We start from the raw sequence: 288358 nt of genomic DNA on the forward strand, positions 1-288358 counted from the left end.
AAAATCAATTTGGAGTAACACAATGAATTTATGGATTATCAAAAATAATGACTATTCTCCTGTCAAACTGAGATGGATAAATTGAAATTAATTTGATATATGGGACCTTATAAAATTGAATTTTAATAAATTAGTTTTTATAAGGAGCAGCAGGGTATCAAACACAGGAGTTACAATCATTATAAAATCACCTTAGTCCTTCAACAGTTAGGTTTATTTCCTGCTTTGGAAAAATTAAGTTTGTTTTAAATACTTACTAAAGCTGGTAAATTATGAGATAGAACACACATTTCCGCCAGAGTTCTAGAGCTGGTGAACCGTGGGGGCGATAGACAATCAATACATAAGGAAAGATCAAGGTCCATCGCATTTGGCTGCTTAGTTTCTAGTGCTTGCGTAACTGAGTTGGTGACTATATATGGTAATCAGTCTCTTACGAGGGTTTTACTAGCTTAAGAAGGAAAACTAGCCAGGCTGAAAGCTGTGGGTACTTGTGTTCAAAGTTACGTGTTCCTTCCAAGGATGTTCCACCTACCTTCTATCATGTTCCAATTTATTTGTGTATTATAGACCAACTAATCTACCTAATTAGCGCGGAACAGGTTGCATTTTCAGTTTTTCACTGTTCCCACAGAGAACCTGAACCTACAGAAGATCCAGAACCTTCCAGAAATCAGGCAAAGACATGTAGTATTATCTAAGAGTAAGTTCAAATATTTTATCCCCATAGTGTGAAACGTTTGCCGTTTGTGATGTGTCTATGTGCTCACACATTCCTTATTTTGCACCAAACATTGCAGATAATATAGCAACATCAACCAACCAGTGCTGCCAGAACTTTGGCCATGGGATTTTTTTTCAAACTTTGATGTTTTTCCTCTATGCACATGCACTCAATGGTCACTTTATTAAATATACCTTAAAAAAGTGACCACGTGATTTTGGTCACCTACCTACAGGGAAGATGTAAATAAAATTGAAAGAGCACAAAGCCAATTTACAAGGATGTTCCTGGCACTGGAGGACCTGATTTATAACGAAGGATTGAATAGGTCTGGAATTGACTCCTTGGAATGTAGAAGACTGAGGGGTGCTTTGATAGTGGTATACAAAATTATGAGGGGATAATGCAAGCAGGATTTTTCCACTGAGTTTGGGCGGGACCACAACCAGAGGTCATGGGTTAAGGGTGAAAGGTGAAACACTTAAGGGGAACATGAAGGGAGACTTCACTCAGAGGGTTGTGAGAGTGTGGAACGAGCTGCCAGCACAAGTGGTGCATGTCAATGTTTAAGAGGTTTGAACAGGTACATAAATGGTGGGGTTATGAAGGGTTATCTTCCCAGTGCAGGCCAAAGGGAGTAGGCAGTTTAAATAGTTCATCATGTAGATGGGCTGAAGAACCTGTTTCTGTGCTGTACTTTTATGTGACTCTATGACCTTAACACCTGATTGTTAATGCAAATATCTAATCAGCCAATCATGTTGCAGCAACTCAAAGCATAAAAAGTATGCAGACGTGGTCAAGAGATTCAGTTGTTTTTCAGGCTAAACATCAGAATGGGGGAGAAATGTGATCTAAGTGACTTTGACTGTGGAATGATTGTTGGTGCGAGACGGGGTGGTTTGAGTATCTCAGAAACTGCTGATCTCCTGGGATTTTCATGCACAGCAGTCTCCAGAGTTTACAGAGAATGATCTGAAAAATGAGAAGTGCCCAGTGAGTGGTGGTTCTGTAGGTGAAAATGCACCTTGTTAATAAGAGAGGTCAGAAGAGAATGGCCGTACTGGTTCAAGCTGGCAAGAACGTGACAGTAACTCAGGTAACTACACATGATGACAGTGGTGTGAGAAGAACATCTCTGAATGCACATATCAAACCTTGAAGTGGGCTACAGCAGCCAAAGACCACAGCTGGTTCTACTCTAATCAAGTGACCACTGGGTGTACAGCCCACGTTGCTTTCTCCTTTTTGAAAAGAACAACTGATTCATACCTATGTAGTATTTTACAGATTTAATCAATTCACAGGTTTTCTTTGATCTCAAAGGAATGTGTGTTAAGTGGATTGTATCCATTTTTTATCTTGATGATGTCAGTAGAGTGTTGTGTCATTTTTTTTCAGTTTCCAATGGATCAACTTCTGGAATGCACTCAATCACAAAATTCTGTCATATTCTCTTGAATGTTCTTTGTAAGAATTAAGTAATTTGTGTGTGTGCTTTGACTTTATTTCCCATGTACAAGGAGTTTCTATACTTCATATTCTACATATCACAAAATACCTCCTTTCTGAATGTTAGATTTCCTAAATCATGATAATATGCAATCTATCATATTGTTTAAACTGTTTCTCTCCATAGCTTGAGCCATAATTTCATCATTATTATGTGTTGTGTCACATTGCGTGGGTGATCATGGTCTTCCATCTGTCTTTAATCTGTCTCTATCCATGACTAAGATTGTTCTTGGCAAATTTTCTACAGAAGTGTGTTCTTCTGGGCAGTGCCTTTGCAAGACGGGTAACCCAGCCATTATCAATAGTCTACAGACGTTGTCCACCTGGTGACAGTGGTCACGTAACCAGGACTTGTAATATGCACCACCTGCTCCACTGGTTTCACACGACCTTGATCAAGAGGCTAAGCACTTTGTCCAAGGGTGACCTGCAGGCTAGCAGAGGGAAGGAATGCCTTACACCTCCTTTGGTAGAGATGCATCTCCACTTTGCCAACCCGAGCCATAATTTAGTTTCCTTTTTAATGGCCTCTTCTGCATTCTGTCTTCAAAATTTACTGAATTGAAGCTCAGTCATGTTGAGACTTTTACACATCAGTAACTCAGCAGGAATATAAACTGGACTGTTCGGTAGTTTACTAAAATGTGAACTAATCAATTGCTTATTATTAAACAAGCTCCCCATCACACTTTTACTGGTAATTCATACTAAAACCACAGTTGCGTCATTTGAAGTGGGATAATATTTTGAAATAACATTATAAATATATATTACAGAAAGAAGGCAGGAGAATGGGGTTGATAGGGATAATAAATCAGCCATGATGGAATGGCAGAGCTGACTTGCTGGTCCAAATGGCCTAATGTTGCTCCTACAGTATATATTGTGGTCTTATGGAAATACAAGCCTATGATCATTGTTTTATAAAGTCCTCAACTGTTATCTCAAATAAGTCATTCCACTAAGCTGTAACATAGGAAATGGAGCTCAATTCTTTGACACCAGTCTTTTGTGGTGGAGCAACCAACACTTATGACCCTGATCCATTTCAAGAAAGTGTGTCCATTAAGAAATTATCAGTTTCCCTCCTCACAACAATTGATATGTTTACTTACGAAAAGACCCGTTGGCCATTACCGGGTTTGTAAAGATGTCAATGCTGCTTAGTATTCTAATTGATTAATGATTTAAAATCTTTGCCCAATTGCAGGCAATAAAACTTCTGACTGAATTTTAGTGAAACATTTCAAAACATAGTCATCTTAATGTATCTATTGAGATGTTATGCAATCTGTGTCCCAACTTAACACAACCTTGTTCTTCAATACTTCTATGGATACCGTACTACATTCTACAACTTTGTCTGGACTACTGTCCATACTTTTAAAACTTCCCTACATACTCTTTTGGGAATAATATCTTTGTGCCTACCTGGCTTTCTCATGATGCTGTAAACAGAAAGTCCATCCTCTGCTTCTTTCAACATGAAGATTTACTGTACCTCCTGCGACTGAATTCTCACTTAATGCCTCTTACAACACACTTGAACCTACATTTTGCTGTAGACTTGATTGTGCACCATACTGAGCTAAAAAAAGAGTACACCTTTGTATTGTTAATGCAATCATTATTGGCTGACTTTGCACTAAAGATTGTTAACAAAATAATTATGGTTTGTGACTTAAGACTACAAGGCATAGGAGCAGAATTAGGCCATTTGGCCCATCGAGTCTGCTCCACCATTCAATCATGGCTGATCCTTTTCTTCCCTTCTCAGTCCAAAGCAGATACGTTGATTTTTTTTTAACTTCAAAGACCTGATGCCTCTTTCTCACTTTGAGCATTTCTTACACATTTTGTGAATGCGTTTGATTTTTTTTTCATGGCAGTCATGCAAATTATTTAGAACATCTCAATAATACAGAACTAGTTTCAGTATGCTTGTTATATTGTACTAAGTTACCAGATTCATTTCCTATTTTTCTATTGTACATGTCAAGATGACTTTTTTGTTCTTTGCCCCAGTTCTTTTTGTTGTCTTTAGTAACTCATAGTGGCATCACTACAGATGGAAGATGCAGCAACAGTCTGGATAGCACCATAAAATGATCTAAGTTCTTGTTTCCTCTCTTTGCAATTGCTTCTGCTTTTTCTTTAACTGGTTGCAATACCTTTGCAATTTTAAATTCAAGGCTAACCACATTCTATATGAAGCTACATGTTTTAGAATTTTACATAGTGTTTCTCTTGCCATTAGAAAACTTTGAACTTTTGAAGATTTTCCTTGGTGCATATGGCTATTAGTGTATCATCTTGATTATATAGATAGCATTCTATATCTTGTAGTACCTTCTCTTTTTTGATTGAAAATATCTCTGATAATTTCATATCATAAAGTAGTTTTATATTAGTGTACATTCTCTGAAATTTATTAATAGCCACATATTTTTCAATCTTTTTAAAAAATCTATATTCAGCTGAGCAGAAAGTAGCTACATTGGGAAGTTCTAGTCTGGTGAAAACTTGGGCTCATGCCAGCACTGTACGCAAGTCCTACAAAGCAGGCAATAGATGGTGCTCATCGTCAACTTCTTGGTCCAGTGTCAAACAGGAATGTCCACGTTTGGCATTGCCACAGTTGGTGTTGCCCAGTCACCTAACTCTTCTTTCTTTGGACCTTCAAGGCTTACACTAAGACCTAAGATTTACATTAGGTCGGCCTTGGGTCATATGGATGGAGTGTAAGGTTTGTGAGCTCTCCTGCAGACTTTTCTAACTGCAAGTGTAAGTGTCATTTTATAGCACACATGCTGGCTGTATACATTTTCCTAGTCTAGCTTTACCTTTCTGAGCCAATCTTCGGCCTTTGATGATGATAGATTAGTATAATTAGCTGTGACCATTGTGATGGAAGTAATGTTTCGCCTGAATACATTTTTGAGTTCCATAGACTTCAGTGGTATGAACGTGATGTCAGCTCAATTCTCTATTGTTCACTGGCTTCATCTACTTGCTCTCCATAACTTCTTCTTAGGAAAATTCACACTGCAGGAGTTGTTTTGGTTAACTACTCACTGCTGAGGATAAGTGCCCTTTATTCTGGAATAGAACATTGTGTTGTTTTAATCTGATTTAAATGGATACTATTACTGAAAGAAGAGTAGTTCACAGCAGTTTTGCTTACTTATTTCCGATTCCGCTTTGGAACTCTAGCCCTCCCTGCTATTCCATTCCTATAAATATTTGTCATTTTTGTAGCTTGCACAATATGAAGTTCTTTAATATTTCTCTCAACCATTTCCTTAGGTATCATAATTTCATATCAAGATCCAAAATCTTTGGAGAATCAGAAAATATTGATAAAATGTCAAAACCATGTTGAGACACGTTTTTCAACACAAACATATACTCACTCAGAGCCTCAACAAACATCTAATTCCTAGTTCTCTATTGGTGTATCTCTAAAATTTCAGAGGTTTTAGCTATTAAAATTATCTTGTGAATTTTGCTCTACTTTCCCAAGCTGGTTATTATTCACTTACCATCAAATATTTGCTAATGGAATGGACAAATCAGAATCTATTTAGATAGAATAGATTTTTAACAATCCTGTAGATGGTTTTATTGTGCAGGCATATAATCGCTTTCACTATATTATTTGCTGAAAGAAAAATACATTTCTGTGCTTTCTGGTTGAAAGATTCACCCACCTGTCCATGTACAAATTAAGACCACATGCATTTTTAAGTGTGAGCTGCTATTTTGTCCTGTTCATGCTGTTATGCTCTTAACTTCTCCTGTGTTTTTATCTGATTATCATTTTTTTCACGATATAGTGTTTGCTATTAACTGAATTAATCATTGCATTAATTTAAGTTAGAAAAAGTGGTTGGAGACATCTAGAATAGAGTGAGCTCCCTAGCCAAACAGCACTTCGTAAATGCTACACACCCAGCAATGACTGAGTTGGGCATGGAAGCAATTTCACAACCACCTGGGCCCATAATGGCCACGGTCAGGTTGGGCTCCCAGTTTATTACCAGAAAAGACATCGCAACCAGACTCATTTCATAAACTATTTACCCATGCACAACAACAGACTCAAAGAGTTACATTCTCTTTGTTGGTCTCCTATCCTTTTTGCAGATTTGTAATGTGCTTGTGTTCCTCCTTCTAAAGTGGCCAAAGCGAGAGAAGATTCAGAGAGCTGCTAAAATGTTTCTTTTTCCAACATATGTCATAATTAGTATATGTCATAACATATATTACATTAATTTCAAAACCTTAAGTCTAAAAATCTATTTTGGATACAGTGATAGGTTTTGTATTCGAATATCTCATAACATCACCTCTGAATATCTTTTTAGAGGAAATCCATATATCTTGCCAACATTATAAAACAGCATAAGTTTAGATTGCATTTCAACGAGCAGACGGAGTTTACTTGTCCAGCGTTCTCCCCTTTCTTGTTTTTTTTACGACTATTGAATTTAGGCTTCTGCTTCCTTCTGCTGAAGGCAAAATAGAGAACTTGAAATTTAAAAAAAACAGAATGCAAGAAACACTCTGGTGAGGCAACATCTGTGGAAAGAGAAAGAGAATTAATTTTTCATGTCAGAACACAGGTGGGAACTTATTTCTGGAAGATGTTACCTCTTTAGCTTCATCATGAGTAAACAATCCAGAGCACGTAGATCTGGAAACTAAAACTTTTTAACAATACGATGGGACAATTGCTGTGCTCTGGACAAACAGCACCCCCTTGAACTTTTTGTTCCTGCAGAAGCCTGCTCCCAGCAGCTATTACATTACCTTTGGTTAAGAACTACCGACTAGGGTAGTGCTAAGAAGAAGAATTCTAATGGAAGTGGCGTGAGAATTCACAGAAACCCAAAGCTTTTGGATGGCTTCCTCTTGCGTTTTTGTGATAGTAGAAAGCTGCTAAGAGGCATTTGGATAGGTAAATGGCAGTGGGGGGGAGGGGCGTGCTTGATGAGTTACAGGCCAAATGTGGGCAATGGGACGAGCAGGGAAGATGATGTTACTGGCTTGTCCTGTTTCCATACGGTATTACTCTGACCCATTGTCCCTTGGGAATGACAAGACAAGTATCCGAATCAGAATCAGGTTTACATTTCCAGCTCTGCAGAGATTCCTGTGAGAGCTTGGAGAAGCATGCTCCCATGCTTCTTGACCACCCTGGGATTTTCTCAGCCAGGCACCCATATCACTGTTTCCATCTGTAGTCTCCATCGGAGTCCATGAGAGCAGTATGTAGGTGTGATTCCTTCCTCTATGGAGATCACACACTAGCTTTCAAATGTTTTTGTCTAATTGCAGCCTCTCTGCCTCTTCTATAGTCCAACTTGTTTTGGCCTGGCAATGCCGGTATTAAAGCTGGGACTTTAATGCGATTTGCAATGGCACAGTAGCTTCATATTTCTGCACTTTCAGAGTTCCAGCCCAACTGGTTCTGAGTCCTGAACAATGTAGGCAAAAAAGACAAACATTTTCTTTCCAAGTAGTTGTTGGAATAGCTTGTGCGATAAGGGTAAATGGTAACATTTCAGTGGAGAATTTCAAACCTAAATGATATATTTCTCATAGGGTTGAAGATTGCAGCCAGTTGTGCTTAGGGACTGTGCAAGCAGATACATTTTCTAGCCCTGAACACTCATCTTGACGTTTCTGGTCCAGTCAGGGAATTCTGCCTGCCATTGCTCCCAGTTGTCCTATGTTTACTTGCAGGAGGATAGCACAGAAGACTTCCTGCCATCTTCTCTCACATCAGTTCTGACTGACAGGCTGTCTCTTCCTCTCCAGCTAAGAGAGGATTCCTCCTGCAATCCACACATCCATAAAGTTTATCTTAAAAATGGATCTCTGCTCCCTCCCTCCTTCAAAATGCCTTTCAACCAGTGCCCTGACTTAAGATTTGGAGCCTTGATATCAGCTGTGGCAGGAATGAGCCTGCAGTTGTTTTTAATCCAAGCAAAAAATGTTCAGGCCCAAACATGTTGCCATTTAAGGTAACATTCCAAACACAACAGGCACATCGGGCATATTGAACACTGCTTCTAATGTATACCTGCATGAACAGGCACAGATCTCGTGCTCCTATTTATGAGTGCCCAGTTTCTCAGTAGAAAAGCTTAATGTTCCTTTTACTGTGAGGGAAACTGTAATTATGATCATTTAAAATGTAGGAATGAAGAGGTGGTACTTTTTCCTGGATGCTATAAAAGAACACTTTATAGCATATTTATACAAGATCAAAATCAAAGTTGGATTATATTTCTTGTTGCAGTGTATTTTTAAACATGATGTATGGAGCAAGCCCATTTTCAAAAGCAATGAAGGGGGTAGGGAGAATATTTCCTACAAACCTAATTAGGTTGCTACAGATTTATTGATTCCACATTTTGTTAAATCTAGTTATCGTCATAAAATCATTTCACATTGTGCTTGAATGTTAAAAAAGCTTGATATGAACAACTGTGTTGTTGTCAATGCACCAGTCTTTTGTTTATGATATAATTGTGAAAATATTCAATATTATGTGTGCTAATGCAAACGTTTCATCTAAATTTTGCACTTATTCTGGATGATAGGATAGTCTGATCAGCATTTAGTTTGCGGCCCTTTTGTAATGTCATCCCAAGTCAGTCAGTATGAGAGAAGGAGGCCTTGGTATTAAGTGCCTTTCAGGGGTCCACTCTTCGCTAGGCCTGGTAGCGAATCCTAACAAATTGCAGCCAAAACAAAACATATTAAACGCAACCCCTCACCTGGATCCACCTATGACCCACCCACCAGCTCTTGCTCCACCGCTTTCCCACTTCTTTAATTACAGGCTATTCCGTCTGTTTCTTTCCAGTCCTGATGATACAGCTTGTCTTAAACAACTGTCCATTTCTCTCTGTAGATGATGGCTGACCCTTCGTGATCCTCCAGCTTCTTGTGTGTTGCTCCAGATTTCCAGCATCTGCAGTCTCTTGTGTCCATACTAAGCTCATTGTTATTGTTTCAGCATTAGCTTTCCAAACATCCTACCCATGTTGTATTTGAACCCTGCCCTCTTTCATACCTAGGTTTTGGCTACTTTTTCATTCCTTTACAGAAGAATTCAACTAAGATTGGGAATTCTCCAGCATAAGAGATTATTTTGTAACCTATAGTCACAATTTATTCTGTCTTCGTACATCAGCTTTATTTCCACTGACTGAGAGTTAGAAGGAGATGAAAACAAAAAAAGGTTATGAAAACAAAAGTGCACTAGAAATTAATATTGTTCTTGTGTTTTGCAGATTTCATCCAAAAATTGATTCTGAAATTAAATCTCAATCTACTGGAAATATATTCAATTTTTAAGAACTATCTGGTAAATTAAGTTGTTTCTATAGATTTAATATGTAGGTTTGATGATCACAGAATTGAACTAAAGATATAAATTTGTAGGAAAAGACCTAAAGGCATCACTGGGGTTTGGAACAATTCTATCTACCTCTCAGAGTTTTGTAGGTCAAACTCTGACTACTGAACCTGCTTATTCTGATTGTTCAATCTTAATGTACACCAACCATACTTTGAACCATACGAATCTGGCAAGAGGGATTGTGAAGAACTTTAACATTGATGAGCACGTGTTTGAGGTGGGTAAGAGGTTAAATGAACTGAAAACCATTAGGACATACAGAATCTACCCCAATTGCTTGCATTAATATGAGCAACTTCAGCTGTGTGCATGCAACACCCTCTAGAGAGTTGGGTTATCAATTGGAATATTTAAAGCAATGTATTACAATTATATTTAGCTTGCATTTAAATTGAATGCCAGTGGCTTGGTTTTCCCCAAACTTTCCGATGGTTGTCTTTGAAAGTAAGATGGGAATGGAAAACCAGTGCATGGTCTTCAGTAAAGGACAGATCCATAGCAGCAATTAATATTAAGTGCTCACAATCATTTTCTTAGTTACCTCTGGGAAAGAGTTTGTGGAAAATACTTGTGGTGCAAGTATGATTTGAGTTCTGAGTTCCAACACTCAACATTAGGATGGACAATTCCATGACTACTTGTACCCCTGATTGACTTGCACTGGGGCAGGGTGGCATAGACAACATAAGTAACATCCTGCGCTCCCTCGCATAAACCAGGAGAATTCATAAACAGTAAGTTGTTCAATGGCCACGCTATTCAGCAGATATGCATCCACTCAAAAATTATCATGAGCAATTCTTTTGCACCTGCAAAGCTTTATTCTTCCTTTTAGTCTCCTGTAGTTCAACAGATTAAAGCAGGCTTCTTGGGTCTCTGCTCATGATGCTCCCAGCCTCCCACTGGGTGGAGCAACTTGTGGATGCATCATTGCAGACTCCTCCACCAGAGGGGTTTCAGCCTGCACAGATGGTGGAACTGAGATGAAGGGTTGAGAAGTAGGAGTACTTTGAATGGAATTTCCAAACCCCTGACTACTAATATGCATATGAAGGCTCTGGAGGGAAGACGAGGAGATGTCAAATAATTAAAGCATTCCAAATTCATGGTGAAAAATCAAGTCAACATGACAATGCAGTGTAGCCTGGATCACGGGGACACTCCAATCTCTCCAACTCTGTTGGCCAAGGGCCACAAATCTCCAGCTCCCTCTTTTATGCTACTCTCCACAGATGAAGATTTCTTCACCTCTCTCCTGCTTTGCCCGTTGCTCCTGTGAGAAATAACAGGTTTTTGGAGAGTGTAAGAGTACACATTCTAATGAGTGCTGTACAATTGGTCAGGCAGAACACCAACAAAATGCATCAAACTGTATGAGGATCAGAGCAAGTGCTGGGAGCAAATTCATGAATAGAAATTCGAGGAAGGTCAAACAAAGAGATATAAGAAAAGTTTCTAAGGGCCCTTGTGGTTGTGTTTGCAAGATAAGCTGGTTTGAGGAAGTTGTTGATGGAATGGAATTGACAAAGCAGTGTTGTAGAAAGGTGAGGTTGGACGACAGGATACAGACACCAGTCGCTGTATTCATCTTTCTGAGTCAGCCAGGTCATTACAATTCCAAGATTGTGGCACATGTTTCGATAGAGGAAGCTTCATGGCTACTCAGCCACATTGTATTTGGTACAACAGCAAGCAATATATAATGTATGGAACAGCAATCATAATGTATGGAAGTTCCTCACTGTATTAAGCAATACATCTTTGAAACTGAGGAGAGCCTTGTCCACCTTATATCCAGAAAGAATCTTATTTCTCTCAATTTCTGCAAATTCCAACTTTGGACTGTTTCTTTAAATATTCCAATTGATATTGTGACATACAGGTCCACACCAATCCTGGAATTAATATTCAATATTTTACAGGTATAACATTGAAAACTTATCTAAGTTTCCTAATTGATATTTTATCTCTCCCCTGCTCCAAACCTGAGTTAATAACAACCCAAATTTTTCAGATAGCTTATTTCTATTTGTATTTCTGTTTAAAAACGTTGTGTTTGATGAATCACATAATGTTTAAAATTAATTTTGTGTGTGAATCTTTGTTCAGATCATTTCTTTTTATACTGTAGAACAGTGCTAAATTTGATAGCTGATGTATTTTTCTATTATTAGTATTTAATTTTATTTTTATACACACTTTTACAATCAAATGTGGAAGACATTTAGTTTTTTAAGAAAATTCTGAAATTTGGATTTATTGTTCTGTTCTGGGTATTACTAATTAAAATGAATTTATTAAGTCAAAGCTTGTCTGCATCATTTCAATTCATCCACACACCATAATAATGGTCTGGATAATAATAATAATAATAATAAGAAGAAGAAGAAGAAAAAGAAGTACTTTATTGATCCTGAGTGGGATATTATTTTGTTACAGCAGTAACATGTAAAAAAACACAGAAATAATAATAAATATTATGATAATATTAACTAATAATAAAGTATAGATTACTAATATACACAATAATGGCTGAATCCAACAATACCGATAATTTTCTGTCACTGAAGTTGAAATACAAAATTCATTAATCAATGGGGTTCAAGATTTCTATGTTATAACAATGAAATTAACGAATGACCTACATTTTATGACAAAAATGAGCTGACAACAATTTTAACACTTCTGCAGCTATGAATCAGCAATTCAAAGCAAATGCACAGGGTGTGTTCTGACATTCAAATCAGTGTGATTTGACTGAGGGAACATGGACTTCTGCTAATTACTGAATACTTATAAAGTTGACAAGCACAAAACTTTGGTACAAAGCCATCCGCACCAAGTACGAGGAGGAACAAAGAGTCCTCTCTCACAGAGAGCAGTTTATAAACAGTATGCTACTTCAGAAAGATTTCTACCTTTCTGGTTGCTAAAATCTAAAAAAAAGTCTCTTTCCAGTCATTTGTTAACTTAGTCTTTGACAGTTTTATGAAAAAGTTTGAGTGCTTCATACTCCTAGTAGTTCAAGTCGTATCTGATACTGCCAGCGCCTACTGTCAGACTTTTTTCCCCGATCTTGTGCACAAGGTTAGACTTGACCACCTCACATGTTGCCACTTTGGTGGCTGCATGAAATAGTGATGTGAATGGACATGATTGGGAATTGCTGGCTGATAAAGTATTTAGAATATTTCAGACGTTCAGAAACATTTAAAGTGTGGAAAATTATTTAAAAGCACTTAACATTTGAAAAACTCAGAAACAAAATATCAGAAATAATAATACTTACCCAAATTATGACTGTCTGTCTTTAGTTGTTGAGCTGAGTTTCCAAAATATAAAGATAGGGAGTTGCAGGAACATTGTGCTTGAATGCTAAACTGCCAATGTCTAAGCAAGGTAAAATTGGGAAATCACCTGTGTGTGCAGAAATCTCCGATTTGCTGACTTTTGTACAGTCCTGCAGTAACATGGAGAACTAAACTTTGCCTTGAAATATCTGATACAAACACAAGAGATTCTGCAGATGATCTGACCCAGTACAGATTACAGGTGGTGAGGATAATTAAAAATCTACTCTCATGTCACAAAGATCTGGCCAAAAGTAATGTAATTTGAGCAGTTGCACTACAATGCTGGTCCATCTCCCGACAGGTTTGGCTACCAAACAAACAGGAAGTCAGACTGCTCATTGCTATGCACACAGCAGGATCAACTCACTTGCCTGGGCATGAGATACCTTCCTAGCAAAAGAACCAAGCATCCTTTCTGATTTCTCTGGACAGTAAGTTGAAAGTCACAAGTCGATATCATCTTGTTAATTCCAGAACTGGCAAATTGCTTTGGGATGTTTAACTCCCTGCCTCCTGATGTTTGAAGGAGTGTTAAAATCACCCCCTAAATTATTCTTGCAATGTTATTTTTGTCCAGAGCAACGCAGACAGGACCTTTCTCTAATATAAATGCAGATGTCATGGCAGTGCAGAAAGACGGGATTCTGTATGTTTTGTAGAACTTACGATGACTCAAGAGGACCCATTTGTGCATCTGCTTCAGTTAGCTTGAGTTTCCTAATTGGGTTAATATAATGCTAACTGGAAATCTATCTAACAGATGGTGTCCTATCTGTCAAGGGATGCAGTGCATTGGTATCTGTGCATCAGCTGATATAGTTCAGCTGTAGAACACTTAAAAGGGATTGACGGCTCATCTAACAAAACATTTCTGCTTATAGTAAAAAAATGTCCTTTGATCACAAACTGAGGTTTAAATATTCAGGAATGGAATCTGTAGCAGATTATCTCAAATGAAGGACTTAAGAACAATTAACATAAGTTTTGATATTACAGACATTTACATTAAAAATTATAAAACAATGTTAATTTTGTAGACTTCAGCGAAATATAGTAAAATGTTGATGATTCTCTACAATTTATAAAAGAAAGTGTTACTTCTTACAGTGCTAATGAAAACTAATAATTTATCCACATTCAGTTAAAATATTTTGCAAATAAGATTAATTGGCATGAATGCATTTTATTTTAAATAAACATAGAAATCTCTTGCTAGGAAATGGTGGCTAGTACAGCTGAACCGTGAATAGCCATTGAACTACACAGGGGATCCTCAGGTTACATGGAGGAGGGATTGGAAAATGTTCCTAGAAAATGGGTCCTAACATGATTTTTCATAACATGAAGCAATGTCGCTGAGCATGTTTCAAGAAATGTGAGTTGAAAACGAAAAACATTTTGTGATGATTTATTTACTTTTCCCTCTCTCCATATAAAACCTGAGAGGGCACACAAAGGGTTAAAAACTGAGGGTTAAAAATTGGCTGCTCCCCTTGTCATAGGGAGTTCCCATGGATTTCAGCCAAAGGTGTGGCAATTCCTTAATACTTTAGATGAGAATCCCACTGTCATTCGTGAAGATTAAAGTCTGCTTTCAAATTCAGTCTGTCAAGAGATTTAGAAAACTTGTGATTAAAAATACAATTGAAAAATATCAAACTCATTATGCCTTTAATTGACTTTTGATTAGTAAAAGAAAGCCAATAACTTTCAAATGAAAAGAATACATTGTCTCCAATGTTCTAAGCTCCTATAGAAAATGCTAAGCCTTAATAATTTCCAATGGCATAATTTTTTAAAAATTCATGTTCAAATGTGCCTACAACCTTTGGGTTTATTCCTATCCCTGTAGCACTTTAAATGTGAATTTAGATCCTCTTGTTCCTCCAATTCTGGCTGACTGTGTCAATTTTCTTCACCCTTTCATTATCAACTGTGTGGTTCTTTGTCAGAGTGCTTGGTTACACCCATGGCTAAACTTACATTATAAACTTCTTCGGGTGTAGCTTTCTGCGGCGATGCTTTGCCCTTGCAAACAATGCATTCTAATGTTAATTAAAGGATTTTCTGCAATAGTCTGTCCTGAAGACAACATAATTAGGATAATAACAGGCAAGTTTTGAACATTAAAATTAATTTTATAAAACATTAAAATTGATCATGACCTTTTACAGATCTGCAGTTGAGAGAATCCTAACATAGGGCATCACTGTGTGTATGGAAACTGCACTGAGATCGATAGAAAGGCTCTACAATGGATAGTTAAAACTGTCAAACACACTAGCACCAAATTACTCACCATCAAGGATGTATTATACAGAAAGGTGCCATAAAAATGTCAGCAAAATCATGAAGGATTCCACTCATCCTGCTTATGGACTGTTTGTCCCTCTCATCAGGAAAAAGGCTAGGTAGCGTCCACGACAGGACCACTAGAGTCAAAGATAGTTACTTCCCCAAGCTGTCAGGCTGATCAACACCTCTGCCCATTACCCCACCCCACCACCACTGCATCCACATCAGCCAATCATCACCATTCAAACCTCCTCCCCCATTATGCACTGCCACTTTAAGCTTACGCTCCACACTGCACACCTACACTGACACAATCACTATTCTACTGAGTTTTCATATGTCCTGCTGTTACCCACCTGCCAGGAATCACTTTACCCTTTACTGTCAGACTCACATTATGTACAGACACTCCTGCACCCGGCATCACTTTATGTACTTACAATCAGTCCATGTATTGAAGCTAATCTTATGTATATAAGACCACACTCAACAGTTTGTGTGTTAAAGAATTACTTTTATATTTTATTTATTGTGTTTTATGCTTATTTTGCTTTTGTGTGCTGTGTCGGATCCAGAGCAACAATCATTTTGTTCTTTACACTCGAATACCGAAGAGCGACAATAAATAGTGTTGAATCGTGAAGATAGTTTGGAGTTAAGTTGAAGAGCCAAAGTCTCATCTGTCCCCTTGCCCCGACGCCCATTTTCATCTTAACATCTAAAAAATGCACACATCTACACCATAACATTGAAGATGTTTGCAAGTGCCTTGCCCAAGCAGTGTATGTTTAAATTCATTACCTGTGTTCGAGTAGTTAGGTAGTCAGCCAACCTTGTCATATGCACAAGTAAATGTATGCTCAGGTGCAATTAGAAGCTTACTTGCAACAGAATCACAAATATATACTGTGGGGGTCACATGAGCTGCGTTCAGAAGAAAAAAAACAAATGAAACATAAATCATACACAATTTTTACAAGAAAGAATACAATTAGAACAAAATTAGATGTCCATTTTAATGAAAGTTGTCAAAGTGATCACAAAGTTGCTCCCCTGTAGTGACAACACACACAAAATGCTGGTGGAACACAGCAGGCCAGGCAGCATCTATAGGGAGAAGCACTGTCGACGTTTCGGGCCGAGACCCTTCGTCAGGACTAACTGAAAGGAAAGATAGCAAGAGATTTGAAAGTAGTGGGGGGAGGGGGAAATGCGAAATGATAGGAGAAGACTGGAGGGGGTGGGATGAAGCTAAGAGCTGGAAAGGTGATTGGCGAAAGTGATACTGAGCTGGAGAAGGGAAAGGATCATGGGATAGGAGGCCTTGGGAGAAAGAAAGGTGGGGGGAAGCACCAGAGGGAGATGGAGAACAGGCAAACAACTAAATATGTCAGGGATTGGGTAAGAAGGGGAGGAGGGGCATTAACAGAAGTTAGAGAAGTCAATGTTCATGCCATCAGGTTGGAGGCTACCCAGCTGGTATATAAGGTGTTGTTCCTCCAACCTGAGTTTGGATTCATCTTGACAGTAGAGGAGGCAATGGATAGACGTATCAGAATGGGAATGGGACGTGGAATTAAAATGTGTGGCCACTGGGAGATCCTACTTTCTCTGGCGGACCGAGCATAGGTGTTCGGCGGAACGGTCTCCCAGTCTGCGTTGGGTCTCACCAATATATAAAAGGCCACACCGGGAGCACCGGACGCAGTATACCACACCAGCCGACTCACAGGTGAAGTCCCCTGTAGTAATTAAGGTCTTGGAGGGAAGTAGCTGTCCTTGAATCTGGTGCAGTGAGTCTTCAAGCTTCTGTACCTCCTGTCAAATAGTAGCTGTGTAAAGATGTAAAGATATAATAGCCCAGAGGGTGGGGATCTTTGATAATGAATCAGTACCTTCATGAGTCAGTATCTTCTGTAGATACTATCAATGCACTGAAAGGTAAATTACAACGACAAGCAGAAACATGTAAAAGTCAAGTACAATATCAAGTTTGACATCGAATATAAAATTGTGTAGCACACCAACAAATTTTCAAAATAAACATCCTACATATACAAACATGAGAAGATCTGCAGATGCTGGAAATCCAAAATGCTGAAGGAACTCAGTAGGCCAGGCAGCATCTATGGAAAAGAGTAAACAATCGATGTCTCGGGCCGAGACCCTTCACTAGGACTGGAAAAAAGATGAGAAGACAGAGTAAGAAGGTGGGGAAGGAAGGGGAGAAAGAAGTACAAGGTGGTGGGCGGTAGGTGATAGGTGAAACTGGGAGAGGGAGGGGGAAGAAGTAAAGAGTTGGGAAGTGAAAAAGATAGAGCTGGAGAAGGGTGAATCTGATGGGAGAGGGTAGAACACAATGGAAGAAAAGTAAGGAGGAGGAGTACCAGAGGGAGTACCAGAGCCCATCACCTTCCTCTGGTAAGGAGATAAGATGAAAGGGGGAAACAGGAATCAGTCCATGCCCTCCTCCGCTGTTGCGATGAGGCCACACTCAGGTTGGAGAAGCAACAGCTTATACTCCATCTGGGTAGCCTCCAACTTGATGGCATGAACATTGATTTGTCAAACGTCTGGTATTTGGCCTTCACCATTCCCCATTTCGGTTCGCCTCTCAGAAATCTGAAGCTGGTGGGGGTAGAAGCTGTTTCTAAAATGTTGAGTGTGTGTTTTCGGGCTCCTGTATCTCTTCCTTGATGGTAGGAATGAGAAAAGCCATGTCCTTGGTGATGGAGGTCCTCAATGATGAATGCTGCCTTTTTGAGGCATCATTTTTGAAGATGGGGAGGCTAGTGCTCATGAGTTTGCAACTTTCTGCAGGTTTTCCCAATCCTGTGCGGCAGCTCCTCCATACCAGACTGTGATGTAACCCATTGGAATGCTCTCCATGGTACATCTGCAGAAATTTGTGAGAGTTTTTGGTGACATACCAAAGTCTTCTCAAAATCCTAATGAAATACTGTTGCTGTCATTTCTTTTTTGTAATTGAATCAGTATGTTGGGCCCAGGATAGATCTTTGGAGATGTTGACACCCTGGAACTTGAAAGTACTCACCTTTTCCTCTGCTGATGATAACCGGTATGTGTTCCCTCAATGTCCCCTTCCTGAAGTCCATAATCACTTCGGCCATAACTTGCCTCTGAAAGCACTTCACCACAGGTGTGAGTGCAACGGGGCTAGTCTTCTTGGACACTGATGTGGTTGTCTTCCTTTAGAAGTAGCTAGGAACCTCTGACTACAGCAGTGAGAGTTTTAATGCTCTGTCAGGTGCACCATCTGGGCTGGTTCACCTTCTGACGTCGGCCTCCAAGGCAGAGATTACAGGGTCTCCAGATGCTGTGGCGATTCTTAGAAATGTAGCTTTACTTTCTCCTTTTAAAAGCATGCATAACAGGTGGTTAGCTCATTTGGGAGTGAAGCATCACAGCCTTTCGCGATGTTAAGATTCAGCTTGTAGGAAGTAATGGCATGCTAAAACCTTGTCAAACCTGATTTGTATCTAACTTCAATTGGAATTGTTTATTTTTCATGAGAGCGTTAATTGGACTAACAAAGTATATTTGTTAAACATTTTCTTTGAGAAATGTGTTAAAAACAAGGTGTTTACCACTAATGTGTAATGATCATAAAATATCCACAGTGGTCTAATCAGTACAGCTAGTTAAAAGAAAAAATGCAAAATGGATTATTGCAGTTTTCTTATGCAGTTTAAGTCTTTGGTCAGTTAGACTCATGGGGAAAGTGCTATTACAGCTGACATAAGCATTAAAAATAATTTCATGTGTCAGCAATTTAATTAGTGAAGATAGATTAAGGAAATTAGGCTTACCCAATTTGGAAGGGAGACTTTGAAGTGACCTAACTGAAGTTTCCAGTTACAAAAGAATCTGACAAATTAGTTCAGCTAAATTGCTTATAATGATGAATCATTCAAAGAACCAAGCACTCCAATTAGAAGGTTAGAAGTGGAATACAGGAGGATCCTCTTAAAGATCCGATTGTTACAAAATCAGTTGCCCAGGAAAGTCAATTGAAGTAGACAATTTCGGGATAATTACATGTTTCTCAAAAGAAAAAGTTCAAAAGTTCAGAGAAATTTATTATCAAAGTACATATATGTCACCATGTACAACCCTGAGATTTTTTACCAGGCTTAAAACAAATAATCACATATACATCAAATTGTTCCCACTTCCAAATGCACCAAATGGCAGAAAGGTGAAATGCACGTGTTTATTTTTCTAAGGCATAATTTCAGGAATTACGTTTCCTCAAGTGCCACGCATTAAACTGTTCTTCACAAACCATCAGTCTTTTGAAGGCATTCAGAACTCAGGAATCTTTCCACTCACAGGTCAGAGCAGGATCTGTAAAATGTCCCGAAGTGGAAAGTGCCATGAGCAATTGCACCACATCACTCAGGACTTGTTTGTTTTAATATTGTATTACCCAGATGCATTCTTCCTCGTGCTGGGAGGATTTTGAATGGTAATTATATTAATTAAACAAACTACCATGTTGTGGGATTCAGTCATCAATTATACTTCAGACATTTTTAAAAAGCGTCTTATGGTGTTTTAATTAGATGGATTATACATTTACATGTTTATCCTCACTGAACGTTAAAATTTATACTAAATTGAATGAAGTCATAGGCAGGAAGTGAAGCCATTTGAAAAGTAATGCCAAGGACACCGAATTCTTGATTGAGGTCCAGAATTTCTCACACTATACTATATTGAGAGGTACTAAAGATACAGAGTCAGGATACAGGTTTGTTTTTAAAACAATGTTTTTAGGAGTTACATAAAATGCTCCTTTTAAAATCTGCTTAGTAACATACTATACCTAGGATAAAATTTTCTTAAAAGATTTAAATCAATAATGTTGAAACTTCTGATAAGATTTGTGATAAGGAACTTAGGAAATGGCAGGAATGAACAAGGCTGTGAATGATATTTTATGGCAAATTCTCGGAGATGATTGTTAAAGAAAATACAGGTCGACCTTCACTAATCCGACTACCTGTAACCCGGTTCCTTTGATAATCTGGCACTGAGTTCAAATTTTCCGCGCAACTGTAATTTCAAATTTCCCAGGCCACCGTACCACTCTGCTGCGCATTGTCTTGGCCGCGCTAGATCTGTTCACGTGTTGACGCGCTCTTGTAAGCACAGACAGGTGATTCCTGCTTGTTTTCCTGCATTTATTAATATCATTTTCGTGAGGCACAGCCACCCAGCACACACCCATCTCACCCACCAGCGGCGGGGGTTCAGTCCGCCTCCTCACACGCCTGCTGGCATTTGCGCACCACCCTCTGGCGTTGCCCATCTGGCGTTCCGTTCTCTTCTGCCCACGACCTTAGATCAGATGTGGTGACCGGTTGAATTTAAGCATATTACTAAGCGGAAGAAATGAAACTAACGAGGATTTCCTCTGTAACTGCAAGTGAAGAGGGAAGATCTAGTGCCAAATCCCCGGCCGCCTGGCGGTCGCGTGAAATGTGGCGTATAGAAGGCCTCCTTTCTCCGACTTCTGCTTCTGCTCACCCGGATGTGCTGCCACCAACATCAACAGTTTTTGAAGAAACCGTTGTGCCAGTTTCAGCACCAGTTCCTGATGCTTCACTCATTCTTCAAGACGAAGATGTTGATGATTCTGACAACACCACACTTGCAGACATGTAACTTTGCCTGAAGGTATATTAAACATCTCACTTTAGAAGCGGAACTGTTCTGTATAAGTTAAGTCCTGTACATTTACCTGTACCCTTTATTTTATCTGCGCCTATACAGTATATTACTTTATTAAAATTTCACTTGCTACTCATTTAATATTTCTGTTTCATTATTATCTAACGTACTTATTTACATGATATTTTAAAGGTATGATGAGGCAGTTAGCTATTGCTTAATGTGATCCTTCTGTAATTCGGCACTTTCACTAATCTGGCACTCTTTAGGTCCCAGTAGGGCCAGATTATAGAAGGTCAACCTGTATTTGATGACCAAGTTTGCTGCAGCTATAGGATTATATTTATTTGTTCACATTTAAAAGAAAACATCACTTTACAACATTGACTTAAAATTTTGTACAAGCATGACCAATTTGTTAAAATTTCCTCACAGATGTTAAAACTTGGAAGCAATTAAACATCATTGTTTAATTTTTAATTAAATCTATTTTCACTTTCTTCAAATTCTTTAGTAAGGAACATGATACCTTAATGAACTTTTAAAAAAAGACTCAGATGAAATAACCTCAGCGTTGTTCGCTTCTACAATTGCATATTGGCCAGTTGCTATGGGAACAATGGCTCAAGGCCAACACTGGGATCTTCTCATCTCCGTATTAAAACAAAATGGGTTTTGTCCCTTACTTGGCTCCAAATGTACTTCTAGCCTGCTAAACTGGTTTGTGTTACATCAACCATATGCAAGCAAACAGGATAGCAAAAGAAAGCAGAAATTAGTTTGTTTCAAGTTTAAAGGGACATTAGTTTACTGCGACAATAGAGTAGAAGATGGCAAGACTGACAGAATTATCATCTTCGCCATCAGTGACTTTTCATCAAGTGATACAACAATGGATTTCAGCATGTATGTTATGATGTACTTGTCAGAAAACCAGGTAAAGTTTTCCAAATCATAGATTTCTGAGAACTCTGAAATTAAAATTAGATTTCACTACTTCAAGGAAATCTAATCTTATATTTTCACTGATACTTCTTTATAAAAGCATTCACGTCAGTGAACTCTATGCCTTAAAATCCCCTGCAGGAGAAGTTAGTGCCAACTTAGTGAAAGTACACAACAGTATGCTCATCAATTTAATTATTTAATAGTTTTTCATCTAATTTCTTGTCTTATTACGACCATACAATTGTCCAGCAATGACTAACATTGCACAGTTTTACAAATGCTAATGGCTCGATGGGGCTTCTGTCAACTGAATATTACCTCACATGTGAGATTTGTTTTGCGGCACCAGTACATTGCAAAGACTTCAATTTAGTATAAATTTCAAAATAAATGGTACACAAAAAAGAATAATGACATAGCATTCAGGACCATTTAAGAATCTGATAGTGGAGGAGAAGAAGCTGCTTTTGTTTCATTGAGTGTGGGTAATAATGAAAAGCAGGGATGTTCTGAAGGGAAAGGATCCTTAGCGATGAATCCCACTTTCTTGAGGTGTCACCTCTGCAAGATATTCTTGATGGAGGAAGTGTGGTTCAAAGATTACTTTGAAATCGCCACCCCGACCTATGACCCAAGGACAGAGGCAGCAATCACTTGGGAATACCACCCCATGAAAGTTCCCTTCCAAACATTACATCCATTTGATTTGGAAATAAATTATCGTTCTTTTTTTGGATTGGTCCTAAGTCCTGCAGCTCACTAACCTATAGCAGTGTGGGAGTATCTTAACAAAGAGTTTGCAGTTTCTTAGTAAGTGGTTTCACAACAGACTTCACAGGAGCAATTAGCAATGAGAATAGGTGTTTGCCTTGCCTACATCCTCTAAAATGAATGTAATATCTGCCACCTTTTAGTATTTTGTTTTGATGCATCATGTTTATATAATTCCAAAGTAAAATGTCTATTGATATATCACACATGCTTAGTTACCTGAGAACTCACTAAACAATAATGATCCATTGGGTTAATCTTTAATCACAGGTAAGCTCCTGTATTGTATAGTCTGTGACCAAACACAAGGAGAATTTGTTGCCAGGGATTAGTACATACATGCAAATAAGGAACTGTGCACTTAATTTCACAAGAGCTTTGCATTGTGTTTGATTACCTCTTTCACTTCAAAGTTCAAAGCAGATTTATTATCAAAATACATATATGTCTCCATATACAACCCTGAGATTCATTTTCTTGTGGGCATACTCAATAAATCTATAGAATAAAAAGCATAACAGAGTCACTGAAAGAACGCCCAACCAGAGTGCCGAAGTCTGTGGAAATACAAAAAGAAATAAATAATCAAGATGTATGGAGAACATGAGATGAATAGTCATTGAAAGTGAGACCATTGTTTGTGGGGACACTTCAATAATGGGACCAGTGAAGTTATCCCCTTTGATTCAAGAGCCTGATGGTTGAGGAGTAATAACTGTTCCTGAATCTAGTGGTGTGCAATGAGGCTCTTGAACCTTCTTTTGATGGCAGCAGAAAGCAGAGAGCTTCTACTGTATGGAGGGGTCCCTCACGATAGATGCTGTGACAATATTTCGTGTAGATGTGCTCAGTGTTTGGGAGGGCTTTACCCGTGACGGACAGGGCCATATCCACTACTTTTTGTAGGGTCTTCCATTCAAAGGCTTTGATGTTTCCATATCAAGCAGTGATGCAGCCAGTCAATATACCGTACTCTCCCCTACATGTCTATAGCAGTTTATCAAAGTTTTAGATGTCATGTGGAATCTTCTCAAACTCCTAAAGAAGTAGAGGCACTGCCATGCTTTCTTTGTAAGATCTTTGGAAGTCTTGTGTTAAGGTCAGATCAATGGCTCCCAAATAACTTACTTAATGAGACACTAGAGTATTTAATAAATTTGAAATAACAGTGGCTTGTTACAAGTTAAAATAGTTTAACTAAAATATAACATTGAAGTGCAATTGTGTTGCGACGAGGTACTGGAATCTGATATTATCCAAAGGATCAATGAACAAAAAAATGGTAACTCTAAACAAACGGAAAGCCCTGGTTTAATTTTCATTGATAATCTTTCAGTTAGCCCTGGCGTGAAAAGGTTCCTTTCAGAAGCTAACTAGAATTTCAACACAGGTTGCTAGACCAAACCTGTTCCAGCACAACATACCGTTTTAAATTAGGTTGTGCTTAAAATCCATATTCAAGTTGCTTGTTTGGAAAAAGAAACATCACAATTATTTCTAGCTTTGCAGATTTAGAGGTCTGAATGGAAGTGAAAACCAGGTTATGAAAATCAGTCTAGTATTCTAGCAAAAACTAAATTCCTGGAGGAACTTGGTCATGCAGCAACCGAGAAAGCAAGTGGATGGTTAACCCCACACCAGGACTGAGTGTCAGACAATATCTGGAAACGAGGAGGAAGGGTAAGGCAGAGGCTGGTAGCCAATAGGAGGAACCAGGTGAGGGACAGGAGTGAAGCTGCAGGTAGATAGAGCCAGCTGTAGCATGAAGGGTGGGGGAGTGTTGAGGCAAAGGCAATGTCACGTAAAGAATTAGAAATGAAAAACTACAAGCCCGGGATAGAGACCATTGATGATCTCACATCTCCAGCATTTCCTAAGTGGAGATGTGAGAGTCAGTGAAGGTGGTGGTGCTGCTGAAAAATTGTTGCCAAGGAAGTGGGCATAAAGGTGAAGGTTCTGGTCATATTGTGCCCAGAACTCACCGAAACCTAGGAACGTGGGCATAAAGGTGAAGGTTCTGGTCATTTGTCCAAGATATCCTGAAGTGGGAGGGTGAGGAGCCAGAGGTCGTGGTACATGTAGGTGCCAATGACATAGGTAGGAAAGGGGAAGAGGTCCTGAAATGAGAGTATAGGGAGTTAGGAAGGCAGTTAAGAAGAAGGACCGCAAAGGTAGTAATCTCGGGATTACTGCCTGTGCCACGTGACAGTGAGAGTAGAAATGGAATTAGGTGGAGGATGAATGCGTGGCTGTGGGATTGGAGCAGGGGGCAGGGATTCAAGTTTCTGGATCATTGGGACCTCTTCTGGGGCAGGCGTGACCTGTTCAAGAAGGACGGGTTACACTTGAATCTTGGGGGGACCAATATCCTAGCGGGGAGGTTTGCTAGGGCTACAGGGCAGACTTTAAACTAGTAAGATGGGGGTGTGGGAATCAATTTGAGGAAACTATGGGAGAGGAGGTTAGTTCACCAGTAGAGCAAGTAAAGAGACAATGTGTGAGGGAGGAAAGGCAGGTGATGGAGAAGGGATGCGCTCAGCCCGAAAATGTAGGGGAGAAGAAAGAAAAGGATAATAAATTTGAATGCATTGTTAGGGATGAAAAGAGAGGAGGAGGTGGAGAGTATCTTAAATGTATCTATTTTAATGCTAGGAGCATTGTAAGAAAGGTGGATGAGCTTAAAGCGTGGATTGATACCTGGAATTATGATGTTGTAGCTATTACTGAAACATGGTTGCAGGAAGGGTGTGATTGGCAACTAAATATTCCTGGATTTAGTTGCTTCAGGTGTGATAGAGTAGGAGGGGCCAGAGGAGGAGGTGTTGCATTGCTTGTCCGAGAAAATCTTATGGCGGTGCTTTGGAAGTTTAGATTAGAGAGCTCCTCTAGGGAGGCTATTTGGGTGGAATTGAGGAATGGGGAAAGGTGTAGTAACACTGATAGGAGTGTATTATAGGCCACCTAATGGGGAGCATGAGTTGGAAGAGCAAATGTGTAAGGAGATAGCAGATATTTGTAGTAAACACAAGGTGGTGATTGTGGGAGATTTTAGTTTTCCACACGTAGACTGGGAAGCTCATTCTGTAAAAGGGCTGGATGGTTTAGAGTTTGTGAAATGTGTGCAGGATAGTTTTTTGCAACAATACATAGAAGTACCGACTAGAGATGGGGCAGTGTTGGATCTCCTGTTAGGGAATGCGATAGGTCAGCTGACAGATGTATGTGTTGGGGAGCACTTCGGGTCCAGTGATCACAATAGCATTAGCTTCAAAATAATTATGGAGAAGGACAGGACTGGACCTAGAGTTGAGATTTTTGATTGGAGGAAGGCTAACTTTGAGGAGATACGAAGGGATTTAGAGAGAGTGGATTGGGTCAAGTTGTTTTATGGGAAGGATGTAATAGAGAAATGGAGGTCATTTAAGGGTGAAATTATGAGGGTACAGAATCTTTTTGTTCCTGTTAGGTTGAAAGGAAAGGTTAAAGGTTTGAAAGCACCATGGTTTTCAAGGGCTATTAGAAATTTGGTTCGGAAAATGAGGGATGTCTACAATAGATATAGGCAGCATGGAGTAAAGGAATTGCTCGAAGAATATAAAGAATGTAAAAGGAATCTTAAGAAAGAGATTAGGAAAGCTAAAAGAAGATACGAGGTTGGTTTGGCAAATAAGGTGAAAGTAAATCCGAAAGGTTTCTACAGTTATATTAAAAGCAAGAGGATAGTGAGGGATAAAATTGGCCCCTTAGAGAATCAGAGTGGTCAGCCATGTGTGGAGCCGAGGGAGATGGGAGAGATTTTGAACGGTTTCTTCTCTTCGGTATTCACTAAGGAGAAGGATATTGAATTGTGTAAGGTGTGGGAAACAAGTAAGGAAGTTATGGAACCTATGACAATTAAAGAGGTGGAAGTATTGGTGCTTTTAAGAAATTTAAAAGTGGATAAATCTCCGGATCCTGACAGGATATTCCCCAGGACATTGAGGGAAGTTTGTGTAGAAATAGCAGGAGCTCTGACGGAGATCTTTAAGATGTCATTAGAAACGGGGATTGTGCCGGAGGATTGGCGTATTGCTCATGTGGTTCCATTGTTTAAAAAGGGTTCTAGAAGGAAGCCTAGCAATTATAGACCTGTCAGTTTGACATCAGCGGTGGGTAAATTAATGGAAAGTATTCTTAGAGATAGTATTAATAATTATCTGGATAGACAGGATCTGATTAGGAGTAGCCAGCATGGATTTGTGCGTGGAAGGTCATGTTTGACAAACCTTATTGAATTTTTTGAAGAAGTTACGAAGAATGTTGATGAAGGTAAGGCAGTGGATGGACTTCAGCAAAGCCTTTGACAAAGTTCCACATGGAAGGTTAGTTAAGAAGGTTCAGTCATTAGGTATTAATGCTGGAGTAATAAAATGGATTCAACAGTGGATAGATGGGAGATGCCAGAGAGTAGTGGTGGATAATTGTTTATTGGGATGGAGGCCAGTGACTAGCGGGGTGCCTCAGGGATCTGTTTTGGGCCCAATGTTGTTTGTAATACACATAATTGATCTGGATGATGGGGTGGTAAATTGGATTAGTAAGTATGCCGATGATACTAAGGTAGGAGGTGTTGTGGATAATGAGGTGGGTTTTCAAAGCTTGCAGGGAGATTTATGCCGGTTAGAAGAATGGGCTGAACGTTGGCAGATGGAGTTTAATGCTCAGAAGTGTGAGGTTCTACATTTTGGCAGGAATAATTCAAATAGAACATACAGGGTAAATGGTAGGGCATTGACGAATGCAGAGGAACAGAGAGATCTAGGAATAACAGTGCATAGTTCCCTGAAGGTGGAGTCTCATGTAGATGGGGTGGTGAAGAAGGTTTTTGGAACGCTGGCCTTTATAAATCAAAGCATTGAGTACAGAAGTTGGGATGTAATGTTAAAATTGTACAAGGCATTGGTAAGGCCAAATTTGGAATATTGTCTACTGTTCTGGTCACCGAATTATAGGAAAGATATCAATAAATTAGAGAGAGTGCAGAGACGATTTACTAGGATGTTACCTGGGTTTCAGCACTTAAGTTACAGAGAAAGGTTGAACAAGTTAGGTCTCTATTCATTGGAGCGTAGAAGGTTGAGGGGGGATTTGATCGAGGTATTTAAAATTTTGAGAGGGATAGATAGAGTTGACGTGAATAGGCTGTTTCCATTGAGAGTAGGGGAGATTCAAACTAGAGGACATGATTTGAGAGTTAGGGGGCAGAAGTTTAAGGGAAACACGAGGGGGTATTTCTTTACTCAGAGAGTGATAGCTGTGTGGAATGAGCTTCCTGTAGAAGTCGTAGAGGCCAGTTCAGTTGTGTCATTGGATAGGTATATGGACAGGAAAGGAGTGGAGGGTTATGGGCTGAGTGCGGGTCAGTGGGACTAGGTGAGAATAAGAGTTTGGCACGGACTAGGAGGGCCGAGATGGCCTTTTTCCGTGCTGTGATTGTTATATGGTTATATATATTGTGCTCAGAACTCACTGAAACCTAGGAACGTGGGCATAAAAGTTATTCTGAGGATTGACTGCTGCACTTGCACCTGGTTTACATTATCAAAAGATCACAATGATCTCCCCTTTGAATTAAAGGCAATATCCAAAAAAGTTCACAAATCCATACATAATTGAAATTTATTTATGTATTGACACTTAGTGCAGAATAGGCCCATTGAGCCACTCTGCCCCAGTAATCCTCTGATTTAATCCGAGCCTAATCACAGAACAATTTACAATGACCAATTAACCTATCAACTGGTATGTCTTTGGACTGTGGGCGGAAACCAGAGCACCCAGAGGAAACCCATGTGGTCATGGGGAGAACGTACAAACTTCTCACAGGCAGTGGCGGGAAATACACAGACAGAAGAAAATTGAAGTTGTCAGTTCATTGCAGTGTCTTTGTTTGTTCCAACAATGATTTATAGAAATCTTCATACACATGGTGTAAAATCTCCCCATTGTGACTTTGACACAAAAAGCCCTGAGGAAAGCAGTGGACATTAAGTAGGAATAGTGAGTGCAAAGTTGTCAGGTTGGCTGAAAACATGTAGAAGTGTCAAGATGGTGCCAGTGACCAAAGGTGAGGCTGTGCAGACAGCTCACAAGAGTGCCAGTACGACTAGGGCAACTATCGCTGGGGTGGACACTGCAACAAGACGTGATAGCGGAAGACAAACCCTCAGTCAGTTTCATTGCTCCATGCTGATTAACGCGTCGCGCAAGATTAAAATCATCAAGAAAACAAACAGGTGCTCAGTGCCATCTGTCTGTGTTTGATCAGTCTCCCTCTTTTCTCACTACTACTATTGGGCAGGTCCCAAACTACCAGGTTCAGGAGTAGTCATCATTCTGCAGCTATCGGGCTCCTGGATGTGCTTCACTTGCCTGGGTGCTGAATGTACTCTGCAGCTGTGAGCTCACTTTTGGGGACACTGCAGTTCTTATTCCATGTGCTTTCCTTTATTTTTCTTAAACTATTTGTGTGATTTAATCAAGGCATCAAGGCCAAGGGCTCACTACTCTGTGAGGTTTACTCACCTCCGCACTGAACTGACTGCAGCTGTGGCCTGTTACCATGGCCACTCGCCTCAGTGCTGAACTGACTCTGCAGCTGTAGCCTGTTACCATGGCCACTCGCCTCAGTGCTGAACTGACTCTGCAGCTGTGGCCTGTTACCATGGCCACTCATCTCAGTGCTGAACTGACTACAGCTGTGGCCTGTTACCATGGCCACTCGCCTCAGTGCTGAACTGACTCTGCAGCTGTGGCCTGTTACCATGGCCACTCGCCTCAGTGCTGAACTGACTCTGCAGCTGTGGCCTGTTACCATGGCCACTCATCTCAGTGCTGAACTGTCTACAGCTGTGGCCTGTTACCATGGCCACTCGCCTCAGTGCTGAACTGACTCTGCAGCTGTGGCCTGTTACCATGGCCACTCATCTCAGTGCTGAACTGTCTACAGCTGTGGCCTGTTACCATGGCCACTCGCCTCAGTGCTGAACTGACTCTGCAGCTGTGGCCTGTTACCATGGCCACTCGCCTCAGTGCTGAACTGTCTACAGCTGTGGCCTGTTACCATGGCCACTCGCCTCAGTGCTGAACTGTCTACAGCTGTGGCCTGTTACCATGGCCACTCGTCTCAGTGCTGAACTGACTGCAGCTGTGGCCTGTTACCATGGCCACTCGCCTCAGTGCTGAACTGACTCTGCAGCTGTGGCCTGTTACCATGGCCACTCGCCTCAGTGCTGAACTGTCTACAGCTGTGGCCTGTTACCATGGCCACTCGCCTCAGTGCTGAACTGTCTACAGCTGTGGCCTGTTACCATGGCCACTCGCCTCAGTGCTGAACTGTCTACAGCTGTGGCCTGTTACCATGGCCACTCGCCTCAGTGCTGAACTGTCTACAGCTGTGGCCTGTTACCATGGCCACTCGTCTCAGTGCTGAACTGTCTACAGCTGTGGCCTGTTACCATGGCCACTCGCCTCAGTGCTGAACTGACTCTGCAGCTGTGGCCTGTTACCATGGCCACTCATCTCAGTGCTGAACTGTCTACAGCTGTGGCCTGTTACCATGGCCACTCGCCTCAGTGCTGAACTGACTCTGCAGCTGTGGCCTGTTACCATGGCCACTCGCCTCAGTGCTGAACTGACTCTGCAGCTGTGGCCTGTTACCATGGCCACTCATCTCAGTGCTGAACTGTCTACAGCTGTGGCCTGATACCATGGCCACTCGTCTCAGTGCTGAACTGACTCTGCAGCTGTGGCCTGTTACCATGGCCACTCATCTCAGTGCTGAACTGACTACAGCTGTGGCCTGTTACCATGGCCACTCGTCTCAGTGCTGAACTGACTACAGCTGTGGCCTGTTACCATGGCCACTCGCCTCAGTGCTGAACTGACTACAGCTGTGGCCTGTTACCATGGCCACTCGCCTCAGTGCTGAACTGACTACAGCTGTGGCCTGTTACCATGGCCACTCGTCTCAGTGCTGAACTGACTACAGCTGTGGCCTGTTACCATGGCCACTCATCTCAGTGCTGAACTGACTACAGCTGTGGCCTGTTACCATGGCCACTCGTCTCAGTGCTGAACTGACTCTGCAGCTGTGGCCTGTTACCATGGCCACTCGTCTCAGTGCTGAACTGACTACAGCTGTGGCCTGTTACCATGGCCACTCGTCTCAGTGCTGAACTGACTACAGCTGTGGCCTGTTACCATGGCCACTCGTCTCAGTGCTGAACTGACTACAGCTGTGGCCTGTTACCATGGCCACTCGTCTCAGTGCTGAACTGACTCTGCAGCTGTGGCCTGTTACCATGGCCACTCGTCTCAGTGCTGAACTGACTACAGCTGTGGCCTGTTACCATGGCCACTCGTCTCAGTGCTGAACTGACTACAGCTGTGGCCTGTTACCATGGCCACTCGTCTCAGTGCTGAACTGACTACAGCTGTGGCCTGTTACCATGGCCACTCGCCTCTTTTTCTCCACACATTCAGTGTTTGACAGTCTTTGCCTTGGAGGTTTTTTTAATGGGTCCTATTGTGTGTTTGTTTTGTGGCTGCTTCGGAGAAGACAAACCTCAAAGTTGTATACAGTAGACATACTTTGATAATAAATAATAACTGAGTAATGTTTGAGGAAGTTATGGGAGCTAAGCTCCCAAAACTCTCTCCTATTATTTGCTCTGGTTGAATGTGTGAGATAAATTGAACCTGTAATTAATCATGAAGTTCCTGGGAATTCCGTTGAGCAAAGAGTGCGGATGGCTACCTATACAGGACACAGTGAACTATTGCAGAGCAGACAGGTGAAGCGAGGGTAACATGATATTAGCAACACAAGTGAACTGCCTAGTGAAGAAGAGCACCCTTCATAAATTCCAGCTGCTGTCGTTTATGATAAGCCATGAACCAACACCATAACATCATTTAACTGCATATATGACAATTTGAAGTTTGTTTTCTTTTACCCCCTACTGATTGTTTATTTCAACTGGATTCAAAACCTGACCCATCCTACAGGGAGTGGGGAAATTAATGTAAATGGGTAATTGATGGGTCAGCACAGACATTGTGGAACAAATGGCCTGTTTATGTTTCACAATCCCCTCTGACCTCTCTAGTTAAGGTTGTCAGGGAGACAGTGAGGAAAAATAAAGTTTAAAGCAGTAAAGTTATTCCCTATTTAGAATTCTTAAAAGATCAGTAAGATCTGCAGTTTGTGGCACCCCCTTGTGGGGAACAGTATTATTACAGCACAAGGTCAAAAGTTTGAGAGTGAAACAACGCAGCCCTAAATTTAGTTGATGTTTATGAAAATTTGTGCCTCAAAATGAGTGTTTGGATATTTTTAGATATGTATTCTGGAATTGAAATGTTCCATCACGTAATTGTATATTACTATTTAAGGACATCACTGATGTTACAGTACTATAGGTTATAATGGGAGAAGGTATTTTGTGACCTCCCGAACTTCAAATTTCTGTCATGGATAACATAGAATAAAATGAAAGAGTACTAACTGTCAGTCAATCTGAAGAAACAAAAACAGGAGAGTTACAACACAAAAGGACTTCGAGTCCAATTCATCTTTACAAAATGAAATGTTATAATTAAATTGTTATTAATCACTTTTTTCTTTCTCCTTTACCACTGCTTCATACAGATGTAATGCAGAGGGTTAGGGTAGTGAGGATTATCAGATGCCTTTGTAGCAAAATGCGTATAAAAGTTTGAAAAGGATACGATGAAAGAGTCAGTACTAGAGCTTGTTTTGGCTTTTCTGTGCCACAATAAAGCTTTAGAATAATGAAAATTTCCCATAGCCAATGCAAGCTGTTTCACTGGGATCTGTATATTTCATTGTCAGTGGGCGGCGATCAGATCCTGAAAACCCTGCAAAAGCAGCCTGCATCCACAACACTCAGCAATTTAAAGTAAAACACACTTCCTAAACCAGTCTCTGTTGTCAACTTGGTCTCTGTCAGTATTTTATTTAAACAGGTGGCATGTGGGTGGGAGTTTATCACAGATTCCAATAAAGGTTTCATTAATGCCTGCCAGACACAGGAAGCACTTCTAGGATGTTGCTGCATATGATGCTGTCAATTTGAGATCCACACCTGTCAGCTGTCACGAATCTTTAGAGGCAATCCTCAGAGACTGCATCTGCTGTTCCCATTGTTTTCTGGTACATCTCCAGGAACTGTGTGTCCCAGGACTCCAAAGCTAAAGGCAGGCAGTTCTTCAGTCTCTTCAGGCACATAAAATCATAAAAATGGCTATTTATCCAAATTGTCCATATTAATGTTTAACCAAATATGATTAATAATTATAATCAATTTGCCCACTCTATTCGCAGATATTTTTACTTCCTTTTCATTGAAGAGCTTAGCTTGTTCTCAAATGCTGACATCATCTCCATTTCAGCCAATAACTCTGTACAAAAGTAAGATTCTTATCTACAGTACTTTTCCACTTACATTGCATTTAACCTTTACCTGCTATCACCTTGTTTAAGATCCCACAATCATGATGAATCGTTTGCCTCAATGCATTTTGTTTTATTGCTTAATAACGGCTCAAATTACCTGGTGTCTACAGAAAGCATCCCCACTTTTCAAACTAAATCTGAAAATATTGAGGATCCTTAGCAGGTCAAGTGGCCATCCAGTCTTACAGCTTGGAAACAGACTCTTTTGGTCAGCACAGACTCAGTGAGCTTTGAACCACCGATTTACATAAAACTCATTTTATTTGCTCCATATTCCTGTTTGCACCTTCCAAACCTACTAACTTGTTTTTGGGATGTGGTAGAAAATTGAACTCCTTGGGGAAATCCCATGCCGTCACACAGAGTGGGCAAAGTTCACGCTGAGGCTCAGGACTGAACCTGCATTGGTGAAGTTGTGAGTAGCAGCTCTACTAGCCGCACCACATCACTGTACACTGCTGTGCTACAGTATCTGTGGAGACAGAAATAATGTTAGAGTTAACATTTCAGGAACTGACCTTCAAGGCCAGATTTTCTCCCTTCACAGATGCTGAGCCACTATTGGGTATCCCTATAACTCATGTCTTTGTTTCAAGTTTCCAGCAATTGCCACTTTTGCTTTTCAGTCCTAGTTTTTCAAATCCTTAGTTTGCAATTGCATTTTCTCAAAACAGATAGCATGCTCATGTGAATTGGATTGCAATCTCTCAATCTCTTCAACATCTTACAATATGAAGTGTTGAATGCTGAGCTGTAATCAATAAACAGCAGGCATTGCTATGGTCCAGGTGATCCAAGGCCAAGGAGAGAGCCAGTGAGATTGCATCCGCTATAGACGGATCATGGTTATGGGCAAATTGCAACAGGTCCAGGTCCTCGCTTAGGCAGGAGATGATTCTAGCCATGACCCACCTCTCAGAGCACTTCTTCACAGTAGATATGTGTGCCACCGAGTGATAGTCATCTTCTTTAGCACCGTGAGATCCTCCAAATGCAGCAGCGAGATATTGAAGATGTCCTTGAGCACCCCTCCAACTGGTTGGCACAGGTTTTCAGAGTCGTACCAGGTATGCCATTAGGGCCTGATGTCTTGTGAGCGTTCACCTTCTTGAAAGATTTTCTTATGTCAGCTTCCAAGACAGAGATCACAGGGGTCACCAGGTGCTGCAGGGATTCACACAGGTGTAGCTTATTCTCCCTTTCAAGGCGTGATATGGCAGATAAGATCAAGGATGGTGAATCACAGAGTAGCCTCATATTTCTATGCAGTCTTGTCATCACCAATAATAAAGTCAGTGGACCCAGAACACAGGCAAACTGATGACTGAATCACATTTCATTTTACTTGTGCACAATGAGAACAATGTGAACACACTTGTTCTGAAGCCAGGACAGAAAACTGCCATTTCTATACAGAGTTGGCTTATCTGTTATGATATTGGCCAATTGGTAAACTATGTATGAGTTCCTTTACTCGCAAGATCAATCTCATTCACAATTGAAGGTCAATAGAGACTACAAGCAGACAACCGAATATACTTTGAAGCTGGTAAAGCAATTGTCACTTAGTTGTTATGTGTGCTTCACATTCTTCCATTATTCCCACCTCTTCTCTCTTCAGTATCCCCTCCCATCTAAAGGGAAGCTACATCTTCAAGGACCTTTCTAGAAAAGTTCTCACTTCAGAGGCCTCATTCATCTGGTTGAATAAGTAGGCAGTCACCCTCGCCTATCTCGTCTGTAGTAAGCTATGGTGGCTCCAGTGGTCTCACTTCAAGTCTTGCTTATCTGATTGATACACACCGCGTGGTCACCCTCGCCTGGACAGTGCTTTTAACCCTTGCCTTACCACAACTCCCAGTTTAACCCACATTATTATAGTCCATCAGAAAGATCATTCTGCCTCCCTATTCCCCCTTGTCATTACTGCCTTCCTCTTCTCCATTTTTAAATCCACCAAGTATAATGAATCTGCAAGGAAGGAAGTTTAAGGTAACGACTTGCATACAAATGCCTCATTTAGTATTAAGAAAACTGAGAGGTAGGAGCTATTCTCAATCTAATGCCTCATATGATTCCATGGACAACTTAATCTGTCATCCGGAGTTGACATTTAATGAATCATAATGAGTATTCCATACTCATAACCATGCACATTCGCACAGGTCAATTAGATTAAAAGCCTGAAGATATATCATAAGCTACAATGGGGCATCTAAACTACTCCAAGAGATTACATCAACCTTGATTCATATTATGTGTTAGTGTCCCTTGTATGAAATTACTTCCAGCCCTGCCAGAAACCTTTTCAACCTCTTTCTTGAAGGGGTTTTCCATCTTTCAATTAAACCATTGCTGACTTTAACTCCATTACCCTGCCTTGTCCAAATCCTTTTATTTATCCAAGAGTTACATTGGTCTTGTTCATACTGTAAATGGCCTAGCATTCACAGCCCTTTAACAGAAATGTCCCATTTTCTACTCTCCTTTGCATGAAAAAACACTTACGTCACTGATCTGATGCTAATTTTAAAAGAAGGTCCCATTTTAGATACCTCACGTGAGCAAGAAGTTACAAATCCTGCTATCACAAAGTAAAATTGATACCATTGTGCTAACTAGTGGAAGAATCTAGGTCTTGAAGATGGATACAAGAACACGTTGATAGCCTAAAAGAACCTTTCTATTTTTAAACAACTCCACTAGATCTAAGTAGGTCAGGCACCACCTCTGAAGGCAGAGCAACTCTTTTCTTGCAGTTTGTTGTTTTTTTTTGCTTTGTACTCCAGCATCTGAAGTCTTTTCTGTCTCAACTAGATTAACACAAAGGTTTAAGTTCAAGGAAATATAAGTTTGTGCAACCTTTGCCTTGGCATTCAGAAAATATTCTGATTTGACTTCACATTTCCCTACAACAGTCATGTAACAGCTTGCTTCTATACTTAATTTAGCTCTGCAACTTCCTGCTGCCATATTACATAAGATGCCTTCTGATATAGTGCCATTAATATTGACTTTCTTTTGGCAAGCTCATAATTCGTTTGAAGATTGAATCCAATACTTTCTTCACAATTTGTATCAAACTACCATTTCTGTAATTTCATGGTTATCATTTTCTTAGTGAATAATAATATTTGCAATTTTATAATTCAAATGCAAGGCTTGGAATCCTTAGGAAAAGATGACAAAGCAGAGTTCTTGTTTTCCAAGGATCTGTTTTGTAATTCACACTGGATTATGGAACCGTTCCTTTTACTAAGTCATTAAAAACTAATTAATTGCTATACACAGTCTAGGGATTCCATTAACATGACAGAGTTTTAGGAGAAATTGTTTTAATATTTTAATGCAGTACAACTGTGGGAGCTCATAATTAATATTCCATTTAAGTGTTGTAATTGGAGAATTCATTCAGCTAGAGATTAATTTCAAAATAAAATAATTTGAAGGAAGTACTTTTAACTGTATTTCTTTTCCAAATGTTAATAGTGAGGAGGCAACAAAGTCACTGCCCAGGAGTGTCACCTAACCAAAAAATTGACTCCAACTGTCTTAAGGGTAACAATAAGATAAACCAAAGGATTGGACAAATGAGGATTTTGAATTAATATAGACAAAAAATGAGATAAAAGAGTGCTGAGATTTAAGAAATAGAATTGCAAGGCCTAGGGCATGAAAAGCTCAAGGAACAGGTACCAACAATAGAGCAATTAAAAAAATAATTCTGCTTCTTGAATATACAGTCGCAAGAAAGAGTTTGTGAACCCTTTGCAATTACCTGGTTTTCTGCATTACTTATAAAATGTGGTCTGACCTTCATCTAAGTCACAGTAATAGACAAACATATAATCTGCCTATACTAATAACACAAACAATTGTACTTCTGGTCAACACATAAGTACACTATTTAAACAATCACAGTCTAGGTTCAATGAAGTATGTGAACCTCTAGGGAAATGCCTTCTACAAAAGCTATTTGGAGTCAGGTGTTCCAATCAAGGAGATGAGATTGAAGGTGTGGGTTGTGGAGGTGTCCTGCCCTATAAAAAAGACACACAAAGTCAGGTTACTGGCAGAGCCTACTCTTCTTAAGAAAGAACTGTTTATGTGCACCATGCCTTGATCAAAACAACTTTTAGAGGACCTTGGAAGAAGTAGTTTAGAGATACATGAAGCTGGGAAAGGCTCCAGAAACATTTCTAAAGACCTGAGTGTCCACAGTAAGAGAAATTGGCTACAAATAGAGGAAACTCAGTACCGTTGTGACTGTCCCTAGGAGCGGGTGTCTTGCAAAGATCACACCAAGAATGCAACAGGCAATGCTGAAGGAGGTGAAAAGAACCCGAGTAATGGCAAAAGACCTGCAGAAATATCTAGAACTTACTGTCTGTTCATGTGTCTACCATAAGGAAAATACTGAATAAGAATGGTGATCATGGAAGGACACCACAGAGGAAACCACTACTCTCCAAAAACAAAACACTGCTGCACGTCTTAAGTTTGCAAAAGACCACCTGGATGTTCCACAACGCTTCTGGGACAATGTTCTGTGAACAAATGAGGCAAAAGTTGAACTTTTTGATAGAAATACACATTGTTAAATTTGGAGGGAAAAGGGCACTGCACACCAACACGAAAACCGCATCCCAACTGTAAAGCATGGTGGAAGGAGCATCACGGTTTTGGGCTGCTTTGCTGCCTCAGGGTCTGGACAACTTGCAAATTCTGAGGGAACAATGAATTCAAAATTGTATCAAGACATTTTACAGAATGTCAGGGTAGCAATCCATCATCTGAAGCTTAATAGAAATTGGATGATGCAACAAGACATTGATCAGAAACATAAAGAGTAAATCAGCAACAGAATGGTTTAAAAAGAAGAAAATTTGTGCTTTCAAATAGCCAAGTCAGAGTTCAGACCTTAAACAAATTGAGATGCTGTGGCATGACCTGAAGTGGGCAGTTCATGCATGGTATCCCAGAAATATTGATGAACTGAAACAGTTCTGTTTGGAGGAATGATTTAAAATTCCTTCATGCCATTATGCAAGTCTGATCAGCAGCTACAGGAAACATTTGATGGAGGTTATTGCTGATAAAAGAGCTTCTACCACTTACAAGGGCTCACAAACCTTTTTCCAGCCTGGACTGTGAACAATTGAATGATATATTCAAAAAAAGACATGAGAAGTACAATTATTTGTGTTATTAGTTTAAGCAGTTGTTAGTTGTTTGTCCATTATTCTGACTTAGATGAAGATCAGACCACATTTTATGAGCAATTAATGCAGAAAACCAGTAACTGCAAATGGTTCACTTCTTTTTTCTTTTGTTCTTCCACACTCCCCTGTGCCCTATCATTCACTATGTAAGATCTACCTTGGTTGGTTCCATCAAAGTGTAAAACCTCGCACCTGACTGCATTAATTTCCATTTGGCATTTTTCAGCCCATTTCTCCAGCTGATGCAATTCCCTCTGCACAATATGATAGCCTTCCTCATTGTCCATCACACCCCCAGTCGTGGTGTCGTTTGCAAATTTGTGGATCCAGTTGACCACATTATCATCTGGATCTTTGATATAGATGACAAAGAACAAATAACCCAGCACAATCCCTGTGGCACTCCACTAGTCACAGGTCTCCAGTCAGAGGGGCAAACATCTATTACGACTCTGGTTTTTCCCACCAAGCCAATATCCAATTTACTACCTCATCTTGAATACCGAGCGACTGAATCATTTTGACCAGTCTCCCATGTGGGACCTTGTCAAAGTGCAAATCGACAATGTCCACTGCCATGTCTTCATCAACTTTCCTGGTAACTTACATAAAAATCTCTATAAGATTGGTTGAACATGACCTACTATGCATGAAGCTGCTCTGGCTATCCTTAATCAGTCTGTGTCTATCCAAATACTATTATATCCGATCCCTTAGAATACCTTCCAATAACTTTCCCACAACTGATGTCAGACTTACCGGCCTATAATTTCCTGGTTTTTGTTTAGAGACTTTTTAGAACAGCAGATCAACATTGGCTATCTTACAGTCCTCTGGTACCTCTCCTGTCGCTAAGGATGATTTAAGTATCTCTACTAGGGCCCCGGCAATTTCTGCACTTGTCACCTGTAGGGTCTGAGAGAAAACCTTCTAAGGCTGTGGGGATTTATCCACCCTGATTTGCCTTAGGATAGTAAACACTTGCTTCTCTCTAACCTGTACAGGGTCCATGAAGTTGATACTGATTTGCCTCACTTCTACAGATTCTATGTCCATCTCCTGAGTAAATACAGATGCAAAAAAAAAAATTAGATCTCCCCCATCTGTTTTGGCTCCACCCTTGGTTTAGCTCCATGGTAAAGTTCCATTCTGGTCTTCCAGAGGACCAATTTTATCCCTTGGAATCCTTTTGCTGTTAATATATCTGTAGAATCCCTTAGGAGTTTTCTTCACCTTGTTTAGTAAAGCAACTACATACCTTCTTTATTCTCTCACATTTCTTATACTCCATAAGCACCTCATTTGTTCCTACCTGCCTATGTCTGCTCTGCACCTCCTTTTTTTCCTTAACAAGGGCCTCAATATCTCTCAAAAACAAGGTTCCCTACACTTGTTAACTTTACCTTTTGCTCTGACAAACACGTAACAATTTTGTACTCTTAAAATTTCTCTTTTGAAGGCCTTCCACTTCGCCAGAAAACAGCCTGTCAGATCATACACATGCCAGATCATTTCTGATAACATCAAAATTGGTCTTACTCCAATTTAGAATTTCAAACCACAGACCAGACCTGCCTTTTTGTTTCTTTACTTATGGCCACTCGATGCAAAGTGTTCCCCTGCAGAAACTTTTGTCACCTGCCCTGTCTCATTCCCGAATAGCAGAAGCGGTATCGCATGGTCTCTCATCTGGACTTCTACATACTGATGAAGAAAATTTTCCTGAACACATATGACAAACTCTATCCTTTTACAGTATGGGATTCCCAATCACTATGTGGAATGCTAAAATCACCTACTATAACCACCTCCTGTTTTTTGCAACAGTCCATGATCTAAATTCTTCTCAGGCTTCCAGCCGGGTACAAGTATCAATTATCAGGTTACAATCAATATTTGTACCCGGTTGGAAGCCCAAGAAGAGTTTGTCATATACACCGGTAAAGTACTAGATCCTTAGCCTGTGATCTCTACAAATTTGTTCCTCAAAATCCTGAGGACTGTTGGGTGGTCTCTGGAAAATAACTCCATTAACATGGCCATACCATACCTTCTCAGTTCCACCCATAACACCTCACTAGACAAGTTCTCCAGTTTGTTCTGATGGAGCACTGCCATGGGATTTTGTCTTGACTAGTAAGCCACCCCTCCTTCTTTAATCCCTCCTGCTTTGTCACATCTAAAATGATGGAACCCCATAACACTGAGCTGCCAGTCCCACCCCATCTGCAACCAAGCCTCAGGAATGGCTACAATACCATAATTCGAGGTGTTGATCTACGCCTTGAGCTCATCCGCCTTTTCTACCATACTTCTTGCATTGAAATATACAGCTGAGGACACAAGTCGCACCAAGCTCAGCCTTTAGATTCCTAACTTTACCTGAGGTCTTACCAACATGTGCCTCCACAACTTCTCCGCTAAATGTTCTGGCACTCTGGTTCCCATCCCCCAGCAACTCAAGTTTACTTTAATATAATTTTTTTTTAAATTTCCAGACATCTTGGACCATATCTTTTAAAAATGACAATAAAAATTCTAAGTAACAAAACAAATGAGTTACTTGCAGAAATGACTCAGTAAAACAGAATTCATGGGTTTAAGAAAACCTTAGGTGCAATGCCACGTGTAAAAGGGGATGTGCAGGAAAATTGAACCAACACGGAAATAGCAGACCAAGTAACCTCCTGATGTGCTATACTAGTCTGAAATTCTGTTCTTTGGCTTGTCATAAGTAGATGGAGCATGATAATCCGACACTCTCCAACTGGTTGACAGTTTATTCTTTTAAATAGCTATAACAACCAAACTTTTTCCTGAACTTCTACTCTACAATTGACCCAAATATTGTCTCCGTCCATGAACTGATTTAAAACACTGTGTTTGCATGATGTAAAGCATTTTACAAAAGAAAAAGGTCTTCTATTTCTCTTGCCTGTATATTTGTATTTTAACCCAAAATGGCTCAGTGTAATTAACCCTTTCCTTTGAAAAGTAATCTATGGGAGAAATTAAATCTGAGATTGCACACTGAGGAATTTACTGTTCTCAAGACCCAAAGCAAGATTACATAAATTGATCAATATTGAAAATCTGAATAAAGAGAACACACAATTAAACCAATAACAACACAATGAAGTAGCAGCAAGAATAAGTCAACTGGCCACCCAAGCTTGGTTCTCCAGTCAAGCTTCATTTTAAATACTCTAATGAACTAGCCTTGGCATCTCTAGAGAAGAACACTCTAGGGATTCAATACCTTGTGCAAGAAGAATTGTTCACAAATCTCAGTTTAAATGACTGGTTCCTTAGTGTGAAATTATACATTAGGCATCATCTGTGGATGGAAGTGAACTGTTGACGCTTTTGTTTGAGACCCTTCATCTGGGCAGTCCAGACAGAAAATGTTGACTGTCCACTTCCCTTCACTAAGGCTGCCTGACCTGTTATGTTTCTCCAGCATTTTATTTTCTGTTTCAGATTCCAGTATCTGCAGTCTTATGTCTCCTTGAAATTACATCTCCTGGTTTGAAATCCTCGCACTAGTCAAAACATCTCAACATCGATCCCACTGGGCCCTCTTGCATTTTTCAGTAAGATCACCCTTTTTCTCTCAAACTGTAAAAATTACACTCTAACCTGTTTAGCCCCTTTGGTAGGGGGATCTCCTACCCCAAGAATAGCCTGCTGAATCATTTTTGGATTGCCTCCAACGTTACTGTGTCCTCTCTTAGGCAAGGGGATAGAAACTATGTACAATATTCCATGTATAGCCTCATCAGGTGCTGGTAAATTGTAGAATTCCCCTACTCCGAAACTCCAATGCTTTTGTAACAGATGTCAATGCACCATCTGCCCTCTTAATGATTTGCTACAATTGTCTAATCTTTTTGTGATTGGTGAAGAGAACATTGGCTATTACAGAAATGCAAGGATTGTTAATTTGTTTAATTCAAAATAAAACCTAAATACTAGAGATGTTCAGCTGGCCAGATAGCAACTGTGATGAAACAGTTATTATTTTCAATTTGTAATTTATTTATTGTGATACAGGCTTCAAGCTGCACCGCCCAGCAACACCAAAGAGCTGATTGTGGACTTCAGGAAGGGTAAGACAAATGAACACATACCAGTCCTCATAGGGGGATCAGAATTGGAGAAAGTGAGCAGTTTCAAGTTCCTGGGTGACAAGATTTCTGAGCATCTAACCTGGTCCCAACATATCGATGTAGTTATAAAGAAGCCAAGACAACAGCTATACTTTATTAGGAGTTTGAAGAGATCTGGTATGTCAACAAATACACTCAAAAACTTCTATAGTTGTACCACAGAGTGTGTTCTGACAGGCTGCATCATTGTCTAGTATTGGGGGGTGGGGGGGGGGGGTGGTCTACTGCACAGGACAGAAAGAAGCTGCAGAAGGTTGTAAATCTAGTCAGCTCCATCTTAGGTACTAGCCTACAAAGTACCCAGGACATCTTCAGGGAGCGATGTCTCAGAAAGGCAGCATCCATTATTAAGGACCCCCAGCACCCAGGGCATGCCCCTTTTCACTGTTACCATCAGGTAGGAGGTACAGAAGCTTGAAGGCACACATTCAGCTACTCAGGAACAACTTTTTCCTCTCTGCAATCCGATTCCTAAATGGACATTGAATCCTTGGACACTACTTCACTTCTTAAAAATATACAGTATTAGTTTTTTGCATGTTTTTAAAATCTATTCAATATATGCATACTGTAATTGATTTACTTGTTTATTAATTATTATTATTATTTTAATTTTTTTTCTCTGCTAGATTATGTATTGCATTGAACTGCTGCTGCTAAGTTAACAAATTTCACGCCACATTCCGGTGATAATAACCCTGATTCTGATTCTGAACCCTAGCCTAATCAAGGGACAGTTTATAATGACCAATTAATCTACCAACTGGAATGTCTTTGAACAGTGGGAGAAAACTAGAGCACTTGGAGGAAACTCACATGGTCACAATGAAGACATACAAACTCCTTACAGGTGACCTCTTGCTTTGTTTCACCTCAATTTGTCTGGCTTGGATATTTCCTGCAATTTTATAAAAAAAAATATTTTGGAGTATGTAACTGACTGAATTTTACTTTCAAATGTTTTTTTGCTTGTCACTCACTTGCTGGAAGTTGCCTACAGCATTTTCCTGAATTCATCAGAGATTTCTAAATGTGGTGTCTTTTCAGAATGATGCCCTCTGCAGGAGAAAACAAACAGCAGCAGGACTCATCAACCAATCAGATTGAAGAATCTATTCAAGAGTCCAATTGAGAAAATGCAAAAACATCAAATAAGTTACATTCAAATGACAGAAAAGATGGAGAATCTTTTAAAAACATCAAAATTCTACATCATTAATATTTTTCTTAAAGCATGATTACATGGAAGATAATCACAAGGCCAGAGAAATTTCTCAAAGGCAATTATCACATATGAGCAGCCATAATGTTTTCAGCTATCTTTAAAGCAAAACCAAAAGTTCACTATCCAAGTTCACACCATCACAGTGGAGATCGTTGGAGATGATTGTTTACAATACACCAAGTGGAGGAATAAGGCCTTCTTTGACAGGAATTTCTGAAAACTGTGTTAAATGGTGCATAGGAAGATATCTGAATGTACTATTAGATTTTCTTGGTAATAACAGGGACCGTCTGTATTATAACAAAATCTAGGTCAAAGCTGTGAGTATAGATTATTTTAAACAAACATAAGAAACAGTAGTGGATGCTTCAATAAGATCTCCTCTCACCCTTCTAACTATAGAGTGTAAGTCACATACTCAACAACTCCTCAACCCCCACAATTCAGGAATCAAGCTAATAAACATTGTGAATTACCTCCCTCCTTAAATACGGAAAACAAAGCTGTTGACAGCACTCCAAAGCCCAATCCTGTTGTAGGAAGACTTCACTACTTCTGTGCTCCATCCTTCATGCAATAAAGGCCAACATTCAAATTGTCTTCATAATTAGTTGCAGTATCTGAATGCTAACATTGTACCGTGCACAAAGACATCTGGATCTCTCTCTACAGCTGTATTCTACAGTCTCTCACCATTTAAAAATTATACATTTCTTCTCATCCTACCAGTGAATAACTTGAGACTTGACATTACACAACAGCTGTCTCATCTTTCGTTGACTCATTTAAGCTATTTCCATCTCCTTACAGAATGTACCTTCAGCATGACTTTGTCATCTACAATAGGGTGGCAACTGTAGCATAGTACGGATGACCCGGGGTCAATCCCCCCCACCATTTGTAAGGAGTTTGGAAGTTCTCTCTGTGACCGACTGCGTTTCTTCCGGATGCCCTGGTTTCCTCCCACAGTCCAAAGATAAATCAGTTGTTAGGTTAATTGGTCATTGTAAATTGTCCTGTGATTAGGCTAGGGTTAAATCAGGAGATTCCTGGGCAGTGTGGCTTGAAAGGCTGCAATGGCCTATTCCATACTGTATCCCAATAAATAATCATCCTTCTATAGCAGCAAATTTAGTAAGAGTCATTTATCTCCCTTATCTGTTACTAAAATAGATTGTAACTATGAGGTTGCAACACCGATCTGTGATACCCATCTCAAACAGCTTGCCAATGTTATCCATTGACCCTGACTCAGATTTTTCTGCTAATTTTTATCCAAGTTATTTTTCCTAACACCATGAGTTCTTATATGAAAGAGCCCACAGTTGAAACATGAACTTCTGTTCCACAACCAGAACAACAAAACAGAATTGAAGTTTAAAAGGTACCAATATTAAACAAAAAAAAACTGGATGATAACTCAAAGGTTCAAATGGAAAGAGGTTTTCAGTAAGGGAAAAGAACAATTTATTTTTTAATTCACTGTTTTCCACCAATAGTAAAACCTGTATTCTGTATTCAGAACTAACGAAGATAAAGAAAATGGGCACACGCATTGTCTCCTTCAAGCTGCATATCTCCAATTTCCAGTTAATTTTAATTATTTACAATGGAGCCCATCAAATATTTCTCCTTAGGTATTAAAAAGAAATTTAAATCAGGCACACAAAAGGCTAGTTACATCCATCACTGGAAACTCATCCAGGTTTCAAAAAAAAAATTGGGAGTGCATAGATGTAACTTGCTATTGAGAATTTTAGTTGTATGTTTAACCAAAGGATCCATACCACAAAACAAGCCGGAAAGTATGTTTTAAAAGCTATTACTAACTTTATCACACTTTTTGTGTTGTTACTTAAGATACTCTTCAGAATTATGTACTTTTATGAAATGGGGCAAATGTTTTGGAAATAGTAAAATAAGACTTATGACATTGTTTTGCCAAAGAACATTGGGGCTAGCTAAGGGTTACCTATCAAGTTAGGTTAGATATATTAGTAACAGAAGAGTACAACTAATATACAGTTGCAAGAAGTTGTTTGTAAACCCTTTGCAATTACCTGGTTTTCTACATTTAATTTCTCATAAAATGTGGTCTGATTTTCATCTGTCACAATAATAGACACACACAATCTGCCTAAACTAGTAACACACAATTACACTTCTCATGTCTTTATTGAACACGTTGTTTAACGTTCACAGTCCAGGCTGGAAAAGGTTTGTAAACCCTTGTATTGAATAACTAGTAGAAAGTCTTTCAGCAGCAAAAACCTCCAACAAATGTTTCTGGTAGCTGCTGATCAGACTTGCATAATGGCAGGGAGGAATTTTAGACCATTCCTCCATATAAAACTGTTCAAGTTCATCAATATTTCTGGGATACCTTGCATAAACAGCCTGTTTCGGGCTATACCACAGCATCTCAATTGGGTTAAAGTCTGGACTCTGACTTGACCATTTGAAAACATGCATTTTCCTCTTTTTAAACTATTCTGTAATTGATTTAATCTTGTATTTCAGATCATTGTTGTGTTGCACTATTCAACTTCTATAAGCTTCAGGTGACAGAGCACTCCACTGATATTCTCCTGTAAAATGTCTTGATACAATTTTGAATTCATTGTTCCCTCAACGATTGCAAGCTGACCAGGCCCTGAGGCCGCAAAGCAGCCTAAACCATGACACTCCTTCCGCTATGCTTCAGTTGGGATGAGGTTTTGGTGTTGGTTTGCTTTTTTCCCTCCAAATATAGCGGTGTGCAATTCTGCCAAAAAGTTCAACTTTTGTCTCATCTGTCAACAGAATGTTGTCCCAGAAGCATTGTGGGACATCCAGGTAGTCTTTTGCAAACTTGAGACTTGGAGCAAGTTTGTTTTTGGACAGTAGTGGTTTCCTCCAAGATGTCCTTCCACAAACACCTTTCTTGTTCAGTATTTTCCTTATAATGGACACATGAACAGAGAATTTAGCAAGTTAGAGACTTGTGGATGTCTTTTGATGTTACCCTTGGATTCTTTATCTCCTCCTTCAGCATTCATTGATTGGAACTACTGACTTCAAAGAACTTTTGCAGAAGGCATTAGCCCAGAAGTTCACTTACTTTTTTTGAACCTAGACTATGATTGTTTAAATTGTATACTCAGAATTGATGAGAAAAAGTACAACTGTTTGTGTGTGATTAGTTTAGGCAGATTGTCTTTGTCTATTATTGAAGATCAGACATTTTATGAGCAATGAATACAGAAAACCATGTATTGCAAATGATTCACAAACTTCTTCATGCAATTGTAGGTCTCTCTATTGTTTATTCCTTTTTCATGAATCTTGACTTCCCCTCTACCAGTGAACAGATCTGCAGATGACCAGCCTTAACATTAAGCTATCCATCTATGGTATTGTGCAAAAAAACTTAGATATATACCTAGGGCGTCTAAAACTTTTGCACAGCACTGTATTTGTCAATGTGGGGCAGAGGGCAAGTTTATAAACCTGGTGGGAACAAAAAGTGCTGTGAATGGCGAGAGTGGAGCAGCGTGGAACAAATGGCAGAGGAGTATCGGGGTGGGAGGAGGCATAGATGCAGACACACCCAGCCCTGAGACACTGGGTAAGGTCATTTGATCCCAAACAATTGGTTTATTGATTATAGAAAGTCCTTCTGGTGTTTTCCACTCCCTCGCCTCTCCCAACTATGAATCCCGTCTCCTTACCCCCTTCTCACTCTCAATCCATAATTGAGAACCATATCAGAATCAGGTTTACTATCATTCACATACATCATGAAATATATTTTTTGTGACCAGCAGTATAGTGCAATACATAAAATTACTACAGTACTGTGCAAAAGTCTGACTATATATTTGTGCCTAAGCTTTTTCTTTCCGTATCAGAACTGCCCAGTCATCCATCTGTGAATTTTGACTCACTTTTCTCATAGCCTGGCAGTGCAGGTATGTCCCACATCCCAACCATTAGCAACATTTACAGACAGGAGTATAATTTGTTTCTAACTGCCAAATTAACCAACTAAGACTCTGCTTTTCAGAGATATTCCCCTTGTTCTATTCACCTCTCTCCTATCATCTCTATCACCGAAAATCATATTTTTCTTTTACCACTTTGACAAAGGCACCTGGACCCAAAACATTAACTTGATTTCCTGCTTCATAGATGCTGCCTGAACTAGAGTGTTTCCAACATTTGCTGCTTTCAAAAGTTAAATAATAAACTCTGTTAAATTGTAGACTTGAAAAGTCGGGATTAAGATATTATTTCCTAGAGGAACCCTTCCTTAGATATCAGTTGTTATACAGTAGATATCAGTGGTTATATAGCGGATATCAGATGTAGACACATTGATAAGCCCATCTTCTAATTTCAATGTCTATTTGCCTACCTAGACAAATGTAATAGAATTTTAATTAGATTTATTTTGGTTATTATTTGCTTCAGTCTCATTTGCCAAGGAAAATGAAGAATTTGATTACAAATTAGCACCTTAAGTGAAGATGATGGAGATGTGGATATGGCTTTTGGTAATCAAGTAAACTCATCGGTCTTTTAATGCTCATTTCAGCTGGCTGCACTTTTTATTGCAACTAAAAATAAAATCAGGAGTATTTATCCAAATTATCATAACCATCACATGCAATGATTTTAGTTGAGAGTAGTTGAGAGGCTAAAAGTGGCCAAATTCCTTTCTACAGAAAGTAAAAATCATAACAGATATATGGCACACCCAGAGAAATGGGGTCACATTACTAAAATATGGTGAAAAGTACTGTGTACTTCCTGCTGTCGGCTGTCTAGAAAAGTATACAAAGATTTCCAAAATGAGTGAAAACATTTGCAAAAAGATTGGAACATCCATTTCACCAACTTGCATTTATGTCTCTTCCTATTGAGCTTTCTTGGTAGTACAGTAGTCAGCAACTCACTTTTATAAGTGAGAACTACTTCAGTAAAATAAAAACTAAATAGACACACCTAATTCACTGACAAAACAATTACAAAGTTCAATACATACATTTTCAGTTATTAATTCATGTGACATTGCAGAAATACATTTTAATTTTGTTCCTTTAATGAAGAAATCAGTGAATCTTAAATGCTGACAACTTACATTGATTTCATAACTCCTGGCTCATTACAGAACATTAAAAAAATGGAAAACGAAATATGATGCTGTCCGCAAAACTAAGTTACATTATTTACATTCCAAAGACAGTGCTGACAGCTGAAAAGGAAAACAAAATGCATACTTAAGTGAATATTGTCCCATAGTGCCCAGCTTTTAAATTACAAACTCAAACATTTTTACTGAGCTAGTATTTGTGGAGGACTGATCATCTTCAATATTAACAATAATTACAGCTAAATATAGAATGGCAGAACAAAACTGTTTCCAATCTAAACTTTGTTGAAAATAAACCAAAATAATAACCAAATAATCGATGCCCTAATTGATCATGGAACCAGTCTCAGATGGTGATATTTTCTACAGTAGAGAAACCCTAAGTGTGATTTAGCATCTGTGATCTACAGTACTTAAGTCATTTCCAAATCACAGCACTCCTGGTTTAACACAGGTAATTAATATCATTAATAGGTCTAAATACAACCAGCAATTTTTTCCATTTGCAGAACTTGCTCATTTTGTAATATATTGCTTTATGAAAATACTAGGTACACCTCAACTCTCTGAAGGTCATTAAACACAGCTGATGAAAAATGAGCTTTTTTTCCTTATAGTTCATTATCATTGAAAAGCTAAGCACCTGAATCAGTACCAGTGGGGGAAGGCATGCAGGATTGAAAACACATGAGTATCTCCATGTCCCACATTCAATTGTATTTCAGCTGGATTTTCTCCCCTCCATCTTTTTTCAAATACAGGAATCATATCAGTTTGTTTTCACGGGTTACATCTTTAATAACAAACAAACATTTTAAGTAACCGAGATGAAGGGGCAAACTGTTCAGATAGGACACATTATGCTGTAGTGCACTTCTTAAAACAAAAACTTATTTACTCCCCCGCCCCCAATCCCACCCATGAGAATTTCCACTGTCTTATAATACCATGATCTGAAGTTACAGAGTTATTGCGCAAGCATTATCCTATACATTTTCTTCAGTAAATTTCCACCAGTGTTCAGAAAAAAAACACTCATGAAATGTTATTTAAGAAATTATAGCTTAACCGTATTTTACAGCCTTAATTCATTGGCAATTTTGGAAGCAATGTTTTTGAAAGCTATGGATGTTCCTGATATTCGCTTGAATCGAACTCCGTTAAGTGACAGTCTCGGCAGCTTGCAAACCTCCATCTCCCACTGGACAAGATTTTCTGCATGTCCATCGCCATGAACACAGAAGAGTAAGAAACGTTCACGCTGTTCATAATCACAATTATTTGCATCAAGAACCTTTCTGATCTCCCTCATCATGTCACTGGGATCCATGGAACTGGTCGTTTTCATACTCCAGGTAAATCTAAGTGAACGAGGTTTTGCTTCTTTGATTTCATCTTTTTGATCCCCAGATACATTGCGACTGCAGAAAACAAAAAAAAAATGAGACATCATTAGAATACAAATCTATATTGTGTTGCACCCGATTTTTCCTTTCATTTTTATAAGTAATCTAAATTTGTCAAAAATGGAAATCTGGAGTTGGTTATGCAGCCCTTTCTCATTTCTAAAACTGAAAATGTTACAGGAATTAATTTAATAGTATGTTATCTTAATTTATAAAGTTATTTTTGAGCTGCTACATTTGTAATTCAATGCTAATAGAGCAGTATATCTGGAATCAGTGACCCAATTCACAAGCAGAAAAAAAAGTTGCTCAAGTCACTCCTAGCTGGGAGCTTCACATTACTTGTACAACTTTATACATTGCCAAGTGAATCTCCAGCCTCTCTCAACAGGAAGCTGAAACATATGTCAGATTCTGCTAGATCATTGGACACATTTTAAATTTAATATGGTTTGTTTTGTTTGAAGGAACATGAGCATTACTGCATCTCATCTCACTAAAATTGAGTTATCCAAGAAATTGAACTCTATGGAATCATAAAAGCACAGGGTTCCCTTAAGACAGAACATATTATAGTGCATATCAAATTGCAACTGCAAACAAATGCACGAATCTTGCAAATGTACAGCAAAATTCAAAATCTTACATTTGTACACATAATAAATAACACGGAGCTTTACATTACAATATTCAAACTGATATATTTATGATTTAGAAAGATTTTTAAAAATGTCTCAACATATATAGAGAAAACATTAAGGTAAACAGGTGTTAAACTGAGGCTCAGTTGTTTATTCTTTTCCGTCCATAAGATGGAGCTATGGAGTCAATACTTAGTAACCAATCATAAATGCACTTCCATGCTTCCACAAGTAGGTTAAGTTTAATTAAAACTTTGTATTAATGCGTCTCAAACACCACAGAAACTAGGATTATTAAAAAAAAATAAAATCACAATTTGATTTTAAAAAATAACATTTCATTAGGCATCTGCAATACAGAGAAACCCACTAGCACATTCTTCAACCCTGAAGTTGTTTATCTGGGTTCAAACACAAGATACAGGAACAGGCTCCCTGGGGATGTTCTATCATTCAACAAGGTCATGGCCAAACTTCCACCTCAAAATTATTTCCCTGCCCTACCCCCTTTTGAGGCAGTGATATCTAGTTGTGTATTCCTCAAAGGGAAATATCCTCTTCATATTTACCCAGTGCACAGTCAATGCAGGGAAAGAATTGATCACCACAGACCAAAGAACCCATCTGGAGGGCAGTGTTGATCATGTATGCAGAGTTAATAAATTTGAACTGTAGGTAGTATTTACAGAATGTGGATGTAAACGCATTTCAGTTTGCTGAATTAAATGAGACAATTTCAAAGACTTTCAAACGTGTGGTATATTTCTTTAGTTGAACCAGGCCTGCTGGTTTTTTTTGGTTGGCAGTGATATGGAGCAAATAACATCTGTTTAGCTGCTAGTATGTCTGCTATACAAAATTAGCAAATCTCTAGACTTCCAGTGCCAAGATTCTGCTTATATTTCTCAGATGTAAATCTCAGACGGCAACAAGGATCTGTACATGGGTGAAACAGTTTGGCTGGTTGAGTGGCGTTGCAATAACAATGTTACACTCAGCGTTATAGCAAGGCAAAGGATTGACTGCGGACTTCAGGAGAGGGAAGTTGGAGAAGCACACACACACTAGTCCTCATTGTTGGATCAATGAAAGGGTGAGCAGCTTCAAGTTCCTGGGTATCATAATTTCAGTGGCTTGATCCTCTGCCACTGGTTAATGTAACCATGAAGAAGGTATGCCAGTGGCTGTACTTCATCAGGCATTTGAGGAGATTTGCAAACACTCTTGCAAATTTCTATAACAGTGTTCTGGTGAGCATCATAGCCTGGTATGGAGGCTCCAAAGTGCAGGAGGTTGCAGATTCAGCCAGCTCCATCACGAGCACAACTCTGGCCACCATCAAGGACATCTTCCACAGGCAATGCTTCAAAAAGGTGGTATATATACATCACCGATGCATTACCGTGTGTGTGCACCATCATCCTGTATTGTTATGACATACTAGCCTGAAATAATTTACAGGTCTGCTCTAAACTGGAGGAGAGATAATTTTCTAGTGGGAAGGTTTGCTAATGCTGTACAGTGGGGGGGAGGGGGGGGTTAAACTAACATTACAGAGGGGATGGGAAGCAGAATGCCAGAACAGATAGTAGAGTGGTTGTGTAGACAGGTGTTGATAAGACCTCAGAAAAAGTTAGGAAGCAAAAAGCTGAAGGTTGAGTATAGTGGGACTAAAGTTCTAAGCTGCATATAGTTCAATACAAGAAGTATTGTAGGAAAGGCAGATAGGCTCAGGGCATGGATCAACACATGAAAATATGATATTGTGACCATTAGTGATACTTGGTTGCAGGAGGGGCAGGACTGGCAGCTCAGTGTTCTGTGGTTCCATTGTTTTAGACATGATAGAGAGGGAGGGATTAAAAAGGGAGGGTGGCATTACTAGTCAGGGAAAACATCACAGCAATGCTCGGTCAGGACAGATTGGAGTACTTGTCTCGCGAAGCTTAATGGGTGGAACTGAGGAATAAAAAAGATATGACCACGTTAATGGGGTGAAACTATAGATCACCCAAAAGTTCACGGGATTTAGAGGAACAAATTTGTAGAGATTGCAGACTGTTGCAGAAAACATGATGCGGTTGTGATAGTAGATAATTTTAATTTTCCACATACTGCAAAAGAACTCGATGGGATAAGAGTTTGTCAAATGCATTCAGGAAAGTTTCCTTAATCAGTACATAGAAGTCCCAATGACAGAGTATGCAATACTAGAGCTCCTAGCACAGAATAAGACAGGGCAGGCGACAGAAGTTTGTCTAGAAGAACACTTTCTATCTAGTGATCATAATGCCATTAGTTTCAAGGTAATCATGGAAAAGTATAGGTTTGGTCCTCAGGTTGAGATTTTAAACTGGAGAAAGGCCAATTTTGATGGTATCAGAAAGGATCTGGCAAGTGTGGACTGGGACAGGCTGTTTTCTTGTAAGGGTATACTTGCTAAGTAGGAGGCCTTCAAAAGGGAAATTTTGAGAGTATGAAAATGTGCCAGTCAAAATTAAAAGGCAAGGATAACAGGTTTCGGAACCATGGTTTGAGAGATATTGAGACCCTGGTACGAAAAAAAATAGGAGGTGTATAGCAGATAGGAATAAATGAGGTATTTGAGGAGTATTAGAAATGCAAGAGAGTACCTAAGAAAGAAATCAGGAGGGCTAAAAGAAGGCATGAGGTTGCTCTAGCAGACAGTGTGAATGAGAATCCCAAGGGCTTCTACTGATATGATAATTGCAAGGGACAAAACTGGTCCTCTGGAAAATCAAAGTGGTTATCTACGTGTGGAGCCAAAAGAGATGGGGAAGATCTAAAGTGGATTTTTTGCATCTGTATTTACTCGGGAGACAGACACAAAGTCTAAAGAAGTTGAAGCAGCAGCAAGGTCATGGACACTATACAGATTACAGAGGAAGAGGTGTTTGCTGTCTTGAGGCAAACCAAGGTGAATAGATTTAAGGCCTGACAAGGTGCTCCCTCAGACCCTGTGGAAGGTAAAAATAGAAATTGTAGGGACCCTAGCAAAGTAATTTACATCATCCTTAGCGACAGGTGAAGTACTGGAGGATGGATATTATACTGTTTAAGAAAGGCTCCAAGAATAAACCAGACAATTATAGGCTGGTGAGCCTGACATCAGTAGTGGGAGAGTTATTGGAAGATATTCTAAGAGACCAGACTTATGAGTATTTGATTAGACAGGGAATGGTAAGGGATAGTCAGCATGGCAGGTCCTGTCTAACCAATCCTGTAGCATTTTTGAGGATGGTATCAAGAAAGTTGATGAAAGATTGTCTAACATGGACTTTAGCCAGGCATTTGACAAGGTCCTGCATTATAGGTCAGTCAAGAGGTACTTGGCATTCAAGATGAGGTAGTAAATTGGATTAGACATTGGCTTTGCAGGAGAAGCCAAAGAGTAGTGGTAGATGGTTGCCTCATTGACTGAAGGCCTGTGAGTAGTGGAGTGCTGCAGGGATCAATGCTGGTTTTGTTGTTGTTTGTCATCCACATCAACCACTTGGACAATATGATTAATTAGATCAGCAACTTTGTGGATGACTCCAAGATTGGGGGTGTAGAAGATAGTGAGAAAGACTATCCCAGCTTGCAGTAGGACCTGCATTAGCTGGAAAATGGGCTGAAAAATGGCAAGTGGAATTTAATGCAGACAAGCACAAGGTGTTGCACTTCAGTAGGACTAGCTAGGGTAGGTCTTACACAGTGAATGGTAGGGCACAAAGTAGAACAAAGGGATCTAGAAATACAGGTCCATAATTTGTTGAAGGTGGTGCCACAGGTAGATAGGGTCATAAAGAAAACTTTTGGCACACTCCTTTATGAAGATAAAGGAGATAGAATGTTGTGATGAAGTTGTACAAGACATCGGTGAGGCCTAATTTGGAGTATTGTGTGCAGTTTTGGTCACCTACCTACAAGAAAGATGTAAATAAGGTTGAAAGAGTGCTCAGAAAATTTTCAAGGATGTTGCCAGGTTTGGTGGACCTGAGTTAGAAGGAAAGATTAAATAGGTTAGGAATTTATTCCTTATAAGGTAGAAGACTGAGGGGAGATTTGATAGAAGTATCCAGCATTATGAAGAACATAGATAGGGTAGATACAGTGCTCACTGAGGTTGGGTGAGGTCATTAAGGGTGAAAGGTGAAATGTTTAAGGGGAACATGATGGGAAACTTCTTCACTCAGAGGGTGGTGAGAGTGTGCAACTAGCTGCCAGTGCAAGTGGTGGAAACAATTTTGATTTCAATGTTTCAAAGAATTTGGATATGTACAAATATGAGAGGGGTATGGAGGGCTACGGTTCACATGCAGGTCAACAGGACTAAGCAGATTAATGGTTTGGCAAGAACTGGATGGGCCTGTTTCTGTGCTGTAGTTTCTATGGCTCTAACTGCTTGCTTTACATCTATGCCATCTTACCACTACTTCTAGAGCCACAACTACAATAAGAATACAACCATTTTAACAACTGCATATTTCTTTTTATGGATTGATTTGTCCAATGGGTCTTTCTGCTCAGAAATTACTACAATGTAGGATCCTCCAAACAACTGGATAGAAACAATTTTTATTCAATTGAATTTCCTTATTTAATTAGATTTAGTTAATACATTGGATTTCAGTGCCTTTTAGAATTTTGAAGTCAAAGCCTTGTTTTTAATTCATATTTCAACTTTCCATGCTTTACAAATCAATCAACATTTCAACAATTTGGTAAGCGATATCAATAATTTTTAAAAGGATCATCAATGAATTGAGGCACATGCATTTTGAATGGCAACTTTTTGTTGCACTGTGATAAATTTGCTAGATATATATAGTCTTCTCACCTTGAGCCCTCAAATCTCCCGTTTCTCTCAGGTTCAGTTGGGACCCTCAATGAGAGCAATCCGAAAGCACGAGTAAAAGAAGAAGAAAATTCTTAAAACTGTGTAACTTAGTCTATTGCACACAAAGACTACATCAAAGCAGCTCATATGGAATGCAGACAGAAAAATGTGCAATTTCATATGACTAAGATAAATCTACTTAATCACATTTGAATATGAAACTTTTCAAAACTGTTTTAGCAGCATAACTGTTTATAGTTTCTGACAGATGTAGAAAAAACCAATTAAGTGCTTATTACAAACATTTTTATGATATCCCACAACTAGAAAGAAAATGAAAATCAAAAAAATATAGTTGCTGGAAATTTGAAATAAAAGCAGAAAATGCTGGAAACCCTCAGCAGGTCTGACTGTATCAGGTAAAATAGAAACAAAGAGCCAAAGAGACTGCAGATGCTGAGAAATGGAGCAAAACAAAAGCAACCTGGTGGAGGAACTCAAATTCCAGCCTCGTCTATGTTCTGTATTCTACCTTGCAATTGGCTCCATCTGCCCTTCATCTCTCCATTAATGGTTACTATTAACAGTTGCTCTTGTGGCCTTTTATCCCAGACAACCGAATAGTCCCTAATATATTCAGATGGACTCTTGACCTCACTATCTTTATCTAATCAAGGCCTTGCTCCTTATTGTCTGCTTGCATTGTGTTTTCCCTGTAACTGTTGCACCTTCTTCTGCGTTGTTTTTTTACTTTGTACTTTCTCAGTGTACTTAAATGCAAAACAAAAGGTTTTCATGGTATATTGATACATGTGAGAATAATAAATTAATTTACCTTGGAGTTCCCGTCATCATCTTCTCCTTCCCCCACCTGTCTCCGCCCTCCTCCCTCCCCAATCCCATTTGCTCCCACCCGTCAACCAGCTGCTTACCTCCCAACTCCATTCTCCTCTCCCCACCTGGCTCCCTCTGCCTGCACCCCTCTCAGTACCCTTATCACCTACTTTCCTGTCTCATACCTCCTCTATTCTTCATACCATTTACCTTCCCTCTCCGTTCTCAGTCCTGAAAGGAATGAGCCTAAAGCTGGTGGAAAAGGAAGCTGTGAGATGACCAGAGAGGCTGTAAAGGTATACTAAAAAAGAGATCGCTAGAAAAATATGGGTCATACACAGCATCTGTGAAGAAAGAAAGATTTAACACTGGACTATCGATCAAAAGGGAATTTCTGTGACAGGCTGGAGATCAAAGGAAAATGGATGACTTACTCTGGTGCTGATTGAGAGAGAGAGAATGGGCAAGTTTTGTTAAATACAACCAATTTTTCTGGAGAAATTGTAAATAGAAGAGGAAAAAGAAAACCACAATAGAGCTGAAAGATATAGAAAACAGTAGTTGCTGTTAACTTTGAATAAAGGCAAATGCTAGGAAATAATAATGTGGCTTCATCACCCTCTATTAAGTATCCATTGTTTCCTTAAGTCTCCACTCCATCATGTATATTGTTCTTTCCATCCTTCCATTTTCTCTGCAACTTATTCCATTCCTGCTTATTCAACTTTCCCCAATTTCCAATAATCATCAATCTGAAACATAACTTCTGCTTCTCTTGCCACAGCTACTGCTTAACTTACAGGGAACTTCTAGTACCATCTGATCTAGCATCTTCCTTTTAGAATTAAAACATTTTTGGTCTTGGCAATCTCTTTAGTCAGCTTATGAATTAGTAATATTTGACAAAGAAAGTATTATGTAAAGAAAATTTAATTTATGTAGTTTATTGGTATAACAGAAAAGATTATTTAAAAAAGTGAGAAACTACAAAATATTGATTCACAAAAGAGGTAGGACGACTTTGTGTGAATCAATAGAATGTTAATGTGCAGGTACAGGTTGTAAATTTATGGTAGACCAGGTTCATATTCTTCCTAGTAGATTGAAACATGTAAACTTTTAAAGGCAGAGATTGGTGGATTTTGAGTACATAGAAAATCAGGGATTGAGGTTTAGTGCTAAAAAGGTGGAGTTGATTTGTATGATCATCCAAATAATATTTGATTTAAAATGTCAAATTGAATTTTTCTGCATTCTTGCTGCTGGACTTCATGAAATTTTGTCAATGGTTTGAGAGAAGAGTGTAAGGAAAAATGCATGTTCCCAGAGTTCAAGACTAGACAGTTCTGGGATTGGGCAGATGGTAGGTGGAGGCAAGCAATAAACAGACACTCAACAGTTAATTACTTTAAAGGAAACACCACAAAATTGGAAAGCAACATGTCAGCAAAAATGTGTGATGACTTACTGTGAAATATGACACCGACAGCAGGATTTTAAATGCTCAGTTTTGTTGGAGGCTGGGAGGTCAGCTAGAGCAGCATTAGAATACAGGTCTGGTAGAGTCAAGGAAATTAATGACAGTTTCAGGATCTGATGGACTGACAATAGTACTAGGAAAAATGCGCATTATGGAAAAGAAGTTGTTTTGTGTGGGCCCAATCAAAGCTGGTGATGATGCAAAATTTGGCTGAGTGGTGCCACAATAACAACCTCACATTCAATGTCAGCAAGACCAACGAATTGATTATAGACTTCAGGAGAGAGAAACCAGAGTTGATTCTCATTGCAGGATCAGAAGTGGAGAGAGTTAGCAATTTGAAATACCTGAGTGTTACTATTCAGAGGATCTGTCCTGGAACCAAGTGCAATTTCAACAAAAAGCACAACAACTCCTCTACCTCCTCAGGAGTCTGTGGAGATCTGGCAAGACATTCACAGCTTTGACAAACTTCTATGGATGTGTAACGGAAAATGCATTGATTGGCTGCATCACGGCCTGGTACGGAAATACCGATGCCTTTGAGCAGAAAATTGTATAAAAGGTAGTGGATTCATCCTCCCAAACATTGAGCACATCTACAATGCCTATAAAAATTACACCCCCCTCCCGAAAGTTTTCATATTTTATTGTTTTACAACATTGAATTACAATGGATTTAATTTGGGTTTTTTTGGACACTGATCAACAGAAAGTCTCTTTCATGTCAAAGTGAAAACTGATCTCTACAAAGTGATCTAAATTAATTAGAAATAAAAACAATAATTAATTGCATAAGTATTCGCCCCCCCCCCCCCTTTAATGTGACACCAATCATCACTGGTGCAGCTAACTGGTTTTAGAAGTCACATAATTAGTTAAATGGAGATCACCTGCGTGCAGTCAAGGTGTCTCAATTGATTGTAGTAAATACACCTGTATCTGGAAGGTCGATCTGATTGCTGGTGAGTCAGTATCCTGGCAAAAGCTACACTATGAAGACAAAAGACCACTCCAAACAACTCTGTAGAAAGGTTATTGAAAGCACAAGCAACACACACAAAATGCTGGTGGAACGCAACAGGCCAGGCAGCATCTATACGCCGAAGCAGTGTCGATGTTTCACGCCGAGACCCTTGCGTCAGGACTAACTGAAAGTAGAGATAGTAAGAGATTTGAAAGTAGGAGGGGGAGGGGGAAATCCGAAATGATAGGAGAAGACTGGAGGGGGTGGGGTGAAGCTAAGAGCTGGAAAGGTGATTGGCAAAAGGGATACAGAGCTGGAGAAGGGAAAGGATCATGAGATGGGAGGCGTAGGGAGAAAGAAAGGGAGAGGGGAGCACCAGAGGGAGATGGAGAACAGGCAGAGTGATGGGCAGAGAGAAAAAAGACAAGGGGGGGGAATAAATCAATCAGGGATGGGGTAAGAAGGGAAGGAGGGGCATTAACAGAAGTTAGAGAAATCAATGTTCATGCCATCAGGTTGGAGGCTACCCAGACGGAATTTAAGGTGTTGTTCCTCCAATCTGAGTTTGGCTTCATCTTGACAGTAGAGGAGGCCATGGATAGACATATCAGAATGGGAATGGGACATGGAATTAAAATGTGTGGCAACTGGGAGATCCTGCTTTCTCTGGCAGACAGAGCATAGGTGTTCAGCAAAACAGTCTCCCAGTCTGCGCCAGGTCTCACCAATATATAAAAGGTCACTCCGGGAGCACCGGACGCAGTGTACCACACCAGCCGACTCACAGGTGAAGTGTCGCCTCACCTGGAAGGACTGTCTGGGGCCCTGAATGGTGGTGAGGGAGGAAGTGTAAGGGCAGGTGTAGCACTTGTTCCACTTACAAGGATAAGTGCCAGGAGGGAGATTGGTGGGAAGGGATGGGGGGGGGGGGGGGAGACGAATGGACAAGGGAGGCGCATAGGGAGCGATCCCTGCGGAAAGCAGAGGGGGGGGGGAGGAAAAGGTGTGCTTGGTAGTGGGATCCCATTGGAGGTGGCGGAAGTTACTGAGAATTATATGTTGGACCCGGAGGCTGGTGGGGTGGTAGGTGAGGACAAGGGGAACCCTATCCCAAGTGGGGTGGCGGGCAGATGTGGTGAGGGCAGATGTGCACGAAATGGGAGAGATGCATTTGAGAGCAGAGTTGATGGTGGAGGAAGGGAAGCCCCTTTGTTTTAAAAAAGACATCTCCTTCTTCCTGGAATGAAAAGCCTCATCCTGAGAGCAAATGCAGCGGAGATGGAGGAATTGCAAAAAGGGGATGGCATTTTTGCAAGAGACAGCGTGGGAAGAGGAATAGTCCAGGTAGCTCTGAGATAGTAGATATCAGTAGATAAGCTGTCCCCAGAGATGGAGACAGAAAGATCAAGAAAGGGGAAGGAGGTGTCAGAAATGGATCAGGTAAATCTGAGAGGAGGGTGAAAGTTGGAGGTAAAGTTAATGAAGTCAACGAGCTCAGCATGTGTGCAGGAGGCAGCACCAATGCATATACCGTCAGGGTAGCCTCCAACCTGATGGCAAGAACATTGATTTCTCTAACTTGTTAATGCCCCTCCTCCCCTTCTTACCCCATCCCTGATTTATTTATTCCCCCCCTTTTTTTCTCTCTCTGCCCACCACTGTTTGCCTGTTCTCCATCTCCCTCTGGTGCTCCCCTCCCCCTTTCTTTCTCCCTAGGCCTCCCATCCCATGATCCTTTCCCTTCTCCAGCTCTGTATCCCTTTTGCCAATCACCTTTCCAGCTCTTAGCTTCACCTCACCCCCTCCTGTCTTCTTCTATCATTTCGGATTTCCCCCTCCCCTTCCTACTTTCAAATTTCTTACTATCTTTTCTTTCAGTTAGTCCTGACGAAGGAGCTCAGCCCGAAACGTCGACAGTGCTTCTTCCAACAGATGCTGCCTGGCCTGCTGCATTCCACCAGCAATTTGTGTATGTTGCTTGAATTTCCAGCATCTGCAGATTTCCTCATGTTTGCGTATTGAAGGTACAAGTCAGGGGATGGATACAAGAAAATATCCAAGTCACTGAATATCCCTTGGAGTACAGTTAAGTCAATTATCAAGAAATGGAAAGAATACGGCACAGCTATAAATCTGCCTAGAGCAGAGCATCCTCAAAAACTGAGTGACAGTGCAAGAGGAGGACTAGAGAGGGAGGCCCCAAGAGACCCATGACAACTCTGGAGGAGTTACAAGCTTTAGTGGCTGAGATGGGAGCGACTGCACATACAACAACTGTTGGATGGGTACTTCACCAGTCGCAGCTTTATGGGAGAGAGGCAAAGAGAAAGCCACTGTTGAAAAAAGTCACATGAAATCCGGGCTAGAGTTTGTCAAAAGGCATGTGGGAGACTCTGAAGTTAGCTGCAAGAAGGTTCTATGGTCTAATAAAATCAAAATTGAGCTTTTTGGCCATCAAACCAAACACTGCACATCATCAAAAACACATACCCCTACTGTGAAGCATGGTGGTGGCTGCATCATGCTGTGGGGATGCTTCACTGCGGCAGGCCCTATAGGCTTGGGAATGTAGAGGGTAAAATGAATGCAGCAAAATACAAGGATTTGTTTTCCAGCAAGACAATGACCCCAAGCATAAAGCCAAAACAACATGGTAATGGCTTAAAAACAACAAAGTTAATGTCCTGGAGTGGCCCCAGACCTCAATCCAATTGAGAATTTGTGGCTGCACTTGAAAAGGGCTGTTCACTCACAATCCCCATGCAATCTGAAAGAGCTTGTGCAGTTTTGTAAAGAATGAGGAAAGATTGCAGTAGTCCGATATGCAAAGCTGATAGAAACCTATCCACACAGACTCAAGGCTGTAATTGCTGCCAAAGGTGCATCTACTAAATACTGACTTGAAGGGGGTGAATACTTATGCAATCAATTATTTTGTGTTTTATATTTATAAATAATTTAGATCACATTGTAGAGATCAGTTTTCACTTTTACATGAGAGTCTTCTTCTGTTGATTAACATCAAAGAGGCCAAGTTAAGCCCACTGTGATTCAGTGTTGTAAAACAGTAAAGCATGAAAACTTTCAAGGGGGTGAATACCTTTTATAGGCATTGTACATGAAATGCTGTCACAGGAAAGCTGCATCCATCATCAGGGATGCCCACCACCCAGGACACGCTCTCTTCTTGCTGCTGCCATCAGGTCATGCACCACCAGGTTCAAGAACAGTCTCAACCGTCAGACTCTTGAATAAAAAGAGATACCTACACTCACTTGCTCCATCACATAACCAATTATTTCACTTTAAGGACTGTTTAACTCATTATACAGTATGTCCTCATTATTTATTGCGATCTATTGATATCTGCAGTTGTCTTCTGCACTCTAGTTGATCTTTCATTGATTCTGTTATGATTACTATTCTATATTTTTGCTGAGCGTGCCCACAGGAATAGATTTCAGGGTTGTATATGGTGACATATATGTACCTTGATAATAAATTTCGAACTGTGTAATGAAGGGGACAATGAGAAGAGACTCTGAACAGGACTGAAGATGACAAAGGTTGTAACATCTTTAGATCAACATAAATGTTACTTCTTACATGTACTTAAGTAGATAAAGAATTCTTTAATTTAAATCAACTGAAGTAATCAAAAGTTTAAACATTTCAGGTCAGCTGATGAAAAGTTAAAATCATTGACTTGAATTGTTAACTACTTTCCTCTGTGCAGGTGCTGTTATATTAAAATATAGTATTTCCAGCATTTTGTTTTATTTGGCATTTCCAGCATTCTCAGGACTTTATTTTAACAGAATAATGGTCTAATAGGGAAGTAGAAATCTATCTTATTGCACAATTCATAACAGAGGCATTATAAATATTATAACATTTCTAGTCTCTGAAACATAAGCAGCAGTACAAAAAAAGTAAACGATCTAAGATAACTAATTTGCTCAAGGTAAGCAGGAATGAAATGCTGGAGAAGATCAATCTGAAACACAGAAAATCTAGCTGGATTATTAATTAAAGTTCAAAAATGAACAATTTAATATACATTAGGTTGTGAATTGTTTTTCTAGAATTTCAAGATACAGCATTTAACAAAATATTTTATATTTTCTGCTTTCTTTCTGGTTGTATCTCCATCATCTCCTCCAAGTACAACATATGAGCACAGATGCAAACAGATCACAACATGCTCGCACCAAATTCAACTGTTAAATTATTTTGGTGTTTGGATTTCAGTGGTTACAGATTCTAAACCAAAAAACTAAGCAATATTTTTAATGAATCCAATATTATTTTTTATAAGTTCTCAGCATAAAACATATGTTAGAAACTTCAAATCGTACAAGATCTCTTGGGATAGTTTTAAATTTCCAACTGAAGCATCCTTAAACCTGATTTGCCATAACAATGAAAAAGGTTAATGCAAGCTTGATGTTCCAATATTGAAGTTATTGATTTATTAGACTAGAGATAGAGCCTAACAACATTATAATCTAAGCAAACCCCTATCTTTGTAAAATTTGTTCAAATTTAATTAGACACCTACATTATATAATATTTACAGGCATCTATGCTAGATTAAAGAGTATTTTGTTATCTTCCCTGGAATTTGTCTAATAATAAAGACCTTGGATAGGATGACATTCTTAACTTTTGTTCTCTGAAATTAACAATGCATAACAAAACTGCACAGTTCAAAGTCTGTTTCACAAGAATTCTATGTGTTTACAGAATGAAAGAGAAACTGTCTTTTTCTGAAAAGAGAAATTACTGCTGCTCCAATCATAAACAAGAAATCTGCAGATGCTGGAACTCTAAGCAACCCACACAAAATGGTGGAGGAACTCAACAGGCCAGGCAGCATCAATGGAAAAGAGTACAGTCAATGTTTTGGGCCAGGACCCTTCATCAGCCCTGCTGAGCTCCTCCAGCATTTTTACCATCTGTAAAGTAAAACCCTTCCTATAGATGCAAAGATGGAGCACAAATGCAAGTCTTTATAGAAATGAAATTTACAATTGGCCAGGTATGAAATGAAGCAAATGTGCACAATGGATTTGAACAATGACACAAAATTTATGAGTTGAAACTAGGTTCTCAATTTTTACCCAAATTTTAAAAATGTGAATTTGTACTTCATCCTTAAGCGATAATTTGTGTAACCAGTAATTACAAGTAATCTTCAGTTACAAGTTCAGCTAAAAATGTTATTTCCTTTAGTCAAACCATCGTTAGCATTTTCCAAAAAAAAAGCACATGAAGCATTTGATAAAAATCTGTCAACTGCAATAAATTTCACTTCATAAATGTGATGTGTAATTTAACATTTCAATCTAGCTGCCAAAACAACTTGAGGCAAAACACATCTAAATTTATCAATTTCAGTATGTTGTCTATATTTACTAATTCTAAAATAATTCCTAAATTGCCTTAAATGGAAGAAAGGAAATCTGAAAAGTAAAGCTAAAAAATTGACATAAATGAAGGTCTTACATTCAAGTTCACAACAACTAATTGTCTTACAAACAACACTGCAGGTTTCGTTATGTTGACGAACTCAGCTAATTGATTTTCTACACCATACTGAAGCAAGCACATCAACTTTGCAATGCATTGCAAGGAAAACAAAAGGAGACACTGCACCTACTATGTGCACATTACACGCATTATTCTGCCACAGAAAAGTATTCATATCAATAAACTGGTATGGATGTCCCTAAAATAACATTTAAAATTCATTGCTTCCTGAAATATATCCTTAATAATCAATGAAATCTTATGCAAGAAAATTTCTCAATGGTATTGAAATTATATTTCAGTGTGTTCTCTTGTGCATCCTGCCTTTTTGATCAGCTTTCATAATCAATCAAATAATCTTAAAGTAAAATGGGGTAAATAAACATATTGAAAGTAAGAGTGACTAACTGCAGAGATCCCATGTTTTGCAATATTTAACAATCATACGAACAAGTAAGGATACTATTTCCCTTAAATTGTGTTTTAGATGGGGTATTTCTTAATTCTGAAATATCAGAACCTTATATTTACTTTTTAATTACCATTCAAAATAATGATTCAGGTTGAAATGTATTCATTCAATTGACTGTGGGAAAAGTATTTCTGAACTCAGATCTGGCAGAGAAGAAAAATTCTACACATTAATACAGGATTTGCATGTGTTTAGGAAAATTTGTTCAGAAATGAATGCTAAGCGGAGAAAAGATTTAGAGACTGAAGACTTACTAACAGTCTTTGATCTTTGTGAAGTATTTGCGGGCACTGATTTGTTCAGAGTCTGCTGTTTTGATGGGTCAGTAGTGACCCTGAGAAGAGGAAAAATGTTGTGAGAAATTAAACCGTACATGTAGATTAATCAGTTTGACAGAATCAGCACACCATATGCGCTGATGATCCAATTTCTTCATCTATAACTGAAGCAATTTAAAAGTAAATAGGAATAACTATTAATCTAACTTCAACAGACCAAAGAGGGCCTATGATCTCATTCTTGCAGACCCCAGTCGGTTCAAATTGGTAAAAGCATCTCCTCCACAACCTCCATCAGCACAGGGGTGCGTGCTTAGATCCCTGATCTATTTGCTTTACACCTTTGACTGTGTGGCCAAGTACAGCTCCAACACCATATTCAAGTTTGCTGATGACACCACTTTTGTTGGCCTTATCAAAGGTGGTGATGAATCACCATAGAGGAAGGAGACTGAAAATTGTAGCTGAGTGGTGTCAGAACAACAGCCTTTCACTCAATGTCTGGAGGAGCAAGGAGCTAATTGTAGACTTCAAGAAAGGGAAACCAGAAGTCGTAAGCCAGTCCTCATCAGAAGATTGAAGGTGAAGACAGGCAGTAACATTAAATTCCTCAGTCAACCTGTCCTGCACCCATCAGTTACATGTAATTGCAAAGAAAGAATGACAGCAGCTCTACTTCCTTAGAAGGCTGCAGAGATTCAGCATGAGATCAAAAACTTGACACACTTCTGTAGGTATGTAGTAGAAAGTATATTAACTGGCTGCATATTGGCCTGGTATGGGAACACCTATGCCTTTGAACAGAAAATCCTACATAAGGTAATGGATTCAGCCCATTACATAGCGGGTAAAGCCTTCCCTACCCCCGAGAACAACTACATGAAATGTTACTGTAGGAAAGCAGCATCCATCAAAGATCATGCTAACCCAGGCCATGCTCTTTTCTCATTGTTGCCATCAGGCAGAAGATACAAATGCCTCAAGACTCGCACCGCCAGGTTCAAAAACATTTATTACCCCTCAACCATCAGGGTCTTGAACAGAAGAGGATAATTACACTCATCTATTGAGGTGTTCCCACAAACAATGATCTCACTTGATCTTGTTATCTCATGCTCTTGTTATTTATTGCTATTTATTTATAGTTATATTTCAACAGTTCATTGTCTTCTACGCTCTTGATTTTTCATTGATCCTGTTTACAATTATTATTCTATAGACTTGCTGAGTATGCCTACAGGAAAAAGAATCTCAGGGTATGTAGTGACATGCATGTACTCTGATAATAAATTTTACTTTGAACTTTAAAGTGTAATGTTTCTTCAGTAGTCTTCAAGTGGCCATGATAAACTTATATCTGATCAGAATGAAACTTAGGAAATTCGGTAATGGCAATGAAAAAATATTTATTTTCCCAGTACCTATCAATTATCAATGAAAATGCAGCCTCTATTTATGAATTAAGTAAAAATCTCAGAAGTTTGCTCATCCTGGCTACCTTCAAGTCTTATCATTACTTTCCTATTGTCTTTCATTCAGAACTCAAACCAAATCATTATTATTACGCTAATTCAAAACAGGAGGAAATTAGTACTACTAAAATCATTAATTATTCCTTCCTTGGTGTGTTAATTTGTTCACATTTGCTTCAGAAATTATTTTCTAACAATGACCATATAAAAAAGACTGAAGTATTATCTTGAAATTTAATGTATTTGATTAAATTTTTGAAAAAACCTCATTGACTATATGTATCATTTACAAGGTCTTTAAAGAGAGTGAACCCTCGCAAGGCAGAAGGTCCCGATGGAGTATCTGGTAAGGCTCTGAAAACTTGTGCCAACCAACTAGCTGGAGTATTCAAGGACATTTTCAACCTCTCACTGCTATGGGCAGAAGTTCCCACTTGCTTCAAAAAGGCAACAATTATACCAGTGCCAAAGAAGAATAATGTGGGCTGCCTTAACGATTCTCACCCAGTAGCACTCACATCAACAGTGATGAATTGGGGTGAGGTTGGTTATGATTAGACTGAACTCCTGCCTCAGCAAGAACCTGAATCCACTGCAATTTGCTTATCGTCACAATAGGTCAACAGCAGATGCAATCTCCGTGGCTGTTCACGTGGCTTTAGACCACCTGAACAACACAAACACCTACGTCAGGATGCTGTTCATTGACTATTGCTCAGCATTTAATACCATCATTCCCACAATTCTGATTGAGAAGTTTCAGAACTTGGGCCTCTGTACCTCTCTCTGTAATTGGATCCTCAATTTCCTAACCAGAAGACCACAGTCTGTGTGGATTGGTGATAGCATATCCTTTTTGCTGACGATCAACACTGGTGTACCTCAGGGGTGTGTGCTTAGCTCACTGCTCTACTCTCTGTATACACATGACTGTATGACTAGGCACACCTGAAATGCCATCTACAAATTTGCAGATGATACAACCATTGTTGGTAGAATCTCAGGTGCTGACTAGAGGGCGTACAGGAGTGAGACATGCCAACTAGCGGAATGGTGCCACAGCAACAACCTCGCACTCAACGTCAGTAAGACGAAAAAGTTGATAGTGGGCTTCAGGAAGGGTAAGATGAAGGAACACATACCAATCCTCAGAGGGATCAGAAGTGGAGAGAGTGAACAGCTTCAAGTTCTTGTGTGTGTAAGATCTCTGAGGATCTTACCTGGTCCTGACACATTGAGGTAGTCATAAAGTAGGCAAGACAGCTGCTATACTTTATTAGGAATTTGAAGTGATTTGGCATGTCAACAAATACACTCAAAAACTTCTATAGTTGTTCCATGGAGAGCATTCTGACAGGCTGCATCGCTGTCTGGTATGGAGGGACTACTGCACAGGACAGAAAGAAGCTGCAGAAGGTTGTAAATCTAGTCAGCTCCATCTTGGGCACTAGCCTACAAAGTACACAGGACATCTTTAGGGAGCAGTGTCTCAGAAAGGCTGTGTCCATTATTAAAAACCTCCAGCACCCAGGGCATGCACTTTTCTCACTGTTACCATCAGGTAGGAGGTACAGAAGCCTGAAGGCACACACTCAATGATTCAGGAAGAGCTTCTTCCCCTCTGCCACCCGATTCCTAAATAGACTTTGAAGCTTTGGACACTACCTCACTTTTTTAAAAAATATATACTACTTCCATTTTTGCACATTTTAAAATAATCTATTCAATATTAATAATTGATTTACTTGTTTATTTATTGTGTTTTATTTTATTTATTATTATTTTTTTCTCTCTCTGCTAGATTATGTATTGCATCAAACTGCTGCTGCTAAGTTAACAAATCCCACGTCACGTGCTGGTGATAATGAACCTGATTCTGAGGTCTGCCTTTGTTGTCCATCTTTTGCTACTCTGACAAGAAAATGGTTAGCATTCTCAAGTGTTTCATATAAGTCACTTGCTATACCTCTGAAGGCAATACTGAAGTCAGGATTGTTTTAAACACAAAAGAGGACAAATGGAGTCTATCTTAAAATAATATTAAATAAGTTAGTCTTTGAAAACTGGCAAGTTACACTGATACTAAAATTATATTAAAGCACTGAATTAAAGGATGCAGTGGTGAAAAGGTGGTTTAATCCAGAGGACTGGATAAACAAAAAAAAATCTAATGATTGCAAATGATGACCTCAAAATTGCTGAATTGTTGCAACAAGCTATACGTGGTCTACAAATATCCTTCAGGGGAATAGATCAGCCATTTTTACCAAGTTCACTTTATTAGTGACTACACAGCCACCAATATGTTTGACCCTTAAATGCCTTCTGAAGTGGCTTTGCTAGCCACTCAACTTCAGCGTAAATATTGAAATAGTGAAATAATAAAATCTGATAGATCATATGGCAATGAACTTAGACAAGATGGTTCCAGAATACCACATTGTACAGCACAGACACAGAACCTTCATCACACCATGTTTATGCTACCCATCTTGTCTATCCATACTAATCCCACTTTCTTATAATAAATCAATCCCTTTTGCTCAAATACCCACACTGATGCCTCTTAAATGTTGTTTACTGGTCCTGATTCCATCTCCTCTGGTAGCTCATTCCAGATGTGAACTACTGAGTGAAATGTACCCTTCAAATTCCCTTAAAATTCCTCCCTCTCATCCTACACCATTGCCTTCTCATTGTTGACACTATTACTATGGGCAACAGTCTCTAGCTATTTATTTCATCTATGCCTCTCATAATTTTATTTATCTCTACAATGTCACTTCTTGGCAGGAAAGAAAGACCTGGACTATCTAATATTGCCAGTCAAGCTCCTCTAATTCAGGCAAATTCCTTATAAATCTTTTCTGTGCCCTCTCTAACTTAATCACATCTTTTCCAGAGTGTAGCACCCAGAACTGCACATGATCCAGGTGCAGCCTAACCAACAGTTTGTAAACTATAACATGGCATTTAACTCTTGAACTTAGTGCCTTATCTACCTGTAATTCTCTAAATCCTGTTGTAATCTAAGGCAACCTTCTCCACTGTCAGCGACACAACCAATGTTGGCATCGTTGATAATTTTACTATCATGCCACCTACTTTTGTATCCAATTGTAACTAGTTCATCTTGCAAAGACCTCAAGTGTTAGGGCATTGGTATATAAACATACTAGTCAAGTAACAGCCAGACACAGTTTATCCTTACAAACGAAATGCTGGACACATTCTTCATAATGCCTGGGTGCCCCCCCCCCCACCTTACTGACAGGATAGATTCGCCAGGGGTGGTTGCATAATGGCACTTGGGTGGAAGACGACAGACCTGTAAGCCCTCAGTATCAACTTCATACCCTATTAAATCTAATGATATCAGGTGAAGCATAGCCAAGGATATCACCCATCACCTACATTCCTTCTTTAGCTTATGAATCAAGTGTGCCACCACATCAAAGTACTAACAAACTAGCAAAGGCACAAAATATGCAACTGGGTAGTGTTTTCGATATCCAAAGTGGATACCACCAACATGGAGCTCACCATGTCCTGAAGGCCTTAGCCACTAGGTTGTAACCATAATAGTCGGTGATTGAATCAAATTGTGGAATGTGAACAATCATTTCTCTTTGGTGGATCCAATCTGTATTTGATAGTATTAGTAAAATTAATCACCGCATAGCACTCGTGGAGACAAAGCCTCTACTTCACAGCAAGGACACCATTATGTTGCATGCTACTACAATTAAGAGATCTTAATTCAGGGAATGTACAAGGCATTAAAGACCTTCAGCAACATCAAAATACACAGCCATAATCTGCAACCTCGTCGTCCAGCATAGCCCTTACTATTATTTCTATCAAGTCTGGGGATCAAGACTGCAGAAGGGTATGCAGAAGTTACATCAGCTGAATGTATCAAGTGTCAACTTGGATGCAACACAAGCAATAACCAGATCTAAGGTATCTTGCAACAAAAAGATCAGACCAAAAGTTCTGTCGCCCCAGTAGATACATTGTGAATAATGTTACATACATTTATGGCTATCAGGAAGAAATGCAAAGAATACTCAATCATGAAGTGGCAGAAAGCACTGGATACAGCAGAGCATAGGCTAGAAAACAGACACAGCAGAGCATGAGCCACTCCCCCCCCCCCACTCCCAGGGACATCAGAATCAGATTTAATATCACCAGCATATGTTGTGAAATTTGCTGTCTTTGCAGCAGCAGTACAATGTGATACAGAACAGAGGGGGAAAAACCCTTAAATAAATATTATATAGTTGGCCCTCCTTATCCGCGAGGGATTGGTTCCAGGACCCCTCGCAGATACCAAAAAACGCAGATGCTCGTCCATTATTCAACCTGTCTCAATATAGTGGACATTAGGACCTGGCGGAACCCCAGACCTTATTTAACCTGTCTCAGTGAGGTGGACATTAGGACCCGGCAGCCGAGCTCTGAATCCGCAGTGCTTCTGTTCACGAAAATAATCATGATCACGACTGAAAATAAAGTGGAAATAATAAAGCGATCGGAAAGAGGTGAAATGCCATCGGTCATCGGAAAAGCGTTAGGCTACAGTTGGTCAACAATCCAAACAATTTTAAAAGATAAAGTGAGAAAGACCCTGCCCCGATGAAAGCTACAATTATTACTAAGCAACACAGTGGTTTAATTATTGGGTTTTGGGTCTTTGATCCTCCACATCAACCAGGCACAGAAGGAGAGCGTGCTCGGAAGTGATCTGTCACTGGATCGAACTCGGGAACTTCCCAAGCCTGGTGCTGAAACATACATTCTTAAGTGTTTTATATGCATAGAAAGGTAAAATATATACTATATACTAAGACAAACGTTTGACTAACTGACGCTAAATAATACCAGATGTACCTGTTCCGACTTACATAGTAAGAGACCTTCCGATTTTTTTCCGATCCCGATCCACGGTAGCCTATGCACATCTTCCCGTATACTTTAAATCATCTCTAGATTACTTATAATACCTAATACAAAGTAAACGCTATGTAAGCTAGTTGTTATACTGCATTGTTTAGGGAATAATGACAAGAAAAAAAGTCCGTACATGCTCGAACAACAAGTGCTGGAAGAGCACTTCCGGGTTTTCTCGATTCGCGAATACTGAACTCGCAGATAAGTAGGGCCGACTGTATAAAGTTACAGTAAATAAGTACTGCAAAAATAGAAATAAAAAAGTAGTGAGGTAAGTAGTGATGTAGTGAGCCATAGATGCTGTCTGGCCTGCTGAGTTCTGCCAGCATTTTGTGTTTTTATTTATTTCCAGCATCTGCAGATTCACTCGTGTTGCCTAGTGAGGTAATATTCATGGGTTCAACGTCCATTCAGAAATCAGATGACAGAGAAGAAACTCTTCCTTAATCATTCAGGCTTCTGTACCTTCTTCTTGAAGGTAACAATGAGAGCAAGGCATGACCTGGGTGATGGGGGTCCTTAATAATGGACACCACTCCTTGAAGATATCCTGGTTACAATGGAGGACAGCACCCATAATGGAGCTGACTACGTTTACAACTATCTGCAGCTTATTTCAATCCTATGCAGTAGCCACATGCCCCCCATGCCAGATGGTGATGCAACCATTTAGAATGCTCTCTATGGTACATCTGTAAAAATTTGCAAGTGTCTTTGGTGACAGACCAAAACTCCACAAACTCCAAAATATAGCCGCTGTCATGCCTTCTTTGTAGCTGGATCAATATGTTGGATCCAGGTTAGAGCCTCTGAGATATTGAAACCCAGGAACTAGAAATTCCTCATTCTTTCCACTTCTGATTGGCCTATGAGGACTGGTGTGTGTTCCCTTGTCTTAACCCTTTCTGAAGTCCACAATCAGTTCTGATGTTGAGTGCACAGATGTTGCGACACCACTCAACTAGCTGATGTATCTTGAGCCTGTACACTTTTGTCACCATCTGAAATTGTGATGACAGTAGTTGTAGTATCAGCAAATTTATAGATGCTATTTGAGCTCTGCCTAGCTGCACAGTCATGGGTGTAAAGACAGTAGAGCAGTGGGCTAAGTACACATCCTGGTGAGTTTCACTGAAGAAGACCCAGGACTTGAAGAAAGAGTTTAAAAGAATTGGGTCTCAAGACTTACTGCTAAGTTTCACCGAACAGGAACCCAAAAGAGGCAATTTGCAAATTGTTAGATAATAGTTGATGGGAGTTTTGTATGACCAACCTCAGGCTCGCTGATGACACTGATGGGCTGGCAGGAAGTGAGGATGAATTGGCCTGCCTTGTGAACCGTCCAGACAATACATCTACCAGATATGCCATGGAGATTAGCACACAGAAAACCCAACTGATAAGAAATAGTGAGGAGCTAATCATGACAAAAATCCCAGTCAGTGGACAAGAACTAGAGACTGTCAAACAGTTCAAGTATCTCGGCTCCATCATCAGCTAGGAAGGATCAGAGCCTGAAGTCCTTCCAAGGTCAACTCAAACAATAGCAATGCTGACTAAACTAAAACCAATCTGGTGATACAATAACATCACTCTCGGATCCAAGTTGAAACTGCTGTATGCACTTGCGCTCTCCGTCTTGTTGTATATATGTGAATCATGGACTTTGACAGCAGAACTGCAAAAGAAGATCCAGGCAGTAGAAATGAGATGCTTCAGAAGGCTCCTCGGTATCTCCCATACAGATCATATCTCAAACGATGAAGTACAAAGAACCATCCCCCAGCACGTGAGACAATATAAAGATCCACTGTCCACAGTAAAGAAAAGGAAACTGAGATGGCATGGCCACATAACAAGATCAAGTGGACCCTCAAAGACCACTCTTCAGGGAAAAATGAAAAGGGGCAGACAGAGGAAGAAAGGGGCAAACAACATATCAGAGAGAACCAGAGAGAGCTTTGCCACAACTCAGGCTCTTGTCCGCAACCATGAGAGATGGAGGAAACTGGTGCAGCGTTCATCCGTACCCCTACAACTCAGGTGGGTGTTGGATCCGTTACTGTGAGCTGATGCGATAACTAGCTTGACAGCATCCAATAAAGAGTAGTTAAGAATAAAGCTGAGCAGCCAGTATGAGAGTGGGAAGCTATAGCTTTAGTATGAAGAGGCAGAGTAAGTGCCCCAGGTGTTGGGAGTGACAGCATTCTTTGAAAAGTCTTCAGAGAGAAGGAACAAGAAAGATTTTAATTTGTTGTTGATCCTTAGTCCTTGATTCAGTGGTAGTTAGGGCAGTAGAATGCTCTTCTTGCAAGATGTAGGAAGCCAGGGAACCTCACAGTCTCCTTGATGACTACATCTGTAGGAAGTGCACCCAGCTGCAACTCAACAGACCAGGTCAAGAAACTGGAGGTGCAGTTGGATGGTCAAATGAGGGTTTCAACAATGAGTTTTAGTGAAGTGGTCACACTCAAACTACAGGCTTCAGATAGATGGATGACTGCCAGAAGGGCATAAGGTAGTCAGTTCAGGGCTCTACTGTGTCACTTCCCTCACAAACAGGTATACCTCTTTGGATACTGTTGAAGGGTATATTCTTCACATTCTTCAGGCACTAGTAGTGAGGTCTCTGGCACTGTGACTCCCACTGAGACTCAGAAGGAAAGGGTACAGTCAGATAGTGTGATAATGATAGGAGACTCGATAGTAAAGGGGGACAGATAGGAGATTCTGTGGCCACAGAAGAGATATTAGGAAGGTGTGTTGTCTGACAAACAGCCAGACATCGTTGTACACATTGATACACATTACATGGGCAAAATGAGGAATAAGTTCTTGAAGAATGAGTATAGGAAGTTAGGTAAGAAATTAAAATTCAGGACCTTGTGGGTACTGATTTCCAAAATGGTGCCACCTGCTAGTGAGTCCAGGAATAGAAAGATAAATTGCAGGTGCAAAGGGGCCTGAGAGTCCTAGTGCCAGGATTCCCTAATGATCAACTTGCAAGTTGAGTCGGTAGTAAGGAAGACAAAAGCAATATTAGCATTCATTTCTAGAGGTCTAGAATATAAAAGGATGTAATACCGAGGCACTGATCAGACCACATTTGATGTATTGTGAGCTGTTTTGGGCCCCATATCTAAGAAAGGATGTTCTGGCATGGGAGAGTGGATACAGCCCAGTCCATCACTGGCAAAATCCTCTCCATCAATGAGCACATTTGCAAGGAATGCTGCCACAGGAAAACAGCATCCATCATTGAGGACCCCTGCCATCCAGATCCTACCCTCTTCTTGCTGGAAGGTACAGGATCCTCAGATACTACACCACCAGATTCAGGAACAGTTATTACTCTACAACCATCAGGCTCCTGAACCACCGTGTATAACTTTAATCACCACAACACTAAACTGACTCCACAACCTATAGACTCACTTTCAGGGACTCTGCAACTCATGTTCTCTTTATTACTTATTCACATTTTATTTATTATTTGCATACTTGCATTCAATTGTACTTACTTTTCCGTAACTGCCTGTAAGAAAATGAATCTCAAAATAGTATATAACATATACATACTTTGATCATACATTCACTTTGAACTTTGAGGGTCCAGAGGAGGTTTATGAGAAAGATCCAGAAATGAAAGGTTTAATGCAGGAGCAGCGTTTGAAGGGTCTGGGCCTGTACTCCTTGGAGTTTAGAAAAATGGGGGTGGTGTGGGGTAGGGAGAAAGGATCTTATAAAAGAAAAATCTCAAATCTCATGGTAGTTTTGAACTAGTTATGTGGATTATGCATTTTCAAAAAAAAAGCATCTATTTTGCATAGTAGGGGAATTGAGGATTATGGGGAAAAGGTAAGTAGGTGGAGGTGAGTCCACAGCTAGATCAGCCATGATCTTACTGAATGGCAGAGCAGTCTCGATGGGCCAGATGGTCTACTTCTCCTCCTATTTCTTATGTATCCCCGTAAAGGAGTATTATTACTACTCATCCTCCCTCTTTTTAAAAAAACTACACATATTATATATAAATTAATTTATATATGATGCAATTTTATATACTTACTATATACTTAATTAGAAGTTCTCAACTTCAGACTCCTTCAGCGCAAAATAATCTGCAAATTGGTTTGTTACTTTATAAGTACAGGTTGTCATCCAAATCAGAAGCCAATGGGTAATTCTAACCCATTAAAGTCGATAGAAATATTTTAGCCATATTTCATGAATATTAAAAACTGCAGCTATACTTCTGGATTATATGATTTTTCAATACTTCATCATTAGTCTCCAGTACTTTCTTTGGTCAGTGATAATGAAATAGTTTGCAGTAATTAACTAGTTTACAAATGCAGGTTTCCCCTACTATCTGAAGATGGAGCATTCCTATGAAACAGTTCGTAAGCCAGAATGGCATAAAGCGAAGAAGCAATTACCATTAATTTATACGGAAAAATTTGTGAGTGTTCCCAGAACCAAAAAAAACCTACCAAATCATGCCAAATAACTCATAAAACCTACACAGCCTATATAAAGTAGAAATGCTTTTCTGCAATCATTGCAGCACTGTCAAGCATAGCGAAAATCTCATGCAAGCACTCTGGGCAGAAACGCTCTCTCCAGTAACCTTTAAGCTATGAAGCTGTCGTCACCTCAAAACCAATCAAACCAACCATGATTAACTTTAACTTCCATTTTTGCAACACTTTCATAGATGCTCACAGACATGTGTTTAAGCTGTGGCAGCTAGAATGTAGTTCCGGGGGAGGAGCTTGGCTGCTCAGGGTGTGCGCTGCCTTTTCTCGTAAAAGCAAAAATACTGTTCAGCTAACGAAAACAGATAACTAATGTAGGTCTTTTGTAAAAGTCAGTTGTCATAAAGCGAACGTTTGGAAAATGGGGGCTGCCTGTATCAACAAACCCTAGAGCAAAAGGTCAATATGCACATTCTGAGAAGTATCGCTGGCAGGTCTGTAAATTCCTTTCCTAATCTGAATAACTTAAAGTATTTATACTGATTACACAGGGGAAAGAAGCGTTGAAAAAGAGAAATTCAAGGAAGTTTTATGAGCATATAACTCAACAACAGAAAGGACAAGGCTCATAACAATTGTCTAACCATAATAAACTGTCAGAATTCTAACTTGTTTTAAAAATTCAAATGTCCTAAATGCTCACATGGCAACTGAAGGCAAGATATAAATAGTGATTTTTATTTAACTGTCAAATGAAAGTCACTGAACTGCCATGTTAGTAATTGAGGACAGTTGCTATATTGAGAATAAAGTACAAATGCATTTTAAAATATGCACGACAATTATTTCTTTAAACTTGTTGGCCGAAATGTGGCTGAGCAATAATGTGAAGACAAAACAGGTAACAACACTGAGAGTTCAGTGATAGTATGATACTGCAGCCGGGAACTTGGGCTGGTTACTCAACACTTGGGATAATGAACTTGTTAAAATATCTTGCATCAGGACACTTATGATGTGAAGGATATTCTTCCATTAATTTCAATGGAATGCTTTTGTTCTGAATAAATTGAAAGTTGATATCCTAAGGTTTAAAATTTAAAACTACTTTAAGAAACTTTCAAGGATCTTTAAACAAATATCCAATGATATGCTGGCATAGTTTTAAGTTTTTGGAAATGTTTGAAAATGCTTGACCTTTGTTTCAAATTTTCTACAGTTTTCAACATTTTTAACAGTTTTCAGTCCTTGACAGTTCTGGGAAAATCTTAATTAACTGTCAAATTTTCTTCTTGATTAGACAGCAAGCTAGATTTGCCAAAGCAACACCAGTGAATCCACACAGTGTTTTCCACAAAATCCCAGTGGGAAGATCTGTAAAGTCACACTGATTTATATGGAAGTCAGCAGTGTGCACTTATTTCTGGGACATCCCATCTTTACTCCAGGATTGAGTAAATTAAGGTAATTGTTCAATAGTGTACAAGAGAATGTTACAATAATCTATATATAATCTTTCTGATGAGATTAAACTGAAGACAACGATATTTAATGAAGAACAAGATGCTAATTGCCCAAGATGGTTATTCCTCAAACACCGACAGGAAATTATTCTAATTGGCTACTTGTATTTCTGGTGGTATTACTTTTCTGTCAGTGCTTCTGTGTTTTCCTGCAAGTGGCCATGCTTTAAAATTAACAGTGAATTATTTCTGTGTGTAGACCAGATGTCCAGATGAAGAGTCTTGACCTGAACATCAACTGTCCAGTTGTCTCCACAGTTCAAAGTAACTTTATTATCAAAGTACATAAATGTCACCATATACAAAGCTGAGATTAGTTTTCTTGTGGGCATGTTTGGCAAATCCAAGAAACGCAATAGAATCAATGAAAGGCTGCACCCAACAGGACGGATAAACAACCATCGTGCAAAAAAACCAACAAATTGCACAAAAACAGCAGAAAAAAAAAACAATGCTTTCTTCGTAATTGCACTTATATGCTGGGCCCAGGACAGATCTTCTGAAATAATAAAACTGTGAATTTTAAAGTTGCTGACACATCCACCTCTGATCCCCTGATGAGGACTGGTTCATGGATCTCTGATTTCCTCCTCCTCAATAATCAGCTCCTGGGTCTTGCTGACATGGACTGAGAGGTGGTTGTTGTGGCACCATTCAGCCAGATTTTCAATCTCCCTCCTATATGCTCATTTGTCATCTTTGATTTGGCCAATGACAGTGGTGTTGTCAGCAAACTTAAATATAGCATTGGAGCTATGCTTAGCCACATAGTCATAAGTTAAGCAGGGGGCTAAGCACACAGCCTCCTGGTGCACCTGTCCTGATGGAAATGTTGCCAATCAAAACCGACTGGGGTCTGCAAGCGAGAAAATTGGGGCTCCAATTGTACAATTTGGCATTGAGACCAAGGTCTTGAAGCTTACTGATTAATTTTGAAGAAATGATAGTACTGAATGTTCATCTGTAGTCAATAAAAAGCATCATGATGTATGCATCTTTGCTGTCCAGATGTTCCAGGGTTGAATGAAATGGCATCTGTTATGACAGTAGTCAAATTGGAGCAGATCACTTCTTGGGCAGAAGTTGATATATTACATCACCAACCTCTCAAAGCAATTCATCACGGTGGCTGTAAGTGATACTGGATGATGGTCAGTGTGTCAGGTTACTGCATTCTTCTTAGGCATCAATATAATTGAAGCCAGCGTGAAGGAGGTGGGTACCTCAGACTGCTTAAGCGAGAGGTTAGAGATATCAGTGAACACTCCAGCCAGACGATCAGCACAGGTCTTTAATACTTAGCCAGGTACCCCAACAGGGTAGGATGCTTTCTGTGGGCTCTCCCTCTTGAAGGATGCTCTCACGTCAGCCTCAGAGACTGAAATCACAGGGTCAATGGGGGCTATGGGAGTTTGTGAAGGTTCCTCTATGTTTTGGCAATCAAAGTGAGCATAGATTGGGCCATAGATGCTGCCTGACCTGCTAAGTTCCTCAAGCACTTCATTATTTCTGAATATTCTTAGTACACAGAACACATTATGCTCTTGCGTTCTTTCCTTAATACCGTAATCTCCTAGAGTGAGATGGAAAGTATTATAAAAATGTCAGAAGGAAAATTACTTTGCTGTTTCAATGTCAAAAAGTACATTAAATGTTTACATTGTGTGCTGGATGCTGTCATTTGTTCAACATTTGGCAACAACAACACAAGCTATGTCAATAGCTGAGTGCCGAGAGATTATCAAAAGAAATAAACCAGATAATTGATAAATATTAAAAGTATTTGAAGGAATACATAAATCACCCAGAATGAGAAAGGAATCTGATGCAAGTTTTAATCATAGTCTCTCTTCAATCCATATTATCTCCCAACAAGGCGCTTTACATCATTTCCTTCCTGTCCTCACATCTTACAATAATTAACCCACAAACCAGTTACTCAGGCCCCATTAAGTTAATATTTAATCATTAAATGTATTTCTTTCTATGGTGTATAATCATCATTTAATCTCATTTTGCCACCATTATTTGAAAAAGTGATGCAGTGATGATGCCATTATTCCCAGCCTTAGACAATGGACAATCTTAATGCCTGGTGGAAGTGATAGAAATTGATTTTATCTATAAAATGTACATGGATCTTCTCTATTCACTACATCTTTTGGTGGGAAAATTTATCTTGTTTTTACTGGAAGTTGTTGTAGTATCTCACCCCAAATTCCATTTCCTTTAGTCTTTAAATATACCTTTCTCTAAGAAATTCCGTTCTGTTGAGATATAATAAAATGCCTGCTATGAGCTCAGGTGTATGCTCCCTCATTGGCTAGCACAGTCTGATCAATAGATAGTGTTTCAGAAAAGATATTATTTAAGGAAATATTTTGAATTCCTGTCTCAATTCCATATACATCAATGCCGATCTGTAGTTGATAAAAAAAGCATGATGTATGCATCCTTGACATCCAGATGTTCCAGGGTTGTCCACCTGTAAAGCTTTCTTCTTTTGACTATCTCTGCAGAATTCCTGTATCTTGACACTTACTGCTCTACAGTAATGCACCCTTTTTCATGGTAGGTGACCTATTTATGCAAAGGCCAGAACAACTGATACTCAATTAGTTAAATGTGCTGAAGATGAACACTGATTTAATTTACCAATGTGACAATACCTTGTAAATGGTCAGTAAATCTAACACAACCCCAACTCCATTTTGTTTCATTTACCATTTTGTCAATGGCACTCTGAATAGGTTTCCTTGTGTTTTGCCCACAATGTGTGATAAATATCTCATAATAAACTTCACTCTTTAGCTTGCTTGAGCAGGTGCCATCTTTTTCAATATCATTTATAAATACTATGATTCAGTAGACTTGGAAAAGAACGCAGCGTTTTTTAAAAAATATCCAGGATTCATTTCCTGATGCCTTCACCACTCCACAACACTATGAATCTATTATTAATCCAGTTTACAAAGTAGCCAATTTACTAACCAAATTAACCTATCACTCTTTTTAAAAAATCATTTAATACCATCAAATGATTTTTGAAATATCAACAGTTTTATAAGAATTGATATTACCTTTTATATCAGCTCATTTAAAATCTAAAGATTCCAGTAATTTCACAGCAGAATATGCGGCGCAATTCAGCTATCAGGCAACATATGCATATAATCTTTCGGTACAACATAATTACAGATTTAATTAATGTTGCAGCGTCTCTAACTCTCTTTATCTCTTGCTAAGCCTGCCATCACGGTGATCTTTCTCCTAATGAATGAATCCAGTAAATAAATCACACAATAAAAACAATCATAACCTAGGAAAGTCGGCAAAACTCAGGCCGGTATCTGGGTAACAGGATATTATTTTCTTAACCATTATAAATAACATACTACATCTCTAGATAAAAATACTATAATTCCTAAGCTACTGTGGCAATTGTAAAGTTTCCTACAGTGAAACTTGTGTGTTATCAATGCGTGATATCCATATGGGGCTGGGGCAGTGAAAATTGTTATTATGGAAGGGAAAAGTTCTTTTGTTAGCTATATTATTCACGGATTCACTCTTCACGGATGCTTAAATCCAAAAATAAAACAGCAAATGTGGGAAATACTATGCAGACAGGCAGCATTCTGGAGAAGGAAATAAAGCAATTCAGATCTAAAAAACACTAGAAATCAAACATGTGCTAAGTTGAAAAGATGGAGAAAGAGGCAGAGGGAACAAAAGGAATACCTGTGATATCATGCTGATCAAGAGAGATCCTCTTGCCTTACCATCATTACTTTACCTTCGTTGTTCTCATTCATCTTCTAGTTATATATTTTCCAGACAGATCAACTATAACTGACATGCCTTTACCACCTTCTCTTCGCCAGCGCTTCTTTCTCTTGCTGATTATGCTATCATAGGTGTTTTCTTTGTTTGCTATACCGATCTACAACTTAAAATGTTTTTCTCACCTTTTCTAGTCATCAAGTAAGATCTCTAGAGCTCCATGGATGCTGAATGACCTGCTGAATCTTTCTAGCATTTCTGTCTTAACACAAAACTTTTCCATGAGGTATGGCAAATCATCTGCTCTAAAATGCGTAAATGGAACTGAAAATCATGCCATTTACCACGGAAATCCATTTCCTCCTGCATCACTTGAATTCTATATCAAACATTTTGCAGCAGACTTTGGTACTGCAATCACAGAATCTGCTTCCTCAGCCCACAATATTTAACATAATTTATTTCAGAAGATTTTGGATTGACAGTGCTCATAATTCAATTATTCATACTCATGCTTGGTACATTAGTAGAAAAGCAATATGAACCCAGATATGTAATTAATTATGAATCTAACACAATAGCAGGTAACAAGCATGCTCAGCTACAGATATTTTTAAGAGCTTTTTAAGGTTAATCTGCTCCCCATCACTAATTGTCTAAAAGTATACAATCTCCTAAGTAAGCTAGTAGTATTTTCTCATGTTAGCAGCAAGTCATTGAGTTATCAAGGCTGTGAAATCAGGTTTCTGCTAAAATTGCAGATCAAGCCATTACATTATAAATCCTACCTTTTGGAAAACCTGAAAGACATGTTTCTAAATAAAAAAGTGAGAAGCAAAAATGTAAATAAAATCCAAATGTATGTAATATGAAAAATTGCATGTTTTATGCCTAAATCAAACAATAGTAATGAGAAAGATGCCATGATAGGATTCGGTGTAAAGCTACAGATGCAATTTAGATTCTAGCCATGTAGAAAATTATGATTGCCCAACAGTCCAGCCAGGAATAGCTCAATATTGTTAGCTAAAATGAATTTCCCCTTTATTGCTTACATTAATAACTTAGATCAAGTTTGTGGCACATTCTGACTGGACAATTATGCTAGGTAGAAAATCTAGTTGAAGAGAAATTTAGTTATGGTAGACTCTGCTAAACACTCAATATAATGGTGACATACATCATACACCAATTGAGAAATACACTGTTGAGTTCAATAGGACCAAATTTCAATAATATAAGCCTACATACAACTACTACTATAGTATGTTCTGTGCTAATGACCAAAGTAAGATCTGTTCATGTTTCTTAATTTTAAAAACGTTCAGTTTATAGTTACTCATTTCAATTTTAGCTTTGGTGGAGTAGACTTATCATCATTACTTATGATTTCCTCATGAGAAAGTTCTACAAAATTCACATGAATCCATCAAATTCCTTTTTTCATTTACATATTTATAACCTTGATGGCAAATAATGAACAAGCTACTACATTTAAGTCAGGGAAAAAAAAATTCCAGCTAATTCCAGTACACCTTGAATTTTCCACAAAACTGTTTTGTTTTCTCTATCCATTGTCACATCTATAGAGAAAACAAAATCTATTTTGGAATTATGCTTTATTTGGTTTGTTAAGAATGTTTCAATGAGATTCATGAAGAATCTATTTCCAAATATTTGTTGTTTCACAGTTTCTTAGTAAGATGGCCATACTATAATGTAGTGAACAATGAAAATGTAAAATAGAGAACTGCAATATTTTAAGAACCAAAAAACTGAAATCTGTAGATACTCAATTTCAATTTGCACCTCTACAAATCTAAATAGCACTGTAAACTAAAACACTTGTACACTTTAAATATAAGCATATTTTATTGAAGATGCTATAATATTTAATGTTTAAAACTGTTAATACAACTATATCAATTTCATATCAATATCAAATTGTTAAAGCAAAGAAAAAAGTCATCACAAAAATATCTACATTATTGGACAACTGGCATAATACCACTTTAGTCCAGTGGTATTAATCCAACATCTGAATCCGAAGTTTGTTAACTAGTCAGGAATCTTATTTGCTTTCGTTTTAGCCAGATCTCTTAAATTCCTCATGAGGAACTAAAGAACCCATTGTATTAATTAAAAATCAAGACAGTTCTTCTAGAATTTATTCTCCTGTCATTCATGGGACTTAGCTGTGTGAATTCACTCATGTTTTCACCTACATATAGTACCTATGCTTGAAACCCAATCCATTGATGCACTGGGAGGTCCACAATACACTGAAAAACTTTATGATGCAGCAAATTATTGAATGCTAGCAAACTGGTCAGGGGTCATATGTCTACTACTGCCTCTATTCAGGACCTCCAAGGTAGTAATCTCTGAATTACTCCCAGTACCATGTGCTAGGCAGGGCAGGAATAGAATGACAGCACAGATGAATGAGTAGCTGAGGAAGTGGTGCAGGGGGTAGGATTTCAGATTTCTGGATCATTGGAATCTTTTCTAGGGAAGGTATAACTGGTACAATAAGGATAAGTTACACCTGAACTCGAGGGGGACCAATATCCTTGTAAGGCAGGTTTGTTGAGCTGTTGGGGAGTGCTTAAACTAATTTACCAGAGCATAAGGGCTGAGGATGGGGTTGGTGGTGTACCAGTAGATGCATTCTGTAGTAAGACTGAAGAAGGGCAAGTAGAGTTGCGGCTGAAAGAAGATCAAAGTTGGCAGCTTAAAAGGTATACATTGTATTGGCAGAGGGGGTGTGGGTGGCTCTGTTGGTAAAACAAAAATGACATCAAATTTTTGGAAAGAGAAGACATTGGATTGGAAGACGTAGGATTCTTGTGGGTACAATTAAGAAACTGCAATGGTAAAAAGACTCGGATGGGAGTTATATACAGGTCTCCAAGCAGTAACCAAGATGTGGGGTATAGATTCAACAGGAGACAGAAAAAAAAAATGCAAAAGAGCTATGTTATGACAGTCATGGGGGATTTCAACGTGCAATTGGATTGGGAAAACCAGGTTAAGTAGAGGGAATTTATAGAATGCCTATGAGATGGCTTTTTAGAACAGCTTGTGTTTTGAGTCCATTAGGGCAAAGGCACTTCTGGGCTGGGTGTTGTGCAATGAACTGGATTTAATTAGGGTACTTAATGTAAAGGAACCCTTAGTAAGCAGTGATCATAATATGATAGAATTCAACCTGCAGTTTGAGAGGAAGATGCTAGGGTCAGATGTATCAGTATTACAGTGGAGTAAAGGGTATTACAAAGGCATGAGAGAGGAGCTGGCCAAAGTTGATTGGAAGGGGACAGGAGTAGGGATGATGTTAGAACAGTATTGGCCAGAGTTTCTGGAGGGAATTCAGAAGGTGCAGAATGATGAAGTATTCATCTAAAGCAGAGGTTCTCAAACAAGAGGACATGAGTTATGAATTGAGAGTTAAGGGGCAAAAGTTTAAGGGTAACAAGAGGGGGAATTTCTTTACTCAGAGAGTGGTAGCTCTGTGGAACAAGCTTCCAGTAGAAGTGGTAGAGGCAGGTTCAGTATTGTCATTTAAAGTAAAATTGGATAGGTATATGGACAGGAAAGGAATGGAGGGTTATGGGCTGAGTGCAGGTCAGTGGGACTAGGTGAGAGTAAGCGTTCGGCACGGACTAGAAGGGCTGAGATGGTTTGTTTCTGTGCTGTAATTGTTATATGGTTATATGGATGTAACGCTGAGGCTTTATAAGGCACTGGTCACCCCAGAGTATTGTGAACAGTTTTGGGCCCCTTATCTAACAAAAGATGTGCTGGCATTGGAGAGGATCCAGATGAGATTTACAAGTATGATTCCAGGAATGAACGGGTTAACATATGAGGAGCAAATGATGGCTCTGGGCCTGTACTTGCTGGAGTTTAGATGAATGGGGGGAGGGATATCTAATTAAAACCCATCAAATATTAAAAGACCTAAGATAGAGTGGAGAGTTGCCTATAGTGGGGAGTCTGGGACTAGAGGGCATAGTCTTAGAATAGAGGGACTTCCATTTGGAAGAGATGAGGGATTTCTTTAGCCAAAGGGTAGTGAATCTGTGGAATTCATTGCCACAGATGGCTGTGGAGGCCAAGTCATAGAGAATATTTATAGCAGAGATTTATAGGTTCTTGAATAGTCAAAACATCAAAGGCTATGGGGAGGAGGCAGGTGAACGGAGTTGAAAGGGATAATAAATTAACCATTATGGAATGTTGCAGTAGACTCGATGAGCTGAATGGCTCATTCTGCTCCTCTGTATATGGTCTTTTTTTGGTTAAGATTATACAATAAAAATGCAATAGTGGCAGTTTCCAAAAAAAAACACAGAACATAAAATTTTAGGCAATGCTTTTTTAAAAACTGCAATGATATTTATAAGTACTAAAATTTAGCAACACACTCAAGTTTGTTAAAGTTCAATGTAAATTTATGAAGATTAAATAATTAAACATTGGAGTGAATTTATGTGATAGATGGTTAAAAAAAAATCTATATACTCAGTATTTCCTACCTTCTTGTGAGTTTTGAGGTCAATTTACTAAAGAGGTTTGTAGAGCCTCTACTCCGTGTCTGCGACAAAGGAGTGGCATCATGAGACAGTGTAGGAGATGCAGGTGGTCCATTGTAGGTTGCATTTCGTCGCTCTCTGAGCTGACCACCATGGAAAGTGCTACGACTTGCAGTTCCTCTAGGGAAACGGATTCTGTCAGGAGTGGTTGCACTGCTGATACTGTGAGTGGAAGTCACAGGAGTTCTTTGCCCTGGAGCAGTACTATAAGAAAACATTTCAAAAAAGCAACAAAATCATTCCAGAACTACTGCATACTAATGAACTGGTGATTACAAATTAGACGTAATAGTATTAATAATCTATTATTTCTTAAAATAACTTTTAGAGTTAAAACCAGCTATAAGTAAATAAAACACCAAAATAAGGACATTAAGTGTTTAAATTTTTACAAAATAGAGCTGTGACAAAAACTATTAAAAGCCACACAACAAATAGGAAAGCCAACCTGCGATTATGTATCCTTGCACAATTCTCGCATACAAGATTAGATAAATATTAAACACTTCTCTATATAATGAAAACAAGGTAGCACTAATTGACAAAACTTATTCATTGGCAATTTAATCTGCATTCAAATTCCTTTTGAGATAGCTAGAATTATATTTGAAATGAAGCTAGAGAAAAATACTGATCATTGTACGTGACCTAAACACAACTGAAGATAAACAGCTGTTCCCTCAGTCTAAGGACTAGGAACACCACTATGCTTCTTCAATGCTATGCATAAGGCATTTACAACTACTAACAAAATAAATAATAAGAACTTTGTTAATTTATCTTGCTCTTGGATGTAATGCTAAAAGATCATATATTCAACATAGAACAACTATATGCCAACTGCAAGATTGCAATCAAAAGACTTTTACAGATTCTTTAGAACAGTAGCACCAGTACTAGGCTGAAGCTAAATCTATGCATTCATTTACAATATTCCAAAATTAGAAAATTAAACAAAATTAGAATAAGGTAAAAAAAAACGTCAGCAAGTAAACTTAATGAATTAGCCTCCTTTGCTTACTTAGGGTTGAAGTTATCAGCTTCATTGTCTATTGCAGGCATCATCTTGGTAGCATACCCTGAGCCTGATATGGACATTGACTTCTGATGCCGTAATCGAGTAGTAGTGGAAGATGTAGCAGAAGCGGATGTAGATGCAGGAGCAGATACATACGCAGACGCAGAACTAGTCGCACAAGCAGACATTTCTGTCAGGCTGTGATGAAGTGTGGTTGAGATAAGAGGCAGAAGCAGACAGAAGTACAACATGGAGCACAATGCTGAACAAGTGCAAATTAAAAGAAAGCAAACACCATGCTGTTTAAAGAAGTTAGCTGAGATTTTACTATTTCAAATATATGTGAGGGCAGAAGTAGAAAAGTAATTTTAAAACTGCAAAGTAGTAGAAAAGAAAAACAGTAGTCTATCTTTTAGCATCAAAAGCTATTTAAGCATACAGAAACATATACTGCAAGTATACAGAGCAATAACTGATATACTGTATGGCATGTACAATATTTTATCTTCCATCATCCTAATAGAATCCTTTGGAATATTAGTGTAATAAAGTGTTCTAAGCTAAAGTGAATTCTGCATCATGATAAATCAAATTTGACTCTACTCACTCACCTGTTCTCTTTACCATTCTGTAATACAGAATGCCTATCTATGTTGGTTCTTTCGCTGCAGACATATGTATTCCGTCGGGTCATTCCTCCAGACACTGTATTATTCTGGTAACAGAAAAACAGGCATGATTCCTTCCCATCTGCATTAGAGTTGTTTCTATGTTTGTTCCATAATAGCTTCTTGTAGCTTCAGGTAGGATGTGTACAGCGTGAAATGTTGATCTCTAGAAGAACAATACTAAACACGCAAGCAAAATGCACATGAAGGACCATATGCAGGAACCAAAACGTTCTCTGCAGAACTTCATTCTGCATCCCAGGCCAAAACCTGCAAGCCTGCTTCAGAAAAACATTTGGGTAGTAATTAGTTAAGCTTGATTTTTGGAATATAGCCCTCTGCAATGGGTGCTATTACTCCATTGTTGAGCAACAACTTATCAAAAATATTTTCTCTTGTAATCAGGTAACATTCAAGAATAATCTGGCTTTGCCTCAGTGGACTGAGAGTCAAAGGATTGTAGGCTCAAACCACTCTTCAGTAACATTTTTGCAGGAACTCCAATGTAGTACTGAGAGGGTGCTGTAACTTAGACATCCTATCTTTGCACAAGTCATTAAACCAAAGATCAGTGTGCCCTCTCAAATATATAAATATATGAAGGTACAATGTGGAAAAACAGATGGAAAGTCAACAATTATTTGTCATCCAAAATCACCCAAACGATGATCTTAATGATCACATTTCAAACATTTATTTGTAACATGTCTGGGCTTTGAGTTCTTTAAACTAAATAAACATTCCATCAATTTCATAAAATAATATAAATCTCGCAAAAAGTTCATGTTATATTTAGAGTTAGCATCTGTTATGCTTACACTAGTAACAGCAGAATTCTTTTTACGATCAGGAATCTCTGCTTTATTAGGATTGTTAGCATTTCCCAATTTAGGGCTAGACGGAATAATTCCTCTTCCTCCAACAGCAGTGGTACTTGACTTCCTTGACTGAACTTCTTCTTTCAAATCACTGTCTGTTGTGCTGGTCTGACTTCTTTTTGCATAGGATACCACTGGTGGAATAGAGGGTCCAGCTTCAAATAAAATAAAGAGATTTTCTGGTTAAGTTTTTCAAAACCTGTAATTGTCATTTCATTTTTAAATCCATAAATCCATCAAGCCTGTCACTTAAAAGTATATTAAAACAGACTTTAGAAACATTTCAAGCACCAAGTACGTGCAGCACATTTACTATGACAATGGAATTTTAGGCTCAGGAAGGCAATATACATTCTGCTGCTACAGTCGGAAACAGGTTGGAGCTGGTATTTCAGAAAATGAAAGAAGATAATTTTTTCCAACATTTAGGGATGCTTCTGAACACTCACCATGATCACTGTACCGTCTTTGTTTCTGATTGGCAGAAATACTTCTTTGGACCTTATGATGGGAGGGGGATTGTCCAGTGCTATTGTTGAGGTCACTGCTTGGCCTGATCTTTGCTAATGAAAGATTGCTGCTGGAGCTTGAATCACTGACTTCCAACTAAGAGGACAATGAAGTAGTTTAGGTGACAAGCAATCAACTACAATTAAAACATTAATAATTTTTTTAAATAAATTATTTTCTTCATTAACATCCTGTCATTTTATCTACTATCCTCACAATCAATTCTATATATTTTACAGATGTAATAAGGATATAATAAACTTCAATTTGTTAGTTTTTCTTACGTCTGAATGCTTATTTTTATATTTAAAGAAAATACTTTTATTTGTGTATTTAATGAGGGCTTTCAAAAACTGTCAATTTTTAAATTAAACTCAAAACAAACCCATTAGAAACTTTAGTATTAAAGGCTTAAACTTCTCATCAAGCTGAGTTCACTCACTGGACAAATCATCGACAATTACACTCAGTTGCCACTTTATTAAGTACACCAGGTATACAAATATCTAATCAGCCAATCATGTGGCAGCAACTCAATAAATAAAAGCATGCAGATGTGATCAAGAAGTTCAGTTATCACTCAGACCAATCATCAGAATGGGGAAGTATGGGGAACCCTTTCAGGGTTCTTTTGAAGACCCTGACCTGGAGTTACATGCTGACTATGGTTCTTTGTGGGAATGGGACCCGCTCTCGGGGTTTCATAACTGGCCGTTGTCCAGCATGCCAAGGGCTCAGCTTTGGAAGCCTAAGATCTCAGGGCTCTGGAGACAAGCAGATCGAGGGTCGTTGTCACAGCAAGAGACTTGTGTGTCATCATGGGAATTGGAATATCTGCGTGCCCAGAGCTCGAGAAAAGGCGATGTAGCGGACTTTCAACATCGTAAACCAGCAAGTTGTTTGTTAGTCTCCCCACTCACTGTGAAAACAGAGACACTCTTTCTCCCTTATTAGGGAGAGAGAACGCCTGTGGTATGTCGAATACTGAGTAAAACTAAGTCTGTGTCTTTACTGTTGCTCGCTCATGCTTGAGTGCTCGGTGGCAGGTATCAATGTGCTTTTTTTTAAACTGGTGTGGGGAGGGGGGATTGTTGCTTGCTGTCGCTTACGTGCAGAAGGGGGGAGCTGGGGTTCTAACATTTAACTGTCGTTCATTCTTTGGGGCACTCTTCTGTTTTCGTGGATGGTTGTGAAGAAAAAGCATTTCAGGATGTATATTGTATACATTTTTCTGACATTAAATGTACCTTTGAAATGTGATCTGAGTGACTTTAACCATAGAATTGGAGCCAGACAGGATGGTTTGAATGTCTCAGAAACTGCTGATCGCCTGGAATTTTCACACACAACAATCTCTATTTACAGAGAATGATGCCATTAACAAAACCACCAGTGAATGGCAGTACTGTGGGTGAAAACACCTTGTTAACGTGAGAGGTCAGAGGAGAATGGCCAGACTGGTTCAAGCTGATGGGAACTCGATAACAACGTGTTACAACAGTGGTGTACAGATATGCATTTCTGAACACACAACACATTGAACCTTAAAGCGGATGTGCTACGGCAGCAGAAGACCACAAACATTAAGCACCACAGTACAGGATTAGGCACTTCAGTTCATCTACTCAGTACTGAAATATTGTACTGCCTAGTCTCATTGAACTGCACCAGCACCATAGCCCTCCTTAACTCTTTTATCCATGAACTTATCCAAATTCCTCTTAAATATTGAACTCAAACCTGAATCCACCACTTCTGCTGGCAGCATGCTTTTACACTCACATCACTCTCCAACTGACGATGCTCCCCTTCAGCTTCGCAGTTCATTCACACTTAACCTATGGCCCCAGTTCTAGTTTCTAGTTAGAAATAATTAAGGAGCTTCTTTAATTTCAACAATAGCTACAGTTGAAATTTGGTGGACAGAATCCTCACCTGGCTGTCTGTGCTCAAGGTATTACAAAAATCAGAATAAACTGTAATGCCTGATGACTGCTGTTGACAATAACAACCAGAATCATTGCAACTCATTTTGATTAGAAACAGCAGTTTATATAAATGCAGCTACAGAAAACTAGACAATAAACATGCCAAAACAACTGCCTTTTGGGGATTATTTGATGCACTACAGATGTTACCATACAATTCTTTTAAACTGGAATGGTCAGTTTATGGAAAAACATGCAAAAGTGGTACAGTTTAACTCTCAAAATATACAATAGTTAGGAAAGACCAAAACATCATGTGACCATAAGGAGCAGAAATAGGCCATTCAGCCTATCAAGTCTGCTATGCCATTTTATCATGGATGATCCATTTCTCTCTCAACCCTATTCTCCTGCTTTTCCCCATAACCTTTCAGGCCGTGACTAATTAGGAACCGATCAACCTCTGTCTTAAACCACCCAATGACCTGGCCTCTTGAAAGATCAATACTAATGCCTCCACAATCTCTTCAGCTATCTTTTTCAGAAGCTTGGGTTGTAGTCCAACTGGTCCAGGTGACTTTTCTACCTTCAGACCTTTCAGCTTCCCAAGCATCTTCTCCCAATAAATAGCAATTGCTCTCACTTCTGTCGCCCGACACTTCCAAACTTCCAGCATACTGCTGCGTCTTCCACAGTGGCGACTGATGCAAAATACTTTAGTTCATCCACCATGTCCTTGTGCATGGCTACTATCTCTCCAGCATCATTTTCCAGCATTCTGATATCCACTCTCACTTCTCTTTTACTCTTTATGTATCTGAAAAAATACTTGGTATCCTCGGATATTATTGGCTAGAATACCTTCATGTTTTGGCCCCCAATGGCTATTTTAGTCCCTTTTGTTGGTTTTTGAGTTTCTCAATCCTCTAACTTCCCACTAATTTTTGATCTATCGTATCCTCTCTCTTTTGCTTTATGTTGGCTTTGACTTCGTTTGTTAGCAGCGGCTGAGTCATCCTGCCTTTTGAATATTTCTTATTCTTTGGGATGGATTTATCCTGCACTTTCTGAATTGGGCCGGCACAGTAGCGTAGCGGTTTGCACAATGCTTTACAGTACAGGTGACCTGGGTTCAATTCCCACTGCTGCCTGTAAGGAGTTTGTACGTTCTCCACGTGACTGTGTGGGCTTCCTCTGAGTGGTCTGGCTTCCTCCTACAGTCACAAGATGTGCTGGTCAGTCGGTTAAATGGTCATCATAAATTGTCCCGTGATTATGATATGGTTAAATCAGAGGATGCTGGGCAGCATGAATCAAAGGGCTGGAAGGGCCTATTCCACGCTGTATCTCAATAACAATAATATTTGCTCCCATAAACTCCATCTGTTGCTGCTCGGCCATCATCCCTGCTAGTGACCCCCTCCAATCAACTAGCAGTTCACAACCTGGCTACTGTTCAGAGGCTATATATAACTTCCATTAGGGTCTTTTTACGCTTACACTACCCATGAGGATGCTATATTTTCCAATACTATGTCCCCTCTTTCTAAGGATTTGATTTAATTTTTGACCAACAAAGCCACCGTCTCTGCTTGTCCTTTCGATACAATGTGTAAGCAACAATTATACCACTGCCCAAGACTATCATCCAGTAGCACTCACATCTACAGTAATGAAATGCTTTGAGAAGTTGGGCATGGCTAGAAGCAATTCCCAGCTCAATAAGGGCCAGGACTCACTGCAACTTCCCTATCACCACAATAGGTCAATGGCAGACGCAATCTCAGTAGCTCCACGTGGCCTTGGATCACCTGGACAATACAAATACCCATGTCAGGATATTGTTAACTGACTATAACTCAGCATTTAACGCCATCATTCCTACAGTTCTGATCGAAAAGCTGCAGAATCTAGGCCTCTGTAACTCCCTATGCAATTGGATTCACGACTTCCTAACTGGAAGGCCACGATCTGTGTGGATCGGAAATAACTTGCTGACAGTCTCCAACTTGCTGACAATCAACAGTGGCACACAGCAGGAATGTGGTTTTATCGCACTGTTCTACTCTCTCTGCACCCATGACTATGTGGCTGGACATAGCTTAAAAGCCATACATAAATTTTCTGATGATACAACCATTGTTGGCAGAATCTCAGATGGTGACGTGAGGGCGCACAGGAGCGAGAAACACCAGCTAGTTGAGTGGTGTCATAGCAACAACCTTGCACTCAGTGTTAGTAAGATCAAAGAGCTGATTGTGGACTTTAGAAAGGGTAAAACAAGGGAACGCAAATGAATCTTCATAGAGGGATCAGAAGTGGACAGAGTGAGCAATTTCAGGTTCCTGGGTGTCAATATCTCAGAGGAACTAACCTGGTAGCAACATATTAATGCAACTATAAAGAAAGCAACACAGTGGCTATATTTCATTAGAAGTTTGAGGAGATTTGGGTCATCACCGAAATCACTCGAAAACTTCTACAGAGAAAACGTGGAAGGCACTCTGACTGGTATACAGGGGTGGGGGGTTGCTACCGTACAGGATCGATGATGCAGAAATTTGTAAAATTAACAGCTCCATCATGGAACCAGCCTCCAGTGTATCCAGACAGCTTCAAGGAGTGGAGCATCAGGAAGATGGTGCCCTTCATTAAGGACCCTCACCACTGGACATGCCCTCTTTTCATTGTTCCCATTAGGAAAGAGGTACAGCAGCCTGAAGGCACACACTCAGCGATTCAAGAACATTTTACTCCCCCTCTGCTACCAATTTCTAAATGGACATTGAACCCATAAACACTACCACTACTTTTTTTTAAATTTCTGTTTGTGCATTACTTACTTTATTTATTTAACTATTTAAGTACACACACTGTAATTTATTTTTTCCATATTTACTGCACTGTACTGCTGGTGGAAAGCTGACAAATTTCACGACATATGCTGATAATATTAAAGTGGATTCTGCTCCTTGCATGTTAAGCTATAACCTTTTTGCCACAATTCAGTGATATACACAATGTCACATCTGCCGATCTCTAACTGCACAAGATCATCTACTTTATTCCATGTACTGTGCTCATTCAAATATAACACTTTCAATCTTTATTAATCACCCATTTCGAGTTTGTCCCTCTTTTACACTGCAACTCATCCCGCTGACTGCAATTCCGCCCTTCACATGCCTGTCCTCCCTGACAGTCCCACTATACACTACCTCTGCTTATAAACAATCACTCCAGTTCCCATTTCCCTGCCAAATTAGTTTAAAACCTCCCCAGCAGTTCTAGCAAGCCTGCCTGAAAGGATATTGGTCTCCTTGGGTTCTGGTGTAACCTGTCCCTTTTGTGCGGGTCACACCTTCCCCAGAAGAGATCCAATAATCTGAAACACTGCTTGCTGTACCAGTTTCTCAACCCAGTACTGATCAGCTACATCATCCTATTCTTACCTTCACTGGAGCATGGCACAGGCAGCAATCCAGAGATTGCTACCCTGGGAGTCCTGCTTTTCAGCTTTATATCTAGCTCCCTAAATTCTCTCTTCAGGACCTCCTTGCTTTTCCTACCCATGTCATTGGTGTCAATTTGTACCAGGACTTCTTGCTGCTTCATTCTTTCTTCAAAATCTATATGTGAAATTAAACTAGTTACTTGGACTGATCTTTAAAAATCACTTTAAATCAAATCAATCTACTACTGTGGTATTCAGGTGTCCTAGGTGAACTGAAAAGCCTCCAGACAAATAATTTGCCTGGACCAGGTAACAAGCCATATTGCCAAGACAAGGTGGACAAATGCTACAGATGTCACACATAAAAATGATCACCAGATGGCTGAAGTATGAACAGAGACATGGGCATTAGGCCTTGTTAGGATACAACTGCAGTGGTTTTAGGGGTAATGATAGTTTTGCAAATGGAGAAAGTGAAGCTAGAATATTAGATGTGCAACAAAATAATCTCATTTTGTTAAACAGATTTGAAAGAGAAATAGGATTGCAACCTTAGCAGAGCAAATCATTTCAAGGCTGTTTCTAAAGACCTTGGTCCTGAAACTTTTACTGACAGTAAACAAAAATGTAATTTTTGAAATATGAACTACTTTTCTGAAAAATAACACGGTCTGCAAGAAAATAAGTGTTTCTGCAAGTAAATGCAGCAATGGGTCTCTTACCATCAACCAAAAGATAAAGATCCAATTCCTTGAACTATTATCTTACTTATGACAACTGTTACATTTCCAAGCAATAGTAGGCAGGGGTATTTTGGGGGGTGTGGTGAAAGTATGGAATTTAACTAGAGTTATCCTGCTGTCAAATAAACAGTTTTTTTTAGATACTTATTCTAGAGAGTGCAGAATATAGGAGAAGAAACTAACTTTTAAAATTAAAGAAGTCAGGGCAAGTAGCATTAATTTGCATATGATCAATGGTGCTGGACTTCCCCAAATCAGAAGATAGTGCACTGAGACTCACTTCAAAAACCCAAATGTTCCCAGGGAAGTTCCTGATCAAGAGCTGAAGTGTTCTTCCAGTGCCCCAGCCATTGTTTGACTTCAACAAATATTTAAAATATCTGACAGTTTATTTTATTACTTTTGCTGGGACAATGCTCTATGCATAATTGCTGCTGCTTTTCCTGATCCTCCAATAATACCTGTACTTTGTAAATACAGTAGTAACAATAAAATTATTTGATAAATTTCAAAGTTGTAAAAGAAACTGTATAAATGCAGCTCGTTTCCTTTCTTAATGCTTACCTCATTAGACTTTCGCCCCAGCAGCAAATATGTTGCCGTTATCTCATCATATTTCATTTTTGCCAGGGAGTCCTGGATTTCCTCACGAGTATAACCCATTCCAACCATTATCTCTGTAAAATTGAGATAAGATGACATTCAAGCAGATTGCACTCAAAAGTACTCACCTAAATCTAACAATACTGCAAGTTGACAGTGATATTTTGGTTCTGTGCATTCTACTTTCGGGTCTTGAGGCAAGCTCAAATTGAAAACATTAGAACTGTTCGCCCAAACTATTAACATAGTGATTGAGAGGCAGTTCACTGGCGTTAACAGTGCAGCCAATTCACTGCTCCAGTGAAACATATTTAATACTGACTTCCAGTGCTGTTTTCATATCACAAAGATGTGTGATTGTTAGGTTATTTGCTCCTGTAAATCACCCCTAATGTAGGTGGCTGACAGGAAATTTAGGATGGAAGTAATTAAGTATCATGTGTAGGAGAACGGGTCACAGGGAATTATACAAGGAAATGGATTGATATGGTTGATCTGAGAGCTGGCAAAGACTTGAAAGGGATAAGTGGCCACCTATGTTGTTAGGAAATTAGGAAATATGATAACTGGACTAGTTGGTTTATGTAGAGAGCATTAAAATTACATTTCTAGAAGAATGGTATATTAGAATACTGTAATATTTTTATTATTTGTGGAAAGTGAATATTGTTAACAACATTGGAAGTCACTGCCTATCCTTTATTGTCTCATGAAATAAAAAAAAGGCAATTAACAGTCAACTAGACTTGGATTTACGATAGAACAAGTAAGGCCAATAGATTTATTATCCTGAAAGGAGACAAGTTATTATGATTTAATAGCTGGATTATTAAATCATTACATTAAAGTATTAATAAGATACTCTAAGGAGTTCAGCAACCAACATGAATTTTTATGACAAATCAGTGGTTTCATAGATTCCATTACTGAGGTTAACATTTGTTAATAAACTCCAGATTTATTTCATATGTAACTTGAAGTTTGGGATCAATGGTCCAGAACTCTGGCGACTAGTCTAGTAACTTGACCATTACATTATTGCACCCACTATTCATTCATTCTAGAAATGGAAAACTTCTATATCTTACTGTAGATATCAACATTCTAGTTTAAAGTATAGCATACTTAATTTATAAAATGTGAGAAATCATTTAGAAGCTATCATGGTACCACCACAGTTTTTTTTCCAGTGAAGGTAAAAGTAGATAAATTAGTTTGCAATTTTGAAATCCAATGTCTAGTTTGAAAATTATCACCTCATACTTTGTGACATTAGTTTTAAACAGGAACACAAAGGACATTATATAAATCACTTTGCCTAATAAATTAGAACATAGAATTGTACAGGACATTAAGCCCTTTGGCCCTTAATATTGTGCTGACCTCCACTTAGTGGCTATTTTATAAGTTGCAGGAGTGGAACCCAGTGTGGTCTTCTGCTGTAGTAATCCATTTCAACATTCAACGTGTTGTGCATTCAGAGATGCTCTTCAGCAAACCACTGTTGTAAAGCATGGTTATTTGAGTTACAGTCATCTTCCTGTCAGTTTAAACCAGTCTAGCCATTGACCTCCCTCATTAACTAGGTCTTTTCTACCCACAGAAGGGCAACAATTATACCAGTGCCCAAGAACAGTATTGTGAGCTGCCTTAATGATCATCGTCCAGTAGCACTCACACCTTTGATGATGAAATGCTTAGAGGGGTTGGTCACGGCTAGAATCAACTCCCGCCTCAGCAAGGACCTGGACCCACTGCAATTTGCCTCTCACTAACAAAACATCTACAGCAGATGCAATCTCAATGGCTCTTCATGCGACCTTAGATCACCTGGACGATACAAACACCTCAGCATTTAGCTCCATTCCTACAGTCCTAATCCAAAAGCTACAGAACCTGGGCCTCAGTACCTCCCTGTGCAATTGGATCCATGACTTCCTAACTGGAAGACCACAATCTGTGTGGATTGAAAATAAAATCTCCTCTTCACTGGCTATCAACACTAGCATTCCTCGGGGATGTGTGCTTAGCCCAGTGCTTTACTCTTTCTAAATCCATGACTGTGTGGCTAACTCAAATGCTAGCTATAATTTAGCTGATGATACCATCATTGTTGGCAGAATCTCAGATGGTGTCGAGAGGACATACAGAAGCAAGGTATACCAGCTAGTTCATTACTGTTGCAGCAACAATCCTGCACTCAACGCCTGTAAGACCAAAGAGCTGATTGTGGACTTCAGAAAGGGCAAGACAAGGGAACATGAACCAATTCTCATAGAGGGATCAGAAGTGGAGAGAGAGCAATTTCAAGTTCTTGGGTGTCAAGATCTCGGAGGATCTAAACTGGTCCCAACATATCGATGCAGCTATAAAGAAAGCAAGACAACAGCTATATCTCATTAAATGTTTGAAAAGATTTGGTTTGTCAAGTAAAACACTCGTAAACTTCTACAGATGTACCACAGACAGCACTGTCAGCTTGCATCGCTGTCTGGTAAGGTGGTGTGGGAGGGGGGTGATACCGCACAGGATGAAAAGAAGCTACAGAAAGTTGTAAAATTAGTCAGCTCCATCATGGGTACTCGCCTCCATAGTGTCCAGGGCATCTTCCAAGAAGTGGTGCCTCAGAAAGACCAGGCCTATTATTAAGGACCCCCATCACCCAGAACATGCCCTCTTCTCATTGTTACCATCAAGGAGGAGGTACAGAAGCCTGAAGGCACACACTCGTGATTCAAGAACAGCCTCTTCCCCTCTGCCATATGATTTCTAAATGGACATTGAACCCGTGAACTTAACCGCACCTTTTTTTCTGCTTTTGCACTATTTAATTTGACTATTTAAATAAACATATACTTACTGTAATTCAATTTATTTTCTATATTTATAATATAATGCATTGTACTGCTAGGTTAACAAATTTCTCGACGTACACTGATGATATTAAACCTGATCCTGAACTGCCGCTCACCGGATTTTTTTTTGTTTCTCGCATCATTCTTTGTAAACTCTAGAGACTGTTGTGCACGAAAACCCTAGGAGACCAGCAATTTTTGAGATACTCAAACCACCCCGTCTGGCTCCAATAATCATTCCACAGTCAAAGTTATTTAGAACTGATTTTTTTCCCCATTCTGATGTTAGATCTGAACAACAAATAAAGCTCTTGACCATGTCTGCATACTTGTATGCATTGAGTTGCTGCCATAAGATTGGCTGATTAAATGTTTACATTAGTGCCGTGTACAAGTGTGCCTAATAAAGTGCCTACTGAGTGTATATACATACAGTGTACTCCACATTCAATCCCTTCCATCCTACAAATCCTATAATCCAGTTTTCCTATATCCATGTGACAATCCAAGAGTCTTTTAAATGTCCCTATTGTATCAACTTCTTCCACCACCTCCAGCAGTGTATCCAGCTTCCTACCACTCTGACATCTGCCCTAAACTTTCCTCCACTCACTGGTCCTGGCTATCCACTCTATGCCTCTAAGTTCAAAATACATTTATTATCAAAGTATGTACACCATATACAACCTTGAGGTTCACCTTCCTACAGGCAGCCACAAAACAAAGCAGCATAATAGAATCTACTAAAAAAAACCCCACACAACAAAGATCGTCAGACACACAATGTGCAAAAAAAAAATCATGCAAATAATTTTTTTTAATTAACAACAGCACAACAATTGCATAGTCCCCAAAAGTGAGTCCACAGCCACAGAGCCAGGTTCGGCACTGCAGCCAGTCCAGATGTCTGCAGGCCACAGCTATGGAGCTTTACAACCTTTAATACACCTTTGATTCAAAGAGAAAATGCCCTAGCTCGCTCAATCTTTCCTCATAAAACATGCTCTCTAATCCAGTCAACGTCCTGGTTGATGTCGTATGCACCCTCTCTAAAGTTTCCCCATGCTTCTTATAATGAAGCACCCCAAACTTAAATATAAGAATCCAAACGTGGTCTAACCAGAGTTTTAGGGAGATGCAATACATTGCAGTACATGAACTCAGTCTCCTGACTAATGAAAGCCAATGCACCTTAACAACCCTATCAACTTAGAAGGATCTAAGGACTTGGACCTTAAGATTTCTGTTTCTCCACACTGCCAAGAATCCTATATTGACGTTGTACTCTGCCTTCCGAGTTTGATCTTCCAAACTGTATCACTTCACTCTTCTGGATTGAACTCCATCTGCCACTTCTCAGCCTAGCTCTGTATCCTGCTTATGTCCCATCATAACCTACAACAACTTATACTATCCACAACACCACCAACCTTATCATCTAAAGACTTCCTAAGCAACCTTTCCACTTTCTCACCCAAATCATTTAGAAGCATAATAGAGAGCAGGGTGTCACAGGACAGATCCTGTGGAACACCACTAGTCACTGACTAGGCAGAATATGCTCCATCTACTACCTAGTCCTGCCTTCAGTAAAAAAGCCAATTCAAAATCCACATAGCCAAGTTTCCATGAATCCCATGGGATGAACATACCATGGGAAACCTAGTTGAATACTTTACTAAAATCCACATGCACCACATCCATTGACCTACCTTCAATTTGTTTTGTCAGCTCTTCAAAAAACGTCAATCAAGCTTGTGCGATACAACCAGCTTCTCACAAAGCCATGCTGACTATCCCTAACTAGACTGTATTTCTCCAAATGCTCACAAGCCCTGACTGAAAGAATCCTCTCCAATTGTTTACCCACCACTGATGCAAGACTTACTGGTCAATAATTCCTAGGATTATCCCTATTAACTTTCTTAAACAATGTAACAATATTTGCCATCCTGCAATGCCCAGCAATACTCCTGTGGCCAGGGAGGGCACAAAGATCATCATCAATTGCCCAACAGACTCAATCCATTGCTTCCCATAGCTACCTGGGGTATATCCTGCCTGGTCTCAGGGACTTAACCTTTCCTAATATTTTTCAGAAGCTCCAACAGTGCCTCTTTCTTAACCTTGACATGCTCCAGTACATTAGTCTTTTCTACTCACATTCATCAAAAGCCTTTGACTTGATGAACACTGAGAATACTGAAGAAAAGTATTAAGGATCTCCCTGACCTCCTCTACCTCCACACGATTCCCTATTTTTTCCCTGAATGGTCCTGCCCTCACTCTAGTCATCCTCCTGTTCTTCACATAAATTTCCAAAATAATTCAATCAAATTTCAAACAACAATGTAGAATATTCAGTATCATGACGAATCAATCAGAAACAGTCCACAACAGCTGGTTTACATTTACCTATTCTCTTTGGATCTGCAATATCCAATTCTGGCTCCACATAAGGTCGAAGTTCATCATCGTCATCATGACCAGCATTAATCCATCGGTCTTTCATGATTTGCTGAAATTAAAAGAATGCATATTAAACATTAATAAAGCAAGATAAATTGCTAAAAAATGCAGGTTAGGCATCATCCATGGAAAGAGAAATAATTAATGTATTGGATATGGGACCCAAGATTTGTTGGTGCTGATACTCTGAACTATGGTTCTCCCTCATCTTGTTCGTTAATTTTTCCAATTGTTTCTTCCCTCTGAATGCAATGGACCTCCTAACATGGTAATTTTTGTTTCAATCACTGTGTAATTATAAGCTCTTCTTTTAAACAGTGGAACTATTCTTGAACTTTTATTTGATCTATTAGTGCCCAAGTTATTTATTCCCCATATGCATAAACTGTTTCATCATGTTCACCTTAATTAACAATTTCATAATTTTAAGCAAATCCATCACATCTCATCTCCTTTTCAGAGAGGTAAGAACTACAAGCCCCAACAGCTTTATCCATGAAATTTTGGTAACCTTGCTGGAAATGGTTATTTGCACTTCCCCTGATGTTTAAAAAAATTACATTTTTACAGCTTGGAGATAACTGCACAATACGTTTAAGAACAGTAAAAGCAAGGTTATATGTGAAATATCTTCACTTCCTTGATTTTGTACATTACTCTTCCATAATTGAATCCCAGAAATCCATTGGCATTTATTCAAGTCTACTTTCAGCAATTTACTTTGTATATGACTTCTTGAGATTATCTTAATCTCTATTTAACACTTCTGTAATTCTCATTTTTAGTGGAATACTTTGTTCCTAAATTTTCAAGACCACTATTAAGCCAATATTTTCTCTCCTGCGTTTCATCCAATTCCTAGTTTTTTACTCCCACCACCACTCTCCCCACGCTAATCCAATTTCCCTCCATCCACATTCTGTTACCTAAAAGATATGCTTCCAATTATCTTTCTGCTCCAGCTTTATGCCCTTTTCCTTGAACCAATGGATAGTTGCTTCCCTTTTGATCTCGTCACACATCAGGTCAGAAAGGTTCACACTACCAAAATTCCACCCCATTCTTTTCCCCTCCTCTTTTACTGAAATATGAGTATTGTAAATCAATTACTTATTTTTCTTCAATTTTCTTTGGATTACTTGGGGGTCTATAAGAAAGTTCAATAAATACATAAAAAAGCTATTGTATTTGAAATTTTCACTCTTTTCTGAGTTAATTCAAGAGATTTTTGAACCCTGGAATGAAGACAGTCATTGACAGGTAGAAAGGATTGAAAGATAGAAATGTAATTTAAAACATATCTTATTTTAATAATATCACAAGGTGATTATTTCTAAAAAGTCAGATCAATATGTATACTGGCTATTCACTAGCTACATTTTGTAACAATTCTGTTTTTAAGTGTACACTTAATTTTTGGAACTTAAATATACAATGCTGAAATTTGAGGTTGCAAATCTTAACACTGAATTAACTACTACCAATTAAAGTAAGAAAACTTTAAAAAGGTGATTTAACTTTTGCATATGGCTTCTGCTTCCTCACTCTACCTCCATTTTTGTATGATTTCTGATTAATGTATGATGACTCCATCATCTCTTCTTCCTTCCCTTGTGTTTACATAACAAGTGCATTGCACTTTTAGATTGCCAGTCCTGTCCTATTTGTAGCCATATTTCCATTAATCTTATTACATCCATTCCCCTACTTCTACTTAATGCCTCTAATTCATCCATTTTTTTTAATGAAAGGTAAGTTTCTACAGATAATTTAATGTCCATTATTTCTATAATTTACTTATTGAGATACAGTGAAATAATCCCCAATTAATCCTAGCCTAATCACAGGACAAATTATAGTGACCAATTAGCCTACCAAACGGTACATCTTTGGGCTGTGGAAGAAAACTGGAGCACCTGGAAGAAACCCATACGGTCACAAGGAGAACATACAGACTCCTTACAGCTACGAGAATCTAGCTTTAAAGAGCTAATTTATTATTTCTTAAAAGATTTTCATCATGATCAGGTTAAACATTATAACTTTTGGTCTTATTCCTTACATTTCATGTCCTGACATTTTTTTTAAACTAGTGCCCTTAAATATAAATAGTAAAATTAAAAGACACAACATGGATTTTATTTAATTCTTTAAATAGAATAATAATTTCAAAATTCAGTGGAGTGTTTTAACCTGAAAAATTGTAATTCTGTATCAGAGAAATGTTTAATGCTTCAATTTTATCAACTTGCTATATGTTAGTTTTAATTAATTGGGTGCTAATGACATTAATGCTTGGTAATCATTTGCATCAATCTACTACAGTCGGCCCTCCTTATCTGCGGGGGATTGGTTCCAGACCCCCCCCCCCCCCGCGGATAACAAAAAACATGAATGCTCAAGTCCTTTATTTAACCTGTTTCAGTGCAGTGGTCTTTAGGACCCAGCGGAACCCCGGACCTTATTTAACCTGTCTCAATGCAGTGGACATTAGGACTCAACGGTGCAGCTCTGAATCTGCAGTGTTTATGTTCATGAAAATGATGACGATCATGACTGAAATTAAAGTGGAAGTAATAAAGTGATCAGAAAGAGGTAAAACGCCATCGGTCATTGGAAAAGCGTTAGGCTACAGTCAGTCAACGATCAGAACAATTTTAATGGAGCATGTGAAAGGCCCTGCCCCAATGAAAGCTACAATTATTACTAAGCAACACAGTGGTTTAATGATTGAAATACATACGTTTCTTAAGTGTTTTATATGCATAGAAAGGTAAAATATATACTATATACTAAGACAAATGTTTGACTACAGACACTAAATAATACCGGATGTACCTGTTCCGACTTCAAATCCGACTTAAAGACTGACTCAGGAATGTTACTCGTTCATAACCCGGGGACTGCTTGTACTTTAAAATCATCCCTAGATTACTTATAATACCCAATCCAATGTAAATGTTATGTAAATAGTTGTTATACTGTATTGTTTAGGGAATAATGAGGAGAAAAAATAGTCTGTACATGCTCAAACAATGAGAGCTGGAGAGAGAACTTCTGGGCTTTCCCGATCTGCGATTGGTTGAATCCACGGATAAGGAGGGCCGACTGTATACATCTTCAATTTTAAAAAATGGTCCATCATGTTAGATACAGAAGTGATATAAGTATTTTAAGCACAGACTTGTTTCTTGAGATAGTGTGGAATAGGCCCTCCAAGCTGCACCACCCCGCAATCCCCTAATTTAAACAGCCTAATCATGGGACAATTTACAGTGATCAATTAACTTCCCAAACAATACATCTTTGAAATGTGAGAGGAAACTTCAGCATCAGAGGAAACCCAATCGGTCATGGGGAAAACGTACAAACTCCTTATAGATTCATCCTCACTTAGCAGATTCTGCCTCACTAAACCTTTGTACTAAAGTGGTGCCAGTAAATATCAGGGAAGTTCAAAAAAATGCACGACAACAACACTGTTATTTTGGCACCTTTCCAGACTCTGCCTCACAATCTGATCTTCAGTGTCTGCTGCTTTTGGGGGACAAATCTATAGAATGCTCCAAATAGAGTCACTACTCCCTTCCTGTATCCAGCTTCTGCCTAAAGTGACTCAGCAGACAGTCCTGCCATGATGTCCTTTCTTTCTGCAGCTATGATACTATCTCTGATTAGCAATGCTACTCTCCACCTTTTATCTCCTTCCCTGGATCTTTTGAGACATCTAAACCACAAAGCATCCAGCAGCCATTCCTGCCCTTGTGACAGATAAAACTCTTCACGGTCATGTACTGATCCATGCTTTTACGTTCATCACCTCTATTCCTGATACTTCTTGCACTGAAGTAGACAAATTTTAATCCATCCGCTGACTGCATTTATGCCCTATCCACTGCCTATCCTTCCTCACAGGCTCTCTCCATGCTTCATGACTTGTACACCAACTACTCCATCTTCTGACTTATCACTCTGGTTCTCATCACCCTGTCAAACCTGTTTAAACACACCCTACAGCTTTTGCAAACACGCCTGCATCACCAAACACAAACAATACTGATCCATAAAAGATAATCTGGATCTTGTTCAGGGGAACTGCCTTTGAGGTAAGTTCATAGAAAAATGGAAATAAAGCAGATACCTTCAGTGAGGAAATTCCAGAGATTAAGGAATTTGTTGCCATGCCAATGGTTGAAAATTTAAAATGAGTGTGATTAGGAGGCTAGAATTGCAAGTGCATATATCTTGAAAACAGTAACCTTATTTAACTTAAGCAAACAATCAGGGAAAGAAATGGCAAATGGAAAACAATGGGAGCCAAGAGAGCTGTAGTTGATATTTAGATGACCTAAATTTCTGGACGGTAAAATCAGGAATATTTTGGAATTGTTCAGTCTAGAGATAACAAAGGAAAGACAAAAATTGCTGGCAATTTACTAGTTCATGTAGTACATTTAGTACATTGATCAGAATGGATGAGTTGGGCTGAAGGAACAATTTTCATGCTAGATAATTTTACTTCACTGAGATTTCAGCAGTACCTGATATGAAATGGGTCAGGTAATGTTATGGAGGTGCAAGTTAGGAAAGTAATTGATCATGAGGATATATAATCGGAGATGAAGCTCATCTCCAGGTAAAACACTAATTCAATGTGAACACAGAAGGGGAGAGAGAAAAAAATCAAATGCAATGAAAAAGAGTTTGTGAAAAGTGAAGACAATAATTTCGCTACTCCCAACATTTAGAGGAGAAATATTCAAATCTTCTAGAATTTTTTTTAGAGCAGCTCATGGTTGAGCCCACTCAGGGATCAGCTATTCTGGATTGGGTATTGTGCAATGAACTGGAATTAATTAGAGAGGATAAAGGAACCCTTAGAGGGCAGTGATCATAATATGAAGGAATTCACACTGAAATTTGAGAAGTAGAAGTTAACATCAGATATTTCAGCATTACAGTAGAGTAATGGGAATTACGTAGGCATGAGAAAAGAGCTGGCCAAAATTGATTGGAAGGCAATACTAGCACAGATGATGCAGAGTAGCAATGGCTGGAGTTTCTGGGAGCAATTCCGAAAGTGCAGGATATATGCATCCCAACGATGAGGCAGTATTCTAAAGGCAGGATAACGCAACCATAGCTGACAAAATAAGTCAAAGCCAACTTAAAAGCCAAAGAGAGGGCATATAATAGAGCAAAAATTAGTGGGAAGCTGGAGGATTGGGAACCTTTTAAAAACCAATAGGAGACAACTAAAAAGGTCATATAAAAAGGAAAAGATTGAATACAAAGGTAAGCTAACCAATAATATCAAAGAGCATACCAAAAGTTTCTTCAGATATTTAGTGTAAAAGTAAGGCAAGAGTAATAACAGACCACTGAAAAATAATGTTGAAGGGGTAGTACTGGGGGACAAAGGCACTGGTAAGGCCTCACTTGGGAGTATCGTGAGCAGTTTTGAGCTCCTTATCTAAGCAAGGACGTGCTGACATTGGAGAGGATTCAAAAGAGGTTCACAAAAATGATTCCATATATAGGAGCAGAATTTGGCCATTTGGCCCATCAAATCTGTTATGCCATTTCATAATGGCTGGTCCAATTTTCCTTTCATCTTCTGCCTTCTCCCCATATCCCTTCATGCTTTGAACAATCAAGAATCCATCAAGTTCTGCCTTAAATATACCTAAAGACTTGGCTTCCACAGCTGCCTGGGGCAAAGAATTCAACAGATTCACCACTCACTGGCTAAAGAAATACCTCATATCCGTTCTAAAAGGACGCACCTCTATTCTGAGGCTGTGACCTCTGGTCTTACTCTCCCACCATAGGAAACATCCTCTCCACAACCACTCTATCAAAGCTTTTCACCTTTTGATAGATTTCAATGAGGTCACCTCTCATTCTTCCAGAGCCATCAAATACTCTTCATATGACAAGCCATTCAATCCTGGAATCATTTTTGGGTACCTCCTTTGAATCATCTCCAGTTTCAGCACATCTTTTCTAAGATAAGGGACCTCAAACTGCTCACAATACTCCAAGTGAGGCCACACCACTGCTTTATGAAGTCTCAACACTTCATCGTTGGTTTTATATTCTAGTCCTCCAGAATTAAAAGCGAACATTGCAAATAAATTTTAAGGGAATTCTACACGACCTCCAATTCCCTCTGTACCTCGAATTTTTTGTACTTTCTCTCCATTTAGAAAATAGCGAAACCTTTCATTTCTTCTACCAAACTGCATGACCATATACTTCCTGACATAGTATTCCATCTGCCATTATTCTTTGGCCATTCTCCTAATTCTTCTAAGTCCTCCTTTAGCTTCTCTACTTCCTCAAAACTACCTGCCCCCCCACCTATCTTCATATCGTTTGCAAATTTTGTAACAAAGCCATCAATTCTGTCATCCAAATCAAAGACATACAACATAAAAAGAATCAGTCCCAACACAAAACCTGTGGAACACCACTAGTCACCAGCAGCCAACAAGAAAAGGTTCCCTTTATTCCCTCTCTTTGCCTCCTGCCAATCAGCCACTACTTTATCCATATAAGGCTTAAGGAGTATTTGATGGTGCTGGGTCTGTACCCACTGCAATTCAGAAGAATGAAGGGGGATCCCATTGAAACCTATCGAATGTTGAAAGGCCTCAATAGGGTGGATGTGCAGAGGAGGTTTCCGATGGTGGAGAGTTTAACACCAAAGAGGACAGATTTTCAGAATAGAGGGACATCCATTCAGAATGGAGGTGAGAAGGAATTTCTTCAGCCAGAGAGTGGTGAATCTGTGGAATTCTTTGCCACAGGCAGCTGTGGAGGTCAAGTCATTAGGTATATTTAAAGCATAGATTGATAGATTTTTGATTAGTCAGGGCATAAACAGATATGAGGAACAGATAGGAGAGTAGTGTAAAAAGTGAAAAAGAAAGTAGTGAGGTAGTGTTCATGGGTTCAATGACATTCAGAAATCGAATGACAAGGAGAAGAAACTATCTCTGAATAGTTAAGTGTGTGCCTTCAAGCTCCTATACTTCCTTCCTGAAGGAAGCAATGAGAGGAGGGATTGTCCTAGCAAATGGGTTCCTTAATGATGGATGCTACCTTTTTTAGGCATCGCTGCTTGAGGATGTCCTGAACACTGAGGAGGCTAGTGCCTATGTTGGAGCTGATTGAGTTTACAACTTATTTTTATCCATAAACCATAAGACATGGGGATGGGAACAAGTGCAGAGAGACAGACAGGTGTAAACTGAGGGTAGAAGCAAAAAGTAGTAAGGTGAAAAGTAAAAGTGGCAGGCAGGCAAATCCAGGGCAAAAAGCAAAAAGAGCCACTTTTCAACATAATTGTATAAGGGCTAAGAGTGTTGTAAAAACAAGCCTGAAGGCTTTGTGTGTCAATGCGAGGAGCATTCATAACAAGGTGGATTTATAACAATGTGCAGATAGTCATTAATGAATATGATATAGTTGGGATCACAGAGACATGGCTCCAGGGTGACCAAGGATGGGAGCTCAACATCCAGGGATATTCAATATTCAGGAGGGATAGGCAGGAAAGAAAAGGAGGTGGGGTAGCATTGCTGGTTAGAGAGGAGATTAACGCAATAGAAAGGAAGGACATTAGCCAGGAGGATGTGGAATCAATATGGGTAGAGCTGCATAACACTAAGGGGCAGAAAATGCTGGTGGGAGTTGTGTACAGGCCACCTAACAGTAGTAGTGAGGTTGGGGATGGCATTAAACAGGAAATTAGAAATGTGTGCAATAAAGGAACAGTAGTTATAATGGGTGACTTCAATCTACATATCGATTGGGTGAACCAAATTGGTAAGGGTGCTGAGGAAGAGGATTTCTTGGAATGTATGCGGGATGGTTTTCTGAACCAACAAGAGAGCAGGCCATTCTAGATTGGATATTGAGCAATGAGGAAGGGTTAGTTAGCAATCTTGTCATGCGAGGCCCCTTGGGTAAGAGTGACCATAATATGGTGGAATTCTTCATTAAGATGGAGAGTGACATAGTTACTTCAGAAACAAAGGTTCTGAACTTAAAGAAGGGTAACTTTGAAGGTATGAGACATGAATTAGCTAAGATAGACTGGCAAATGACACTTAAAGGGTTGACGTTGGATATGCAATGGCAAGCATTTAAAGATCGCATGGATGAACTACAACAATTGTTCATCCCAGTTTGGCAAAAGAATAAACCAGGGTAGTGCACCCATGGCTGACAAGGGAAATTAGGGATAGTATCAAGTCCAAAGAAGAAACGTATAAATTAGCAAAAGAAAAAGCGGCACACCTGAGGACTGGGAGAAATTCAGGGACCAGCAGAGAAGGACAAAGGGCTTAATTAGGAAAGGGAAAACAGATTATGAGAGAAAGCTGGCAGGGAACATAAAAACTGACTGTAAAAGCTTTTATAGATACGTGAAAAGAAAAAGATTGGTCAAGACAAATGTAGGTCCTTTACAGTCTTAAACAGGTGAATTGATCATAGGGAACAAAGACATGGCAGACCAACTGAATAACTACTTTGGTTCTGTCTTCACTAAGGAGGACATAAATAATCTTCCGGAAATAGTAAGGGACCGAGGGTCTAGTGAGATGGAGGAACTGAGGGAAATACATGTTAGTAGGGAAGTGGTGTTAGGTAAATTGAAGGGATTAAAGGCAGATAAATTCCCAGGGCCACATGGTCTGCATCCCAGAGTGCTTCAGGAAGTAGCCCAAGAAATAGTGGATGCATTAGTGATAATCCAGAATCTAAGGAGTTTTGAAAAATTAGTTCCTGAGGATTGGAGGGTGGCTAATGTAACCCCACTTTTTAAAAAAGGAGGGAGAGAAAAACCAGGGAATTATAGACAGGTGAGTCTGACATCGGTGATGGGGAAAATGCTAGAGTCGGTTATCAAAGATGTGATAACAGCACATTTGGAAAGAGGTGAAATCATCGGACAGAGTCAGCATGGATTTGTGAAAGGAAAATCATGTCTGACGAATCTTATAGAATTTTTTGAAGATGCAACTAGTAGAGTGGATAGGGGAGAGCCAGTGGATGTGGTATATTTAGATTTTCAAAAGGCTTTTGACAAGGTCCCACACAGGAGATTAGTGTGCAAACTTAAAGCACACGGTATTGATGTGGATAGAGAATTGGTTGGCAGACAGGAAGCAAAGAGTGGGAGTAAACGGGACCTTTTCAGAATGGCAGGCAGTGACTAGTGGGGTACCACAAGGCTCAGTGCTGGGACCCCAGTTGTTTACAATATATATTAATGATTTAGACAAGGGAATTAAATGCAGCATCTCCAAGTTTGCAGATGACACAAAGCTGGGTGGCGCTGTTAGCTGTGAGGAGGATGCTAAGAGGATGCAGGGTGTCTTGGATAGGTTAGGTGAGTGGGCAAATTCATGGCAGATGCAATTTAATGTGGATAAATGTGAGGTTATCCACTTCGGTTGCAAGAACAGGAAAACAGATTATTATCTGAATGGTGGCCAATTAGGAAAAGGGGAGGTGCAACGAGACCTGGGTGACATTATACACCAGTCATTGAAGGTGGGCATGCAGGTACAACAGGTGGTGAAAAAGGCAAATGGTATGTTGGCATTCATAGCAAAAGGATTTGAGTACAGGAGGAGGGAGGTTCTACTGCAGTTGTACAAGGCCTTGGTGAGACCGCACCTAGAATATTGTGTGCAGTTTTGGTCCCCTAATCTGAGGAAAGACATTCTTGCCATAGAAGGAGTACAGAGAAGGTTCACCAGATTGATTCCTGGGATGGCAGGATTTTCATATGAAGACAGACTGGATCGACTAGGCTTATATTCACTGGAATTTAGAAGATTAAGGGGGGAGCTTATTGAAACTTATAAAGTTCTAAAGGGATTGGACAGGCTAGATGCAGGAAGATTGTTTCTGATGTTGGGGAAGTCCAGAACGAGGGGTCACAGTTTAAGGATAAAGGGGAAGCCTTTTAGGACCAAGATGAGGAAAAACTTCTTCACACAGAGAGTGGTGAATCTGTGGAATTCTCTGCCACAGGAAACAGTTGAGACCGGTTCATTGGCTATATTTAAGAGGAAGCTAGATATGGCCCTTGTGGCTAAAGGGATCGGGGGTATGGAGAGAAAGCAGATACAGGGTTTTGAGTTGGACGATCAGCCATGATCATACTGAATGGTGGTGCAGGCTCAAAGGGCCGAATGGCCTACTCCTGCGCTTATTTTCTATGTTTCTATGTTACATAGGAGCAGATAGGCCATTTGGCCCATTGAGTCAGCTCTGCCATTCAATCATGGCTGATCTTTTATTCTCCTCCTCAACCCCAGTTCCCGGCCTTCTCCCCGTAACCTTTAATGCCACGTCCAAACAAGAACTTATCAATGTCTGCCTTAAATACACCCAACTACTTGATCTCCACAGCTGTAGGTGGCAACAAATTCCACAAAACCACCACCCTTTGGCTAAACAAATTTCTCTGGTTCTCTGTTTTGAAAGGGTACTCCTCTATCCTAAGGATGTGCCCTCTTGTCCTAGACTCTCCTACCATGGGAAACATCCATTCCACATCTACTCTGTCTAGGGCTTTCAACATTCTTCAATGAGATCCCCCCTCATCCTTCTGAGTTCCAGCCAGTACAGACCCAGAGCCGTCAAATGTTCCTCGTATGATAACTCTTTCATTCCCAGAATCATCCTTATGAACCTCCTCTGGACTCTCTCCAATGCCAGCACATTTTTCTTAAGATGAGGGGCCCAAAACTGTTCACGATTCTCAAGGTGAGGCCTCACAAGTACCTAATAAAGCCTCAGCATCACATCCTTGCTCTTGTATACCTCTTGAAATGAATGCTAACATGGCATTTGCCTTTCTCACCCCTGAATCAACCTGCAACTTAACCCTTCAGAGTGTTCTGCACAAGGACTCCCAAGTCCTTTTGCATCACAGATTTTTGGATTTTCTCCCCATTTAGAAAACAGACTGCACATTTATTTCTATGACCAAAGTCCATGACCATGCATTTTCCAACACTATTTCATTCGCCACTTTCTTGCCCATTCTCCTAATCTGTCTAAGATGTTCTGCATCCTGTTTCCTCAACACTACCTGCTCATTCAGCAATCTTCGTATCATCTGCAAACTTGGCAACAAAGCCATCTATTCCATCATCTAAACATTTATATAAAGCATAAAAGTTGGGAGTGGTCCCAACACTGACCCCTGGAAAACACCACTAGTCACTGGCAGCCAACCAGAAAAGGATCTTTTTATTTTCACTCACTGCCCCCTACCAATCAGCCAATGCTCTAACCATGTTAGTAACTTTCATGTAATACCATGGGCTCTTAACTTGGTAAGCAGCCTCATGTGTGGCACCTTGTCAAAGGCCTTCTGAAAGTCCAAATATACAACATCCATTGCATCCCCCTTTATCTATCTGACTTGTAATCTCCTCAAAGAATTCTAACAGGTTCGTCAGGCAAGATTTTCCCTGAAGGAAACCATGCTAAATTTGTACTATCTTGTCCTGTGTCACCAAGTACTCCAACACCTCATCCTTAACAATTGACTCTAACATCTTCCCAACCACTGAGGTCAGTCTAACTTTCTGCTGTCTTCCTTTTTTCTTAAAGAGTGGAGTAACATTTCCAATTTTCCAGTCCTCCGGTACCATGCCAGAGTCCAATGATTTTTGAAAGATCATTTCTAATGCCATCACAATCTCTAATGCTACCTCTTTCAGAACCTTAGGGTGCAGTTCCTCTGGTCTGGGTGACTTATGTAACCTTTAGGTCTTTCAGCTTTTTGAGCACCTTCTCTCTTGTAACAGTAACTGCACCCACTTCTCTTCCTTCACACACTACAATATCAGGCATACTGCTAGTGTCTTCCATAGTAAAGACTGATGCAAAATACTCAATTAGTTCAACAGCCATCTCCTTGTTCCCCCCATTATTATTTCTTCTGCCTCATCTTCTAGTAGTCCTATATCTACTCATTTCTCTTTTATTTTTAACATACTTGAAAAAACTTTTACTGTCCACTTTGATATTATGTATTAGTTTGCTTTCATATGTCATCTTTCCCCTTCTAATGACTTTTTTAATTGCTCTCTGTTGGTTTTTAAAAACTTCCCAATTCTCTATCTTCTCGCTAATTTTTGTTTTGTTGTAAGCCCTTTCTTTTGCTTTTACAATAGCTTTGACTTCCCTTGTCAGCCACAGTTGTACTATTTTGTCATTTGAGTATTTCTTCATTTTTGGAATATAAATGTCCTGCACCTTCCTCATTTTTCCCAGAAATGCACACAATTGCTGCTGTGTTGACATCTCTGCCAGCAGCTCCTTCCAGTTTACTTTGGCCATCTCCTCTCTCATACCACTTTAATTTCTCTTACTCCACTGAAATACTGCAACATCAGACTTTTCTTTCTCCCTATCAAATTTCAAGTTGAACTCAATCAATCATATTGTGATTACTGTTCCTATGGGTTCTTTTACCTTCAGCTCCCTTATCACCTCCGGTCCAATTCAGTATAGCTGATCCCCTAGTAGGCTCAACGACAAACTGCTCTAAAAAGCCACCTCTTAGGCATTCAACAAACTCTCTCGAGATGCATTACCAGCCTGATTTTTCCCAATCGACCTGCATGTTAAAATCTCTCAGGACTACCATAACATTGCTCTTTTGACCTGTCTTTTCTATTTCCTGTTGTAACCTGTGGTCCACCTCCCAGCCACTGTTGGGAGGCCTGCACATAACTGCCATCAATGTCCTCTTATCCTTGCAGTTTCTTAACTCAACCCACAAGGATTCAACATCTTTCTACTGATTTGATGCCATTCTTTACTACACCACCTCCTCTGCCTACATCCTATCTCTCCAATATAACGAGTAGCCTTGGACATTCAACTCCCAACTACAAAAATCCCTTAACCATGATTCAGTGATGGCCACAATATCAAAGCTGGCAATCTGTATGCAGTGCCCCCCACCTCCCATATCAAACGGTGATGCAGCCAGTTAGAATGCTGTGCATAATACACAGGTAAAAATTTGCAAGTGTCTTTGATGATATACCAAATCTCCTCAAACCCCTGATGAAATATAGCTGCTTTTGTGCCTTTTGTAACTGCATCAATATGTTGGGTCCAGGATAGATCCACGGGTGTTCACACCCAGGAACTAGAAATTGCTCACACTTTCCACCTGATTCCCTCAATGAGGACTGATGTGTGTTCCCTCATCTAATTCTTTCTGAATTTCACACCAATTCTTTGGTCTTACTGACATTGAGTGCAAGGTTGTTGCTGTGACAATATTCAATCAGCTGATCTATCTCTCTCTCTTGTATGCCCTCTCGTCCCCATCTGAAATTCTGACAATAGCTGTGTCAGCAAATTTATAGATGGCATCTGAACTGTGCCTAGCCACACAGTTATTGGTGTAGGGACAGTAGAATAGTGGGCTAAGCAAACACACCCTTTGAGGTGTGCCAGTGTTGATTAGCAGAGAGGTGGAGATGTTATATCTGATCCACAGAGATTGTTCTTCCAGTGAAGAAGTTAAGAATCCAGTTGCAGAGGGAAGTACAAAGGACCAGCTTTTGATCAGATCTATAGGAATGATTGTGTTAAATGCAGGGCTGTGGTCAATAAACAGTAGCCTGAAGTATTAATATTGTCCAGGTGATCCAAAGTTGTGCGAAGAGACAGTAAGATCACATCCACTATAGATCTATTGTGGTGACAGGTGAATTACAGTGGGTCTAGGTCCTTTCTTAGGCAGCAATTGATTCTAGCAATAACCAACCTCTCAAAGCACTTCATCACCCTAGATATAAGTGTCACTGGATGATAGTCATTAATGCATCTCACCCTGCTCTCCTTGGGCACTGATATGATTACTGTCCTTTTGAAGCAGGTGGGAACTTCCAACTGTAGTAATCAGAGATTGAAATGTCATCCACGTGTGTTGGCACGTGGCCAAAATGTTAAGGCATTCGTCTAGTTATCTGAAGGTCACTAGTTCGCGCCTTGACTGAGGCTTGCGTGTGTGTCCTTGAGCAAGGCACTTAATCACATATTGCTCTGCTACAACACCGGTGCCAAGCTGTATGGGTCCTAATGCCCTTCCTTTGGACAACATTGGTGGCATGGAGAGGGGAGACTTGCACTTGGGCAACTGCGGGTCTTCCATTTAAAAAAACCTTGCTCAGGCTTGCGCCCTGGAAACTTTACAAGGTGCAAATCCATGGTCTATCAAGACTAACGGAGGCCTACCCACACCCACCCACTAATTGGTTGGCACAGGTTTGCTGAGCCCTCTCAGGTACACCATCGGGGGCTACTGCCTTGCGAGTCACCCTCTTGAAAGATGTTTTGACGTGGCCACTGAGACAGAGATCACAGGGTCACCGGGTACTGCAGGGTAGTGCTCCCTCCAAGGTGTGCATGCGCACACATCTTTTGCTACTAGTGCACAGAGGAATTTGTTACCCTGTATCCTATTGGCACGTTACGTATATTTCATGATTATACACAATCACATTCCCTTATCCGGCTTCTGATGCGGATGGTGTGGACAATGTGGAGTATGTGATGATTTGTCAGCAGAGTTTAGAACTAGCTTCTTTATACTGTACTTATTAAAGAAATTATTGATTCATTATGTCAAATTCCAAAGAAGCAAAGGGCGAGAAAAGCAAAAGAACAGTTAGTTCATTTAAAGCAGAATGACTTAATGAAATAGGAGAAACTGCTACATCTGTAACTCATGAGCTACGAAAAATATGTATAATACAGAAACCAATGTTACCTGCGTGTATTGTCATGATGCAACAAGTTGCTGCAGAATTTGCGAGAAGTTGACCATTTCAAACAACTTTTAATATGTGAAAAGACTGATATTATTACATACTGTTGTATAGTACATAAGAAATAAGACACATTAATGTGTATTATTTTATTTCTTTTAAAAAAATGAAAAACAAACTAGACTTGGTAGTTTATTATCCTTAGGTTTACTTTCACTTAGATATTCAGTAGGCACATGTTGTCATCACTGGGCAAAAAATTGCACAGCACAAGATTTTTTGCATACTGGTCATTACAGATTACGTAAAAAGAGTTGGCCTCATGTGGGAATGCCATTCATGACGTCAGATTTTGCTTTGTAGGAATTTGAGTCACATTAGATTTTTTTTTTAAAAAACCTTAAATCAATGTTGTTTGCTGTATTGTCCATGGCTGTAGCTGTGGATTTTAGGTGCAGCAGTCTAAAACGGGAATATTTGATGATTTCCAACAGAACTGCTTGCACAAGTCACCTTAATGGCACCACCAGAAGTACCATATCTACCATGTATATATAATATCATAACACCAATTTATTGACGGTGAAGAGATAAAAAATAAGTCATGATGAAATGGAGAATAAACCTATACCTGTAAAAATAATTGCACATTTTCTGATTAAGTTGTTGATGTGCAGGTTAAAGATTCTAAGTGGTGGTGGAAGAAACAGTAGGTTGGGAAAGTGTAAAGGGAGGACTGGATGAATGGAGAAGACGCAAGGATAAATTCCAGGAAAAAAAACAACGCAGGAAAAGGAGGTACCTGATTGTTATACCTAATCCATTCTTACTTAGGTTTGCATGAGTACACCTGCAGTACAAGTACATAAGTCATGAATTATGAAAATCCTGATATATTGAAAGGGCCTTTGAAAAATACACAAGCCTAAAGGATGCACGCCAGGTCAATGGATCTTAATGACGAAGCTATTTTGTGACTCCCAATCAGTGTTAAAGTGGTAAATATCAAGTCAGAGAATAAAGGTTTAGCCACAGGGCCTCTGCGACCCAGCTACCTACTACTGGATATATTCTTCAATGAGTTAAGTTTTTAAGATGCAATTCAAAATCTCTTGCATGAACTAATGGACAATTTTAGTTCCATATTTGGAGGCATCCTGAAATAATTCATCAAATATTGCCTGAAGAATAATATATAGGTAAAGGATATGGGTTAAAACATGCTAAATTTTCATTTTATATGATGTGTTGAGTTCTGAATCCTTAACAGTTCAACAGTTCTCCATTCCTGAACATCTGTGATAGTCCAAAATACTGTACATCGGCATTTTTTAATCTTCATAAATACATGACCAACTAGAAAACTTTATCCTCAATACAAGAACCTATTTAATGGCAATGGCTTCCTGTAATTTCACAATTGTTATGAAAGTGATTATTAACTGAGAAGCAAATTTGGTTTAACGGATACTAAAATCCAATTCTCTTCCTGCTCTTTTCCTCATTCCTAGACAAACCTCCTTCATCTTGTCTTCAATGTTCAAGATTTAAGATGCTGCTTGAATCACTGTTCCCCATGCAAATCCTAAGTTTGTTAACATGGGTGAATATAGAACTGGAGAAAACACGTATCATCAAAAACTGATATTTACCCAGTATTAATTACTCCCAGGTGAAAATACTGAAATCTGTATAATTCCAGAGAAACAGAAGTATCATGATCTGGTTTTCTTACCTCTAATGTACCTCTTTTCGAAGGATTGAGCACCAGAAAACGTTTAAGGAGGTTTTCGCAGTCCGTGGACATGTAAAATGGAATCCGATATTTTCCTCTGAGCACTCTTTCCCTTAACTCCTTCACAAATTTTAAAAGTATAAAAAGTGTCAGTGAACACTGTAGTTTATTATAAAATTAAACCTTTAAGCAGAACTTCTATGTAATGATCACTAAGTTTGTGATTTTGAAGAATGCAGGCTTCTCCATCACAAGTTCTACCAGTCCACTGTCGCCAGTACAATCTTCTACGCGGTGCTGTGCTGGGACCAATGGCATTAACTCAGGTGATGTCAGCAGGCTCAATAAACTGACAAGAAGGCTGGCTCTGTTACAGGAGTCAAACTGGAGGCTGTGGTAGAACAAAGGACCCTGCAGGCAATCCTGGCAAATTCTGCAAAATGCTTCTCACCCTCTGCATGCCACCTTGGCTTAACAGAGAAACACTTCTGGTAACAGAGCAAGACAAGTGTGCTGCTCCAAAGAATGCTATATGAGATCGTTCTTATCCTTGGCCATTAGGCTCTATAATGAGTCAAACTATAGCCGGTGAAGTGATACCCCCCCACCTCATTAGACTGTTTTGAGTAACTTTTTTTTATTCTTTCTTACTTCTCCTACATTTGTATATATGGATATCTGTGCACTTGTAATGCAACTGTGACACTGTAATTTCCTTTGGAATCATTGAAGTATCTATCTTCAGCTGTGTTCCTTTAATAAATCCAAGTGAGATATTTTAGATTATTTTTCAAACAGGACATTTTTGTATAAGGTTAATTTGACATCAGTATCAGAATAATACCGATTCTGATACAGTATAATACAGTGGCTGCACAATGCTATTACATCTTGTGGTGAAGTTCAGAGTTCAGTTCTGGCACGGTCTGCAAAGATTATCTGTACGCCTTCCCCGTGGAATGCGTAGGTTTTCCCTGGGTGCTCCCATTTTCTCCGACTGTCTAAAGATGTACTGGGTAGCCATTGTAAAATGTCCTGTGATTAGGTTAGGGTTCATCGGGGTTGCTGGGACAGCAGGGCTCAAAGGGCCGGAAGAACCTACTCCACCCTGTATTGCTAAATAAATATAAAATAATCAGATTTCTAGAAATCAGTAAGATTTCTTCCTTAATAAGCCTGCAATTATTTCCACTGTAGCATTAAAAAGGACCAATTAGATTTTTAATTAGGTAGTGTTTAGACAGTGGCATTGTGCACTATTTCCTTTGAAAATGAAGAAAACTGCAGAAAACAGGAATTTGAACTACACCTTTACCTTCCCTTCACACCACTCAATCCAAACAGTAAAACAACAATTCATATGGATCTTTTCCAATCTAGTGTATTGCAATTGATGCTCACAATGTGGTCTGCAGGATACTTGGAAAAACAAAAGCAAATTGGTTGAGTGCTTTAGAGTACCTGCACTCACTACATAGGAGTGACCATGAACTCTGGAATGCAGTGGGAACTAAAGTAAAGATTCAAACAACAGCAATTGAAAACCAATAAACCATGAACAATCAAGAAATCTGAAATAAATAATCCTAACAACAGTTATTAATCTGAAAAGTAACAGTTTCCATCTCCATTGACTTCTGTCTGGACTGCTGAGTATACTTAGCATTTTCTGCTTTTAATTCAAATGATAGTGCTACATCTGAATCACATAAAACACAGTTACACTGGACAATGTGAACATTAAAAGCACACACATTGAAATCAGTTGAGTTAGGTGGAAAACTTGACCTCATAACCCAATTTTAATAAATAACTTTTTAAACTTCCATATTATTAAAACATAACATCACTGGATCTGTTATTTTTGTAATGAGCTTCTTGACTGTTTTATTTGATGTCAAAAGTGAGCGCATCCATTCCTTTTTTCCCAGTAAATAGAGCTTTAAATTTAAAAAAGCGGATAAACAGCCAATGAAGTAGAAACTTTTGTCAGAACAATCAGATAATCTGAGATATTTAATGAAAATCTGTCAAACTGAAAATTGACAACCCTATTATGAAGTGACTTATTTCATAAAACCACTGTTTTTAAACATTAAATATGTAAGTTACCTTCAAGTTCTGTCCATCAAATGGCAATGAACCACTGACTAATGTGTAAAGTATAACACCTAAACTCCAAACATCTACTTCAGGCCCATCGTATTTCTTCCCTTGGAAGAGTTCCGGAGCAGCATATGGAGGACTTCCACAGAAAGTGTCTAGTTTATTGCCAATTATAAATTCATTGCTGAAGCCAAAATCCGCAATCTTTATATTCATATCAGCATCCAATAGTAGATTTTCAGCCTAGTAAAAACAAAATAATGCAAATCAAAATGCTGTACTTTTCTATAGCAATTTTACCTAAGCTACTCAAAAGTACCAGAAGTCTTGGGCATATCACACCCAAATCATATCGCATTAAAGCAACAAAATACAACTTTTCTCACTTACAGATAAATGTATATATAAACTATTTTTAATAGAATTTCAAAATACTGATGTACAGATTAAAATGATAAAATGTTAGCAACACACGCAAAATGCTGGTGGAACTCAGCAGTTTAGGCAGCATCTATGGATATGAATAAACAGTCGATGTTTCAGGCCAAGACCCTTCATCAGGACTGGAAAGAAAGAGGGAAGATGTCAGAATAAAAAGATGGGGGGTGGGAGTAGGGGGAGGAGGACAAACTAGAAGGTGTTAGCTGAAGCCAGGTGGGTGGGAGAAGGGGGAGGGGTGGAGAAAGAGATTGAGATGTGATGTGTACAAAAGGCAAAGAGCTGGAGAAGGAATATGACAGGAGGGAAAAGTGGACCATGGGAGAAAGAGAAGGGGGGGCTCTAGAGGGAGGTGATAAACTGGTGAAAAGAGGAGGTAAGATGCAAGAGTGGGGAACAGAAGAAGAGGTGGGGGAGGTAAAAATAGAATTTTACTGGAAGGAGAAATCGATGTTCGTGCCATCAGGTTAAAGGCTACCTAGATTGAATATGAGGTCCTGTTCCTCCACCCTGAGAGTACCCTCATTGTGGCAAAAGAGAACCAATATGTCAGAATGGGAATGGGGATAGGAATTAAAATGGTTTGCCACTGGGAAATTCCGCTATTGCAGATAAACTGGAAGGTGCTTGACAAAGTGGTCCCCCAATCTACATCTGGTCTGAGCAATGCAGAGAGGCCATATAGGGAGCACCAGATACAGTAGATAACCCTAACTGATGATTCACAGGTGAAGTGTTTCCTTACATGGAAGGACTGTTTGAAGCCCGGAATGGAGATGAGGGAGAGGGAACTTGGAGAGGCAACAGTGATGTCAACAGTCACCAAGTGAGGTGCAGACGTCAGTGGCTGCAACTGGAGATGGTCTATGGCTTCACAATCTCTCAGGCCTTGCACAAAAAGGGTATTTATGGAAAAATGGCAAGGTAGCAGCCCTGGCTAAAAAAAAGCATATCCTTGCCCATCAAGACTTTGCAAACTGTCACTTTGAAGATATTGTAAAAATATGGAAGAAGGTCTTGTGGTCAGAACTCTTGGCGTTAACACTAAGCGGTACATATGGTATAAATCTAATGCTGCGCATCAGCCAAGTAACACCATCCTTATTGTAAAGTATGGTGGAGGTAGCATCATGCTCTAGGGATGCTTTTCAATGGCAGGGATTAGAAATCTGGTCAGTACTGATTGGAAGAAGAATGTTGAGAGATCCTGGATAAAAATCTGCTAGTCTCTGCCAAAAAGCTTAAACTGAGGTGGAAGTTCGTCTTTCAGCAGGTCAGTGACCCAAGGTACACAACCAGAGCAACCATGGGAGTGGCTTCAAATGAAGTAAATTGATCCTGGTCCTTGAAAGGCCCAGTCGAAATCCTGACCTTAATCCGATTGAACATCTCCGGCAAGACCTCAACACTGCTGTCCACCACCACTACCCAACTAACCTGGCTCAGCTTGAGAAATTTTGCAAGGAGGAATGGGCAAATCTTGCTCTATCATGTTGTGCAAAGCTAATAGAGACCTATTCAAAAAGACTACTAGTTGTAATAGCTGCAATAAGTGGTTCAACTAAGTACTGAGCAAAGGAGAATGAATACTTTAGCACTGCTGACATTTCAAGCTTTTCAATTTTTAGTCTTTCATGGTTTACCATTTTTCCTGTTTTGGGGGGGATCTACTGTGAAAAAAGGAGCACATGATTCACAAAAAAAAATTCTCAGTTAAATTGATCAAGATCCCTGGTTGTAATATTCATTATGTGAACAAAGGTTTGGGGGCTGAATATTTTTACAAAGTACTGTAATATGCTGCTTTATGTTGTGGCTTCAAGTTGTCTAGAAAGAGAATATGCACCCCACATTAAAAATACAGATTCCGCTTGGGTGTTAATTTGTTTAGAGATAGTGGATGCAAAATACAACAATCCATATTCACTGGAATTCAGAATATTGAGGGGTGACCTCATTGAAACTTATCAAATGGTGAAAGGCCTTGATAGAGTGGATGTGGAGAGGATGTGGCTGAAGAGTCTAAGACCAGTGGACATAGCCTCAGAATAGAAGGGTTGTAGAATTCATTGCTGCAGGCAGCTGTGGAGGCCAAGTCTATATTTAAGGCAGAGATTGATAAGACTATTGGTTGGTCAGGACATGAAAGGATACAGGGAGAAGGCAGGAGATTGGGGCTGAGATAAAAAATGGATCAGCCACAATGAAATGGCAGAGCAGACTCCATGAGCCAAATGGTCTAATTCTGCTTCTTGGTCATGGTCAAAAAATTTAATTGTACCTTTATATCAAATTACAAACAGCTGAAGCAATTTGGAAAAGGCTGAAATTGAATCTTGCAATAGTTACTACATGCAATTTGTTCTCTTTTAAATCAAGGTGAAGAGAAAAATAAAAACAGGTCGACTGAAAGTTTTTACACATTAAAATATAAAATTTAAGAATAATATTTTGCTCAGTACTTGACAACAAGCAGACCAATTTGTACTTAAAAAATAAAAATGATGGGACTTACTTTAAGATCTCTGTGCACAATCTGCTTTTGATGACAGTACTGTACTGCTGATACTATCTATTGCAAGAGAAAAGCAAAAAACATTGGTAGCTGGTTTTTAACCCTTTTAAAAATCTTATTCAATTATGGTTCATATATATTATTCCGTACCCTACCTAATTAAAATGATAGTTTCATAATTCTACCCAGAGGTGACACAGAGTACTAGATATTTACTTTCTAAATGGAGTTTACAATATTTATTTCTAACATTTATTTCTCTCAGATGAAGACTGAAGCTTTTGAAGGACAAAATCAGAAAAATTAATACAGAAGTCATATTTCCCAGAAATAAGCAGAAAAAAATTTGGAAAAGTTTATAACTGATCAGCAATTAATTAAAATAACATGCCTTTAGAATCAATATCAGGATTATCATCAATTGTCCTACATGACATGAAAGTTGCTGTTTTGAGGTAAAGACATAAAATTACTATAAATTACAAATTATAAATAGTGACAAAGAAATGATGGAGTAGTGTCTATGGGTTAATCAGAAATCTGATGGTTGAGGGGAGGAAGCTGTTTCTGAATTGACAGGATTACATAATACATTCAATGCATTTTTATGTCTTCAGCACAATGAATAAGATATCCCAGAAAGGTTAAAGGAACCAGATGCAGAGAATAATTGAAATGTAATTCTGCATCTAGTAGGAATTTTAGGTACATCAACAAGCAAAATAAAATCCAATGAACTAATCAATGTCAATGGGAATTTCTTAGGTGGAAATGCACCGCATAAAAATTAAATTACAATATTATACAGTCTCAACTGAATAGGTACTATAAAAGCAGGGAACATAGCCTATATTGAGTATTTCAATGCTGAAAAATACTGATTTATTTCAGCATATGGTTCAGAGAAATACTGGCTTTTAAATCTTATTAAAAAAAATCCTTTGCTATCCAATTCCTAAATGGACATTGAACCCTTGGACACTATCTCACTTTTTTTAATATACAGTATTTATGTTTTTTGCACATTTTTAAAATCTACTCAATATATGTATACTGCAATTGGTTTATTTACTTGTCTATTACAATTATTTTTATTTTATGTACTTATTTTTTCCTTCTATATTATGTATTGCATTGAACTGCTGCTGCTAAGTTAACAAATTTCATGTCATATGCCAGTGATAACAATCCTGATTCTGATTAAACTGCTACATAATTTATTGGGTGGTACTACATTCAAACCATCAATAATGGCAATGATATAGAAATGCTGATTAAATAAAATGCACATAACAATTGAGTCTTAATTTTACAAACACTATCACAGGCAGAAACGACGATTCAAGTAACTAGAGAAACTAGGTTTAAAAAATCCAGTGATCAAGTCTGAAGATAGATACAAGAAAACACAAAATCCAAGTCCTGAACAATAGAACAGGCCTAGAATAATTGATACAAAGAAATAAAACTGCTGGGAAAAAGTCAGTACTTAAAGCAGCATTTGCATATTGAACTGATCCTGATGTTCCAATGTTTGGATACTTTATCAGAATGTTCTCACCAGAATGCCAAATTAGACTGAATTAGTATTACAAGGATGTTCAGATTTTTATCCATAAACTAAGAAAATAATTCTAGTCTGTTTAGCAGCCCTGCAGATAAAAAATGGTTGGATTCTCAGATGTTATCAAGTGATGAAATGTATACACATTTCCTCACTTCAATCTGGTACTAAATTTAAAACTCTTAAGCTCAATGAACATTCAAATATCATTAAATTTACAGAGCACTAATTCAAAATATCACATATTAGCTCAACAATCAGCTGCTATAGAGCTTCCTTATGGTCAACAATTCATTGTATGCTTTAGATTATTAAAATACAGGTTGAGTATCCCTTATCCATGATGCTTGGAGCTGAAAGTGTTTCGGGTGTTAAGATTTTGGAATATATAATGAGATAGCCTGGGATCACCAGTAAGCAATCTTTGTCTTTCACTTGTTCATTGCTCATATATACATGACAGTAACAACTATTACAAGCCATTAATATAATGAAAATATAATGTGTGTGGGTTAACACAAGCAGCACAACAATATCAGGGAAAACACCTGAATAACCTGTTGAACAACAACAAAGGCAGGCTTTCAGTCTCCACCTACAATGTCATATTTTGATTAGAAGATTATAGTACACTGTAGTTGTATTTTACTTTATATGGTATAAAAACAATCAGCATTGTCGACTTGTTCTGGTGTTAGATTTTCATTAGCAACAATCTTGGCAAACGAGTGAATTTCTCCGCGGCTTCAAGATCAGCAAATGCTTTAAAAAATTTAATGCTGTGCCTTTTCTTAAATTTCTGCAACCAGCTCACAATTGCCTTCAATTTTCAGTTTGTCATGTTAGATCTTTGCTTGTTTCATGATCTGCATACTAGTAAGTGGCATATAGATATGTTCACTGCAACACTGATGAATCAACTTTTTCAACACACAATCGAGATCTTAATTTTTCACTTTACGCAGTGTTTTTCTATGTTTCTTTAGCTTCTATTCATTATATATGTGAGGTCACTTCCCAGAACTGTCTATAGGGTGCACAGACCTGCACATCATCTTGGAATCTTTCCCAGCATCTTGTGGGATTATCCATTTGTAACATCACGTTAGTGTCCAAAAAACTTTCAGATTTTGGAGGTTTTTGAGATTTTGGAATTTCAGGTAAGGGATACCCAATCTGTATTAAGAATTCCTTTTCTAAGAAAGGAAGTTACCTTTCATTCCAGAATTGTCATGAATGAAATAAATAGAAATTTAAGCTTCCTACTAGAACTTAACATTTGCCTTTGCATCTCTCACTGAATAAATAATGTACTATGATAATATTGTATGTGTAACCCAATTCTCCTGTCATGAATATGCAAAACAAAGCTACCGACCAAGGTTTTAATAAACTGATGACTAGCAGGTTGCTTATAGTTTTTAAGTGTATAGCCCCCCATATTTGCTTTATTAGTCAAATATATTTAAAATTTAAGAATTAGCTGAATTAGTACAGCAACAACCAAAATATACAGGTGTGCATACCTGTCTAAATTTAGCTCTAGCCTCCTTTTCCTTCATTCTTCCATGAGCTACCAAGTAATCAAATACCTCTCCTGTAAAAAGAAATCTTCAATTAAAATTTTTATTAAAAACTTCAAATGTTTCTTCTTTTTGCTAATCAAGATGTGTAAAAGACAATTGTAGCAATTAACATTGTAAATCCATCACCAGATACCCTGCAGTTTGCTTATGAATCACATACTGGTGTTGAGAACACCATTATCTTCCTGCTTCAACAGGCTTACTTACACCCATGTAGATGAGCAAGGCAGCTCTGTGAGAATCATGTTCTTTGATTTATTCAGTGCTCTTAACACCATACAACCTACTTTACTAGGGAGTAAGCTCACAGAGATGCAGGTGGATGCTCCATTAGTGTCCTGGATTACAGACAACCTATTCAGAAGGCCACAATATGTGAGATTGCACGGCAGTGTGTCAGATACTGTGTTTAGTAGCACAGGGGACTATCTACTCCTCCAACTTCAGATACAACTTGGAGTCCTGTCATTTGCAGAAGCTTTCTGATGATTTGGCAGTTGTGGGCTGTGTTAACCAAGGTCAAGAGGCTGAGTACAGAAGAGAGGTGGACAACTTTGTTGAGAGGTGCGGGCTGAGTCACCTGCAGCTCAATATCACAAGGACAAAGGAGTTGGTGGTAGACTTCAGGAAGGTGAAAACACTCTGCATTCCCATCTCCATCAAGGGAACAGATGCAGAAGTTGTACAGGGCTACAAGTACCTGGGAACTCACCTAGACAATAAACTGGACTGGACTTAAAATACAGGGGCTCTGCACAAGAAAGGACAGAGCCAACTGCACTTCCTGAAGCGGCTTTGGTCATTCAACATCTGCAGCATTACAGATGTTCTACGACTCAGCGGTGGCCAACATTCTATTCTAAGCTATAGTCTGCTGGGGCAGCAGGGTGAGAGCAACTGACGCCACGAAGATTGATAAGCTTATCAGGACGACTGGATCTGTTCTGGTGGTGGAACTTGACTCTCTGGTGATTGAAATTAACAGGACGAAATCACAGTGAAATAAAGCTGACATCACCTGTGCAAAATGAAATTATTAAACTGACTTTCAGTGTATTAAAGAAAACTCTTACATCATTTGCATTCTTAATATAGAGTAGATGGTATAGCAATGAAACCCAACAATAGAGTACAACCTGAGTACATTTACTACATGGACTGCAAGTGGTTAAAAAAAGCAGCTCAACAATAGTAAATTCTCAAGGAAAACTAAAAAGAGGCAATAAAATCCTTACCATGCTATAAATGTCCAAATACAGTGCATTCCAGTTAATTGGGACACATTGGGACCAGTAAATTTGGCCCAGTTAAGCTGCTGCCCCAATTAGCTGAAGTTTCATGGAAATAGTTAAAAAGGTATTAAAAAAACAAACTGAGTAACAAACTATGTATTTAAATGAAAAACAGAACAAATTGGAACACTGCCAATACCATTGCATTACTATAAAGCTATTAGCTCCTAATATTTATTGACAGAGGAATTATCCATGTTGTTTTCTTTTGGCTGTAAATGATCAAAGTCAGCGCAGATTTCAGTGCAGATAATGGACTGCCTTCATACAGTGCTGTCCACGAATGCATCGTCCAAATCTTCACTTTCAGTGTAACATTCAAGATTCTTCAAAATCCTTCATAGCCCTAAGTAGTGAAATGGTCTCATTTTCGTTCCTGGCTATTGCTGGCATCTCCAAGCATGAAAGCTTAAAATTGCATTGACCAAAACAGTTCAGAATTGTCTCATTGCTTATTTCTTGCCAACTATCAGTGAATAAAATCACTGCTTTTTGAACAGAAGTACACACTAATTACACTATTTAAAACTCTTTGCTCAAAGCACAGTGTTTAATCTAATGGCTATGCAAGCGCACATAACTAACACTAGTTAGAAACTGTTCAGCAATAGCCTCTTGCTTCAATTAAATGGCATAGTATCCTAAATAAACGAAGGGCATCCTGTCTATTTTCTCATTTGGTTTTCATTGTTTAAGAGCTGTCCCAAATAAACATTGCGCCGATTAACTGATGCACCAATTAACTGGAATCCACTGTATTTGCACCCATTTTATTTTCAGATCTCTAGTTCACATAAATAGAACACCAAGGTAGCATAGTGGCTAACATTCAATTCCAGCATCCTCTGTAAGGGGTCTTTGTACAGACACCTAGTGCAGAGAATGGACTGCCTTCATACAATGCTGTCGATGATTGTATTCTACAAATCTTCATTTTCATTGTAACATTCAAGATGACTGTTATGAAATGCATGGATGTCCTCTAGGTGCTCTGGTTTTCTCCCAGTCCAAGGAGGTACCAGTTAGCAGATAATTAATCATTATAAATTGTCCCATTTAGGTTAGGGTTAGGGCGGGGTGTCAGGGGTTGCTGGGGCAGCGCAGCTAGACGGGCCTATTTCATATTGTATCTCTAAATAAGTAAAATAAAAATGAATTTTATGGTTGTATGATGACATTTGTTGCCATTACAGCAAAATTGTCAGCACTTTCTGGAATATACACATATGGCATAACACAGATCAAGAAAATGATGACAAAGAGATCCGGCTATCTACACATGGTGCTTTGTTGCAAATTTTACAGATAAAATCATAACAGAATTAATAATATAAAATGAACTTAAAGCTTATTTTATTCTCATATTCTCATTGTTTTATTATCATTGTAAAAAATATTCTCATTGTAAAAAATTATCAAAAATTTCAAGCCCTGAAATGTAAATGAGTTCAACTAGATTGCAAAATTGAACAAACACTCCAGTCTTGAAAATATTAATGTTAATTTTTAAAATAATCAGTGGGAAAATATTTTATATAATGTACTATTATCTTAAAACTTCTAACTCAACCTCAACATTTCAAATAAATAATGTATTAATTTAATTTCATTAGTGTCACAAAAAGCATGCAGCCTAATCAATTTTTCATCGCATATTGTTCTCAAAAGATTTTTTTTAATGCAGCAAGTGTCTGCCTCTATCACCTTTCAGTTACTAACTTTCAAACACCCCAAAATTCTGATCAAAACCAATTTTCCTTTTATATTTTTAATATTTTATAGTTTAGAATTATGATTAATCTATGTTCCTATTCAATCTAACAAGACCCCTCATAATTCATGAGCAAACTTTAGCAAAACCTAGCTTCTATCAGTTCATATTAATTTAGCACAAATACAGCTCACTTTGGCCAACTATACAGTTGCTGCTCTTATTTAACCAATTATTGATTCAAGCAAATGCTACATCTAGCATTTACAATTTAATTCAAAGCTGCACTAGAGATGAGGGATCCTACAAAGACATAGATAAAGCTCTTCAGATGAAGAATTCAAAAATTCTTATCCCGATTGTTAGGGTTATGTTAAAAATTATGTGCCACTATTCAACAAGAAAGGTTTTTTTTTCTGTCTTACGATCAACATATGCAGCACACCAAAACCAATTATTATTCTCAGTATTATTTGCAGAGAGTTACACAATATAGCTAACAAAGTAATCAAAGCTTCCTTAGTGAAGTCAGAAAAATATATCTTCATCAAAATAACATTGAACAGTATTTCAGTTGAATTTTACCTACCTCCACTTGCATATTCCATCACTAAATAGAGAGTCTTTTCCGTTTCAATAACTTCAAACAATTTCACTGAAAGCAAAAATGAAGAACTGGTATATAGATAAGCATAGATTAACAAATTTCTGAACAATGTTAGAAATATAGCCACATAAACAATGCCACTTAACACTTGAATAATCAATGAATACTACTTGTTTTAAAAGGAGATAATTATAAATTTGGTTGCTGTTAATTCAGTTATTATGGTTAACAACAATTTACTTCCCACCCCCCTCAAATTCCTTGCTCAATTGATTGGAGGTTCCAAAGGATCTCTGTACCACACAAACATGAAGTGAAGGAACCAAGGCTGGATATCATTATCTACGGTAGTTAAAGACAGAAAAACCAAATGTAGTGCCTCTACAAGTTATCCATTTGAGGTCATCTAAATTTGAACACACAACAGATCACAACTGGGAACTTTCTTGTTTATTTTCTTATCTGTTCTCTGACTGATCTGGAGGTCCTTGCTTTATTTCTTTTATTTACTTCCTAATAGACACATTGAACTTTTCAAGCCATTTGGACAAAATAAAATTGCTAAGCTATAATTTTACTGCTCTTTTGCACTTTTAACTGTTCAAAAGGGAAAACACCAAATTTTCTGTGATGTAGCAAATTTCAATATTTCTAAATGTATATGCATTCATCATTGTTTAAATATACCCAGAACTGCTGGAAATCTGAAATAAAACATACAAGGTTCTGTAAACAAAGAGCACTTCAAGCAGTATCTGGTGGAAAGTGAATTATAGCCTTACCAGGACTGGTTAACAGAAGCCAAATTAGTTTTCGATTGAACTGAAAATTGACTTGCATTTTTCCTCTCCTGTTTCTGACAAAGGGTCTTTGGCTTGAAATGTTAATCTATTTCTCCGATCACAAGTGCAAATGACTTGCTGACTCATTAAAGGTTGCTGCTTGTCTAGTTTAGGGCAGCAAAATGACAAAGCCATATGATCCGTATAGAAGCAATTCATTGGTATGATAAAATACTTCAGATGTAAAAGATGACAGGAAGAGCTCTTTTAATTTGAATAAAGTTTTGAGTTCATGTAATTCAAAATAATTAAGTAACTGGATTTGACAAATAAGAAACATTTTCACAATCAGTGATTAAATCAGTGTCAAATTAAAATCAAGAGATTGTTGAGAGAAGGAATATAGTATTAGAAATATCGCTGAAAGCAATTTCTACCAGTATTTTAAAAGCAAGGTACTCATTACTGGGTACAATACTTAATGCATACATGTTAAAAAAAAGGGTTTTTTTGGGACCTGGTACAGGCACCCCAAGTAAAGCCCATTTCTTTACTGAAAAACTGGCATCCACTGGCATTGCTGATCAAACTACATACATATTTTGTCTGTCCCAATGTTAATAATTGGAGAGACAGGGGATAAAGGAAGTCGCAGTAAAGGAAAAGTAAACCTAAATTACACAAATGGTGAGTAAATCTATATAAGCTTACTTTAGGCCAAGTACAGAATCATTGATGGTCAGAATTGATATGGTCAATGCAAAAGAAATATAAATTAAAGCATTTCTATGCAGCTTTAACAAGTGAATCTTGATATTTACCATAAATTATTGGTTTGTTTTGCACATTAACATTGGAGAATTCTATAAAAACTACTGGTTCCATGGAACAGCAAATAAAAACAAAAGAAATTCACAGCATACTGAAATAGAAAAGACCACTTTTTCTACTTCATCTTGCAATGACTTAGCATAGTCATGCCACAAAAGTCTGAACATGGGCCAAAAGAAGTGAATCACAAGTAGGTAGATTGCAGTGAGAAAAAAGCAAATTAAGACCATAGGAAAGGATTGAAGTGAAATGGGAAATGACAGTAAGATTACCTGCAAAAGTCCACAATGTTTCAGATTTAATGAGAAACAAGCAGGTTGGTAATTTCTACTTGCTCACAATAAACTGAGTGTACCATGCCAAAGCATTATGCTGTACATTTGGAAAGTGTGCTGCTGGTCAACAAAATGATTTTAAATTAGCAAGTGAGGTTCAATTAAATTTAATGAGTACATTTAAAATTGTGATTTAGAGTGTGTTAACACAAGGTCATCAGTATACACAAAATATTTTCCTAATAACAGAATATCCAAAACTAGAAATGAAATTATGAGCCCTATTATAACTCATTGTTACAATTACAAACATTCTCATGATTAGTGAATGACAAGTAGATAAGTCAACCACTTGCTGTTTTCTTAAGTGTCAAAATTGTACCCAGCAGTATGCTGTAGTGATCCATGCAAAACTTATTATATAGAAAATTTATATGGCAGGAAAGGTTTAGTAAGAATAAAACTTTAACAATGTTAAATGATGACACTGAAATTAACATCTAATGATCAAGCTAGAAAAACGTGCATGGAGTTTGTCTTCTGGAAAGTAATCTGCCAAAGGAAAAGCAGCCCACAACATTCACTACTTGCAGAATCTTGCAAAATCATGATAAATGCAACATTTTAAAGCAGATAGGATATGTTTAAAGAACAGGATGAGAAGATTCACAAAGCTCTTGCATAAATAAAACTGAAGCCTCCTCTCCATGGACTCCATCTATACTTTGCTGCATCAGTAAAGCAACCAGAATAGGAAACAATATGATTTGGCGATATGAAACAATGAGTCAGCTGCACCTTTCCTCATTCCTTGTCACATCCACTGTTGAACTTGAACGCTCGTGAGGTCATTACCCACACAAGGTCATTAACCTACAATTTTTTGATGAGTAAAAAACAAACGTCACTTGAGAGTTTCTTTGGAAGAGGTGGTAGGGGACATAAAAGGCCTAACAATGATGATAACACAGAGACAGCCGAGGCTGAGACTGCAAGAAAAAGCTTCCTTCAACAGAAAATACGACGAGTCGTACATAAAATATGGCTTTAATGCGACTGGTGACTTGTACACTCCAAGCCCCCTGTGTGAGATATGTGGAGACAAGCTGTCTAATGAGGCAATGAAGCCCTCAAAACTGCTTCGGCACCTTGAGTTCAAGCACCCTGCACTTAAGGACAAACCCATTGAGATTTTTGAGCAGAAAAAAACATGAGCAAGCGGGACAGAAGCAAGTGCTGACAGCCACCACCTCCACAAATGCTGCTGTTCTGAGAGTGTTGTACTTAGCGGCTAGTCATACTGCTAAGGCTAAGAAGCCTTTCACTGTTGGCGAAGAATTGATTCTGCTTCCTGCCAAGGACATGTATTGTGAACTGTTGGGAGAAGCTGCAGCTAACAAGATGGCACAGGCTTCTCTTTCAGCTACCACAGTTTCAAGGAGAATCGATGACACAGTGGAGGACATCGAAGCACAGCTGTTGGAACAGCTTAATGAGTCACCATGGTATGCTATCCAGGTCGATGAGTCTACCGATGTCGACAACAATGCAATACTGCTGGTTTATGTGCGATATATATTTCAAGATGATGTGCACGAGGAAATGTTGTGTGCACTGCCAACTAACACAACTGGGGCAGAACTATTCAAGTCTTTGAATGACTACACGTCAGGCAAACTGGACTGGTCATTCTGTGTTGGAATACACACAGATGGGGCTGCAGCTATGTCTGGTTTCACTACCCGAGTCAAAGAGGTTGCTTTTGAATGCAGTCTACACACCATGTCATACACAGGGAAATGCTGGTTCGCCGAAAAATGTCATCTGATCTTAACAGCATATTGAGTTGAAGTTATCAATCACATCAAAGCAAAAGCCCTTAACTCACATCTGTTTGAGCAGGTTTGCGAGGAAATAGATGCAGAGCACAAACGGCTTCTCTTACACACTGAAGTCAAGTGGCTATCTAGGGGGAGAGCCTGGCCAGGGTTTTTGAGTTAAGACAGCCATTACAGAGATTCCTTTCAGGAAAAAAGGTCACCACTGGCACCACACTTCAGTGACAAGGAGTGGATAGCAAAACTCGCTTATCTGTGTGACATCTTCAACCTGCTCAATGAACTCAATTTGTCACTTCAGGGGAGAATGACAACTGTCTTCAAGTTGGCAAATAAAGTGTCTGCTTTCAAAGCCAACCTGGAACCGTGGGGACGGTGAGTGGACAGGTGCATATTTGACATGTTCCCAACATTAGCTGGGATTTTGTGAGAGACTGAGGCTGCACCATCCTCCTCACAGTTGGTGCGCGATCACCTATCTTAGCTGTCGACAGAATTTGAGCATTACTTCCCAACCGCAAATGACCCAAGACGTGCTAAAGGAATGGGTCCGTGTCCCATTTGTGAATGTCCCCAGTGAATCATCCATGTCAGCGCGGGAAGAAAATCAACTCCTTGAGCTTGTAAATGACGGTGGGCTGAAAACTATGTTTGACATAATATCTCTGCCTGCATTCTGGATCAAAGTCAAGGCTGAATATCCTGAGATAGCCACAAAAGCACTGAAAACATTGCTTCCACTTCCAACATTATATCTCTGTGAAGCAGGGTTTTCTGCAATGAATGCAATGAAAACTAAATTGTGGAATAGACTGGACATAAGGAACCCTCTTTGAGTATCGCTATCTCCCATCACCCCTCGATGGGACTGTCTTGTTGCAGGGAAACAAGCCCAGAGCTTCCAGTGATTCAGCGATATTGGTGTGTTGCAATGATTTTATATGTTCATACGAGGAAAATATGTGCTGTGTTTAATATCCAAACTTGACTTAAAAGTTATGATGCTATTGACTTATAATTGACTTAACACTGTATTCATGCAAGGAAAATATGCACTGTGTGTTTAATATTAAATTCGTTAAACTATAAGTGACTTATAGTTGACTTATCACCTATATTCTGGTCGTGATTAACACCACCCTACCCTCCCTCACCGTTGGCCAGTCCGCAAGAATATTATCAACATTTTGCGGTGCAAAAAAGGTTGGTGACCCGTGACTTAGCCCAACCTGGACATTCTCTATTTTCCTCTCTTCTGTTGGGCAGAAGATTCAAAAGCCTGAAAGCGTGTACCACCAGGCTCGAGGACTGCTTCCACCCCACTGTTTTAAGACTATTAAATAGTTCCCTAGTATGATAAATTGATCTCTTAACCTCATTGTACCTTGTTATGATCTTGAACCTTATTGTTTATCTGCACTCTCTCTGTAGCTGTTTCATTTTCTTCAGCATTGCTAATATTTTACCTTGTTCTACCTCAAGCACTGTAATGACTGGATCTGTATGAACAGAATGCAAGACAAGCTATTCACTGTATCTTGGTACACATGACAACAAACCAGTTCCAATATTGATATTGTACATTTTTTCACAACTATTTTCGACCTGAAATTCAGAAAGTATCAATAATGCATACCTATAACCTCACATTTTCTAAATCACTCTGCTGAGAATAAGTACTGTTTTCATTATCAGTTCAGTGGCATTCTCCTTCTATAACAAGAAGCATTCACTTCCCAATTGATACAGTTATACCAGATTACAAATACAAGACCTGCTTCTGGGCTCCTGAATGCTTTCTACATTCATTTGCTTGGCTGACCTCCAAACATTATATTGCATTTCTCTCTACGATCAAAGCATTAAAAAAGGATGTTTAAGCGCACAGTTCTTTATTTCATTTCAATCCTAAAGCACACATTGAATTATAACTCAATACAGATTTTAAATGAAATATGTAAGGTTAACATCAATGACTTAGACTTAACTAGAATTTAACCACTCATCATTTAGCAATAACTGACATTTAAACACAACCTAGAAAAGTTAAAAATTCCTGAAATATTTTAAATGATTGAAATCAAAGAAAGATAGTCATATTTTTTAATCATGATGTCGCTTAATATTCAAAATATCACCAATTCTTAGTGGCATTGCCATGCCATTGTATCACAGAGATCAAAAACTCTCTTGGGGAAAGTTATCCAAACAAACAAATCTATGAAATCTTATGAGTCCATAAATTTGATACCAGGTAGTAATAATCAAGTGAGCTTCTAGCTGAAAAGGATAGTCTTTAATTCCTCACAATTACTTTTTAGGGCAATCTTCCTTTAAAGGGATGTTTTTCCAAATATTTTACGCAAGGTGACATGAAAAGTATGATGAACAGTGCAAGGATATAGTTAACGTAACCCTTTTGGCCACTAGAATACAGACTCTGTCAAAGTCTTGTAGATTAAAACTAATCAATTTTACAAAAATGTTAGTGGAGTTCTAAGTTTATGAAATCAAAACAATACAACACTTACGACAGAGGAAAGTGTCTCTTTACTGCCAATATGCTCTGATCACACTGGGAACAAAGCTTACCTTGCGTTTTTATCATATGTGCCTATTGTCAGCAAATTAAGCAAGTTGCACTCCCCTGGATAAAACAGTCCAAAGCCTAACCTCAGCTACTTCATCAGAGCAATATTCATATTTTAGCGTTTTTTGTCAATTCTATACCTTTTGGCTCAATTCAGAATCTCCAATAATCACTGGAAGACTCAACAATTCCAAAAAGCTGATTATTGACTAGAGGAGGAAGAACCCAGAGGTCCATTAGGGAAACTGAGGTGGAGAAGCTGTAGCTTTAAAGTCCTTGGCATCAAAATTTCAGAGGATTTGACCTGGGACCAGCACATAAGTATCACCATAAAGAATACACAATAGTGCCTTTACATCCTTAGAAGTTTGCATATATTCGGCATGTCACCAAAAACTTTGATAACCTTCTACAGGTGCACAGTGATGAGTATCCTAAATGGTTGCATCATGGGCCTGGTATAGGAACACTAATCCACAGGAACAGAAAAGGCTACAGAAATCAATGAACACAACCCAGTCCGTCACATACAAAGCACTCCTCAACACTGAGTACATTTACATGGAGTGGGGCCACAAGAAAGCAGCATCCATCAGAGATCCCAACATCTGTGCAAAAAACATCAAAGGTCAAAGCAAATTTATTATCAAAGTATATATATGTCACCATATACAACCATGAGATTCATTTTCCTGAAGGCAATTACAATATATACAAGGAACAACAGAAGGAGTGAAACAACATCCAACAGGACAGACAATAACCAATGTGCAAAAAAAATGATGCAATCACAAGAAATAGGGGAAAAAGAGTGATGAAGAGTCCTTGAATTTGAGTCCATAGGTTGTTCTTTCCTTTTGCAAATTTACTTTGAAACTAATGGCATTTTGGTCATTGCATGCACAGTGTTCCCCTACACAAACTTCTGTCAGCTGCCCTGTCTCATTCCCTAGCAGATCCCGTTTTGCATACTCTCATTGGGACTTCTAAGTACCAATGAAAGACACTCCTGAACACATTTGACAAACTCTACCCCACCTACTCCTTTCACAGTATGCGGAAAGTTAAAATCACCTACTATAACAACCTTAAGTTTTTTGCAACAGTCTTCAATCTCTTTAAAGATGTTTTTTACAGTATCCCTATGACTGGTAAGTGGTCTGTAATATAGTCCCATTAACATGGTCATACCTTTATTTCTCATTTCCACCCATAACACCTCACTAGATGAGTTCGCCAGTCTGTTCCCTGCCTAGTAATACCACCCCTCCTCCTTCAATCTCATCCACCTTTTCTATGATACTTCTTGCATTGATGGAGACAACAGTTCAGTGATGGGGCAAGTGAAATTGAGTGAAGTTATCCCTCTGGTTCAAGAGCCTGATGGTTGAGGGTAATAACTGTTCCTGAACCTGGTGGTGCAGATCCTGAGGCTCCTATACCTTCTTCCGGATGGCATCAATGAAAAGGGAGCATGGCCAGGATGGTGGAGATTCTTTATGATGTACGCTGCTTTCCTGTGAGAACCCTCAGTATAAATGTACTCAATGGTGGAGAAGGCTTTACCCCTACTTCCACCTGTGACAGAGCAGGTCTGCCACAACTAATTTCTTCCCCCTCACCTCCAACCCACCTGCAATTCTCATTCTGCCTGTCTGACAGTGCTGGCGCTATGCTTAATAGGTGCAGCATGGACCCTTTTGTTTTGACTTACACACTTCAGGACAGTGGCATACGTTGGTGTGTCCTGTTTGTTGTTGCTTCCTGTTTTAGGGAGGGGAGCCAACTGATGAGCGAGCTGTCTTTAAAAAGATATCTGTTTGTGGTGGCACATCCTCAGTGCTTTCTCAATGGAGGTGTTCATTTCAGGGGATGGGGGAGACTGCTGGTGCCTGGAAAATGGTTAGTTATGAATTGATTCGTTGTGCAATGTCATGAATGTATTTGTGGACATTTGTGTTTTGTTCTTGTGTAATTGTTCAGGCTGGGTAATTACTCCCCAACATTCCAAAGAATGGAGTATCCCTTTTCTCCTAAAGGAAGGAGATCCTTAGTTAACTTTCTTCGTAATGGCACTAACATAGTGGACCCAGGACTGATCCCTTGAAATGATAACACCTAGGAATTTAAAATTGCTGACTTTCTCTACCTTTGATCCCCTGATGAGGACATCTGGTTTCTTTCTCTTGAAGTCAACAATTATCTTGGTCTTGCTGACATTGAGTGAGAGGCTGTTGTGGATTTTCAATCCCAAAGTTAGATTTTCAATCTCCCTCCTATATCCTGAATCGTCACCACCCTTAAATCAGCCAACAACAATTATATCATTGGAAAACTTAATTTTTTTTTGGTGGTGGGGGGGGGGAGAATTGTTGCTTGCTGCTGCTTATGCACAGGAAGGGAGAGCTGGGAGGGGGAACTTTGAGGTTATCACATTTAACTGTCATTCATTCTTTGGGGCATCTCTGCTTTCGTGGATATTTGTGAACAAAAGCATTTCAGGATGTATATCGTATACATTTCTGACATTAAATTTGACCTTTGAACCTTTGAGTGCATAAGAATATAGCAAGTAGAGCAGGGGGCAAAGCAAACAGCCTTGTGGCGCACCAGTGCCCAGGGAGACAGTGCAGGAGATGCTGCTGATATGCCGGCTTCTTTGTGTAGGAGGTAAAGAAACTTTGGGTCCCACACCATCAGGTTCAGTATTTTTCTACAGCCACTGGGCTTCTGAACCTCCATTCACCTCTACTCTTAACTGATTCTATGATCTATGGCCTCTTAACAATTTATATCCTCAGTGTTATTTTTATTTCCACCACTTTTTTCTTTTGCACATTAGTTTTCATCAGCCTTTGTCTGGTTATGTATAGCTATTCATGAAATTCTAGTGAGTTTCTTTTTTCCTTGTAAATGCCTGCAAGAAAATAGAATCTCAAGGTAGAAATTGTTAACATATTTGTATTAACAAGATTTACTTTGATCATTGAATAACATTCAGATTTGGTGTCAAAAATTATGATAAATACACGACAAAAAAAGCTCTGTAAAGAACAACTTCAACAAAAAAAATGCCCATATCCATCACACCAAACTTAACACCACACACCAGACACCTAACACAAAAGTCTACCATCCATATTATAATCAATTATGAATCAGAACTTGCTCAAACAATATAATAAGTGTTTCCATCTTTCACAATGCACAAGTCACAGCATTAGTTTATGAAAAGTTTAAATGAAAATAAGGGCTGCTCCTACAACAAACCTTTAGTATTAATGGCAAAATGCACTGTGGTGTATATATCCCAGGAGTCAAAACAGTTCAAGGATGCTTTAGCGAAGCAGCTTACTTCAATATTTTAATTGCAGTTTTGCTTATCTGCTTTATTCTGAGATTTTTAAATTAAAGTAATTAATCTACAATAGGTTCAAATATACAGCTAGGTTTTAGAAAGAGTCATCTAATTACAGGAGTTAGACCAAGTATTTGACTGCATTTCCATGATTGCATGCAATTTTTGTAGGTTATATCCTTTGACAGAGTGTGGCTTTGTTTGTTTATTTATTTAACGCCCCAGTTTTACATAGGATATATTTCAATTCAGCCTGTATCAATACACAAAGACATCAAAGGTTTTGATTAACATCCTCAGATAATTGTGTTACAGGCTCTGGATAAAGGTGTGCTGTCATTTTTAATCACAAACAAGACAAATCTGCAGATGCTGGAAACCCAAGCAACATACAGAAAATGCTGGAGGAACTCAGCCGGCCAGCAGAATCGATGGAAAAGAGTAGTTGACATTTCAAGCCGAAACTCTTTATCAGGACTGGAGAAAAAAAGAGGAGGGGTCAGTATAAGGTGGTGAGGGGAGGGGAAAAAGGAACAAGGTGAGAGATAGGTGAAACCAGGAGTGGGGAAGGGATGAAGTAAAAGAGCTGGGTCTTGGCCCGAAATGTCGACTACACTCTTTTCCATAGATGCTATCTGGCCTGCTGAGTTCCTCTAGCATTTTTTGTGTGTTGCTTGTACATTTTTATATTTTTCTAGGGAAATGTAATTTAATTTTTTGTTTTTGAGTGAAATCTGCTACTGTGGTTTACTCCTATAATTCTTCAATTTTGAATATAAAATTATTCTTGTTTGTACACTATCATATAGACCATCTTAAAGCTAAGACAACACAAAGAGGCTTACACCAATTTCAAGAGAGTAATTTACAATATTTGGTAAACCATCACACTTATGGCCAAACATCCATTTAGAAGTGGAGCTTATAATTGTCATCCTTGAACACAAAAAGAAATGTTGGGTGAAGCTCTAATATCATAAGTGTTTAAATGACTAGAAACTGGTATCAGTGTGCCTGTACAAAATTCACATTCATATCTGAACACTACTGACTGCATTTGATATAGGAAGTCATCTCCTAATTTAATCAACAGCATCTTACTGGAGATAAGTGCTGGGTTGTATGTGAGATAATATTAAAAGCTGTGGTTTACACAGATGCAGTAAAACAAAATAACAAGAAATTATTAAAAAGACACTCAGTTATATGGTTACATGAATTGCATTGGAGTTTAATAACAATTTTGAATCATCTGCTCCATTTCATTTCTGTTGTAGAGAATTGGCTGATGTTTACTTAAATAATAAAGGATTAATATATTACTCACTGTACCAATTTTACTGAGCAGCTTCCACATCTGACTATTCACTCCCATTAACAATATGCAACTAATGGGTGCTTCTCTGCTCAGATATCATAGATATTAAAAACCTTATTTATAGCTTGCATAGTAAGAAAAATCTGACAATTATTTGGTGGGTGCTGCACTTTTTGCACTATTTATTGGACCTGTAAAAGGAACATCACAATTAATGCAATCTATGTGACAGAAAGATAAAATCTACACTAGGTAACAAAAGCTACAGTATTTTTTTAAGCTAAAGATCAAAGTATTTTGTGGAGCATTTATTTAGTATTTTATGCTCACAAAGTACCTAAGGCAGTGACCTGTACATATTGGCATATTGATCAAAGAACAAAGGTCGAGAAGTTCTGATCATTTGAAACATTCAGCACTTTATTTTCCATAGATGCTACCAGACTACAGAACGTTGCTTCAGCACTGCTTCAGAATTCCAGCATGGGAAAGAAGTAGGAAACCATCAATGTTAAAACACCACTTCCATTTTTTAAAAAAGTTGATTATTTTTGTAACCTAGTTGGGAAAGAAATAAGAGATATGCATAAATGGACAGAACTTCTTTCTTGGCTCATTGAAAATTTATGCCCAAACACAAAGAAATGTTAATACTATTGCAATGTATATCAATAATTTTGTAAAATGAAACTGATCTTGATGACTGGTCACTAAAGCAGTTTGTGTTGTATTTTTGTAAGAGCATATTCATTTCCAATAATATGAGAATTAAAAACTGAGTGCAGCCGCCATAGGTAACATATGAAAAATTCAGTACCTTGTTCTTATTTCAAGTCATACAGAAACAAAGCAAACAAAATTCTTGTAAGATCAAAAATGATGCATCTTATCCATCATGTTCTTGTCCCATAACCCATTCTCAGCTTTTAATGCAGCTTAACAGGCAGATGCAGAATAATGGTCAATGTTACTGGAGCTGCTCTGAGCACTGATGGTTGAGAAACAAGCTGAATGAACCCCAAGGTCACAGTCAGAGGACTGACAAATGTAAGACACAAAGTATACTGCAGATGCTGTGGTCAAAGCAACAGGTACAACAAGCTGGAGGAACTCAGGAGGTCGGACAGCATCCGTGGAAATGAGCAGTCAACGTTTCGGGCCAAGACCCTTCATCAGCACTGAAGAGGGAGGGGGCAAGGGCCCTATAAAGAAGGGGGGAGGGTGGGAAGGAGAAGGCTGGAAGATGCCAGGTGAAAAACCAATAAGAGGAAAGATCAACAGGTGGGGGAGGGGAAGCAGGGAGGGTATAGGCAGGAAGGGTGAAGAAGGAATGTAAGGGGAAAGCACTATGTGTAATAGAAGGTAGCAGAATCATGTGAGAGGTGATAGGCAGCTGGAGGAGGGGGCAGAGTGAAACTGGGATGGGGGAAGGGAGAGGGAGAGAATTACCAGAAGTTGGAGAATTCAATGTTCATGCCAAGGAACTACCCAGACGGTATAGGAGGTGTTACTCCTCCAACCTGAGTTTGGCCTCATCATGGCAGTACAGCAGGCCATGTATGGACATATCCGAATAGGAATGTGAAGCAGAGTTGAGACACGTGTGACTTGTAAAAGATATATGATGCAGATCATGCTAGGACAGGGTACCTCACTAGTGTTTTTTGTACCCTTCACCACAAAATTTTATGACCTTTACAGGAAGTACAAATTGACAGCAGTATGCTTCAAAGGCTCAATGACAATGAATCCATAAACCAGAGATTTCATTATTTTTAATCTAGCAATGACCAAGTATAAATGAAGCATCAACCTAGCATCACTAATCAAAATAAAGATTGGATTAAAAAAACAGGAAGAAGAAATAATTATTTTTAAATCTTAAAAGAAAGTTGGGAAGAGATTTCACCATTTTAACTGTATAACTGAAAGGCCAGAGAGATTGCTTGCCAGCAGCTTAACAATCATCATTTATTCACCAAACTGATAGTTGCGTGACACGTTCAGTGGACAAATCCAGTAAATTCTTAATATTAGGAAGGCCAAAAGCAGCAGAATGTAGCTAGCACTAATTCTGCACTTTCATAGCTCATAGAGTACATCTTATCTCATACTACATTTTAATGACTAGAGGCCAGATAGCCAGTAGAAATCAATGTGAGTGATCTTCAACCATATTTATTGCAGGATAAGAGTGGAGATTTGAGTTTACGATTAAAGATGCAAGATGGGGTAGGCTGGTATCCTAAAAATAACCTAAATAATGAAGTTGCTGTTAAGTCAAATAGACAGTGTACCTGGCAATGGATCCAAGTAAAGTTATGGCTTGTCTTTAAAAAAAACTCTTGCTACATGCAAGTAGAACAACACTTTAGCAGCTAGGTACCTAGCAAAGAATTCTAACTCAAATACAGAGGGGACTTCTGTGCATTACCGTTAGGAAATAACATAGCAGTTCAGAGTTAAGGCACAACACATTAGCCTAGCACTTTCACTAAAAAATTTGCCAGGAGAAAGGTATTTCTTTGTTAAATTTGTTCCTTAAAATTATGTAGAATTCACTTACCTATATTTGGATGATTCAAACATTTCATTATTCTTACTTCCCTGAAAAGCTGGAAGAAAGAAAGATGTGGTTTAGACAGCTTGTTTTACTGGAGCACTTTTAATCCTTAACATTCCTGGTTAACTTGATTTTATAAATGTACCATGATATGCATGGATCATTCATCACTTCTAAAGCTACAGAGACAGAAACTCAACTTTGTTATGACAACTCCTATAAGTGTGTGTCCAAATCTCCCTCCTCAACCCTAATTAACTCACTAAACAGCTTGACGTTTTATTGATGTGGAAACTCACTGCAACAAAGTAAATGCAGCATGCTTGGGATGAAATCTCCCAAAAAAAATGATAGCACCACTGTATCAAATTTTACAGACAAGAAAATTACAAAACTAGTTTTGAAGCATTGTGCAATGGGAATGTACAACTTTGTATATCTTGCAGTTTCATAAAGACTGGAACTTCGATTGCTTCCACAGCACCCAATGATAGACCAATACAGCACAGTACAGGCCCTTTGGCCCACAATGTTGTGCCAACCCTTAAACCCTGCCACCCATATAACCCCCCACCTTAAATTCCTCCATATACTTGTCTAGTAGTCTCTTAAATTTCACTAGTGTATCTACCTCCACCACTGACTCAGGCAGTGCATTCCACGCACCAACCATTCTCTGAGTAAAAAAACCTTTCTCTAATATCCCCCTTGAACTTTCCACCCCTCACCTTAAACCCATGTCCTCTTGCATTGAGCAGTGGTGCCCTGGGGAAGAGGCGCTGGCTGTCCACTCTATCTATTCCTCTTTATATCTTGTATACCTCTGTCATGTCCCCTCTCATTCTCCTCCTCTCCAGAGAGTAAAGCCCTAGCTCCCTTAATCTCTGAACATAATGCATACTCTCTAAACCAGGCAGCATCCTGGTAAATCTCCTCTGTACCCTTTCCAATGCTTCCACATCCTTCCTATAGTGAGGCGATCAGAAATGGACACAGTACTCCAAGTGTGGCCTAACTAGAGTTTTATAGAGCTGTATCATTACCCCGTGTTTCTTAAACTCTATCCTCGACTTATGAAAGCTAACACTCCATAAGCTTTCTTAACTACCCTATCTACCTGTGAGGCAACTTTCAGGGATCTGTGGACATGTACCCCCAGATCCCTCTGCACCTCCACACTTCCAAGAATCCTGCCATTTACATTGTACTTTGCCTTGGAATTTGTCCTTCCAAAGTGTACCACCTCACACTTCTCCGGGTTGAACTCCATCCGCCACTTCTCAGCCCACTTCTGTATCCTATCAATGTCTCTCTGCAATCTTAGACAATCCTCTACACTATTCACTTCACCACCAACCTTTGTGTTGTCTGCAAACTTGCCAACCTACCCTACTACCCTCACATCCAGGTCGTTAATAAAAATCACAAAAAGCAGAGGCCCCAGAACAGTTCCTTGTGGGACACTACTAGACACAACCCTCCAAACCGAATGTACTCCCTCCACCACGACCCTCTTTCTGCAGGCAAGCCAATTCTGAATCCACCTGGTCAAACTCCCCTGGATTCCATGCCTTCTGACTTTCTGAATAAGCCTACCGTGTGGTACCTTGTCAAATCCTATGATATCTATCTCAGAACTGGCATCAGAACATCTAAGTAGAACCCTTAAAGGTGTCAGGCCCTAGCAATGTACCTGGCAGGTACTGAAAACCTGTCCTGATCAACTGGCGAAAGCATTCAGGGATATTTTCAACCTCTCACTGCTGAGGTCAGAGGTTCCCATCTGCTTCAAATGCTCAAGAGCAGGGTAAGATGTCTCAACATCAATCACCCAGCCATACTCACATCCGCTGAAGTTCTTTAAGAGGTTGGTCATTGCTAGAATTAACTTCTTCCTATTTTGACATGATAGATCTACAGCGGACATAATCTTTATTAACACCTGAACACAAGCAATATATACATCAAATTGCTTTTATTGACTACAGCTTCGCATTTAACACCATAAACTCCTCAGTATTAGTCAAGCTTCAAAACCTGGGTCTCTGTACCTCCATCTACAACTGAATCCTTGGCTTTTTCCAGCGGGAGACCACAGTCAGCGCAGATCAACATTAGTATCTCCTAATCACCGACCATCAACACAGACACATCTCAAAGATGTGTGCTTAACACACTGTTCTACTCTGTCCCTCTCGACTGTTTGGCTTGGCACAGCTTAAACACTGATGAAATTTCTGTTGACAACAGAAACTCACATGGTGACGGAGGTATACAGGAGAGAGAATGGCTGCTTAAGTGGTGTTCAAACAACATTACATTCAAAACTCAATGTTTTTCTTCTTGGTAGGTTAAGTGGTTCATTTTGGTAGGTCTTATCTGAAGTCTGAATATTAATGATAAGACTCTTGGTAGGGTGGAGGATTTGAGAGATCTTGGTGTCTGTGTCCATAGGACATTCAAAGCTGCTGCACAGGTTGCTAATGTTGTTAAGAAGGCATCTGGTATGTTAGCATTCATCAACCATGGGATTAAGTTCAAGAGCCATGAGGTAATGTTATAGCTATACAAGACCTTGGTCAGACCCCACTTTGAGTACTGTGTTCAGTTCTGTTCACCTCACTACAGGAAGGATGTGGATACTTTAGAGAGTGCAGGGGAGATTTCCAAGGATGTCACCTGGATTGAAGGGTGTACCTTATGAGAATAGGTTGAGTGAACTTGGCCTTTTCTTTGTGGAGCAATGGAGGATGAGAGGTGACCTGACTGAGGTGTATAAAATGATGAGAGGCATTGATCATGTGGATAGTCAGAGGCATTTTTCCAGGGCTGAATTGGCTAACATAAGAGGGCATAGTTTTAAGGTGCTTGGAAATAGGTATCAACAGGACATCAGAGGCAATTAAAAAAAAATACAGTGGTAGGTGTGTGGAATGTACTGCCAGCAACAGTAGTAGAGGTGGATACAACAGAGTCTTTTAAGAGAATCTTAGATAGATACACGGAACTTAGAAAAATAGAGGAGCTATGCGCTAGGGAAATTCTAGGCAGCTTCTAGAGTAGATTACATGGTCGGCACAACATTATGGATTGAAGGGCCTGCAATGTGCTATAGATTCCTACGTTCAATGTCAGCAAGACCAAAGAACAATTAAACTACTGGACGATAAGAGGAGCAGAATAAGGCCACTTAACCCATCGAGTTTATTCCACCATTCAATAATGGCTCAAATTTATTAACCCTCTCAATCCCATTCTCCTGCCTTCTCACTGTAACCTTTCACACCCTGACTAACCAAAAACCTTTCAACTTCCACTTCAAATATACTCAATGACTTGGCCACCACAGCCATCTGTGGCAATGAACTCCACAGATTCAGCACTCTTGGGCTAAAGAAATTCCTCATTTCTATTCTAAATAGATGTCTATTCAGATGCTGTGCCTTCTGGTTTTAGACTCGCCCATTATAGGAAACATTCTCTCTACATCCACTTTATCTGGGACTTTCAATATTCGATAGGTTTCACTGAGATCCACCCTCATTTTTCTAAATTCCAGCAAATACAGCCTCAGAATTATCAAACACTCCTCATATATTAACCCTTTCATTCCCAGAATCATTCTTGTGAATCTTGTCTGGGCTTTCTCCAATGACAGGCATCTTTTCTTAGATAAGGGGCCCAAAATTGCTCGAATACTCCAAATGCAGTTTGACCAATGCCTTATAAAGCCTTGTATTAAAACCTTGCTCTTATCTTCCAGTCCTCTCAAAATGAATGCTAACATAGCATTTCCTTGCAAGTTAACCTTTAGGGAATCTACACAAAGCCTCCTAAGTTTCTTTGCGCCTCTGATTTTTGAATTTTCTCCCTGTTCAGAAAATAGTCTACACCTTTATTCCTTCTATCCAAGTGCATGGCCATACACTTTCCTATACTATGTTCCATCTGCCACTTCTTTGCCCAAGCCCTTCTGCTCCTTCGACACTACCTGCCTGTCCACTTATCTTCGCATTGTTCACAAACTTAGCCACAATGCCATCAATTACTTCATCTAAATAACTGACACATAATGTGAAGTGGTTCCAATACCGAACCCAGCTAAATACCAATAGTCACCTACAGACAAACAGATTAGGCCTCTTTATCCCTACTCTGTTTCCTGCCAGTCAGTCAATCACCTATCCATGCTAGTATTTTTCCTGTAATACCATGGGTACTTATCTTGTTAAGCAACCTCATTTTACTCAAAAATTTCCAACAGATTTGTCAGGCAAGATTTCCTTTTGGCCTACTTTATTATGTTCCTTCAAGTACCCCAAAACTTCATCCTTAATAATGGACTCCAATATCTTCCCAACCACTGAAGTCAGCCTAACTATCCTATAATTTCCTTCCTTCTGCCTACCTTCCTTCTTGAAGAATGGTGGGACATTTGCAATTTTCCAGCCCTCCAGAACCATTCCAGAATCCAGTAATTGTGGACTTGAGGAAAGGAATGTTGGGAGAACATATTCCAGTTCCCATTGAAGTGTCAGCAGTGGAAAGCGTGAGCAGCTTCAAGGCGACCTATCTTGGGCCCAAATCACTGATGCAATCACAAAGAGGCAAGCCAGAAGCTATACTTCCTTCGGAGGCTGAGCAGACTTTGTACATCACCAAAGACAATCAAATCTCTACACATGACGGATTCTGAATTCTGACGGATTACATCACCATGTTGTATAGGAGGCTCCAATACTAGAGCAAGAGGCTGTAAAAGATTGAGACGTAGCACTTCATAAGCTCAATCCTCCCACCATTGAGGATATCTTCAAAATGTGGTGCCTCAAAAAGGTGCAATGCATCATTAAAGACCCTTACTGTTCAAGGGCATGCCTTCTTTTCTTCACATTACACAACCTCACTATTCCTTTTCTTTTGTAACTTAATGGTAATTATTAATGTTTTGCATTGAACTGATGCTGCAAAACGAAGTTCACAATTTCAGTGATAATAAACCTGATTTCTGACTGATATAATGCTATGAAAATAATTTCACATATTTATTTTACATTTCCAGTACAATCCAGCCAGTGCCCGTAAAAAAATAGATTGATAAATGTTAATATTATTTTGTTTGGAATGCCCCTGCCATTTCTCATGAAGATCATTCAATGATTATTGAACTGCTCTTGAGAAAATTTTAATCCCAATTTTACACCTCTTGGGTCACACAAGGGATATGAAAAAAAGATTATACTCAAAGTTGAATGAATTTAGAGTAAAAATGCTGTAGAAAATGGCAGTAAATGATGCATACTCTTTGAAGGTATATTGGCAGGATAAGATTAAGCACTGAATGGTGGCGTGATAGTCTTCAATTTGCATAAATGTATTTAGAAAATTAACTCAAAGTAATTAAATTTTACAATATCATACTAGAATTAATGGACAAACTCAAACAGAAAAAAAATTGTTTAATGGAGAAAAGAGACACAAGGAAGTGTTTTAAGCTTCGTGGCTGACACAAACAGTGGTGTTATATTATCAACTGGTGTACCAATGGTTTTAAAAAATTAAATACTAATGAAAATTTTCAATTTATAAGATGCCATCTTTTTGATGTCTGGATACAAATTACAGAATGCACAATAGAACAAAGGAGAAAATTGCTGCTAGCTTGTTGCCACTGGAGGGAGCTCCAGAATTTAGGTAATGGAAGAAATGCTAAATGTCAATATAATTAGAGATTCCAGTCATCTGATTCACAAGATCTTAAACTGCTGATGAAACTCATTCAGCTAGACATGCCTCCGAAACGTAAGAAACGAGAACAAGAGAATCACAGGCCGCTAAAGCCTGCTCTGCCATTCGGTATTTTGGATGATCTCACTGTAAAGCAAAAAAGATTACAAATGCTGAAAATCTGACACAAAATTAGAAAATACTAGAAACAAAGGGTCTTCAGCCTGAAACATTAACAGTTTTTCTTTCCACAGATGCAACAAACCTGCTGTGGATTTCCAGCATTTTCTGTTAGTCTGATGGTATAAGAACCCTGTGTTCTTATCTATGGAAACACCACCTTTTAAGGGAGGGGGTTCCGTAAGATCATAATCCTTTACAGAGAGAAAAAAATCACACCATCTTGTCTTAAACTTTGACCATTTATTCTTACAACAATGATCCTCAGGTTTTATTTTTCTGACAGGAAGAAATATCTTCTTCACAGTTATTCCATCAAGACCTTCCCCACAACACTATTCTAAACTCCAACGAATACAAGCTTAGCCCATTCAATTTCTCTTCATGAGACAATCCAATTGTTCCAGGTGATGGTCTAGTAAACCTCCTAAGGAGTTCAAACACTTTGAAAGACCCTTTTTCATCACAGAGCTCTGAAAGCTCTCAACATTTGTTATTTATAGTTTTCCTGCCAAAACAGACAACTGCACAATTTCCCATATTGTACATAATTTATCCATTCATTTCAGTGAATAAATATCCTCCAATCCTTTTCAATTCATTTTCAAACATGTTGCCTCAATACTTCCATTGATATCAGTATATAAATTGTAAAGGACCAGTCCCTGCAGCGCACAGCGTATCTTACTTGATTTGTGCCTATTCATTGCTTTTTTGTGACCAAACTTCAATCTATACCACCACATTAATTCTTGCACCACAAGCTTGTCAACTACAATATAGATACACTAGTTCCCTTACATCCATATCAAGCCACCTCTTCCAGGAATTACAACAAATTAGTCAAACACCAAAAGATTCAAATTTGAGATGTTTTGATGGAGCAGAGAGGGAGATTCCATTCTATTGTCAAGTGGGTCAGAAATTAAGACTCTTGGTATTAAAACGGAACGAGTACGAAATGGGAAAACACAGATTTTACCTACTTAAAATTTGTTAAATGTACTGCTATAAAATTATATTTTTGCTATGACACATGTAAACATCAATGGCCTGCAATTTCCCGTTTTCTGAATCCTTCCTTTTTAGAAAACTTAGAAATTACCCTCTGAAACTTTCCATCAGATCAGCTCCCAATACCCTTACAGGTAACACACACAAAATGCTGGAGGACCTCAGCAGGCCAAAAAGGTTCCATTTTAAATCCCAAGGTTCTTACCCACACACATGATGATAGAATTGGTTTTCCCTGCCTGTGCCAACAAAACATCTCAATTTTTAATCTTTAATTCAAATATTCTGTTAACCTTCTCTATTTGGAAGATTATTTTAGTTTCTCTAAATGTTCCATTTAATTGAAGAATCTCTGCTCTAGCAACTTTCTGGTAAACCTAGCATTGAAGGTCTTCACTTTCCTTCCATCTCAGAACATTTCCTAGTCACTTATCATTGTTCTTAGAGATATGGCATAATCTCCTTGTATTCAGTGTCTACTTACAATGCCCAGTTCCCCATTTACTTCTTAATTGATTTATCAGGACATCATCCAAGTTTTACAAAATACACAATCCAAGTTTGTCTGTTCTTGTATAACTTCAAAACAGAATCATTACATTACACCAATTTTCCATGATGCTCCACTAAAATGCATCACTTCAAACATAATTGCTTTATATGCATTAGGTGAATTTGTCCTCTTCAATTTGATTCTCAAGATTCCCTCTTAACCTTTAGCCTACTAAAATCCTAACCACTGCTGTACTGCCAAGTTTTGTAGTACCCATAAAATTCAAAGCAGTATCCATGAACACTAGTCCATTTATTTATACACAAGATAAAACAATTATCCTGATATTGATCTCTAAGATTTGACCACAAGCAGAGGACTTGTAATCACACATTCCCATTTCTTCAAGAATCAGGTTTAATATATTTAAAATGGAGCAAAAACAAAAATAATGTATTTTTTTAAAAAGTGAGGCTGTGTTCATAGGCTCAATGTCCATTTAGGAATCCAACAGCAGAGGGGAAGAAGCTGTTCTTGAATCGCTGAGTGTGTGCCTTCAAGCTTCTGTACGACCTTCCTGACAATAAAAATGAAAAGAGGACATGTTCTGGGTAATGGGGGTCCTTAATAATGGACACTGCCTTTCTGAGGCATCGATCTTTGAAAGTGTCTTGGATACTATGGAAAGAAGTACCCAAGATGGAGCTGACTAATGTTACAGCTTTCTGTAGCTTACTTCAATCCTGTGCAGTAGACCTGTCCCAAATCAGACAGTGACGCAGCCTGTCAGAATGCTCTCCATAGTACATCTGTAGAAGTTTGAGTGTCTTAGGTGACAAAGCAAATCTCCTCCTAAGAAATATAGCCACTGTTTTGCCTTCTTTATAGCTGAAGCGATATGTTAGATCCTATGATATGTTAGCTGAAGCCAGGTTAGATCCTCAGAGATCTAGACACTCAGGAACTTGAAATTGCTCACTCTCCACTTCTGATCCCTCTATAAGGATTGGTTTGTGCTCCCTCATCTCACCCTCTGAAGTCCACAATCAGCTCTTTGGTCATTTTGACGTCAAGTGTGAGGTCGTTGCTGCAACACCACTCAACTTCAGATTCAGATTATTGTCATTTAGAAGCCACAAATGCAATGCAGTTAAAAAATGAGACAATGTTCCTCCAGAATGATATCACAAAAGCACATGACCAAACAGACTACACCAGAAAATCCACTTAACATTTGGTAATCCCCAATCCAGAGTCCGGAGAGGCTGCTGCGTATTAATATCACGCTACCATCTTAGAGCATTCCCTGGAAAGGAGCTCCAATCCCACCGGACAAACAAGACCAAAAACTAAAGCTACAAGACCTGCACAAAACCACATAGTTACAACAGTGCAAACAATAGCTTAATTGATAAAAACAGACCATGGGCACAGTAAAAATAGTCCAAAGATGTTAAGACTATAAGTTTGAAAGAAACCACCACACAGTTTCCACAGGGTCCCGATTTGACTCGTCATCCCACGCAGGCGGCAGAAGGGAATACCCCCACTATGGACTTCCACAGCACTGCCTGACTCAGCCTCACAGACGCAGTACACAGTGAAAGCTCCGTCGAACCCAGCCTCGCAGGTGCAGCACACAGTGAAAGCTCCGTCGAACCCAGCCTCGCAGGCGCAGCACACACTGAAAGTGACCTGACCGCAGCGGACTCCGAGTCTGTCGAACCTCCAAGCCGCCGACCATCCCCTCTGGCACAGCTTCTCTGAGCACCATACTCTGCCGAGCGTATTAAGACGCCCCCGCCAACGGCCATCGGCAACGTGACCCCGAGGACTGGGGGCCTGTTCTTCCCAGCAGAGACCTGGACCTCACAGCAGCAGCAACGAAGAAGTTCTTCCTGGAAATTTCCAGATTTTCCTCCATGCACCAACGTCAGTTTTTCATCTGATTATGACTGCACACAGCACCCCACTTCTCAAATAACAGATAATCAGCTCCGGAGTGGCCGCTGCAAGCTGTGTCGCGCCGCCATCTTGGAATCTAACTTGCAGGTATATCTCATTCATGTATGTCATCTCATCTCCATCTGAGATTATACCAACAATGGTTGAATCATCAGCAAATTTATAGACAGCATTTGAGCTATACCTAGCCATAAAGTCATGGATACAAACAGAGAAGAGCAGTGGGCTAAGCATACATCCCTGATGTATATGCAAATTATATTTTTACAAAATGGTTTTGAAAATTCATTTGTACACGTCTGCTGAAGCATCATCATGAAGTTCTTGTGATTCTTTATGATAATTACTAGTGAATTTAGGGTCTGGGTCAAAGTTTCTCTTCAGTGGTTCATTTTAATTTTAGTTGTTCAATTATTGATCTTCTATTAGTTATAATACAATATACACAAAATACTGGAGGAACTCAGTGGGTGGTTAGGATACATTTGACCAGGCTGTGGATGTTTGCAGATGAAAAGCTAGCCAGAAGAAGGGTCATGGTTGAATATATTAGTATATTATGGTCACATATACCAACATACAGTTAAATGCTCGTCTTGTGCACTTTATATGGATCAAATCAGTACACAGTGCACTGAGCTAGAAAAAGGTGAACCAATAACAATGAAGGATAAAGCTATCAAAATTACATTGCAGGTAAACGATAAAATGTTTGGTCATAACAGGGTAGATTTAAAGCTAGAGTCTGTTTTATTGTACAAGAGGTCCACTCAAGAATATAACAGTGTGACAGAAGGTGCCCTTGAGCTTGGTGGCACACACTTTCACACTTTTGTACCTTCTGCCCGATGAGAAAGGCGGGAAGAGAGTATCTCTGGGATGAGTGGGGTCTTTGATTATACCATGAGCGCAAGAGATTTTGCAAATGCTGAAAATCCAGAGCAACACACACAAAACGCTGGCAGAACTCAGCAGGTCAGGTAGCATTTATCAAGGGGAATAAACAGTCAATGCTTCGGTATGAGAATTCATCAAGACTAGAAAAAAGGTGGGGGGGGGAAGAAGCCAAAATAAAAGGCTGGAGGAGGGGAAAAGACTACAAGCTTGCAAGTGATAGATGAAACAAAGTGACTGGGAAGGTGGAGGAAGGGGTTGAAGAAAGAAACAGGTGAAAAAGAGAAAAAGCTGAAGAAGGAATCTGAGAGAAGTATAGATCATGGGAGGAAGGCAAAAAGGAGGGACACCAAAGAAAGGTGAGGAGGAGAAAAGGTATGGGGGGGGGGGCATAAGTGTGCAGCATAGTAGTGTAGAGGTTAGCACCACGTTTTACAGTACCAGCAACCCAGATTCAATTCCCTTCACTGTCTGTAAGGAGATTGTAAACTTTCCTTGTGACCGCATGGTTTTCCTCTGGGTGCTCCAGTTTCCTCTTACAGTCCAAAGATTTACCGTTTTGGAAGGTTAACTGGTAAATTGTCCCGCTATTAAGCTAGGATGAATTGAGGGATTTCTGGGCAGTGCGGCTTGAAGGGTCATAAGGGCCTAATCTGAGCTGTATTTCAATATAAATAAAATCAGAATTAGGTTTATTATCACCTCCATGTGTCTTGAAATTTGTTAACTTAGCAGCAGCAGCTCAATGCAATACATAATATAAGAGGGAAAAAATAATAATAAATAAATCAATTACATATACATATATGGAATAGCTTAAAAATCAGGCAAAAAACAAACAATATATATTTAAAAAGTGAGGCAGTGTTCACAGGTTCAATGTCCATTTAGGAATTGGATGGCAGAGGGGAAGAAGCTGTTCCTGAATCGCTGAGTGTCTGCCTTCAGGCTTCTGTACCTCCTACGTGATGGTAACAGTGAGTGCTGGGTGCTGGAGGTCCAAAATAATGGACGCTGCCTTTGAGACACTACTCCTTGAAGGTGTCCTGGGTACTTTGTAGGCTGGTACCCAAGATGGAGCCGACTGAATTCATAACCCTCTGCAGCTTCTCTCAGTCCTGAGATGTAGCACCCCACCCCATACCAGATAGTGATGCAGCCTGTCAGAATGCTCTCCACGCTACAACTATAGAAGTTTTTGAGTGTATTTATTGACATGTCAAATCTCTTCAGACTCCTAATGAAGTATAATCACTGTCCTGCCTTCGTTATAACTGAATCGATATGTTGGGACCAGGTTAGGTCCTCGGAGATCTCGACACCCAGGAACTTAAAACTGTTCACTCTCTCCACATCTGATCCCTCTATGAGGATTGGTATGTGTTCCTTCGTCTTACCCTTCCTGAAGTCCACTATCAGCTCTCTTATCTTACTGACTTTGAGTGCAAGGTTGTTGCTGTGACATCACTCCATTTGTTGGTATATCTTGATGCCCTCTCATCTCCATCTGAGATTCTACCAACAATGGTTGTATCATCAGCAAATTTATAGATGGTATTTGAACTATGACAAGCCACGCGTCATGGGCATAGAGAGAATAGAGCAGTGGGCTAAGCACACACTCCTGAAGTGCACCAGTGTTGATTGTCAGTGAGGAGAAAATAATGTCAGAAATTCACAGAGATTGTGGTCTTCCTGTTAGGAAGTCAAGGCTCCAATTACAGAGAGAGGTACAGAGGCCCAGGTTCTGTAACTTCTCAATCAGGATTGTGGGAACGATGATGTTCAATACTGAGCTATAATTGATGAACAGCATCCCGACATAGGTGGTTGTATTGTCCAGGTGTTCTAAGGCCATGTGAAGAACCATTGGAATTGCAACTGCTGTTGTGGCAGTAGGCAAATTGCAATGGGTCCAGGTCCTTGATGAGGCATGAGTTCAGTCTAGTCATGACCAACATCTCAAATCATTTCACCAGTGTAGATGTGAGCGCTACCGGGCAATAGTCATTAAGGCAGCTCACATTCTTTTCCTTAGGCTCTGGTATAATTGTTGCCTTTCTGAAGCATGTGGGAAGTTCCACCCGTAGAAATGAGAGGTTGAAAAAAGACAATCATGATCCTGTTGAATAGTGGAGTTGGCTCAAAGCCAAATGGCCAACCTCTGCTCACATTTCTTATGTTTTTTGGCTGACTTACTATTTCCAGCATTTACAACAAATTTACAACAAAATGCAGCATTTTGTATCTTACAGCTCCAGTATGTTTTTTGTTTTGACAAATCACCTGTAAATATTAAGCTTCCCTCAAACAAATTCACTATTCACTCTCTATCACAGACATTCTCATTGTTCTCTTCACCCCTTTGCCTCCTTCTCTGAACCATGTTTGATTTCTCAGTTTAAGTTCTGATGAAAGATCAACAATTTAAAATGTTAACTGTTCCTGTTTCCATTCTGAATATTTCCAACATCTGTTTACTTGCAGGTAATGACTTGCCTCTGATTCTAGTAATGCTAATGGCAATGATATTTGCCTTCTTATGCTATCAAGCTAACACCAAACCTAGATTCGTCATGGAATACTTGTCAATTCAATTACGAATGTTTAAACCCTACCAAATATTAGAACTTGAATTGGCATGTTGAAGGTTAGGTTTTTTGATCTGTAGAGTTCTGCTACATGCAAAACATCTTCTCTTCAAAAGTAACTGGTGACTAATGAATGCTAGTTTCCCTTCTTCTTATTCTTAGTAACACCATGTTATATATCAAAAACTGTGGTTCAGATGAAACATTCTTCCCAGATAAAAACATTTCAAATATCCTAATGTAGGGTTTTGACCTGAAATGTCAACAATTCCTTAACAAAACCACCTCCAACGTCACACAGAAGCTGCTTAATCCACTGTGTTCATCTAGCACACAGTTTGTTTCAAATACAAGATGCGTAACCTGATCAAACCTATTTTGGTTGGAGAAAAGAATCTTCACCACCCTGTAACAGAAACAGCTGAGTACATTTCCCAGATGCAGTGCATATAGTGAAGCTAGAAAACTGTGAACCCTGTAGAATATTCTCTATTTCTGCATAAATATGGCCTAAAATGTAATCAGATCTTCACGTAGGTCCTAAAACTAGATAAAGAGAACCTAATTTTAAAAATTACACAAAATACATTACACTTGCTCATTTATTTATTGAGAAAAATGATCTAATATTACATGTATTTGTTGGCAAAAGTACGTGAAGTTATTGTACAGCAATAACTTCAAACAAACGTTTCAGTTAACTGTTGCTCAGTCCTGCATGTCGGCTGGAGGAATTTTGGGCCATTCCTAAACTGCTTCAACTCTGGAATGTTAGTGGGCCTCCTTGCATGAACTGTTAGCTTCAGGTCCTTCCACAACATTTCTATAACATTAAGGTCAGGACTTTGACTTGACCATTGTTGATATACTATTGTCTTTTGGATCACTGTCTTGTTGCATTATCCAAATTCAGTTGACAGACTGCTACCCTGACATTCTCTTGTATCGAGACATTTTACAGCTTTGAATTCATTGTTTCTTCAATGATTACAAGCTGTCCAAAGGCCATGCAGCAGCAAAGCAACCCCAAATCATGTTGCTCCTTCCACCATGCTTCACAGTTGGGATGAGGTTTTGGTGTTGGTGTGCAGTGCCCTTTTTCCTCCAAACATAGCAATATGCATCTCTGCTAAAAAGTTCAACTTTTGTCTCATCTGTCCACAGAACGTTGTCTCAGAAGCATTGTAGAACATCCAGGTGGTCTTTCGTAAACCTGAAATGTGCAGCAATGCTTTTTTTGGGAGAGCAGCAGTTTCCTCCATAGTGTCCTTCCATGAACACCAATCTTGTTCAGTGCTTTTCTCACAATGGATACACAGAGACTTCAGCAAGTTCTAGACATTAACGCAGGTCTTTCGCTGTTACCTTTCGGTTCTTTTTTACCTCCATTAGCATTGCACCTCGTGCTCTTGGTGTGATCTTTGCAGGAGCCCACTCCTGGGGAGAGTAGCAACAATTCTGAGTTTCCTCCATTTGTAGACAATTTCTCTTACTGTGGACTGATGAACACTCAGGTCTTTAGAAGTGCTTTTATAGCCTTTTCCAGCTTCATGCATCTCTACAATTTTCTTTCCAAGGTCCTCTAAAAGTTGTTTTGATAGAGGCATGGTGTACACACACAGATCTTTCTTGAGAACAGCAGGCTCTGTCAGTAACCTGACTTTGTATCTTTTTTATAGGGCAAGGCACCTCTACAGCCCACAGCTCCAATCTCAACTCATTGACTGGAACACCCGACTCCAAATAGCTTTTGTAGAAGGCATTACCCCAGAGGTTCACACACATTTTTGAACCTAGACTGATTGTTTAAATGGTGTACTCGGTATTGATGAGTAGTAGTACAATTGTTTGTGTTATTAGTTTAGGCAGATTGTGTTTATCTATTACTGTGATTTAGATGAGGATCAGACCACATTTTATGACTAATTCAGAAGAACAGGTAATTACATAAGGCTCGCAAACTTTCTAGCATCACTAAGTGTAAACTGAGTCAGGGCTCTGATACTGTGATACTTAACATGAATGATACTATACATTTCATAAAATTGGAGCACCAGTTACCAATTAGGCAGTTTGGTTCCAGGCATGGAACAACTGATAATATTCCAAAAGACTTTGTAAGAACAAGTCTAAAGATGTAAACGATTTCAAAATGTGTCTAGGAACAGAGGGACTCAAGTGCAAATATGTACATTCCTTGAAAATATCAGGGAATATTCATGTAATAGTTAATAAAGCTTATGGAACTCCGAGATGCATAAAACAGTGAAGTTATGTTGATGCTGTTCTAAAAAAAACACTGGTTAAGCCACTGGAGTATTACTCAATACTGTTTGTGGTGCTTTGGGAAGGATGTGAATGGCCCAGAGCAGGTGCAAAAATATTTACTAGAATGGATCCAGGGATAAAAGTAAGGAATTTTATCTGTGAGGTCAGATGGAAAAAAACTGGGATAATTCTTTTTGAAGTAAAGAAGGTTAGAAACATAGAAACATAGAACATAGGTGCAGGAGTAGGCCATTTGGCCCTTTGAGCCTGCACCGCCATTCAGTATGATCATGGCTGATCATCCAACTCAAAACCCTGTACCTGCTTTCTCTCCATACCCACTGATCCCTTTAGCCACAAGGACCATATCTAACTTCCTCTTCAATACAGCCAATGAACTGGCCTCAACTGTTTCCTGTGGCAGAGAATTCCACAGATTCACCACTCTCTGCGTGAAGTAGTTTTTCCTCATCTCGGTCCTCAAAGGCTTCTCCTTTATCCTTAAACTGTGACCCCTCGTTCTGGACTTCCCCAACATCGGAAACAATCTTCCTGCATCTAGCCTGTCCAATCCCTTTAGAATTTAATACGTTTCAATAAGATCCCCCCTCAATCTTCTAAATTCCAGTGAGTAAATTCCAGTTCTGGCAAGATTTGACAGAAGTGTAAAGTAAGCAATTCTTCAACAAACAAGGGACAACCAAACCTCTAAACAAAAGTTACAAAGGTACTCTTTTTTTTAAAAAGACAGATTAGCTATAATCTGGAATTCAATGCTTACAAGAGTGTTGCAACATATGACCGCGTCACATGATGCACCAATTCTATGACTATCACTATTCAATAGTATCTGCATTCAGCCTTAAGCTTCAAATTGAGGTTAGCTTTCACAAACTACAGAGGAGGAACATGATTAAAAGATCTGTGGTTATAAACAGTTTGCATAAGTGTTAGAAAATAGGTTGGAAGGTTTGAAAAAGAACCCGCCAACTTGATAGAGTCAAAGTAGTACAGCACAGAAACAGGCCCTTCAGCCCATCTAGTCCATGCAAAAATCAGCTAAATTGCCTACTTCCAATGACCTGCAAGCTGGTCATTGCCCTACAGCCCTCCACATCCCCTCTTAACCATGTACCTATCCAAAATTCTCTTCAACATTGAAATCCAGCTCACATGCATTACTAGTGCTGGTAGCTTATTCCAACTCTCATGACCCTGAGTGAAATTCTCACCTTTTACTCATGTCCGATATATAAAAAAATTCAACCACAACACTGAAAATTTTGACAACATAAAGCAGAAGCTGTAACATACAGACAGGAATACACATTATATACAGACAGGAGTACACATTATATATAATATACAGTACATTAATAGATTTCTTATGGTGCATATTGTTTTATTCCCAACGAAAGCCCATTATTTCTGGGTATCTATAGAGATGCAGCTCATAAGCCCCCTCGTTAACAGCCAGTGGACTCAGCAGTGAGAAAACCACCTTTCTCAAACTCCACATGTCTAGGGCCTCATCAAATTCCAGAAGTTGGGATGTCTTAACCACCTGAACTCCAATCTGTGCGAATACTGTTTAAATACTACCCCCATCCAATTAGCCGTCGGCATGAAATAACAGATCATACACTCCATGCAATTATAAGTATATTTACAAATGTCAGCTTTATCAAGCAGTTAGTAGGGAAAAGAAAAAAAACAAAAGAGCACATTAATCCAGTCCAAATTTGCACATAAGCTGGAGCTCCTCTTGAAGTTGTCTTCAACTCACACGCTGGACCCACAGTCTGCATGAAAGCACATACCACCTTTTGAATGTCGCTGGAATCCACCTTGAACAAACGGGCTCCCCCACAGGACTATTGGTTTCCTCTTTGAAGCCATTCATCTGCACAAAGCACCTTGTGCAACAGGGACGGCATCCTCAGCCATCTTCCCGTCTTCCCCCACCTCAACCCACACCAGCGTCAGTTACAAAAACCTCTCCACCCAGCGTTCTCTAGAACCTTCTCCCAATTCCACCATCTTTATTGGCTGACACAACATACCTAAGTTGAACAACATAGCCTCTTATCCTTAGTTCAAACCAAACAAGCTAAAAGAGGAACAGACTTACAGAACTGCTAAAATGAAATACCTACAGCAAAGCAGTAAAAATCTTAACCAGTGTGTTACACTCGTAAAGTTTCAAATAAAAAGTTTCTTATGAGATTACAGGGATCTCCATTGCAAAGTAAAATCAAATTTTGGCCATTTTATGTCGTAGCTAAAAAAGGAAAAGATGAACACTATTGCTAGAGAGTAATTACTGGGGTGAAAAGGCTGAATACATGCAATGAATTGGTAAAGTGCCATCTGCGTTAAAATGAACCTTATGTGGTAAACTCAACAAAATCATTGCCCAGCTTTCTCATGCAATGAAAGGAACAGAATTCTCTCCCCCTACTCAGCCAGTCCACAGGAATCACACCCTCAATAATTCCCCCGTCCATTCGTCCCTCCCGACTAACCTCCCTCCTGACACTCATCTCTGCAAACAGAAGGGTAACACCTGCCCATTCACCTTCTCCTTCACCTCCCATCAGACACCTAAACAGTCCTTCCAGATGAGGCAACACTTCACCTGCAAATATGGTGATCTTCTACAGTACCCAGTGCTCCTGATGCGGCCCACTCTACATTGGTGAGACCCAATGTAGATTGGTAGACCAGTCTGTCAATCCTTTCCGCTCCATCCACAAAAATGGGAATTTCCCGGCGGCCAACCACTTTATTTCCCATCCCCACTGCAACAAGTCAGTCTAGCGCCTCCACTTCTGCCACAATGAGAGCATTCTCAGGTTGGAAGAGCAACATCTTTCTTAGACTCAAACCTGGTGATAGGAATATCGATTTCTCCAAATTCTAGTAAATTTTCTCCTTCCCCTTTGCTCTTCTATTCCCCACTTTGGCCTTGCAAAACTGCCACAAAGATATGATTCCCCCCTCAGGTTCAGATGTAACCCTGTCCTTTTTGTACCGGTCATACCTTGCTCAGAAGAGATTTCAATGACTCAGAAATCCGAATCCTGCCCCTACCCCACTTTCTCAGCCTCTCATCATCTGTACTATCATCCTATTCCTGTCCTGACTAGCATTTGGTTTTGGGTGTAGTCAAGAAATTATTACCTTGGAGGCCCTGCTTTTCAGTGTCTTCCCTAACTCCCTATACTCACTGCACAGGACCTCTTCCCCCTTTCAACCCATGTCATTGGTGCCAAGGTGCACCATACCTTGCTGCTCACTCTCACTCTTGAAAATCTTCTGCAGCCTATCAGACATCCTGGACCCCAGAACCTGTTGGACAATAAACCATCTTGGCTTCTCTTTCGTGTCCATTTTCTTCATTCCTTTCCATACATACTGCTCGACTTGCTGAGTTTCTCCAGCATTAGTATGTGCTGCTGTGTGTTGATTTAACTTTCTATGACAAACTTCCTAACAACAAATTTTGGCTCATGTCTCTTAATTTGTGAATTCTGCAAGGTCAAGTTTCCCATAACCCAACTGGCTAGAACAAATGGTTGCCTATACTGACTGCACGGTTGATCACTGAACAAATTCACTGGCCAGCTGAGAGCTACTCTTGTTTAGGAAGAATATTACTGTTGGACCAGCTGACAGTATTCATATTTTGAATAGATTTATTGTTAGCTTTCAACAGAGGCAACATGATTGTTACACTACAATTTTTCACAACCTAAATCATGATGTTGCCAACTGGTAAAACGCCTAAAACTGGCAACTCTTGAACATCACTCAAAATCTACAGCCAGGTTGAGACCAAAATACTTAAATTGCTTTAATTTCATATATGGTTGGATAATTTTTTTTCAAAATAATTGGAAAACTTCTTTAGTTTCACAATATTGCAATCCAAAATTTAGTCCATTAATTTATGAAAAATATCTTTTACAATGATTAACTAACAATACCCAAGCTATTTTGAATCAGATAAAAAGCTGCAACTGCAAATGTGGAGGAAATAACAAAATTAACAAATAGGGCGGAGGCGGTGGTTTGTGAAAGCTACTATTAACACATTTTTGATCACTAACTTGCAGTACCAAAAAAACAGACAAGGCTTAGGAGGAAAATATAATCAATAAAAAGAGAACTAAAATTAAAAACACCTTCAGAGGGAAAGTAAAAATGCATAGCGTATTGACTTGGGAGACAGAGTTTTCAAACTATGAACAATGAATCCTTTTTTAGTAACCTGATAAGTTATTAAAATTTGTTTAAAAATTTGTTGATGAAATTTAAATATGGAGGATACCATTCATATCTAGTATATGGTTATATGCTTTGTACTTGACTTTTAAAATTAATTTTGTTCTGATGAAAAAAGGTATACTGAAACAAGATGAAAGATATACAAGGCCTAAAATGTCTGTGTGTGGTTAAATTGCACTTCCTCAACAACCACCCTCATCTCCACAGACTTGAAGTACTTTTAAAATTGATTTGGATTATATCTATTAGGAATACCCACAGCACTCATTGTAATATAAAAAATCTATCAAATTATTTAAGCTACAGTTTTGTTTCATAATGAAAGATGTTCAACTGAAGGAAAATAAGGAAAGACAGAGGTGATCGATTTAAATATCAAGGCATGATGGAATATGTCAAAATGGGGCATAAAATAGTATTTAATCAAATAAAAGCACAATGCCTATAAAAAGTATGCCCCACCCCAGAAGTTTTCATGTTTTATTGTTTTATACCATTGAATCACAGTGGATTTAATTTGGCTTTTTTGACACTGATCACCAGAAAAAGACTTTTTTTGTGTCAAAGAGAAAAAAACATCTCTACAAAGTGATCTAAATTAATTAGAAATATAAAATGCAAAATAATTGATTGCATAAGTATTCACCCCCTTCAAGTTAATATTTAGTAGATGCACCTTTGGCAGCAATTATAGCCTTGAGTCTGCGTGGATAGGTCTTTCTCAGCTTTGCCTTATGGACACTGCAATCTTTCCCCATTCTTCTTTGCAATACTGCTCAAGTTTTGTCAGATTTCATGGGGATCATGAGTGAACCACCCTTTTTAAGACTAGCCACAAATTCTCAAATGGACTGAGGTCTGGACTCTAACTCGGCCACTCCAGGGCGTTAACTTTGCTGTTTTTAATCCATTCCTGTGTAGATTTGGCTTTAAGCTTTGGTCATTGTCTTGCTAGAAAACAAATCTTCGCTCAAGCTGCAGTTCTCTTGCAGATTGCATCAGGTTTTTCTCCAGGATTTTCTTGTACTTTACTGCTTTCATTTTACCCTCGACATTCACAAGCCTTCCAGGGCATGTTGCAGTGAAGCATCCCCACAGCATGATGCAGCTACCACCATTCTTCACGGTGGGGATGGTGTACTTTTGATGATGTGCAGTTTGGCTAATGCCAAACATAGTAATTAGTCTGATGGACAAAAAGTTCACTTTTAAGTTACATCAGACCATAGGACTTTCTTCCAGCTGACTTCAGAGTCTCCCACACGCTTTCTGGCAAACTCCAGCCAAAATTTCATGCGAGTTTTTTTCTCCCCAACAGTAGTTTTCTCTTTACCACTCTCCCATAAAGCTGTGACTGGTGAAACACCCAGGCAACAATTATTGTGTGCGCAGTCTCTCCCATCTCAGCCATTGAAGCTTGTAACTCCTCCAGAGTTGACATAGATCACTTGGTGGCCTTCTTCACTAGTCCCCTTCTTGCATGGGCAATCAGTTTAACAGGTGTGCCATATGCCATATACTTTCAATTTCTTGATAATCAACTTAATTGTACTCCAAGGGATATTCAGTGACTTAAAAATGTTCTTGTACCCTTCTCCTGACTTGTGTCTCTCAATAACCTATTTGCAGAGTTTCTTGGAGTGTTCTTTTGTCTTTGTGGTGTAGTTTTTAACCAGGATACTGACTCACCAGCAGTTGGACCTTCCAGATTCAGGTGCTTTTTTACTACAATCAGTTGAAACACCTTGACAGGACTCAATAAACAATCTCCATTTAACTAATTATGTAACCTCTGAAGCCAGTTGGCTGCACTAGTGATTATTTGGTGTGTCATATTAAAATGGTTGAATACTTACGCAATCAATTATTGTGTATTTTATATTTATAATTTAGATCAATTTGTACAGATCTGTTTTCACTTTGACATGAGTCTTTTTCTGCTGGTGACAAAAAAGCCAAATTAAATCCACTGTGATTCAATGTTGTAAAACAATAAAACATGAAAACTTCCAGGTGTGGGAGTGGGGAGGGGGTGTGAATGCTTCTTATCGGCACTGTAAATGCTAAACCCTCAAAGTTAACCTTCAACTGCCATATGAATTCAGAATCAAAATCTAATCTAATTCCGAAAATTTTGCATTTCCAATTTACAGTTAACTTCTACAAAAGTAAACTTGTTTTGCACTGACATCAAAGAGTGATGAGAATCTCTGTACATCCTCCTGTGGAATCCATGGGTTTTCTCTGGGTGCTCCAGTTTCCTCCCACAGTCCAAAGTGCTGTGCTCGTTAATAGGTCATTGTAAATTGTCCCATGATTAAGTTAGGGTTAAATCGGGGTTGTCGGGGTGACTTGGCTCAAAGGGCCAGAAGAGCCTATTCCACACTGTATCTCTAAATAAATATTGATAAAGTTTTCAAAGCACTAACATTCACAGGTGATAGAAGTTAGACGCTGAAATGAGGCTGAAATGAAATCCACCATAAGTATGCCTTTATTCATCTGTCCATAAATGCCTATGTACAAACCCCATTTCCAGAAAATTTGGGATATTTTCCAAAATGCAATAAAAACAAAAATCTGTGATATGTTAATTCACGTGAACCTTTATTTAACTGACAAAAGTACAAAGAAAAGATCTTCAATAGTTTTACTGACCAACTTAATTGTATTTTGTAAATACACACAAATTTAGAATTTGATGGCTGTAACACGCTCAACAAAAGTTGAGACAGAGTTAAAATAAGATTGAAAAGTGCACAGAATATTCAAGTAGCACCAGTTTGGAAGACTCCACATTAAGTAGGCTAATTGGTAGCAGGTGAGGTATCATGACTGGGTATAAAAGTAGCGTCCATCAAAGGCTCAGTCTTTACAAGCAAGGATGGGTCATGGCTCACCCCTTTGTGCCACAATTTGTGAGAAAATTGTTAGTCAGTTCAAAAGGAACATTTCCCAATGCAAGACTGCAGAGAATTTAGGACTTTCAACATCTAGAGTACATAATATTGTGAAAAGATTCAGAGAATTCAGAGACATCTCTGTGTAAAGGGCAAGGTCGGAAACCACTGTTGAATGCGCGTGATCTTCGAGCCCTCAGGCGGCACTGCCTAAGAAACCGTCACGCTACTGTGATAATTATAGCCACCTGGGCTCGGGAGTACTTCGGAAAACCATTGTCACTTAACACAGTCTGTCGCTGCATCCAGAAATGCAACTTGAAACTGTATTACGCAAGGAGGAAGCCATACATCAACTCTACGCAGAAACGTCGGCGAGTTCTCTGGGCCCGAGCTCATCTCAGATGGACCGAAAGACTGTGGAACCATGTACTGTGGTCAGATGAGTCCACATTTCAGCTAGCTTTCAGAAAAAAACGGGCATCGAGTTCTCCGTGCCAAAGATGAAAACGACCAAACTGATTGTTATAAGCAAAAGGTGCAAAAGCCAGCATCCGTGATGGTATGGGGGTGCATCAGTGCCCGTTGCATGTATGTGAAGGTACCATTGACGCTGAGGCGTATATTAGGATTTTAGAGAGACATATGTTGCCATCAAGGCGACGTCTCTTCCCAGGATATCCATGCCTATTTCAGCAGGACAATGCCAGACCACAATCTGCACGGGCCACAACAGTGTGGCTTTGTAGACACAGTGCGTGTGCTTGACTGACCTGCTGCCAGTCCAGATCTATCTCCTATTGAAAATGTATGGTGCATCATGAAGAGAAGAATCAGACAACGGAAACCACAGACTGTTGAGCAGCTGAAGTCTTATATCAAGCAAGAACTGACAAAATTTCCAATTGCAATTCCACTACAATTAGTATCCTCAGTTCCAAAACGATTAAAAAGTGTTATTAAAAGGAAAGGTGACGTAACACAATGGTAAACATGCCTCTGACCCAACTTTTGTTGAGTGTGTTGCAGCCATCAAATTCTAAATTTGTGTATATTTACAAAATACAATTAAGTTGGTCAGTAAAACTATTGAAAATCTTTTCTTTGTACTTTTGTCAGTTAAATAAAGGTTCATGTGAATTAACATAACACAGATTTTTGTTTTTATTGCATTTTGGAAAATATCCCAACTTTTCTGGAAATGGGGTTTGTATTATTATTAAGTATATACGAGAAAATCTATTCAACAGCATATTTCCTCACTTATATCCAAAGTAACACTGGGTTCTGAAGTCATCCAAATCTTAGACCCTAATTAATGGTAGGATTATTAAGATGCAAGGATATTTTGTGCTGTAAAATTAAAATGACGCATACTCGTGTTATTAAAACAAATTTAGTAACTCTATCAATAGTTTGAAAAGTAATGTTTCTTCCTGCTTACAAATTAGTTTAGACTGAATTCAATGAAAAACCAATTTAAATACTGAACAATTTAGTTCTAAAAATGGGCTGCCAGAACCACTGAGACCAACACATGTATTATACATGGAGTAACTTCCCAAATATAGAGCTGTGATAGCGGGAAGGTCAATGAAAGTCTGGTAGCTGGTTAATAGCACATAAACATCACTGAATTCACTTTCTTCTTGCTAACTACATTGTAGGACTAAGAACACAATAAGAATTGAAGCATGTATGGAACTGAGACCCAGTCATAAAAATAAAAAGAATAAAATGTTGATATATGTTGTTAATAAGCAAATTTTGCAAAGTTTTAATATCACGTGTATTTCCAATTGACAAAACCTTCCAACTGGCAAAATGAATTCAAAACTATTATCTAAAATGTAACATTCTGCTGCGAAATAAGTTTGGAACATTGCAGAGTGCTTTATAAACTTGTTTTCTACGAACAGAAATCAACAAATCCATTCCTTTATTAGATGTTTATTTGAAAAAATATACAATTAGATGAAAATATCATTATACATAGATCTACAGTAACTTGCTGACTACAATTCATTAGATGCAGCAAGCAGATTGATCTTTAACAAAATAATAACATTATACTAAAAGGGATATGTCACCTTCAAATTCCAAAATCAACATTCTAATTGCACTTGGGAAAGATTCCCAAAAACTGTCAGTATATATTGCTTTCAATGCAGCTCCTTCTCAAGAGTTTGAAAATAAGCACCAGCATGTCTTTACAGAAGCATTTGTCAAAAAAGCATAATGGAGTTATTAAACTAGGAGTTCCATCCTTAAGTTCTAATCTGTACTGATTTAAGTAACTCAATCAAAGCATTTGACAGAGAGTCTGGAATTAGGACCTGCACATCTCAGTAGGAAGGTTGAGGGGTTGAAGGAAGAGAGTATAACAAGCAAGTTTCAGAGAGGGTTCCTATTTCTGATCACTATCAAAATGATGCAAAAAAGTGCATGCAATTGTGGGTTAAGGTCATAAGTTAGATTTTATAATGCCAAATTGCCCAAATTTTATTGCTGCCAGTCAGCTTGATAACAAGTTGGCGACTGTGATCGAAAATAATTCAGATCTACTTGTAATTTTATACTTTGATATTTAAGAGTATTAGGGGTTTAACTAATAGAAAGTAATAGAAAAAAATGTAAATTTGGAATCCATGTTACACTATTAAGTTAATTGAGAAAATACAAATGGATTGCAAAGTGAAGTAGTATTTTCAAAATTAAGCCACTAAGTCTGAATTTTTGAGATAAAAGCGCAATTAAAATTATGAAAACAGTGATTAAATAATCCAAAACAAAAGATGACAGAAACAAGATTAAGTGCAAGGAAAAGAGTACAAGAAATTTAGGGTTTTAGGGAGTACTAACAGGTTACTGAATTCAACAGAAGCTTAACTTGTAAGATTAGGTTGGACGAAAGGCTAAAAGAGGAAGAGAGAAATACCAGATGACTCAGCCTGCAAAAATGAATAACAATATAGTCTGGTGGGAAAAGGTATTGGTTTTCATATTTAAATTAACCAATTTTCTTTATTATTGAGAGGGCTACCAGGATTCCCTAGGGGATCTTGCTTATGCGTCACATCCACAATAGTTAAAACAAATTAGTAAATGTCAACAGTATTGTGAGGGGCTAGAACTATATATTCAAAAGTATTACATTTGCAATGAAGCAAATCTTGTTTTAGACTACTACCAGCTACAATAATGAAAGCAAGACTCAATTAATAGTACCAAATAACACTCAGGAAGAAACTAAATATACATATTACTGATATATGCAAATACCATAAATTAAAAACAGGATTGTGTCGCTGTTTACCTAGAGAACAGAGTTCCTCTGACTGAGTTCAGCATAATGAACCTCTGGTGAATGCCATATCACTCAATCATTCAAGACAATCTGCCACACGTAATTCTGCGCAATGCAAGACCCTTGCAAGTGACTAACATGGAAAAGATTAAAGCTTCTGTGCACACTTTAGAGAAGTGGAGTTGCCTCAAATGCATACACGCCTAAGAAATATCAATCACAAGACAAAAAGGCTTTGTTTAAAAAAAAGCAGAGATTTACCTTGCAGCTAGCTTCCTACTCTTAAGCGACAATAGCCTCCCCCCATGTGATCAAATTTCAGCAGTGAATTTCTTCCCGTCCATTACATGTAACCACGCCACCTCCCAACACCATTCAAGTTCCAGACTAAGCCAGTCTGCTGAAAAAACTCTGCATCAGAATCAACACTGACAATTCCTTTATCCCCCTCCAACACAGATGCTGCTCGAACCACTGAGTTGCCCTAGCAGATTGCTTGCTGATCTACCCTAAACTACAGGGTAGATAGTAAACATATTTTTCCTTGGTGGTGTATCTAAAACAAGAGGATAACAAGTACAAGGTGAGATGAAGGATATGGAATGGGGTTGGGGGGTAAAAGTGTTTTTCAACTGGAGAGTGAATGTGCTACCCTCAGGCAGTGATGAAGGCAGGTACTTTCGTGACGTACATGAAGCATTTAGGCATGCACGAATAGCCAAGACATACAAGTCTACAAAATACAGATGGATGAGGTGAGACATATAAATGAGTACAATGGTAGAATGAAGGGCCTGATTCTGTGCTGTTATGACACCAGAATCCTTCACAGTCCCTTACTACCCAGTTATCCATTGAACTGAAAAGGGTGAAGAAAATCTGGATCATTGAAATGGGAGGTAGCCTCCTATGTACAAGCGAGAAGATTAAGTTCCCATGGTGCAGTATACTGTAGCAAAGGACCAGATTCACTGGAGGGCAAACAGTTGGCAGTTGCTGAAGGATTTAGTTGATCTAACCCATTACACTACAATTTGAGCACATTTAAAAACTTGGAAATTTTCTTACTGGATACCTGTAATACATTTTAAATATGCTCTTTTGTGGATTTCATTCTAAAGCCCATGCCCAGAAGTTTTATAAATAATCATTTATTTACATATTTCCTTAACCTGTTTAACCTTCTTCAAAATTCAGCAAAAAATTCAAGTTTAATGATTTTTAGATTCAATGAAATTTAAAGCATTTAAAATGTATTTCAATATTTGCAATATTTTCCATGAAAACATCAGCTTCTGTTTGTGCATATACTATTACTATACCGCAATTCACACTGAGGCAAAGTAGTTTCAGTATGAAGTTTAAATATTCCAAATTTTAAATCAACTGATTGAAAACTATTTCAGATTAATCTATGCAACAGTGCATGTCAGACAAAGCAGCATGCAGCTAAAACAGCATGCTTTAATGCTATACTTGAATTTATTTGTGAAAAATCTTTGTTTCCAAGAATTCTGCAAATTGCTGTGCAAAAGAATAAAATAAATCAAATGGGTTGTCTCAGTATTGAAATGTCAACCATCTGTTGCATCAATCACTTCATACACAAAAACACAGTTAGTAATGATATGTACTACTAATGATGATAGTGTAGCGGTGTGCTACACACAGCGCTAAAATTACGACACGGAGTCGGTAACTGCAGTCGAAGGAAAAAACTTTATTCGAAATCTTCAGCCTCACTTTTAAGCCTCCCTCAACCTGCCCCCCATGGCGCAGAGGCTCCAAAGCTCTGTGCTCGCAAACCCCCGTAGGCTATCTAATTGTGAGTCGGTTCGGATGTGCCAGGAAATGGGTCGCCACATAACCCCCCCCCAAGAACCGGCGATACACCCCCCAATGTCCACAGTCTGGGCCAGAACCTGCTTGGGAGGTCGGCCTCTGCGCCGAGGTGCCGGAAACTCGGCCGGTTGCGCCAGGTCCACATGGGCCGGTTTGAGGCGGTCCATCGTGAAAACCTCCTCTTTCCCCCCAACGTCCAGCACGAACGTGGACCCATTGTTCCGGAGCACCATAAACGGCCCCTTGTATGGCCGCTGCAGCGGTGGCCGATGCCCGCCCCTTCGTACAAACACAAACTTACAGTTCTGTAGGTCTTTGGGTACGCAGGTCGGGTGCCGCCCGTGCTGTGAAGTAGGTATGGGGGCCAGGTTACCGAGCTTCTCGCGTAGTCTGCCCAGGACTGCTGCGGGATCTTCCTCTTGCCCCCTTGGGGCTGGTAGGAACTCCCCGGGGACAACCAGGGGCGCGCCGTATACCAACTCGGCCAACAAGGCATGCAGGTCGTCCTTGGGCGCTGTGCGGATGCCGAGTAGGACCCAGGGAAGCTCGTCCGCCCAGTTGGCTCCTCGCAGGCGGGCCATGAGGGCCGACTTCAGGTGACGGTGGAAACGTTCCACTAGCCCGTTCGACTGTGGGTGGTAGGCAGTGGCGTGGTGCAGCTGAGTCCCCAAAAGGCTGGCCATAGCTGACCACAGGCTGGAGGTGAACTGGGCGGTTCTGTCGGAGGTAATGTGGGCTGGTACACCAAAGCGAGATATCCAGGTGGCGATCAGGGCTCGGGCGCAAGATTCGGAGGTGGTTTCGGTGAGCGGGACCGCCTCTGGCCATCTTGTGAACCGGTCCACGATAGTCAGGAGGTAACGCGCTCCGCGCGACACTGGCAGGGGGCCCACGATATCCACATGAATGTGGTCGAAACGCCGGTGGGCGGGATGGAACTGCTGCGGTGGGGCTTTGGTGTGCCGCTGAACCTTGGCCGTCTGGCAGTGCATGCACGTCCTGGCCCATTCACTGACCTGTTTGCGGAGTCCGTGCCAAACGAACCTGCTGGAGACCATCCGGACAATTGTCCGGATGGAGGGATGCGCCAAGTTATGAATGGAGTCGAAAACGCGGCGCCGCCAGGCTGTCGGGATGACAGGACGGGGCTGGCCGGTGGCGACGTCACAGAGTAGGGTCCTCTCACCCGGGCCCACGGGGAGGTCCTGGAGCTGCAAACCGGAGACTGCGGTTCTGTAACTCGGAATCTCCTCATCCGCCTGCTGCGCCTCTGCCAGTGCCTCAAGGTCTACCCCTTGGGAAAGGGCATGAACGGTAGGGCGAGAGAGCGCATCCGCCATGACATTGTCCTTACCCGAGACGTGCCGGACATCCGTCGTGTATTCAGAGATGTAGGACAGGTGGCGTTGCTGGCGGGACGACCAGGGGTCGGACGTTTTCGTAAACGCAAAGGTAAGCGGTTTGTGGTCCGTGAACGCGGTGAAGGGCCGACCTTCTAGGAAGTACCTGAAATGCCGGATTGCCAGGTAGAGCGCCAACAGTTCCCGGTCGAAAGCACTGTATTTGAGCTCGGGTGGTCGCAGGTGTTTGCTGAAAAACGCCAGGGGTTGCCAGCGACCTGCGATGATTTGCTCCAGCACCCCACCGACTGCCGTGTTTGATGCGTCCACTGTGAGGGCGGTAGGGGCGTACTAGCATTGCGGCGTCCGCCAAAGCTTCCTTCGTTTGAACGAAAGCGGCGGCGGACTCCTCGTCCCAGGTAATGTCCTTGCTCGGACCCGACATCAGGGCGAACAGGGGGCGCATGATCCGGGCAGCTGAAGGGAGGAAGCGGCGGTAGAAATTGACCATACCAACGAATTCCTGAAGGCCTTTGATCGTGGTGGGTCGGGGAAAGAGGCGGACCACATCTACCTTAGCGGGCAGAGGGGCTGCCCCGTCTTTAGTAATCCTGTGGCCCAGGAAGTCAATGGTATCGAGTCCGAACTGGCATTTGGCGGGGTTGATTGTAAGACCGTACTCACTCAGTCGGGCGCAGAGTTGACGGAGGTGGGACAGATGCTCCTGACGACTGCTGCTGGCTATGAGGATGTCACCCAAATAGATGAACACGAAGTCCAGGTCCCGTCCCACCGCGTCCATTAACCGCTGGAACGTCTGTGCGGCATTCTTCAGGCCGAACGGCATGCGGAGGAACTCGAAAAGGCCAAACGGTGTGATGAGAGCCATTTTGGGGACGTCGTCAGGATGCATCGGGATTTGATGGTACCCTCCGACGAGGTCTACCTTGGAGAAGATCCGTGCGCCGTGTAGGTTTGCTGCAAAGTCCTGAATGTGTGGCACAGGGTAGCAGTCCGGTGTGGTAGCCTCGTTCAGCCTGCGGTAGTCGCTGCACGGTCTCCAGCCCCCCGTCGCTTTGGGCACCATGTGCAGGGGGGAGGCCCATGGGCTGTTGGACCGCCGGATGATCCCCAATTCCTCCATCCTCTGGAACTCCTCCTTCGCCAGTCGGAGCTTGTCCGGGGGAAGCCGCCGAGCGCGGGCGTGGAGGGGTGGTCCCTGGGTCGGGATGTGGTGCTGTACGCCGTGCCTGGGCATGGCCGCTGTGAACTGCGGTGCCAGAACCGATGGGAAATCCGCCAGGACCCTGGTGAAGTCGTTGTCGGACAGCGTGATGGAGCCGAGGTGAGGGGCTGGCAACTGGGCTGCACCCAGGGAGAACGTCTGAAAGGTCTCGGCGTGTACCAGTCGCTTCCTGGGCAGGTCGACCAGTAGGCTGTGAGCCCGCAAAAAATCTGCACCCAGAAGCGGTTGGGCTACGGCGGCCAGTGTGAAGTCCCACGTGAACTGGCTGGAGCCGAACTGTAGCTGCACCTGACGGGTGCCATAGGTCCTTACTGTGCTGCCATTCACGGCCCTCAGGGGGGACCCGGTGCCCTGCTGCGGGTGTCGTAACTCGTCGGAGGTAAAACGCTGATCTCAGCCCCAGTATCAACCAAAAACCGGACCTTCTATCCCACACATACAGGAGGCTATCCCGATGGCCAGCCACCGTAGCCATCAGCGGCGGCTGGCCCTGGCGTTCCCCGGGAACTTGCAGGGCGGGCGACAATGGCGGGCTTCTGCGCCCCACCGCTGATGGTAGAAGCACCAGTGTTCATTGGGCCGGGGGTTGGCGGGCTCTGCGGCCGGGCCTGGACTGGTTTGCTGCCGGGACCGTGGCTGGGAGATCTGTGCGATGGACGCCCCGCTCACCTTTCTGGAGTTCCACAGCAAGTCCGCCCGGGCTGCCACCTTCCGGGGGTCACTGAAATCCGCGTCGGACAGCAGCAGGCGTATGTCCTCGGGCAGCTGCGCCAGGAATGCCTGCTCAAACAGGAGGCAGGGTGTGTGTCCGTCAGCGAGAGACAACATCTCATTCATTAAAGCCGATGGAGGTCTGTCTCCCAAGCCATCCAGGTGCAGTAAACGGGCAGCCCGCTCGCGCCGTGAGAGTCCGAAAGTCCTGAGGAGCAGGGCTTTGAATTCCGTGTACTTGCCGTCTGCCGGGGGCGACTGTACGAACTCCGCGACCTGGGCCGCTGTGTCCTGGTCGAGGGAGCTCACCACGTAGTAGTAGCGGGTGTCTTCTGAGGTGATCTGGCGAACGTGGAATTGGGCTTCAGCTTGCTGGAACCATAGGTCCGGGCGCTGTGTCCAGAAACCCGGCAGTTTCAACGAAACCGCATGAACAGAGGCGGCGTCGGTCATTTCTGGTCCAAAAATCGTTTGGACCGTCGGGGTCACCAATTGTAGCGGTGTGCTACACGCAGCGCTAAAATTACGACACGGAGTCGGTAACTGCAGTCGAAGGAAAAAACTTTATTCAAAATCTTCAGCCTCACTTTTAAGCCTCCCTCAACCTGCCCCCCATGGCGCAGAGGCTCCAAAGCTCTGTGCTCGCAAACCCCCGTAGGCTATCTAATTGTGAGTCGGTTCGGATGTGCCAGGAAATGGGTCGCCACAATAGTACAATAAGATTCGATCTCTGGCTTGTGCTGGGATGGGACAACCAGAAATGATTGTTAATATGAACTTAAGGCACAGACATATAAATTCAATGTAATAAGCCACTTGGGCTCTCAAACATGCCCTGTAAGATGTAACCTTAATCACACATCCTTGTAACATCCTTGTACTCTTGTTTATTAAGAATCAATATAAATACCTGTTAAAAGTATTTAAAGGCCTTGCATCTGCCACCCTTTCAAAGACTCAACATCCTCAATCATCACATATTTAAAAAGTGACCCTTAGGTTCCAGTTTAGCTCACAAGAGGAAACATTTTACCAGATCTACCATATCAAGATCCTTCAGGATATGCTTCAACCAAGTCACCATAACATCATGAACAATTCTTCTACAAATACAAGCCTAGCATGACCAACCCCTTAAAAGAGAACCTGCTCTTTCCAAGTATTAGTCCAGTAAATTAGACAGAGTGGACAGCCAGCGCCTCTTCCCCAGGGCACCACTGCTCAGTACAAGAGGCCATGGCTTTAAAGTAAGGGGAGGGAAGTTCAAGGGGGATATTAGAGGAAGGTTTTTCACTCAGAGAGTGGTTGGTGTGTGGAATGCACTGCCTGAGTCAGTGGTGGAGGCAGATACACTAGTGAAGTTTAAGAGACTACTAGACAGGTATATGGAGGAATTTAAGATGGGGGGGGGGTTATTTGGGAGGCAGGGTTTGAGGGTCGGCACAACATTGTGGGCTGAAGGGCCTGTAATGTGCTGTAATATTCTATGTTCTATATTCTAAATGAAACATCAATGAAAAATGAGTGCCTGGAAATCTGAAAGAGAACAGAAAATGTTGGAAACATAAAGCCAGGCACTATCTGTAGAAAGAGAATCACTGTTAATACCTCACGTCTGATGGAGGCTCTTTGACCTGAAGCAAACTCTGTTAATCTTTCTATCCAATTCTTCCAGTCATTCCCACTCCCCTGCCTTCACCCCATACCCTTTGATGCCCTGGCTAATCAAGAACCTTTCTATCTCTGCCTTAAATACACCCAATGACTTGGCCTCCACAGCCACTCGTGGCAACAAATTCCACAGATTTACCAATCTCTGACTAAAGTAATTTCTCCGCATCTCAGTTCTAAATGGATGTCCTTCAATCCTGAAGTCGTGCCCTCTTATCCTAGAATCCCCTACCACGAGAAATAACTTTGCCATATCTAATCTGTTCAGGCTTTTTAACATTCAGAATGTTTCTTTGAGATCCCCCCTCATTCTCCTGAACTGCAGGGAATACAACCCAAGAGCTGCCAGACATTCCTCATACAGTAAACCTTTCCTTCTTGGAATCATTCTTGTGAATCTTCTCTGAACCCTCTCCAATGTCAGTATATCCTTTCTAAAATAAGGAGCCCAAAACTGCACACAATTCTCCAACTGTGACCTCACGAATGCCTTATAGAGCCTCAAAATCAAATCCCTGGCTCTTATATTCTATACCTGTAGAAATGAATGCCAACACTGTATTTGCCTTCTTCACAACCGACTCAACCTGAAGGTTAACCTTTAGGATATCTTGCACAAGGACTCCCAAGTCCCTTTTTTTAAAAATTAAGTGCAATTGTGAACAATAGCCTTTGCATCTCTGCATTTTGAATTCTCTCCCCATCTAATAGTCTGTCCATTTATTTCTTCCACCAAAGTGCATGACCATACATTTTCCAACATTGTATTTCATTTGCCACTTTTTTTGCCCATTCCCCTAAACTATCTAAGTCTCTCTGCAGGCTTTTTGTTTCCTCAACTCTACCTGCTCTTCAACCCATCTTTGTATCACTGACAAATTTAGCCACAAATCCATTAATCCCATAGTCCAAATCTTTGACATACATCATAAAAAGCAGCAGTCCCAACACCAACCACTGTGGAACTCCACTGGTAACCAGCAGCCAGCCAGAATAGGATCCCTTTATTCCCACTCTGTTTTCTGCCAATCAGCCAATGCTCCACCCATGCTCGTACCTTCCTTGTAATTCCATGGGCTCTCATCTTGCAAAACAGCCTCATGTGTGGCGCCTTGTCAAAGGCCTTTTGAAAATCCAAGTACGCCACATCTACTGCATCTCCTTTGTCTACCCTGCTTGTAATTGCCTCAAAAAATTGCTGTAGGTTTGTCAAGCAGGATTTTCCTTTCAGGAAACCATGCTGGCATTGGCCTACCTTGTCATGTGCCTCCAGGTTATCCATAATCTCATCCCTAACAATCGATTCCAACAAATTCCCAACCACTGATGTCAGGCTAACAGGTCTATAGTTTCCTTTCTGCTGCCTCCCACTCTTCGTAAAATTACAAATGTTACTCCACTATTTAAGTATTATTATATAGTTAACACTTCAATTGTTAGGGATAGATATAGGACCAATTACTTTTTAAAAGTATATAAGATTATAGTCGGAAGTTTAACACCCAGGGATATACATATTTTATCAAAAGGACAGCCAGGTAAGCAGAGGGGGTGGCATGGCACTGTTGGTAAAGAAAAACAATGAAATCAAATTTTAGGAAGAGGTGACATAGAATCGGAAGTCTCAAAAGTACCACTTCTAATTTTTTCTAAATTTAAACATAACATAGTTTAGAGAACCAATTAAATACAGTGGGAGGATCAATTTCTTTCCAATTCAACAATATAGATCTTCTAGCCATCAGAGTTAGAAATGCAATCATTCGACGGGCTGAAGAAGATAAATGCTGTGAATCTAACATTGGTAAACCAAAAATTGCGGTAATAGGATGAGGTTGTAAATCAATATTCAAAACCGCAGATATAATATCAAAAATATCTTTCCAATATTTCTCCAAAAATGAACACGACCAAAACTTTTGAGACTTCTATTAAATTTGAAAAGTTATGGAGACCATTTATTCAACATTTTCATATGATGTAATATGACCCTGTGCCACGTACATTTGATTTCCCAGCTTTTAGCTTATGTATTTTGAGAGGACCGGAAGTGACGGCATTGATGAATACTTATTTTTGTGAGATATTATAAACAGCCCACTTTTTTTTTCCTTCTCTTTTGTTTGTTTTTTTTCTTTTATATTACTTATTAGCTATAGTTATTAGATTAGATTAGTTAGTTTTGCATTATATAAATTTTTTTTGGTTTTTTTCTTTCTTTTTTCTGTTTTTTTTATATTATACATTACGAAATATTTAGATTTACTATGTCCATACATATATCTTATGGCTTATGTCTTGGTAAACTCATTTATATTGTAACTATTATGTATGTTTTTTTTTTCATATGTAATGGAATGTGTATGTTGGTAATTTTTTTATCAATATATCATCTGTATTCTGTCCATATTATTAATATTAATAAAAAGATTTAGAAAGAAAGAAAAGACATAGAATCGGAAGATGTAAAATCCTTGTGGGTAAAGTTAAGAAACTGTAAGGATAAAAAAAAACCTGATGGGAGTTATATACAAGCCTCCAAGCAGCAGCCAGAATGTGGATAGATTGGGGAAAATCAGACTGGTGCTGATTTTGGATCCCAAGAGGGAAAATTTGTAGAATATCTACAAGATGGCTTTTTCGAGCAGCTTGTGGTTGAGCCCACTAGCGGATTAGCTATTCTGGATTGGGTGTTGTGTAATGAACCAGACTTGATTAGGGAGCTTAAGGTAAAAAAAATTCCGAGGAAGCAGCGATCATAATAATATAGAATTCACCCTGCAATTTGAGAGGGTGAAGCTGAAGTCAAATGTATCAGTATTACAGTGGAGTAAAGGAAATTACAGGGACATGAGAGGGGAGCTGGCCAAAGCTAATTGGAAGGGGACACTAGCAGAGATGATGGCAGAGCAGCAATCACTGGATTTCTGACAGCAATTCGCAAGGCGGAAGAAAGATACATCCAAAAAACCACTACTAACAGAAGGCAACTAAAAAAGCCATAAAGAGGGAAAAGATGAAATAGTTAGCTAATTATATCAAAGACGATACCAAAAGCTTTTCCAGATAAATAAAGAGTAAAAGAGAGGTGAGAGTAGATATAGGACTGCTGGAAAATTATGCTGGAGCGGTGGTAATGGGGGACAAGGAAACTTCGGACCAACTGAATAAGTATTTTGCAACAGTTTCACTAGCAGCATGCTGGAAGTTCAAGAGTGCCAGGGAGCAAAAGTAAGTGAAGCTGCAATTACTAGGGAGAAGGTTCTTGGGAAACAAAGGTAGATAAATCACTTGGACTGTCACTGTCTAGATTCTGAAAGAGGTGGCTGAAGAGATTATAGAGGAATTAGTAATGATCTTTCAAGAATAACTGAATTCTAGTAAGGTTGAGGACTGGAAAATTGCAAATGTCACACCATTCTCCATGAAGGGAAGGAGGCAGAAGAAAGAAAATTATAGACCAGTTAGCCTGACCTCAGTGGTTGGGAAGATGTTGGAGCTGATAGCTAAGGATGAGGTCTCAGGGTACTTGGAGGCACATGGTAAAAAAAAATTGGCAAAAGTCAGCTTGGTTTCATTAAGGGAAAATCTTACCCGAGAAATCCATTGGAATTCCTTGAGGAAATAACGAGGATAGACAAATGGAGAATTGGTGGATGTTGAGAACTTGGATTTTCAGAAGGCCTTTGACAAAGTGCCACACATGAAGTTACTTGGCAAGATAAAAGAGTCCATGATATTACAGGAAAGATAGTAGATGGATAGAGCAGGAGGCAAAGTGTGTGAATAAAGGGGGCGGACTGATTGGCTGTTAGTGACTAGCAGTGTTACACAGGGGTCAGAGATGAGACTGCTTCGTTTTACATTTTGGGCCCTTTAGGATGTGCTGACATTGGAAAGGGTTGAAAGGAAATTCATGAAAATGATTCTGGGAATAAAAGGCATATCATATGAGGAGTGTTTGATGGCTTTGGACCTGTATTCACTGGAATTTTGAAAAATAAGGGGGAAATCTCATTGAAACCTATCAAATGTTTAAAGTCCTAGATAGCATGGATATGGACAGCATGTTTCCTATACTGGGGGTCTAGGAGCCGAGGGCACAGGCTCACAATAGAGGGATGTCCATTTAGAACAGAGATGAGGAGGAATTTCCTTAGCCAGAGGGTGGTGAATCTGTGAAATCATTGCCATATTTGGCCATTGAGGCCAAGTTATTGAGTGTATATATAACGTAGAGGTTGATGGATTCTGGAGAAGTCAGGGTGTGAAAGTTTATGGGGAGAAGACAGGAGAATGGGGTTGAGAGAAATATGGATTAGCTATGATCCAACTGTGGAGCAGACACAATGGGCTAAATGGCTGAATTCTGCTCCTATGGCTTTTAGTCTTAAATGGGTGGGTGGGCTGGAAATAAAGGTTAATGCCAAAACCTCTTAGACACTGCAAAAGGATTAAAGCATTTAATTTTAAATATATGAAATGTTGGAGGATGAGAAACCAAATATGGATTTTATCACAAGCCAAATGTAATATGGACAGCAAAGTCAGTGGAAATTGGACAATGGGTGTCCAGCAACAGAGAACTTGAAAAAAATCAAAATGTGGTTGGTATTTTATCAAGGCTCCAAGAATCACTCCTTTCTGAAAATGCACTTTTCAGCAAGTTCAAGGAAAACAATATAGCAGTTATTTGGCAAGTTTATTGCTGCTCATTCTGGTGAAATCACTTACATTTAAAGGTGGCTTTACAATAACATTATGACAAAAAGGAATCACTAAAAATACAATGACAAATATATGGTTAATAAAGCACAAAGAAAAATAATCAAAGCAATTGACCTGCAGTTGTAAACCAAAATTACTTTCTCCTTCTGAATATCTAGTTCCATCATCTAATAACAATGTTTCTGCATTTCAGAAAAGAATATTTGAGAACATTACCTAAAAAGTAACAAAGAAACTTTCAAATCTAAGTCTTCCCTACAAAATAAACATCTACTGTATCTTATTCTACTTCAGTTCTTCCTCAATCATCCTGAAATCAAGAAATGGAGAACTACTCTGTAGATGTACCAATACAGACAACACTTCTGTTGCGATCTTTGTTTCCTCCCTCACTGCAATGCAGTGGATTCAAGTCAACTGGGTCATCAGTTATTCAGGGCAACTACTTATTTGGGACAACTCTGAAAGAGCAAAACTAATTGAGAAAATAGATGGGATTTCCTTCGCATATTTGTGCAGGACTCCCTAATGGTTAACTTGGAAGTTGAGTTGGTGGCAAGGAAGGCAAATGCAATGTTAGCATTCATTTCGAGAGGACTAATGTAAGATTAAGGATGTGATGCTGAGGCTTCTTAAGGCATTGCTCACACTGCATTTGGAGTATTGTGAGCAGCTTTAGGGCCCTTATTTAAGAAAAGATGTACCGACTTTAGAGAGAGTCCAGAGGAGGTTCATGAGAATGATTCTGGGAATGAAAGTTAACATAAGAGGACTATTTAATGGCTCTGGGCTGATACTCGCAGGAGTTCAGTAGAATGAGGGTAGTTGCAATGAAATCTATTGAATGTTGAAAGGCCTAGAGTGGATGACATAGAGAGGATGTTTCCTATAGTGGGTGAGCCAAAGACAAGAGGGTACAGCCTCAGAATGGAGGGACACCCATTCAAAACAGAGATGAGGAATTTCTTTAGCCAGAGTTCAGTGAATCTATAGAATGCATTGCCACAGATGACTGTCAAAGTCAAGTCATTAAGTATATTTAAAGCAAATGCTGACAGTTTCTTGACTTGTCAGGGATTCAGATTACAGGAAGGTAGGAGAAGTGGATTGAGAAAATAATAAATCAGCCATGATGGCATGGTGAAGACTCAACGGACCGAATGGCCTAATCCTGCTCCTATGTTTTCTGGTCTAATCCGCTACTCACTAGAATGGTAGTTCATCTTTTTTAAAATACCTTTTTAACTATTACCAGGAAACTTTTGTTAATTGAGGCAGCTGCTTAATTAGGCCAAAATGCAATGGTCCCAATGCGTCCCAATTAAACGGAATCCATCAATGAAATAAGGGATATTTACAGGTCACTACACTTAATAGTTAGCATACATTGTGGTAGAATTCTGATTTACTGACAACTGCATTGTCAGTACGAAAATCAAATGCTTAGTACAGGCACATTCATAAAAAAGAAAGCAATTTGTGAACATAGGTCTCAGAAAGTAGAAATAAGTTTCAGATAATGGATTTTTAAAAATGCAATTAAGAAGTTTTTAAGAGGAAGGAAATAAAAATAATTTTAAATCCTGATCTAAGCCTTTTATCATTTCTACAATAGTGACTAACAATGGTTTGGGGTGGGTTCTGTTGGAAATGTGAAATATATCCCCTAGGGTTGTTGACTTTCGTTGCCTTTCCCTAATGTAGGACAGACAAGGGCTTGAATTTCACTTTCTCTGAAGCAGTATAATTTATATAAACACTGCATTATTCAGATTCCCCATTACAGAAAAAAATTCAAAGCAGCTTATGATAGCTACAAAAGGACCAGCAAAAAAAACCATAATGCTATGTTTAAATGCTACAAAGCAGTTTAATACATCAATTTAACATAAAATATCTACATGAATTAACATCACCTATCTTTAGTTTTCACCAAAATGTTATGTTCTCCTAACCTATAAATGTATAAATTCAGTATATGAGTATGTACTAGTTCAAAGTGTTCACTAATCACTGTCACCTACATAAAACATGTTAAGAATAACATTATTTAGCTAAAATGCAATGCAACATTTGCATTCACTAGCAAACTGTCACTTTTGACCACGTAACTGGACTGGTGCAAGTTTACTTAAAGAGCAAAACAAAACTGAATGCAGCAAAGTAACCGCTGAAAAAAATCAGGAACTCTCATCAGCTTTTGTAGGAGTTGAAACCAATGGGCATTTGGTGAAATTTATTTACCTGGGCCTGTCCAACATGCAATGTCCATTCCCAATTATTCCTGAACTGGGTAGCACAAGGTCAAGAGTCAACTGTAATGTTGTGGCCTGAGGTCTCACAGAGACCGAGAAGAATGGGTAGGGAGAACAGATTTTATTTCCTTAAGGACATTGGTGAAGCAGATGTGTTTTTTTACTAGGATCATTATTGATACTAGCTTTTAATTCCAAAGCATCAAGTCTAGCTGTTGCTAGGGAATTCAAATACATTTCTCTCAAGTAAAATCCTGGATACTAATCTTTAACTGTTTGGAGGTATGGGTACTATATTCATGGAACATGGAAAACTAAAAAGAAATTTGCCTTGGTGCTTTACAGAACTCCCTGCTCTCTACTTTCACATATTATTGCAAGATAGATGGAAGTAATTCAGACGAAGTCCATGGCAACTTCAAACAAAGCAATCCTACTTCATTCTAGTTCACTGCAGCCCTGCAACTTATTCTATTTCATTTGCCCACAACCTTCCCTTATATGATTGTTTTGCCATTTCCTTACCAAGTTTTATATCACAGTAGCCAATTAACCTACCAGTAAGTCTTCAGAATGTGGGAGGAAAATAACTCACAGAAGAAATGTATGTAGTCACAGGGAGGTGTGCAAACTCGACAATGATGGCACCCAGGGATAAGACTTTTAAAAAGGTCCATGAAGCAGTGAGGCAACACTAAAAGCTGCATCATCATGACACTCCAGTAAGTTAATCAATCCAATTAGTCATAACTGTAATTCGTTGCACTTTTCTGAAATTTCCACTACATCCATAAGGAATCAGGTACACAAAAAACACAGCCAATGGGATTTTGTGAATCCTTTAATGATACACCTGAAATAAGGAAATCAAATCAAGCCTTCAACAATCCACGTAAGTAGATCTATTTGCTAGCTATTAGACAGCCAAATAATAAGGATAACTAGGGAGGTTATATTTTATTCAAAACTTGGATTCATATAGCAGAGTGCTACATCCAATCCAAAATTCTTCCCATGCCACTTGCATAAAATGTGTTCTTCTATAATCGTGCATAAATACTGACACAAATGGCAAAAATCATAAATAGCCTAAGTTGTATTGCAACCTATAGAATATGCCTACAAGATTGCTTTTTAAGAGCAGCTCATGGATGAGCCCTCTAGGTAATCAGCTATTCTGGATTAGGTGTTGTGCAATAAACTGGAATTGATTAAGGGAGCTTAAGGTAAAGGAACCCTTAGGGACCAATGATCATAATATGACAGAATTCACCCTGCGAATTAGGAGTATGAAGCTCAAGTCAGATGTATCAGTATTACAGTGGAGTAAAGCGAATAAGAGGCTCAAGAGAGGAGTTGGCCAAAGTTGAATGGAAAGGGAAACTAGCATGGATGACTTCAGGGCAGTGTTACATACCCCATTACGGGTTAAAAGAACCAGCAGAAATGGAACACACCTGCAGTCTGGTTTTGCTATTAACAAAACACTAGTTTATTAGTATCTACGTAATATAGTAGTAAAACCAGATAAATCAAACAGGTTAGCAGAGTTTATACATGTATAACTATAAAACCCCAAACTTCTTCAAGCCCAGGTGTTAAATGCTACAGTCTTATGATGGTATAGAAATAAAGTCAGTTCAGTTCATGATAGAGAGTTGAGTAGAATTGAGGAGAGAGAGAGAGGTGATTTGTTTTCCAAGTCAGTCGATGTCATCAATTCTTCAACATTGTCCTCCAAAGTCCTGTTAAAGTCACCGACTGTGACCACACAGAACGGTACCATCTTCACGTGGTAAACCTATCAACCCAGGCAAGGGTTAAACACACCAATAGCCTTCCACCAGTTACCCCTTTTCCACACTGCGAGCGAAACCTACCCTTTCGTGGGCACACAAAACTCATCAAGTATCTATTTCTTCTGTGTCTCCTGTGTGTCTGTCTGAAAAGCCACCTGACCTTCCAAACATGTTGAATGCCAGCTGTCCATCATATAGCTCCGCCCTTCCCTAAATCACAAGCTGTTTGGTGCTCTCTCTCTCTCTTTCTGAATCAGTACATACTCACTCTCTCTTTTTAAAGGAACAGTCCATATTGAATAAACCTTAGGATCTCATCACAGCAGAAATAGCTGGAGTTGCTAGCTATTAGACAGCCAAATAATAGGGTAACTAGACAGGCTATATTTTATCCATAACTTGGACTCATATAGCAGAGTGCTACATCCAATCTAAAAAAACTTCCCATGCCACTTGCACAAAACTTGTTCTTCTATAATCCTGCATAAACTAATACTGATATTGACAGATAGAATACAGTGCCAAGTAGTATATGGTCATGGTAGAAGTAATAAAAGCACCGAATATTTTCGAAATGGAGAGAAAATTCAAAAATCCAAGGTGTAAACTTGGGAGCCATCGTGCAGGATTCTTTCGATGTTGCCTATAGTGGGGGAGTCTAAGACCAGAGGACACAGCCTCAGAATAGAGGGATGTACAATTAGAATAGAGATAGGGAGGATATTTCGTTATCCAGGGAATGGTGAATTTGTGGAATTTGCTGCCACAGAAGGCTAGGTTAGTCGGAGCATGAAGGATTATGGGAGAAGGCAGGAGACTGGGACTGAGAGGGAAATGGATCAGCCATGATGAAATGGTGGAGCAGACTTGATAGGTTAAATGTAATTCAGCTCTTATATTTTATAAGACCATAGGACATAGAAGCAGAATTAGGCCATCTGGCCCATCAAGATAGCTCCACTATTCAATCATGGCTGATTCTTTTTTCTATCTCCTCCTCCTCACGGCCTCCTTCCCTTAACCTTTGATGCCATGTTCAATCAAGAATCTATCAATCTCTGCCTTAAATACACCCAACGACCTGGCCTCCACAGCTGCATGTGGCAACAAATTCACCACCCTTTGGCTAAAGAAATTTTTCCACATCTGTTTTGAAAGGGTGCCCTTCTATCCTGAGGCTGTGCCTTCTTGTCCTAGACTCTCACACTACTCTGTCTAAGCCTTACAACATTCGAAAGGTTTTAATGAGATCCTCAGTCATCCTGCTGCATTCCAGTAAGTACGGACCCAAAGCCATCAAACATTCCTTATATGATAACCCTTTCATTCCTGGAATCATCCTTGTGAACCTCCTCTGGACCCTCTCCAATGACAGCAATCTGGTCCCAAAACTGTTCACAGTACTCAAGATGAGGCCTCACCAGTGCCTTATAAAACCTCAGCATCACATCCTTGTTTTTGTATTCTAGACCTCTTGAAATGAATGCTAACATGGTATTTGCCTTCCTCACCACCGAGTCAACCTTCAAATTTCAGGGAGCTCTGCATAAGGACTCCCAAGTCCCTCTGCATCTCAGATTCCTAGATGTTCTCCCCATTTAAAAAAATAGTCCACACGTTTATCTCTGCTACCAAAGTACATGACTATGCATTTACCAACATTGTTTTTCATTTGCCACTTACTTGCCCATTCTCCTAAGCTGTCTTTGCATCCTACCAGTTTCCTCAAAACTACCTGCCCCTCTACCAATCTTCGTATCATCTGCAAACTTGGCAACAAAGCCATTTATTCTATCAGCTAAATCATTGATATACAGCATAAAAAGTGGTCCAAACACTGACCGCTGTGGAACACCACTAGTCACTGGCAGCCAACCAGAAAAGGATCCTTTTATTCCCACTCACAGCCTCCTACCAATCAGCCAATGCTCTAAAACATGTTAGTAACTTTCCTGTAATACCATGGGCACCCACTTCTCTTCCGTCACACACTACATCAGGCATACTACTAGTGTCTTCCACAGTGAAGGCTGATGCAAAATACTCATTTAGTTCAGCAGCAATCTCCTTGTCCCCCATTATTATTTCCCCTGCCTCATCTTCTAGCGGTTCTATATACACTCTCATTTCTTTTATTTTTAAAATTCTTGAAAAAACTTTTACTATCCACCTTGATATAATTTGCTAGCTTGCTTTCATATTTCATCTTTTCCTTTCTAATGATTTTTTTATTTGCTCTCTGTAGGTTTTTAAAAACTTCCCAATCCTCAATATCTTCCCACTAATTTTTGCTTTGTTGCAATAGCTCTGACTTCCCTTGCCAGCCAAAGTTGTACTATTTTACCTTCTTCATTTTTGGAATACACATCCTGCACTTTCCTCATTTTTCCCAGAAATGCACACCATTGCTGCTCTGTTGACATCCCTGCCAGCAGATCCTTTCAATTTACTTTGACTAATTCCCCTCTCATACAACTGTATGGTCTATGGATTCACTTTCAAGGACTCTACATAATCATGTTCTCAATATTATTTCTTATTTTGCAATTGCAGATTGTCTCCTTACACACACTGGTTGCTTGCCTTTGTGTGTAATTTTTCATTCATTCCATTATGTTTCTTTCTATCTACTATGAATGCCCACAAGAAAATGAATCTCAGGATAGTATATGGTGGCCACTAGTTTAGGTATAGGAATGGAACCCAGTATGGTCTTCTGCTGTGTAGCAAGGATTGACATGTTGTGCATTCAGAGGTGCTCTTCTACACACCACTACTAATGTTACGCATCATTATTTGAGTCACTGTCGTCCTCCTGGCAGTTTGACCCAGTCTGGCCATTCTCCTCTGACAGCTCATTAACAAACCATTTTTACCCACATAACTGCTTCTCACTCGATTTTTTCGCACCATTCTCTGTAAACTCAAGATTGTTGTGCAAGAAAACTGCAGGAGATCAGCAGCTCTGACATATGCAAACCACTCCATCTGGCACCGACAATCATATCAAGGTTAAAGTCACTGATCACAATTCTTCCCCATTCTAATGTTTAGTCTGAACAACAACTGAATCTCTTGACCACGTCCCTATGTTTTTATGCATTACATGGCTGCCCCATGGTTGGGTGATTAGATATTTGTATTAATAAACAGGTATACAGGTGTACCTAATAAAATGGCCACAGAGTGTACGTATTTTAATAAATGTGCTTTCAACTTTCAACCATCGAATTCCATAAAAGTCACAGCATCCCGAGTTGTATCAATCTTCAATCTGCTATCACAGGATTCTATGCAATAATTCCCTGCCTGACAAACCTTCATCACCCTGAGAAATTTAAAGCGGATCATCATTTCAAGAACAATTAAGGACCATATCATCCTGAGGAAAAAAATTAAAATTAAATAATTAAAGCAACAATTGGGTAAAAATATATTGCTTTTAAATTACTTATAATATTGAAGATAAATGCCAAATTTTAATTACCTATTTTTGTGCAGTTTATATTTAATTTCACTTTCTTGTTAAAAAGGTACATTCATTGAAATGCCCAAGTGTGCAATTTTCAATGGATTTCTATGTAAACTTGTTTTAAATGACACATTTTTAAGGCCATTTTTCTAGGCTGACATCCCAATGTAGCATCAGCAGACTGTTCCAGGAATGAAGGTGTTTTTTTATTAAATGGTTTGTTCATGCCATTCCAGGGCATGATATTAAACATGTTGAGTTATAACAATATCTAGGCCAATACATCAAGACCTGAATAACTACATTATCAGATGCTGCTCATGGGCATTTGTTATGCACAAATCAACTGTTGCATCCTTATAGTAGATCACTATTTAGTGAACTGTGAAGGCACAACACTGACTGTGAGGTGACTTCAGATATTCTGAATAAATGCAATCCTCTCTTCTACCCATCAAGTCATGTGGCAATTCTTCCACTGCTGGAATAGGTGAAATGCAACTCCATGGAAGATGAACCATTTCCCAAGGCTGTTCACAAACTCTGAAACCTGAGCTTTGCTTTGTGGGCCACTTTAATTGCCTCTGATGTACTGTACAAAATTTAGCTAAATAACTGTCATTAGCTCTTGATTATTACCTTTAAGTACGTCCACAAGATGCGGTATTGAGGATTTGAACACAAAGGTTGGAGTGTCAGCAAGATACGGGAGTCATATAGCAACTTGCAGTCTTTGCTGAAGTACTAAATCTTCCTTCAAGATGATAGAAAATCAAATCAATAGTAACAAGTTCCCTTTCAAAATAAAAGAATCTTGAAAATCCATGCAGGATTCAAGTGCCTTTGATATCATAAGTTCTACTCTTATAAAGATAGAAGTCAGCAAAGTTGCCTTCATAGTCAAGACTTAAATGAACACTGGTGCTTTAAAATGTGGTATTTTTTTGTTTATTTTACTATTCACTTTCATTTATTTTCATTTTACATTAGCATTCTTAAAAAAAAATTATGCAAAAACTACTTGAACATACATTTCCATCGAAAGTGAGCATTTCCTTTACATAAATTATACTAGTTTAAAATGGCACTGGTGAAGCTCAGCTTAGTTTTACTGTTTGCACGATTTGTTTGTTCCTTTGTCTGCACAATGGGTGCTTGACAGTGGTCTTTTTTAAATGGGTTCCATTGTATTTCCTTGTTTTGTGGCTGCCTTTAAGGAGATAAACCTCAAGGTTGTATATAGCATACATACTTAAATAATAAATGCACTTTAAAATTTACTCAAGTAATCAGATACAAACTTAAATTTCTCCACATGTGCATCCATTAAGGGGCTACCAGTTTATGTTAACTGTTATTAAAACTCAGTTTTGATCCATCTGGATTGTAGCAATTCAATGCCGGCACAACTATTCACAAAGAGCATTCCTGACAAGATTACAAAGAAGTTAATACTTATTAATTTTAGTCTTCTTAATTTTTAAAACTTAATTGGTTATTGTAAAGGTTTTTACAAAACCAATTGTAGTGTTAGGATATTTCTTAAAGAAAACTACAAGGTAGTTCTCATCTTTGACAGAAAGTAAAGGACCAGCCTTAGTTTTACTTCCTATCCAAGGCTCTCAGGACATTCATGGCAGTGAGCTCCAGATGTACATTAATGCCCACTCACCTCTGAGGCCTTGATGAACACTTTCCAAAGACAGTGGGACATCTGTGCCAAATATTCTTGAGAGGAGAATAAACATCAGGAGACCTAATCCTGCTCAATTTGGCCTAATTCATAAATATTTAGAACAAAAATGTTAAGACTCAAAATCTTAGTTTTCAAGAGCAGGTTTAAAGTTCCCTTATAATGGAAGCTGAGAGCAATCAATGACAGTTACAATGGATGTGTGGGGTAAATCATATCTAATTATTAACTGAATTTTTTGTGGAGGCAGACACAATGCATGTATGTAATCTGTGCATTTCAGCTAGTGGCAGGAAGGAGAGGGTAATATTAACAGGTGCTTTTATTTCTGGAAACTTTTAACATTAAAGCCACCTACAAATAGTAATAAAAATCAAAATCATTGTCATAGAAGATTTTAAACCGGATGATGTAAACTGTGCATGGTTAGCCAGAAAAGTGCAAAAAGAATTTAATCTACAGAAAGTTTAGAGTGTAAAGATTTTGAGCAAAGGATCAAGGTTCCTTTACTATTTCTTCCAGCTCTAACAATGTTCCAGAATTAAATTCCTTCACTTCCTAGTATTTGATAGGGACTGTTTCATTCACAACTCACTTGTCTGCTCTTCCATTTCAAAGGACTGCTCAGTCATAATGCACTTTCTATGCAACCACAAGACTTGCAACACTTTTTCAAAAGATCAAAATTATAAAAGTACATATATATCAGCATATACCACCCTGAGATCTATTTTCTTGAGGGCATTCATAGTAAATACAAAGAAACACAGCAGAATCAATGAAAATTGCACACGAGATGGACAAAAAACCATTGTGGAAAAGACATTGTTCAAATACAAAAAAAAGTAATAAATTAGCAATAAATATCAAGAACACGAGTTGTAGAGGAATTTAAAGTTGCTGACCCTCTCTACCTCTGATCCCCTGATGATTCCTGGCTTATGGACCTCCAGTTCACTCCCTGTGTAGGCAATAATCAGTTTTTTTGGTTTTGCTGACCTAGTGAGAAGTTGTTGTGGCACCATTCAACCAAATTTTCAATCTCCCTCCTATGTGCTGATTTGTCATCACCTTTGATCCAGTCCACAAAGCTCTAAGTAAATTTATTATCAAAATGCATACATATCACCATACGCAACACTGAGATTCATTTTCTTGTGGGCATACTCAATAATCCAATAACTATAAACAGAATCAATGAAAGACCACACCAACCAGACTAGTGTGAAAAAGACAACAAACTGTGCAAATACCAAAAGAAAAGGAAATAATACTAAGAATAAGTATCAAGAACATGAGATGAAGAGTCCTTGAAAATTGTGCCCATAGGTTGTGGAAACAGTTCAGTCATGGGGCAAGTGAAGTTATCCCTCTGAGTCAATAATCTGATGGTTGAAGGGCAATAACTGTTCCTGGATCTGCTGGTGTGAGAACAGAGGCTGCTGTACAACCTTCCCGATGGCAGCAGCAATCTGGGTGGTGGGGATCCCTGATGATGGATGCTGATTTCCTGTAACAACACTTTGCAGGTATGCTCAATGGTGGGGAGGGCTTTATCTGTGACGTACTAGGAAATGTCCACTACTTTTTGTAGGATTTGTTGTTCAAGAGCATTGGTGTTTCTATACCAGGCTGTAATGCAGCCAGTCAATATACTCTCTATTACATATCTATAGAAATTTGTCAAAGTGTTAGATGTCACGCTGAATCTTCACAAACTTCTAAGGAAGTAGAGGCTTTGCTGTGCTTTCTTCATAATTGGACTTGCGTCCTGGACCCAGGACCGGCAATAAGATGGGATCAGAGTTTTCATTTCTTCCCTGTCCACTGTCAGGAACTAAACTCATGAGGTGACAGTTATTCATTTTTCCTTCATCTGATGTACTGCATTCAGGTTCACATATGGTCTTATCTACATTCGTGCAGAGAAATACCGCAAGGGAATAGGCATTCAGTCCAATTGGCCAAAGGTGACCATAACATTCTGCCTGCTAGTCCCAGTAGCCTGCATTTGGACCATAACTCTTGAAGCAACCCCCCCCCCCCCCACCCCCAATGTACCTATTCAGATGCCTCTTAAATGTTATAATTGTACCCACCTCTCTGGCAGCTCACTCCAGGAACTTATTACCCTATGTGCAGTTCAGTTCATTGTCATTTAGAAACCACAAACACAATGCAGTTAAAAAATGAGACAAAGTTCTCCAGAATGATATCACAAAAGCACACGACAAAACAGACTACATTAGAAAATCCACATAATGTTTGGTAATCCCCAAATCCAGAGTCTGGAGAGGCTGCTCTGTATTAATATCACGCTACCACCTTAGCGTGTTCCCTGGAAAGGAGCTCCAAACCCACCTGACAAAACAAGACTACCCAGACACAGCAAGTCAAGACACCAATTCTACCACCCAACAAACCAAAAACTAAAGATACAAGACCTACACAAAACCACAGTTACATATATAGTTAACATATTGTTACAACAGTGCAGACAATACCATAATTGATTAAAAAACAGACCATGGGCACAGTAAAAATAATCCAAAGATGTTAAAAGACTATAAGTTCGAAAGAAACCACCACAGTTTCCACAAGTCCTCAGGGTCCCGAAAGACTCGTCATCCCACGAAGGCAGCAGAAGGGAGTACCCCGCTATGGAATTCCACGGCGCCGGACTCAGCCTCACAGACACAGCACACAATGAAAGCGCTCCGACTGCAGCGGACTCCGAGTCCATTGAACCTCCGAGCCTCCGACCATCCCCTCTGGCACAGCCTCGCTGAGCACCATCCTCTGCCAAACGCACTACGACACCCCCGCCAACAGCCATCAGCAATGCGACGACAAGGACTGAAACAAGGATTCTTCTCAGCAGAGTCCCGGACCTCACAACAGCAGCAGCAACGAAGAAGGCCTTCCTGGAGATTTCCAGATGTTCCAGATGTCTAAAGAAGTTACCTCTCAAATCTCTATTCTCTTACCTTGTATCTGTGCTTTCTAGTTTTGTACTCCTAATCCTGGGGAAAAGCTATGATTGTCCAACTCATTCACACCCCTCATTCTCCTGTGCTCCAAGGAATTAAGATACAGCATGGTCATCTCTCCCTATAATTCAGGTGTTGTAGTCCAAGTAGCATCCTCGTAAATCTCTTCTGTACCATATCCAGCTTGACAATGTCATCCCTGTAACAGGGTGATCAAAACTGAACACTACTTCAGAAGCAGCTTCACCAAAATGCATCATCTCACTCTTAACTGCAGTGAAATCCATTTGCCATTCAACAACCTATCTCCCTAACTCATGAAGGTCTCCTTGCAAATTCTTGTAACCTGCTTCACTGTTAACAGGACTCCCTAACTTAGTATCATTAGCAAACCTGCTAACCAACCCTCGTGCACCTCACTAGTTACAGGCCTCCTGCCAAAGAATTAACGTTCAACCATCACCCTCTGCTTCCCATCGACAAAACAATTTTGAATCAACCTTGTGAGCTTCCTGAATCCCATCTAACCTAACCTTCCAGATAAACCTACCATGTAGGACCTTGATAAAGGCCTCAAGTCCATATAGATGACATCCAAGGCCCTGCCTTCATCTATCCCCTTAGTTTCCTCTCCAAAGATGCACTCCAATGATGAATCCAAACACAGGCAGGGTGAATGCCTTGTGCAGCACTGAACTTTGCAAGAGTGACCTCGAATTTCTAATTTCTTCATCTTACTCAGTCCTATCAGTCTGTGATCTCCTACAATGAGGCCCAAACTGTTCTTCTTGAGGAATGACACTTCATTCTTTGTTTGGGCACGTTACAGTCTTCAAGGCCTGTCTTAATCTCTCAATGATATTTTTCCCCAACATAATCTGCAACTGAAATGACATGTTTTTCCTTCCCCCCCCCCCCCCCACCTACTCAAACTGAGAACCATGAAACTAAAGCATTAACTGCTGTTTATTCACTACTGCTGCTTAACCAGCTGAAATTTCCCAATATTTTCTGTGTGGAGTGATTTGCTCACAAAATCATTGGTTGCTTGTTCATGTGCAGTTTGTCATAAATTCCACTGTATTTCTTTACTTTCCTATGGACTTGAATACAGGAGCACAGATGTGTTGATCCAATTGGGCAAGGTGGAAGATTTTAGAGGTATAGAATGGTAACAGGCTCTTCTGGCCCAAAGAGTCCACGCTGTTCAATTCCACCCAAGTGACCAATTAACCTACTAACCTGCACACCTTTGGAATGTGGGAGGAAACTGGAGCACCCAGAGGAAACCCACAGGGTCACAGGGAGAACGTACAAACTCCTTACTAACCACGGTGGGACTGATTCTGGGTCACTGACACCGTAATAGTGATACACTACTGTGCCACTCCAAATGTACAGGTGAAGATTCCCTAATGCTTGTGATAAAGCAAATGCAGGGAAGACAGGAAAGGTTCGTCAGATTAATTTCTGGGACAGCGGGTTTCCTACATAAAAACAGATTAAGCAGACTGGCTTTATACTCTACCAAATTCAGAAGAAATGTACAAAGTGCTTACATAGCTTAACCAGGTAAAAGTCCAGCTTCAGGGCTCAGTCTTAAAATAAGGCATCAGGACAGAACATAAATTGGTTCATGCAGAGGGCAGTGAATCTTTGGAATACTGTAATCAATGTATAAATTGCCAAAATTATAATTTAAGTATCTAAGCCATATCTGGGACATTTCAATATAGTGTTGTGACCATGATGGAAGTCACTGGAGAGACACTAAAGCTGGTGATACAGAAGTCATTATTCATTACAAGAAGCGGGCATTCTCATGGAGACTCGCTTAAAGTAGAGCCTCACAAACTCAAAGTATATCACATTGTTATACCTTAATTTTTCACTATACCCTCTCTATTTAAGGGGCAGCATGGCAACATTGCGGTTAGCACAACAGTATTAAAGCACCAGTGATCCAGGTTCAATTACCACTGCTGTCTGTAAGGAGTCTGTACATTATCCTTGTGACAATGAGTTTCCTCCCACATTCCAAAGGCGTACAGGTTAATAGTTTAATTGGTCGCACTGGTGTAATAGGGCAGCTTCGGCTTGTTGGGCCAGAAGGGCCTGTTACCATGCTGTATCTCTACAATTAAAAAATAAATGATCAAAGGTAACAGTAGGTGATTGAATACAATTTAAACAGTAACAATGACATTGTTTACTTCAATTCTTTGGGTTGACAATGCTTCCTTTGAATTGTATATCTACAGTGGGGGTGGGGGGGCACCTCTAAATGTTCCTTTGCTGGCACAAGCCAATTGTAAGCTTCTTTGAACTTGTTGACAATGATGTGCATTACTTAAACCCATTACTCAAACCTTGGATTGATTCAAGCCAATAAACTCAATCCCATTGATTTACCATTTGGCTGATGCACATGCAAATGTCTCATGCTCATCATTTTGCAAACCATATCTCTTAGTCTGTGGAGCACAGACTGAGCAAAAGTGTGCTTTTAACTTCAATTTAATGTTTACAATTTACATTACAAACTGAAGACGGGTTTGTGCTTAAATTAATATCTATATTCATAAATCTTCAGAATACTTCCTAACACAAATAAAGCACGGCATAAGAATGGGCCCTACAACCCACCATGCCTATGGTATCCACATGTTGGCTGAAACTAATCCCATCGGCCTGCAGATGGCCCGTATCCCTGCCTGTTCACACATGCTTCAACTATCTTCCCTTGCACTGCGTTCCAAGCATCTACCACTCTGTAAATATACTTGCTTATAAAGCTTCCTTAAAATTCCCCTCTTCCCACCTTAAAGCTACACCATCTAGCATGACATTTCCTTCCTGGGGAAAACAGACTAATCAATATGTCTCCCAATTTTATAAACTTCTGTCAGGGTGCACTTCAACAACCAACACATCAATAAAAGCAATCCAACTTTGTTCAACCTCTCAACTTGTGAAAAGTTTAAATTGTTTACTTCTGCCAAAAAATGACATGCTCTGTAAAATCTATTTTTTTTGCTGATAACTTCCATTGTATTAGTCATGAAATCAGATTTATTTTGTTGTAGTCGATCATTTTGTTAGAGAACACATTCTGAAAATACTTTCAAGATGATATGCTCAGACTGTGGCAGTGAACCTATGGTCAATGGTACTTGCTGTTGGTGTTAAAAGAATGTCCTTGATGAGAAGACCATCCTCTTTTCCAGCACCTGTTGCTATCAGGTGTCAGTTCAAATGCATCCAAATACATTCAGCAAATCAAATGTCACTAAGCTAACTGAACAGCCAATCACAGTAGAGAATCCTTAAGAATGAACATAAAGGGAAAAACTGCAATTTTTAACCAATGCTTATAGTATGGTGCCAAGTAAAGAATGGAATAGGTGTGTTTAATGTCTCAAAAATATCAACATTTTTTGAACCATTTCCTTTAATTTTTAAAGTTGTTGCAGGGAAGTTAACAATTAAACAATGTATTTTTTAAACTTCTTAAATTTAGAAACTTTATCCAGATCTTGTATAGCTGACTTCATGAGCAAAGAAAGCTTCCAAACTGCAAGATTTTCAAACAAAAATAATACTTGGCAATTTGATAGGTTCTAAATTTGTTGCTTGGTTCCATAAGACAGCCAGTTCCAATTTATGTGAGAAAAGTCTAAAAGTATAGTTCCCAAGTCTGTTGACTAATCATTTCCTATCAATTCTGTTGGAGAAGGCAAGCAAGAGCATTTCTGGAGGAGGTTTGAATTACTTCTTGTGCACATTAGCCACATTTGAACTCAATGCAATATATGTTCCTGCATCTATTCCTCATGTATGATATTTATAGTCAATCACATTGCTGAAAATGGCTGTACTAGGAAACACAGATTTCCTTCCTTAATGGAAATTAATGGACCAAGTGGATTTCTAGAAAAATCTAAGATTCATCGGAGGTTTTCCTTCCTTATATAATTAATCAAAACAACTGAACTTAAATTCCTTAGTGTTAAATGATTTACTTGAAGTAACTCCATGTTACATATGTTAAGGACATACAAATTTGCCTTAATGGAATTCACAATACCCAAAAATTTGAAATATGGAATACATTTTCTCTTACAGAATTTGTGCAAAAAAGTAAATGTTTCATCTCCTGACAAGTGTTTTCCACTTGCATGCAGGTGACACAGCTTCACATTCTGGAAAATCTTGAAACAGACCATTTTCTAGGAATGCAAAGCCCTCCCATGACATGGGGGTAGGGGGTAAGAGGTTACCTGTTTTACCACATCTTCTTAGCTACCATAAGTGCCAATTACAAGCAAATAATTTGACCTAAGTAAACCGGATTTTCAGTAACTGATATAACATTGTATTTCCAGGCAAAGAGCTACACCATCATTTGATCTTACAGCATAGAAACTGTGTGCCAGCTCTTTGAAAGTTTTACTTAGTAACATAACAATTTTGTTCTCTTCACATGCATGTCCGGCTGCCATCTGAAAGCTCCTATAAATCTGATTTTACCACCTTTCCAATTAATGTATTAAAGAACCGAAAAAATAATTATTTCCCTCAAGTGTGACAGTGGAAAAGTGTGTATGGAGCTGGAAGAGATAGCACAGGTTCTCAATGAAAAACTTGCTTCAGTATTCACTACAGAAAAGGATCTTGGCAATTGTAGGGATGACTTGCAGTGGACTGAAAAGCTTGAGCATGTAGATATTAAGGAAGAGGATGTGCTGGAGCTTTTGGAAAGGATCAAGTTGGATAAGTCACGAGGACTGGACAGGATGTACCCCAGGCTACTGTGGGAAGCAAGGGAGGAGATTGCTGAGCTTCTGGCGATGAGCTTGGCATCTTCAATGAGGACAGGAGAGGTTCCTGAGAATTGGAGGGTTGCAGATGTTGTTCCCTTATTCAAGAAAGGGAGTAGAGATAGCCCAGGAAATTGTAGACCAGTGAGTCTTACTTCAGTGGTTGATAAGTTGATGGAGAAGATCCTGAGAGGCAGGATTTATGAAAATTTGGAGAGGCATACTATGATTAGGAGTAGTCAGCATGGCTTTATCAAAGGTAGGTTGTGCCTTATGAGGCTGATTGAATTTTTTGAGGATGTGACTAAACACATTGATGAAGGTAGAGCCGTATATGTAATAGATATGGATTTTAGCAAGGCATTTGATAAGGTACCCCACGCAAGACTTATTGAGAAAGTAAGGAGGAATTGGATCCAAGGGGACATTGCTTTGTGGATCCAGAACTGACTTACCCACAAAAGGCAAAGAATGGTTGTAGATAGGTCATATTCTGCATGGAGGCTGGTGACCCGTGGTGTGCCTCAGGGATCTGTTCTGGGACCCCTACTCTTTGTGAGTTTTATAAATGACCTGGATGAAGTAGTGGAGGGATAGGTTAGTAAATTTGCTGATGACAAAGGTTGGGGATGTTGTGGACAGTGTGGAGGGCTGTCAGAAGTTACAGTGGGACATTGACAGGATGCAAAACTGGGCAGAGAAGTGGCAGATGGAGCTCAACACATAAGTGTGAGGTAGTTCATTTTGGTAGGTCAAATATGATGGCAGAATATAGCACCAATGGTAAGACTCCTGACAGTGTGGAGGATCATAGGGATCTTGGGGTCAGAGTCCACAGGACACTGAAAGATGCTATGCAGATTGACTCTGTGATTAAGAAGGCATATGGTGCATTGGCCTTCATCAATCATGGGATTGAGCTTAAGAGCCGAGAGGTAATGTTGCAGCTGGATAGGACCCTGGTCAGACTCCACTCGGAGTTCTGCGCTCAGTTCTGGTCACCTCGCTACAGGAAGGACGTAGGAACAATAGAAAGAGTGCAGAAGAGTTTACAAGGATGTTGCCTGGATTAGGGACCATGCCTTATGAGAACAGGTTGAGTGAACTTGGCCTTTTTTCCTTGGAGCGAAGGAGGATAAGGGGTGACCTGATAGAGGTGTACAAGATAATGAGAGGCTATTTCCCCCTCCCCAGCTGAAATTGCTAGCACAAGAGGGCATAGTTTTAAGGTGCTTGAAAGCAGGTATAAAGGAGAGGTCAAGGGTAATTTTTTTTTTAAAAAAAAACACAAAATGTGGTGAGTGTGTGGAATGGGCTGCCGATGGCAGTGGTGGAGACGGAAACAATAGGGTCTTTTAACAGACTCCTGGATGGGTACAAGAAGCTTAGAAAAATAGAGGGCTATGGGTAAGCCTAGGTAGTTCTATGGTAAGGACACGTTTGGCACAGCTTTGTGTGCCGAAGTGCCTGTAATATGCTGTAGGTTTTCTATGTTTCTAGATTTTTTTTGCCAATAATTTCAATCTATGATCTGTGATGTATATTCAACATGAAAAAAAAACACCCTGTTGCTAAAAACAAAATGTTCCTATCAATATCAATCTGGTAAGCCTTTGTACACTTTCCAAAACCAGACTGAAATCAACTTAAGTGTCGCTAAGATGCCTATCTACCACCTTCAAATATGCAAATCAAGGAACTGAATATACAAATTAAGTCAATGTCCTTTACCAATCTCTTAAAATTAGTAGAATTTTATTCATACCCCCCACCTTCTAATGCTGTTTCTCCCAAAATGTAGCATTTCCCATTAACACCATATTAACTCTTGTCAGGGGCTTGCTCGTTTCACAAATCCACCCACATCCAATCAGTAAACAAACAGTTGACATGAAATTCAGAGGTGTTATTAATAGTTAGAATGGTAAGACCACAAGATGTAGGAGCTGAATCAGGCCATTCAGCTCATTGAGTCTACTCTCCCATTCTATCATGGTTGATTTATTACCCTCCTAAAGCCCATTTTCCTGCCTTCTCCTTGAACCCAAGACACCCTTCCTAATCAAGAACTGCTTTAAATACACCCAATGAATTGGCCTCTACAGCCTTCTGTAGCAATCAATTCCACAGGTTCACCACCCTCATCTCTGCTCGAAAGGGACATTCTTGTATTCTGAAACTATGCCCTCTGGTAATTCTGCCATGGTTGGTCCCAAGCCCAGTTGCAAGTAGGAGAGCAGAGTATGGTGTTAGCAACGCCATCACATAAAAACCCAGAGTTACAGAAACATCAACAAAAGGTCCAAAGACCTCATCCCCAAGAGAGGAAGGATGTTTAAAGATGGGCTACACCCAAGGATAAACTGAAAGATTGGCCCAGGACAGAGGACTCTAGCAAGTTGCGGTTGGCAGCCTCTGCCCTAGTAGGAGTGATAAGCTTCCTGGACTCCCCCACTATGAGAACAATCCTTCCCATGTCCACTCTATTTGGGTTTTGCAAAATTCAATAGGTTTCAATGAGATTCTTTCCGCCCCCACCCCTTATAAATTCTAGCAAGCACAGGCCTAGAGACATCAAACACTCTTCATATATTAACCCTTTCATTCCTGGGATCATTCTTGCAAGCCTTCTCTGGACCCAATGACATCACATCCTGTCTTAGATAAGGGGCTCACCATATTCCAAGCACAGTCTTACCAATGCCTTATCATAGATTACAAGGAGATTTTGATCAGTTAAGGTAATCAACACTAGGAAGTTTAATGGAAAAGAGGAAGGAAATAATGAGCAAATTCAATAGAAAAATGACACAATGTTAAAGATGGTGCAGAAAAAAACTGAGAACAAGATATGTACACAAATATCCTTAAAGATGGGAAAGCAAGCTGAGAATGGTACTTTAAAAAACATACAAAATCCCTGGTTTTATTAATAAACAATACAAAGTTACAATGATCTTTAATAAAACACTGTTTAGCCTCAACCAGATATTAATGTTCATTTCTGGGTAGTCCAGGAAGTTTAGCAGGGCTTCACGTTTTCATGATTTGCTAGATAGATTCAAGAGTTAAGGGGCTTCAATTATGTGATAGACTGGAGAAGTAATGGTAGAAATGTCTAAAAGCACAAACAAATTAGAGTAAATTAGAAACTGTCTCTTGTAGCAGAAGGATTTATAACCAGAGGTATTGATTTAACATTTATTAATCATGAAATGCAATATCTAAAAGGATGATGAAATTGATTCAATAATAACTTTTGAAAGAAAACTGGATGAAAATTAAATGAAAAATAATTAAAACCCTAGAGTTTTAGGGTTTTTAGCCAAAGAGTGGGACCTATTAGATAGCTCCATAGTAAAGGAAACAGAATTCTAGGCTAATGTTCCACTTGGTTTAATCTTAAACCTTTAGAAATATTATATTGTAAGTTTGAACACCCAAATACATAGAAGTTATAGATCAAAATACTAAGCAATTACAAAAACAGATGAAAATATGTAAGTCATACAATAAAACACATTAAAATTAAATTTAGCAGATAATTTTTGCCTTTCTGAATATTACTATTTCAGGTAAGGGCAAAGGCTTTCTATTTTCATAAGATTTGTTTTAAGGGCACAACCACGGTTCAATGGCTGTTTCAAATTTCTCTGCTTGTATAATGAGCTATACAGGAATGAAACAAACAAGTTCCTATATTCAACCTTCAGAAGACATTCATTTCCCACCATGACTTTAATTACCTGCTGGAAGGCAGCAATCTTGGTTTTATTGTTCCTCCCCCCCCCCCCAAATAATGTATTGCAAAAAAAGTTTAATGATTATCTTAAGCAACCATGTTTCACACTTTGAAACTCACCTAAATTTACACCCTGCACCAAATTATATTCACACTTTACACCAAATCACAATAAAATATTGAAGTACTAACAGATCTAAGGGAATTTAAACCAACAAGTCTTTCCAAAATAATTAAACTTCCCTACCTTTTGCAAACTTGTAGGATTCAGCTGTGTTTTGTCGATGATTTTTATTGCAACCTAGAAGAACCAAATTTAGAAATGAGCAAAGTCTCCTCTTTTAAAATAACCAGTTATTTGACTAGTCTATGTAAATCAAAATGCATAAAATCTTTTTGTCAGTCTTGAAATATGTAGACATGTTTTGATGTTCATGAACTACTTAATACCCAAATTTTAATTCAGATAAAACAAACTGATCTTTCAGGTAACAACTATTAAATATATAACAGCAGGAAGTAGTAACATTATTATGCCATATTGCAATTTTAATTCAATAAAGGGTATCAAACAAGGACGTGTAGTGATAATTGACAATAGTACAAAATATCTAAAAGAGAATAGAATTAGTTAGTTCATAAAGAAATAATTAATTACAGCACTAAATTAAATGCAGATACATTTAAAGTATTGCACACAAAATAAACACCTAGAGTGGGAATCAATACTCGAACAAAAGTATTCCAATTTACAAATTATACCAAAGTTTTGTAATATATTTAGACAACAACATCATTTTACAGAAAAGCTGTAACTCCATTATCAGCACTTGTGAACTACATAGGTAACAACAGGAAACACTAGTACACAATGCCATTTAACCTCGATGTAAGGAAACATTATCAATTCTGGTCCCTTTATTTCCACATTCAAGTTAAACTTAAATGCTCAATTTCCACTTCAACCATTATCATGAAAATATATACAATTGTTTTTGTTATAAAGCTGTTATATATAAACTTGTAAATACATTTTAACCACACAATGATTGAAAGCAGTTACTACTTTTAACACACATTGCTGGTAATGGATAAAATACCTTCCTCATACTTGCAATCTACTAATGAAAATCAAAAATTCACACATACTGGAAATCTAAACTGAACATCCATAATTATGGAGGTTAAGCAGCATCTACAGAAAGAGAAACAGTTAAAAGTTGAGACCCCTTATCATAACCAGGAAAGGGAGAAAGCAAGGTAGATTTTAGTAGCTGAGGAACGTGCAGAATAAAGGGAATCTCTCTGATATGGTAATGTGGCATTTGGATCAGATTAGATGATACTTTTTGATTGCTAAATGCTATTATTAGCAAATATGCCAGCAGACCAAACAATACTAACAGAAACAAAATCTGAGCAAAGTAATAGCTGGATTTTTGGCAAAAATAGCCAGATGATACAGGCAAAAAAGTGATACAGACAAAAAGAACAAATTACCAACAGTCAGAAAATTTGACATCGAGTCCAGAAGGCTGTAACATACCTAGATGAAAAGAAATGAGGATTTGTCCCTCAAATAGGGAACTCTCATAAGAAAGCAGGAGGCTGAACACTGATAGGGCAAAGTGGCAGTAGAAATGGGACTAGAAATTCAAGTACATGGTAACCTGTAGACTGAAAGCAGAAGCTCTACAAAGTTGCATTTGATTTCTCCAACGTTAAGACCACACTGAACACTGAATGCAGTAAGCTAGAACATAGAATAGTACAGCACATTATAGGCCCTTCACCCTATTATGTATGCCAATCTTTTTACCTACTCCAAACATCAACTGAACCTTCCATTTTTCTTTCACCCATGTGCTTATCTAAGAGTGTCTTAAATGTCCTTAATGTATCTGTCTCGACCATCACCCCTAGCAGTATGTTCCATGCATTTACCATTCTGTAGAAAATCCACCTCTGACATCACCCCATCATACTTTCCTCCCATCACCTTAAAATTATGCCCTCTCATATTAGTCATTGCTGACCTGGAAAATAGGCACTAGCTGTTCACTAAGTATACCTTTTACACTTCTATCAAGGTACCTCTCATCCTCCTTCACTCCAAAGATAAAAGCCCTAGCTCACAACCTATCCTCATAAAACATATGTGCCCTAATCCAGATAGCATCCTACTAAGTCTCCTCTATACCCTCTCTAAAGCTTCCACATCCTTCCTATAATGAGGTGACCAGAAACTGAACACAATACTCCAAGTGTGATCTAACCAAAGTTTTATGAAGCTGCAACATTACCTCCTGACTCTTGAACTCACTCGCCCAAGTAATGAAGGCCAACACACCATATACTTTCTTAATCACTCTATTAACTTGTGTGGCAATTCTAAGGATCTATGTACATGGACCCCAGATCCTTCTGCCACCACTTGCCACTTCTTAAACCAGTTCTGCATCCTATCCCACTGTTACCTATGACAACCTTCTACATTACCTACAAAACAAGCAACCTTCTCATCATTTGCAAACTTACTAACCCACCTTCCACTTCCTCAAACAAGTCATTTATAAAAATGACAAAGATCAGGAGTCATAAAATAGATCCCTGAGGAACACCACTGGTCAGCAACTTCAATCAGAATACTACCAACCTTTGCCTTCTGGGGCAAGCCAATTCTGAATCAACACAAACCAAGTTCCCCTGGATAGCATGCCTCCTGACTTTCTGAACAAGCCTTCCAGTTAGAACTTGTCAAACACTTTGCTAAAATCCATGTACACTACTCTAACTTCAATTTGTTTTGTCACTGCCTCAAATTCAATCAGGCTCATGAGACACAACCTCCCACAAAGCCATGCTGACCATCCCTAATCAGACTATGCTTCTTCAAATGTTCATAAATCTTGTCTCTAGATTGGAAGAAAGGCAAGTGAATTACTGCTTCACTCTATTGCTTGGTCACTTGATACTGGAATAGCAAGAGATGAAAACTGTGGTGCAAGTACAAGAGGAGGAGTGATTGGAGACAATGGAAAATTAAACCAGGTAGTGAAATGAATGATCCCTTCAAAATGCTGAAAGGGGACATAAGAAGAACATGTACTGGTGCTGTAATCCTGCTGGAGCTGATAAAAACTGCAAAGGATGATTCACTGAACGCTGAGATTGCTTGGGAGATGATGAGAAACAGGGAAACCGTTCCTGCTCCATTCAGGAGGAGAATTTTGGGAAACAGGCAAGATGCAGTCTAGGGCTCCAGCCACTATAGGAAGGGAAAGCCATGGCTCAGTAAAAGGAAAGCATTACAGATACCTGAACATATATCTTTATTGCCCAAGTAAATGCATAACAAGAACAGAGAATATGAAATGAAATCCTTACAGATGGCAATGTGGGAAGTATTATCACAATAGCTATGAGAATATGTGGACTTGAACAGGATATTTGATGCTAGCATATCCCAAGAGAACAGAAATCCAGAAAGGGAAGAAAGTAGTCAGATAGGGCACATGAAGTTAAGAGTAGATTGCACAGAATATTTTGCTGCTGAATTAAGAGAGAGAACAAATGAATATTTAACCTCAGCCTTTCATATTGATTTTATGCAGTGCAAATAAAAATATATTTGAAGATGACTTCTTCAATTCCATATGTTTATTTCCAATACTCCATAATGGGAGATGTTTCATGTGTACTTTCTTGGAAAGTCAAGAACCATCAGAAAATATTAGAACACTAGAAATACTCAACAAGTCAAGTGGTATGAGAGAATTATGATTTCAGGTCAAATAAAAACAGGAAAAGCTAGAAATCCACAAGCTTTAAGTTGCAGAGAAGTAGAAAGATCAAAAGAAATGTCAGTAGAAGGGTGGAGACCCAGAGAGTGAATGACATATAGTGGAGCCACTATATGAGAGAATGAAAGCTTTCTAATCACAATTGAATACTGCAGATGCCAGAAACCTAAAACAAGAAAGAATGCTGGAAATACTCAGCACAACAGGAAAATAGAGAGAAAAAATAAAACAATATTGTTTCAGGCTTGTTTCACTAGTAACTATTTCAACATAATGTACTGTTGCCCTTCCAAAATTGGAGAAACCAACTGCAAGTTCAAGACTCATTTGAACTTTTTTAATTCTACACCTCGATAAGAGCCTTGCCCTTAACAGTCTACTGTCTAATAAACCTTTTTGGGCCTCAAGGCTGGTACAGATATTGACTATAACCAATGTTTTTTTTTAAATGACAAACTCTGCCATCTTCTTCAGAGATTATAATGTCGGTTATAATCAATACTTGTACCCAACTTGAAGCCCAAGAAGAGTTATTTGTCATAAACGCTGGGAAAGTTCTAGATCCTTTCAGTCTACTGTCTCTTTAAATTTGACTCAAGGTACAATACTTCATAATTGGCAGGGCTAAACCCTATCTGCCATTTCTCCACCCATATCTGCAACTGATCTACATCCCACTATATTCTTTGCAAGTCTACTACGATATCCACAATGCCATTAATCTTTATATCATCTGTAAAGTTCCTAACCCACCCATCTACATTTTCATCGAGGTCACTGTACATACATCAACAAACAGCAGAGGTCCCAGTACCGATGCCTGTAGAATACCAGTAATCACAGACCTAAATCAGTAACCTGTTTTTCCTTTCCAATCAGATTATGGCCAATGTGCAAACTATTCCTAGTCACTGTATACCAACATCGACCAAGTAGTTAATTTTAGACTTCAAGAAGGGGAAGTTAGAAGAACATGTAACAATCCTCTACTTCATTGGGAGTTTGAGGAGATTTGGTACATCAAAGACTCTGCAAATGTACAGTAGAGACCATTCAGGCTGCATCACCACCTGATATGGCATCTCCAATGCACAATATTACAAGGAGCTGCAGAGAGATGTAGAAACAGCCAGTTCCTTCATGGGCACAGCCCATCCCACCATCCAGGACATCTCCAACAGCCAGTGTCACAAGACGGCATCCATCACTAAGCACCCTCACCATCTAGGACATACCGTCTTCTGAGTACAACAGTCACAGAGTTGGTTCAGGAGCTTGAAGACCCGCACTCAATGATTCAGAAACAACTTCTTTCCTTTTGTCATCAGATTTCTGAATGGTACATGAACCTGTGAACCTCATTATTTCTTTCTTTTTGCACTATTCTGCAGCTTATAGTAATTTTATATATTTGCATGACACTGCTGCTGAAAATCAAATTTCATACCATTTAAAACAATGGTAATAAACCTGCTTCAAAATTTGATCTATATTTCAGCTTTTCAACATCTACAATGCTTTGCTTGTTGTATTTTGTACTGTACTGCAGTTTTTGTTTATTTTCCCCCTCTCCTCTTTACTTACTTGCATCCCCAGTAGGCAAATAATCTAAAATAAGCTAGCTTTTATCAATCATTTTGGTCAACACTTGCAATAAAAGCTTTAGTCATTCAGTCTCTCTTTGACTCCACCCTATCATAGACATTCCTTCTCCACCCGCTCCTTTCTCTGCAAATTAAATCATATTTATTTTCTAAATTTTCCTCAGTTCTGACCAACGGTCACTGAGCTGAACCATTCACCCTATTTTACTCTCCATGGATGACGCCTAAACTGCTGGTATTTTCCGCATCCTATGTTTTCATGCTAGAATACAGACAGCTGCAATTTTCAGAAAAAGCTACACGTACCATTACATTTTTTCATGTTGACTTGAGATCATTAGGTCACAATTCAAACATATCAACAAATGAAAGAATAAATAATTTTGCGTATTAATTTACCTCTCTTCCAGTGAGGATGTGTCGAGCCAGCTTTACCTTGGCAAAGTTTCCCTTGCCTATAGTTTTCAAAAGCCTATAATTTCCTATGTGTGGCTGTTCATCAGCACAACACGTAATCGAATTACGGCATCGTGCTCCCCCAGAGCGGGCTGACCGAGAAGGAACTTCTGAACGGCCATCCATATGTGAAGTGTGCTGAAATGGAGTATACAAAGATATTAATATCTTAACAGCTACACATCCATTTCATGGTCAAAGTGTATATATATTTTACACACATACACATATACATATTCCACTATTGATAGATATCCCTTGAAATTAATGCATTTTAATGCAACAAACCTCACCTCAGGTTAACATGTCTAAAGTCGAGCTTTTGTGCTCTACAGACATGGAGCAATTTAAAATACATGTAATATGGGGCAAAAGCAAAATCTAAAGAAACCAGGAAGAAATTTATGGCAATATTTAAACACTAAGTGATGGTTAAGGTTAAAAGTCTCAGTAAAAGATTCTGAGGTTCAGTCCATAACAGCATTAAAGTATCAGAGGTTAAAACAATACTAGAGATCCTGGAAGAACTCAGCTAGTCAAGCAGCAAATGTGGAAAGATAAACTGGTTAACATTTCAGGCCAAACACTCTTCATAGGAACTTCTGATGAAGCGCTTTTGACCAAAATGTTATTCCAGCATATCTGTTTTTGTTTCAGATTCAGGACAATGATATTATGTAGATCTAAAATTAATAGGAGGCTTGGAAAAAGAATGGAAATATTAAGTTTTAGCAAGCAGTGAGGATTAAATATTTTCATGAATAGAATAAGCCACCCAGTAAACTCAAAGTGGAGACTACCAAACCAGATGAAAGGCTTTACTGGTTATTACTCAGATTTATTTATATAGTACGTTTTAAAAGAAGAAACTTTAAGGCCTTCAAGTATAATTTTGCAATCATAAAATATATCACTTAATTGATTAAATTTACCACTAACATTTTATCATTAAAATATCTCCTGTGATCAATTACATTTGCTGCAATAGTGGCCTCATTTTAAAAACATTCCTTTGGGTGACCAGTGGATATAATTAGGCGACATATAAATGTAAAATGTGTCTTTCAGGCAATTCTTGGGATCAAGGATGACTTATTCCCAACCGAATTTTGCAGTTGCGAGCTGCCTAATGAGGTTACTCTGGGATCATAGGTGATAGCTGATGGGGTGAGTGATGCACTCCTTTAGCCACTTATTTCAGGAGGACTTATCCGTACTCCTAATGCAAAGCTTTGAGTCTCTCAATACCATCTTAAAAGCTCCTCTTCCAGTTTGAGCTAGTCATAACATAAATGTAAAACAACACCTACAGCATAGCATAATTTCTCAAGATGTTTTACAAGGGTCTACCAACTAAAAATTGTCTCCGAGCCCTATAAGCCAACATTTGGATGAAAGTTTGGTTAAACAGCAAGTTTTTAAGAATCATTTTAATGCAAAAAAAGCAAAAGAATTCCAGAGTTTTGGTCCTCAGCATCTGGATGAATAAATGCTGATAGCGGAATGGCAAAAATCAGGAATATATAAGAAGCTGGGACTAGAAAAATCTAGACTTCTCAAGGAAAGTGCTATAGTCCCATGTGTTTATTGAAGTTCCTCTATAATGCTAATTAGATTCCTCATACTAAAATGGCTGCAATTTAGTTTTGAATTCTCAGCATGTGAATTTACCTGCTTATTTTGCTTACTGGATGCAATCACCAAGAGGAGAAAAAGCTAGGATAGTCTGAATATTTACTTTGAGCCCCATTGTCCTGCCAACTCTATTTAAAATTTCCCCAGTAGCACAAGCAAACCCCACCACTAGGATGCTGGTCATCAGGCGCAATCTGTCCCTCCGGTCCCACTTTCCTGAAATGGTCCTAGTGATCTAGGAACATAAAGACTGGTCTGTGGTACCAAAAGAACTCCAGAGCTTACAGTCTTTGAGGTTCTGCTCTTTAAACTGCTACCTGCTCACTAAACTAGGTTTCAGGACTTCATCCTTTCCTCTGCCTACCTCATCAGTACCAATATCTATCCGGACCACTAGGCATTCATTCACCCTTGCCCTTCGAGATCCTGTAGGTGCTCTGAAACATCGTTAGCCTGTGAAACATTTTGAGTCTTTTTTTGCAGCCACAGAAACACTTGTCATCCCTAATAAGATCCTTTAACACAATCACTCTCTTCGTCATATTCCTCCCTTTTTATATGAGATGCCCAGATTAAATTGGGGAAGTATACTTCTTGACTGTTTTAGTGGATTTTCTTCCAATTTCCTTGTTTTTAATTCTTCTGATTGTCTCTTCACAGCTAAATTGGACTTGTTTCTTCACCTCCAGGCTTTTTGCAATGGAAGTATTCAACTGTTAATAATAAATAAGTGATGTGATTTAGTATTTTAGACAATTTGTGCCCTCACCCTTCCTCCCCCAATAAGTCACTAAGTTGAGGATTCAACCTCTCCTTCATGAGGGGAGATGTACTGTGGTGTTAGTTATTCAGATGTGATGTTAAAACCTATGGCTTTTGACTGTTCAGTTATTAATGAATCCCAAGCACACTGGCAAAGGGCCTCCAGTAAACCTGTCATGTGAACAATGTCCTTTCCCAAAATGCTGCTTACACAATCTTCTGTGGAATGGGCTAGGGAGACCAAGGTTGTCTTCTGGGTCCATTTTAAATAGGAGCCCAAACATGAGAGGAAACTTCTTCACTCAGAGGGTTGTGAAGAAGCTGCCATCATAAGTGCCACACAAGCTCAATTTCAATGTTTAAGTGAATTTTGGATAGGTACAAGGGTGGTAGGGATATGGAGGATTATGGTCCTGGTGCAGGTCAATGGGAGTAGGCAGTTTAAATAGTTTTGGCATGGACTAGATGGGCCAAAAGGCCTGTTTCTGTGCTGTACTTCTCTATGACTTGAGAAAGTGGGCAAATAGGCACCACCAAGTGCTTTGAAGCCAAAATCAACAGACACTTCTCAAACCTTGCAGAAGTGGCTCAATAGAATACAAGAACAATATACTTCTTACAAAACGTGCATTTCTCACATTACATGAGAAGTTATCAACTATATAATTTAAGCAACAGTAAATGTCTCTCAAATTGCCACCAGAAATAGACATGTATTCATTCAGGAACCTGTCTCCCAGAGGTTGTGGATTTTATTGAACTTCTTGAAGGTATTCATCTCAGAGTAATTGTATTAACTCAGTAGGTAATCACATTGCTATTTGTGGGAACAAATTGTGAAAATTAGGTGCCAGAAAAGAAAGTGATTCTTTAAAAATAATTAATTTTCTGTTGAGAACCAGTCTATCCCATCAGTGAAAGAATCTGTGATACCTAAATTGGTCTCATTAGTTACTTTGGAGTCCATAAACCTGCGTTAGAAGCAAGTTGTCATCAGTCCTGAGGAACTGTCTAAAAAGATACATATGCATTTGTATAGTCAACTTATTACATCCTTAATATTCTATCAACCAGAAAATTTGGAAGAACAAAGTCTTTAATTAGTCTGTTTTCTTTTTAAACAATTGGAACAGACCATTGCAAACATTATTCTTCTTTTCATATATTAGATAATTAATCAAATCAACAAATTTCACATAACATAGAGTGCATGGAATAACCTGCCTGCAACGGTGATGGAGGCGAATACGATAGGGTCTTTTAAGAGACTTTTAGATAGGTACATGGAGCTTAGAAAAATAGAGGCCTATGGCTAAGTCTAGTAATTTCTAAGGTAGGGACATGATTGGCACAAATTTGTGGGCCAAAGGGGCTGTATTATGCTGTAGGCTTTCTATGTTTCTATACATGATAATAAATCAGATTCTAATTTTGCTCCTGATTATACTTATTGAAATAATTAGCCAACTAGCTCTAACCTTGAAAATGGGACCTAATCACTAACACATTCAAAATCTGAAACCATAACAGAAAACATCGGAAATACTAAAACTAAGGAGCATCCATGGAGAGGGGAACAGAGCTGGATTACCTTTCACAACAAAATATCATTGTTCTGAAACTTGATCTCTGTGATCCTGCTATAACAGTTGTCCAATTTACTGAATTTTCCCATTGTTTTAAATTTTAATTTCAGATTTCCAGAATGTGTATGAAGAAACTCACTTTACTGAGCCTCGTATTGGATCACTTAAACTATCATTATACATGTTCAGGATATCCAAATAATGGTTTTGCTTTCTACAACTCCACCAAATCCACTAACACTTAAAAGCAAATTAGCAATAACAATAAAGCAGACGAATTAAATTATCATTAATTTTGAGTGTCTTGACCATTATTAGTACCCGCGTTATGTAGTGTATGTGTAACGTATGTCATATCATAAAGATGAACTCCCGCTGCAAAATTCTCTTTGAAAATACTGCTTCCTGACAAACGTTCATTTTTAAATGGATTATTCTGAAACCACCTCAATTTTTGAGGTGATGTCTTAATGACCTCATTTCAATTCATACTTTACAACATGGATTCTATAAAGCGGAACTTACTGATACTTGATGAACTAAACAACTAATTATCAAATCCAACGCCTGAGTGACATACATTGACACCTGCCAACTCCCCAAAACCTGACAAAGCTGGAGGGAATAGGGGTGTGGGGATGAGGACTAGTTAAATAAACATTCAAACATCACTTGGAATGTATTTTCAAAACCCCAACTTCAAGCATAAATTCCAGTTTACAAGCATGTTATTTATAATATCTCCAAGGCATACGTGGCCAAGGCCGAGTAGAGCATTTACACTCACGTTCACAGGTTCTACAATATTCCTGTTCCACTTTGCAGCGTCTTTGACTCTGAAAAATTACTTACATGTTCTGTTTCGCGTTCATTCACTGTAGGTAATGGCGTTCGAGTAGACATTTTGTTTTTCTTCTAGTTGCAATTTAGCACCTAAGTAATTGTAGAAGACTCGATTCAACACAGCATGAGTAGCGAAATGTTCACAAACAGCGGGCTTTCACTTAAGCCGGCTCCACTGATTGTATTTTATACTGTGTGACATCCAGCAGCCTTTAACAAGCACACACCTGGTGAAGTCAAACACCCTTTAGAGCCGTCCACATTTTTACATCTAAATAATGTGCTAGGAGATTAATAAATGTTCTAGTGCAATGATTTTTCAAAGGCTGCCGATTGCTGAGGTCTATATCCAGAGCCTACAGCACCAAGGTAAACCCGCTGTCTTGTCAGCCTCAATAACAAGGCCCGGCTTCAGCGGGGCGAACGCTCAGCGGCCAGCGCGCACAGTTTCCCGGCTCCGGACACGAAAGACGCGACGATCCAAACTCGGCTTCTCGCTCGCCGAACATGGAGGCCGCGGGGAGAGAGCGGTGCCAGAGGGCGGCCGGAGAGGCGCGGGCTGTCGGGTGGGTGGGGAGGGGGAAGGGGAGGGGGAAAGAGAGAGAGAGAGGGTCCCGTGAAAATGGCTGCCCCGCTCTCCCAGACTGATCGCCAAGCCCAGGGCAGCGGCAGGAAGCGCGTCACCCGCCGCCTTCCCACCCATTGGTGGGAGCGGAAGCGGCGGCTGGAGGTTTAATGGCACCGGGAGAGGCAGGTGAGGGGTTGCTGCCGCGCCACAGTGTGACAGGCAGCCTCACGGTGCATGATCAGCCAGAGGAACGTGTCTCCAAGAAATCTGGCGACATAATAGACCTGACTGACTACCCTAGACCTTTGGACCACCGGTGGGCGAATTTACAAATACAGTGCACCGGCTTGCCGGGGAAAGCGGTCTCGTAGTTCACATTAGTCGTTGAATTAAACTGGTTGTCGATTCAGTGCATGGTCTGAACAAACGATAGACCCAATTACAGGGAAATACGGGTATTTGTTTAAAGGCGTAGTATAACCAATCAGGTCATCGCTCTGCCCTCAGCTTGATCTGCATTTTTAGTTTATAATACCATATAAATTATTTGTGTGACCAATTATGTCAACTCTTTCCTAGTCACAGTAATGTTTTAAAGTTGATAAAACTCAGGATGAGATTGTTCGAATCTACTGTAAAGTTTAATATTTCAATATCTAGGTAATTTTTAAGGTATGTGTTAACATTTAAAAACAAATATTCATACTTGGACATCCGTGCGGTTCTTTCTCACATTGCCTCTAGTAATAACTCGCATTTATTTTGTGCCTTCATCTAGCAATAATATATGCCCAAGGGAAGAAGGCAGTATCATCATAGTCGGAGAACATTGTATTAGCAGGTTGAAAAGATGGGTCTTGGGGATATGAACAATAATCTAATGTAGGACACAAGAGACTGCAGATGCTAGAATCTGGAGCAAAGCAAAACAAACTGCTCGAGGAACTCTACGGGTCAGGCTGCTTCTATGCAGGGAAACTGATAGTCAGTGTTTAGGATTGAGACCCTTCATTTGGACTGAAAGATAGAAAGGAGGAGCAAAAGTAATAGGCAGATGGAGGAGAGAAAGTGGTAATATTGACAGAGGCTGGAGATGATAGGTGAAGGCAACAAAGGGCTGCTGGAATCTCTAACATAAGATATTCTGCAGCTGCTGGAAATCTAGAGCAATGCACACAAAATGCTGGAGGAATTTAGCTGGTGAGGCAGTGCCTATGGAAATAAATAAACAGTCAACATTTCGGGCCAAGACACATCTTCAAAACTGAAAAGGAAGGGGGCAAATGCCAGAATAAAAAGGTGGGGGAGAAAGGAAGCACAACTAGCTAGAAAGATAGGTGAAGTCAGGTGGAGGGGAAAGGTAAAGGTCTGGAGAAGAAGGAGAGGTGAATGGACCATGGGAGAAAGGGTTGAATGAGGGGCAACGGGGGGGGGGGGGGAGATGATAGGCAGGAGAAGAGGTAAGAGCCAGAGTGCGGAGTAGAAGAAGAGGGAAAGGGATGGGAAAATGTTACTGGAAGGGAAAATGGATGTTGACACCATCAGGTTGGAGGCCACTCGGATGTAATATGATGTGACCTTATCTTTAATTATTCTTAAAGATTTCAATGCTGTTCATAAGGTATGTAATTTTTTTTTGTTCCTCACTGTATAGTTGTCTGGAATAAATTGCCTTCAGAATGTGTACAACACCTCAGCGGGTTTGCCCCTCCTAGATTTGTATCATTTGAAAATGTTACCAGCTCACAGTGAAACTGAATCCATGTCACTGACGTAAATTACAAATAATAGAGGTCCTAGTGGTAACTCCTTCAATAGGCTATACACATTCCAACTAGGTAATGTAACTTCTATATTACAGTGGCATGCAAAAGTTTGGGCACCCCTGCTCAAAATTTCTGTTACTGTGAATAGTTTAGTGAGTAGAAGATGAACTGATCTCCAAAAGGAGATTAGGAGAGCCAGAAGGGGCCATGAGAAGGCCATGGCGAACAGGATTAAGGAAAATCCCAAGGCATTCTACAAGTATGGGAAGAGCAAGAGGATAAGATGTGAAAGAATAGGATCTATCAAGTGTGACAGTGGGAAAGTGTGTATGGAACCGGAGGAAATAGCAGAGGTACTTAATGAATACTTTACTTCAGTATTCACTATGGAAAAGGATCTTAGTGATTGTCATGATGACTTGCAGCAGACAGAAAAGCTTGAGCATGTAGATATTAAGAAAGAGGATGTGCTGGAGCTTTTGGAAAACATCAAGTTGGATAGGTCGCCGAGACCGGACAAAAGGTACCCCCGGCTGCTGTGGGAGGCGAGGGAAGAGATTGTTGAGCCTCTGGCAATGATCTTTGTATCATCATTGGGGACAGGAGAGTTTCCGGAGGATTGAAGGGTTGCAGATGTAGTTCCTTTATTCAAGAAAGGGAGTAGAGATAGCCCAGAAAATCGTAGACCAGTGAGTCTTACCTCAGTGATTGGTCAGTTGATGGAGAAGATCCTGAGAGGCAGAATTTATAAACATTTGAAGAGATATAATATGATTAGGAGTAGTCAGCATGGCTTTGTCAAGGGCAGGCCATGCCTTATGAGCCTGATTGAATTTTTTGAGGATGTGACTAAACTTAACGAAGAGCAGTAGATGTAGTGTATATGGATTTCAGCAAGGCATTTGATAAGGTACCCCATGCAAGGCTTATTGAGAAAGTAAGGAGGCATGGGATCCAAGGAGACATTGCTTTGTGGATCCAGAACTGACTTGCCCACAGAAGGCAAAGAGTGGTTGTATATGGGTCATATTCAGCATGGAAGTCGGTCACCAGTGGAGTGCCTCAGGGATCTGTTCTGGGACCCTTACTCTTCATGATTTTTATGATGACATGGATGAGGAAGTGGAGGGATGGATTTGCTGATGACACAAAGGTTGGAGGTGTTGTGGATAGTGTGGAGGACTGTCAGAGGTTACAGCGGGACATTGATAGGATGCAAAACTGGGCTGAGAAGTGGCAGATGGAGTTCAACCCAGGTAAGTGTGAAGTGGTTCATTTTGGTAGGTCAAATATGATGGCAGAATGTAGTATTAATGGCAAGACTCTTGGCAATGTGGGGGATCAGAGGGATCTTGGGGTCCGAGTCCACAGGACGCTCAAAGCAGCTGCACAGGTTGACTCTGGTTAAGAATGCATACGGCATATTGGCCTTCATCACTCATAGAATTGAATTTAGGAGCCGAGAGGTAATGTTGTAGCTATATAGGACCCTGGTCTGACCCCACTTGGAGTACTGTGCTCATTTCTGGTTGCCTCACTACAGGAAGGATGTGGAAGCCATAGAAAAGGTGCAGAGGAGATTTACAAGGATGTTGCCTGGATTGGGGAGCATGCCTTATGAGAATAGGTTGAGTGAACTCGGCCTTTTCTCCTTGGAGCGAAGGAGGATGAGAGGTGACCTGATAGAGGTGTACAAAATGATGAGAGGCATTGATCGTGTGGATAGTCAGAGGCTTTTTCCCAGGGCTGTAATGGTTGCCACAAGAGGATACAGGTTTAAGATGCTAGGGAGTAGATACAGAGGAGATGTCAGGGGTAAGTGGTGAGTGCGTGGAATGGGCTGCCAGTAACGGTGGTGGAGTCAGATACGATAGGGTCTTCTAAGAGGCTTTTAGATAGGTACATGGAGCTTAGTAAACTAGAGGGCTATAGGTAAGTCTAGTAATTCTGAGGTAGGGACATGTTCGACACAACTTTGAGGGCCAAAGGGCCTGTATTGTGCTGTAGGTTTTCTATGTTTCTAAAAGTCATAAAGTTAAAGATGAAAAATACTTTTCAACATTTTAAGCAAGATTAGTATATTATTTTTGTTTTGTACAATTTTAGAGTGAAAAAAAGGAAAGAAGCACCATGCAAAAGTTTGGGCACCCCAGATAATTTTTACCAAGGTCTCAGACCTTAATTAGCTTGTTAGGGCTATGGCTTCTTCACAGTCATCGTTGGGAAAGGCCAGGAGAAGGCTATAAGAAGATAGCAAAGTGTTTTTAGGAAGCCGTTTCCTCAGTTCGTGATGTAATTAAGAAATGGCAGTTAACAGGAATGGTGGAGGTCAAGCTGAGGTCCGGAAGACCAAGAAAACTTTCCAAGACAACTGCTTATAGGATTGTTAGAAAGGCAAATCAAAACCCCCGTTTGACTGCAAAAGACCTTCAGGAAGATTTAGCAGACTCTGGAGTGCTGGTGCACTGTTTTACTGTGCAGTGACACCTGCACAAATATGACCTTCATGGAAGAGTCATCAGAAGAAAATGTTTCCTGTGTCCTCACCACAAAATTCAGCATCAGCCGTTTGCAAAGGAACATCTAAACAAGCCTGATACATCTTGGAAACAGGTCCTGTGACTGATGTTAAAATAGAACTTTTTGGCCGCAATGAGCCAAGTTATGTTTGGAGAAAAAAGGGTGCAGAATTTAATGAAAAGAACACCTCTCCAACTGTTAAGCATGGGGGTGGCTCATTCATTCTTTGGGCTTGTGTTGTAAATAGTGGCACAGGGAACATTTCACTAGTAGAGGGAAGAATGAATTCAATTAAATACCAGCAAGTTCTGGAAGCTAACATCACACTATCTATAAAAAAGCTGAAGATGAAAAGAGGATGGCCTCTACAACAAGATAATGATCCTAAACACACCTCAAAATCCACAATGGACTACCTCAAGAGGCGCAAGCTGAAGGTTATGCCATGGTCCTCACAGTCCCCCGACCTAAACATCATTGAAAATCTGTGGATAGACCTCAAAAGAGCAGTGCGTGCAAGACGGCCCAAGAATCTCATAGAACTAGAACCCTTTTACAAGGAAGAATGGGGAAAAATCCCCCAAACAAGAACTGAAAGACTCTTAGCTGGCTACAGAAAGCATTTACAAGCTGTGATACTTGCCAAGACGGGTGTTACTAAGTACTGACCATGCAGGGTACCTAAGCTTTTGCTTCGGGCGTTTTTCCTTTTTTGTTATTTTGTAACTGTAAAAGATGGAACTAAAAAGTAATTTTGCTTAAAATATTAAAGAAATGTGTCATCTTTAACTTTATGCCTTTTGGAAATCAGATCATCTTTTACTCGCTTAGCTATTCACAGTAACAGAAATTTTGACCAAGGGTGCCCAAATTTTTGCATGCCACTGTATATTGGCCACAGTTTGCTGCTCTTCGGCCAGTTTTTCCAAAACATGTTAAAACCTTGATCTATGCATAATCAAACATTTTCACATTGATCTTATGTGAATTATTTTTGTTAGTTTAAACACCCGCATAAACTAAAATCTGAAATGAAAACTTGAAAATGCTATGGACACTTAGTAGTTAAGATATCATCTGTTAATGGTTACATCTAAGGCTCTTTGTCAGATCCAGGAAAAAGATAAAACAATTTATTATTCATTCATAGAGAGAATGTGGGGGAGGTGGGAGGATGGAAGGTAGACTGAATAAATGGAATATCTCTGATAAGATTATCACAAACAAAGGATGGCTGGCCTAGCTGTACTAATAGGGGGAGAAAAGCTATGCCTCCCCACCTCCCATCTGAGACTCTTCCATCAGTAAACTCTTCTTCATGAGTAAACTTTTCTTTACATCAACCCTGGAATGCCCCTTTAGGATTCTGTATTTTTTCAATAAGATTACCCCTCCTTTGAATCCAGACCCAACATGATTCGCCTCTTTTGATAGGACAGTCTTCTCATCCCAGAACATGCCTGCTTAATCTCTTTTGGACTGCTTTCAATGCTTTTATGTCATAGAGTCAAAGCGCACTACAGTGTGGAAACCAACATTTTAGCTCATCTACTCCATGCTGAACTGTTACTCTGCCTAGTCCCAATGATACACACCTGGGTCATAGCCCTCCATACCCTTTCCATTCATGTACCTATCCTACTAATGTTGCAATCGGATCCACATCCACAACTTCTGCTGGCAACTTATTCCACACTCACACCACACTCTAAGTGAAGGCATTCCCCTTAACTATTTCCTTTCACCCCTAACTTATGACCTCAGGTTCTAGTGTCACCCAACCTCAGTGGAAAAAACCTTGCACTTATCCTACATATAGCCCTCATAATTTTTTAAACATCTTTACATCTCCCCTCATTCTCTTGTACTCCAAGGAATAAAGACCTAACCTATTCAACCTTTCCCTATGACCCAGGTCCTCAAGTCCTGGCAAAGTCCTTGTAATTTTTTTCTGTACTCTTTCAATCTTATCCTTCCTCTAGGATGTGACCAGAACTGTACACAATACACAGCATTAGTCTTCACTAACGTCTTAACCAATTTTATCATCAAATCCCAAGTCCTGCACTCATTACTCTGATTTACGAAGGCCAAAGTGTCAAAAACTTTCTTTACAGCTCTATCTACTTTTGACAACACTTTTAAGGAATTATGGTTCTACATTTCCAGATCCATTTGTTCCACTACACTCTTCAATGCCCTACCATTCACTGTATAAGTCCTATCCTAGTTTGTCCTCCCAAAGTACAACACCTCACACTTGTCTGCTTTAAATTACTTGTGCTATTTTTCAGCCCATTTTTCCAGACAGTCCAGATTCCGCTGCAAGCTTTGATAGTCTTTCTCGCTGGCCACTACACTCCTAGTCTTGCTGTCATCTGCAAATTTTGCTGATCCAGTTTACCACATTATCATCCAGATTATTGATATAGATGACTAATATCAATGGACGCAGCACCAATCTCTGCAGCGCACCACTAATCACAGGCCTCCAGTCAGAGAAGCAAGCATCAAATATCACTTTCTGGGTTCTTCCACTAAACCGGTGTTGAATCCAATTTACTACTTCATCCTGAATGCCAAGTGACTGAAACTTCTTGACCAGCCTCCCATGTGGGGCCTTGTCATGGTCTTGCTAAAGCCCATATAGACAGCATCCACTGCCTTTTCTTCATCAACTCTCCCGATAACCTCTGAGAAATACTCTATAATATTGGATAAACATGACCTACAATGCACAAAGCCATGTTAACTATTCTTAATTAGATCCAGTCTTTCCACATACAGAATTCCTTCCAATAATTAATCCATTACTGACATCAGGCTCACCAGGGTATAATTTCTCATCTTATTCTTAGAGCCTTTCTTGAACAATGAAACACATTAGCTATGCTCCAGTTTTCTGGCACCTCCCTCATAGTTAAGAATGTTTAAAATACTTCTGCATGGGCCCCTGCAATTTCTGCACTAGCTATCCACAAGGTCCAAGGGGACACTTGGGACTTATCCTCCCTAATTCGCCTCAAGACAGCAAGAGCCTCTTCTGTCATCCGGACACAGTCCATGACCTCACTACTGTTCTGTCTCAGTTCTATAGATTCTTCACATGTCTCCACGTAAATACAGATGCACAAAAAAATCAATTTAAGATCTCTCCCATCCCTTTCAACTTCAGACATAGATGACCATGCTGATCTTAAAGTGGAGCAGTTTTGAACCTTGCTTTCCTTTTGCACATAATACTTATATATCTGTAGATGCCTTTGGGATTCTCCTTCACCTTGTCTGCCAGAGCAACCTCAGGCTTTATTTTAGTTTTCTTATTTCCCTCTTTAGAGTTTTCTTGTATTTTTATACTGCTCAAGCACCTCACTTGTTCCTTGCTGCCTATACCTGCTATGCGCCTCCTTCTTCTTTTTAACCAGGGCTTAAGTATTCCTCAAAAACCAAGTTTCCCTAAACCTGTTAGCCTTGCCTTTTATTCTAACAGGAACATACAAACTCTGTATTCTCAATATTTCATTTTTGAAGCCACACACCCCTTTGCCAGAAAACAACCTGTTCTGATCCACACTTGCCAGATCCTTCCTGATGCTATCAAAATTGGCCTTTCTCCAATTTAGAATCTCAACCCAAGGACCAGGCCTATCCTTCTCCATAATCATCTTGAAACTCTTTCAATTATGACCACTAGATCCAAACTGTTCCCCTACCTACACCTTTGTCACCTGCCCTTGCCCTGTTCAATTCCCAAAAAGGAGATCTAGTATCACACACTATAGTTGGGACCTTTATATAGATTTTAAGGAAACTTCCCTGAACACATTTGACAAACTCTATCCCATCCCATCATTTTACAGTTTGTGAGTCCCAGTCAATATGTGGAAATTTAAAATCACCTACTATCACAAATTTATTTTTCTTGCAACTATCCACTATCTCTCTACAAATGTGCTCTTCTAAATTCCTCACTGATTTTGGAAGATCTATATAATCCCATTGACATGGTTATCTTTCTTTTATTCCTCAGTTCCACCCATTTAGCCCCATTAGACAAGCCGCACAAGCCCTTCAGTCTATCCTGGCTGACCATTTTTGTGACTTTTTCCCTGATGAGTAATGCCACCCTTTTAATTCTTCTCCCACTATTACATGATGAGAGGCATTGATTGTGAGGATAGTTAGAACCTTTTTTCCCAGGGTTGGGGTTGTTATGGATAGTGTGGAGGGCTGTCAGAGGTTACAATGGGACATCGATAGGATGCAAAACTCAGCTGAGAAGTGGCAGATGGAGTTCAACCCAGATAAGTGTGAGGTGGTTTATTTTGGAAGGTCAAATATGATGGCAGAATATAGTATTAATGGTAAGACTCTTGGCAATGTGGGGGATCAGAGGGATCTTGGGGTCCGAGTCCACAGGACACTCAGAGCTGCTGCACAGGTTGACTCTGTGGTTAAGAAGGCATACAGTGCATTGTCCTTCAGCAACCATGGGATTGACGTTATGAGTTGAGAGGTAATGATACAGCTATATAGGACCCTGGTCAGACCCCACTTGGACTTCTGTGCTCAGTTCTGGTTATCTCACTGCAGGAAAGATGTGGAAACTATAGAAAGGGTGCAGAGGAGATTTACAAGGATGTTGCTGGGGATTGGGGAGTATGCCTTATGAGAATAGGCTGAGTGAACTCGGCCTTTTCTCCTTGGAATGACCGAGGATGAGAGGTGACCTTATAGAGGTGTATAAGATGATGAGAGGCATTGACTGTGTGGATAGTCAGAGGCTTTTTCCCAGGTTGGAATGGCCAACATGAGAGGGCACAGTTTTTAGGTGCTTGGAAGTAGGTACAGAGGAGATGTCAGGGATAAGTTTTTTACGCAGGGAGTGGTGAGTGCGTGGAATGGGCTGCCAGTGACTGGTGCAGGCAGATGTGATAGGGTCTTTTAAGTGACTCCTGGATAGGTACACGAAGCTTAGAAAAATAGAGGACTATGGGTAACCCTAGGTAATTTCAAAAGTAAGTCCATGTTCAGGACAGCATTGTGGGCCGAAGGGCCTGTATTGTGCTGTAGATTTTCTATGTTTTTATATTATATCTAAAACAACAGAATTCCAGAACAATGAACTGTCAGTCCTGCCTCTCCTGCAACCATAATGGCTACAATATCATAATTCCATGTGCTGATCCATCCTCTAAGCTCATCTACCTTACTTACAATAATTAGATTGAAATAGCTCCAAGTCAGTAAATTAGTCCCACTATGCTCAATCTTTTGTTTCCTGTCTTTATACTGTACATAGGCTTAACATCTACTTTCCACACATCCAGTTCCCTAGCTGCCATGGCACTCCAGTTCCCGTCTCCCTGCAATTCCAGTATAAACACTTTCGGGTAAAGGGCCCAAAAACCATAAATTGTACTTAAGGGATAGCCTCATCATTACCTTATACAATTGCAACAGAACGTCCCTCTTTCTAAATTCCAACTATTTGCAATTAAGGCCTGCATACCATTTGCCCTCTAAGCTATGTGTTACATTTGCCTGTTGACTGCCTGTGATTTATGCATTTTCAGTTTCTTTGCATTTTATTCCTCTTATTTACCGGATACTACAAAACACAAGAGACACTTCTCTACTGCCAGACTGAAGCCCAATGCAAACTGGAGGAGCAACATCTTATATTCCACCTGAATTGTGTATAATCCAATGGCATGAACGTTCCAATTTCATGTAACTCCCCGCCACCGATGCTCCAGTCTTTATAATGTTGGCCCCTTTTCCACCATTCCAATGAGAATCCCTCAAACTATCTTTGAATCCTATCCCCTCCTTAGCTCCATCTATCCACCACACAGAGATTCCCCTCTCCCCCACACATCCATCTAGCATCAGCTGCCCCTTCTCTAATGATTCCTGATCTCATCTCCTTTGCTTACGCAAACCCAGCTGGGGTAGTGCTTTGTGTTTCTGCTCATTTCCCTCTTTCAGCTGTTCAAAGCTGTTCCCATCTTCAAACTTTGCTCATCCAGCTTAATCCATATTGTTTTTTTGTCTCTTTCCTCTGTCTCTTTGTCTCCATCTATCATTTACCTCCCACAGTCTCCCAACTTCACCCAATTCATCTTGCCCACCTGTCTTTATTGGATTTTCATCTCACACTCCTATTCAGTCCACCAAATGCCTCATAATCCTTTCTTGCCACTCCCATTCTCCTCTCTATGTTGACCATCTTGTCTCTCAAATCCCAGTTCGGATGCAGTTTCCATCTGAAATGTCAAAAAGATGTTTCCCTTCCACCAATACTGCTCGACCCACGGAGTTCCTCCATCAGATTGTGTGCGCTGTTTCCCAAATTAAACATCCATTATTATTGTGAACAGTTTTCATCCACTTGCCAATCTGTCTAAATCCTATGGCAATGTTACAATATCCTCATCACAATTTGCCTTTGGTAAATAGGAATTTCTTCATCTAGGGGTACTAAATCTTTGACATTCTTGACCAAAAGGACAATGCAGCTCAGTTGTTGAGAATATTAGAGACAGGGATTGCGAGAATTTTTCAATATTAAAGAATCATGGATTAGGCAGTTAGTGCTAGAAAGTGATGTTTGTAGCAATAAAATATCTCACTGAGCAGACAGACCTGGCTGAACGGTCTGCTTCTGTTTAATGTATATTTTAATCAGTTTTAACTGACTGCCTATCTAGTTTACAGAAAATATATTGGGTTAAAAATGCTTTTGGGATACTTCTCTGGGTATGAGGTGGAACAAGAATAACAGAAGAGGTAATTTACCAATATTATAAGGGAATCTCCTTCATCAGAACAAAATAGATAAAATAGCTTTCTCGTATGTAACCTGTAAGCACTTACAGATCCCAATAATAAAGCTGTGATTTTTTTTACTATCATCGTACGGAACATTGAAAAACTATGAAATGCTCCATCTGGTGGTACAGCCAAATAGTACAGCACTTTCTGAGTGCGATGATGTGTGAGATCTACAGCATATGTTTCTGCAATACATTGACAAATCTGGCACTTAGGATGGACAGATTAATTATTCAAACCACTGGAATTCCATTTACACCTGGCTGATAGGTTGAATTTATTGTTTAAATTGAAAAACAGGACCTAAACAGCCTGGTAAATAAGTTTGGACACCCCGGTCAAAATTTTTGTTACTGTGAATAGTTAAGTGAGTAGAAGATGAACTGATCTCCAAAAGTCATAAAGTTAAAGATGAAACATTGTTTTCAACATTTTAAGCAAGATTAGTGTATTATTTTTGTTTTGTACAATTTTAGAGTGGATACAAGGAAAGGAACACCATTGTCCCAACGATCAGCAGCCATGGGCTCCTCTAAGCAGCTGCCTAGCACCCTGAAAATTAAAATAAATGATGCCCACAAAGCAGGAGAAGGATATAAGAAGATAGCAAAGCATTTTCAGGTAGCCGTTTCCTCAGTTCGTAATGTAGTTAAGAAATGGCAGTTAACAGGAATGGTGGAGGTCAAGTTGAGGTATGGAAAACCAAGAAAATTTTCCGAGAGAACTGCTCATAGGATTGCTAGAAAGGCAAATTAAAACCCCCGTTTGACTGCAAAAGACCTTCAGGAAGATTTAGCAGCCTCTGGAGTGGTGCTGCACTGTTCTACTGTGCAGTGACACCTGCACAAATATGACCTTCATGGAAGAGTCATCAGAAGAAAACCTTTCCTGTGTCCTCACCACAAAATTCAGTGTCAGAAGTTTGCAAAGGATCATCTGATGCATTTTGGAAGCAAGTCCTGTGGACTGATGAAGTTAAAATAGAACTTTCTGGCCGCAATGAGCAAAGATATGTTTGGAGAAAAAGGGGTGCAGAATTTCATGAAAAGAACACCTCTCCAACTGTTAAGGACAGGGCTGAATCGATCATGCTTTGGGCAATTGTAAGAACTGAAAGACTCTTAGCTGGCTACAGAAAGCGTTTACAAACTGTGAAATTTGCCAAAGGGGGTGTTACTAAGTACTGACCATGCAGGGTGCCCAAACTTTTGTTTTGGGCCCTTTTCCTTTTTTGTTATTTTGAAACTGTAAAAGATGGAAATAAAAATGTAATCTTGCTTAAAGTATTAAAGAAATGTGTCATCTTTAACCTTACGCCTTTTGGAAATCAGGTCATCTTTTAGCTTAGTTATTCACAGTAACATAATTTTTGACCAGGGCTGCCCAAACTTTTGCATGCCACTGTATATGTTGGATCATTTTACTATAAATACATCAGTTGCTGTCCCTCTGAATTAACTTATCTATATAATACTGGACGGAACCTCATGGTCCTGACAGCCTTTCATGCAGCCTCTATATCTTAGCACTGGTCATGACCCAGTCAAAGGGATGATTCCCATTTGCACAAAATGATTTCCACTTTTTATATCCTTTAACAACCTAACATAACAATTATTCAAGTACATTTCCATCTCCTAATGTTTGTTCCCCAATCTCATACTTTATTTTGAGTAATGCCAACCCATTTGCAGTTATTCACAGTCTGATTCCATGAATATGTTGGGGGTGGAAGGGGGGGGTTCATCAAAAAATGTCTTTTTCATCCATTGTGGATCTTTGTGAGTCCTTCCTGCATATCCAGTTTAAACTCTCTGCTCGTTTGAAGACCTATGTCACTGATTAGAATAGCTCCAAAAGCATTCTTGTTCCACCTGAAACAGAATGAAGCATTTGTTATCAGTTTTCCAAAGTTTTAAAAACCATTCTTATTTTGTTAATTTCTCCCTGTTTAAACACACCAGATGGCCTTTCTTTTGTACTAACACCCAGTATGTGTTATCAACTCCACTTGTCACATTCTCCCTCTTGCAAGCTGGAAAATTAGGAATGTACACCCATACTTTCCCTTCCTTTGTGGGGAGGCCCTTCCACGGTGCCCATTTCCAACTCAGGTTCCAAAGTACATTTGATCATCTGGTCATCGACAGTCCTGGGGATAAGAGTCCATTGTCCAAGGTTGTACAAGGCTTGGGGTAGTACAGCCAGTCACCCTTGTAAGGTGTGGGTTGGCGTAATAGAGAATATGTTGCTTCAGGATTCATTCATTGGATGAGCTTTTGGGAGACAGTTCCAACACTCCCTGACATTTACCATAGCCTTGCAGAGGGATAATAGCAGATGGTATGGGAAAACATCTATTTGGAGGAAGGGGGATTATGATGCTATTTTACAGGAACTTGGGAGCAAAAATTGGGAACAGATGTACTCAGGGAAATGCACAACAGGAATGTGGAGATTGTTTAGGGATGACTTGGATAGGGTTCTTGATAGCTTTGTCACTTTGAGGCAGGGAAACTATGGTAGGATGAAGGAACAGTGGTTAAGAGATGTGGAGCATCTAGTCAAGAGAGGAAGAAAAAAAACAAAGTTTACAAAGCAAGGATCAGACACAGCTGCAGGGAATTACTTGGTAGCCGGAAAAGTGTTGAAGAATGAACTTGGAAGAGCTAGAAGAGGGCATGAGAAAGCCTTGGCAAGTAAGATTAAGGAAAACTCAAAAGGGTTCCATGCGTACGTGAAGAACAAGAGAATGACTAGTGTGAGTGTAGGATTGAGCAGGGATAGAAGGGAAGACGTGCCTGGTCATGGGGCAAAGGGCCTGTACTGTGCTGTAATGTTCTATGTTCATCCTTTTAATTAGCCTTAATGCGGGGGATAATAGGGTATGTGTCAGGTATCTCTAATAGTGCGCGCGCGCACACACACACACACACACACACACACACACACACACACACACACACACACACACACACACACACACACACACACACACACACACACACACACACACACACACACACACACACACACACACACACACACACACACACACACACACACACACACTAAACCTTCCCACTAGGATATTAGTTCCCTTGCAGTTCAGGTGAAAACCAGCTCTTCTGTTCAGTTCCCACATTCCCTGGAAGAGAGCCCAAAGATCCAGAAATCTGTAAGGAGTATGTATGTCGTCGTCGTCCCCCGCGGAATGTGTAGGTTTTCTCCGGTTGTTCCGGTTGCTTCCAACTGTTCAAAGACGTGCTGGTTCGTAGGTGAATTGATCAGTGTAAATTGTCTCATGATTAGGCTACGGCAAAATCTGGATGGCTGGGCGGCGCGGCTCGAAGCCTATTCCGCGCTGTTCATCAATAAATAATGAATAAATGCGGAAAGAATACTCGACATCTGGAGCATGGAGGTGAATGGAGAGTGGTGCAGTGCTCCCCAGCCTGTCTCTGAGGATTGGGTCAGGGTTCCCGGGCAGTTAGACTGATGAAGGTTTTCCACCAGGGGGTCTGAAATCTTGTGTACGTAGTTAATACTTTGTAATGGAAGGATATAAGCAAGCTAAGTATTAATGCACTGTTAGATCGATTGCGTATTGAGAGGGGCCGCCGATGAAAGTTCTAATACTGATATCTGCGTTACCTAAATACATAATTGGAATAAATGTACTACAGGGACAGACAGTGCAAAATAAATCGGAAAATATTCATGTTTGGCATCTTTAACGTGACTGTTTTAGTGAAGTTAACGAAGTCGGAGCCTCCCAGCCACACAGCCACCCAGCGCCGTGGTCTGCGTGACGCAGTATCGGGTACTGGGAGGACACTCGGACACAATAGCGGGATCATTGAAACAAAGAGAGATAGGACATTCAACCACAAAGAATAACGGCCCTGTTGGCCAGTGAATCAAGCAGCAGCTGGAGAATGAGATCTGATTATCGCCAGCAAAATAAACACGCCCCTGCGTTCGCTGCAGTCGTCCAGAACATACTGACTTCCGTGAAGCCAAGGAATATTACAGAGGGTAGCGAGGTTACTCCCCATCGTGACGTGGTTGTTCTCGGAGTACTCCGCTGACAAGTTGGGGCGGGGGGTACACAGAAAGTGTCGATTGTAAAGTGCAGGTGGTAAATTGCAGAACGAGCAAGCCAGGCCCCGGGAAGGAGTCAACAAGTTGCACGAACGTGTATTCAATATGCCCGTGGAGAGGATAGGTGACTCTCGATCCTCCCATCCATAATAGGAGTGCCTTGAGAACAGTTGCCTGAAGCAAACACTTGACTTACGCACGGTCCCAGTCACCAGAAAGCTGACATACACGGGTGGAGTAACAGCAGCAACGGGTCAACCCGAAGAAACCAGCTGCCTATATTAGATAGGGGACTGGCCCAGCCCAGATATGGCAGACTTACTGCACCAAACCCCTGTTACAGCAGCAAACGTCGGTTGTTTATTCCCTTCCATAAATGCTACTCGACCCGCGGGTGTGTGTGTGTGTTAGAATTACAGGAAACCAGAGTACCAGAACAGATAGTGAAGATATTAGAGTCATAGAGCCCAACAGCTCTGAAACAGGCCATTCAGCCCTTCTAGCCAATGCAGACCCATTTTTGTTTTTACTGCCTAGATCCAACTACCTGCACCATAGCCTCCATACACCTCTCATCCATGTCCTCACCCAGACAGATATGGTCAAGACCGCAGACCAAGTTAGGAATCAAAATGTTGATGATGGTGCGACTAATGTCCTGAGCTGCATGGATTTCAAGGCAAAAAGTATCATAGGAAAGGCTGATGAGCTCAGGGTATGGATGGACACCTGGAATTATGATATCGTAGCCAGTAGTGAGACTTGGTTGCAGGAGGGACAGGGCTGGCAGCTCAGTATTCTGGGGTTCCGTTGTTTTAGATGTGATAGCGGGAGGGATTAAAGGAGGACAGGTGGCATTACTAGTTGGGGAAAGTGTCATGGCAGTGCTTGGTCAGAACAGACTGGAGTACTCATCTATTGAGGCTTTATGGGTGGAACTGAGTAATAGGGAAGATATGACCATGTTATTGGAGATATATTACAGACCAAAGAAGTCCCAATGAGAGAATGTGTGATTCTTGAACTGCTATTAGGGAATGGGACAGTGCAGGTTACAGAAATTTATGTAGGGGAACACTCTGCATTTAGTGATTACATTGCCAATAGTTTTAAAGTAAATATGCAAAAAGATAGATCTACTCCATGGGTTGAGATTCTAAATTGAGAAAGGCCAATGTTGGTGGTGTCAGAAAGGATCTGGCAAGTGTGGATTGGGACAGGCTGTTTTCTGACAAAGGTGTAAAGGTACACAGGCAGTCAAAAGTGAAATTTTGAGAGTATAAAGCTTGTATAAGCTTGTCAGATTAAAGGTAAAGATAACCAATGTAGGGAACCTTGATTTTGAAGACCTATTGGGGCCCTGGTTAAGTAAAAAAAGGAGGTGCATAGCAGGAATAGGCAGGTAGGAACAAAAGACGTGCTTGTGGGTTATAAGAAATACAAGATAACACTTAAGAAATAAATCAGGAGGGCTAAAAGAAGACATGAGGTTGCCTTAGCAAACAGGGTGAGGGAGAATCCTAAAGGATTCTACAGAAATGTTAAGAGCAAAAGGTTTGCAAGGGACAAAACTGGTCCTGTGAAAGATCAGAATAGTAATCCATGTGTGGAGCCGAAAGAGATGGACGAGATCTTAAATGTTTTTTTATTTGCATCTGTAGTTACTCAGGAGATAGGCATGAAGTCTATAGAAGTGAAGCAAAGCGGCATAATTTTCATGGACAAGCACAAGGAAATCTGCAGATGCTGGAAATTCAAGCAACACACACAAAATGCTGGTGGAACGCAGCAGGTCAGGCAGCATCTATAGGAAGAAGCGCTGTCAACGTCTCAGGCCGAGACCCTTCATGGACCCTATACAGATTACAGAGGAGGAGGTGTTTGCTGTCCTGAGGCAAATTAGGGTGGTTAAATCCCCAGAGCCTGACAAGGCATTCCCTCGCACCATCTGGGAGACAAGTGCAAAAATTGCCATAGTCCTAGTAAAGATATTTAAATAAACCTTAGCAATGTTGTTCTGCTGCTTAGTAAAGGCTCTAAATATAAACAGGGAAAATATAGGCAGTGAACTTGACATCAGTAGTGGGAAAGTTACTGTAAGGTATTCTAAGTGACCATATATATGAGTATTTGGATAGACATGGACTGATTAAGGATAGTCAGCATGGCTTCGTATCTTTCCAATCTTCTGGAGTTTTTCAAGGAAGTTACCAGGAAAGTGGATGATGGCAAGGCAGTGGATGTTGTTTACATGGACTTTAGTAAGGCATTTGACAAGGTCCCACATGGGAGGCTGATCAAGAAGGTTCAGTCACTCAGCTTTCAGGACAAGGTAGTAAATTGGATTAGACATGGCTTTGTGAGAGAAGCCCGAGAGTGGTAGCAGATGGTTGCCTCTCTGACTGGAGGCCTGTGACTCATGGAGAGACCCAGGGACTGATGCTGGGTCCATTGTTGTTTGTCATCTATATCAACAATCTGGATGATAATGTGGTTAACTGGATCAGAAAATTTGCAGATGACACTAAGATTGGAGGTGTAGTGGACAGAGGGGAAGGCTATCATCACTCGCAGACTGGACCAGCTGGAAAAAATGGCAAACAGAATTTAATGCAGACAAGTGTGAGGTTTTGCACTTGGATAGGATCAACCGAGATAGACCTTACTCAGTGAACTCTAGACTCACACTCACATGGAGGAGTGTGTTAGAGAAGGATCTGGGAATACAGGTCCATAATTCATTGACAGTGGCATCACAGGACAAAGCTTTTGGCCTTCATAAATCAATGTACTGAGTACAGGAGATGGGATGTTACGTTGAAGTTGTATAAGACATTGGTGAGGCCAAATTTGGAGTGTTGTGTGCAGTATTGTTCACCTACCTACAGAAAAGATGTAAATCAGTATAATAGAGTGCAGAGAAACTTTACAAAGATGTTGCTGGGACTGAAGGACCTGAGGTTTAAGGCAAGATTGAATAGGTTAGGACTTTATTCCTTGGAACGTAGAAGATTGAGAGGAGATTTGATGGAGGTATACAAAATTATGATGGGCATACATGGGGTAAATACAAACAGGCTTTTTTTTCGACTGAGGTTAGGTGGGACTACAACTAGAGATGATGTGTTAAGTGTGAAAGGTGAGAAGAGAAGGAAACGTCTTCACTCAGATGATCGTGAGAGTGTGGAACGAGCTGCCAGCAAAGGTGTAGATGCAAACTCGATTTCTTCATTTAAGAGCAGTTTGAGTAGGTACATGGTTAGTAGGGGTACGGAGGGCTAAAGTCGTGGCCCAGGTCGTTGGGAATAGGCAGTTGAAATGGTTCGGCACAGACTAGGTGGGCCGAAGGGCCTCTATTCTGTACTTTAATATGGCTCTATGACGTCGGAATTGAATTCCGACCTCCAACCTATAATAGTGTCACACTAAGCACGAAGCTGCTGTGGACTTCACCCTGGGTGATGGGAAGGGTCCTAGGCTCAACATTCTTGTTATCACACTTTATTCTTATCACAACAATGTTTGAATAAGGTGTACGTAGTTCCCGTGAAAATACGGTCTTTGACTTACCATTCCCGCCATCGTGACCAGAAACATTTCTTTGTGGATTATTTTAACTCCCTTTGACCTCAAAGCCCTGACTTTCGCCTTCCCTCAATTCCTCCAATTTTCCTCCAAGTGCTGCCTTTAAGGGTTGCTCCACTTGCGATGCCAAGAGAGCCAACAGGACTCCCTTTAATTGTGTTGAACTAAGCTGTTTACATGTCCCTGATTCAATATCTCATCAACTGGACCGTTCCACCCCAACCTGGATTAAATCCCTGGATGTGGAAACCATAGAAAGGGTGCAGTGGAGATTTACAAGGATGTTGCCTGGATTGGGGAGCATGCCTTATGAGAATAGGTTGAGTGAACTCAGCCTTTTCTCCCTGGAGCGACGGAGGATGAGAGGTGACTTGATAGAAGTATACAAGATGATCAGAGGCTTTTTCCCAGGCCTGAAATGGCTAGCACGAGAGGGCACAGTTTTAAGGTGCTTGGAAGTAGGTACAGAGGAGATGTCAGGGGTAAATGTTTTACGCAGAGTGGTGAGTGCGTGGAATGGGCTGCCAGCGACATGGTAGAGGCGGATACGATGGGGTCTTTTAAGAGATTCCTGGATAGGTACATGGAGCTTAGAAAAATAGAGGGCTATGGGTAACCTTAATAATTTCTACAGTAGGGACATGTTTGGCACAGCTTTGTGGGCCGAAGGGCCTGTATTGTGCTGTAGGTTTTTCTATGTTTCTATGCGAAATTACAGAGCGAACGTAATAATTCCCTGGTCTATGGTGTGCCAAGGTGTGTGCTGTTCTGTCGACCGCAATGATAAACCTTAAATATCTTGCGTCGGACTTGCGCTAACAAGTCCATAGGTTCTTCGTTCTTGTGTCAAATCTGGTTAATATTATCAGTTTGTAGCGATGGAAGGAACAAGTCATTGCTCTCGTGAGGCACCGTATCCCACAATCAAATTAACCATAAGGCAAGACATTCACCAGTCTTGCACATATTTATCCCGCATGCCCCTCTTTTCTGTAGTCTTCAACACCCTTGTCATTCCTTCCTATTCTGTCCTCTGCTCGCCTCCTGGGGCCGTGGTAGTCTTAGGGCTATGGACAGCTACCGGATGCCACTGCACTATCAGGTTCTCATATGTAAAACCTGCTCATACCTCAGTGAGAGAGCCTCAGGACAATCACCATGTCGAGTTTTGGAGTCATATATACTGGCACTCCGGCTGTCAGGGTTCCAACCCTTGTCCGTTAATGTCCTTATTCTGATGAGATCAGCATCCTGATCCCTTGGCTTTGCTCAATCTTCCTGGTGTGCTTTAAACTTTACATGCTAGGATGCATTTTTGAATTGAATTGAATTGACTTTATTTCTTACATCCTTCATTTATATGAGGAATAAAAACCTTTATGTTACATCTCCATCTAAATGTGCAATGTGCAATTTATAGTAATTTATAATTAATAGTATGTGCAGCAGGACAGACAATACAACAGAGAAATACAATTGTATCAGCATGAATTAATCAGTCTTATGGCCTGGTGGAAGAAGCTGTCCCGGAGCCTATTGGTCCTGGCTTTTATGCTGCGGTACCACTTTCCGGATGTTAGCAGGTGGAACAGTTTGTGGTTGGGGTGACTCAGGTCTCCAATGATCCTTTGGGCCGTTTTTATACACCTGTCTTTGTAAATGTCCTGAATAGTGGGAAGTTCACATCTACAGATGTGTTGGGCTGTCCGCACCACTCTCTGCAGAATCCTATGATTGAAGGAAGTACAGTTCCCATACCAGGCAGAGATGCAGCCAGTCAGGATGTTCTCAATTGTGCCCCTGTAGGAAGTTCTTAGGATTTGGGGGCCCATACCATCTGAAGTGAAAGAGGTGCTGTCGTGCCTTTTTGACCATACAGCTGGTATGTACAGACCTCGTGAGATCCTCGGTGATGTGTATGCTGAGGAACTTAAGGTTGTTCACCCTCTCAACCCCAAATCTATTGATGTCAATAGGGGTTAGTCTGTCTCCATTCCTCCTGTAGTCGACAACCAGCTCCTTCTGTTTTTGCAACATTGACGGAGAGGTTGTTTTCTTGACGCCACTGTTTCAGGGTGGTGACTTCTTCTCTGTAGGTTGCCTCATTATTTGAGATTAAGCCAATCAGTGTAGCATCACCAGCAAATTTAATTAGCAGATTGGAGTTGTGGGTAGCGACAGAGTCATGGGTATACAGAGATTAAAGGAGGGGGCTTAGGACACAACACTGAGGGGCACCTGTGTTGAGGGCCAGAGGGGGAGAGGTGAGGGAGCCCACTCTTACCACCTGCCAGCGATCTGACAGAAAGTCCAGGATCCAGCTACACAAGGCAGGGTGAAGGCCAAGGTCTCTGAGCTTCTTGTTGAGCCTGGAGGACAATATGGTGTTGAACACTGAACAGTGTTCTCACATGAGCATCCCTCTTCTCCAGGTGTGTAAGGACAGTGTGTAGAGCTGTGGCTATTGCGTCATCTGTGTCAGTAGGTGAATTGGAGGGGGTCCGGTGTGGGTGAACAAACATTATTCATAATACAATTCATATAATCCATCTAAACATTATTCATAATAAAGCTATTTACAAGAATAAACCATGCAACACCTTCATTCTTACATTCATAGTCAATATGCTAAGTAGTGTTCTATTACATTTCTTAAACCAATAGGACTGTGATTTGTTGAGTTTTGGCTTTGTTGGCTGGTTCGGGGACTGACTTAGCCAAATCAGTTAACGTGGCATTCTCCTTTCAAGGGTTACCACTTTCTCAGTGAGGGTGGCCACTCATTGCCCTGCTGCCTGATACATGCCATATGTCATTTTCCATTGCAAGCTTACTCTCCTCCTAAATGTGAAACCCTATCTCATTGCACACATCCATACCAGGATGCACTACTACTCTCCATCTCACTACTCCAGTGCAAGAGAGGGCAACACACGGACAATATGGTGATCAGTTCTCCAAAACGATAGGTGTTGTCCATACACCCCAGTACCCAAAACCTGTCCCTCCAGGGAGCGTGTCCTGTTGTTTGCAGAACATTGTGCTGAATCCTGCCAGCTATACCAATTTGGTAACAGATAAATTTAAATTCAGCTTCTATCTAGTCCTCCTTCCTCTATTTCTCTTTTTTTTATTCTGACATCTTCCCCCTGCCTTTCCAGTCCTGATGAAGGGTCTTATCCCAAAATGTCAACTGTTTATTCATTTTCTGTGTGTTGCTTTTAAAATTCATACCTTGTTCTTTCCTGATTCAGCAGCAATATGTATCTGCAAACTAAGAGAGTACCACACATGGGTTAAAGGTCATAGGGACCACTTTATCAGTTATATAAATAATAAAATACAGAAAGGAACAAATCATTCTTAACAAAATATAGGAAGTAAAATAATACTTAAAAATGAAGCAATTAATGTCGACAGCCTTACTCGCAAATTTCTTTGTCAGCACCATCATAACCCAGCCTTATGGATGATTCCCCATTGCACAAAGAAATTGCCCCCTATTATAGACTAAAATAAAATAAAAATCTATCATAATTTTTACCCCAATACTTTTCCCAGTGTGATCAGCCTATACTTTCTTACTTCTCACAACCTTTTGTGAAAGCATATAACTTAGAAACTCAGACAGCAATTCTGCAAGATAACATTCTTCACCTGTTTCCTTGAAGAGAAACCACATTCCAAGGTGATAACATTTTGCTGTACAAACTTCAATTTTGAGTTACACATTTTAGTATATACCAAAGGGGAATCAAATTTAACTCATCCCTTACAGGCCAGGGGATAGAAAACTCACAAAGTGCATTCCTGGTTTTGAAGAACTGTCACAATTTTAACACCCGGAAGACAATTTGCAGGCAAGCAGTAGATTATATTTAAAGGTTTCAACTGTGTTCTCGTCTTTCCCACTTCTGGAATATTGGTTAGCTGGTCTGCCTATAAATACTTGCTTTAGTATTTTTTGACTTAAACTAGAAGACACAAATTAGGTGATTTGGCCCATTGAATCTGCTCCATAAGTCATGGCTAACTTATTATCCCTCTCAAGCCCATTCTTCTATCCTCTCCCCATAACCTTTGATGCCCTCACTAATTAAGAACCTATCAACCTTTGTGTTAAATATACTCAATATAGTGGTAGTTAATAGTGTTATTCCTATGCCACTCAGTTAGCCACTACTACATGGGAGGAATTCGCATACTATACATGCAGGGCTAATAAAGTTCAGTTGAGTATCCTGCACGCTTACGTCCTTATGTGCTCTGCACTATCCCTCAATAATGAACATAATATGGTGTCAGAAGTGGTTGATCACTGATGAATTGGTGCTACAGACCAAGTGAGATCCCCAATAAGAAAGAATTTATAGTAAGACTGTTCTTGTTCACATATCTTCGAAAAAGATCCAGAGACTTATCACCCTAAACTACCTGTGCTAGTTGCTAAATGTAAAGGGCTAGGTTTGCCAGGTAGCACCTTCAAGCTAAGGTTGCACCTTCAAAAGTGGATACATTGTAGTAATCTGTGGGCCACTAGCCTGTGGAAGTGCACAGAGAAACAGACACAGCAGAGAAGTCAGTTAGACTCCCAGGAAGAGAAAACAAGATTTTTGTAGTCCAAATAATAAAATTATAAACAAACAAATGGGAAAATGGTGCAAACATCTGCAGTACCTACATCTACTTACCTATTAAAGCCACCCAAGTCATTTGATTTCTCTAAACCAGGGGACTTCAAGAGATGGCTCAGATGCTTTGAGAGATTACTGTTTGCAAGCAATCTTACTCTGGCTTTCTATGAGCGTCAAGTAAGCACACTGATATACTGCATGGGTGACAAAGCAGATGACATCACAGTTGGATTAGGACTTACAGATTGTCAGATAAAAGAGTACAAAACAGTGCAGGACAAATTCAAAGAATATTTCATGGGAAAGTGAAATTTGATATATGAAAGGGCAAAGTTCAACTCCAGAAAACAGGGGCTAAATGAAAGTGTAAGTGATTCCATTACAGCATTGTATGTCCTGTCAGACAACTGTGCATATGGAAATCTGAGGGATAAGCTCAGTAGGGATAGGATTGTTGTCAGGCTACTAGACACCAAATTGTCAGAAAGACATCAGTTACAGGGAAATCTCACACTAGAGAAAGCTATTACTATAGTCAGGCAGAGTGAAAATGTTTGCTAACAACAGGCAGAACTCCGGCACAAAAACGATGTTGAGGTAAAGTTAAAAGCTGTACAAGAGGAAGGATACAACCAAGGTACAGTCAGAAAGACAACAGAAAGAGGTGACAGTAGAACTGAGCTCAAACAAAACAAACAAGCAAAACAAAGAGCATGTAAAATGTCCAACTGCAGGAGATACCGCAGGTCTTCATTCCATGTCAAAATGCTCCGTCCAGCAAAAGAAGTGAAATACAGAAGAGTGGGCTATAATAAAAAAGTGTCACTCAAAACCAGTTCTTCAGGAAGTCAATGAAGATCATGATTCAGACAAAGAGAGAGCTTTCCTTAGGGCTCTAGATTCAAATAGGCTAGTGTAATATGGTTCCGTTCCAAATTGAGGCAGCAACATTCAAAATAGACACTGGGACAGATGTCACAGCCATCCCAAATATCCGTAAACTGGTGAAGAAAACAGACATTACACTAAACCCAACAAGGAAAGTGCTCATGGGGGCCAGGGAAACATAAGCTCAGTGTGAAAAGAATGTTTACCATTTCCATTCATAAAAATGAGAAACAGTTAAAAGAGGATGTTTATGTTGTTAGAATCTCTTTTCAGCATTACTGGGATGACATGCCATCCAGAAGCTGAACCTCATTGCAAGGTTAGATTTGCTAAATAATGTTCAGTGACAGGAGAAGTATCTGGACTTCCAGATATTGTATCTGGACAAGGTTTCAAAGGTACATTTAAAGTCAGAGAAATATATACGATAACAATCCTGAAATGCTTTTTCTTCACAACCATCCTGGGTTTACTAAAAGAAGTGTACCACAGACTGACACCCTACTCTCTGACCACAGTGAGGTCAGAGTAGTCTATCCTGACCTCCAGTCCCTTTGATGAGCAAAGTCAAGCTGTACTTTAGAGAATAAAGGCGCTTGATATCATCACTAAAGTGAATGGACCTACTGATTGGTGTGTGGACATTGTTACTGTTCCCAAGCTAGATGGCATAGTGAGCGTTTGTGTTGATCTAACAAAACTGAATACTGCAGTGAGACAGGAGAAGTTTATTCGGCCCTCTGTGAGCTCACGTTGTTTATGGTATACTGGTGAAGCAAAGTTCTTCACCAAACTACATGCAAACTCAGGGTTTTGGCAGATAGAAGCTCACAACCTTTGTCACACCATACGGACGTTGTACCTTCAGGAGACTCCCTTTAGACATCTCATCAGCCTCTGCACTCTTTCAGATGAGGATGAACTAAATTTTGGAGGGAATGGAAGGAGTAGTCTGCTCATGGATGATGTACTCATCTTCGCAGGCTCAAGTGAGGAAAATGACGAGAGTGGAAGCTGCCTTGGATAAATTGAAAATGGCTGGAATTACCCTGAACAAAAAGAAATGTAAATTTGAGAAGTATGAGGTAAAGTCCTTAAGCCATCAAGTGTCCTCAGGGAGAGTGCAACCAGATTCAGACAAACTGGTAGGAGTTCGGAACATGGAACAACCTACGGATGTATCTGCAGTTCTTGGCATGGTAAACCTGTGGAGAAGTTCATTCTCGATTTGGAGAGAGAACAAAACCACTACGTGACCTCCTCTCTCAGAGAAAAATTTGGACCTGGGACGGTGAAGAGAAGGCATTCTCATGATTTAAAGCAGAGTTAATCTCTCTGCCAATATTGATGTTCTTTGATCTGAACAAAACAGACACATTCACCATTCTTGATGGTTTGCTGCTAAAGGGCTCTAGGCTCATCGTTCCTGCTTCCATGCATGCTAACGTTATCTGTCAAATCCACCAAGGACATCAAAGCATTGAAAAATGCCGCCTAAGAGCAAGGCTATCTGTGTTGTGAGCACACAGCTGGGAGATTATGACAGGCAATGTGAAGCATTCAGAAAACTGCACAAAAATCATGTTGACTCTCTGCCCCACAGAATTCCCTGATATTCTGTGTCAAATTGTAGGCACAGACATTTTCTGAAAAGAGACAAACATCTTCCCACTGTGGATTACTACCCATTGAATACTGAGGTGCCAAGCTGTCTTCTACATCCTCAGCAGCAGTTATACAGCACCTGAAAGCTGTATTCATTCATCAGAGAATACCGGAGACACTTGTGTCAGACAACTGTTCCTGATTCAGCTGCTCAGAATTCAAAGCCTTTGCTAGTGACTATGAGTTCAAACACCAGACAAGCAATCCAAAGAATCCCCAAGCAAATTAAGAAGCAGAAAGAGCATGCAAACGGTTAAGAGTTTTCTATGGAAGGCAAAAGTCCCCTACAAAGCACTGCTAGCTTAATACTCAACAACTCTTGCAAATGACTACAGTCCATCAGAGCTGTCAATGGGCCAGAGACAGAGAACAAGCCTTCCTGTTCTTTCATTCCTTCTCCAACCTCACTTACTGGACAAAGTGAGACATTTTGAGATGACAAAGCATGAGAAAATGAAGAACATGCCTCATCTCAGATACAGAGCAAGATCTTTGTCACCGCTCAGGAGCAGCAAAGCTGTTTGTGTTTCAGGCCAATTCACCAAAGGACTGGCAGTATGCACCAATGACTGCACCTGTTCAAGAATCTTCATCTGCTCCAACACTTCCAGAAACCTACACCAGATTGGGCCATTTATCTGTCCCACCACAGAGATAAAATTCATAGCCTAATAGCTTAGGGCAAGTGACTAAAGAGGCAGAATAATCCTCTCACTTTGCCAGAGTGTTCAGGTAGTCTATCCTGACCTCCATTAGGATTTAGTGATTATCAAAAAGAGTTCTCATGTTGAAAACGTTGCATAAATAAGACCATTCTTTAACAAAAAGTATTGGTGAAAAAAGGAGGAAAACAAAGAGAAAGACAGTGATAATGTTGGTAATTCTTTTATACATTTGTTACACATGTATTATGCATACTACTGTGCTTTACACCCTGGTCTGGAGAAATGGTATCTCATTTGTCAGTATAAATGTATATAGTTAAATGACAATAAACTTGGCTTGAAGGAGCACACATAACATGCAATAGTTAAAGTGAACTGCATCGCTCAATTTCAGTGACCGTAGTTTCAATTTAGTTCTATAGACAAGAAGTACATATCTAGTTTTTCTTTTGTTTACACGAAGGGGAGATGTAGTAGTAAATAGTGTTATTCCTTTGCCACTCAGTTAGCTGTTCCCACATGGGAGGTGTTCACATACTGTACAAGCAAAATCATCAATAAAGTTCATTGAGGATGCTGCATACTGGCATTGTGATGTGCTCTGCACTATCCCTCAATAATGAACACAACACTCAATGACTTGGCTTCCACAGCCATCTGCGGCAATGAATTCCACAGATTCACTGCACACTGGCTAAAAAAAATCCTTCTCATCTCTGTTCTAAATGGAAATCCCTCTATTCTGAAGTTGTGCCCTCTGGTCCTAGACTTACCCTCTATAAGAAACAGCTTCTCAACATCCTCTCTACAATAGGTTTTAATGAGATATTCTCTCGTTCTTCTAGACTCCACCCCAGAGCCATCAAACACTCTTCATACTTTAACCATTTCATTCCCAGAATAATTCTTGCAAATTCTTCCTCCCGACCTTATCCAATGCCAGCACATCTTTTCTTAGAAAAGCGGCCCAAAATAAAGCTCTTGAAATGAATGCTAACATTGCATTTGCCTTTCTTATCACCAACTCAACCTGCAAGTTAACATTTGGGGAACCTTACACAGGATTCCTAAGTCTCTTTGCACCTCTGATTTTTAATTTTCTCCCTGTTTAGAAAATAGTTTGTGTCTTTATTCCTTCTACCAAATTGCACTTCCCCACACTATATTCCATCTTCCACTTTCTTGTTTATTATCTTAATCTAAGCCCTTCTGAAGACTCCCTACATGCTGTCACTATCTGCCCCTCCATCTTTCATTGTATCATCTGTAAAGTTGGCCACAGAGCTAACAATTCTGTCATCCAAATCATTGACATATAATGTGAAAAGCAGTCCCAAAACCATCTTCTGCAAACACCATTAGTCACTGGCAGCCAACCAGAATAGGCTGCTTTTATTCCCATGTTTTGCTTCCTGTCAGTCAGTCAATCTTCTATCCATGCTAGATTCTTTTGTTAAATACCATGGGCTGTTATCTTGTTAAGCAGCCTCATGGGCAGCAAATTTTCAAAGGCCTAATGAAAATCCAAGGAAACATCCAAGCAGCACACACAAAATGCTGGAGGAACTCAGCCAGCCAGATAGCATCCATGGAAAATATCCACTGATTCTTCTTTGTTTATTCTGCCTGTTACTTCCTCAAAGAATGCTAACAGATTTGTGAGGAATGATTCCCCCCTTAAAGAAACCATGCTGACTTTGGCCCACTTTATCATGTGCCCCCCCCCCCCCCACCAAGTATCCCAAAACCTCATCCTCAATAATGGACTCCAACATCTTCCCAATGTCTCATCAAAGTAAATGGCCTATAATTCCCTTTCTTCAGGTCCTTCCATGAAGAGTGGAGTGACATCTGCAATTTTTCAGACCTCTGGAACCATTCCAGAGACTGGTGATTCTTTAAGATCAATACCAATTCCTTCACAACTTCAAAGAACTCTGGTTACCTTCATTATTAATCTTTTCTCTGATTACTGCTTTCTGAAAACTTCCCAGTTCCTCTAACCTTCCACTAGCTCTGACTTCCCTTGTCAGTCACAGTTGGCATCCTGATTTTTGAATACTTCATCAATGGGATGTTATCTTTATTCTAACAATATTAAAATTGTTCAGTTTGGTTCGCTGATTGAAATGTCTGCAAGCATTGTCAGTTAACATGTTGTATTGATCAAGTGACGGTCACCACAAACACAAGGCTGTGGTAGAGCCAGGTTCCTTAAAATAGACACCAGATCAAATCTGATATGGACAAGGGCCTGTGGAATGGAAGAGTTAAGTGAATTTTAATTATTTAAGTGGTCTTGTTTTTCATGTTGAGTTTTAATTTTGTTTTTCATTTAAAATACAGGACAGAAAATATATCTTTTGTCAAGCAGTATAGCAGGACTGAGCACTTAGGAAAACTACATCTGAAATAAGTATGGACAGTGATTCCAGATAGTGGATTAGTACAGGAAAAAAATCCCAGTGATTAATTAGGGAGGTTTAGTCCATAAAAATGACCGTGTATACTTGCATAGACTGTTCTGGTCTTCTCCTATCATTTCGCATTTCCCCCTCCCCCTACTACTTTCAAATCTCTTAGTATCTCTCTTTTCAGCTAGTCCTGATGAAGGGTCTCGGCCCAAAACGTCGACAGTGCTTCTCCTTATAGATGCTGCCTGACCTGCTGTGTTCCACCAGCATTTTGTGTGTATTGTTTGAATTTCCAGCATCTGAAGATTTCCTCGTGTTTACATACTTGTGCTGGCTGGAGGGTCTACATCTTCTATAGGAAACAATCTCTTTCCAGATGTTATTTGATGCCTGGTTCTTGAGTCAGCCAGTTCAGATTCAGATGAGCAGAAATTCCTTCACTCAGGGAACTGTGGCTACACATTATATAAGTATATTCAAAACTACAACTGCCTTTCGTTTTATGGTTTGTTTCAGTCAGAGCATGTGTTGACTCAAGCATAATCTTACCGAATACCCAACTAACAGTATTATCATTGCAAATCTTTTATATTTCATGTGAGCATGAAAATGTAATACTTTGCAGGAGCATAAAGTAACATTGTATCCAAACAAAGCAAATAATGCAGAATAGTTGTAGAATGCTTTCTGCACAAAGCACTGAACAATTTTAAGACAGTAGTAATACAAAGTAGTCCAGAATAACCATATTAAATAAAAGATAGTTGGTGTTTCATCATATCTTAATATTTCAGTATGGTATTGGATTCCTATGGAATGTATTAATCAAAGGTAAAATGGCATACAAGCTTGAATCCGGTACATTAGAAGAGAGGAACCATCAGCATGTAGTCTCAAAGCCGATTCTTCATCTAATCCTACTTAGTTTCCTCAATGGAGCACATGGGAAGAAAAACCATGAATTGCTGCTTCCCCTGGGAAGGCTAATTGGCCCCTGTGTATCTTTCATTAATCTATGAGTAACTGCAGTGAGAAAGGATGGGCAATGGAGATGGAAAAATAAACAGAAGGTCAACATAAACAGCCCTTCCTGAATGCTCCTTTCAGCAAGGAGAGTTTCTTTCCCAGTAGGTTTCTTGACACAGTATGTAGATAAACCTACAAGAGGAAATTGTACTTGATTTGGTGTTGGGAAATGAACCTGGTCTGGTGGCTCATCTTTCAGTGGGAAAGCATTTTGGAGATTGTGATCATAATTCTATCTCCTTTACAATAGCATTGGAGAGATAGGAACAGACAAGTTAGAAAAGCGTTTAAATAATAATTGGGACGATGCTGAGGATGTTCTACGAGTCTGTGGTGGCCAGTGCTATCATGTTTGCTGTTGTATCCTGGGGCAGCAGGCACCAACAGAATCAACAAACTCATTCATAAGGCCAGTGATGTTGTAGGGGTGGAACTGGACTCTCTGACGGTGGTGTCTGAAAAGAGGATGCTGTCCAAGTTGCATGCCATCTTGGACAATGACTCCCATCCACTCCATGAAGTACTGGTTAGGCACAGGAGTGCATTTAGCCAGAGACTCATTCCACCGAGATGTAACACTGAGCGTCATGGGAAGTCATTCCTACCTGTGGCCATCAAACTTTACAACTCCTCCGTCGGAGTGTCAGGCACCGAGCCAATAGGCTGGTCCTGGACTTATTTCCACTTGGCATGACTAACTTATTATTATTTATGGTTTTATATTGCTATATTTCTTTACCATTCTTGGTTGGTGCGGCTGTAACTAAACACAATTTCACTCGGGATCAATAAAGTATGTCTGTCTGTACGGGGAATTATGAGGCTATCAGGCAGGAAATTGAAGGCGTAAATTGGAAACATATGTTTTCAGGGAAAAGTATGTAAGAAATGTGGCAAATATTCAGGGGATATTTGTGTAGAGCTCTGTATAGGTTATGTTCCAATGAGACATGGTCAGTTATGGTAGGGTACAGGAACTATGATGTACAAAGGTGTAATAAATCTAGTTGAGAAGCTTACAAGAGGTTGGGAAACGTTAGAGATCTAGGAGATTATAAGGCTACTAGGAAGGACCTTAAGAAGGAAATCAGGAGAGCCAGAAGGGGCAGGCAGGATTAAGGAAAACCCAAGGCATTCTGCAAGTATGTGAAGAGCAAGAGGTTAAGATGTGAAAGAAGAGGACTGATCAAATACGACAGTGGGAAAGTGTGTATGGAACCAGAGGAAATAGCAGAGGTACTTAATGAATACTTTAAGTATTCACTATGGAAAAGGATCTTAGTGATTGTGATGACTTGCAGCAGACTGAAAAGCTTGAGCATGTAGATATTAAGAAAGAGGATGTGCTGGAATTTAAGTTGGGTAATTCACCATAACCAGACAAAATGCACCCCTGGCTACTGTGGGAGGCGAAGGAGATCGCTGAGCCTCTGGCGATGATCTTTGCATCAATGGGGACACGAGAGGTTCCAGAAGATTGGAGGGTTGCAGGTGGTATTCCTTTATTCAAGTAGAGATAACTCAGGAAATTATAGACCAGTTTGTCTTACCTCAGTGGTAAGTTGATGGAGAAGATCCCGAGAGGCAGGATTTATGAACATTTGGAGAGGTATAATATGATTAGTAGTCAGCATGGCTTTGTAAAGGGCAGGTCGTGCCTTATTGAATTTTTTGAGGATGTGATTAAATACATTAAAGGAAGAGCAGTAGATGTAGTATATATGGATTTCAGCAAGGCATTTGTTAAGTTGCCCTATGCAAGGCTTATTGATAGTAAAGAGGCACGGGATCCAAGGGAACATTATTTTGTGGATCTAGAACTGGCAAAGTGTGGTTGTAGACAGGTCATAATCTGCATGGGGGTCAGTCACCAGTGGAGTGCCTCAGGGATCTGGTCCAGGACCCTTGGTCTGTGATTTTTATAAATGACCTGGATTAGGAAGTGGAGGGATGGGCAAGTTTGCCAATGACCCAAAGGTTGGAGGTGTTGTGGATAGCATGGAGGGCTGTCAGAGGTTACAGAGACAGTGATAAGATGCAAAACTGGGCTGAGAAGTGGCAGATGGAGTTCAACCTGGTTGAGTGTAAGGTGGTTCACTTTGGTCAGTCAAATGATGGCAGAATACAGTATTAATGGTAACACACTGGCACTGTGGAGGATCAGAGGTATCCTAGGGTTGACTGTGGTTAAGGCATATGGCACATTGGCCTTCAGCAGCCATGGGATCAAGTTACAGGTATATCGGACTCTAGTCAGACCACATTTTTGGTAGAATGTGGGAACTACAAAGGGTGCAGAGGCTATTTACAGAGATTTTGTCTGGACTGGGGAGCATGCCTTATGAGAATAGGTTGAGTGAACTCAGGCTTTTCTCCTTGGAGTGACAGAGGATCAGAGGTGATCTGATGGAGGTGTATAGAAACATAAATTAGGAGTAGGCTATTTGAGCCTGCACCACCATTCAGTATTATCATGGCTGATCATCCAACTCAGAACCCTGTACCCACTTTCTCTCCATACCCCCGATCCCTTTAGCCACAAGGGCCTTATCTAACTTCCTTGAGTATAGCCAATGAACCAGACTCAACTGTTTCCTGTGGCAGAGAATTCCAGATTCACCTCTGTGTGAAGAAGTACAAGATAGAGGCATTGTGTGGATAGGCAGAGGCTTTTTCCCAGGGCTGAAATGGCTAGCACAAAGGGGGCAGCTTTAAGGTGCTTAGAAAAAGGTCACGCTTACAGAGATGTCAGCGTAATTATTTTTTCACAAGAGTGGTGTGTGTGCAGAATGGGCTGCCCTCAATGGTGGTGGAGGCAGATACAACAGTGTCTTCTAAGAGACTTCTGGATAGATAAATGGAGCTCAGAAAATAGAGGGTTATGAGTTACCCTAGATAAAATCAACTTTTAACTCCCTACGAGTCCCTGCAGTATTACACAAGGTTGAACTATTAAGGACATATTAGATTTCTAAACCTTGCTGTGGTTTTACACAAAACTCAACTGTCAAGATCTACACTTGGGACTTTTATATTATTCAAGCACATGTTCTGTATCATTCTACAGGGCTCCATAATGTTAACAAAATGGTGATGTTAATGCCACACAAATCAGATCTTTGTAATTAAGTGGATTTTTTTTGTTGCCATGGTCCAACAGTTTGAATAGTAAGAAGTCACAAGATGCAATTCAGTTACTCTACAACTGGGCACTTGCACCAGAATGAAGGTGTAATATTGCAACCCTGGTTAAACCCATCCATGTACGTGACCATTAATAGCCCATTCATAAAATGTTGGTAACATTCATTATTTCAATACAGCTAGAGAACAGGGAAGAGTGAAGAACTTTTGTTTTTAACTAGCACCAAATTAATAAAAACAATGTAGAGAATACAGAACAATCCCCTTTAATTTTTATTTTACATCCCTGTATAAATGTGCAGTAAATGCAGAAACATCACCCAATAGTTATTGGTGAAAAGAGATTAGGACTGTTCTACCATTTGAACTTAACATGCTGTCCTTTAGCTCCTAATTGCTAGGTGGCAAAGCATCACTAGATCAATACCATTGTAGAAATATTCTTTTACAGCAGAAACCAATGTTAGCAGTTGCAGTGTAAGTAAAGGAAATCTCTTCATTGCCGTGACTTCCAATGCAAAAGTGAATTCCCCCACCAAAGTAATATATCAAATAGCATCGATATCTATATCCTCCTCTTCTTTTGTCTTAATGGTTTTCAGAGTTTCCACTTTCACTTGCCTTGCAGAGCTGTCATAAACCACCTGCAAATTGAAACATCAGTATATCACTAACAGTTTTAAAAAGCATTGATGCATGCAAATACTTCATGATGCACAGTAAGAATCAGTTTGAGAGCTGTAGCTATCGACAAATGTACTTAAAATTGTTATTGCCAACTATAATCTCAGTTACAAGAAATAAAAGCTGGTCAGGTATTCCCAATTACCTCTACATCTTTATCTTCATCATTGTCATCATCATCATCATCTTCTTCGGATTCCTCTTCTGCTTCTTTTAGCCACTTAATGAAAGGATCAGCTTTTGAATGTATCTCTTTGGCAAGTTCCTTTGGGACATACTTCTTAGATACCTATGCAGAAACAGATTGAACTGTATTACCTAGTTCTATTCAAGTTAACCTAATCAAGTTCAAAACATCACTACAAATAGTTCTCCCATAGAATAGCTCACAGCTAAAATTGTTAAATTGCTCAGTTAGAAACCACTGCAATAAAAAGGAACATGTTGCTGTACTACACCTACCTTTAAAAACTTTAATGGAGAACCTCGTAACAGAAATCACTCCATATCCCAACTTTACTGTAATTAAATCTTACGAAGGAGCTCTTAATACCAAATGGTTTTCAAACCAAAATTGTGCCCGCGTGATTGTGCACTGGGTTGAAGGAAATATTGGTATGATGAGAACTGACTTTAGTGTCAGAATAAGTTGGTCATTTTCAGACTCAGTAACATCTTTGCTGGGACACCAGTTGTCTGGAATCTATTCAATATGTTTATAAAGGGACTAAATGCACAAGATCTAAAGACACTGAAGATACAAATAAGTGTCAAACAGTAAGGAAAGCCTAGAAACCATATTTCAAGTACTGCAAGTTTCATTTCCAAAAGTAATTTAGGGTTTCTTCAAAATGGAGGTGCTGTAAAAGATCCCTAAAATGAGAGGGCTGTCATGTGAAGTTGATCCTATATGGTCTCTGGTTTTGCTGAAACAAAATTGCTAGGGAGCCAATCTACTGAATACTCACTTTCTCAGCCCAGGCAAGGATGACCTCCTCTTCAAGAAGATCAGCATCATATAGTTCCTTCAGAACATGTGGAACTTTTGGAAGCAGTTGGTCCCGATGTATCTTTACCAAACATTCAAAGCCTCCAAGTAGGTACTTCTGGGCCTTTTTATTGCCGTGGCAAAACTAAATCAAGAAAAAGAATGTCATTCATGAAAGTAAATCAATACCACTAATTTTAAAGAGGATTAAAAAAAACTTACACGCAAGAAATGTCGTTTGTATTTCTTGATCTGCTCCCTTATGTTCTCATCAAAAAGCAGTTCACTCAATATAAGGGGACCCATAGCAATGACATCCAACCGTTCAGCTTCTGATAGAAGCTCTTTATCAGCTGAGTCAATAATTCCCTCTTCCTTTTTCATCTGTGGAAGTGTAAAAAAAAATGGTTTAGTCCTCAAAACATATCAGGAATGACCACTTCATCCAATCTAATATTTAGACTTCCTGGATATGGAACACTATTGCAAGAAACCTCAAACAGAAAATCAATCAATGATTGGCTAAATTAATAAAAAAAAGATGAGAACTTATGTATTTTACATGTTAAATTCCATTCCTAACTACAAGTTGGCCACTCAACTGTTCTACCATGAAATAATGGCTGACGTTCCAAAGTCTATTCCTTGCACCCCACACCCTCCAGCAAATTTAAAACTTCAAATCATTTAGGAAGCATGCATACAATTACCTTGACAAAGTTGTAGAATAAGTTCACCCTCTCTTCCAAGGTTTTCCCCAGGTCATCACTAAGTGTCAAATTTTTGGCATGGTCACTGATTTCACCCATCCGACGTCGCTGGGCCTCTTCTGTAGTTTCTTCACACCAGTCTTCATCATCATCCTCACCATCCTAAGAAATTTAATAACCACACTGTGAACTTTCAATATTCTAAGGGTAAATGATCTAACAACTTCAAATCTTTCAAAAACTTAGATGAACAAAAATATTACCACTGCTTCCGGAGCATCAAATTCATTATGGGTGGACTCAGAATTGGACACTGATCCATTCTCTTTATCCTTGCCCTTCTTGTTTTTCTTTTCCTTTTCTTTCTTGGCTGAACCACTGTCCCCATTTTCTGCAAGATAAAAATTTTTTACACTAAGGACTTCAATTTAAAAACTGAAGATGAAATTCTGCATTACCCAAATTCAAACTCACCAGGTGGATTTTTTAGAATGAATGTGCAGAGCTTGTGACGCGTGTCAAGCATGCCTCTGTATCCACAGGCTTTACAGGAAATACCAATAGTTTGTTTCTTTGGATTGACATGCTAAAAATGAAAACCACAATTGTTTAAAAATTAAAGATGCCCAACTGTCAAATACAGTCTGAAGATGCAAGCAAAAACAAGTTTTTCACTTCAAAGCTCAAGCAAAGGACACGAGATTGTAAACTTCAAAAGCATAATCTTTAAATTTAAAAAAAATTAACACTCCTCACTAGGTTAAATTTTTTTAAAATTCCGAAATCACTTACCAGGTCAGTTTCAGGATTTTCACACTCATTACAAAGGACAAATTTTCGAATGAATCCATCCAGCATGTCTTGCAGCTTATTCGCCTCATGGGATCCATTCACAATATAACGATCATTCTTTGAATCAAACTGGGTCTGAGCTCCCAGCTCACAACCAAAAAACTTGGTGGGATCTGCAAGGCAAAATGTAGGTACAAAATTTTCAGCCTTTAAGTATTATTCTAGCTGGTAAGATGTTTGAAATAATAGCCTAGTTCATAAACTGAAAATGCTAGCAAAAGACTTAAGCAACATTACAGAAATATATTTCATCCAAAAGTGCAAACTCTTTCAACTTTAATCTTAGAGCTGAAACCTTTTCTGCGATAGAAAGCAAAGTAGAATTTTTCCAACCAATAACAAAGGATGTAAAAACATTTAAATTGGCTGGAGCTTCTGATCATTTGCTAGTTATCTTACCAAGATGTCAGATGTGTTATGTCAATCACAAATTCTCTAAACAGAATTGAAAACATTCCATACGGAATCAGCAATAAAAATTAATGTCTTGTATGCATTTTCCTCCACTTTAGAGCATTCTTAATGGGCTCGATCTAACATTTAAGCAACAGATAAATTAAAGCACTGGCATATTAAATTTGTGGATTTTGGTCAATTGGTATTCAGAGCAGTTGTTTATTTGGGACAAATAAAAAACAACAAGAAAAAAAAACCAGGACTCCCTTTGTATTTTTGGAAGACTTAAATAAAACTATTTCACTACCTCAAGTAAGGAACTAAGTATTTAAAGGTATCAAAAATGTTACAATGGAGGTATGGAGGATGTAGCTATTGAAGGCATGTACGAAGGCAGTCCAGTATCTCCGGAACATCTGTCTGTGCTAAATTTGTTTACAGTCAATTCAAAGACTGACCGCGACAGTGAAACCCGTGTGGGGGTAGTTGATAAGGAGTACCATGACTACATCTGTGTCTTATGTCCTTTGATTTCCACGAAGTGTGGTAGAACTGCCTTCTTGGCCACTGGAACGCACTGCACTGTTGAGCTCATCTGCCCAGTTCTCTAGAGCGGACTTCACATGCTAGAATAGACATGTCCCGATTTCACTGGGGTATGAGGTCCATCGGCTACCCTCTCCTGATCTAGCCATTCTGGCAAAGCAGTTTACTGTGGTGTGGCCACTGATGTATGCAAACAGCTACTTGGAGCCACTGGTGAAAGCTGAGCATCCATTTGGGAACTAAAGGTGAGTAAGCTGCCCCAGAATTATCCTACTGGAGCAGACAACAGTGTACACTCAATGAATTCCACCGTCAAAAACTATTAGAAACTAAGTTTTACTGTTCTGTAGTAGTGTTGGTAGTGTTCCAATTCGTTCTGTCATTTTATTTAAATACATAATTACTCAGTTGAACAGTAATTAGCTAATTGGAGCAACTGCTTAATTGGACCAACACATACAGGTCCTGAAGTGTTCCAATTAACCAGAACCCATTATCAGCACTTGGATAAACCTCCAGAGACCTGGAAACCGAGGGCAAAACCCTTTCCAGCTGTGCTTTCCACTGCAAGAGCTCTGACTATTTATGCCTATAACACTATAATCTCAGATGTTGTGTTTGTTGCATGGGACAATTTGTTGCATAACAGCCATTATCAAATTGTGCAGGAGAAAGTCAGCATTCCAGTTCACAAATGTAAACATTAACAAGAAAATCTGTAATGATGAACAGAGGTTAATCGCAAGCAGAATCATACACTACAAAGATATAATGAATGTTACAACTTCACTAGCACTTACACGTTGGAGGCCGATTAAGCGCCTTAGCAACGTCAACCATGTTGACTATTACTGTCTTTATTCCATTCCCTTTGCCCTCGACCTGGAGAAATAAAGAAAAAGCATTTTAGCGTGGAATATCAATTTTGCTGTGAATGCCATCGAAGTAGTAATCTACTTTACCTTAGCAATCAGACGGGGCATTTTGTACCGATAGAACTGATCGGAAACACTGCGGTTGACGTTGACAGCCATTCTGGTTTACTATTAGATTTATGAGTAAAGTGAAAAGATCTTTGAATGAAATTTTTGGGTATCTTCTGTCTGAAGAAGAATGGATGACATAAACAATTGCAAGTGTACTCGGTCTCTGACATGAAAAAGTTTGCGCCACTTAGGCTGCAAGTTCCCCACTTGTTGGTTAGGTTTCCCCGACACAGGTACCAAGGGCTGCGCAACAGCTCTGTAAAACAAAAAAAAACTTGGCATGAATTGATAGACCATTCAGTATTTACTCCACGTATTTAACCAAATTTTGTTATCACGAAAAACTGGGACCACGAATGAGTAACGTCATTGTAAAGGTCAGCAAGGAAAAAAAAACGTGGCCCACGTTTATATTCTTAACCTTGAGCCTATGTGTGGGAGTATTACAGAATAATGAATGTCGCAATCCCTTAAAGTCACAAGTGAACAATTATACAAAAATAACGACCAAATTAAAAAAGAAAACATTCATTCACAAGGCAGCCTCAGCGCAGCAGCAAATGAATGCCAAAAAAAGGTTATACAAGCACATCTAAGAACGAGGAAGGATTCGCTAAAGCGATATTTTACGGCTCGAATATACAATCCACTCATAATTCACTGTCAGTTATGTTCGAGTAAAACAGATAGATTAATTAATTAAATGCAACTAGTGTTTTTGGGCAGAAATAGCAAAACAATATTACACGACGACGACGGGGGGGGGGGGGGGGGGGGAACGCAGCCGAGTGCTGAGTCATTCCTGATGCCGCAGCCTCCGCAACACGTGAGTCATTGCCAAGCGTGGCCATGCGTTTAGTCAGCAGAGAGAAAAAAAATGCAGAGATTCCGAGCACATTGTCAGACTGAATAATCTGGCCGGGCGAGGGGCTGAGCCCGTTGCGGGGAAGGAGCCGCGGTCGGCGGGGCGCAAAGCGAGCCGCCTGGCGCATAGTGCGTCACACGGAGAGGCTGGAGCGAGCCCAGCTGGGGCCGCAGGACGCCATCTTGACAAGCTCCCTTCGCCCTTCGCTCGCACCGCCACCCCGGCCACCTTCGACGCCACTACCGCCTTACCGTTTTCACAAAACAAAGACATAAACACACGCCTAATCGCTCTTGGATATGAACTACTGGACGGCACGTCACGGTGCCGAGGCGCCGAACACCTTCTGGGCGAAAGAAATAAAAAGCCCTTCCGTGGAGCGAGACGCCCTCGTTTGCGGGAATCTGTCGGAAACAAACAGCAGTGGTCAGCGTGAACCGTAAATGCCCGCTCTCTCCCCGTTGCCCGCCAGGTAAATTGTTAACCAGCTCTGCCTCCCCTCTCCGCTTCCATCCCCGCGCTCACCTCCACGACGCTAACCAACAACCAAAAAAAACGCCTTTCCGTCCTACCCCCAGCTAGCTGCGGCTCAGCCTAACTTGATAGGGCGCGGAACCCGCCTCAGCCCTCCCGCGATTGGGCGGTGTGCAGTTACCACGTAGTTCATTGGGAAACTGTCGCCGGTTCGCTGAGCTCCGTGGTCCAGTTGACAGTCATTCAAAATGACATCATAGCATGTGTTCTTCAAGATAGGTTGAGGGAAAAGCGCGTGAAGGGCGACATGCTCTCGCGGTAGCGGCAGCCCGTTTCCATTGGCTGAGGGGTTGTAGGTCTACGTGCTTCAATAGCGATTGCATCATACGCGTGAGAGGTTGTGAAACTAAGGACGATTGTCCTGTAATTGTTGGGTGAGGTGGCTCAGTTCATGTTTCTAGAATAATCGGCCGTGGTGTTGGTAGATCCTTGCAGCGCCCGATCTAAATAGCTATCGAATTCATCTGTACTGAAAAGATTCTCACAATTGAAATGTCATAATTGCTACGTGTAGAAAGAGCGTATTGATTTCTCAGTGAAGAATAATTAACCATGATATATTTACACTGCGCTCACCTAGAACATTTCGAGGAAGTCTAAGAATACCTCTCACTGGATTAAGCACATTTTAAAATATCGTCACTGTTCTTTCGAATAACTAATGAGATCATTGACCATTGTTCGTTCAGAAATAAATATTGGATGTTTAGAAATCTCTCTCTGGTGCCTTATATATTTTGCCACCAAATAATCTCATTTTAATTTCTGATCTAAAAGTCCGAATATCCGTTAGAAAGCTCCAGAATATATTTTTAACTTTTATTTCAACCTATTATCAAAATTAGATGAATGCTCAAGTAAATAATTGTCTGATTAGAGTAATATGCTGGTTGCTAACAACTTATGACAGCATACTTAACTGCTTTTTGTCTTCTATGAGACAGTAGCATGTAGAATCCAATAGAAGTGCTTCAAAGCCTTAGTTATGGAGGTCAGAGGTGAAGTGTCTTGGATTGGAGGAGTGTGTGCGTGTGGTGGGTGGGTGGGTGGGAAATGGGCTTGTTCTGTTGTTGAACATTGTTGGCATTATATGTTGGCGCTGTGTGGTTTCACTTGGTGCCTGCCCTCATCACATCCTTGGGTATGTTGGCTCTTAATGCAAATGATGAGTTTCACAGTATATTTCAATGTACATGTGATAAATAAATGAGTATCTGAATCATAAAGGCCCTCTGTACATTATCAATTAGGGTCATGATGAGATCCTGGAAAATGTGAATAACTTCCTGTATTACCAAGAGCAGCCTCTTGGTAAAGCCAAACATTGATGCCAGCATAACCAACCTTTAATCATGTAAAACAAGGGGTGTTTGAAGATCAAGAAATTGTATGAGATTCATCATCCCTCTTTCTGAACTGCCAAAGATTCTGTAAGCAAATGTGCATTAAAAATAGAGTTGAATCTGACTATACACAAATAAGACAAAAGAAAATCTATATTTCAATTTGTTCTCATTACCTTACAAAATATTATACATTTTCAATATTGTGAAGAATCCTTAGTACACTCTAATCCAGTGCAAATATTATTCATGACTGTTTAAATTCTATTGTTTATTCTTTTCCAAAAAGTGATATTTTAGTTTAACTTGGTTTCAATGCTGATAATATGAGTTTTGGTAATTTTGACCTTTTTTTCTTGTGAATCAATTTTACGTGTAATGGATTACTTGCCACTACATATTCTGTAGAACTTCTGGTTTAATCTTATGTTAGTTTTCTATTGCAGTATTTTTTTTCACCAGTGTGCTGATTTTAGATGTGCTGACTTCATAGTAGAAGGAAGGAAGAAAAACTGGTACATTGGATATGGGGATATGCTTACTTTCAAATTGAACTTTATTGCTTTCTTCCACTTTACAGTAAGAAGGTAAGCTTGAACACTGCTGCTATGAAGACACTTTCTGAGAATCACCAGTGACCTTTACTATTTTGTATCATTTGAATACAGTGAGAAATAATGTTATCATTTGCAGTGTTTAGAGCTTGTATGAAGAAGAAATAACCTTGGAATTTTAATAATACAGTACTGTGCAAAAGTTTTTGGCACATATATAAACCTAGGGTGCCTATGAGTTTTGCACAGTATTGTAGTAATTTTATGTATTGCACTGTACCACTGCTGCAAAAAAGAAAAAAAGCAATTTCATGACATACGTGAATGATGATAATCCTGATTCTGATTTGGGTCTCTATTGTGGACTGAGAGTGGGAGGGGGACAGGAAGAGGGGAATCATGCTTGGGAAAAGTAGAATGGAGAGGAGAGGGAACGGGGAGCACCAGAGAGACATTCTCTAATGATAAATAAGCCAATTGTTTAGAATCAAATGGCCTTGCCTGGTGTCTCAGGGCTGGGTGTATCTGCTCTTGCACCACCCCCTTCCCTGGTACTCCTTCTCTGCCACCTGACCCACAGCACTCCATCCTTGCCATTCCAAACATCTTTTGCTCCTGCCAGGTTTACAGACTTGCTCTCCACTCCATATTGACAAATTTACTGTGTAAAAGTCTTAGGCATCCTAGGTACAAATATGTGCCTAAGACTTTTGCAGACTACTGTCTTCCAATAAAATGTCTAGCAAGGCCAAGCTGAGTAAAATCTGTGAGTGTCAATATAAAGACAATGCAATTAATGCATCTAAAATGGAAATGATAACACTTCTAAATATTACTGTCACTTCTGAAATATGTTTCTAAAGTATTTAACTCATTTTAAGTACCCAATTTTAATGTATGTCTTTATTATATATGAATGACATGATTGTTTTCATTCAGCATTCAATAGTTCAATAGTTCCATTTAATATCAGATAATGTATACTATATGCAACTTGAAATTCTTGTTCTTCGCAGACATCCATGAAAACAAAAGAGTGCCCCAAAGAATGAGTGACAGTAAAAATGTTAGAATCCCAAAGTTCCCCTACCATGTCCCGATTCTTCATATAAGATTGGAGCTGATCATAATTGTTCACTATTTCCAAGTGCATCAAAGTATTACCAACCTTATAATGTCAACAGCATGATTTTCTTAAAAGGCAGGAATTCAGGAATTTTTCTCAGGGTTTTTAGACTTATTATCCTGTATGTTGGAATTCAGTTTTAAGATTGATGTCATCAATTTGTCTATTTGGCCCTTCTGGCATTACTTTCCTTCTGGAGAAATATGGAAGTGGGCTAAAAGATTGAAACAAGATTCTGCTGGAAATCACTATGACATCATAATTAAAGTGGCGACTTTTAAATGTTTCTAGAAATTGCTTTTTTTCCCTTGGTTAAAATATCATTGTTAAGAGACATTAGAGCATTGTTTAATGTTTTGCCTTAAATTGTCTTTCTTCATTACTTTACTGTAAGCAACAACATTTATTTTAAGCATGGTAAATACTGAGCTGAAATGTAGAGCTGAATTTTAGATCGATGCACATCATAAGCTAATAAGCCACAATGCAAATTGAGGCTTTTCTTTTGTTAAACAAGTGGTATTAACTAAATAAAATAATCTTCAAATAATTTTTGTGAAAATAACAAGTTTGCACGGCATAAAACACGAAGAGAACAGTACATACAAAATACTTAGATATCTAAAAGGTCTGCTCTTGTGAACTGCAAGCATTTTTTTTGCATTTATGTACTAAAAGTAGTGGAATTCTATACAATCCACCATCTGCTGTCTAAACTTCTATCCACGCTACATGTATAACTCTTTATATTCTTGGGATTTTATGTGCCAACAAATTTAATTCCCCTTTCTTCTGTTGTGTATAAGCAGTCAAGAGAGAAATGGAAAGGAGACAGGACAGCAACAGAGGCAAAGTCATGAAAACGGAATCTGCACTGTATCTTAAAGTAAATAAATAAGTCAGCAGGTACAAAAATGAACAGCAGAAAGCTCTTTGTCAGAGTCACAATCACTCCCTCCCCTCCCCAATTTCAAAGCAAAGATTTCTAACTCAGCTTCATTCTACCAATATCAGCTTTGAGATCACGGGTCCTGCTGTGACTCCTCTTGGTAACAGACAATCACTCCTTCATCTGTTCTAGTGGGTTACCAGTTCTGGAAAGGCTCTCTTCACTCCAGTGCTCAAAGAACTCTTTGGAGTACTTCTCAATGTAGGGGTTTCTGTGTGAATTTCCCTTTAGAATATTCACTTCCTCAATCTCAGCTGCACACGTTTCCAAAACCTCCAAGGAATGTCACCATTATAATTTTCCATAAACACATAAAACATCAACATCCATATTATAAGCCCATATTAGTCCATCTTTACACTCTTCTTTCTTACAAACAATCCTCGCCATTTCCTTCAAGCAAATTTGAATCACTGTCTCTGTTGCTGTTAGTTCGTCAGGTTAGCTGGTAATGTTTTTCAACAAGCTGAAGATAGTTCATCTCTTGTTATCGATGCTGTGCACAACCGTACTCAGGTTTCCTGAAAACAAATCTTGTAAACAAGTTACTGATTGTGTGCAGCTGTCTTCTTTTGCCTAAGGTTTAGTAATCACACATTTTAATTAAAGAAAATAATATCCATCAGTATCACATATATTTCACAATATAGTAGTATCAAATCAAATCAAATTAAGTTTAATAATTATTCGTACCATACATGGATACAGTTGAATTAGACAGCATTCCTCTGGGGCCCAGGTGCATAACATACTTTCAAAGTAGCAAAAGAGGAAAAAGACCCACCCATCGTTAAGCAAGAATTTGTATAGTCCAAGTCCCTGAGTGACATGCAAACTGATGACACAACTCCTGGAAATCCAGCCTGTCCTTCCATCTGTTGAACACTGGAGGGCAGCACTGATGGTAGAGGCCAGCTCCTAACTGAGCACAGTCTCCACGCGACACAGTGTTGTCTCACCTGGTCCCCAGCAGCAGGCAGGCCTGCTTGAGGCCTTGTCTTCGCTACAACTGAGACCATGCTGCTGCCTTGTTGCCTGTCTTACTACTGTTACGTACCCCGTAACCGGGTGTCTAACCAGCAGAGAAAGAAGTATCCGTTGGAATCTGGTGGTACTATTTTCAACAGTGTTTATTAGTAAAATATACAAATCAATATCAACAATGCAAATATATAGATAATACACGTTAGCAATACTAAACCTAAAAGTGTGGGTATAATAATAATCAATAATAAACAAGCTCTATCGATGTCTAGGGGATAATGAATTGTCATATGTGAATATAAAGTTCAGTTCAGTTCATATGTGCTGAGGTAGATGTTGGTCGTTGTGTTGTAATTGTTAAGAGAGCGAGCGAGCAGTAACAGCTACAGGCAGGCAAACCTTCCTTTATGTTCTTGATCCGTCGTTTTGTTGTGGCCATTCAGGTATGACCCCTCTGTCCTTCAGCTAGACCGTTCTTCTGTGGTGGACTCGTCACCCAGGCAAGGATGGACACACACACAAACCCCCACCGGCCCTGCTATAAACACTGCGTTAAACTGACCGATCCTTTGTTCGGTCTCCGATGCCTCACACCTTCACGTGGATTCCAACACTTAAGCAGTGCTCACTAGTGTTGCTCCCGGTGTGTCTGAGGGGTGTCTCCCCAGACCTCACTTTTATCCCTACTCACGGGGTCTCAGGCGTCAATCAGTTTTGAATGGCTTAGTCCATCAAACCAGCCCACTCCGGCTGTCCACTGAGGAATTTTAATGAACAGAATGGTGTAAGGTAAATAACCTTCTCAGAAGCCATAAGTCTTTCAGAAGTCATAATATGATGAATCAACAAGTCGCTCTCCCCTCTCTTATCAGTAGCAGATGTTCTGGCATGTTTTTGTTCCATCTCTTTTTCTCTCATTAGCAGCATAGCAACAGTAACGGTTTGTGATTCTCCCGGGGGGGGGGGGGGCATGGGCAACTCTACACCCTTCTGCCATCAGAGCTGTTCATCCTTCGTAACACTACAAAACAAGGGAAACAGGTCTGTGGCATCTCATATTATCAATGTTCAACAGGATCTTGAAAGCACAAGAGAAACATTAAAGGTAGTCACTCACGGTTACATTGCATGCTGCTTTCGCGCCCCATCTCTGATGTCTTTGTGTAGCAGGCAATAGCATAGTCCAAACCCGGGTCACTTCCTCCAAACCTGCTCCCAGCCAAGCTCCAGCTTCTCCTTCTCTGACTCATCTGCTGGCTCTTTTGACATCCTGGACATTGGCTCCAAACAATGAATAGATCACTGATATGGTGGACTTGCTGTACCTGTTTTTCTTGGAGTACAGTATAGTCTTTTGGTCTGAAGCCTCTGTTGGTCAGAGCTGACCATGGATTTGTGTTCCAGCTGTCTAGATACACAAGCTTGGGCAGTACAATATGGAAAGCAAGCTGTTACTCATGTAGCAAGCCCCCCTCTACATGCATCTGATGAACCCGAAGGAACACCAGAGACCAATACTGTTCAGCACCAGCAGCATCATAGGAGTTACCAGTCAGCATTGAATCTAACGTAGGACTGCCTTAGGGACTCTTAACTCCAGATTTTTCTCTCATTTACTCCCAAAGCCTTCTTCATGAGTGGGTACAGCCACAAAGCAGCAGAGGTTTGAGTTAAGAGTTTTCCTTTTCGATGAGCAGTCCACCACAGCTGACGACCCCCATCTGCCCGAAGTGACAGGTTTTAAGGCAATCCATCTTTGCCGCTTCTCCTGTCAGTAGAAATTATTCTGCCAGGCTTAGAAGCTAAGCCATATGTGAAGGTCAGGAGCTGGACTTGGTTGTCAGAGGCTATTTGAGGTACAATGAGGAGCATTTACTAGATAATGGGAGCTTGGCTGCAGTACCACACCTGGCAATAATAACCTTAAGGAATGACAAACAAAATGCATCTTATTATTTGTTAATTTGTTTGTGGTAATATTTATGTGTTTTGTGTGTATAAGTTATATGTACTGTGTTGCACACCTCGATCTGGAGGTGTGTTGTTTTATTTGGTGGTATAAATGTGTACAGTTGAATGACAATAAACTGAACTTGGACTGGAGATTACTACCTTTGAGGTCCTGCTTCTCAACTTCCTTCCTAACCTCCCTTTTCCTACCTATGTGGTTTATTTTGGAAGGTCAAATATGATGGCAGAATATAGTATTAATGGGAAGACTCTTGGCAGTGTGGAGGATCAGAGGGATCTTAGGGTATGAATCCATAGGACAATCAAAGCTGCTGTACAGGTTGACTCTGTGGTTAAGAAGCAATGTGGTGCATTGGCCTTCATCAACCATGGGATTGAGTTTAAGAGCCGAGAGGTAATATTACAGCTACATAGGACTCTGGTCAGACCCCACTTGAAGTCTTGTGCTCAGTTCTAATCACCTCACTTCAGGAAGGATATGGAAAATATAGGAAGGGTGCAGAGGAGATTTACAAAGGTGTTGCCTGGATTGGGGAGCATGCCTTATGAGAGTAGGTTGAGTGAACTTGGCCTTTTCTCCTTGGAGCAGCGGAGGATGAGAGGGTGACCTGATAGATGTGTATACAATGACGAGAGGCATTGATTACGTGGATAGTCAGAGGCTTTTTCACAGGGCTGAAATGGCTAACACAAGAGGGCACAGTTTTAAGGTGTTTGGAAGTAGATACAGAGGAGATGTCGGGCAAGTTTTAATGCAAGGGTGGTGAGTGCGTGGAATGGGCTGCTGGCGGTGGTGGTTGAGGCAGATTCGATGGGGTCTTTTAAGAGACTCCTGGATAGGTACATGGAGCTTAGAAAAATAGAGGGCTATGGGTAACCCTTGGTAATTTCTAAAATAAGTACATGTTTGGCACTACATTGTGGGCCGAAAGGCCTGTATTGTGCTGTAGGTTTTCTATGTTTCTGTGTTTCTGAGTGGGCTGGACGTGTGAAGCTGCAGCCAGCTGTTTAGCTGTGCAAGAAAATAGAAGGTGTGAAGAACAATTTGGAGAAACACTAAATATGTATTAGTTGGCATTGATAGGCCTTAAGAAAAAAAAATCAAAATGCTGGGAAAGTTGAAATGGGAAGGCAGATATAAATAGCAACAGAAGAAACTACAAACAGGACTAGGCCAGCAAGCTCTTCATGTCTGCCCCATCATTAATGTTGATTATTGCTGATCTGTAGTGGTCTCAGCTCATCTTCTGTGCTTTCCCTTTAGACTAGAATTTTGCCACATCGGCCTTGAATAATTTTAATGATCAAGCATGCTTTTGGGGCAGAGAATTCCAGAGATTCACCACCTTCTGCAAAAATAAATTTCTGAACACCTTCATTTTAAAGAACTGGTCCCTTATCATGTAGCTAAGTCCCCTTGTATGAGACTCTCCCACTAATGAAAACAACTCAACATCAACTCGGTTCTGCTCCCTCAGAATCTTAATGTTTAAATGCTGTATCATTCTTTTAAACTCCACAGAATACTGATGTAAACTGTTAAGCCTCTCTTGATATTATAGTCCTAACATCTAGGAATTAGCCTGGTGAACCAGCCTCCAATGCTACAATAAACCTTTTCAGGTGAGGAGACCAAAACTGTGTGCAGTATTCATGTCATGGCATTACAAACACACTATGCAATGATAATAAATAATTCCCTGTATCTGAATTGTATCCTCTATGGAATAAAATGCCACTCTCTTTCATAATTACATGCTCATATTTTGTGATTCATTCACCAGAACATCTTGAACCCTCTGTACTTCACTCATTGTCCACAGAGAGCAGTTTATCTTTTGATTCCTCCTACTGAAGTAATGACTTCACAAGTTGAATTCTGTTTGCCAAGATTTTGTCCAATCTCCCAATCTATTTATATCCTGTTGTATGATCACAATATCTTTGTCATAACAGTTCTTCCAATTTTTGTCATTGACAAACCTGGATACCTTACAATTTACCCCTTTCCTTAGGTCATTTAAATATTAAATTAAATGAGGGCCAAAAGCTGATCACTGTGATATTCTGCTTGTTATATCTTTCCAATCTGTTTTCTGTTATCTAGGCAGTATTCCATCTATGCTAACATACTTCCTCTAATACTAAGAACTCCTATCTATGTACCAGACTATTATGTGTCAATTTGTCAGATGTCTTTTGGAAACCTGTATGTATCCACTTTGTTAGATGCACTTGTACAAATTCTCAATAATGCAAATATTTAATCAATCATGTGGCAGCAACTCAATGCATAAAAGCATGCAGTCATTGTCAAGAAGTTCATTTGTTGCTCGGACCAGACATCAGAATGGGGCAGAATTATGATCTAAGTGACTTTGACAGTGGAATGATTGTTGGTGCCAAATGATGTGGTGTGAGTACGTCAGAAACTGCTGATCTCCTGGGATTTTCACGCACAACAGTCTCTAGAGTTTACAGAGAATGATGTGGAAAACAAAAACTATCCAGTGAATGGCAGTTCTGTGAGTCAAAATGCCTTGTTGCTGAGGGAGGTCAGAGAATGGCTAGGCTAATTAAAGCTGACAGGAAGGTGACAGTCACTCAGACAATCACGCATTACTGCAATGATGTGCAAGAAGAGCATCTCTGAATGCAAGACACGTCAAACCTTGAAGTGGACACGCTGCAGCAGCAAAAGACCACTAACATACTGAAATACACTCAGTGGACACTTTATTAGGTAACTCCTGAACATTTATACACTCAGTGGCCACTGGGTGTATATTTTGTGTACAGATAAACTCTTGTGTTATATCTTTAAAGATATATTAAAAAAAATTACAAAGCCTAGGGTTTCAGGTTTGGAGAAATCACAGTGAGCTTTTGAGAAACTCATTATAAGCAAAAGGATCAACTACTGTAAGATGAAACCACAGCTGAATAATTTAACATTTGGCGGGGGGGGGGGGGCGGTTGGGAAGTAGACATTGAGATTTAAGCATGAGAGAGTCTGCAGATGCTGGAAATTCAAAGCAACACACACAAAATGCTGGAGGAACTCAGTAGGTTGGGAAACATCTACAGAAATGAATAAACAGTTAACGTTACAAGTGTGAGAAAAACTGCTGATGCCTGAACTCCAAAGCAGCACACAGAAATATTTTGGGCTGAGACCCTTCTTCAGGACTGAAAAGGAAAGGGGAAGATGCCAGGTAAAAAGGTGGGAAGAGGAGAAGGAGGCTAACTAGAAGGTGATAGGTGATGCCAGGTAGGTGGGAAAGGTAAAGGGCTAGAGAAGGAGGGATCTGCCAGGAGAGGAGAGTGGACCATAGGAGAAAGCAAAGGAGGAGGGGACCCAGGGGGAAGTGATAAGCAGATCAGAAGAGGTAAAAGGCCAGAGTGGGGATTAGAAGAAGAGGGGAGAGGGAGGGATTTAAGAATCAGAATATGGAAATCTGAAGCTCCACACTTTTTTTTTGTGAAGAGTGCACTGTGATTGTACCAAAGATCTGCCTGTAACAATAAACAATGCTGGAAGAGCGCATGGATCAAGCAGCATCTGTGAAGGTAAAAGATGAAAGTCGAAATTTTGTGTCCAGCCCCAGCAGCAGGACAAAGCAAAAAGGAACATTTGTCGGTGTATTGGGAAAGACTGGTCAGCGATGGGTTGAATCAGATGGGGAAGGGATGATGACTAGATAGATACAGGTGAGGGGAGGGATTGGAGAGATGAATAAAATGAGGTGGACAGATGAATGTGTGGTGGAGGAAAGGGTTGTGGGTTACCCAAAGTTGGAAAATTCACTGTTCATGCCATTGAATTATAAGTGGCTCATATTCTATAAGAACTGTTAGTCGAATTTGCGTTTGGCCCCTTTAGCAAAGGAAGCTGAGGATAGACATACCAGTGCAGGAGTGGGAGGCAAGTTAAAATATCATGCAACCAAAAGATTAAGATGGCTGTAGCAGATAGTGGCCAGGTGCTCTGGAAAAGGCCAGCAAATCATTTGTAGTTGCGACTTCTTGGTATGTCTCCTGGTTGACATTATGCATTTCCTGAACCAGCACACTGCTATATAGACTAAAATTTATTAATTCGTACAATGTAAAAATGTTAAACATGAAAAAATAAAAATGCTGGTTCATAATTTCATATTGTGTTGTTTTTCCCACCTGCTTAACCTACCTATCTTCTTTTTTCACATTTTGTGAATTCCTCACACATTGCTTTCCATGCATAGTTTTGTATTGTCGCACTTTTGGAAATGTAACGTCGTGTCTTTCCATTTAAGACATTAATATGAACTACAGCCTGCTGTGCCATCTGGCACTCTTCTGACAAAAACACCCTCTCATCCTGAAAAGATGCAGATTTCTTTTCCTGTATTTTCTTCTTTATCCAATCATTTAATTTTAACTATTTTTTACTTCAAACTTTTTTTTACAGTATTGTTAATTTCTTTGCCAAAAGTCATTAAAATTAAACACTCTGTACCTTCCTGTCACACTCTGTTATCATTATGCAAATTTCTACTTTACATTTGAACTTTATCTTTAGGTTTGTAATTTTCCCCTCACTCGAACCTGAGTGACTAGACTCAGCTCTTTTTCTTGCAGCTACTGTTGACGTAGTTTTCTATTCAAGTGATGAAACCAGTTAATTGTTTCAGGGGTAGTGATCTGTATTGAGTAATATTTTCTTCATGTTTGCAAATTGATCGTGAAAATATTATATATTCCCATGTCCATTTTGGAGAGCTAATGCATCAATTATCCACTCTCGCTGCTTATTGCATTTGCATTAGTGTAAGTGTGTGGAAGACTAAAGACGGCGATCTTATGAATAAGGTCTTTCATGAGATGCGTGTAATTTTTTGTGAACTTCATCTTTCCAAGCTTCATTTGCATTGTTACTGATTAATGGTATGAGTTCAGAAAAATCTGCGAGACATCAGGCAGTGTTGAAGTGAATTGCTTAAGATCATAAGACTTTAGAGCAAAATTAAGCCATTCAGCCCATCGAGTCTGCACCACCATTCCATCATGGTTCCATCATCTCAATCCCACTCAACCCCATACACCTGCATTCTCGCCATATCCTTTGATGCTCTGACCAATCAGGAAACTATCAACTTCCATGTTAAATATACCCATTTGGCCTCCACCACAGTCTGAGGCAGAGCATTTCACAGATTCACTACTGTGAATCCTCCTTACCTTTGTTCTAAAAGGTCACCCCTCAATTTTGAGGCAGTGCCCTCTAGTTCTGGACACCCCCACCATAGAAGCATCCTCTCCACATCCACCTTATCTAGTCATTTCAACATTTGGTAGGTTTCAATGAGATCCCCCTTACTCTTCTAAATTCCAGTGGGTACAGGCCCAAATCTGCCAAACACTCTTCAAATGTTAACCCCTTCATTCCTGGAATCATCCTTGTGAACCTCCTTTGGATTCTCTTCAATGACAACACATCTTTTCTTAGATATGGACCCAATACTGTTGACAATACTCCAAGTGTGACTCAATTATTGCCTTATCTTCTCAGCGTTATCTCCTTGCTTTTACATTCTATTCCCCTTGAAATAAATGTCAACATGTACCTTCTTTACCACAGGCCCAACCTGTAAATTAACCTTTTGGGAGTCTTGCACATGGACTCCTAAGTTCCTCTGCACCTCTGATGTTTGAACCTTCTCCCTATTTAGATAATAGTCTGCCCTATTGTTCCTTTTACCAAAATGCATTATCATACATTTCCCAACACTGTATTCCACCTGCCACTTTTTTGCCCAATCTTCCAATTTGTCTAAGTCCTGCTGCAATTGCATTCTTTCTCAGCACTACCTACCCCTCCTCCCATCTTTGTATCATCTGCAAACTTTACCACAAAGCCATCATTTCCATTATCTAAATCAATGCCAAACAATGTGAAAAGTAGCAGTCCCAATACTGACCCCTGAGGAATACCACTAGTCACTGGTGGCCAACTGGAAAAGGTCTCCTTTATTCCCACTCGCTGCCTCTTGCTTGTCAGCCATTCCTCTTTACTGTAACACCATAAGATTTTATCCTGTTAAGTGCGAGCAAATGTTGGAAATTCCAGCAGTCAGGAAGCAAGTATGAGGAACAAGAAATTTCTGAAGGCAAGCTGGAGAAAGAATGGAACAGAATAAAGGAAGAATCAAAATTTGATCCTCCCCCAGGAAAACAAGAGTGAGAAGAAAAGGAATGAGGTGTAGATAGAAAAGATTAAGACAAGGGCAGCAGAAGTTCAGGAGTATGGTCACCTATGGTATTCCCTCCAAGTTATGCACTACCTGGAAGTATTTTGCCAGCACCTTCACCAAGGGCAAAAGAAAATGTTTTAAAACAACTCTGACAATTAGCAAACTTCTAATTCTTATATGGAGCTATCAATGTTCGAGTTTCCTTAGGACCTGAAGACGATATTCTGGTAAAAATAAGGACAAGGGTGACATGTTGTCACATAGGCCCAAGTGAAACTAATATAGTCAAGACAAATTTTTGTGAAATGCTGTGGATGTACAATTTGAAGCATCAACAGAGAATGCTGATGTAATTAACATGCCAGGCAGCATCTTTGTTGAGGGAGTTATTGTTTGAAGTCATTGGCCTGAAACATGGGGCAGAAATCAGATTGTACTTTGCCAGCAATTTAGAAAAGAACTGTCAGGAGACCAGTGTATCTCTGACTCCCTCCTGAAGTAAAACTTGAACTTTTAAGAATGTGAGTGGCTACTTAAACCTAGAGGGGAATTCTGTTGACAGTGGTCTTGAGATAGTGGGAGTCCAGATTAATTTCCACCTTTACAAGCTTGGCTCTATTAATGTAGGATCTCCCTCTGTAAATTCAGCACAGGTGGGGATTCAGGATGAGCCTGTTTTGTTGTAGATCACAGACCTTACCAATTGAGCTATGTAGGACCATAATTTAATTATTGCAGAAAATACGCATTTTCTTAAATTCTTTTGAGAAAATCGATGCATTACATCGAAATGTGACTTCCATCGTTTCCTTTTATTGCTTTATTTGCTTGTTAGCAAACTAATTAGTCCAATGTGCTTTCAGTTATTTATTTACCTTTTGTGAAAATATTAGCTCTGAAATAGAATTTTCTTCAGTAAATATTTCAAAACTTATTTTGATAATCTGGAACCGTTATCGTACAGTATTAGGAAAATACCAGGTTACTCTCCACATTGAGCTTTCTTTTAAAGCCACTGGAAAGCTGACTATGATTACAGTTACCAAGGAGTAAGGAGCAGATTATGCAACCTCTATTATGTTGTTACATTTTCTTTTCTTTTTACCTTTGGAGATTTACCAGGGAAAATCCATTTAATTCAAAAATTTCCAGTATGGTATCATTGTATCAAAATTGAATGGAAACTCAACAAAAATGTCAACATTTTAGCCATTAATTAGATCAGTACATCATCATCTGTATCCTGTGAACATTTTACTACACATTCTGAATTGAATGGCCGTTAGCCAAAGCAGTGGGAGTTTGAACAATCCAAATACTGCAAGTAAAATATTGAGCATTAAATAAACATTATGTAAAGGAAAAAATACCGGAATTACTCAGCAGGTCTGCAATTTTGCTGAGAGAGAAACAGGATTGATGCAATCTTCTATCATTATCAGGGAAAAACATTTTTCCAGAAAAAGGAAGGGCTCAACTTTGTCTGACTTGCTTATAGAATTTTATTTTATCTATATATTAGATAATGTAGGTAGGCTTATCTACATATTGTGTCAGGAATCCTTCCTGAACACACCTAACAAACTCCACCCCATCTGAACCCCATGATCTCTGAAGATGCCGATTAATATTGGGGAAATTAAAATCTCCAACCATGAGGACCTGTTATTATTACAGCTTTCCAGAATCTGTCTCTCTATCTGCTCCTCAATGTCCCTGTTAGTATTGGGTGGTCTATAAAAAACACCCAGTAAAGTTATTGACCCCCTCCTGTTCCGAACTTCCACCCAGAGAGACTCAGTAGACAATCCCTCCAATCCTGCAGCCACGACACAATCTCTGATCAACAGTGCCACACCGCCACTTCTTCTGCCTCCCTCCCTGTCCTTTCTGAAACATCTAAAGCCTGGCACTCTTAAGTAACCATTCCTGCTCTTGAGCCATCCAAGTCTCTGTAATGGCCACAACATCATAGCTCCAAGTACTTATCCACACTCTAAGCTCATCTGCTTCATTCATGATGCTTCTTGCATTAAAATAGACCCATCTCAAACCATCAGTCTGAATGCATCCCTTCTCTACCACCTGCCTATTCTCACTCTCACACTGCCTACAAGCTTTCTCTATTTGTGAGCCAATTGCCCCTTCCTCCATCTCTTCGGTTCGGTTCCCACTCCCCCAGCAATTCTAGTTTAAACTCTCCACAATAGCCTTAGCAAACATCCCTGCCAGAATATTGGACCCCCTCTGATTCAAGTGCAACCTGTCCTTTTTGTACAGATCACACCTACCCCAAAAGAGGTCCCAATGATCCAGAAATCTGAATTCCTTGCCCCCTGCTCCAAACCCGCAGCTGCGCATTTATCCTCTGCCTCACTTTATTCCTTTATTCACTGTTGCATGGCACAGCAGTAATCCCGAGGTTATTGTCCTTGTGGTCCTACTTCTCAAAATTTAACAACATGAGTAATATGAATAAAATATCCTAGAACTTGGGATTTCTGTTCCTTCTAATTTACAATGGTGCCTTATGTACTTAAGCATAATGATAGTGTTAAATGATAGAGTTTTTATTAAACTTGAAGAATTGAAAATGGCATCCCAGAAATTATGTAAAATTATAGCTAAACATAAAGAGAATGGAGAGGCTGAGAGGCAGAATCTTTACAGCTATATGTCAGACCTGGTATCAGAAAGAAAAATGACCGGTATGCATTTGGGCAAAGACCTGTTTCTGTGCTGTATGTCCATGACTCTCTGACTCTGAAAAGTACTAAGGCTGAAAGAGCATACGAAATACAAGAAAGAGTATGTCATTCAGCCCCATCTGCCTGTTCTGCCATTCAATGAGATCATGGCTGATCTCTGTTGTAAATGTAATCATTGCTTGGATAGTTAATCTTTGGCATCAGTGACCCAAGCAGGCTACATATTACAATCAAAGATTAACTTCCCTTGGACAAAACAAAATTCTCACTTTGTCCGTTTTTGTCAACCCCTTACCTGCAAGGTAAATATTCTAGTCCTTGATACCTCAGTGATTGGATACATTATCTACACAGCTACCCTTTAAAACACCATAAAATGATGTACATTTCAGTGAGATCATCTGTTTTTCTGCTCAATTCTAGAGAATATGAGCCCAATCCAATCCTCTACCTCATGCAACAAACCTGCCATCCCAGGTGAATTTTTGCTGGATTCCCTCAATCAATGACTCATTTACATGAACACCCAGGCCTCTATGAACACTATTACTTCTCTGTCTCTCACCACTTAAATTATTCTGTTTCTGTTTTCTTCTCCCCCTGCCAATTGCCCTTTTGTTCAGTGCATGAATCTAATGCAGGTCTGCAAGTAATAATTTGCTAAAACAGTAGAAAATGTGCTGTGCTATGATTGGATCATTTGTCTTTGCAGTTCTGGATGTTGATTCAAAGGCACAATTTAATGTCAAGAGAAATGTCTACAATATACATCCTGAAATGCTTTTTCTTCGCAAAACATCCACAAAAATAGAAGAACCCTAACCCAAGAATGAGTGACAGTTAAATGTTAGAACACCAAAGTCCCCCCACTGGCAAAAATAAAGTGCATCTGCTACCAGCATTCAAGCATGAGCAAAGCAATAGCAAAGACAGACTTGCAGTTACCCCAAAGACTACATTGTTCACCCAATAATTTGACATGCTGCAGGCTCTCTCCTCATAAGGGAGAAAGAGGTGACTCCATTTTCCAATGAGCGGGGAGACATAACAAACAACTCACTGGTTACGATGTTAAAAGTCTGTTATGTCACTTTTTTCGAGATCTATGCCTGAAGATCACAAAGATCCCGGGACCCCAGGCACACAGCAGATGTTCTGACTCACCCAACGACACATGGATTTCCAGTGGCGACACCAACCCTTGATCTGCTCGTCTCCAGTTCCTCGAGATCCCAGGCTTATGAATCCATACTAAAATCTTAGGCCAAGCCTTTGGCATGCTGAATAACGGCCAATTGTGGAACCCTGAGAGCAGGTCCCATTTCCCGCAAAGAACCGTAATCAGTGTGTAACTCCAGGATAGGGTCTTCAAAAGAACCCTGAAAGGGAAAAATAGAGATATTAAAGATGGAAATAGAATATCTTTCGAAGATGTAAGCAAAGGAGTTGCGGTTGGGTGCCATAAGCATTAGGGAATGATAAGGAATGCAACAGAAAATCACAGGCTTGATGCCTACTGTTAGATTTCTAAGTCAGGAGAAATAACCATATAACAATCACAGCACGGAAACAGGCCATCTTGGACCTCCTAGTCCGTGCCGAACTCTTAATCTCACCTAGTCCCACCTACCCGCACTCAGCCCATAACCCTCCACTCCTTTCCTGTCCATATACCTATCCAATTTTACCTTAAATGACACAACTGAACTGGCCTCTACTACTTCTACAGGAAGCTCATTCCACACAGCTATCACTCTCTGAGTAAAGAAATACCCCCTCGTGTTTCCCTTAAACTTCTGCCCCCTAACTCTCAAATCATGTCCTCTCGTTTGAATCTCCCCTACTCTCAATGGAAGCAGCCTATTCAAGTCAACGCTATCTATCCCTCTCAAAATTTTAAATACCTCGATCAAATCCCCCCTCAACCTTCTACACTCCAATGAATAGAGACCTAACTTGTTCAACCTTTCTCTGTAACTTAAGTGCTGAAACCCAGGTAACATCCTAGTAAGTCGTCTCTGCACTCTCCCTAATTTATTGATATCTTTCCTATAACTCAGTGACCAGAACTGTACACAATATTCCAAATTTGGCCTTGTACAATTTTAACATTACATCCCAACTTCTGTACTCAATGCTTTGATTTATAAAGGCCAGCGTTCCAAAAGCCTTCTTCACCACCCCATCTACATGAGACTCCACCTTCAGGGAACTATGCACTGTTATTCCTAGATCTCTCTGTTCCTCTGCATTCCTCAATGTCCTACCATTTACCCTGTATATTCTATTTGGATTATTCCTGCCAAAATGTAGAACCTCACACTTCTCAGCATTAAACTCCATCTGCCAATGTTCAGCCCATTCTTCTAACTGGCATAAATCTTCCTGCAAGCTTTGAAAATCACCTCATTATCCACAACACCTCCTACCTTAGTATCATCGGCATACTTACTAATCCAATTTACCACCCCATCATCCAGATCATTTATGTATACTACAAACAACATTGGGCCCAAAACAGATCCCTGAGGCACCCCGCTAGTCACCGGCCTCCATCCCGATAAACAATTATCCACCACTACTCTCTGGTATCTCCCATCTAGCCACTGTTGAATCCATTTTATTAGTCCAGCATTAATACCTAACGACTGAACCTTCTTAACTAACCTTCCATGTGGAACTTTGTCAAAGGCTTTGCTGAAGTCCATATAGACTACATCCACTGCCTTACCCTCGTCAACATTCCTCGTAACTTCTTCAAAAAATTCAATAAGTTTTGTCAAACATGACCTTCCACGCACAAATCCATGCTGGCTACTCCTAATCAGATCCTGTCTATCCAGATAATTATTAATACTATCTCTAAGAATACTTTCCATTAATTTACCCACCACTGATGTCAAACTGATAGGTCTATAATTGCTAGGCTTACTTCTAGAACCCTTTTTAAACAATGGAACCACATGAGCAATACGCCAATCCTCCCGTTTCTAATGACATCTTAAAGATCTCCATCAGAAATAATTAGAATAATTAGAAAGCTGTCATTTAAGAATGATCCTATGGAAGTGAACAAAATGCTAAATAGAATATTACACAGAGTACTATATTAATTTGATCAGCAAGATTACTATTTTACTAGATAATAAAATTATTTTATATAAATCAGCCCTTTTGTTATGAGCAAAGTTTGTACTGCTGGCAAAGACCATCTTTCTACCCCTTCTTCTCCCACCCCACTCCACCAATATTCACAGTCATTTCCATGGTTACCACAACAATGGATAACAGGATGAATGCCATGGTCTGATTTTATTTGAGTAAATTTTTTCTTTCTTCTAGAACATGTTTCCTGCTTTGGCATATTGTAAAGGATCTGAAATTTGGGCTGAGGTACATAAGGGGAATTCTTAGTAATATTTCCAAAAATTCACAATCTAAGTGTAAAACCCCAGCATGGATTTGAAGTAGTTATCCCTAGCTCAATTCCTGTCAAAAGTTTTCACTTATTCACTTCTCTTTTATAGAGAAAAATAAAATTAATAATTGGTTAGCAGAACTGGCATGGGTTTGAGGAATATTCAGAGTGTTTAGTACAATAAATGAGAAGCTGTTGTATTAACTGTATTGAGTGGCTTGGATAAAAACCTACTACGAATAATTAAAAATTTTGATAATGACAAAAATGAAGGCGTAGTTAATAAAGATATCAAAGAAACTTGCAATCTGATAACAAAAAGAGTGGACTTCCATTTTGATTAAATGTAACAGGATACATTTTGATTGAATAAGCAACAATTTTACTTTAAGGAGACAATTCACTTTTTCATGAGTCTTTCATGACAAGTTTGATCCAATGTAGAAGCACTTTTTGGAATCAAAAGTGTAATACAGAATTCAGATTTTTGTAAAAGAATGCACATTTTTAAGAAAGATAATTTTTGGTTTTATATATATTTAACACAAGGGTGTAGTTTTTAGATGTCATGTTTCACTATAACAACAAATATTACAGCTTGTTCATTGTAACAAAATAGAGGGTAACTGGTGATTTGAATGATCTAATAATAACTAGACTTTAATTACATTAAACTGCAGTTGTGACGTAAATGTTGTCATGATTATCTGGTTCAACTAGCATGCCAGCACAGCTCATGACAATACCTCCCTCTCGATGACCCAGGGAGTCGTGGGGAACTGGAGACAAGGCTGGTAAAGTTGAAAAAGACCTGATGCTTTTGAGACAGTGCTCATAAATTCAAAACAGACTTGATGCTGTCTAGACAACTGAAAAATTTGAAATAGACCTTATGCTTTTGAGACAGGGCTAGAAAACTTGGGAAGATTAAGGGAACTCGAGGTAAAGGAGCCATTAGGAGGTAGTGACCATCTACAAATCTACAGTTTTAATCTACAATTTGAGAGGGAGAAGGGAAAATCAGAAGTGTCAATATTACGGTTGAACAAAGGGGACTATAGAGCTATGAGGGAGGAACTAGCCAAAGTTGACTGGAAGGACACCCTAGCAGGGATGACAGTGGAACAACACTGTCAGGTATTTCTGGGAATAATACAGAAGGTGCAGGATCAGTTCATTCCAAAGAGGAAGAAAGATTCTAAGGGGAGTAGGGGGTGACTGTGGCTGAAAAGGGAAGTGATGGACAGTATAAAAATAAAAAAGAAGGAATATAACATAGCAAAGATGAGCAGGAAGCCAGAGGATTGGGAAACTTTTAAAGAGCAACAGAAGATAACTAAAAAGGCAATATGGGGAGAAAAGATGAGGTACGAAGGTAAGCTAGCCAAGAATATAAAGGAGGATAGTAAAAGCTTCTTTAGGGCATGTGAAGAGGAAAAAATTAGTTAAGACCAAAGTTGGGCCCTTGAAGGCAGAAACAGGTGAGTTTATTATGGGGAATGAGGAAATGGCAGACGAGTTGAACAGGTACTTTGGATCTGTCTTCACTAGCGAAGACACAATCTCCCAGATGTAATAGTGGCCAGAGGACCTTGGGTAATGGAGGAATTGAAGGATATGCAAATTAGGCAGAAAATGATGTTGGGTAGACTGATGGGACTGAAGGCTAATAAGTCCCCAGGACCTGATGGTCTGCATCCCAGAGTACTTAAGGAGGTGGCTCTAGAAATCGTGGACGCATTGGTAATCATTTTCCAATGTTCTATAGATTCAGGATCAGTTCCTGAGGATTGGAGGGTAGCTAATGTTATCCCACTTTTTAAGAAAGGAGGGAGAGAGAAAACAGGGAATTATAGACCAGTTAGCCTGACATCAGTGGTGGGGAAGATGCTGGAGTCAATGATAAAAGATGAAATAGCAGTACATTTGGATAGTAGTAACAGGATCGGTCCGAGTCAGCATGGATTTGCGAGGGGGAAACAATGCTTGACTAATCTTCTGGGATTTTTTGAGGATGTAACTATGAAAATGGATAGTGGAGAGCCAGTGGATGTAGTGTACCTGGCCTTTCAGAAAACCTTTGATAAGGTCCCACATAGGAGATTACTGTAGTGGGCAAAATTGGAGCGCATTGTATTGGGGGGGGGGGGGTTACTGACATGGATAGAAAATTGTCGGCAGACAGGAAACAAAGAGTAGTGATTAACAGGTCCTTTTCAGAATGGCAGGCAGTGACTAGTGGAGTACCGCAAGGCTTGGTGCTGGGACTACAGCTATTTACAATATACATTAATGATTTAGATGAAGGGATTAAAGCAAATTTTCAGATGATGCAAAGCTGGGTGGCAGTGTGAAGTATGAGGAGGATATTAGGAGAATGCAGGGTGACTTGGACAGGTTGGGTGAGTGGGCAGGTGCAGTTTAATGTGGATAAATATGAGATTATCCACCGGTGGCAAGAACAGGAAGGCGGATTACTATCTGAATGGTGTCAAGTTAGGAAAAGGGGAAGTACAATGAGATCTAGGTGTCCTTGTTCATCAGTCACTGAAAGTAAGCATGCAAGTACAGCAGGCAGTGAAGAAAGCTAATGGCATGTTGGCCTTCATAACAAGGGGAGTTGAGTATAGGAGCAAAGAGGTCCTTCTGCAGTTGTACAGGGCCCTGGTAGACCACACCTGGAGTATTGTGTTTGGTTTTGGTCTCCAAATTTGAGGAAGGACATTCTTGCCATTGAGGGAGTGCAGCATAGGTTCACGAGGTTAATTCCTGGGATGGCGGGACTGTCATATGTTGAAAGATAGGAGCGACTGGGCTTGTATACACTGGAATTTAGAAGGGTGAGAGGGGATCTGATTGAAACAAATAAGATTATTAAGGGATTGGACACGCTAGAGGCAGGAAACATGTTCCCAATGTTGGGGGAGTCCAGGACCAGAGGCCACAGTTTAAGAATAAGGGGTAGGCCATTTAGAACAGAGTTGAGGAAAAACTTTTTCACCCAGAGAGTTGTGGATCTATGGAATGCTCTGCCTCAGAAGGCAGTGGAAGCCAATTCTCTGGATGCTTTCAAGAAAGAGTTAGGTAGAGCTCTTAAGGATAGTGGAGTCAAGGGATATGGGGAGAGGGCAGGAACGGGGTACTGATTGTGGATGATCAGCCATGATCACATTGAATGGCGGTGCTGGCTCAAAGGGCCGAATGGCCTACTCCTGCACCTGTTGTTTATTGTCTATTACATATAACTCCGAAATGTAGAATAAAATGCGGAAACATAGCATCAAACTCAGAAACGTGGAATAGTCTGGAAGCCCTGGAGTCGTCGTCAGAAACCTGGAATGCCATGGGAGACTCAGGAAACCTTAACGACCTTGAACATAGACCAGAGAAGCTCGGAACATGGACTCAAGAAACTTGGAATGTAACCTCAGGTCAAGCACTGAGAATCAAGGGCACCCTTGCCTCCAGCCGACCGATGTCTAAGCCGCTGTTGATCATCCAGTGGGTCCATTTATGGCGTGGGGTCCTTCTGTCAGTATGCACTGACAGAAGACTGGACCCACATGTGGAGGAAAGACAAACTCCCACGTTGAGACGGAAACAAAAATTAATTCATTGGAATTCCAATTGAACATCAGTGGCCTGACCAAGCAACACTGCGAGCCGAGTCACTCTGCAAACTCACACACAAGGACCCCATGATAATAACTAATTGGAAGTCCACTTTAAGCAATCACAGTAGGCTGAAAACCTATGCCAGTCAAAGTAAACTTGCCAAGATTAAACAGAAAGCACAAGGGCTTAACAACTCTGGATAAGATGACTATTAAAAAATACAGATGCAAGGCCGGCGCTATTATTTTCCCTGAATCTGCAAGTACATTGGATAACTGACATATTGTACATTTCCTTTGATCTTATCATAGAATCATAGGAACATTACAGCACAAAAACAGGCCTTTTGGCCCTTCTTGGTTGTGTCGAACCATTTTTCTGCTGAGTCCCACTGACCTGCACCTAGAACATATCCCTCCATACCCCCCTCATCCATGTATCTTTCCAAGTTTTTCTTAAATGTTAAAAGTGAGCCTGCATTCACCACTTCAACTGGCAGCTTATTCCACACTCCCACCATTCTCTGTGTGAAGAAACTTCCCCCTAATGTTCCCTTTAAACTTTTCACCCTTCACCCTTAATCCATGACCTCTGGTTTTTTTTCTCCCCTAGCCTCAGTGGAAAAAGCCTGCTTGCATTCACTCTGTCTATACCCATCATAATTTTATACACCTCTATCAAATCACCCCTCATTCTCCTACGCTCCAGGGAATAAAGTCCTAACCTATTCAACCTTTCTCTGTAACTCAGTTTCTCAAGTCTTGACAACATCCTTGTAAACCTTCTCTGCACTCTTTCAACCTTATTAATATCCTTACTGTAATTAGGTGACTAAAACTGCACACAATACTCCAAATTCGGCCTCACCAATGTCTTATACAACCTCACTGTAACATTCCAAGTCTTATACTCAATACTTTGATTTATAAAGGCCAATGTGCCAAAAGCTCTCTTTACAACCCTATCTACCTGTGACACCACTTTTAGGGAATTATGTATCTGCATTCCCAGATCCCTCTGTTCTACTGCACTCCTCAGTGCCCTACCATGTACCTTGCATGTTCTACCTTGGTTTGTCCTTCCAAAGTGCAATACCTCACACTTGTCTGTATTAAACTCCATCTGCCATTTTTCAGCCCATTTTTCCAGCTGGTCTAAATCCCTCTGCAGCTTTGAAAACCTTCCTCACTGTTCACTACACCTGCAATCTTTGTATCATCAGCAAATTTGCTGATCCAATTTACCACATTATCATCCAGATCATTGATATAGATGACAAATAACAATGGACCCAGTGCTGATCCCTGTGGCACACCACTAGTCACAGGCCTCCACTCAGAGAAGCAACTCTCTGACTTCTCCCATTGAGCCAATGTCTAATCCAGTTTACTACCTCACCATGTATCACTTCATTATATTCATCTTTTCCTTATTGTTCATTATGATGACTGAACTTATGATCTAAAATACTTGATCCTAATCTCTGACAGGTATGTAATGCATCTCAATTTCATGATGTTGTGAAGTTTCCAAGTTTTCAAGACTCTTTTGGTGCAGCACTTCTACCCATGATAGCCCTGTGTTTTGGTTATGTGTATTCTTTTTCATTGCAAAGGATGCACCAATTCTGACATACTGTAGACCTGCATGGAATTTCTTTTCAGCCATATGGTAGCTGTTTTCATGTGCTTTTAACTGCAGAGCCTTTGCAATGAAATACAACATAATTGGTGAATTGTAAGAGAGGCGATGTGTGATTGAAATGGATTGGACGTTATTTAACTTAACTCAGTCAGCTATGGAGATACCATTTAGATCAGTGTTGCCTGATGATTGAATGGAGAGTATAAGAATTGTGTGGTATAGCATGGAAGGAGGCCATCTGAGCCACAAGTTCTATAAGAATGGTTCTATAAGAATAAATCCAGTGAGTCCCAGTTACTTTGCTTTCCTACTATAGCCCTGAAATTTCTTTTAAGTGTTATACATTTGTCCAGTTTTTTTAATGCTATAATTGAATCTCCGTGACTCTGCCTCACTTTAGTTCACCGTTTAGCATCGATTCCAACTGCCAAACATTGGCTCAATTCCCTGCTCTTGGGCTCTGATCTTGCTGCCTCAATTCAGCCTGTACACACCACGTAGCAACCATCCTGCGCCTTTGTGACTTCAGTTCATACCACAAAAATGCCAGGTCATACAGGTGGTTCAAAAGCTCAGCTCTGAAAGGGAAGTTACAAGCTATTGATTGCAGTCACGAGGAAATCTGCAGATGCTGGAAATTCAAACAACACACACAAAATGCTGGTGGAACACAACAGGCCAGGCAGCATCTATAAGGAGAAGCACTGTCGATGTTTCGGGCTGAGACCCTTCGTCAGGACCCCGAAACATCAACAGTGCTTCTCCTTATAGATGCTGCCTGGCCTGCCGTGTCCCATTAGCATTTTGTGTGGGTTATTGATTGCAGTGATTGTTTTCGAGAAAAAGACTGATTAATATGTTCCTAGTTCTTAGCACACTATCCACACAGCCAGCAACATTTTTCTTTCTGCTCTTCCTGATTCTAAAAGATCATGATGAAAGTCTTCATGATTCTGAAAAATCGTCTCTTAATTTCTTCCTTTCCATCTATTTGAGAATAACCCAGGATCTTGGAGTAGATTAGGTCAGCACAACATTATGGGCTGAAGAGCCTATACAGTGCTGCACTGTTGTATCTTCTATTTTTCATGGTCTATCTATCCAGCCCAAATTTCTCAGAATAATTTTGTCCATTCCTTTTTGCATCCTCTCCATAACCTTCAAAGTTTTCCAAAAGCTTGGTTGAAATAGGGCTATATAAAATTCTGTCGTATATTCGATGCTCTTGTAATGTCTGCTTCAATTACAAACCCCGACCTGTGTACTTTTCCCACCCACTTTCTGAACCTGCCTTGCCACTTTAAAGTGATCTATACACATAATCCTCAAAGCTCTTTGTATTTGCACTCCTTTTAGAATTATTCACTCTAATTTATACTGTTTTTTCTCATTTTTACTTCTGAAATATAATACTTTGGACTTCAGTGAATTATGATCAATGTAACACCATCTATTCATTTAACCATCCTGACTACATCTCCTTGAAGTCTATTGTTACCATCCTCCCTACCCTATTTCTCCGAGTTCTGTGTCATCTGCATTTGTGGAAATGGTGCTCTGAGCATCCAAGTTGAAATCATTCATATGTATTAGGAAAAGTAGTGCACCTAGATTGGTTTGTTATTGCCACATGTGCCAAGATACAGTGAAAATCTGATCTTGCATTCTGTTTGCATAGATCAAATCATTACACAATGCATTGAGCCAGGGTGAAGTAAAATAGTAACAATGCAGTATAAAGTGTAAAAGCTACTGAAACGGTGCAGACCAAGTGAACAATAAAGTGTAGGATCATAAAGAGGTAGATTGTGAGGCCAAGAGTCTATCTGAGAGTATAAGCTCCATTCAAGAACCTGACAGTGGGATAGAAGCTGTTACAGACATCCCACCCTGCAAAAACTCATTTCAGGGAGGTGGCACCCCTGCCCCCCCCCCCCAACTGTTGACTTCCAAGGGTGTATGTAATACTTTGTTTATTGATTTTGTCTAATCTGTAAACCAAGTTGGGTATTTGCAGAAAATGTGACATTAAAATATGTACTTATATTATCATGGAGACGTTTTTTTATTTGATTATAACTTTAAGCAAGTCTACAGGGAGTTTGACCTCATCACGTAGGACAACAATAGAGTAGTTCCTTAGCAGTTAGCCAGTTAGTTTAAATAATGTTAGCTATGCTAATAGAAACATAGAAACATAGGTGCAGGAGTAGGCCATTCAGCCCTTCGAGCCTGCACTGCCATTCAGTACGATCATGGCTGATTATCCAATTCAGAACCCTGTACCTGCTTTCTCTCCATACCCCCGATCCCTTTAGCCACAAGGGCCATATCTAACTTCCTCTTAAATATAGTCAATGAACTGGCCTCAACTGTTTCCTGTGGAACAGAATTCCACAGATTCACCACTCAAATGAACGAATGGCACCCGTCAAACTCACCTCAACATGTCTTTTACATTTTAACCCACCATGGGCAATAGAAAAGTCTGTTGCTAACAGTGCAGCGAGCAACACTGTCGTTATTTTTGAGGTCGGCTGTAAAGCCCGCCCACAGAGAAACTGGATAGGTCTACTTAGCATGAAGAGAGACCAATCAGGGTGCTCCCTCTCAAAAAAATTGATTTCCGGGATATTTTATACAATTTGCAGGTGTCAGGGAGCTGCTATCAATATGTGGGAGACTCCCGGAACTTCCGGGAGAGGTGGGATGTCTGCTGTTCTTGAGCCTAGTGGTACATACTTCAGGTGTTTCTATCTTCTGCCCATTGAGAGAGAGAGGAGAAGAGAGAACGTCCGGGTTGGGTTTGGTCTTTGATTATGCTGGATGCTTTACTGAGGCAAAGAGATGTACATCATCCAGAAAGCTATCTGCTGAAATTACACCTCACGGTTCTGTATGGGCTGCTTTAAGAACAACCATTTGGCCATCTGCCTTAACACAGAGGGCAATGAATCTCAGGATCTCTCTGCTCTGAGTTGGTGAAGACCAGATCATTATGTGTATTTGAAATAGAAATAGATAAGTATTTGAAATAGATATAGGAGTTGAGGATTAAGGAGAACTAGAACAGAAGAGAGTACCTGGACAGAGTACCTGGCCGAGTACTGAAGACTGTGCTAACCAGCTGGCTGGGGTATTCACAGATATCTTCAACCACTGGCTCTGGTAGTGTGTGGTACCCATCTCCTTCAAGCAGGCTTCAGTCGTACTGGTTCCCAAGAAGAGTGTGGTAACCTGTCTCAATGACGATAGCCCAGTGGCACTTACATATATTTAATGATATTCCTGTTTCTCTAATTGTTACAATTCTTAGTCTCTAATTATTTCCTTAAAAGGTCTATAGAGACTTTATGAATTAAGTATACTTAGTGTATTTTCATATGCATAATGCACACATTATGCACTAGCTAATACATAAACAATATAACAAAAAGCATTAATGAAATAGCAGTCTTTTTGTTGTATTATTTATGTATGTTATGTAGTACAGTTTGTTGAGTCAAGAGTGCAGGGAAGCGTTTTGAAAGTTTTGAAAGTTGAACAATCTAGTTCTGCAGACAGTTTACTTTCTCAACTTCATTGCTGCTACATCACTGATTCAGAAAGAAATTTCTGCAGGCACAGTCTGTGTCTAATTGGATTCAGAAATAAAATTACTCTGTGATACTCTTGCTCTGTTGATCAGTTCTGTTTCATAGAATCTGGCATCTTTTTTCCATTTGCTTCATGCCAAATATATGATGTCTGCTTCTCCACACAAAGGAAATGAAACTGAAGGACAAATTATCCAGATGAGCAACTTAGACTGGATTCATAAACAATCTTTATTATTGCAACTTTTAAAAAATAGATTATTAGCATGAAAGAAAGATGATTGATTGGAGCTATGATATACAGTGGATTGGCAATAATCAGATTGAATGGTCCAGTAGGCTCAAGAAACACCAATAATTCTTTGGTCCGCTGCTTTTAGAACCACAACAGTGCATTTATGTGAGAATAGCATAATACCTCATCTTGTTATGACTGGGAAATAGATCAGCCATGATTAAATGGTGGAGCAGACTTGATGGGCTGAATGGCCTAATTGTGTTCCTATGTCAAATGATTATAACCTAGTCATCATCATCATCATCAGTTTGAGCTTTGACTGCCATGGCCCACACACTCCTGTTTCGGGTCATGTGGATCAATTCATTGGTATTCATTTCCAGTTCTCTGGCTGTTGTCTCCATCATCATTTGTCTTTGCCTTCCTCTTGCTTTCTTCCCTTCAATTCCCATAATTACCATGCATTCTAACTCCTCTTTCCTAATCACATGTCCAATGAAGTTACTATAAACTAGTAGGTTGATTATTTTCACTGGTCTGATGAACTGTCTTAGATTTCTGGTCATTTGTTCCAGGAGCATGCTGATTCTTGTAACGTGTCACTAGACTTCCATTTCAATGCTTACTCACAGCTGATTGGAGAGACCCAGACATGGCCTCTGAACAAGACAGATTCTGCCCATCCTGGTTTGCCTTAACAGGGAATGAATCTAACTGACTGTCAAGACTGCAGTTTAAATTGAATGGTATTTATAAATATTCAAAAGCTATCAGACATTATTTATATATAAATACAGTTAAATATGATTTAAGCTATAAAAACATAAATTAAAATCTTAGAAACATGCACACAATTGAAAATCATTTAAACAAAATAAAAAGGAAATTTACTTGAAGTGCTGTTGTCTTCAGGGCCATATCTTTCCATTAAAATCAATAAGTTCAACAGACTTCTGTCACATTGAACTGGTGCAGGCTCAAATACAGATTGTACAGCCAAAATGCCAGGAGATATGAGGATATTTAAACTTTCCTATTGGACATCATGACAAATCAGTGCCAGCTCTGGTGACTTGAGAGTTACACTCAGGTGAAAATGGAATTCAGAACTCTCTATGCATGGGAGGTGCGAAACCCCAGCTTTTATCCTTCATCACTGGCTAGTAAATCCACGCTAACATATTTCAACTTTTCAGTGAGTAAGGAAGATATTTTATGTGTGCCTTAAAGAAGACGCAGAATCAACTGCAAGGAAAATATTCAAGATTTTATATTCATATCCTATATTCAGTTTGGATTTCTAAAGTATGATTTATTCAAAAGCAGGATGTTTATAATTTTCAGGCCTTCATGCTCAGAATCTGTAACCATGTTTCTCAGTTTGAAAAACAGGTAGTTTTTTCCCCCACTGTTCAGATTTGACTAATTTTTAAAATTTTCCACTTTTTGCATATAATAGTTCACATTTTTACTGTTATGCTGTAGGTATTCCACTTAGCAGCTCTGTAAGAGCCATCTGTTCTGCTGTCAGCCTGTTTGAGTTACTGTTGAAGATGAGGGATGATGTGGAATGCCGAGGATGTGCAATTAGCAGGTGTGAGGGACAATAAGGTTGGGCTTGGGGTTTTTGTTCTAGGGGAGATGAAGAGAAAAGACACTGGGGAGAACCTTTCATAGCATCCGATCTGGTGGGAGACCCGTTTGTTCGAGGTGAATTGCGAGCAACGTTTGGAAGGTGGTGTGTGCTTTCACATTGACCGAGGGCCCAGCATGTGAGTGACAGAGAAATTCAAGATGAGCTTCAACTTGTGCATATTTGACTATTTAATTAGAATGAGCCCTTTTCTTTTTGTTATTCTTTACTAATCCTTCAGTTAAACTTCAGAAATATAATTCCTTTAATCATATGCAGTGTACTGACTGTTATTTCATGGCACTAATTTGTAACAGGGTAGCCAATGACACGGCATCCAGACAAACTGAGGTTTGGGGTGGGAACAAGGGTGCCTCAATCTCACAAGTTTGGCAGAGCCAGAGGTTGTCTTCCCTAGACTTACGCATCCGAGGAAACCAAGGTAGTTTCATCGTGGGGAATCATCCGGGATCAATTTCATTGGATGCAGTGTGATTGCCCTGAGCATTGATCCAGTGGGTTGTGTGTTTATGTCTGTGTTAAACTATTGTTCAGATAATTGAGTATGATACGTGGTTATGGATGTTGCAGGGGTGGAGTGGATGTTTGATAAAATGGCGGACAAAGACTTTGTTTTAGTTCAGACTAGCACTGACGTAATTGCAATAGAACTACCTGGTACTATGGGGGTCCTGGGCGAGTGGTGGCTGTGGGTTGTCTATACTTCCTGGGAGGAGGGGAGTGAAGACTGAATCGGAAGCTGAATTTCCTGTAGTCGGGGGAGGAGACTTTAAAGACAAGTTGCTCTTGTTTCTGTGGAGCGAGGGGAAGGAATGGTCTGACGTAAAAGGTCTAATAGCCCTCTAGGGAGGGCTGAGCATTCTGAGTTGGTAGCCCTTACCTCTCTGGCGATTAAATGGCACAATGTCCAGGTTCAAAGTCCCAGATATCGCAGGCTCAGCCTGTTCTCAGGAACAAAGCTCACCCTAAAGGGGAGGAGGAGTATGAGAATTGGGCAGAGCGGACCTCTCAGTTGCTGGATGAGTGGCAGTGCCCCGATGATGAAAAAAGACAACGATTGGTTGAAAGTTTGAAGGGGCCGTCTTTTGATGTAGTGAGATCCGTAAAGACACAGAACCCCTTTGCTGCCTCTGCGACCCACATGCAAGCGCTAGAAAAGGTGTTTGGCACGACGGGAAGCCCATTGGATTTTATGATGGGGTTTCAGAACATGTTTCAGGAGAAGGGAGAGAAGCTTTCTGCCTGCATTTTTTGGCTAGAGAGGCAGCTAAGTGGCTTGCAGTGGAGAGGGGCCGTTCAAATAGTTGGGATGAATCAGTTAAGAGTGGACCAAGTGGCGAAAGGTGACCATTCGCCGGACCTGGTCGCTTGGGGTCTCCAAATGTCTCATAAGACTTGCCCCCCCCGCCCCCTCCCCCGTTTGTAAAGCTGATCAGAGAATTAAGAGAGGAGGAGAATGTGATGGAGGTGCGGGAAGCCTCTGTCCGCAGGGTACAGCCCTCGGTAGTGGTCCCCTTGGCTGAGGTGACCCCTGATAACCCACCTCAGGGAGTGATGAAGGAGTTTGTGGCAGAGTTTAGGACTGAGATGTCCCCGTTGTTATCGGCAGGTGCAGCCCCTCCCCCCATACGATAGAGCTGATAGGGAGGTGGACAGCTAAGGGGACAGACTATACAGAGGACTGCTAGTGAGACTGAGGTCCATGAGAAGGGGAGCAGCTGGTATTGTCTGTTATAACTGTGGTGAAGAGGGACACTTCAGACAGGAGTGTTAGTCCCCAGGTACCTAAGCAGAGAGGTACCTAATGGCCTAGCTTCTCAGAGGGAACATGTTCCCAGCAACATATCAAGGAGAACCCTAAAGCCAAAAACCCTAGTCCTGAAGGCTCAGTGGGGCCAAGCTCCTGTGTATCACTACAGATTGAGGGTATTTATTCTAGAGTCATACTTGACACTGGCTCTCAGGTTACTCTGCTGTACTGCTTGTTTTACAACCGATATTTATAACCATATACCAATTACAGAACGGAAACAGGCCATCTCAGCCCTTCTAGTCCATGCCGAATGCTTACTCTCTTAGCCCATATCCATTCCTTTCCTGTCCATATACCTATCCAATTTGTTTTTAAATGACAAAATCGACCCTGCCTCTACCACTTCTACTGGAAGCTCGTTTCACACAGCTACTACTCTCTGAATAAAGAAGTTCCCCCTTGTGTAACCCCTAAACTTTTCTCTCTCTCAACTCATGTCCTCTTGTTTGAATCTCCCCTACTCACAATGGAAAAAAAGCCTATCCACGTCAACTCAATCTATCCCCCTCATAATTTTAAATACCTCTATCAAGTCCTCCCTCAACCTTCTATGCTCCAAAGAATAAAGACCTAACTTGTTCAACCTTTTTCTGTAACTTAGGTGTTGAAACACAGGTAACATTCTAGTAAATCTCCTCTGTACTCTCTAATTTGTTGACACCTTTCCTATAATTCGCTGACCAGAACTGTACACAATACTCCAAATTTGGCCTCACCAATGCCTTGTACAATTTTAACATTACATCCCAACTCCTTTACTCAATGTTCTGATTTATAAAGAACAGCATACCAAAAGCTTTCTTTACCACCCTATCCACATGAGATTCCACCTTCAGGGAACTATGCCCCATTATTCCTAGATCACTCTATTCTACTGCATTCCTCAATGCCTTACCATTTACCATGTATGTCCTATTTTGATTATTCCTACCAAAATGTAGCACCTCACACTAATCAGCATTAAACTCCATGTGCCATCTTTCAGCCCACTCTTCTAACTGGTCTAAATCTCTCTGCAAGCTTTGAAAACATCCTTTATTATCCACAACACCACCTATCTTAGTATCATCTGCATACTTACTAATCCAATTTACCACCCCATCATCCAGATCATTAATGTATATGACAAATAACATTGGACCCAGTACAGATCCCTGAGGCATACCACTAATCACCGGCCTCCAACCTGACAAACAGTTATCCACCACTACTCTCTGGCATCTCCCATCTAGCCACTGTTGAATCCATTTTACAACTTCAATATTAAAATGTAACGATTGAACCTTCCTAACTAACCTTCTGTGTGGAACCTTGTCAAAGGCCTTACTGAAATCTATATAGATAACATCCACTGCTTTAACCTTGTCAACTTTCCTAGTAACCTCTTCAAAAAAGTCAATAAGATTTGTCAAACATGACCTTCCACGCCCAAATCCATGTTGACTGCTCCTAATCAGACCCTGTCTATCCAGATAATTATATATACCATCTCTAAAAATACTTTCCATTAATTTACCCACAATTTGACTCATTTACCATTGATGCCACTCAGTGCGCTAGAGATCTGGGGTCTTTGTACAGATGACTATCCGTATGATGGCTGCTTGTCATTGAAGCTGGAGTTTTTGGAGGCTGATGTGGGAGTAGCTGAGGTCCTTGATACATTAGTGTTGATTTGTCCGGACCCGGTTGAGAGGGACGAAGCTTCAATTCTCCTGGGGATGAATACCCCTATTGTGAGGAGGCTCATGGGAGCCTGCAAGGAGAAAGTTGGAGAGAGCTTTCTGAAAACATTTTCCATTCACTCTGTGTTCCGAGCTGCTTTTGAGGAAGTGCGTGGCCGCACTGGGCTGGATGACGAGCATAAATGAGGGACTGTGTGATTCATCCAGTCAAAACAAGTCGTGTTACAGCCTGGGGAAGCCAGTGATGGGAAGCCCCAGTGATGGGAAGCCCCAATTTTCCCAGAATGCATGAGGCTGAGGCCCTCTTGGTGGATGCTCCAGAAGACCATGAAGAGGAGTCAGGCTCACCTGCTGGGGCACTGGTGAGGCCTGAACTGCAGTAGCCCTTAGTTGTACAGGTGACCAGGATGACAGTGAAGTGTCAGGAACACTTTGGAGCGGGAGGTCACCCTCACCTCCCTGAGAGACAAGTAGGGAAGAAACTCTCTCCGAAAAGAAGAAAGATGATTGCCGAGTCATTCAACTTTGGGGGCTCCCCGATACATGGAGGTTGGAAGAAGAAAGAGAAAGTGATAGAGAAAATGTTGAAGCTGGAAGATGTCTTTCCTACTGATGAGTTGGTATAAGTTGTTCCAAGAGCAGTTGCCACACGCTCTGGGTGACAGTGGGCACCCCATTCAGAGAAAGGTTGCGGCGACTGGCATCTGCAGAGGTGCAGGACATTCAGCAGCATCTGTGGAAACTGGGATCATCATTAAGTCCAGAAGACCTTACACATCTCGAATAGTAGAGGCCAGGACGAACAATGGGAAGGTACGGATGTGTGTGGACTATTGGATTCTGAACAGGCATACAGTCCTGAGAATTGAGGATGTGCTGGCCTGCTTGAATGGTGTGACCTGGTTCAGTGTGCTGGACTTGAGGAGTGTGTATTATCAGATACTGATGAGTGAGGCTGACAAAGAGACTTATCTGAAGTATATGTCTGATATGAGAAGGGGGCTGAAAAAGGCTTATGTATTAGCTGAGGTAGAAACATAGAAACATAGAAAATAGGTGCAGGAGTAGGCCATTCATTCCTTCAAGCCTGCACCACCATTCAATATGATCATGGCTGATCATCCAACTCAAAACCCTGTACCTGCTTTCTCTCCATACCCCCTGATCACTTTAGCCACAAGGGCCATATCTAACTTCCGCTTAAAGATAGCCAATGAACCAGCCTCAACTGTTTCCTGTGGCAGAGAATTCCACAGATTCACCACTCTGTGTGAAGTTTTTCCTCATCTCGGTCCTAAAAGGCTTCCCCTTTATCCCTAAACTGTGACCCCTCGGCTATCAAGCAAAATTAAGGAAATAAGAGGAGGTATGATCAAAAGGTCAGTTTCTCCCAACTCATGCCTGGAGACCAAATCCTTGTGAAGAATTTGGGGCTACCTGGCAAGCATAAGTTGGCTGACTGCTGGGCGGCTCTGCCCTATATAGTGGAGAGTCAGATGCCAAACATACCAGTTTTCCGAGTGAAACCAGAGAACGGGAATGGGCCTGTCAAGGTTCTCCATTGGAACCATATTCTACCTCTGGGACTAGAGGTGCGTGTTGACTCAGAGTCTGACCCAGGCCCTACATCTGGTAAGAGAACTTTGCAGTAGCATGGTGAGACTGAAGGACCAGCAGCAGGAAGGATTAAACTGGTGCCCGCCCCTGAGATACGGGATACAGACTTGGAGGATGAGGAAATGGGGGTGTGGTACATGCTGCCTTTCGCCAACTCCCCAATAATTGAGGGAGAGATTCCCAACCTTTCTCACGCTGAGGCAGATGAAGTGGGGGGAATTAGCAGTGCTCAGGCAGGTTTGCAGCTGGACCATGAAGGGGGCTGGGCTCTAAAGTAACTGATGAGGCTGTTCAGCCAAGTGGCAGAGGGATCCGAGCTGCAGGAAGGCACGAGTAATAGACAGGGGAAGGCCTCACCAGATAGACCAGAAGCATCCCAAGGAATGTCTGAAACTGAAGATGTAGATGATGGGATAAAGAAAAGGAGACCCCCAGATAGACTGGTCTATGTAGCACTGGGGAAACATCCCCCTAGTGAGATATGTCACTACCATCTACAAATGGATTGGAGGTTCTGACATCACAAAATTCCTTTGAAAACAGTGTTATTAATGACGGGATGACAAATTATTTCAAAGTCATGAAGACATGACTTTTGTGGTGGTGGTGGGGGGGGGGGTTCACATCTTTTCTGTTATGCTGTAGGTATTCCATTTAGCAGCTCTGTAAGAGTTGTCTGTTCTGCTTTCAGCCTGTTTGGGTTATTGTTGAAGATCAGGGATGATGTGGAATGTGTGCCATCCAATTAGCGGGAGGTTTTCTTGGTGAGGGACAAAAAGGCTGGGCTTGGGGCTGATTGCGAACGATGTTCGGAAGGTGGTGTGTGCTTTCATGTTGACCGAGGACCCGGTATCTGAGTGACAGAGAAGTTCA

The 288358-nt window shown here is 39.9% G+C and overlaps 2 protein-coding genes across 5 annotated transcripts; both read right to left on the reverse strand.

Annotated features, from left to right (window-relative positions):
- Positions 1 to 48439: 48439 nt before the first annotated feature.
- Positions 48440 to 212575, reverse strand: mark3a (MAP/microtubule affinity-regulating kinase 3a). Of its 4 annotated transcripts, XM_059958612.1 has the most exons (18): positions 211970 to 212554; positions 207078 to 207272; positions 201519 to 201572; positions 143337 to 143385; positions 129761 to 129826; positions 126109 to 126179; positions 123019 to 123075; positions 120072 to 120308; positions 117960 to 118079; positions 101343 to 101445; positions 96034 to 96146; positions 89284 to 89440; positions 88775 to 88989; positions 87900 to 88003; positions 86214 to 86474; positions 82461 to 82487; positions 55898 to 55942; positions 48440 to 50428 (listed from the first exon to the last, which is right to left on the reverse strand). In XM_059958612.1, exons 1-18 carry the CDS (start codon positions 212018 to 212020, stop codon positions 50083 to 50085), a joined length of 2271 nt encoding a protein of 756 aa, XP_059814595.1. In that variant the 5' UTR covers positions 212021 to 212554; the 3' UTR covers positions 48440 to 50082. The 4 variants fall into 4 exon arrangements, with proteins under 4 accessions (XP_059814595.1, XP_059814601.1, XP_059814606.1 ...); XM_059958618.1 differs by lacking the exon at positions 82461 to 82487; XM_059958623.1 differs by lacking the exons at positions 55898 to 55942; positions 82461 to 82487 and having other exon boundaries at positions 211970 to 212552.
- A 33451-nt stretch (positions 212576 to 246026) lies between these two features.
- eif5 (eukaryotic translation initiation factor 5) lies at positions 246027 to 252222 on the reverse strand. The gene is made up of 11 exons (XM_059958679.1): positions 252055 to 252222; positions 250915 to 251194; positions 250753 to 250834; positions 248951 to 249123; positions 248633 to 248744; positions 248422 to 248549; positions 248159 to 248320; positions 247671 to 247832; positions 247429 to 247593; positions 246606 to 246749; positions 246027 to 246420 (listed from the first exon to the last, which is right to left on the reverse strand). The coding sequence occupies exons 2-11, from the start codon at positions 250984 to 250986 to the stop codon at positions 246325 to 246327; spliced, it is 1296 nt and encodes a 431-aa protein (XP_059814662.1). The 5' UTR covers positions 250987 to 251194; positions 252055 to 252222; the 3' UTR covers positions 246027 to 246324.
- Between the last annotated feature and the right edge of the window lie 36136 nt (positions 252223 to 288358).

This window comes from Hypanus sabinus, chromosome 2 (assembly GCF_030144855.1).
Source record: "Hypanus sabinus isolate sHypSab1 chromosome 2, sHypSab1.hap1, whole genome shotgun sequence".
In the NCBI taxonomy this organism is placed as follows: domain Eukaryota; kingdom Metazoa; phylum Chordata; class Chondrichthyes; order Myliobatiformes; family Dasyatidae; genus Hypanus; species Hypanus sabinus.

Coding starts and splice junctions, on each gene's coding strand:
- mark3a (XM_059958612.1), bottom strand. CDS start 212,020: ATGTCTACTCGAACGCCATTACCTACAGTGAATGAACGCGAAACAGAA. Junction 207,273..211,969: donor ATGAACGCGAAACAGAACAT/GTAAGTAATTTT, acceptor ACTCCATTTCAG/CACACTTCACATATGGATGG. Junction 88,990..89,283: donor AAGACGGTACAGTGATCATG/GTGAGTGTTCAG, acceptor TTTTATTTGAAG/CTGGACCCTCTATTCCACCA.
- eif5 (XM_059958679.1), bottom strand. CDS start 250,986: ATGGCTGTCAACGTCAACCGCAGTGTTTCCGATCAGTTCTATCGGTAC. Junction 248,745..248,950: donor AAAATCCTGAAACTGACCTG/GTAAGTGATTTC, acceptor TTTCATTTTTAG/CATGTCAATCCAAAGAAACA. Junction 248,321..248,421: donor TTGATGCTCCGGAAGCAGTG/GTAATATTTTTG, acceptor TAAATTTCTTAG/GATGGTGAGGATGATGATGA.